At 38.1% G+C, this 288,358-nt stretch overlaps 2 protein-coding genes across 2 annotated transcripts; both read left to right on the plus strand.

The window, feature by feature from the left end:
* The first annotated feature begins 744 nt into the window (after positions 1-744).
* LOC124156392 lies at positions 745-78,005 on the plus strand. The gene is made up of 3 exons (XM_046530968.1): positions 745-1,839; positions 75,084-75,388; positions 77,711-78,005. Exons 1-3 carry the CDS (start codon positions 745-747, stop codon positions 78,003-78,005), a joined length of 1,695 nt encoding a protein of 564 aa, XP_046386924.1.
* A 21,377-nt stretch (positions 78,006-99,382) lies between these two features.
* On the plus strand, positions 99,383-222,349 carry LOC124156470 (ras-related protein Rap-2c-like). Its single transcript, XM_046531076.1, has 5 exons — positions 99,383-99,474; positions 103,290-103,492; positions 212,822-212,913; positions 214,656-214,848; positions 218,699-222,349. Exons 1-5 carry the CDS (start codon positions 99,383-99,385, stop codon positions 219,088-219,090), a joined length of 972 nt encoding a protein of 323 aa, XP_046387032.1. The 3' UTR covers positions 219,091-222,349.
* The last annotated feature ends 66,009 nt before the right edge of the window (positions 222,350-288,358 follow it).

Genomic DNA, 288,358 nt, shown 5'->3' on the forward strand with positions numbered 1-288,358 from the left:
AATCATTACTGTGAAAATGAATGAGGGCACTTATAATGAGGGATAACTATTCGACTTTATGTAATTTAAATTGCTTTTCCTCATTTTTCTTCAAAAATTCCGATTTTATACATACAGCATATGCTGTGAAATTTTTAAGATAATTAATAATATTCAAACAGGTTTATTGAACCGAGAATAACTCTTCTTATAATTCAAACTTCATTCTGTTTTACATATCCATCCTGAGACGAGATTTGCTTTTATTATTTATTTTATTACAATTTCACGTTCTATGTTAAATCTCTATATTTCGGGGGATACCCGCATTTATTTCAGCCTAATTTAACTCTTATGGTAATTAATTCTCCATCCCATAAAATCTTTTTTTTTTTTGAGAGATTAGGGTATGCTCAATAAAAATTCACAGCTCTAAAATATCTTGTATTCTTCCTAGCATACCCTGAAATTTTAAGGTATATATGGAGCCAATTTTTCAAGTCATTAGTTGTATATTAATTGTTTAATTCATAATGAAATGTTTTAAAGATTGGTTCAGCCGAATACGCGGTTCAATGAATGCACAATGAGTTTTTGGGTCTCTTCTTTCAGAATTTATAACCACTCATTAATATTCTTAGCTAACTCTAAAATAATTCCAATCTTCGAACGTATTTTTCCTATAAATCATTCCCTTAATAAACCAATATCTTTTTTATCCCATTGCAGAATTCCCTGGGCCCAAGCGGGTGACCGGGCTCCGCGATGAGCGCGGCCACCGCCTCCTCCATCCTGCGCACCCGCCTCCAGCAGCATTCGGGGCCCCCGAGGCCCCACTCCGCCGCCGGGGGCTTGCCCTCCGGGGACAGGGGCCAGCACGGTGGCGGCCCCGCACAGCACCACCACTCGCCGCACCAACAGCACCACCACAGCATGCCGTCCACGACTACCACCACCACGGCCGCCTCCCTGCTCTCGGAGCGCGCCCTCTGCCCGCCCACCTTCCCCTCCACCTTCCGCGACTTCTTCTCCGAGCTATGCAGCGAGGAGGTGGTCTTCTTGGAGGAGAAGCTCATCCCGAGGAAAGGCGCGGCCCCCGAGGACGGCAACCACAGCACGGACACCTCCGCCACCGAGGAGGAGACCGAGTCGAGGCCCAGGTCGCTCATGAGGTCATCCCTCAGGGCCGGTAGGAAGGGCAGCGTGAGGCTCGGACGAAGGCGAAGGGCTTCCTTAGGTGGAGGCGTTGGGGAAGGAGGGGGCGGCGGGGGCGGGAGCGACACTTTGAGCCTCCCCTTCGGCTGTGCTCTCAAGGAGAGGTGTTCTTCGGCGAGGTCCTCCTTGGGTGGACCGGATCGGTGCTTCCGCGCTCCTTCCCCGCTCCCGAGCCTCCAGCGACTAGATGCGGTTGAGGGCAAGGAGGAGGAGGAGGAAGAGGAGGAGGATTACGATGAGGAGGACGAGGAGGCGGGGAGGCGGTGGGCGGGCGCAAGGGTGGCCTCTCGAGGAGCCTACAGCGAGGAGGCGGACCTTCCGCCCCCGAGTGTGATGGCTGGGCGGAGGAGGTCCTCCTCGATCCCCGCCCCACTGCCCGCGAGGGTGCAGACGCGGACGGCGAACGCGCTGCTCAACCCGGGGGCGGTGAACGAGCTTCAGACGGCGTTCGCGGACTGGCCGGGCCGGAGGAGGCTGAGTCCGGGTGCCGTGGTCATCGGAGGCGGGAGCTTCAAGGCGCGGAGCTCTCGTGCGGACACGCCGAGGCACGGCTCACAAGGGGAGCACATGCAGCACCACGGTGGGAGCACGGAGGCCAACTTCCGGCCCAGGACGTCTTCCATGCCGGCCGTCACGAGGCAGAGGGTGAGTCAACGTTGACTTGTGATGAACTCAGCTGTCCAAAGTTCCACAATCAGTATCCTAAGTTCGCATGGTGTGCATGCATTGATGTTACTTAAGGCGTGGTTACAGGGTATATAAACCCGTATGAGTTAAAGTCTGTCGGCATGAACGATTTTTTGCATGGACCGGAACGGAACTCGTGCGAATGCATGGACCAAATTAGAACAGGTTCCAGTTTCTGTTCATGCATTTGCACAAGTTGGGCCTTCGCACACGGTGTATTTTCGTGTGTTCATTCACGCGTTTATATTGTTAGACATTAACAGGTTAGTACATCGTTTACAGTATTGGATACAGGTTAATGCATCGTGTAACCAGAATTTACAAGGGACACCACGTACCTTGCTATGTCTTGCTATGCCAAAAAATTCAGTCTGGGAGGACCGAGTTAGTGACAGCGGTCGGTAACTCAATATGGCAACGAAATTTATGACTCTCGAGTAGGAGAAGTTATATTTTATTTGCAATGATACTACTGAGTTACACCACACGGTCGCTTTTGATACGAAGCATCGTCAGGTTAAGCACTAAGATGAATTATCAACCCATGGCCTCAAATCCAAACTTATAACTGCCTAATTTTTCTAAAAAAGTGATTTGCCGGAACCTAAACCCATGAATAAGGGAAATATGGCTGCACATTGCATTTCTTTTGCCATGGTACGATGACGCTAGAAATGACAAATGACGAGGTACAAATTAGTTTCATTGATTTAAATTTTTCGAAAGTAATATTAAGAGAATAAACCTTAATTCGCAAAGGTCGCAATGCAACCTGTTTATTTCATTTTTAAGTGTAGATTACTAATGAAACTATTAAATCATTAGGATTAACCTTAACGTATGTATAGATATACGGCATGATTAAAGATCTCCTTGATTTTAAATTATGATTTAAGCATTCTGTTTTACCTTAGAATACATATTCTGGAATTAATTAAGTTCTAAGTTATATGCCGGACATAATCATACTCGTGAAATATGGACAATTTATTAAATTTGGCCTAAAAATCGATTTTATTTGTCTATTTGATACCAAAATAACCTAACTGGTACTACAAAATAACTAACTGGCACCTTATTGGGTCCTTAAGTACCCTCAATTCTTGCGCATGGTATGTTTCATGGCAATACCAAATGTATTTCTTTAAACACATGATAACTAATATGCAGCCGTCTCGTCCATCCCTAAACTTGCCACCGTTCTGGGCGTATTTTCATAATGAAACCAAATCGCATTAAGATCTCTCACCAACCCTCAGCGAACACTCTTGCTACTTTACACGATACCTTCAGCGTAAATTACAGCCATTAATATCAAGTAAGTTTCGTTTTAATTCTACTCCGATGTTGGAAATCCATCCAAGTCTCTAATTTTACAAGGAATGTACTACACCCCAAGTTATGGGATTTGTAAATTCTCTACTTCCTTCGTAAGGCATTAAAAAAATGAGATGAGGCGATTAGTGGCATCCTCGTCGTAAATTGTTTCGCATTCAATTTAAGTATCAACGCAGCGGATTAATCTCAGAGAAATCTTGTTTGCCCTAGAGCGTTGATTATGAGAGACGTACGTTCCAGTTGTAGCGAAAAGATTTATCTTTCATCCAACTTCAGGCGACCAATAAATTCCAAGATTTGCAATCTTAGATTGTGCCTGCAGGTCATTTAAAAACTATTTTTCTATAATTCGCAGCATATTTATGGGCTTTACTTTCAATTATTTATTTCATGAATTATGCCAACTTAATGTCTGAATCGATTGAAATACGGAGGAGACAGAAGGTATGGATGGAGGGGGTAATTAGCGGGGAGGTGATGTTGAAAACTGTGTTAGAGGTTACAATGTTAATAAAAAATGGAGGCAGGGGTGGATTCAGGATAATTTTATTGGGGGGGGGGGGGTCTGACAGGTCTTCTCATATTTGAGATCAAAAACAAAATACAACAATTACCGTAAAAAATATTCTCTTTACATTGATTTGAAAGTTATTTGTATTAAATTAAATTATCAGGGCTCCGTAATACAAAAAATAAAACGAGCGTAATTATAACCGTAAATCTTGTCTATTTTTAAGCACCTGGGGGGAGGGGCACGTGCCTCCGTGCACACCCCCTAAATCCGCCTAGGGAGGGAGGGGAATGTAGAGAATAGGATTTTACATAGATTGAAAGTGAGTAGGCCTTACAGTGAATTGAAGAAGGCTGTGCTGGAAGGAAAGGGAGGCTCCCAGATTGCTTCTTTAGTACTCCATGGAAACCTACCTTCATCGATAGAATACTAAAATAAAAATAATATGGTTATTTTAAGTGGTCTCATCCTATTGAACCACGCAATGGGGGCAACTCTTACATGATTTCCACTGGTAGATTCTGACCTCCTTTAACCTTGATGAATAGTCTCAAGGTTTAATGAACTGGAAACATTGTTTTCAATTTGTAGATGAAATTTTCTTTAATTTCAACGTAAAAGGTGCATTTATCATGGTTAATAAAGGCCTACAATTGTAAAATTGTTTTCAATTTTGATTTTTATCCGCAAAACAGCATCTATTGATTGCCAAATACAACCTTAACGACTTAAGGTACTTTCTTTCATCACTTCAAGTGGGTTGGGTCAACTTAGAAGGAAAGTTGTCTTCGCTGTGTTTTCCTCAGTTTCAGAGCTCTTTTTGTAATTAAGTACCCCTAAACATTATTACGGATCATAGTACTCCATGGAAACCAACCTTAATTTGTAGAAAGCTTTAATAATAATTATTATTATTTATTACTAATTATTGAACATAAATATCCATAAAAATAATAATAATGCATGAATCATGTTGTCAGTACAATCAACGCCTTGACGAATCGCTGACCGGACGCTCGCGAATTAGCAGCTAGGTCAGCGTCATGTTGCGTATAAGAGCAATCAATAAATACTGGGTTTAGTGGGGTTGGGTGCACAAGAATGGGGAGTACGCTTTATGGCCAGGTTAACTTTCCACGCATCTTACTGTGTCCCTGGGAACGTTATTCTCTCTATCAAATATAAATGTATCATTTACTCTTCAAAGTATGATAAAGAAAAACTATAAGGCTGTATTAACTGAAACAAAAGCATTAAAAGATAATGGTGAGTTTTAAAGTGAACTATCAGCGACTATGTTCCTATGACTCTTAAATGGAATGTGACGTTAAACATTTTCCATTAATCCAATAATCCGATATGAGGAAAAAAATTATTTTATTGTATGAAAATTGATGAAATGAAATCAACGTAAAGTATTGTGATTTTTTATTTACATTTGCTAGATATGAAATTCAGTTTTGGCCAACATATGAAGCACCTAATCGGTTGAAAAGGAGTACTACTTTGTTTTTACTTCCCCAACCAAACCACGTATTAAAAGTGTGAAAATATTCATCTCCACCGACGACACATTAAACCATTATTTTCCAATATTTATGTTTAAGTAAATGTAGTGTCATTGTATGCCTAATATATTTTCCGAGTTTGGAGAGTAAATAGTCAATTTCAATTAAATAGACATGTAAGTGCAAAACCCATAAATACCCTGAGCATTCTACATCTACATCTACATAATACCCCGCAAGCCGCCTAAAAGGCGTGTGGCAGGGGGTGTTAGGACACCAGCCGTTTACAGCTATTAAAAAAAAAGAAGTGCTCTAACGAGGACAAGCGTTTATTAAAGTCCTTTATTGTTCGGGGGAAAAACGACTAGAGTAGATAGACTAGATAGAAATTCTAGAAAGACTCAAGAAGTTGAGGTTTAAGTTTCATATCCAATGAAATAATAATGTTTTATGCGTTTTTTTTTATGAAATTTAAAAACATTTTCCTCCAATCTTCTGCTCGCATTAATCCCCTTGTCATTGGTACCGTTTCTTTTTCACTTTTCGATGGACTAAGATCAAGGAGTAATTCCAATAATTCAGTCTCTGTTCAGTGCTCTTCAGTAATCAGTTCTTTGTTAAAGCATTAAATGAAAATGTATGGGTTCCACTCGTGATGACTATCGAATTCTCTTGTATTTAGGTGGAGATATCATTGATTTTTACTTTTTTTGACCTCATTCATCCTACTCCTTTATCCATCATACGAGAATACTGGTCTTTGAGACGAAATAATTTACAGGATAGAAGCGCTTTTTGGAGCCATCTCTGAACTATTTTGTTTTTCTTGCGAGAGTCTCACAAGACTATCATGTGACTCATACATCAATATTCACGGAAGTGATTTAATTATCTGCGTACATTATTCTGGAAGTTAGAAATAGAATCGGGGATAGAAAACGTGCCCCGAATGGCGTTTTAAAGTTTATTGTGAACGAACAAAGAAATTACTGTGCATAAACGTTTCTCGGGATTTCCACCGGTTAATGTTCTCCATGTCTCCCGATGTTTCGAGCAGCGACTTGCTGTTCATCCTCAGGGGATCATCTAAATGAATTCAGAAGATCCCCTGAGGATGAACAGCAAATCGCTGCTCGAAACGTTGGGAAACATGGAATACATTAATCGGTGAAAAACCCGAGAAACCTTTCTGCACCTAATACGATGCTAATATTGTGAATGTGTCAGCACTTTTTCAATGGCTTCCTTCGGTATAATTTCAACCTCTCCGGAAAACTGTAAATCAATAAAAACCATTAGTTACCAGTTATTTGTCGACAAATTTGTGAACTTCAGAATCGGAATTTTTAAATTTAAGTTATACCATTTTATCATTTAAATTGTTGATTTTATTCTGTATAATTTTCGTGCAAGTTGCATTGCAGGTGACTCCTTAAAATTCATCACCGAGGCTAATCCCAGTATGCTTTCACTAATAAATACAGCTTAATTAGAATCGAGAGCAGTAAATTTTATTTTAGGAACACTAATACTATGGCAGATCTTTTGCTTGCTATGTTTCCGTAATTAAAGCATTTCACTTCGATGAGATTAGAGTATAATTTTAGAGTCACCCTTGGAGTCTAACATGCTGCAATGAATTACATTAGCACGTCTCTAAAACAATTAATGAGGGTGCCGTTGTAGTTTCTGATGATTTTGGATTTAACTAATGGTATAAAATTGGATATTAAATACTGTTAGTTCCTGACTGGATAGTTAGAACATATTTATGTTTACTTGTGCGCAGTGGTGAATCCAGGCTAGGAACAAGGGGGGGCTTAGTAGGGGGTACCTTCCAGCAGTAGTGGGGGTACAAACAAAATCCCCATTCAGTGAGAATTTGATAACCAAGAGCCGCCACTGCTTGTTAGCGATGAATTCTCTAAAAACGTTTCAACGTAAAAAAAACTCTATTTACGATGAAATATTCTTGAATTTTTATGTACAGTCATAAGAAGCCTCTGGTATCCCACATAAATTATCAATGATATTTTACAATATTAATTATCATACACGGTGGAAATTACGTCAGCTTTGTGTTAATATTTATTCATTCAATTTGTTTATATATTTATGAAATGATTTTTAAATTTTCTTTCGCACTTTTTTAATCTTTCCATGTATTTTAATGAGGCATGAGGCCAATTATAATGACATGATATTTTAGGAGAATGAAAGTTCAATATTCTCTGCAAAGAGATACTCGTTAGTATTTTTTAATACTTTCATCATGAACTCAATTGCGGCGTTAATAAATTATGAGTTTTCACCTTAAGTAATGAAAAAATTGTCACTGATCATGGCTTCGTGTCCTCTTTTATTTAGCCCTTGAGGATATTCCCGAAAATTTTAGATAAGTACCTAGAATGTAGATAGTTAACAGAAAAAAGCTACTTGAATTTTTTCTGCTAAATTAGTGTTTAGAATATTTTATTGATTGGAATGAGACCTAAAATATATCAAAAGTCATTACCTGCTGAAAGATAAGGTAAAAGGTTTTTTATTTCCAGTCACGATGTTTGATTGCTCTGTTGCAGGATTGCTAACCTATAGAAGTTCATTCATTAGATTATTGAAAAGCCTACGCTGAAGTGCATCACATTTGCTTAGGAATAACCGAAGAAAAGCAGGATTAATTCGAAAGATTCCAAAATATAACCATAAAACGTTATTAAAAAACCTCTGAAAGGCCTAAGAACGGTAAAGTTAATGTAAGGTCACTTTTAGGAAATATGAGACCACGAGCACACCTCACTCTACAGTCATGAGCTCTCCCAGCTTCGCCCTAGCAGACTTATCATCTTTTTCATCACGAATCGTTCCTTGTGAGGGAGTGATGGAAGGTCGAGCTCATCGCGTTCTGTGGATTGGGATTATTTCGTTGTTAAATGGTGGCAAGAAGAATGTGGGGAGATTAAGGAGATTGCCTCTCGTTTATCCCTTCCTCCGCAGCCTGCCTCGATAGGAACGACCACTGTCCCTCACAACACTTGGGAAAGCTGTAATAAAGTAATTCTTGATAATAGTTAGACAGTGTGCATGTAATCTGCAAAAAATACTCAGGAGCTTAGTGGAATTTGTCCTTGTGTCCCAACAGTATTCCAGGATCCGTCTTCTTCGTCCAAAAATTTTCATTCCATCCGATACGCTGTTTTATTGGGATTACCGTCTTCTTCTTATGTGTCGTGTGTCGTAGTTTTCCCGTGGGTATTGTAATATTTTTAATACTGGTAGTAGTATACAGTAGCCGTAATTAAATTGGCACAATTAAGGATACAGAGAACATTTGAAAAAATATAGTGTAATCTGAGAGTTCATATGAGTGCAGTAATAATTCACCAATGTTTATACCAATGAACACCTTAACAGGGAGTACACAGACATCGAATATGAACGGAAAATAAAATGCATATGAGAAATAATATTCATAAAGTAAAGCAATTAGCTTACAAATGTATGATTAAATAAAACATTTCTATTCTTTATTTTGATGAAGAGAAAAATAAAAGAAATGATCATTCCGTTGTTTGGGATACATTTAAGTCGGGTTTCCTACCCATTATCGTAAAAAGGTCACACGCGCGCAACTCTTCCTCATTTTCTACTTGATCCAATTAAAGTAGACATGATTTAATCACAGATGTTCCTTATTTAGTTCCTGATCAAATCTGATCAAATTGGATCAGACCTGTTTTAATTAGATCAAACTCAATTCAATTCTTGATCGGACTTGAGCCAGTTGGATAAAACATTTATGTATAATTGTATTTACCTATTCGTTATTATTTTGATTTTCATACATCGTTATGGGTGAACTAATACGATAAAATAATATATTCCTCCGTTAACAATTCCTGATTGAATGCATTTCTGCGCATGATATCACAATTTAGTTTCATTACTTACAATTGTTAAACTTTGCATGAATCTGGATTTCCTTGGATGATAAAAATTTGAAATCCACATCAATGATTGATTTAGTGAAATTAATTCGAATAAAAACTTTTTATCATTACCTCTATTCAATAAAAAAGTAGACAATTCTGATTTAAAAATGTGGGCAGAGGTTATTTCGCTCTTCTTGCCAAGAAATATTGAACAAGTTAGACTAATGATCAAAATGGAGCAGTAAATTTATACTTGGTAGCTTTATTTCCATCTTTGGTTTATCTTCATCTTTGGTTTATCTCCATCTTTGGTTTATCCCCTTTTCGTTACAGAGTATTTTAAGTACCTCCACAGGTCAACTGCTTGGTGAACTCTCAATATCCCGGAGCCTATCTCTATCTGCTCATTCATGTATATACAAAGCGGAAAGATTCACGCTGGGTTGTAATGAAGATGTTTTTCGGCTGGTGGAATCTTTTTTGGTGGTACTATCCCTAACGACGTTAAGATCCAGCCTCGGCATTTTCGTTGATATTCTCGAGGAAGCGAAGCGCAGAAGCGACAGGAAACTCAATTTGCGACAGGAAGAGGAACATGGGATGATGAATACGGAAAGAGACTTTTTGCACGTGGGTAGTACTAGTCTAAAAATATATCTTAGCCACAGGCGCTGAAAGAGAATCTAAATTTTTATTGTACTCCGCGAACCATCAAATGATGAACATGCTGGGCATCAGCAAACATCTTTCATAAGCTTCGAAGAATTATTACGGCAAGAAAAATATGATGATTCGGCGTTCCTTGAATGCAGTATCATATTCAACCCATAGGAGTGCTCCATCAACTTTCAAGCCAGTTAAAATTCGGTGATAATTTTAACATTAAAAGTCGGAAAAATTTCATCAAGTGTGTCCTTTTACACCCGAAAATATATTTAGTTCATCTTGCCACCTAATTAAAGTTAATAAACCCGTTTATCGTGACTTTCCTGATGGTACTGATGGTTTTGGAGGGGCCAAAGAATTTTGTTACACGTGCGTCCACGTAAAGAATAGCGCAGCCATAAACTACCAAAATTCTTGGAACAACATATCGTTACACAATTTGTCCCCGGCTTTTTTAGATACGTAGGTCTCTAATATAATTTAGTTTGATATAGAGTGGTGAAGTTGCAAAACTTGCAATTTAAGTTGAATAATGAGCCAACAATTTTTGTTCGGATTAACTTTGGTGAAAATTGATGGCTGATATATCATACTGAGGAAGCTCTATCAATGCTTCTGTGCCAGGTGAATCAACTAAAAAAATTCGGTTTGATTATTTTTCCACTTTTCGCGTCAAATCTAGCCATGTCCTAAGCATATAGTTGACTCCACGAAGAGACTAAGGAACGATGAATATTCTTGTAAAATAAAATCCACTATTTATGTTCCACACTAGTAATTTATTTCCGACAATATTTTATTTCGACAGTCATAATATTATTAAGCTTATCTTGATGTCCTTGAATTCTATATTCTAGATATTGAATCTTAATCAATAATTAGTTCAATGAATATAATGGTAGACCTTGATAATGACATAGTTGTCTACATAATGGTCGGAAATAAATTATTAGTGTGGAACGCACAAAGCCAATTTTATTTTCCAATGTCGTGGTTCCACAAAGTGAAGCCTAAAACGTTGCACATGAGAATTACTTTCAAAATAGACGTCGTCATCAGAGACTTGAAGATTTGGATATGATTCAGTTTCACGATTTATTTTTTATATTCTTTTCAAGCAATAGGTTAGAATATAAAAGTGGGCATAGTACCAAATCAACTACTGCAAAGTTAAGTAAGCAAAAGTTAAGAATGAGGGTTGGAGGGGATTGGATTGTAGTACTTACTAAGAGGAGGGAGAATATTCAAAATCGCGCTGAAGGGATTGATCATATTTCGCAAAGAGTAAGATAACGGTCATCACGTAGGGAATGGAGAATGGTTTTTGCTAAATTAAGGTCAACTGAATGATAAAATCCTAAGCAGTAATTTTTGCAATAGACATTGCTTGTCCCGTGTAAGCCCAAGTTTTGAGTCTTTCACTCATATTTACTCATTTAGAATATTTTCTACCTGCTAATATGCATAATCCTCATAATGAATTAATGTCATACAAACTTAAAATAAAAAGGTGTGTCAAGGACGTTAGTGCAGCATCACCTAGTTTTTATTTTTAATGTCAACGCTTGCACAGTTTTGAGGTTAGAACATGTAAGGTGAGCTCTACGACCTCAATGGTGGAACAGAAAATTGGTCTGCAATGGTCGGACCATTAGGGATCACGTCTGAGGTATGAAACAAATTACTGTGTTGGTTCACTGGATCGGGAGAATTCCCAGCAGTGACCAAGCCCAACTTCTCAAATGCAAACCCTTAACAAGCACTCGCTCAACTCGAATTGGCATTGCCTAAGACTGCCTTGGTTGAGATTTCACTCACTCACTCACAAACACACGTTCGTACAACGCTCACTCTGGGAGAGCTCGACTCCGGAAGAAAATTTTCTAACTCGAGAGAGGATACGGTAGCCTGGACGTGATAAGTGGGCCGGATTCGAAATCAAAGATTTCCATCTCAGCACAATTGATTGTCGGTTCTTCGCATCATCAAAATATTGAGTGGCAATCAAAAGCAAACACCGCTATGAATATAGAAGGAAGGGTGAAGGGTTGTTAACGTTTGAAGATCGGTTGTTTTGTTGCCATTTACGTAATGTCATTGTTAACTGCGTTGAAGACTTTGTCTAGGTCTGTTTTTAATGCGGAATAGAAGATAAGTTTGATGTATTTTTTGGATTGGACTTTCTTGTGAGTAGTTGAAATGCTATTAAACTGTTTCAATTCATGTTTATTTCTGAATTTGTTCCTTTGATTAAGCTTGAAACCCATTCCGTTTGGTGATATCTTTAATGAAGGTCAATTTTTTATCAGATTCTGAGGAAGGCTAAAGAACCTATTGTAACAGAATGTAAATCAGCAAATTTATGTCTTGGGTGTACAAATAAGTGGTAGTGCATGTAGTTGGTTGTTTTGTGGGTTACCGATGTGTATTGAATTATATTCTGTTTTCTGATCGTGTAAAATAAGGGAATGGAATTACGAATAAAGATTTTTTTTCAAATCTCTGAAGGCCTTTTCAAAATTTATGATGCCGACGTTAATTATGAAAGGTGAAAGTCAATTTCGGATTATTTTGCCGAAATCCCGTTGGTAATTGTTCCATTTTAAAGTAAAATAATTTTAGTTCAGAATAAATTTGTCAGAAGTATGTACTCACATACAGTGCTAAAACCAATTTACAGCGACTGTAGCTATGTTTTAAATGACTATATGGTAATTTCAATGGAGATACTTGGTAATTAATTTGTTACACCGAAAGAAAGTAATTTCATCTGCGGAAAACACATAGTTTATTTATTTAGTCAATGTTGTTTTTGATGGAGTGCGGAATCTGAAAATTCAATTTTTTAACTGTGTAACAAGCCACTTCTATAAGAGGTATGTAGGGAAGTCAATACTGGACACAATGGGCCTCATGTGGCGATTGATCTTGTGTATTTTAGGTAGGAAAGATAATCTAGGGAAAACAGGGTTGGAAACTTTAAGTTTTACGTGTGCGCTTTTATCAATATGTGCTTCATAGTTTTAAGGCTTTGGTGGGCGGCGATTCCTGGATATGGTGTGTACTAAGGCGTGAGGTTGTATTCAAGACCATATGAATGGGTGAAGGATATAAGGAAAGCAGTTAAAAGTAAAAAAAATATGTTAGGGTTCCTGGACTAATAGACCTTAAGCTGAACTGAAGAAATAATTACACGTGGATGTATGGGTATAGGTAGGTTTGAAGTGGAAAATTTGATCCATTTTAGTGCCAATCTTTTATTATTCTGGTTATATATTACTGGAATTATTTTCTTTACTACTGATTTTATACTCAGTAAATGTAAAATACTCTTTATCATTGCTTAAAATGCCTTCAGGAACTAAAAGGGAGCATATGTTCTAGAACTTTGACATGCCTTGCTCACCTTGTTATGTTGAACCTCTTTCGAAAAGTTTAATGTTTTTGAACCAGAATATTCATTTTACCCCATTACATGCATCTCCACCCATTTCTCCTTCCATCAAGATTTTACGTTCGAGCTTGCCACCCGAGTCTATTTTGCCACTGAGTGTAAAGTCCTCGGAATTTCATGCAAAAGCTTTGGGTAATAATCTCACCAGAGAGTAGGTACTTTTATCCCTTGGAGTGGAATAGTGAGTGTATACGTTACCATCACCTGCATATCCTCCGATTGGTATCACGAAACATAGGTAGGCATTTGCTTTAGAAGAGTTGGAAGAAGAATTTTATTAAAGTTTTTTTAGGCTCAGACAATGAATTTAGGTAGTTTTGCCTGGTCAGTATATAACCCCCACAAAAGTTTTTTTTAGAAATTTGATGAAGATGGTACTCTGACGTGAATTGACACCTGTGCGGTTCCACAGTCAATGGCTCTGTATATGGGAAACTTTTGGTAGTTCAAGGAGGTTGAGTCGTAAACGGAATGATGGAAACGCTCGTTAAAAAGTAATAGCCTGCATGTGAAATACAGATACGAATGGCATTGGCGAGGCTCTTTTGGTCGCGAATCGTCGACTCTCGGTCAATTAAAGGCTGAAATCACCGTGTAACCGACTTTTATGGTCTCCATCGACGCAAAAATACAACATTTTGCATGCTACAGAGAGGGTTTCTACATCTCGAATTGAAGTACCGTCTTCCCATTTTTGACATAGCTAAGTAATGAAGGAATATACAAAACGGCCTTCCCCAGCCTCTTTGCTTCTTTTACGATATCCACATAACGCTTGGGTTCAGAACTGAGTCCTTATGATATCTTTTTTCTTAATAATAAGATCACTAAGTGTGTATTATTGCTCCTTTTTAGGCCTACCACAAACTAAGATTAAAGTTAATCTGAGGTTAATATAATTTTTACATTTTTATGTCCTACAATTTTACTTCATTTTCTGGTCTAACCAAAACTCTGAATGACGTATTTTCATGAGCAGACGTCAATCTTAAGTCAACATAATATAAAAATAATAGCTCATATTAGGTTAAAATCATCCAAATTTGGATTTATTTACACTGCCGCCGCTACGCCGGAAACACTCTCTATGTTATGCATTCATTAAGGTTTCAGTGGGTGAAAGGTATTGATCGGTAATCAGTCGCAATTTTAAAGAATAAGTCACATGTTTTAAAAGAAAATGCATTAGCAGCTTGTTTTTCGAGCTTAGTTTTGAGGTTAGATAGCTTTAATAAGCCTGTAGGAGCGGTGAGAATGAACTCATGGTTTATTGTCTGTGAAATACTTGTTCCAAGTTTCTCTTCACCCGTAAAACTTTTGAGGTAAGTTTTTAAGTTTAATTTAACCACCTACTCCACCAAGCTATTTCTTAGTGCTATAAAAGTTATTGTTAAGCATAAAACATGCTACAATCTGGTGTAATTAAGTAATCTAGTAGCTGGAAAATGTTGCATAGTTTTATTTTCATAGTTCAATATGCCTATGTAGGTAATGTGGAAGCACTACACTGGGGTAAATGTGGAAACGTTTCCACATTTCCCTCACCTAAATGTGCTCTGTCTACTACGTCACCTTTTCCCCAGTTTAAGAAGCCGATGAAGATTATTGGCCCCAAGCCCAAGTGTAAACGGGAAAATTGGGATTTCCAATCTATGATAAAAGCGATTGTTTCCGTAAGAGAAAAGAAGAACATTTTGTGCGCCAGTTGTGGAAATGAGAACTACATTTGTGACTTTTTCAAGTGAAAATTTTATTGAAAATTGCTTTTTTTGTCTTTGCGTTGCTGTTTCAATGAATAGCATGTAGATGATCTGATATTTCACTTTGCTATAGCATTATAGCCGGAATAAATACGTTTCCATATTACCAGCACATTTTGAAAATCTAATCTAAATTGTCAATTTAAAGATTACTATTATTTTTACGAATTAAACGATAAATTTAGCATAAAATCAAAAGCGTTTATAAAGGATAGTATATTTGTGAGTTTTTCGTGACTTTAGAAAAATTTCATTAGAAAACAAGCTATTAATAAAATAATTTCAAACAGGGTTTCCACTTTTGCACCACTCCCTCTTAAATTCTTAAATGAGTTCCACAGTTGCTAAATAAAATTTAGTGCTTTTTTTAGGTTTTGATTTCATATTTGAGTTGTTTTTTATTACCAAAATGGCATGAAAAAACTTTATTTATAAATTTATGAAAGAGTCCATAAGGAAATTCTAGTCATGGATTCAGTGAAATCAACCCAATAGCCGATTACGAAACATAAGTTGCAAAAAAGAAGTTTTAACATAAAAAAGCGTGCTACGAATCGATAGATACAAATCAATGCATGAGCCAATAGGAGGATCGTGATGGAAGAATTCAAAGACAGCTAGTGAACAGTTTGAATTGTAGTGTAGCTCTTTACGGTGCGGAAACATGGACACTTAGGATGAGGGCGAGAGAAGACTGGAGGCGTTTGAAATGTGGGTGTATATTATATAGAACGTAGAAGGATAGGAAGGATTTAGACGGATAGGAAGAGGAACGAAGAAGTGATTTGATTTGACTTATTTCTTTTACCTGGCCCAGATGAGGCCACAATCCGGCCCCCTCTTCCACTGGACCAGGGCTCTCTTTACAAGGTTGTAAATACGGAAATGAAGGAAATCAGTCATCAGTAAAAAATTAATATGATGGTAGATGATTATATTATTATGCCGCTAGGCCACATTTTATTTTTTGCCAGCTGTCTAATCATCTTCGTCCTTGAAGTCGCGTCTCTGGTCATCCGACAGGGCGTAAAATGAGAGGGCAAAGGTGCATGTAAATGATCCCGCCATACGCGAAGACCTATGGATTGGGACCAGAAATTTGTTTCCTCCATGTCGCGTGTTCCACACGTGGATATCGCTGAGCAGAGCCATGCTGTTGTGGATGGGGGATGGAACACGGAGCTTCCAAATTTTCCACCCGGTTTGCAGCATTGCGAGTGTTCGACGCTCCTTGATTTTCAACCACCCTTCACGAGCATAAATTGGGGGTCAGATGGTCCCAGGCGCCCGGGCGGAAGGCGTACCGCATGCAGGCGTTTTGCATCACTTGAATCGCCTGTAGCTCTCTCCCACTGAGGTCCGAACAGGCTACTAAGCAATAGTCAATAATGGGCTGTAGTAGGGACTTCACAAGGAGGAAGTTCTGGGCATCGTGGGTAAGGAGAGGCAGCTTATTAAAAGAGATGTGGAGAAGACAGAAGGTTTAGATGGAGCTGGCGCGGAGGGAATTTCAAAATAGTTTTAGAGGGAAGACTGTAAGGTAAAAGACTGTGGAGATGGAGGAGGATTCATCGATAGCGTAAACCAGAGTAGGTCTTATTGTGATTGAAGAGAGAAATACATGAAAGAAGAGGCTGCCAAAATTCTCCGTAATTACTCCATGGAAACCTATCTTAATCGGTAGAATACTTTTATAATAATCTTTTAATGAATTTTGATTCATCCAAAACAGAGCCGCTCTTTTAGAAGATTTTATTTAGCTCCGCATTTGTTTGCTCACCTTATAGTATAGTACTCCTTTTCATACTCCTTCAAATTTCTTCTTCATTTCTCCTTCAAATTTCTTTTTCTAAACCCTAAAAATCCTTGCACGTAGCATCTGTTTGGCGACCTTAACAGGAAAAAAAGTTTTTTCTTCATTCCGCATTAGGGTTTTTGATTTGAGTGTAACGAGGAAACGACGTAGAGCTTCGAGCCGTAAGCTCGTAGCACGTCCGGGCGATTAGTTTAAGATTCACTTGAAGACCCCTCCTATTGAATTATTCCTTCCCTTCCTTCGCGTCCGTTTTTATTTATTCCGCAGCTTTGGGAGAAGGAAGAGACCTTCACTCCTCCGTCTTGTAGCCTCCCTTCCCTTACGCCGACGCACCGAAAACGCGCGCCTCCCTTACTCCCTTGGGGCCCGTCGCAACACACCGCTCCAACAGGTGGCCCACCAATTCCTTTTTCGCCCCCATAACACACCTCCCCTCTCACCTTTACCTCTCCTCCGCCCCATAGGCATCCCCAGCCATCCCCTCCCCTTTCATAGCAGCGAGGCCCCCACACCCTACTTCCACGTCGACGTTCTCCACTTCCCCTCCAACCTCCCTCATCCACTTAAACCCATTCTGACTCACTCCGTGCACGACGCTTTCCCTTTTGTTTTTATTGCCAAACTCAATCTTGTATGTTCACCCCTCAAGTGGGCCTCACCCTTTTCCGCCGCCCATTCCCCTCCTATAACTCCTCCATTCACCGCATCTTTTCTTTCCGACTTCTTTTCTTTCCATATATTTATGCTGTCCTTTCCTTTTGGCTATACAACTTTGTTTCACGGCGGCAAGTCTTGCGCGTTCCAGTGATTCCAAGGGCTGCACTGACGGTGTAATTTGAACAGCATACTCGAGTACGTTGCCCATGACAGAACGAATCACAAATTGGGCAGCACAGCACTGTGAATTGAACGCAGCAGTACGGGTGTAGGGAAGAGTTTTTCGTTATAAAAGGAGGGGTTTAGCAATAGGAAATACTAGTAGACAGAATCGGGAGTATCATCCATTGGGAATGTTAAGAAAGGACTACTGAAGCGTCTGGGCAGGAGTGTGGAGCTTTGCGGTACGGAAACTTGGAGGCAGAGGAAATAAGCCGAGAAGAGTGTGGATGCTTTCGTTATGTGGAGGCGACGTAGAATAGAGAAAGTTATATGTACAGTGAGAACGGAGAGTTGGACATGATGGCCGAATAGAGGAAAATTTAGATGACTTATAGAACAGACAGAGGGTTCGGATGCAGCAAGTACTTAGCGAGGAGTGGATGTTACCATTTCAGGTGGAAAAATCTTAGGTAAGAGGGCCAGGGGGAGGGAGAGAATAAAACCATGGATGTAATGACACAAAATATGTCTTTCTGGGAATGAGAGAGATATGTTGAATTTATGAATGAGGAATAAACGGGGTGATTCGAAAAATGCTCCACGTAAACCTACCTTAACAGTTTTATTATTATTATTATTGTTATTATTATTAAAAAATATATATTTTCACAGCATTTTTGCTGGTTTTAGGCGAGGTACCGGTATCACCAAGTACTCTCGTCTTTTTACTGTGTTGAAAATTTTTCTGACAATCCGGCAAGTATTTAAAATTGCTGCTTTTTGTATTGTAATAAACAACTTTTATTATTATTATTATGATATTTTGTTCTTTAATTTTCTTCAGTTTTCACTGAGTAGCTTTAGTGTTAAGAGCACGGGTTCTCACCAAGGTAACTCTTTACTGTTGAATTGGGTTGAGAAATTTTCTCGTGATATGACAGGTTGAAATTATTACAGCCTTTTGCAGTTTGATGTATGTATTTGGATGGAGGTTGAGTATTTTGAAACTATTTTGTATATGTTTTGGAATGATACCGGTAGCTGAGATGACAATTGGAGCTATATAAACCTATTCCATATTCCATATTCTTTTTATTTCTATTGCCAATTCTTGGTACTTGTTAATTTTTCCTGTAATGGTCTTTTCGATGTTATGCGACTGTGGCACGGCAATATCAACTATGTAGCAAGTTCTATATTTATCAAGTCTATATCTATCAAGTTCTAAGTTTATGAAACCTAAGCTCCATACTTCATTCGCTTCGTCCCCTAAATTCCATGAATATTCAAGAACCATATAAATCGTTTACATAACTTCTAATAAAACTTCCCAAGTTTCCCAAACTTTGCAACTTTGTAATGAAAGTACTTGTCCAGCTACACAAGCGTATTGTCGATGACTTTTTTCTGCAGGCAGTAATACTGTTGCGTAAAGAGGTCAAACCTGGTGCTTGAGAATGTAGAATAATTGGTCTTTCTGCATGAGAATTTGAAAAGTTCAAATATTGCATTTGCGTGTACAGTATTAATTACAATTGTACACATATCTTTATTTAGGATTCTTCTGAGCAGCTTGGAAACTGTTTAAGACACATTAATTTTCATTCATCTCCTAATTGTGACTCAATTACCATCAATGTTCCTCGTTATATTTCCCTTTTTACATGGAGCTAAGCATTCAGAGTAGATAATTCACAATCGGATTTGAATAATGAGAAAAAGTTGTGGCATACATTATCATATTGCCAGATCCAGAAATGACCAAACTCGACTCGACTCGATATTCGCGAGTAGTTTTCAATTGTACTCGAGGTCAAAAAGTACTACTCGCACATCCGTATAAATGATTGGCTGTCTCGCACACAAAATAAGGTATCAAAGTAAAGTATGAAAATAAGGCTACTCCTTGTCTTCACTTAATTTTATTCACTTTTAAACATGTTGGCTTACGTGCCATAAGGGATCGCTTTAAACAAATCGATCCATAATTCAATGAACGGTGCCCCTATATGCGTACGCTGTTGGTGACTTGTCTTCAATTTTTCAATTCAATCCCTCCTTTCATTGTCAAGTAACGCAGCTATTAATTACACTGGAGGATAAAATTTTTGGGCTACACTCAATAATTTCTGCTTAATGCAGTGTGCAAATAGAGCGAACGTCTGTGTCACGTTTTTCTCGTTCCAACGCATGCAATTTTTTTTAAGTACGTGCACATAACTCTTCGAGCTCACCAACCACCTGAGACCCCCATGAAATTCATTCCAAGCAAGCATATGGATTTGAAAGGTTCTAGCTCTGCACGAGGTGCATGAATAATGTTTCTAATTATGAAATTGGCCTCTAGTGTACCTTCTTTAATAATAAAAGAAATTTCAAATTGTATTACGCCCCTAAATGCTTACACCATATTCGTTTTGCATCGCGAATGAGTAGTATTCCTCTTTATCGTACAACAATACAAACTGTAATTTGTGACTATTTTGAAAAGTCAACTTTTTATAAAGATGACATCAGTTATGTAGTCTGATTTTATATAGATTTTATATGCAGTTGTAAAATAAAACTATCAGTAACCATTTCCAACGCCTGCATTCTTGTTATTGATTCGCATGCGTTAATCAATAACAAGCAAACGTTAATTACATTCTCTAGATCTTGGAGTATTATTGTATTAGGGAATTCGTACACATCATTATACTATTACGTTAAACAGAGTATGCTCTCTCTCCCTCGAGTTGGAGGTTCTGTTTATTTATGACGATTCATCATGAAAATAGAGAGACTAGGATGAATTTTAAAACTGATCTCATGTCTCTAAAAATAATAACTCACAGCGAGCTTTACGAAATGAGATCATTTGATGGGAATGCTGCTAGGAAAATTAATTCATCACAATTTGCATTGAGTGTGAATAAACACATTAGTTTTACCTTGGAAAGCTGGCGCATTTTTATTTATGATTTTTTTGCTTCCATCTTTTTTGTAGTTTTCCACCGTAGATAAAAAACTATGAATTATTTGAATAACTATGACACTCGAACTATCTGATGCACAAAAAAATAAAAAAATGTAGGTAATAGTGTGTTTATTAACGCCGTGTCAATATTAATTACAAATTTGGTAAACTTTTGTAACCTAAGCTCCGTTGAAGGCAACAATGGGAGCGGCTAAGCTTTCTTTTTCCCATCACTTGCCATCCCTAATCCTGCAAAATCCTCAACCCTCTTTCGCATTACGTCTCTTTCTTTCTCGCATTTCCCATTTTTCTCGCTCGCGGCATCTTCGCCATTTCGAGATTATCTTTATTTCCAAGTCCAATTCTTCCCCCCATGCCCCGGGTCCCATTCATTCCGTAGTCTCCATAAGCCTCCTTTAACAACATCTGGCGTCTCCCGAAAATAAACTCAAACTTTTATCATTCAATTGTCGCCTCACTGAAAGGTGGGAGGAATGACAGGGTGAAGTCTGAAGAAGGGCTGAGGGTGGGATGAGAGGAGTAGGTATTGACCGCCCTCTCCTTATTCTTGTCGACAGTTCTCTCTCGTCCCCTCTGCCTTTAAAAAGAAAACGAGTGGAAAGCACTGTTGCGAGTCTTCCCTGCCGCCGGAATGGAAATTGCAGGGAATGCCAGCGGGCAAGGCGGTGCAAAAAGGACCTGGGTGCCCCCGGAGATATTTTGCAACTCTCTCTCTCTTTAAAATCTCGGCGTCTGCAAATCCCGCTTCCTTTCTCTCGATGAAATTCTCTCGCCATGCCTTGACCTTTGGACCATCTCCTCTTTTGCAGACGAGCCCCCGCGGCGCATTTATAGGTAGACCTCCGGTGGGATCTCGCGCTCGCCGGTACCAGTATTAAGGTTCGGCAGCGGGTTTGTTCCGTTGCTTTGAGTTCGGGTATCTCATCCATGATATGGACGCTCTGGATCGCATGAATGGTGGTTACAATGGGCTGTTTCTTGACGTTTCGGATTCCATGCGTGCAAATGGGATGCGATCGTTGACGGCATTTGGAGAGAATTCTTGCTCCATTCGTGGTGGAAACATCATACAAATTGCAGCTCGTATGGATAAGTAGCGCAAGAGTATGAAATTTTTATCCTTTTTCAACCAATTAATCTCTTAAGCGGTATTATATCAGTATTTGCTTTTGAAGTGAAAATCTTGCGCACATAATACCAATGAGTGTTTCTAAGAATTGGTCACCTGTTTAGTGTTAAATTTTGGTTTAAATTGGAAATGTTTATTCCTTTTTCAATGTACCCCCAAATAGTTATTTTCAAAATTAGTTATATTGATTAGTAAATTAGCCTTATCCAATTATAGGGCAAAATTCTAACAGACTTCGCCGTTTTCTTCTTCAGATAGTCAGCAAACTGCAGTTACTGCAAAGCAGTCATTTTAAAAGAAATGTTCACACTAAGTGAATAGCAGACGAAAGCGCGCTGACTGACAGCATCCTGCGAAAGCCTACTTGAGGATATATATTGACAGGGGCGGAGCCAGGATTTTTTCCCAGGGGGGAGGGCACAAGGGTGTTACAGGTCTTCTCATGTTTGAGATCAAAAACAAAATACAACATTTACTGTAGAAAATATTTTCTTTATTTTGATATGAAAGTCATTAATATTAAATTAAATTATTGAGGCTACATAATATACTAAATAAAACGAACATAGTGATAGCCGTATTAAAAACCTTGTTTATATTTAGAAGTTTGGTGGGGCACGTGCCCCCGTGCCTCCCCACAATCCGCCTATGTATATTGATACAGAAAAATCATATTCAATTCAATAAAAATATTTATATTTCAGTGCATTGACATTCCATCCACTGTACATGAATGTTATCGACTGCAGAAGCCTCTCTGATGGACTTAAGTTCCTTAGATGTGTACAGTCACATTCCCGATGGTATTCAAGCAAGATATAAGAATAGTATTAATTTGTTCATCTTCATTCGGCTGTAATATTCCCTCTCCCTTAGTTTGGGAGGCTTCATTTCGAACATTCCGATTACATAAGTGTATCATTGTCTACCCAATCTTTTTGGTGCAGTTTCTTTCAGTAGATTATTTTATTCATTAGTATGTTATTCTCTCATATTTTCCTTTATAATGGATTTAATTTCTATTTCTATCTTCGTAAAGTACACTTTTTTTTGTTGCCATTTGTTCATCATATGTTTACTGCGATAATTACTACCTTATGTCTCTATAGTCACCTGTTTGCTCCCTCTGTTTTTAATTCAGTTCAGAATAACGGATTCAATTTTTCAATAACTGTCAAAACCCTTGAATACTGCGTCCATTTATATTTATGCAGACCGATGTTAAGTTATTCAAAAGTTAGTGCATATAATTTGGGATATCTAACGCCTTGAAAAAGGTTTGCTAAAATTCATTTAAAAACCAAAATCCTTCATTTTGTTGCATTCTTAAATTAGGTTATTCCAAAGTTAGGATATATTATTATGCTGTTTAGAGTCTTATAATTATTTTGCTGAAATACATGAAAAACTACCGTATGGACTTATTAGCTAGTCCGGGATGCCATCCTCCCGTCGAAAGCAACAGGTGCAGATTTAATCTCTTTGCGAATATTTCAGTCATAATTTTTCATCTATTTATAAAGTGTATCACATATTGTAACCTAAGTGATCCATTCATTCACACCGCTGCAAAACACTCTGATTCGCCTCCATGGGTCTGACTCCCACGGAAGCTTATCCGCGATCACCGACAAATCATTGGCCATGGTCATCGACGTGGTGATCAATGGTACACTTGGGGATGAAATGAGATCATTTTAAGGCTCTCTGGTATCCGCCATCCCTTCATTCGCGACCGCGGCCCCGTCGGGCGGAGAATCCCACCGCTGCGAAGGTCAACTTGAAGGTCAAACAAATGGGCTCGACCAGTGAAGGGGTGGGGTGACTGAGAGAAAGAGAGAGTGAAACTGATCCAGGGGCGGTGGGAGCTGGAATTATTGTGGGGGAGGGGTGGGGTGGGATTCCTTTGGAGCGGGCTTGGATGTTCCATCGTGGGTCGCAGTGTATGAGATGGTGAGGTCATGGAAGGAGAGGATTTTAGGTTTGTGTAGCTATACAAGGCTTAATTTCGAACATTCTGACTATGCAAACGTATCATCGCATTCCCTATCGTTTTAGCGCTTTATCGTTTTATCTTTCAGTACGTTATGTGCTCTCATACTTCCCTTTATTATAGATAAAATTTCAATTTCTCCCTTTAACACGTTTTTATTTATGATATAGTATATAGGTTGATATAATGAAATACGACTGATTACAGAAATAGAAATAATCTAATAGATCACAGGCAAAAATATTTGGAAGAAATTGACTCATTAAAAGTAAGCTTTTTCTATTTTATGAAAAAACAAACATCTGGAAATACTTAGGGAATGACGGAATGAATTCAGTTCATTCATCATAATATTAAGGAACTCACGAAGCCAACGGATAGAGACCACGATAGATACGTGAGCGTTTTCCATTGTATTTAATGAATATTAATGAATAAAGGTGCTCTAACTACCAAAATAATACTTGGTGGTTTCAAATTTTGTTGCATTAAATAGGAATAAATATTTTAATTTTTAATTTTAATTGCCATATACATTCATAATTCTTTAATTTTTCAGCTATTAACGCTCGTAGGATAGTTCAAAAAGCATTAATAAAAGAGCAAAGTAATGAATCGCTGAGTGGAATACTTTCTTTTTTTAAATTAACAGGAATAAAAATGAAAAGATTACTTTACACAGCGTGATAAATTTTATTCCAAGTTGCATCCAAATTGACTTAATACAAAATAGTCCTAAACCAGCATACTTACAGTCTCCGATGTCTGGTATAAGTTTTATTAAATGTTGATTTTTTTCCTTGCTTGTAACTTTATTAGAGCATTTAGCGATACGTGCTACGTACCAGCTTTACCCTCAGTCGGTCAGCGGTTAGTGCATTAAGTTAAAGTCCAGATGTTGTTTTGACATATAAAATATTTTAACTCCTTCCAATTATATCTTTAGACAACCCAATTCAGTCAAAAATCAAATGTTTACGAAAAAAGTCTAACACTTGCAACTTTTCAATGATTCATAGACGTATAAAGAGATTTTCAATGGCAATTATTTCAAATTTGCTAATTTATATCGTTTAAGCGCGGCAAAGTGGGAGGAGAATTCGCCAAAGTTGGTCAAATATTTACAACAATGCAATTAGCAGTGGTTAGGCAATAAGTATGGTAACTCGACCCGACCGTTTCACACATTCCCGGGTCGATACAACAGTGGGTTCGGGGGTCCCAGGGCGGGCCCCGTAAAGGATACGCTCTCGAGGACCGGGAACCAAGTCTGAGACTTATACGCCCGTGCCTCTCGAGAGGGGGAGGACAGATAGGAACAAAGGATTAGAGGCATCGCCGCGATTAGAGCCCGACGACGCCTCCAGGGAAAGGACGGGGAAGGAAGGAAGGGACGAGGAATCCTGCACCGTCACAAAGGCGGGCAGGTCCTACCACTAACGAAACCAAGCAATACGCAATTAATATGCTACCAATTCTAGTAGATTTTCCTATGAGGAAGGAAAATCTATCGATCGAATCGGTAGATGGGTCGATACAACAGTAGCAAAGGTAGTAAACTGCAGATTTCAGCGATTTGTGGATTATATAACTGTCCATGTACACACCACGAGGCTATGGTGGCAAGCCGCTCACCCGTCTACTCGCGTACACTGGCCTATTTAGTTAAAATCCGCTTCGTTACCAAAATTTTGTTTTGCATTCCTACCCACTAATAGATTCCTTATATGACCATTTCAAGATTCCATTTCAGCATTATTGCAAATGGTTTATACCACCGCATGAATTGGCTGCGATGCTTTCTTTTACAGATTTTTTTGTTTATTTTGTGCATTTCATCAGCTTTAATGATGATTACCAGTGGCGGATCCAAGATCGGGACAGGGGGGGCTAAGTGGGGTTAAAAATTCCAGCAGCAGTGGGGGACGGAAAAAATTGCAGTAATTTCAAAGTGATCAGCCATTCAGAAAATATTGGGTCGGAAGTGGTTCAATCGAAATAGGAAGTGGGTTTGGGATTTAAGGCAAGGTTTTACGGTGCGGATGACGGACTCTAATGGGATGAGAGGGGAACTGGGGGAAGAAGCAGGCCTCTCGCGTTTACAGAGGCATCGGTGTGGGAATTGTGGGATTTTTCCGGAACGTGCCGCAAATAGCAATCAAGGTGAGGAAAAGGATGGTGAAAGTTGATGAGAATTTATTTTTTATTTCATCCCTGTATTTCCTCATTCGTTGATTGGATGCTTTCCCTATGGTAATTTGTTGAATTAAATTTTATTTCCGTAAGAATTGATGCAAAAATTTTATATTTTGCAATATATTACTTAAATATATAGAATTCAAATGAATATGAGCTATTCCCTTCTGTTCCCGAATTGGGCTACATACGAATCTCGCTGAGAACTCCTTTTAGCCTAAATGTATTCATTAACTTGGCTCGATTATCAAAGTCCGGGAGTTCAACTTCTGAAAGGATATGTGACCCATGTTAACTGAACTTTTATTTTAACTGTTCAAATGATTTTTGCTGTTCATACATCACATAATAGAATATTATACCAAGGTAACTTTAGATTATATTAAGAATCTCCTGGCAGTAGCTTTTTCAGAAATACTTTGAAGACAATTACATAGGTCATTAGCTTAAGTTTTCTATATGCGATGCATATTTTTTATACCATTTTCATTTCAGTATGCTGACTATTTCAACTTATTGGAACATGCGCCACTCTACAGTAATGAATTTTTCATTTAATATAAAGTAATAAATGCAATATTTCGCCTATTTTTGCTATGCAAAGCTCACTTGATGGATTTTTTTCAATATTCTTCTCTCAATATGCTTCTTTCTTTACTCTAACTCAAATCATTTATGGTAATTCGTCTCATTTTTGGCATGCTAAACTCTGAAATCCAGTTCATGGACGTGACGGACTCATAAACTCGATTTTAGACCCATTTTTATTTCTCTTGCAACAGATGAACTACCGATGAATGACTGTTATTTTGTCCTGTCAGCCTTTTCCCTTTGAAGGGACTTTTCCCAAGTCTCTATTATGTAAGTCTCCCTTACTGCTTCAAGTTCAACGATATTTGTGCAATGCTTTACACAAGAGCTTGTTAACTTCAAGCACAGTGGTGTAGGGAGACACCTCTGACGTTTGATGCAGTTTAAGCTTATTACTTAGTATTTCTAAACTACAGCAATCACGCCGGGCCGTTTTTCCGAAGGTTTCTGGTGTCTACCTTATTTCGAATTTCAAATTCCGAATTTAAATGTTCGTTATAAATTTTACAAATATGTTTAAGCCATGGTCGATTTTTACATTGCTAATAATTGGCTCCTTATAATTTTATCCCTTTTCAATGATAATATGCATGCCACGAACAAAAATTTGCATAATACACGTTATAATATGGCTTTATTTAGCATGAATTTAAACTCAGGACCACTTAGTACGCATTCCAGGGGTCAGACGACCACCTGGCAGCTTTCAGAGTACTAAATTACCCTTCAATCAAAATCCTACCATCACTTCCCTTTCCCAATCAATATGGGAAAACCACAGCCCTCTATCGATGAAGTCAAGTACACAATCCCTCCGAAAAAAATTGATTAAATAGTCAATGGGAGTAATTACCGTTTCGCCATCCGAGCTCCCTTCGATTTCTCGCCCGAAGCGGCGTCGCGAAGGGCTGGGGTTGTGAAGTGAACCGATGCCGAGCGTCGAGTTTGGATATTCGGTCCAAACCAACTAGAGAGGAGGATAACGCCGTCATTAGCGGAGTTTTCCCGCCAATATATTTTCCCCTCTCCTTTTTTTTATTACAGGGCGCGAATGACGGAATCAGTGGGTGATGGCTGGTTCTAAGGGAAGGGAGGTTATACCCGCTGGTCCAAGGCGTGTGCGAGAGGTCATGGTGCAAATGTGAGCCGTTTCACAGAATTTACCGCTCCATTCGTCGGTGGGCGTGGTCGGATTGTCAAATGGGGCACTCGTGTGACCTCCCTCCAGCTCTCTCTCTCTCTCTTTCTCGATTTATGGAGCGTTTGAATTTGATCTGAAGGCGATGGAGGGGGTGCCGTCAAATCGATGGAGAGGAAACTTTCTTCTTCGAATGGAATCGCTAAAGTAAATGATGGGCGGACTGATTGGTTGACGGAGCGTGTCTTCGATCCCCAGTCGCCAGGGATTGTTCCGGGCGAGTGACATTTTACTACTCCGAGTATTCGCTTTCAGCCAGTGGTTTAACGATTATCTGATTTGAGAGAAGTGAAAAAATTTAAGTATAAAATTATGCTGCTTTCCTTCGGTTGGTTATTAGCTTGTCACTGACCATGATGAATAAGGCCGTTTACGCCATTGTGTTGTCAATGACTGTCCAATCAGATAGAGTCGATATCGATACAATCTAAATTTTCTTTCTTTGGTTTTAACAGCTTTTTTTTGACCAAATTTCTATTTGTAAATTGAACTTTTGCGGCATGGTTCAATTTATTCACCCATTGAAAATAGTTCCTGTCTGCTTGTTTCTGGAGTTATATACCTACTGCGATGGTTTGTCCTTGTAATAATTAAATGCCGATATTTTCTATCGTAATTTGCAAAAAAGTTATTCATTTAATAAACAATGAGGCCTATGAGGTAATCAAACCACTATCTTCATATGCCATGATAGAGGTCTTAGGAAATCTAATCATTGTGAAAATTCAGATGGTGTAGGCGCCATGAGTCTCGCCGTTTTACCTTTAGATATAAGGTTGAAATTTACTTATCTTCAGAAAAAGGTAACATTATCGGACTATTGCAGCGCACATTGCCTCGCTGATTTATCCGCCACTTTGCCCCAATGTTGACGTAGTAATGAAAAGGTTTTTACTGTCACAATATCTTTGACTGAGTTCTTGCACAATGCCGGAGTAATAAATATACTTTTCGCCATAGAGTGTTACGCATATCACGGTAAACTTAAGATTACCACACGGTGTTTACGTTGCTTATAATTTAACTCCTTTTGTAAACATCTAGAGAGAAAAAAAGATTTTCTCTGACCTTGACTATTTGATGTATAATTATTAATATTCGATAAAGCGGTGACTGCTTTAATTGACGGCAATTTACCATATTTTTCTCTAAAGCACCCTAAGTGCACAATGGAAAATGACTTAATTGCATCATTAATGTTATAGCTCGGCGACATTCCATAGAAACCTAGTTAAAGTCAAGATAGTATCTCCTTAGAACTTTTCACAACTCATGTACACGGTTGAGTATCTCTGAAAAAACTGCCTTTCCATGTCTTACAGATTTTACCAAAGATACCTCTCTTTCCTCTTGTCCCTGTACCATGGTCAGAATTAGGTAGTTATCATCTTGTCGCATAGAGGTCGTGAAGAATGAGTGGCAAAAGGGAGGAAGGTGATCTCAAGGTTGAAACGTGAGCCCAACACGGAGAATTCACCCTCATTTGGGTTTTGCCTTGAGCGTTCGCCATTTACGAGAGTAAAGAGCTATTTTTATTTCCGTCTAACTTTTTCCTTTCTGGTTACCCCTTGACGAGCTTCGTTCCTTGATGGCAATATAAGGTTATCTGCAGACGTTAGGAAACCTGCTTCTAAAAGTACAAAAAATGCATTATATTAAAATATAACTCCCAGAAATATGTTCATTAACCTACCATGCGCCAATATGGCCAAGTAGGTTACTATGGAAAAAAAACAATGATACGTATGTTGGATAAAGTTTAAAATATCATAATTCATGATCCAAAAGGAAATATCTATAAAATGTTTTCTTCAGATGTTATGTTTTTCAATTATTTTTACCAATTATATTATTTTATATACAATAGTTGACCATCCATAAATGATTAATCTAATTTTTGAATGTTAACAGTAAACATCAAATACAAAAATTCGTGCATAAAACAACGAATGAAAGCCTAACAGGCTTTAAGTGATGTGAAAACCATTTCAACACAATGGTAATGACTGAGAAAGTCTCTAGATTCAGCCATAAATTGTTTAGGTGGTTGCATTCGTCCACCATCTTTTCTCTTTCAGTCAACGTAAAAACCTCTCCTCGTTTTCCCTCTCCTCCGTAACAGTCTTTTTTGTTTCCATCTTCTCCATTTCTTAACCTTTCAGGAAGTATTTTTTCCCTCCATCGACGGTTCCCCTGTCATCGCTTTTTCTTTTTTTTTTACATCCAAGAGAATTTGATTTCAGTCCCTTGACATCTACATAAATCACATTACCTTTGATCGTGATACTCGAGAGGAAAAAAATTCACTTCTTTTCGGTGTTTGGAGAAAGTTTTTTCAGTTACTGTTCTATCGAAATGGCTTTTTGAGCATAAATGTACTGCACCTAAACAAATCAGCTGCTTTCTTTCACACACCTCCTTTGAATTCAGTAAAGCTTCAGAGAGCGGAAATTTGCGGATACGTGAAGGGGGGAAAAATGGGGAACATGCTTGAAATTATTTCATCATACTAGTAAGTCTCATTGAATAGACAAATTTCTCACGATTCCAAATATACAAGCCAAACCTCTCCTAGTACTCCACAAGCGTCAGTAAATGCTAATTAAAAGTTCACGAATATCACTTGAAATCACGTGACCTGAGACGCCTTCTGACGTCATCGCACGGTACACCATTCACTTTGCTAGTAGAGCGGTAGAGCATTAATTTAAAGTATTTAAAGTATTTATTATATATCCTGGAGACATTACAATTATTATTAATGCATTAATTATTATTATTGTTATTAATGCAAGATATCGAAGTAAAACTCATCCTTGAGCTTTGTAGTAGTTCCTCAAAGGACAAATCGACTTAAGCGGGATTTAAGAAGGCACAATACGACAGTTTGCTTTTCGTTGACTCCTTTATATGGCGGCTGATTTTCTGAAAAACAGTGATTGCTTCGCCAATGCGTGGAGTAGAAACAAGTAGATAAATAATAATGCGGTTAATCAAAATTACATTACGAACGTTTTTAAATATTTATTTTTGTCCATTAAGATTAATTAAATCCATTGCTAGCTGAAAATCTATCTTATGTATTTACTTAGTAACCATGAGGAATTTAGATAGTTTTCCCCAATCGGCCGGAGTTCAGTTCCAAATAATCGTTAAATGGTAATAAAAAAGTATTTGATAGACACAGAAATAAGTTTGAAGTACTATTTTGGGCTGCATTTATTCAAGTTCCTGTTTTTGAACCGAAATCCACTGAAGAAACGAGTCGAAATTTTAGGTTTTGCGTTGACATGCAGCTAACTTTTTTGGCATGACAGTGGCAAATATTGAGTTTACCTTGCCAATAGCCTCATATTTCTCGTATGTTCCTTATTTTTTTCCGTGGTTTAATCGTAATCGTATCAGTAATTTAATCATTCTCGTGAATAGCCACCTTCCTTTATATTAAATCCTACAATGGGTAGACTATTAGAGACATTTCTAGGGTTGTTTACAAAGTGAAATGAGTGATACATCCTAAATTTGGTGGCTATCCGAGAAAAAATGGCAATTCGATAAAAACCCTACTGTAACCCTGATTCAAGAGTGCACTTACGTTGAGAAATATTCCGTTGACATTGTAGATAAAGTATATCCACTTTGTAGGTCGTCAACCACTTTCTTCTATTATTTTTGTCCTTTGGGGCACAGGCACAAACCTTCTCCGGCGAGAAAATAGAGGTACTTGAGTGTCGGGGCACTATACACGATTTCACACGTTTTCTATTGGATATATCCATGCTGCAATACACTTATTCCACTAAGATGAAGATGTAGATGTGCAGCGTAGGTCACAATGTGCAATCAACTTATTTTCATTTAATCTTTCCAATTTTCCCCAAACAATCCCCTTTATTTATTTCAACAACGCCTTGGCAGCCCAATATATTCATAATCTGCATTTTGACGTAAGAACAGCAAATATTTTCGCCAACTTTGCGTTTTAGCCCCTGCATAGACCGGTTTTATATCCACTGCCTCAGTCTGTCATCAGTGGATACCGAGCCGTGACGTCACGCTCCGATGACGTCGTGTTTTCAAGCAGCCGATGAAGATTAATTTTTAAAGACTCATAACTCGGCTAAAAAAAATTATTCATCCGCGAAATTTTCGGCGAGTACATTTGAGGTAGGGACCTTCTTATTCAAGCACTTAAAAAAATTGTGCATGTTCCCCATTCAAGATATTGATTTTTTGGGATTCCTTGATATACTGTATTTTTTACTTTTGATTTTTTTCTATCGAATTAAATTTGTGCCGTATTTTTGCATTTACCAATTCTCAATATCATTCGTTTTTAACCTCTCATTCACTCACAGCTTGTTTTTAATCACGTTTATCTTTGTAGCCTTAATTATTATTACTTCTACAGGAGTCTGCTGCTTCAAAGTCAACCATACCCTCTCTGTGAGTGAACTCATGAAATGAGAAGTTTGGAACAGAGAGACTATCTATCACATAGTGAGTACTCAAGAGCATATGGTGTGCCAGATAACATTCAGTGGAAAACAGAAAAATGAAAAAAAACGCCCAGCAATGGAATGGGAGAATCAGCCCACCATGCCTTCAATGGTTCGTGCCATCTGCCTTTCGAATGGTTTTGGAATAACCTTGAACTTCCGTTCGCTAAAGGTTTCTTGTTTTGACATGCCGTATGAAATTCCTGTACAGTTAAATTTAACATCTCTAAATCTTTAGGGAAGTCGTGGTAAGCATTTTGCATTTTGTTTAATTCACACTCGATCCAATGCTGATTTCCTCTCTACTCCTCCTTGGTGACGAATTGGTACTTATTTCTTTATTACTTGCTAACGAATAGGTACTGAGCTGTTTGTTTCTCTCTCCAAGTAAAATAGTAAAACGTATTTTTCTTCCGAATCCATAAGAATTGGCGAAACAAAACGTTGGTGATGATTTTCCATCGAGAATTTTAATCGGGGTGATTGAATGAGCGGGCCCATATATTTAGGAGGCAAAACCAAAATTTATTCCACCGTTTTCCGTAATTTGAGGTTATCTATTAAATAGGTGTACATAGAAAATGTCGCCATAGCAGTTAAAAACTTGGAATAGAAGCATTATAACCAAGCGAAAATTACAGGGCAAAGAGTAGGTAATCGATTTGATACAATACGTAATGAAACTAAATAGGGCTGCTACTTGCGAAATAGTCGCACGATTGTGGACAATGTTCGAATACGTTGCGACATTCCACATGCTACACGCGCAGTGTTTGTTTCAATGAGTTTTCATTACTTTTCATTTCCTGACAGAGGTACGAATGGGTGCAGATTATCATTGCAAAGTGTTTCTAATCGGGTGGCGGATGTTTTGGCGAGATTGGTGTGGCAAAACTAAAATCAGATGAGGGATGAGCATTAAGGGAGTATTTATCGTAATGTAACCTGAATATTTTTGTGTAATAGCTTAAGCTAAGAGTAATGTATATTAACAAAAGACTATTCGAGCTTGAGCTATACCTTTTATTAGAGATGGGTCGAATAGCAGATTTCTCGAACTCGAATATCGAATTCGAATATTAAATCATTGCTCGAATATTCGAATACCTCGAATTTCGAATACCTCGAATACTAAATGATGAATGCTGGAATGTTTGACTCGGTTGCCTATGCAGCAGGCAACACAGGATTTTGGGGAGTAATTTTGATTTCCTTTAAAGGATTCGAACAGGAATTTAGCTGATTAATGGAATATTTTAATTTTATGGAAACAATTGGGCATATAATTAATTCAACTAACATCGCTTTACCCCCACTCCCGCTGCCAAGTGCTAGCTGACAATCTGAGGCATTTTGTAAAATACAAGCTCTTCTCCACCGGATTTTCTTCAATTATTTTCAGTCCATCTTTGGGAGTTCTCACGAGATAAGAAGATGAATTGGAATTGCTATCAGGGAGAAACCAAATATCCTGAGGAAATATCCCTTCGTCTGGGACTGTAACAATAAAGATTTATAGCACCACTCATAAATTGTAACTTGATATATGTTTTCGGAAAAAAATATCACATCAACTTCCGAGAAGCTCTGCTGCTCATATCGAGTCTCGCCAGAATGCCAAGCCTCCGTCCTATTTTGACATTTACTTCCTCGAGTAAAATGCTTAAATAAAGTCAGAAATGCGTCGCGTTTGGTCTTGTTCTTTTTTAAATTACGCGCACATTACTAATATTTCAATCCAATAATAATTGACGAAAGTCATTGTTAGACACCTTTCGGGCTAGTAGATGACTCATGCAGCAGTTGACCTCCAGAAAGGGGGAAATTCGAAGGTAAAAAAAGTTAAGTGGGCGAGAAAAGGGGGTGGGCGCGAGACACGGTTTTATTTTTCTCGCGTAACTTGATATTTTTTTCGAATCTAAGGTCTTCGTAATATGATCCCTGCGGAGCTGGGACCTTTTTTTATTTCGGAGAAGAGGAAAGCCTCAGAGGGGGACAGCGGATCTTGGGAAATGCGCTAATGTAACTATCCCACGGTACTCATGCAGCAGCTGAGCTACAGAAATGGGGAACTTCGAAGCAGGTAGGCCGAAAAAGGTCAGTGGGCTAGAAAAGGGGGGCGTGAGACACGTCTTTATTGTTCTCGTGGAACTTGATATTTTTTTTTCGAAGCTAAGGTCTTCGTAATACGACCCCTGCCCGAGCGAGGACCTTTTGTTTGATTTCGGAGAAGATGAAAGCATAAGAGTGGGTGAGGCGAGTGCTGAATGGAGGGGGATAGCAGATCGTGGGAAATGCGCCGATGTTACTATCCCGCGGCACTGGAGTTTCCTGGTGGGGGAAACCGGGGATTTTCGGATTTTTTCACCCGGATCAATTTAGGTTCCCCACGTCGAACTCTTTTCACCGCTCTGACCCGCGAATTTGATGTAGTTCGTCAACTTGCCTATAACGGCGCTGCATGCACTAAAAGACTAGAGTTCTGTACATTTTTCCGAGTCAACTACCAACGACGTGCGTGCGACAGTGTACGACGCGAAATTCAAAGTATTCGAGGCATTCGAGGCGGTACTTTTCGCATAACTATTCGAGACCTCGAATAATTTCTAGTATTCGAGGTATTCGAGTATTCGCGGATACTATTCGCACATCTCTACTTTTTATATATTTCTTTCCCATGTAGTATTATTACTCAATGAAAAAAACTAGAATTCACCTTCAAAAAATCAGAATACTAACCATAGACCATTTTGCGTTATGTTCCCTGAACATTTCTGAATGATAGCTGAAACTAAGTGCTATGCGTGCCAACGAAAGACTATTCGAGGGGACTATGCGTCATATAGTATAAATACTCAATGTAAAATCCAAAAATTTACTTGTGAAAAATCATACATCTACATCTACATCTACAAATTACCCTGCGAGCCACCTCTAGGGTGTTTGGCAGGGGGTGATCAATCACCAGCATGCAGCATGCATTTGGACTCCCACATGCACACCACACCGTCCAAGAAACGTCCCGTATAATAACAAACTATACTACTATATGCTGTTAGAAATAGAATATAGAATAGAAATTCAGAAACATGCAGTAAGTTTTACATAGGTTAGTAGGCTACACTACAAGTCATGCAATCTATTTACGCGTTCTATTGCTGCCGTTATAATCTCTTATTGATCGTGGAAAAAATGACATTCGGAATCTGTCAGTTCTGCAATCTATCTCTCTTATTTTATTTATATGATCTGATCTTCCGTAGTACGTTGGCGTCCGCAAGATATGGTTAACTTCGTCAGAAAAGACACTGCTCTTGAATTTATCTAAAAGGTTTAGTCTATTTTTCAATCTACGGTCCGACAGAGATTCCCATCCGAGTTTATCTAAGAGGTCAGTTACACTAACAAGACTATCGTAACGACCTTTCACATACCTGGCAGCTCTTCTTTGCACGCGTTCTAACTCTGTTATTAAGCCTTTTTCATGAGGGTCCCAAACACTGGCAGCGTATTCCAAATGTGGTCTAACGAGGGAAAAGTAGCTAATTTCTTTCACTTTGTCGTCGCACTTTCCTAATATTCTTTTAACAAAACCTATTTTACGATTAGCTTGACCGGTTATTTCTCGAATATGTTTATTCCACGATAGATCATTATTGAGTCTAACCCCTAGATATTTCACAGATTCAACTGCCTTTAACTGCGTGCCCCGAATGACATAGTTACGCTGTAGGGAGTTATTCTTCTTCCAGAAATTCATTACGACGCATTTTTCCAAATTTAATTCTAACTGCCAAGCATCGCACCAAGCTTGGATAGCAACGTTAGTTCATCTATATCTTTGCTGGAACGGATTTCTCTGTAAACTACAGCGTCGTCTGCAAATAATCGTAACTTACTCTGCACTACTTCGCCAATGTCGTTTATATAAAGAAGGAATAGGAGTGGGCCAATGACACTACCCTGAGGAACGCCAGAAGTGACTCTAACCTCATTGGAGACTGCACCGTCTAATACTACTCTTTGGACGCGGTCGCTCAAAAATTCTCTAATCCAGGAAATGACATCTTCGTCTAGACCATAAGATTTCAGTTTTATTATTAACTTTCCGTGGGGTACTTTATCAAATGCCTTTTTGAAATCAAGAAAAATCGCGTCTACTGGAATGTTGTCTTCCCCGGAGACTAAAATATCGTGGGCGAAAAGCGCTAACTGAGTTTCGCACGATCTGCTTTTCCTGAATCCATGTTGATTTCCCATTAATAAGTTTTGCGCGTCTAGGTGTTTCATTACCGAGCTGACTACGATGTGTTCAAGGACTTTGCAAGAGATGGACGTTAAAGATATCGATATAAGAGTTATATATATAATACTTACATTTAATTGCACACACACACATACAGCATACGCTACTACATTAGTCTCTTAGAACTACCTAGGGACTGTCATGGACCCAAGATGAGAAAAGTAGCCCGAGGGTGACACTGACTTTGATCATATTTCCTTCCCTAAGCTCCGTTTTCTCACGATCCCATTTTGAATCTCATTTATTTATTTCTTTAAATGGACCTGCTCTACTACCCGCGAGTGATAAGAGTGATCCGGCTCGAGTAGAGTCAGCATGCAAATAAAAACGGGGAGCCAAAGGGAAAGGATTGTGGACAATTCATTATTCAGGCAAGGGTATTTTTTTGCAACTCTATTACAAATAGTCATGAAAAGAGGACATGAGAAAGATGGCAGAAAGCTTAGTGAGCAATTACATTCCAAGAGGCTCCCAATTCCTTCAGGCTTTGCGTCTTCACTATTTTACCACAGTAGCATGGTATTTACACACTTAGAAGCTTACTGCTGACACGGAATTCAATTTTAAATAGCGAAATGGTGAAAATTGCAGTTTTTTTTTCAAACATGAAATCTTGAGATTTTAGTCCTTCTATATAAAAAATGTGCCCACTTTTTTGAAATTTATTTTCCAATTTCGGGGCTTATAAAAAGCTGAAAGGAAAGTAAAAAAAGATGAGAGGAACAATAAATGAGAAAGCTGGACAAGTATTATACATTAATTTTACAGCGTAAAAATTTACAATGAAATCATTTAACTGATTGATTTGAAATTTAAAATACAAGCTAAGAAAAATGTATGTGACATAACGGTTACGTAGTTATTTTGTTTGTCATTAGCAAGATTATGTTTACACATACACCAATTTCGACAAATCAGGTTACCACATATTTCACAGAAACTATGCATGTGAGTTCTTTTCTTATTATTACTTAATTATTTGCGTGTTTGCACGCATAAACTACAGTAGATTGAATAATTAAATTCAGAATCTAATTTTTGGCGTAATCAAAATCGAAAATGTTTTTTTCAATGCTTCGTAAAAAAGACTATATAACTGCAGTTTTCTAAAAATAGCTTCACAATATGGGGTGATGTATTTGATAGATCAGCTTTCTTTATGCATTTTGGAGTATTGTTTTGGAGTACAGATATTATTTGCAAAGTACAGAATGGAATGGATTAGTAGTTTGGGAAAGTGCTTTTTTCTTTAATATCTTCGATGTTTTGCTGGCTAAATTGTTGATACACTTTTTAACAAAAATTTAGAGCTCTAAATGTTAGCGCTTTAGCTGTATTTACTTCTTTATTGAATGATAGGATTTAAAATTAAAAAATCTCTTTGTGCTAAAAGATTTCATTCACCAAGGTATAGAAATGAAGTTATCAGGATTTCTTAAGGGTAAAATATTAGAGATGTGCGAATAGTATCCGCGAATACTCGAATACCTCGAATACTAGAAAGTATTCGATATTCGAGGTCTCGAATAGTTATGCGAAAAGTACCGCCTCGAATACCTCGAATACTTTGAATTTCGCGTCGTACACTGTCGCACGCAAGTCGTTGGTAGTTGACTCGGAAAAATGTACAGAACTCTGGTATTTTAGTGTATGCAGCGCCGTTATAGGCAAGTTGACGAACTACATTAAATTCGCGGGTCAGAGCGGTGAAAAGAGTTCGATGTGGGGAACCTAAATTGATCCGGGTGAAAAAATCCGAAAATCCCCGGTTTCCCCCACCAGGAAGCTCCAGTGCCGTGGGATAGTAACATCGGCGCATTTCCCACGATCTGCTGTCCCCCTCCATTCAGCATTCGCCTCACCCACTCTAAAGCTTTCATCTTCTACGAAATCAAACAAAAGGTCCTCGCTCGGGCAGGGGTCGTATTACGAAGACCTTAGCTTCGAAAAAAATATCAAGTTCCACGAGAACAATAAAGACGTGTCTCACGCCCCCCTTTTCTAACCCACTGACCTTTTTCTGCCTACCTGCTTCGAAGTTCCCCATTTCAGGAGCTCAACTGCTGCATGAGCACCGTGGGATAGTAACATTAGCGCATTTCCCAAGACCCGCTATCCCCCTCTGAGGCTTTCCTCTTCTCCGAAATAAAAAAAGGTCCCAGCTCGCGCAGGGATCATATTACGAAGACCTTAGCTTCGAAAAAAATATCAAGTTACGCGAGAAAAATAAAAACGTGTCTCGCGCCCACCCACTTTTCTCACCCACTGGCCTTTTTCTACCTACCTGCTTCGAATTTCCCCCTTTCTGGAGGTCAACTGCTGCATGAGTCATCTACTAGCCCGAAAGGTGTCTAACAATGACTTTCGGAAATTATTATTACACCTTTATTGGATTGAAATATTAGTAATGTGCGCGTAATTTAAAAAAGAACAAGACTAAACGCGACGCATTTCTGACTTTATTTAAGCATTTTACGCGAGGAAATAAATGTCAAAATAGGACGGAGACTTGGCATTCCGGCGAAACTCGATATGAGCAGCAGAGCTTCGCGGAAGTCGATGCGGTATTTTTTTCCGAAAACATATATCAAGTTACAATTTATGAGTGGTGCTATAAATCTTTATTTTTACAGTCCCAGACGAAGGGATATTTCCTCAGGATATTTGGTTTCTCCCTGATAGCAATTCCAATTCATCTTCTTATCTCGTGAGAACTCCCAAAGATGGACTGAAAATAATTGAAGAAAATCCGGTGGAGAAGAGCTTGTATTTTACAAAATGCCTCAGATTGTCAGCTAGCACTTGGCAGCAGGAGGGGGGGTAAAGCGATGTTAGTTGAATTAATTATATGCCCAATTGTTTCCATAAAATTAAAATATCCATTAATCAGCTAAAATCCTGTTCGAATCCTTTAAAGGAAATCAAAATTACTCCCCAAAATCTTGTGTTGCCTGCTGCATAGGCAACCGAGTCAAACATTCCAGCATTCATCATTTAGTATTCGAGGTATTCGAATATTCGAGCAATGATTTAATATTCGAATTCGATATTCGAGTTCGAGAAATCTGCTATTCGACCCATCTCTATGAAATATCAAGGAAATGAATCTCATCCGGCAGTGCTAAGTATAATTCATCAACGAATTTCTAGACGAAAATAATTTTCAAAGTTTATTTAGCGATCACTGGGCCTAAGAGGTACCTAGTTCATAGTGATGTCAGCTGGAATGGTCGTCACCGGGGATTCCATGAGATCCCGTCCCATAGGGATTTCAATTTGCTATTCCTTGAGAATATTATAGTTAATTGATAAAACATTCTAAATTAAATTTGCCCATTTGAGTTATTAAACGAGAAGTTTGTAATGGCGGTGCCGATGGTATCAAACGAGCCGAAGCAAAAATAAGCATTGTCCATTGACCATGAAGATTCAGCGTTCACTTTTTTTAATACCCTCAAACATGCAGCGTAATTATTTAGCTGTAGATTACTCAGCAGATTTGATTATTAAAAACAGAAAGTCGAATTGATTAATCTAGCCTTTTTCTCTATGGGTCCTATTACAATGAGTTTATTCTTCACACAGAAACAGTAGTACGTAATCTAATTTTCTACCCATAGGATACCTACAGAATCTATTTCTGGAAAGAGCACGGCATTCTCTCTCCGATTCCAAAAGCTTTAATGCCATTTTCACCCTTAATATATAGAATTTGCATGTTTCCCACGTCAAAAAGTTCTTTCAGTGATGTATTAGGAAAATTTGACGTGTTAAATGCTCACGAATGGACTGATTATTATTTTCGGTAGTTGTCAGAGAGAAATCTAACCCACCAGTTCTTTGTTCCTTTGCCTATGAGAAAAATCATCTTGATTCCCTTCAAAGAATCAGCATAGGAATGCTTTTTATTCGAGATACATTTTTCACTCATCAACGCATGACTCAATCAATAAATATATTGAAAATTCCTTCATCAAAGTACATTTTGCAAAGGCCTCGAGGTCAGTGATTTATGGGCTAGTTGAAAATAAGTCTCCTATCTGCAAACACCTGATATTACACTATTGAACTCATTTATGATGCTGTTAGGAAATGCAGCACTCGTTATTGAAACGAAATTCCGCACATTAATCTTTATGCGAGCTCGAAATTTTCATATAAAATGTTTTTAATGATCGATGAGTTTTAGCCACGACAAATCTAAGTGATAATACAGAAGATATTGGCTTTCATGGTGGACGCAGGAGACGTATTTTATGTCGATGGAAATTTGTTATCGAGTATGAATGTTGATTGTCTATATTGCTCAATCTTTGTTACAGTTGCAATGACTTATTTTCTTTTCCAAGCTATTGCGGGTGTACCTCTGCCCTTATTATTGAAGAGAATGTTAGATTTTATATTTATAAGATAGAGGTTTTCTGTTTTTTTTTGTTTTAGTACCGAGTAATTTCCAGATACACATCAGTTCATAAAACACTTTTCACCTTGCAAAACTCAATATTCGGGATCTTCGTACGCGTCTTGCAATATGTATGCCAATTACAATGAAAGTTTGCTATTTATCTTGATATCGCAGCCGAAACGTATTTCACTATTTTGCACCTCCAGGACTCTTCATCTCATATCACATAGACGTAAGGGATCCTTTAGTTCGCATTATCTACTTCTGAAGCTTATTTATAAATCGTATGAAATAAGATAAGTAGAAACTGCGGCTACTAGTAAGAAATATTTCAACTTTTTAAACTGGATCCCACCGAACTTGACTCCTTGATATCTTAAATATGCTGGTAAAGTTGTATTTTCAATTTATCTCAAGACTTTGATGACACCTTGCTATTGCTAATGAGTTTTAGGTACGGGTAATGTGACGTAAGATTTTTCCTGTCAGAATGAAGATTCAATCAGGGAAAATGTTAAAGCTTTGTTTGTGACTAATACACGTTACTTCACTGATAAAGTGAGCAAGCTCTGTTGATAAAGCTTTTTCTATATTTTGAGACACTTTTTGACAGCCATTAATGGGCGTCTCTTCATTTTATCCGCGCCATATGCAGAACTTGCACCTGAAACTATAACGCGGTTCGCCTCGCTACCAAAGTGCAAACAATATTTACGTTCCTCGCCCGAAGCAGAGCTCAAGTCGAGGATTATCAGAGAGGTGACCTCCACACAGTGTTTGACAACTATTATCATGAAGTAGAGCAGATAGGATGCGTAACAGAGAGATCGATTATCTGCCTTCGGGAGTATGCCGGAGTGCTTACCCTTACGAAAAATGCTCTTTCCTGTGCAAAAATTGCATGTAAACATTAAAATTTTAATTTTGACAAGTTTGACATCGACGTTACCTTTAAGTTTTCAAACATGTTTCCAAAACCTACAGCACACGTAGTAATGGCGATATTTTCCCAGGTGCCTGTTTCTCTAGAGAACGATCTAGATGTTTAGAAGAGTTTATCAAGGTGAGGGAAGAATTTTTACTCTACTCCAGATTATCGCACATAGTTTATTTCAATGACGTATTTTAATGTTTTAATAACGGATAAAGTTATTCAATTATCAACGGATAATGAAATTGAGGATGGTTTCAAAACGATTCAGTAAAAAATTGTCTAGCGAAAATAAATGGTTAATTTATCATGCAAATCCATGGTAGCGTTATTATCTATTACAACAAAGGTAGTTGAAAATCGCTTACCTTCATTCTCCTTACGATATAAAACTCCTAAAATTGATAGACAAAATTATTATTTTCAGGTTATCAAGCTTTGCATACACTCAGATGAGTTTACAACCTACTTTTTCTCTACAAAGTAATTCTTCAGTAACGAAACATGCACATACTGATTAGGTACCTGTTTTATATTGGCACTTCAGATGGCTTAATTTTGCCATAGATATTCACATTCACTGAAAAAGAATGCTCATATCAACTGCAAACTTTAATTTATTTTTTTGCATTTACATATCTTATTTCATTTTTGTAGGAGAGTTTTTTATTTCAATGACTCCAATGGTTTCATTCAAGGTAATAAATTATGACCTCTATTGATACACTTGATGGGATTAATATTGGAATAAATTGTTACCCGGCCATTTCCCAAAAATGTAAATCATAAAATTACTATATAAATCTAAAATAAAGATAGACATGTAAAATAAGCACTCAATCGTTTCTACAATCTGGGGAACTTTGCATTCAAAATTCCATCAATTTAATCTTACAGAGACTATATTCACTCAAGGAATTTTAATTTTAAATTCCACGTTTTTCGATGGTTATTTTTTGTGTTATTGTTTTACCCCTATGATTCCAACTTCTTTTGATATAGCGGAACGCAATTCACCATGTTAATATATTTTTATGGACGTACCCTATTTTTTGTCGTGGACTACGAGTGGAAAATTGTTCCATCCCACTTAGGGCTGTTGATTCCTGTCAGATGGAGTGAAGATATATGCCACATCATTCAATCTAAGAGCATTAAGTCGCCTGTTAAATTATTATCGCTCATAAAACGAAGAGACGGCACCACGCCGTGAGGAGTTAGGAGAAAAGCGATTGACTTCCCGCCGTGCAAAACGCCGTTCGCCACACAACCCAACTCGCATATATCCCTCCTCCTCCGACGCCTCTCCTGACCGATTTCTTTGCTCCGCCCCCCCACTGGCAGACACAAAGGGAAGAAGAGGACCTTATTTCCGCATTTTTCCGATAATGACGGCGCGGCGTTGCGAACTCTTGACGCGGGTAGCGTTATGTATTTTTTTATTGCGAGTCGATATGTCGACCAGCAGGGTGGAACCGATGGGCCATTCACGTGACTGTTCCCTCAGGCCAACACATACGGTGCACCTCCCAACTCCACCTCCTCTACGGCACTCCCATACGTTTCGACCACCTTCCAACGCGTCACCTCCTTCCCCGTCTGCCGCGCAATTGAGCTTGAGTTATTGGCGACAGCACCGTCGCTTCGGGACCTCGGATGACAGCAAGACCACCGCGGAGGTAAACACCGCGATCAATCCATCAAGGATCCAATTCCTTCCGTTCCAGGAACAGTCCATCTCCTGACATTAGGTATCGTCTTTCCGACCAACCCTTCATTACTGATGGACACCGGATCCTTATCGAGCCTTGACGAGTATACTGATTTTTTCATTACACAAGTGACGATTTTTATGAATGGAAACACTAATTGTGAGTAAAAATAATCCTTTTGCCTTTCAATTGATTTCTCGAATAAATACCAACGATGGCATCAATTTGTGCGGTGCTACTTTTGGCTGAAGCTATTTTCAGCTCCCTTTTAGGGTAAGTTACGTGGCCCAATGCGTACAACATCTCCTTCCAAGACAAAACCGTGGTACTCTTGCTATCTTGCGTTAAAGTTAATATGTATCTTGGTGAGACGGTGGAATTCTCGCCATCCTAAGTTATGACTACTAATCACAGTCTAATGCCTTTCTCCTCCTCACCCTGTAAGATGTACTGATATATGTGTAACAGGATTAAAATTCGTTAATTTTGAGCTAATTTCCTCATGTTATATCCATATTCATTAACGGCTCATTTGTCATTGTGGATTTATTATTTCCTATACACATTAAACCTTTTGCTTGAGTTTTGTAAACAGTGAAGGAGCTTTCAACGGAAAATTTTATTAATAATTAAATAATTTTTTAAAATAATTTTAATGCGAAAGTTATCTATTTCATATGCGTTTCACATCGAAATTTATCGAGTAACATCATTAAATTTTTCACTATTTTATGAAATTAGGGCACTCCAGCCACTTGGTTTTTTCTCTGGACCTTATTGTTCCCATCACATTATTACTCTCTTGAAAAAAGCTTTCGATTTAGGATTGCGCTCTTGCCATTCCATTTTGCTTTGTCAAGCAGGCCACTTAATATTGTTCATATGTCCTTTGATAATATTATTTAACATATTAAAAATCAACTTTTTACTTTTATAACGCAATTATTAATACCGACTCTTGTGGTTATTAGGGTGGTTATTACTGAAGTATCCCTGAAACGAGACCCACAGACGAGCTAACCTATTTCTCAGAGAGGTTAATGTAATCTAACGGCAATGAGTACGATAGAGTACGAATTAATCCAATCGCCTTAATTCTACCTTATTGAAATGGGCTAGCTAACAGAATGAGGCAAGTAAAATAGACCGTTGCCTCACGCAGAACCAAAGACTAACCAGTTCATCAGACTTCGGTTCATCAATGATTATTAAAACGTTTCATAAAACTTTGATGATTAAACTTTATGTTCTTTCACATTGATGATATGATTTTTTTAAATTACTTAATTAGTAGTTCTAGATAAATCACTGGTTAAAATTATAATGAAATCACAACATCATTTTTAACTATATGGCTTTCAGTCATTTGTTAAAGTCACCTCTAGAAGGTCTCACCCTTTAGTCTGAAAACGGATTGGATTATATTTCACGAATAGGATTATATTTCACCGCTATATTGCGTCCTATTTTTGTCACGCCGCTGCTTTTCGTCGTGTGTTATTTCCTTTTTCAATCTCCCTTCAGAATTAATGTCAAAATAGAGAAGGGATGATTCCTGAGGTTTTGAGTTACAACTTTTCCATAATTCACTGCTTTCGCTTTGTTCCTCTATGGTCTTCTTCCAGCTGAAACTGATACCTCAGCGGGGTAAATGTATTTTTACGCGGCAGTCATTTGCCGCACGCTTTTTTGATGTACGATTTAAAAAAAAAAGCTATTTACCAGACTACATTTAAGTCACATTTCCTATTACTCACTTCTAATTCCTCGGTTTCACGTTCCTTGTTATTACGTACCTCATTAAGATTATTATGTCCTTGATATATTTCCAGAGAAAAATGAAAATAACTTGCCACATTAACAGATGAGACCAATTAGTGCGCCAACGTTCTCAAGATGCTCACCAAGGCATCCAGATCCCTCAAATATTTGTATAGTAATTTTAAACTATTGTTAAAATTGCGACTTGTTTGCCATAAAATGGCTGGTAAGGCAATTTAAACTCTACCTACCTTGGTTGTTCAGACGCATAAGGATTGAGACTCTTATCTTTCTTAAGAGATTTCAACAATTTTCGCTAAAATGAAAGAAAAAAATGAGACCGGTTTAAGCCCATGAAAATCAGTGTCTCTTGGAGACTCTGCCTTCACCTTCCCATACCAACCTTCCGTATGATTGCATAAGTGCATAAGGGCCATAGTTTCTTTTGCATCCGCTTAAGAGACAACTAATGAGCGTAACAATAAGTAAAGTTCCTAGCGATTCCTTTCTCTTATTTAACTTTGATTGGCTAAAAAATATTCTAATGAATCATAAGAAAAACATGCCTCAAGTATCGGATCTCATATGTAAACAGATGGTATTGAATGGAGAATATCATTTATGAAACTTTTATTTTACGGATATGGAGCATATTAGTTTATACATATTATAAACACCATTTTTTGAGAGGGAAGTATACTCCCCTCATCTTCCGAAGACATCTGAAAAGCAAAGTTAAAATCGCACAATTTTAGTAGTTAATATGAGGATAGATTAACGGTTATTACTATATTTTTAATTGACTTTTAACGTGTTTTTCACTGCCAAAAATATATTTCTGGTGGCTAGTGCTAATTCTAACCCATTTGTACCAAGTGCCTGCAATTATTGACACCATAAATTTTGGTCCATTGGATAAAATTAAATATGAGTAGGGCAATGTATAATTCATATTACTAATTGAATCGGATTCGAGTATATTTTGAAGCACACTGCAATGGTAGTTGAAATATATTTGATCGTTCTTGAAAACCCATCATCTAAATGTATTTATCATAGTTTGGCTTTCTTTTAGTAGTACATGCCAAAGTTATTCAGTATATTAATTTCCCAAGGTAAGGTATCATATGAGAACAAAATTTGCGATTCACTTCATTGGATTTAAAAATATACTTCTTCCTGGATAATAGAGAAGTTATAAGAGAAGAAATATCCAACCGAAATACCACATCCAATCCCAGCATTACTTTTGTATTTTTCCTCTAGCATTACAGTTTCCTTTAACGAATATTCAGAGTTATAAATGCAGAAATTGCTTGTCTATTTAGCTAGTGTTTCCTCATTAATAATTGTAAATTATACATTGTAAACAGTACATTTTTGGCATTTTAGGATCATGAATCCACTTTACTTTACCCGTGATGGATGTCAAATTTGGTACCTATCTGTGGAAATTTACTTAAAGTAATTGTTTTAACAGATATTAAGAGAGGTACCCAAATGAAAGTTTAAGCATTTCGTATGAATTTCTAGAGGTCATTTCGATCATTTTTCCATTTTATTCACGCCGTGCTAACTTTGTATCGATCCCTGTGTACTTTCTTTCATCCCCATGCCCTAGATCTTCATTAGAAGCTCTTTTAACTCGGTGCAAATGTAAATGAAATTATTTAGTGGCAAAATACATGGTACTCGTCTAAATGTTCAATAACAACAACCTTACCTTCTTTGTTAACTTTTTATCAATTTCTGTGCTCTTCTTTCATCTTCTTGATCTTCACTAGTAGCCCTTTTAACTCAGGGTCAATGTAAATGAAATCAATTAATGGCCAGATATATGGTTCTCGTCTAAGTGCTCAATAAAGCCATCCTCGCTCTCTTTCCAGATGTCTCAAGGGCAAAATATTGTGTTCCAAATGGTTGCTCCCTGTTTGTCCCTCGATTCGTCCACTCTGATATCTGGTATGAGTATCGTTAATAACAGGAGGTGGAGGATATAATTGATGGGCATGGAAGATCCCAAACACACTCGGGTATCATGGATTGCTCGCTGGGATTAACAGGGGGTGCCCTGTTATCTGCTCCCGCCGGTCCATTAGCTCTCCACAGATAGGGGCTGCGCACATGTGCTTCTATTGTATAAACAAAATTCACGTCCGTGTCTAATGGAATGGAACGATTCTCGCCTTCGTTTTTTGGACGAGTTCCTCCTTTGTTTTTCGTAGTTTTTCCTTTTAATTACTCCAGTTTCAAACCTGTGACCTTGTTATCTCTGACTTTTTTTTATAATTCGTGTTATTCGTTATTGAACGGAACTCGTAAAACCTTCCGTATTCTTTATTTTTGTCCTATGTATTGTGCTTCCCATGGTCGTCTGAAAAAAGCCTATTAACTGGAATTTATTTTGTGCATGAAACTAAATGCCGCGTGCGATTGGACTATTTACCATTTCTTCATTGCTTCATCTCTCTAACTTTGACCTATGATTGTATACCCATGAATATTTTTAACCTGGGAGAATTAAGAGTTTTAGCAAAATATACACACTAAAACTGAGCCATTCAAATAAATTCTTTGAATTTATGTGTCATTAAAATTGTAAGTTACTATATATTATTTCATAAAGTGCTGTCATAAAGTTAATTTAAATTGTTGGATGAAGCTGTCAATGCAATTATATAAATATATAGTTACCATATTTATCACTGCGGTAGGAATACATGCTGAGTTGCACAGATAGAACTAGATTTTCAAGCCATGAATATTATTGAAATGTGGGTTGGAACGGTCTTAGAAATGTATCCCATACTGAATTTTGTCTTTCGTAACCCATGTATTACAGTCATGGAAAGATATTAGAACAGAGAGAATTATTATTTGCCTCCCTTGATGATTCATATCCAGCCACTACTTAATGTACTCGATGCGAGATACTGGAGTCCCTATATTACAGTAAATAATCTTGAAGGAATCAGAAAGTAAATTTTAAAAAAATGTGACAGCTTTGAAAACTATTCATTTTGCTGAGGCTTCTTCAATTAATGAGAGTACATTTCAGGCATGCAAGTCATAATTCTGAAGAAATTGGGCAAGAAGTGACGGATGGAAGCAGAAACTTAAAAAACCACGATCAAGGCCACGGATAGGCTGCATAGAGTGTAGCATTTAGAGTCCTCCTGAGTCCCTTTCTGTCCTCATTCACGAGGATATTGAAATAAATTTCAATTAATATCTTATCCCCGGAGGAACATTAATGGCCTTGCGAACTTTAGGAAGCGTCTTTATTTTTGCTCCGAGGCTCTCTCGTGCTGTGGATTCCGTCAATTAAACGTCCCTCTTTAAAACAAAAGTTTTTGAATGGATTCCGAAAGTTTCCCTCCTGTCCATTTGCTAAGATCTATCCATCCCTGTGTTCTATTTTTGGTCGACTCATGTTGCGGCAATCTGTGGAAGCTCAGATCCCACTTTATTGGAATCTCAAAGTTTCCTTCTTTCTCCCCCTCCCCTTCAAGCAATCCTCTGCGGTCCCCTCACTTCACATAATCATCCCGAAATGTCGGCGAAAATTGAAATCGAATAATAGAGGGCCTTCAAACTTAAGACTATTCTGTCCCTAATTCAATCCATTGTGAGCGCATAAATTACAAACTGAGGTTACTCTCTTACCATATTCTTAAGGAAGCCATCTTTCGGAGTATAATTATTTTTTTTAGTAATACAATAAGGCGCATGAGATAAATTTAGAGATTCTTTTCCTTTATATATCTATAAAAATAGTTCCCAAGAAAATATCATACATGTGTACTGACTTAATAGATACCTAGTTATCAGGTTACAGTTGCCAACATTCAGAGAATACTTCAATTTTAAACGTTACAATCCTATTTCGAAGTATTGTTTATTTTATATTCTTGGTCTACGGCTCTCTCTCTTATAATACGCTAGTTTAAACGACCTCTAGTGACGATGTAACTAACTAGAATAAATGTATGATAGTGCATGAGTGAATATTTATTGCACAATGGCATGCTAAGTATATAACTGCATTTCAGAAAGAGTACTTGTTTTAATCAGTCCGTTGGCTGAAAATTATTTACCTTTCCCGGATAACTTTGACCGAACTATTCGGTTTAATCTCTAAGTCTTTCTCTAATACTATGAGGCAGGGGAAATATAAAGCTTTTGCTATTGTTATTAATGATTTCATCGTTGCATATGACTTTGAGTACATCTTTTACATTTGAATTTATGAAAAATATTAAATGCTTCATGGTATGTGTATCATCCTTAACAGCTATGCCATTTGAGAGGTGATTCATGAATTAAGCGAAAAATCCACAGAGAAAATCCACCATTCGTCTTGATCGGGATTTGAACTTGGGTATCACGATTTCCGGTCGAGTGCATTGGCCAATCAAGCTATCGAGACGTCATAATCCCCTATTTTCTATTAAATTGTTAACATTATTTGCGAGGAGTGGGTATTTGGAATGGAAAAGGGTTTTTGTTACCAGCAAAGCTTTTCCCTATTTACTATGAAGTACAATGTCTTTCAATACCTCTGTCTCCACACTACATGTCTCTTATCCCCAGAAGGCACACTTTTCACTCAACTGGTATAGAAAATGTGTACTCTCACATTGGAGAAATTTCACTCTATTACAAAACGTTATTTAATTTTGAATTTCAATAGACTAATTGTTGAAGCCAACCTGCCCTGAACATCCTGCGCGACCTCTTGTGGGTTAAGGGTCGATATTTGGCCCCTTCAGTCACCCGTGACCTGTTCTGAGCCCAGAGACGAGGTAGAAATGACTTTTTCTCCCGTCATCTGCCCTGCCGTGATATCCAACTTCCATTCCGTTCGACAGAGAGCTGCGGTGAGGAGTTGATCGCGCCTCCACCGCTCAGAGTTCATTAAAACGGCCGCGGGGAGCGCATTTGCTCCTTCCCATTAGACTCGGAATATTGAACCCTCCCTTCGTCCCCTCTCCCATTCACGCCCTGCCGATTTTCCGTGAACGCCAACAGTAACTCGTCCTTTGCCGTGATCCTTATTGATTTCACGCGGCGTCGACTAGTTTGTGAGTCATCTACGAATCTTATTCTCATGCAATTACGAATTTACGTGCTCAGATAGACTAGTGATTTGAAGCATTTTCTGAAAACAATACAGACAAGAAGAGATGATGGAAATATTGATGAAAAATTGGCTCATAGTTATTCTAATTAATTACCCGCTTTATATGTGTACAACCAACGAACTTGGTTCCAATTATATTTCTATTAGCCCCGTGAAAAGTCAATTTATTATCCGTCAGTATGATTATTTTTTTCCTATTTAAGGTGATTAATCTGAGATGCGACAATTTACTCTCTGAGAATAAATCGTTGCTTGAAAGAATATAATTGAAACGCCTTCTGTAGAAGCAAACGAAGAGGTGACCAACACTTGAAATACAGAGCTGACACATTCTTAGCTATCCTCAACGATACTCTTATCCCTCGAGTATTAATTCATTTGATTTAAAAATATTACAATCAAAATCAAAATATTGAGATGCTGATATGGAAAAGATAGAGAAAAAAATACAACTCAGACTCAATTTTAAAAATGTTTCCACTCCTTCGGTCCATTGCCCCGAATGGTTCATTCGCAGCTTGGTATTCCATTGATAGGGAAGAAAAATCAAATTACATAGAGTTTTCCTCGCTCAAAATTGAGCAGGACACGACTATGTCCCGTTTTCGTCGGCTTCCATACGGAAAAAGGTCTGCGAATGTTTTGCATTTTAACGTGGCGCTATCATTCCTAATGGCGTCGATGGGTCCGACCATGTGCTCTCTTGTATCTAGACGTTCTTGTTGCTCGAGGTAAGATATGCCAGGTGTGTGGTTACCAAATTATTTCTACTTTTACTACCAATAACTGGAGCACTTACTTCCCAGGGCGGAGAATTTTTGCCTCGTGTCATCCTCGGGTTGAATGCAAGTCGAGCTCAAAAGGACAAAACTGTAAACTTTAAGTGAGCGAAATTGAGTCAAATTCTTCTTCTTCGGCAGTGGGTATTCTTGAAGTCAAGGAGCATGGAATTTGAAACTAAAGGCTTTCGGTACCTGAACTTGTAATTTGCAAACATTTTTCTTTGGTTTCCTTGAGTCCCATTTTCCCTATTCGCTCATATTTCAGGTCTATTACTTGTGCTAAGATTCGAAAACACTACGGAGCAAACAAGGATAAGAAAAGCAAGGGAGCAAACTTAACGTTGATACTCAACTTTCCGTTGATCGCGTGGCGTCCACCAGGCACAAAGCCATTTTATTTTCTTTGCCCATATCGTATTTTCAAAGTTAGGAAACTCATATTCCTTGTGTCTTATTATTTTATGATTCTGAAATTGTCACCGATATTATTTTATGTTTTTTCACATTTATGGAATACATTTTGATATTTTGTTGTTTTTGGAGTCCGGTAGACGCCACGCGACGACTTCAAATACAATACGTTGCATGCTAATAGCTTCGTTATATTCATCGCAAAGTTTTTAAATACATTTAAAACTTAAACTAACAACTATTTAAAGCATTAAATTTTGAATATGCTTGTTTTTGCTGTGAATGTTTCATTGTAATGAGTTTTAACGCCTGAATAAAACTATTATTGTGAAGAAATACCTATGGTTCTCACATAATTTGTGCAAACTTAGGCATATAATCCAATAACTTTGGTTTCTTCCCTCTGCTACATATGTTTATAGTGGCTTATTACATTGATGTAGATGATTAATTTTACCCGTAAGTATACAAAAAACAAAGTTGCCATTGCATCGAATAATAATTTTCAAATATGATTGGAGATATTTTGGTTCAAGTTCAACTGAACGCGCTATCAATATAAAATGTATCCAAAATCAATAATTTCCCCTGTAGTCAAAATTATTTGCTAGGTTATTAGCAAAATCTGTACTGTGAAACTGTGGAGAATATGTTTCATTTATTGTCCAAATCAAACTTGTTGATTTAATTTCGAAGAAAGAAAAAAAACTGTAAGAAACGTCAAAATAATTAATATGCAGTCTTTTACTAATATAAATATCTCTGTATTATTATGGATAAATTTGTTGTCCATTCATGATATTAAGTATTCAATGAATGGTTTATCGTAGTTGAAATATTTCTTTCTACTTTAATGCATTTTGTTTAACCATTCCAAAATGGTGTCTGTGAGTTGGCCGTGCGGCAAATAGCGTTCCAAAATGTGAAGCGACTGACAGAGGATTAAAGGTTTGAACTTGTTTATTACTTATTTCATTAATTAAAAATTAGTAATTACTAAAATAATTCATCAATTAAAAGTTAGATATTGCCGGCCAACAACATACCGTAATTAGTTTCTTTCACTGTTGTTTGGTAGACTATAATTAAGTTCGTTAACCGCGCTGCATGCGAGGTTTTTTACTTTTCCTTATATTTCTCAATATGTTTTCATAAAATGGATATATTATAAGGGGGCCCCATGCTTTTTTTCTGAATAACTTTGAAGTCATTAATTTAAAACAATACTCACAGTGGAAAATGCTTGTGCATACAAAATAAACTGTGATAGGTAAATGTTGCAGATGAATTTCGTTGGAATTAAAAACACATGTGTGAACATTGATGTTTTGATGCCTACATACTTGAATCGTTATTTATGGATTCATTATTTATTAGTACCAGAAGATGATTTTTATATGCATTCATACTCTATATTAATCTAGTTTTGTGTCCCCGTGCAAGTGTGTCCCGGACTCACATGGGCACTCTAGGAAAAGGCAAGGAAAAATATTTCAACTGATTTTTATATTGTCGAAGGTTTTCATTATTATATTTATCCAATATTGGTCCGTTATAGATTAATTGAGCTAGATTTCTTACGTATGGTTGCCAATTTTATTGAAGATAGCATGAAAGGAATAAGCGGAGTGGTAGTTAGCAACCACACACACTATAACGAATAACTAGTTGCATACATCTCAGGATATTCCTCAAACTATGAATGTATCCTATCTTGGCATAGCAAGTCCGTTGCAGTCGCGCGTAAGCTCATTCTCATTTGCTGGATTGGGCGTAAAGATACTAAATAGTGTAACTCAGATACCCTATGCAGTATTAGACGCTTATGCCCATTATCCTATTCAGTGGATGTTTTGAGCCACTTCAGCATTCTCGCAATAAATCCATTTGATTTGTATAGAAACTACCACTACTATACTTCAATTCTTTTTAGAAGGAAATATTATGAACATAGTTGCTTATGTGATACAAAGTTGAAAATTTCCTTCCAAATTGACCGTGATTATCAAGATATACTGAGGATTTACGGGGACGTGGCGATTTGTACCTGTACCGATTTGTGATTGTTAACAGAGGTACTCGGACTTATATTATTTTAACTTTCACATATAGATGGCAGCCTGTTTGTGGTAGTACTACGAAACGACGCAGGGTTAACAGGTGCGGCTTTAAACAATTTATTTCTTGAAATGTAATCGTGTTAATTTTGCTTGTATTATCAAAAATTTTTCCTGTGAAATCCGAATTCAATTTTGTTTTGTGTGTAATTTCTTATCAATATTTACTTCTTTGAGAATACCAGACTAAAATTTATCATTTTTTGATTATTTTGCTAGGTGATTCTTTTTTCTGATCAAACCTTTATCGTCATTTCACCATGAGGATTGTATCATTTTGTGGCGTAATGACAGATACAGTTTTATATTACGGTACAACGTACGATATCGAGGTATGGATTTAATTATATTCTTAGGTCACACGCGCAAACAAGTACCACCCATTTCACATGGTTATAATTAAGCGTTAAATTCCATACATAATGATATAATTCATTTTATCGTAATACGGTATACATCAAAAAGCCGTGCTTCCAGTTTTCGAGTACAACAGCTGCTGTACCGAAAATCTAGGATGATAAAAATCTGTTGAGGACGTCTTTACTCTACCATTACATTCAATTGCATTTTATTCTCCTTGTATCCATTTATCATGCCCCGTTTTTATTCACCATCTATGGAATTACCGCATATTAAGTAATTATATGCTCTTAATAATCTCTTGAAGAAAATTGGGATATATTCACTGCTGATGTATACTTGTTGAGTTAAAAACTATTGCCTAAATATTAGCTGCCCCTCACACTTTCATGTTGGGTTTAATGTTTTTTTCCAGAAACTCATCCGCTGCCAATTATTTAAGGGTTTACTACTGATAATTTCATCAAATTTTACTGGCCGAATAACGGATAACATCTCATTCCCTGAGCGATGTGGGTCACAACATCGCTACAGTCCCTTCTTGTCCGTTCCAATACATGGTTTCATTTCCCTCCACACCGTCTCCCTATTTCCACTCCATCCTTCCCTCTGTCGAAAGGTGATTGAAGCCCCAAAAACCGTGACTTTTATCCCATCCGTCAGGCTGCATCCCTGTTGGCTTTGGTGAGTGAAGCTCGACCGAGAGAATCAGACCAATCGGTTCCCTTGGCATACCTTCTCTCTATTCTCGCTTCTCTCTTCCCGTGAAAATTGAAATAAATTTTTGTTATTTTTACACTTTTGCAATTATTCAGCATACCTTTATAACATCACGGTTACAATTTTATTGCTGAATCACTAAAATATTAAACTAAAACACTAAAACAAAACTAAAATTATTAGGAATATTGTCATACGTTTCCTGCCTCTGATTTTTAGACGGATCCACCCATTACGCCGACGTGTTTTTTTTTCTTTCGTTCTAATACTTGGATCCTTTCCATTTGGGTGTTAGTGTGCATTCAGCTGCGTGCGCTGTGTCTGTCACGTCATATATGCGGCATTGAAGCAGCTATGACCAACGGCGTGCTACGAGATTTCAAAAAAGTGACTCATCCTTCAGTCATAATGACCGAAACGGCGTGAAGATGAAATACTTATAGTTTCGGCCATTAATATCGAAGCGCCAGTGACCGTATTGCGTGCTTTAAATTTTGTTGTAATTTATTATTTACGTCAAAATATTAGTTTAATGTAGCAATGTTGTTTGAAACTCTATACTTGTAATATCGTTGGCTATTAATTCTCAGAATGGAAACAAAACATTGAATTAAATTCCAATATTTTTTATCATTTTCTCATATTTCATTCATTACATCGTGCTTTCGTACCGTGCCTCTCATTGTGCATCCAATTGGCGAACACATCATAAGTTTTTTGCGGTAAATCCCTGACATCTGCTGCCACGTATACTTTCTAAGTGACAAATCGTTGACGTGCATGCATAGAAGCGAGATGACTTTTTAGGCATGGTGATGAAACATTGGAGAGCGAAGTGCAGGTAACCAACGATGGTTTCGGAAGCCGGGAGATTTTGCATAAGCGCCAAAATCACCGCTCCCGTCAATTGTTTTGCGGAAATTGATAGCAGTCTGTTGTCCGGCCTGGTCCATGTTCGTGTCATTTTCGGACGACGCTGTCGCCCCCGGGGCTAGATCCGGATTAGCCGAGTCTCCGCTCCCCAGCGATCGTGTTCCAGTTTAGAACTTTCATGTCGCGCCACGTCTAATTAAAAAGTGACTGCAGTGTAATGGTCAGCCGAATGTATCGCGGCGACGACGTCGTCCGCTCCAATATATGTCGTGTTGTTTCGGAACTGCCGGATTCTCTCCAACCCCGCCGAGGATATCCGGCTGGGAATGAATTTCAGCCCCGTCCCACCTTGGAGCAAATGAACTGGGGGCGTGTTGACGGGCGAGAACACCTTTTCGTGTTCCCCTGAGGTCGTCGGTTGGCTCTGGATGTTTCGTGGCTCACCTTCGTCGAATTCATTCCCGAAATTCCTTCCCATTGTTTCGCTGAGAGCTTCCCAAAACTTGTGGCATGAATAATTTTCAAAGCTTTATTATTTTATATGAATGATGATACGACATGTGTTGTCAAGACTAATGGAGCACATCAATTAGGCACCTACGTTTGGTCAGATTTTTCAACATAATCATTCATGAAGATTTTATGTCATCATAGATATCCTTTAAATTCCGTAAGATATAAATGAAAAAGAGGAAACTAAGTTGGTTTATGTATCAAAATTGGATAGAATTTTAAAATAACGATCTTACTTATATTCCTGCCCATTTGAAAATATTTCAATTCATCATTAAAGTAATCACCAGGTGTCTTATTAATAGATGTTATGCACTTAAAGGAATACTAAATATGCATTGGAATGAATACTAAATCAACTATCCACATTCAGGAAAGATGAGCTTTGCCTCAAAAACATCCTAATATAAGTAACATTTTCATTTAAATACTACTCAACAAGCTGCGTGGTGACTTTATGAGTAATATTTAGAGTGAAAAAAGCGTGTAGCGGTAGGTGTAAGGACACCACCCTCTATATATACTAAATTTTCCAGGATGATTACAATATGAGTTAAGGTGTGCGTTGGTATGGTGATTTTAAGTTTCGAGAGAAAAACAAATTCCCATATCTATCCTATCACGAACATAAGTATGCTATTTTATCGTTCCTGCCGGATCTAAAAATACAGTGGATAGAGTTACGAAACTTGAAGCCTATGTAAGGTTGACTCTCTATTTCTTTTTTTAGCGGGGGCCAGCACTGGTGAAGTGGAAGGAATGTCTGACTGTGCTCACATAGGGAAAAATAAGCCTACTCACTAAGAGCTAAATTCCAGGTCGACCATTTCGGATGGCAAACATGGCTTTTGATACAAATCGCATGAAACAAGATTTCTTTCACCGCTCTTTCTGCTAGCAAAAGTTCATTTAATAAAAAAATTTGGAACTGGGACTATATTTACGGAACGTGAGTTGTTAGTTACAAGAGGCTAACTCAGCCAATTCGGGATTAAGATAGTGACCGATTAAGTTGCCCGTTCATTGTCGCAATACAAATCACGTATTCGATCATCCCCTCTTTTACTCTCTATGTCCTCTTAAAAGGGTCCTTTTTTAATCTCATTTCATAGTTAGCGAGTAATTACATTACTCACAGAGCTACTTTACATCTGAAAATGCTTCAAATGAACCACCCGAAACCATTTAAACGCCACATCGCCACATCATCTCGTAGGAAATTCCTTTTGCACGCAGAAAGTAAGCGCACTTATAAAAACGCTGCAACGCTTTCTTCGACGCGGCAGACAAACTGCGCGCTTAGATACATTTGAAAAATGTAGTTCGGAATTTTCTTTTATTGACATTATGTAAATCACTTTTTCCAAAAAGGATTTAATTCCGTCGGATGTGTGGGACCTCTCTTCCGATTCACTATCTTATCATGGTAATACACACGCATTCTGGATATGATATCATCAAGCGTACCTTCGTTGCTCAACCCGAATCGTTCAATTTTTCTGAGATTTCGCCTTCGAAAGGTCATTTATCCAAGTTGTACCTTTAGAAAACTCTCCTTCTTCAATCGTATGCACGTGATAACGATAGCAAAGTGGAAAAAGAGAACATGGTTGAATACAATCTACTCTCCGACGTCCACCATGGATTTACCTACTGGTAAAAAGTTTGGATCACGGTTCAGGCAAAACAAGATGATAGGAGAAAACAATGATGACTAAACTAAACTCACCGACCAGAATGGGTGCTTTTAATTCATTTAACTCACGCGTGTCGCGACGAGTGTCGACTCACGGAAACTGGTTATAACTTTCTTACTCCTGCGCGCAATCGTTAGTTGACTTGTGTCGCAACAGTCGGCGACACACATAGAACGGAACACGAAAACCACCGCACAATTCGAGTTGTGTCGACGTGTGTGAATGAAAGGAAAGCACCCAATGTAAAGTTGGTTCTCTATTCAATTTGTCGTGGGCGCCAGCACAGGTGAAGGGGTACGGATGTCCGTATGCGCTCGGATAGGGAAAGAATGCCCTTTCTTTTCGTAATTACCTCTGCAACTCACTCTTGCGACAAACACTTCGATTCGCAATTTAATTACAAAGAGAAGGGAAAAAAGTTAGAGAGGGCTGTCAGAGACACAGGAGACACTAGAAAACTAAAATTAAAATTCACTCTGCGACCGGTCGCCGACCAGCTGAAACATCTTCTTACCGGTCGATCGGTCGGTTTTTATCCTCGGCCATAGCTCATGGTTTTTATGCCCTCGGCCATTTACTCTGAGGCTGGTAGGGCACTCACTAAAAATAAAAAATAGAAAACTATTCGAAACGAGCAATAACATGCGCCATCTAAGTGTCACACCCTCATCCCCAAATTTTATATAATTTACTGCCTGTTACACCTCAAATCATCTCCATTTTAGCGGCGCATTTTGTTAAGTTAGCCGCAACATCTATCCACCTATTTTCCTTTATATCGCCGTGAGCCGGAAAAAGGAGATTCCCAACTAAGCGGGCCCATTCTTTAGAGTATGCGGCCTCAGGCTAGGGCTATTGGCAAATTTTGAAGAGAAGCACTTCGGCGAGCAGTGCGGATTAATTAGAGCCATGCAATGTACCTTACCTCCAGTGAAAGAGTTCCATCCTCGACTTATTTACCGTCATCGCCGTCTACATTGTCCTTCAACAAAAGGGGACCAATTTCATGCATTTATTTATGCACCATCATCTCAATGCCAAGCCTCCCTATGCCTTGAAACTAACCCACCTTCTACTTCTAACAAGTCTCATAAGAGCTGTAAGTTGTCCCTCCACCAACCTATCAGAAAACAAATGCCTTGCGTATCCCCTCGCGTCTCCCTTCAAGTTTCTTTTTCCACTTCCATCAAGCCCCCCGCCAAAGTGTGTTAGACATAATCCTTCCCATCTCGTAGGCTGTAGTCGGTGGGATAGACGGAGAAAACCTTGCCCTTCCTTTCACTCGGAAAGCTAACTCGTCCGTCTCTTCCCCGAAAAGTGCCTTTATTCCTTTCTTCCCTTCGTCTCATCCGCAAGAGCTGCATTGCCCTTAAGCATCACAGTGTAGTGCACACTCTCGACGCGTGGCCATTTCGCCGACCAGGTTTAACATTTTACGCGGCGCGCACTCAGATAATACATGGCCCCGGACGAGCGATACGCGTTTGTAGGCCACGCACGTGCGACAAATTCTCTCGGAGGCGCGGGTTTTGATGCGCTGGAAGAGGAAGTGTTCCCCTCACGGCGCGGAAATGAGCCCTCCGAGCGAGGATCTTGTTTATTCGGCCCACTCGCCCTTGGCAATGGAGGCGTGGGACGACTACACATCCGGCGGCTTCAAAAGAGTGACATCCTTCTGTCCAGTTCATGCTTTCGTTACTCATTCTTCATTATCTCATTATAAAAAATTTTTGCCTATTCGTCCTTTGCTATGGCATAGTATGGTATGTGGAGGAGGCGACCGACAGCTGAAGTCATTTGCGCTATGAACGAAGAGTATGCGAGGAAAGGCAAGAAGCATTAGCCTGCTCATAACGAAAGGTGTTAAAGGGACCGCAGCTTGACGTCCCATCCGACGGACGTGTGTTGCGTTTGAAATATCCTCCACACAGCATCCAAGCAGGTATCGAACAGTCTCTGAAAATTCTCTGCCACCGCCTGGATATGAGCCCGAGCCCACGGCGTGGGAAGCCAACACTTTAGCCACCACACCAATCCGAACCCCCGCGTTCTTTGGATTAAGTTAGCTTAACTGATACTTATTTAAATAAAATATGTTATAGGATAGGGTATCCAAATGCCAATTAAGTTTATAGGGAAAAAATATCTCTAAAAAGGGATTTTCGATTGCCTTACGGAATCATCGACAGAGAGGAGCCGAGGGCTAGGCCAATCCGTTCGTCCACCATTAGTCTTCCTCCGAGGGTTACTACCTGGTCTCCTCTACGTTAATGATTGCCTAAGACCATCGAAATATCAATTTAGAGCATTTTTCCCCCAACTATAATTAATTGGAATTTTTATTTCTTGTCGCCATACATTACCTCATTCTGCAACAAATATGCACGTTAAAAATTGATAAGAAGTTGTCTAAGTCGGCGGTAATTAGGGTAAAAAATGTTTTAGAAAGAAAAACGTGGAATTATATTCACCAAGCATATCACACCAAGTGTTGCCATTTAGCCTCCAAGTCCCATTTGCAGCTGTTAGGTGAAGTTTTTACTTGTGGAACGAACGCTCATCTCACTATTGTGCATGAATCTAATAATAATAAATTTATTTGAGAGCTACGGCGCCTTAGCCTAGTTCTCACCTTATCCTTATCTTATCAATGAAATTAAACTTTATGAACTTTTAAATGTGTATCGTACATTTCATTGGGTGCGGAAAATGTCTAACCTTCTCACCCCCTCGAAAGTAAGCATCCCCCTTTCAGGCGTGGGAGAACTTTTGCTCATCAAGTGAGTCTCGTTTTCCTCATTCTATATCCACCTGTGGCATCCGAACCAAATCGTGTCAACCTCTTAGGCCTTGGTGATCCCATTTTTCGTCAGGACAATGTGCGAGAAATATCCTTCTCTTGCGTCAACATCTCACTAAGGATTTCTCACATCTCTTTCACGCCCACTGCGTGCCCACGCCCTACTCTTTCCCGTGCCTTATTCCGCGCCCACGTCACATATTGTAAAAAGATTCGGTATAATCCTCCTCTGCAGCGCCGAAAAGCGACCCATTCAATCTACTTGAGTCGTATCTGGAACAACTCTCCCTCACTCGACCAAAATAGAGTCCGACTTCCGTCAGACTGAGATTTTAATGATCATTAACCCCTCTAGACTGGGCGTGAAATCATACCTTGGAAGACGAAATTCATACGTATTCAGAGACAAGCATTTCCATTCAGGAGTTATAATATGATAAGCGTCGCACCTGGTTTTTCGAAAAAAAATTTTATGTGTGGTTGTCACAGTTAATGTGATATAACTTGAATCATTCGAGCAACAAATTTTTTTCATAATACTGCAATGAACCACACGTTATGTAAACTTAAATCCGCTCTAGAGAGATAAAATTAAGTGAGAAATTGGTTTGGGAGAACCATGAAGTTCGCACGGCCTTGGTTAGATTTAGTATCAAATCTTCTCTTACCTGTCAAAATAACCATTTGGTAGAAAGGGTAGCAATTATTCAAATATGATCCAAGGGATTTCTTTGACAAAACCCCTATAAACTGGGCGTTAAATCATTTCTTGAAGGACGAACATCATATGCATTCTGAGACAAATATTTCCATTCCGAAATTGAGGTTTTGATAATTATTTCTTATCAGCGTAACCGTCCGTTATTAATTTGGCTCTTTTACTGTTCAACACTTACCCTTTTTCCAATGATGTGCGTTATCCACTGATCCTTATGTCAGTAAGGATGAATTTTGCCGATAAAGGATTTTTTAGCCGTTAAAGGAACTAGAAAGTGAATCGTAGCGTTCGTATTCTCACGATGTGAGAACAAAAAGCTGAACCCACGAATAGGAATTGAATACTCATTATACGAGATTCTCATGCAGCAATATGTAAATACCGTCTCTAAATGTATCCAGTGAGACACTATAAATATACCGTAATGGTGCTTATTTCGAATCATATTCAAGTGTATTTACTGCCATCAATCCATCTAAATTAGCTTAATATAATCATTTACTCGTACTTCGTTTCACTGTCAGGAAAGTAAATATTTTCCTAAAAATTTAAATAACCACTTAATTTTTATGGTCATGAAAGTGGTCGTTGATAAATAAAAGATTTCTTTCTCTGGATATACAGGGTGGTATCCAGAAGTAGTAGGACTGATTTTTTTAAAATTAATATATTGAACATTTTTAAACATCGACTCAATACTCTTCAAAATAGGCCCCTTGGGCATCCACACACTTCTGGTAGCGAGTCTTTTCAAGTCGTGAAGGCCTTCCGGAAGTCGTCCTCCGAGATGCTGTTCAGCGCCCTCGTCGTCGCTGCTTGGACCGCTTCCACCGTGTCGAAACGATGCTCCTTGATCTTCCTCTTGATCCTGGGGATCAGGAGGAAGTTCGGTGAGGCAACGTGGAAACGCCGAATTTGGCCAGGAGATCCCTCACAATCCACGCGCTGTGGCACGATGCTTTGTCGAGTTGGAGCTTCCATTTCCCCACCAGGTCTGGTCTCACGCGTGTGATCCGATTTCGCAGCCGTGTGAGCACTTCCACGTAAAATTTTGCATTTACAGTATGTCCAGGAGGTACAAACTCCTTATGGACAATTCCGCGACGGTCGAAGAATGCAATCAACATCGATTTCACTTTCAATTTCAACGTTGACGGACGCCCGGGACGTTTGTCATCCTCGACGAGCTCCCTATCCTCCCGAAACAACCAGTGCCACTAAAATATCGAGGAACGGCTTATGGTATCCTCCTTGTAGGCCTGCGTAAGCATTTTCTTGGTTTCAGTTGCCGAGTTTGTAGCAAAACTTGATGAAGTACCGCTTCTCTAAATTTTGCTCCATCGCAACCAACGACGAGGGGTTAAAACAGGAGGTCACAAAAACAGTAGTCCACACTCAACTAATGGACGCAGGTGACTGCCAAATATCAAAATCTGTTCCCAAGGCTCCCCCCCACAACATCCAGTCTTGCAGACCCCCCTCAATCTTTCCACCTGCGCGGAAAAAACAGTCCTACTACTTCTGGATACGACCCTGTAGTAAAAAAGTAATAAAAGGCTCTTTCTACTGGATCGGTTGAAAAAATGTGTGCATTTTTCATCTGAGGATAGCCTTCTTAGCTCTTGCTTTATTGAAGCTGTGAACTCCAATGAAGGTCAAAGTTTTAATATTTTTTCCGTAATATTTTGAGATACTGACCTGATTATTGGATAATATTAAGCCGCGATGTACATAATTTTTTTAATCCAAGGTGTTATGTTTTTATAATGCCAAATATTCTTCGCTCGATCTATATAACTCTACCACCAGCTATTTTCAAACCATTTGGAAAGATAATTACGTTTCAGTTCGAAACAGAAGTTTTTGGGTGAAATGTTAAAATTTATAAGCCTTGCGTGGTGTATACCTCGGTAAGATTAGAAATTACTCCACCAACTGCCGTTGTGATGTTGACGTACAAGGAACAGACTAGGTGAAAAACCCTCGAGGAAAAATATCTACACCCGCCGAATTATTCTCTGACAGCAGTTAATATTTATTTGTGGTCATCCGTATCTTCAGATTATAAAATATTATTTCACCATTATCACCATAACTTTCTTTAAATCTGCATCTACATCATGCCATGTAAGCCACGTCAACAAGAGTGCAGATGGGGCGGCGTGTTAGGGGCACCCGGTGTTACCCTGGATCCTTTCCTTCAAGGTATAAGTGGAGGAAAACTGTGTTGCTTCACGAAGAAAATCTTTCATCTCTTCCGCTCCCCTCCCCGCCTCCTCGCCGTCGGAATATCATCCCACTATGTTCCGCCGATTCTATTCCACTCCATTTGTTCCCTATTTTTTTTCTCTCCCAGTGGGATCTTCTCGACTTTCGTGCTCACAGACGTCGAAGAAAAAGAGAGAGAGAGAAGAAAATATAAGCTGTGATGTTTCCTTGAACAATGCCCACCTCTCGCTCGCTTATTTTCCCGACGCTCCTTTTTTTCCGAACCACTAGGGCCCCTTTTCCAAGTCGTATCCATGGAGAATCTTTTCAGGCAAGGGGATCTTAAATACCTATTTGATCTCTAGCGTATCTAGCTGCTATATTAATTATTTTAAAGAAGATGTTGTTTTTCCCATAATGTCACATCTTTTTCGTAAGATCAATATGATAGTACTGCCTGCAATTTAGATACCATTTCTTAAGTTTTTTTATTTTTCAGGCTCAAACATAATTCCTTGGGTTCAATAGCTTTTTCAGGAAAATTAGGAAATTATCTCAGGTATCGGGGTACTTGTCATGATGACTTATCAAAATTATTTGCTTTACATTTGGTTTTTACAAAGAAATTTTGACTGAAAACACGATTTGAGTTGAATTTAGAGTTCTTTTTATGGCTAAACGCATAGCAGCCATGAGGAAAATAGATTGATTTGAGGGGTAACGGGAAAGCAAACGTTAATCTTTCATGGTAGTATTTGGATTTTAGATAACCATTGTATTGGCATTGGTATTCATTTCTACGCAATCTTATGAAATATGGTAAGGGAAAATACTTACAATTGGTATGAAATGGTTGCTGAAGAGAATAGTTCAAGGCCTCCAATTTGTTGAATTTTTCTTTGGGCCATCAGGTGTTAATCAGAAACAAGCAAAAATGTTCTTCTTTTTTCTGCGCTTCCTATCCCGTAATAGGTAGTGTTATTTTGCGCATTTAAAAAACTAATATCCTCTATGTCCTGATTGAAGTTTTCTTTCACAATAAAAAATATTTTTTAGTTTAGAGTATGATAGCCCTAAGTAGAATTATGCTGCGGGTTTAGAGTAGGGGAAACAAAGGAGGAATGGGAAAGTGGGAGGTATGGGACTGTTAAAATTTCCCTCTCTTGCATTACGTTTTGTATCTCTTGCTTATCTCACATGCATTGATAGCAGTAGCTGCATTTCCTCCTCAAATAGCTTCTGGCTCACTTCCGTGAATGTGAGTTAAGAAGAGGAGATTGGTTTTCATACCAATTTTTGTAACTTTCGTGAGATGCATTAGCTTAAAATTTACCCCTATATTTGAAAAAGTGATAAATTGTTCTCAGTATGTTCAGCTCAAGTAGTGTGAAACATAAATGGTAGCCTTTCATCACGGAATTATTCTGGTATCGTCGCGCACTCTATTCTGAAAAATACCTGCGCGTTTGTCACTGATTAATTTCCAGCCATTCTGAAGCCTGGCGTGTGTTGCGTTTTAAGTTCACCCAAGTATGGCTGTATCCCACATACCCATCTTTCCTCTCTCCCAATTTAAGGGGCACCATCCCTGGAACATCCCGCCCTCTCTGCTTCCGTCTCTTGTCTCTCTCCCAAATGGGGTGGCCCCAAACTCCCCACGGACTATTTTGCTCCCGAACCCATTTGTTGCTTCTCATTTGTCCTTCCTCTCATCCTCCTCTCTCCTGCTGCCTCTGTTTCCTGCCTCTCTCTCCCCAACCTCATCGGGATCCCCCTTTCCTCTTGCCCTGGGGCGTTCCTACAGCCCATCGTCCCTCCTCCGGTAGTTGGAATGAAAGGGATTCCCGAGTCCTTTTGAGGGAAAAAAGTGGGAAAGAAGCAAAGAACGGAAGATAAGGCCAACATCACTTTCCCAGCCTGAACGCCTCCCCCTTTCTCTTTCCCTTCCTTCTGAGCCTGCTCTCCGGTTTTCCTCGCCTATCCACTCATGTCCGGTTCAATTCCCCCTCCCATTTCCAAGTCTCCGTCCTTGCCTCGCAAATCCGCACATGCCTGGCTCCCCATGTCGTTATTTACTGTTTTCCTTCGCCTCCGCTAGCGCGTTCTCAACTTCAGTATCTATCCTGCTCCTCCACCTCTATACCTCTTCAAACAAGAAGGGCATTGATTTTCACCATAGCCTTGAAACAGAGTGGTCGGTATGTGCCCATTCTCGAGGGTTGTTTCGTTCTTCCAACGCTGTGCAAGTGTCTTTTATTTTGTATCGTAAATCAACGAGCGTTAAAATTCATTGAGGAGAGCAATTGCTTGCCATTGGTTCTTCTTTGCCAGGTCATCGCAGATATTTCATCCCCCTTCTTGCATTAATGTTTTATGTTGCATTGGTTTTTATTGGTTATCCAAAAAGGATATCAATCAGAATCCTTAAGTTTTTCCCACAATTGTGCACATCTTTAAATACGGGTCACCTCTTCTCGGGATTCCCACCGGGTTAATTTATCCATAACGGCCAACGTTTTAAGCTCCGACTCGGGACTCATCCTCAGAGTTGAATTTCCTTATCACCATGTTCTAAGATGCACTGTTATGTTTTTATCCTTGGCTGTATTTAATGTCGCCCATCTATAATTGTAATTGACTCAAAATGCTGTACAAATTATTGTGAATATTATGTTCTAATGTACTAATATTCAATGACACGGAAGAATCGACTTTATAGACTAAATCTAGCAGTAATTAAGACGATGATTGTTATTTTCCCTTTCGTTAAAACTGTAGCTGTTTTCAATAGTGTCAGCTCATAACAATAACAGAAGGCTATCTGTGGAGATTTTTTCATCTTTCTAGGAGACTTTGATACTTTGCAATAGGTTTATTGCTATTAGCATACCATCACAACCATAATAATGCCCTAGCAGTTTTTGATCCAATGCTTCTTTTGTTCTGCATATTTCGTTGTGACTATGTGCGTTTTCTAAAGAAATAATGACACAAAAAAAACACCTAAACAACAATATGAAAAAATATATAATGAGATTCACATACGTGCATGAGGAAACGATTATGTGAAAGCTGAATTATTGAAAATATAATCTCCAACTCTGTAATTATTTTCTAATTAATATAAAAATTATTTTGGTTAGAGGAACATCAGCTTTATTCGAAGAGAACCCCAAATACTAGCTGAAACTATCAATAGTGAACAAGCTCAATAGGGGAGATCTGAAGGTAGATTTAAGCCAAGCAGTTCTCGTTCCAATTTTCTCCCGTATTCACACGAGGTCATCCTCCTCATGGCGACAAGCCTGCATTATACCGTACTAAGCTCTCTCTAGCTAAAAGCGTAGGCAGCATCCAGTTCATACAACCAGCAGCATTATCTTCATGTCATAGTCACATCTCATGTGCTTTCCCTTAATATTTCGTCCGCGTATCTCAGAGACCTCCGAAATTAAAGCGCACGCTCATAATGCTGTAATTATTCCCACTTAGTGAGCTGGATTCTCAGAATATGTCAACCTCATTTCCTCTTTGAATTTCACGATACAATAAACACATATATCTCTTTAATACGAATTCTCCAAGATTCATTAGCCCAGGGGCGCACCTAGGAATGAAGGCTGGGGGTGGTTTAGGTGAAACTAATACCGGAGTGTGTGGGGGTATGGTATATCGGTATGGTTTATGGTATATATACCAGGATAAGCGGTAAGTGCGAGATTAATAAATTGCGGAATTTTAAGATTAATGGTTGAAAATGTTGAGTTTTACGGCTTTCTGAGGGATATTTTATTAATCCTTACACTATTCTATTAGTAATATCAATACAATTAAGTAAAATGGATTAAAATTAAAAATTTCTCTGAGCTCTGGGGGGGGTTTTATCCCCCAAAACCCCCCTCGCTGCGCCACTGTATTAGCCTGTCATGTTTTTTCTTTTCATTTCAAAAGGATTACCGTATCAGATATGCTGGATATCCACAGAAGTCGTAGGCTTGTGTGCTTACGCTAATAAGGGCCTTAATTATATTTTTTCATCTTTGGATTGTGCTTAGCTGTTCGTGTCCTACATTTACCTATCTCTCTATAGCTTCGAATGTTATAATTTTGAGTGTTTTTACAGAATAAAATTTAGACAATAAGGCCTCAGATTATAATAAATCCTCATCTCTGCTTGTTGTAGCCAGTGCTACGAAAATCGCGGAGATTATTATTATTATAGTATTCTACCGATTAAGGTAGTTTTCCATGGAGTATTCAAGAAGTGATCTGGGAGCCTCCCTTTTCTCCCAGCACTGCCTTCTTTAATTCACTGTAAGGCCTACTCTCTTTCAATCTATCTAAAAATCCTATTCTTTTCCTTCCCCTCCCTCGTTTCCCTAACATTCTACCCTCTAACACCATTTTCAACATCCCCTCCCCGCCAAGTACTCGCTCCATCCATACCTTCTGTCTCCTCCGTATCTCATCTAAAAACTGCCTCTCCTCGCCAACCATATCCAGAACTTCGTCGTTCCTTTTCCTTTCCGTCCATTTCACCCTCTCCATTCTTCTCCATACCCACATCTCAAATGCCTCCAATCTTCTCTCGTCTTCTTTCCTCAATGTCCACGTTTCCGCACCGTAGAGAGCTACACTCCAAATCAAACTCTTCACTAACCTTTTCTTTAAACTCTTACACAACGATCCTCTCAGACCGCGGAGATAGATTATAAAATATTTTTTAGGATAGAACAGTATCGCTGATATTGCTAGGATTACTACATCGTTACACACAAAAAGATACATTTTTTTTATTGATCTAACTCGAATTCATGAAGAGTCTTCACCATCTCTGGTGCGCTTATTCATTGAAAATGGCTTAAGCCTTTTGTTAGCTGAACAATAATAATATTGACCTTTTTCCATTTAAGTTTCAATTCTAATTTATCCCCGTCTATCACCTATCATTTGTCTTTTCATAGCGACTGACAGTCACTCGGCGAGAAAACGGTGCCTTTCTATATTACGCGAATCATACTCCATGATAACTTTGCTTCCTTTATCATATCTGGATAATGTATTTGCGTTCATGTACAGGACAATTCCATTGACTTCAATCTGTATTTTACAGAAGTAGGTATAATGAAACACACCCACTAGAAACCCAGAAGATCGTGACTCTAAACAACTAAATTGAAAAATGCGATGGCATGCGTTCTTGTTTATTCTCCCGAATCCGTACTCGTACCGTACTTGACTAGGCCACTCGATTCGATTGGAATTGAGTAATCATCAAATCATCATCAGTAGCGGATACAAAATAAACTCAAAGGGGGGGGTGGAAAAGATATTTTGAGCCCCTTTTTTATTTTTATCGTAATAAAAAAATAATCAAGTCACATGCAAATATTTTACTAAGTTTTATTTAAACTGCTTATGCATATATACAAGACAATGCCATCTTATGATATAAAAAGTTATAATTGTAATTCTGCATTGTTTGGCAATGTGGGCGGCTCCGCAAGGAGGGGGGCGCCCCCATATGTATCCGCCACTGATCACCATGCTAGCTTATGGCATAAAAATCCTCTCAATTAAAACGGGTAATTCTTAATTTTTTCGGGGCTTAGGGTACACCTCGATTGATTTTATCCGCATTTAGCACCCCAACAACTCCTCTTTTACCCAAAAATAATTAATTAACTCTCGCACCAATGACTCGGTGTCCCTGCCTCCAACATTTTTCAGCCTCCACGTGAATTGCTTTTTATTTGTTTTGTCACTGATGTTACCACCCTACAATTCAGAACGTTCAAGGTAATATTCGTTTATTAACACCAAAAATAATTGAAAACCAAAGTTCGTGAATTTTGAGACAAAAGCGGGCGCTGTTGCTTTTCAAATCAATTCCAACTGGAAATGGTGTCCACCTGTTGCGGTGTTTTTGGCTCTTGCTGAGAGGAACAGCAGGACTTCTGAAGAATTATACCCACGTTTTTATCCACAAAAATAACTCAAAATTTAAATCAATACTTTCTTTGCGGACCACGATAAAATTCTTTCACTGATATTTCTTCCAAAATTGTAACCGTTAAAGAGTAAATAATTCCGGTGGCACGTGTAAATGTAAACAGCAAAATAGGCTTCTTCATTATAGCATTTCTGCCTCATATGTATTATGTGGAAGTTTTTCTTCTAATATTACCTCATGAAATCCGAATCTTTTGCTGTTCCTCACCTGCAAAAAATAGGAATCATTTCCTCAGAATAGGGTTCACGAAGCGCTATTTCTTACTAATTACAGTATGGCAATGCTCATAAAGTAATTATAAATATCTTTTCGTTCACTAGCATCAGATTTAGCTAAGGAACTTTAGAAAAAACATCAGATTTACCACCACCATATTTGTACCTGGAGTGACTTCCTTTATGGTATGAAATATCTACGGTGGAAAAATCATTCGTCATCCTGGTTAAGGCTAAGGACTATTATTCTTTCCAAATAATATTATAGCATCCCGAGAACACTTCATTTCATACTTTGAACTTGGATTAAATCCCCGCTTATCTTCATGAGCGCGAGTAGTTTCAAAAACCTGCTTTCTTATAGTCCTGATAGTCAAATTTATTACGGTTAACCTCCGTACGCTGTGCAACATCGTTGTTACTACGAATTAAATGACGGCTTTCATTTAAGATATTTTTACTGCATAGTCTATTATTTTTTGTCATTGAGACAAAAATGATCATCTTTTTATTTTAAACATATTCTACTCTCGTATTCTTTAAGATTGACGTTTGACCTTCCCATTTAACTCAAAGGCTATAAAATTGGCCATTTTTTTATGAGGGTAATTATGTTCAATATATCAGTTAGATATATTCGAAAAGTTAAGTTACCGATTAAGTGACGGATGGGATCTTTATACGGTGAGCAGCTGTCTGTCACCTTCCATATCCATTTAGTAAATCTTGCGCCCAAAATCGCTTGCAGCTGGGAAGGTCATTGTTTTTTTCGGTGATAATATTGCTTAAATAAATTAACAATGGCGTCCTCCATTTATCGGTCAAAGCTGTTCCTTTGTACATTACCAGTGCACCATCATTATTAACAATAGTGCTCATAGGTAACAGGCTATTAAAGTTATTTTATTAATTCACCGAGATGTTTGAAAGAAACGAAGGTTAAAAACGTTGAGTTTTGACTACTCTGCGCTTATATATAGGCATTAAACGGCCCAAATGAATACACGATAATTTTAAGCCTTCATTTATGTACAATGCTTTTATTCACGTATTTATGTTTCTTTTATTCATTTCTCGATTTTATCATGATAGATTAAATAAATTTTAAATATTTGCTCAATTTTGAAGTTTATAGTCACGTGAAGTTTTGGACCAAAGGAATTGATACATGGAAATCAATGGCAGCATTCACCTACTTAATTAGTAATATGTATTTTCATGGACCCTATTTATTAAGTTTTCACACTTAAAGATAATGGACCGTCCATAAAATTGGGTCATTATTAGGGGACTAACGAGTGTAATCTAGATTATTCGAAAAAATACCTGTTAAAAAAAACTGTAGTAATTATAATGAATTTTTTCATGAATCCCCACATTTTTTCTATCTGCGCCACTTCGCTCATGCCAAACCAATTTTTGTGTCTTCCTCAATACCATTGAGGATAATCAGATTAAGGCTTAATTCTCTATAAAATTCTTCTACTTGGTGATATTCCAATATTTTTTGTCGAAAAACAGTTAAGACACAAGATACAACCATTTTATTGAGTCTGCCCTACCAAATACATATTGCATTTATCCGGGGCCTAAAATTTATAACTTGCTACCACGTAATTCATGCATTTGGTTGACATGTTTTTTATGAAAATATTTAGAAAATGGCCGCTGGAAAAAGAGATTTTTGGATCTATTTATGTGCTGAACTAATCCCTACCTATGTAATGTGTTCTAAATTGTCATTTTCATTATGTTGTTATGTTTCTCATTTTTGCTGTCATATTTATATTGATAATAGTACACTGGGTGTATAATTTATTGCTCAAATCATTGTAAGTTGACTTTATCGCGAAAAGTCAACTGACGTAGCGGATACCCGAAAGATAGACGCTGATACTAATCGTCGCGGAGGACTACAGTATTATTATTTTTCAAATGTCTTCGAAATGATTATTTTTTACTGTTGTGGGATATAGGATCCATATTTTTGCTTGTCAGTTTTTCTGAGTTCACATGCGTTCCAAAATCAAATGTTCAAATAAGTTCAGTGGTGTCATACCGCCGGCACGCGCAGGAACGCTGTTCCGGCACAGTTTAACAAAACACTTAATATTCAAATAACACTTTCATCAATTTTTCTACATCGAAAAATTTCTTATTTACAGATTCGTAACCAAAATAAAAAAATTAGTAGTAAAATGTAAATAATGGCTTGTAAAAAAAACCACTCAAAGTAATATTTCACTTCTAAAGAAAGTTAAGGAAAGTGCGTTCCGACTCTGCTTATTTTTCCATGACGTCACTGGTGAAGTTGCTTCCGTTTAGACATCTAAAATCATCTACATAATTATAGTCTGTATACCGCAGGGTGGCACACTGGCCCGCCAGCTGCCTGAGTCGGTTCGCGAGCCGCGAACGCCGGGGGAAGGAAAGGACTGACTATAAAAACAATGGGACCAACTCAGGTATTCGTGCACCAGCCTACGGTATACAGACTATAAGTACGAAATATTATGCTATATAATTTTGTAACCTTTCCTAGAGCATAAATTCAATTCAAAAATGCTGGCAGAGCACAGCTAGAATGCCAGTGAGATGATTCCTGGTTCCATGCGTGTCAGGAGGTCTACGGTCCACGGCCCTAGGTATTGCTAGTATATCGATTGGTTGCGTCGGAGTAGGTGGGGAACGGGGCGAAGTGTTGAGGTGGGGCATGTTTGCCGGTGCGAGACCCGAGCCGCGCTGCACGGGATAGCCCGCGATGCTATCACATATCAGACTTCGTCCTGATTGCTTTTCTCCTAATGGGATATTTTTTATGATGTTTGATGCTGCAAACATCGTTTCCATCATTGTAATTACCCAGAACTTTTACAATTGGCCTAAAATAGTGGCGAGTGTAACCTGAATTAACCGTCGAATGCATCTCTGGCCATTAAGACTTTGATGTTTTGAAAAATGCGAGATTTTTTTTCGTTTAAATGCCAGCGCAAATTTTTTTGTTTACATTCTTCGCAGTAATGTCTAAATCCATGGCGAAAATCAGTGGAAAAAGTGCTTCTTCCGTGGCATTCATATTGATTCAGGTTCATTTTTGGGTGATTTGTTCCATTTTTACACATTTTCTTGCCCAGAAATTCGAAGGTAAAAACAATATACGTGAAAAACTATGGCTAGCTATTTTTCTAGCTTGTTTAGCGTGTAAAATAAAGAATCATTATTGTTAGCCTCTGATGATGGAAATAACATTTTGCCAATGAATATGTGAATATAATTTTGAAGATCTCTGCATTATTCAATTTTCAAACTTAGCGTGAGTATGAATTCATCGATGATTATCTCCTCTCATAATCATTATGTTATTGTATTCTTTCGCTATTTCTTAGGGTCTTTGCCTAAATTTTTTCTTATAAATGAATCTCAAATGTGATATCAACTTGAGATACATACGTGTCTATAAACACCCGTTAGATATACATCTTCAGCTTGTTTATACGGACTGCGGATATTTGCTGGGAATCCAAGCGCAAGCATGTTGTGTTTCGGAAGCTTGAATCCACAGGTGATTCACTGACTCGTTCACCCTTTCGAATGAGAATATGAACTCAACACGTGACCTTTTTATCTTCCGTTATTTGTTCTTTCTCTATTTGTATCGTAATTGGACAAATCTGAAATATTTTCACATTTTTTATTTTTCTCGTCACCCACAATCCGTTTTGGCTTACTAGCCTATTAATTTGTGAGACGTACATAGCTAAATCAACTTGGCAGAAGAAAATATGTGACCCAAATTACCTTCTGACCTCTCATATTTGTTTACATCATATGTTGATGAAAGTCATTCTTCTAGTTTATTCAGCTATTTTGAGTACGATTGTTGTATTTCTCCAACAGCTTGAACGTTCAATTGACACATCAATGTCCGTTCGTGTGTACATTGGAAACCTTTCATCCTCGAGATGTATTACTTTCATGCCTAATACGCTGGAGGGGCGTTTTACTTGTTATCATTCTTCAAATGGCTTGAGTTTTGACGCATCCCTTATATTTACCCCTTCTCATCACATGCAGGCAGTAATTGGCTCCTGGGCTATAAATGCTCCCAAAATATGAGGTTCTAAAAAGAACTCAACTCCGACTGACTCACGCTGCAGTAAGCCGCGACACAGGTTCAAAAAAATGATCATGTGTCATTAAAAATTGCATATGTGACCGCAATATTTTACCAATCATCAATTGAAACATGTATTATTGTAGCGAGGCCTTCTCAATAATCAGACCACTCGACATGCAATGGCCCTACCCAATCTCATTTCCTGAATCCTACGCATTATCGTGCTCCCACAGATCTTCCCATTGCGTTTGGCTTTACCATGTCATCTACTGAAGACAACTGGATGTTAATAATCACCTTAAGGCCTGTTTACAAGGTACATTAACCCGTACGAGTTAATTTCTAAATGTATGAACGCGTTAATGAACACGAAAATGCACCGTGTAACCACCCAACTTGTGCGAAAGCATGTACAGAAAATAGAACCAGTTCTAATTTGGTTCATGCATTCGTACATGTCCCGTTCCGGGCCACAAAAATCGTTCGTGCAAAAAAACATTAACCCGTAAGTGTTCATGTATCGCGCAAACAGGCATTTACACACTCTGGCTAACTTGGATCCACAATGTTTTTTGTTCTAACATTTGTGCCTTGATTTCCTTCACCATCATCCCCCTCGATAGTACGACATTCCATGTATTGTGATTAGCCAAAACATATTGGGCGACGAAATTGCCATCATTCAGTTTTGCCTCATCTCTAGCATCTACCCGTTTTCTATTCATCTCAACACTGCGTTACCGCTTGCTTGCCGGCAGTTATCCTAAACAATGAGGCTTAGCCAAGTAGCCAACTGGAATTAAATGTATGTATCATGAGTTTGTGTAATCACCTAGCGTACTTACAACCCACAGTTTATACTCTACTTACCTGTCTTTTGAACGCCTTATCCTCCTCGAAAAATCTTATTATTTTCGTATTATTATCGGCGAAGGAGTGCATGGGTAACGTGTTTACTGCCCATCAGCTTTGCTCATCCTATTTAACCTCTTGTTCTTCCTTTCTCTCAACAGCCCATGCTGGGTCGCTGCCGGCGGCGCGGTGTGCTGGGTCCCGGCTTCTCGGTGGCCTCCGGCGGCGGGAGCGGAGGTTGCCCCGGGGGCAGCGACGAGGCCGGAGGCGGCGAGTACTACCGCCTGCGGAGCTTCTCCATCACGTCCAAGGGCGTCATAAACTGCGGCGACTCCTTCAGGTCGCGCCGGAGGTCCCGCTCCATCAATTCGGTCAGTTCAGTGGCCTCCAGCCAGAGCGGGGGCGGCGGCGGTGGCGGGGGCAGGGGGGACGTGGCTGGGGGCAGCGGGCGGGACAGGATACCGAGGTGAGTGTGCCTGAGTTCGTGTTTGTGCGTAGTAAGAGGAGAGCATGCGCGTTTGGAGCTACTTCACGCACCCCCCTCCCGTTCCCCTTCCCTCGGCCCTCAAACCTTCCCCTTCGAACCTTCAACCCCACCAGCCCCCCGCTTCAACCTCCTGCCACCCCATCACACTCCACCCGTACTACCTGCCCGACGAGGGAATTTCGCGGCCGGGGAAGCTGGAGCAGTAGGCAAGAGGGAGGAGGAGGGTTGGTTGTTTAGAGACCGTTGCATCTGGGGGTTACACGCGTGCGTCCTTATTCTACCGGACGGGACGGGGTGGGACGAGGGGGGGGATTTGAGTTGAAACTCATAAAGGGGTGGAAGGTCTCAAGATGTCCTCTATTCTCCTCTCTAAATCCTTTTTCCCCGAGAGCTGTCCTCGATCTCTGCGTGACGTTGGGGAAGAATATGGCAGAGGAGCAGGAAGAGAAAAAAGGTTGCTCGGAGATGGAGCTTAAAGATTGCTCGAGGTGACGTGCCGAATGATAGACGTACTGTATGTGGATCCATAAGACGATGGAAGGAAAATGAGGGGATGTTCGCGTAAGAGCAGGCCTCTGGAAGAGAAAGAAGATGTAGAATATTAGGAGAAAGACTATCGATATACCCATGTTAGCAAAGAAGCGTATTTAAGGAAATGAAATAATTGTGATCTGGTTTATATTTTCTTACTTTGTTAGAAAAACTCAAATTGTGACACATGACCTATGATCAGTTGGTTTCGCGCTAAATATCTTTACGACAAGATATAAAGCGAGAAAAAATTTAAGGAGCAAATGACCCTGTTTATTATCAGATATAAACCCAAAAAGGACCTGCTGGTGACATTAATGCTCCTTTCGAAAGCCTCACTTTTTTCCTCATTTCTATTGGTCATTTTTTAAAACATAATTAATGAAATATTTCAATCATAATCAAAGTGTGGCAAAATAAATATATTATTTTTTTTCCTTTTCTTGACCTTGTTTAATATACGATATAAAAATAAATATATCAAAAATAAATAAATATATATATATATTTATATCGTAAAATAAGTATAAATTTATCGACGAAAAAATTATGATCTATTCTTTCTTTAAGGTAAATATGTCGAGCCTCATGAGTAGTGGAATCAATCTCAGTCAAGGCCCCTTCTGTAGTTGCCACTTCTATTTTAGCTCGAAAAATTTTACAGTAGGACCATTTTAGTTGATATTCTATTTACAACAGTTAAATGTAACTACTGAAATACATTAATCTGTGATGGTATGCCTTACAAGCAGTTCATAATCCGATGTAGCCTAAATATGCGATTCCCTCATGGTTTACAGCATATCACGGAATGAATAGTTGTATGACTTTCAGTGCCACCTAATGAGTACCAATTTGGCTAAATATGTATCTGTAGGTACCTTTACTACAGTAAATTTCTAAAAATTTAATTTTTAAACGACATTCAAAGGAATTCAGCTTCCTATGTAAAAAAAACAGTTTACATATTATTATGACATCCTACATGCTAGTTAATATATGTTTTTATCCTACTTCATTAGATACTCATAGTGTAATCGCCCGTATCTCGAAAATATTCACACCATATGGTATATTATTGACCCTAATTCGCATGAATATATTCGCATTCACTACCTATAAAAGTAATTAATCATAATTTGGGAATGAGAATGATATTCTGACTCATGATAGGTGATAAATAGTCCGTATTATTGACTGGAATTTTCCAAGTAAATGGGAAGGCCTGCTTTTAAAATGGTTTTATTTTCGAGGACTATAAATGGAAAAAGGAATTTTAAAAAGTATGAATTATTTTTATATTTTTGCTTACTGCGGTCACCTTTTGAATTTAGGTTTCCCTCGAGAATATTCAAAATTAAGTAGATATCATATTGTGCGGTATGTCTTGCTAAATTCATTAATTAACTGTGCAGCTTCGCAGGAAAATCTACACGAACGCTTTTAAGAGTACTTTTAACTCGCGAATCGCTTTTTTTTCATTCCTGAACATGCTCAGTTCACCAGAATGCCTGGGGAATCCATCCGAAAAGTCAGCATTACGAGGAATCGCCTCTTATGTGAATGGTGCAACGAAAACGGACATAAAATATCCTCCCCTTCTCCCTACAGGTTTCAATTGTGAAGCTCGTCTCAGGCTGCCTGCGTGCGATGAGAGAGATTGAGGAAAACGTAGAAGGACGACTCTTTTCTGCGTGGACGAATTGCGGTGGGAAAGGGTGGGGTGGAGGATGGTAGGAACTAGAGAGTGCTGAGAGATTTTTAACGCAGGAGAGACCCTGGGATTGTGGGCGAGGTCGGGTGCTTGAGGGATTTCCCAGACGAGGACAGGAGCGAGGGTGGGGGCGAGGGGTTGTTGTCACATCAAGCTTCGGAGGAGGTGGGATTGAGGGAGGTGCGTGGGGTCAATGATGAAAAGAGCGGGGGAATGTCGTCCTATCGTGATGGGAGAGGACCAGCATTCTCGGATCTTAGGGGGCAAGGGTCATGCGACATTCGTGTATGTCACATCGCGGACGGAAGAGTCCAGGGTGAAGGAATGGAAAGGGGTGTGGAGATATATTGAAGAAAAGAAATTGGAAGGGCAAATTGGTGATCGTCGAAGGGTTGAGATTAATTGGTGTTTTCCCGCGTGGGAGAAACAAAAAATAAAACAATTATTGAAATATTATAAGCATTGTCAGGGGATTTGTACTCAATTATTTTCCTACTTCGTGAAAGCCAAAAGCTCTCTTCATGTTGACTCTTTTAATTAATGACCTCCCTTAAACGAGTGCAATGAATGTCAGAAACGAAGATAACCTTCTCGACGTCCACTTAAAAAATAAAAGTTTCTGTGTATTGTGCCACGTGATTACCTAGTGATAGTATCCGGTGTGTGGCAGGATTAACTATATTTCTAAAATGTATAGTGCGTGTTCAGTGGAGGTTTTTTTTGGGGAGGATATTCAAAGTTATTGATCTGAATGACTCAGGAAAATATTGGACAGAGCTTAATCTTATATTTTACAGCATAATAAAGCTCGAGTATTGCGTTTCACAAATTTTAATTGGCTTTGCCGAGTATGAAAATATTGATGATTTACTTCATTTTCTGCCTTACTTTCGGAATTTTGGTGCTTTTTGTGACACGTGAACAATATGAGCGTCACATGTTTATATGCGGTGAATACGCAATCCTAACCTTTTTTCCTATGTTCAAATGGTTTTTAGGGGATAATAATACAAAAATTGTTGCTAGTAGGCAAATAATTCCGAAAAAGTAATATTTTGAAACAGAAACGACAATCTAGGAGCAGAAATGAATGCAAACGTTGAGAAAGTTTACAACGTAGTAGTTGGGTATTTGCAGTAATTAATGTTTTTCATAATGACATGCAAGCAAAAATTGAATCTCATATTTTTTCAAAAATATAAATCTGTTTTATCCCTTGGAAGTAATCATTATGCAGAGGATGATTAGACATAAGTTCCAACAACACATGTTGGGGCCATTACTTGATTTCTAGGTGCATTGACATAGATCATTGGTACATTTTAACGATATTATAATAGCACTACACTATTGATTAGAATTGCCGTTCTAGAGTATTTCACTCCGATTTATGATGAATAAGTACCGCAGTGTTACATCAAATAGACGCTTTGACACTAACATCAAGATATTCAGGTTTTGTGAATCGATAATTTTAAACAATACATAATTAAACAATTTAAATGAATTCTCATTCATACAGAAATTAAATTGCATCTAGAAAACTCGTTACCCATATTTTAACGTATTGATACTTAGAGCATCTTTTTCTGGACTTGAGCAGTTATTTTAAGAGTAGCCATATGACTATGTATGGTATATGCATGCATATGCAGAGATATGTGAATGAAATTTCTGCTAAAAAGAGTGGAAAATAATTTTTTCTCAGAACTCAGGTTCCTCAGACTCAGAATCGGCAGAGACGGCGGAAGTTGAGGATGAATCTCATCAATATGGATCATGAAAAAACTTCCAGCAGCTTGTCCACGTACTACCAGAGAATTTATTTCGCCGTTTTCCTCATTGCGTGGAGCAAAAACTTGTGCCCTTTCCTAGTGGACTTCCTCCACTCTAAATCATAAATTTCTTTGAACCGGGGAGTATTGAATCTTCTTTCCGTTACAATCTCTTAATGAGTTAATAATTTTTTTCCATATTTGCTCAGCTGGTGTGTTAAAGTAATTTCGAGTTAGTAATCTGAAATAGTCTTTAGTAACGATAGGATTGGATGATTACATGAATGATACAATTTGAGCCACTGTTTTTCTACGCGTGCATCAATAGAGCCCCAATAGAGCCCCTATTTCATGAAGCATCGACAAAAATTCATTTTTTAGGAATAAGAGCTTAAGTATAAAAACATCCTATAGGCGTGTACATCCTAACTACGCGTAGTTCCGTGAGGGATGACGCGGAGCATGATCAGACATACCATAGACCAGTTGGGACCATAGCTTGATTTCTCGGTGGTGAAGGGCATGGATATAGATCATGCAACACAGTAAATTAGTATCACAAATTAGTCATATTTGCTGCTGCTTTTTGTGCATGTACTTTTATATCACAAAAAAATTGACTTAAACGCATGTGAAGAACTAATATATATGAAATCTTCGACTCCTCGAATGAATTGAGGTACGAGAGTAAGAGGGTAAAGAGGTAGAGCTTTGAGGGTGATGTGAAGTGGATTCTAAAATAAATAAGTTTTACAAAATTACTAATTTATTGTAGTTTAATAAGTAAAAAAATTGCCATTAATTTTATTTCTATATTTTTAAAATTAATTATTATTTAAAATTAGTATAAATAATTTTTTTACTAATTTTGTCAATGTTTTACGTCTGACGCATTATCAGGATACATTTCATTCAGTCTTCATTGAGCGCTATCATGTTTTTCTCCCCCGACGGAAAGTATTTTTCCATCTCATAACTGCGAGTTCAGATTGGCTGACCCAGAAGGTGCTGCGCAATGATGCATCAGTGGGAAGAAAGTTTTGACATTAATCCCGACATGATGGTACAAACATAGCAATTTAAAAAAAAATCCGCTACTGATTTGATGGAACTGGCGTGGAGACAACACGATTTCGGAGCGACGCTCCCCGCATCTTCTAATTCAATCGATCTGTTGACCCCGCGTGCGGCAGCACGGCGCCCTTTGAAGGGAGGAACAGGTGGGGCATCAACGGAAACTGGTATCGCTAGGGAATGAGTGCTGAGCAACCTGCGTTTTACTTGAGTGTAAATGCTTCTACCGTAGCACTATTTCTTTCTACCACTAGATGACAGAACTCGGCATTGGGAGCACCACGAATATTACAAAAGAGGATCCTCAAGTCGGCCTCCGAATATGTTGTTGACCACCGCGCATGTAACTGGGTTTACAAAAGTCGCCACTCGCGTCGCTGATGGACAAATTGATCCGAGTTGAACGGGGAAGTAAGGTATAATTAGGGGCATTAACCGAAATCATACAACTTTTGTCGTGATCTATCAAATTAATTAGTTTTCAATTGTATTTCTCGCAAATTCCAAAAATTATGTTGCAAAATATTGGAAAAAAGTGGATCGTATTGCATTTATCACCGCGCCGCGGACATTTTTGAAAACCAATTAAAATGCGACCGAAATGGCAACAGAAATCAGCCTTCTGTGGGATGGAATTGGGTCTCCTCTATGCAGTCTCCTTGGGGAGCCTTCTAACAGGAGAAGTAACAGAGAGTCGTTTTTATGCTATCATCACAGTAGACGAGTTTGCGTAGCGTAGACCCTTTCGTATGAGTTCCTTTTTTGTGAATTATTAATTAAAGACATTTTTAATTACAAAGAGTATTTTTCATTGGCTTCCCGACGTCCCTACTTTGCATATCAGGTAAAAAATAGGTTAAATATAGCAGACGTTGGTTTAAACAAAGCCAATGGGAGAATGGGAAGGATTCAGCAAAGAAGCGGATGGAGATCACAAGATGGTATTCTTTTTAGTAAGCTTTTCATCTGAAATTAAACAAGAGTGATGTACAAGTTTTCGCAAAATTTATGTGATTAAATTCTAATAAATAGATTAAGTAACTAGCCTGCGGTGGCTTGGAACATTTTCGTGGATGAGCCTAAAAAACTGAAGCCAGGGGAACATTTTCCATATTTTGTTTTCGATTTTGTCCACAGGACTCCGTTCTTACAAACTTGTTGCCCTGAGGTATATCATGCTCAACTCGATTCCACCGACTTAATTGGTCAAAGCGCGTGTCGTAAATATGTCGGTTCTTGGTAAATGATATTTACTTTAAAATTTTAACTCTTCTCGTATTTTTAGAGGTGGATTTTTTTTTAGAATCCACTTACCATCACCCTCGGTGTTTTTATTCTTTCCCCTACTACACTCATGCCTCAATTCGTTCGATGAGTCGAAGATGCCATACAGTTCTTCATATGTATTCAAAGCAACTCTTTGGATAAAATAAAAGTACATGTATAACAGGTAGTAGCAAATTAGGAACTCGCCTGGGGCTCCTCGTTCGTTTGCAAAATCATTAAATATTCAGCTTAGGCGAACGAGTTATAACATTTAACTGCCATAAATAGCAAACTGCTTAACGAAAAAACTCATATGATTCTTTAAAAGTTAAAAAAAAAATTTTAAATCTCTTCACCTACTTCTACATAATACCCCGCAAGCCGCCCAAAAAGGCGTGTGGCAGGGTGTGTTAGGACACCAGCCTTTTACACATAAAAAGGAAGTGCTCTAAGGAAATTACGACTAGCATTTATTAAAGTCCTTTATGGTTTGGGGGTGAAAACGAATTCCCATACCTATCCGTTCGGCAAAACATCTCTCTTAATTAATCGCTTCTGTCAGACCTGGAAATATAATGGGGCTCTAATATTATGCTCACCGTGTCGCTCTTAAAGATATCCATTCTTAATTGTTAATCTCTGTTTGAGTTAATTTAAGCCATTAAGATAGATTTGGAACAGAGCCCTTTTTACTTCAATTAAAGCGAACACGTAAAAGTAATTACAGCAACTTTGGGTCTTGTTTGTTTCTGGAACGTATGCTATTTTCTTCATTAGCAATTTTACCGCGTCGTAAAGCGCCCAATTATCCCTCGTCCTTATCAATAATTCTTTTCTCCTGCAAAATCCTGTCTTCTCTCCCCGGTCGTTTCACATTCCTAATTCAAACTATCCTATTTCGTTTCCATCTCTCCATTACCCGACTGAGAGTATGACGTTATTGAATATGTCTCTATGATAACCCCTTGATAATTTTTGTTTTACTAAAGGCGGAAGGACTAAAACTAGGGATACAAGTGATCTGTGGCACTAAATAGTTCATTTTTGCGCAAAAATAGGCTGACAGGAATAGCCTTGCGGCTATTTTCATTCTTTCATGCACAATGGAGGTTCTAATAAAAATTAAAGTTGTGCAAAATATCCCAACGTAAATGTGCAACTTTGATATTCTTAGGTTCACAGATTGTGTGTAATCTCCCGAGCCACAATACGGCAAAATATCCCATCACAAAGGTGCGATTTTAATATTTCCTGGTTCACAAGTTATGTAGTCAAATTCGAGGAGTTTTACGTGGGACTATAGAATTCACGCAAGCTATTGTGAGGTAAGACGTGTTTGCCAACAGGAAACATGATTTTGGAATATGTATATATATCTTCGGAGCTAAATATTGCGCTAATCCAGGATTTAAAGTGAGCCGTTCCCGACGGCACGACTTAGGTTTGCCGTGTGTTTAAGAAGCCGCAGGCGACGTGAGGTCGGGATGGAGGAGGCAGAATGCTGGGAGGGAAAGGAGCCGGTGCGTCTCTAGGCTAATGCTCAACAGGAGGTGATGCGTAAGGGGAGGGGGCACAGGGTGAAGGAGGGGGGAAGAGGGGAGGGGAAAACTTACATCTTGGGCCTGGCTGTAGTCGAGGATGAGGAAGAAGAGGTATTGAGGCGTGTAGAACTGAGTGAGGGTAACCTTTAGTGATGAATTAGGTCGTTGGTTCGCAAAAGACAGTATGACAGCCTAGCTAGGATGGGTTGACAAGGAGTAGCGTAGGATATAAAATAGTTTTATTGGCATAGGATCAAGTCTAATAGAACACAAAATTCAGATGAATGTCAATGCGAGGAAAATAAAAAATAAACGTGAGAATATTTAACAGCTTTAATGCATACGAGAGTGAAAAAAAGGTACCAAATGTGGCCACAACTGCAAGCAACTTGGTGTGTATTAAAAATAAATCGATGTAATGTAGGATATTTTTTTTAAATAGTAGAAGAATTAACTATCAAGAAACATTAAATATTTACAAAAAATGAAATTTTATATTCTTTAATAGTCAAATTAAACCAAAATTCTCAAACGTAGAGTTAAGAGCCTCGATAGGTAACGGTATATTACAGCTTCCGCTCCATTTAAGCAACATTATCATCTATGAGTCAGAGAAGAAATTATATGCACTTCCGGAGGTAATAGGTTTTTTTAACGGTTTTTAGAATATTTTTTTAATAAAAAGGGAAGAGACTCATGGTAGCTTATGTGTTGCTCTACTCATCGGAAGTTTTTGGGCCCGTAAGTTGAGAGCTTCATATGTTATTTTTGCAACGCTGTTTCTATTATCTAAAATTTACATAAATCTGAGTATGTGTTTAACTACCGTAAAGAACATTACTCACGCAAAAACCGTGCTCACTAAAACCATAAAATATATAAAAATAAAGCACTGAAGAAAATAAACACTTAATTTTTTTGTAATGTTATTTAGGTATAAACGGCTATCAAAACTATTCAATAGCATAACCTATAAGAGACTGAGTCTGGTTGTGAAGAACTTTCAAAAAATATGCCAGCAAATTTTTTTACACCTGAAAGTAACTGTCAGAGATTCAAGATTATCTTAAACGAATTTTTAATAGGTTGTTTTATGCTGCTTTTAAATTTCTTCCAATGATGGCAATCGGTTTTGTTCGTCGTTTTAAAAATGTTGAATAGCATTTTTGAAAAGTGCTACCGCGCTTTTGTAGTGTTCGATATCAAATAATGTGCTCAATGAAGATGCAAGTGAGCATTTGATATTCCCTACCGATTTTAAATCATTTCCTTGAGCATTGAAGTAATAAAATAGGGTTAAAATTATAATAAGTATCTTGAGCAGTTAACTTTCACTTATACTACTACTTTAATTGAATTGAATTAGTTAGTATAAGTAATTTAATAAGAAAGTATTTGTGGTATAAGTAAAAGTTAACTGACCAACATACTTATAATGAAATACCTTACGGTTAAGAATGAGCCAGAGAATTCTGTAAAATGATAATACTTACCGCATGCCTCAAACTCGCAGCTCAAATCGGTTAATACGCCATATCATTTCCCTGTCTTAGTTAGCTCCCATACCCCATGGTGTAGCCCATTTTCGAGGAATGTACCCCACACAGCGTGGGCATATTCGAATGCCACACTGCTGCCATTAGTGGAATGTTCAGGCTCACCATAAGGTTACACGTAACTCAGGTTTTGCAAGCTAATCCCCTGGGGATTAATCCGGGGATACTTGATAGCATTCACCCTATCATCTGGTAACAACAGTGTTCTCCTGGATCCATCTCTCGCCGTACTTGCTGCAATATTCTTGAGTTCTAATCCCATTACTGGCATTTCGTTGGTAAGCGATTAGTTAGAGCACAACTCTGTACGAGTTTTATTACCGTGTCTGAGAAAATGAAATCATCTATATGCAATTATGAAATTTTACTCCCTATTAGACTCAGATCAGCTGTCAACCTCCATTTTGATGACTTATTAGCAGTTTATTCTTTGAAATATTATCGTTATAGATTTGCAACATTGTGATTGTGTTTTAAACACTGTCCCTTGTCTATGATAAATAAATGTTGCTTATTCGTATAATGCGACGAAATATTGATCCAGATCACGTTTTAAATTAATTCAAAATTATATTTAAAGAATTTTATTAAAGGTTACCTAGGGTGAAAAAATTTTTTGAAGAGCATACTCATGGGAAAGATGGAATTAGGCTACGGAAGGAATTTAATAAATGCCGATAAACACGGTTTAATAAATGTACGCGTGGTGGAAGTGGAATCTAACTTAAGGATTGATTTGGTTTTAAAACTGAGTTGAAATTAAATTTTTCTGATGCCACACTTTTCCTCTTTGAATCAAAATTATTAAATTCACGCCTTAGCAGAAGCTTTATATAAGTAGCCTGGCTAAGCTCGGCCGGTTTCTATGATGACACCTTCCTAATAATTCCCTCTTATCCACGTATATCTTGGTCATATTGTGGCATACTCTTTACCGCGTTCATAGTTAATGATACAAATAACAAATTCATCCCTCGATAAAATTAAAATTGAATTTTAGCTCTCATACTTCTCATTTTAGCCCTCAATTCTCATTCAATTCACGGGCAATGAGGTTTCTACCATCTTTTAAAACGGCCTTTTGATTGTTTTTCATCGCCATTCCATGGAGAACGACGCCGGTCAAACGTGGAGGAATAACATCCTGGTAGCCGCACCGGGGAGTTTTATTTCCTCTGCAAGGTCGTTTCTTGGATTGGAGAGGTAACTCCTCATTCCCGCTCCCCCGTTTATGACTTGGTTAGGCGCGTAAAGATCGTTAAAAGACGCCGCACGTGGCCTCTCCTCTTGGACGTCTGGCTTCAAACACCCGCCTCCAGTTGTAGGGATGGGACCGAAGTAATGGCTCGCTGTAACTCTAGTAGTGGAATGATGGCTCAAATGATTGCTGCAGTACTAAAATAAATACAGAGTACTCAAGTAATGAAATCAGCACTCAAGTTAGCAATGATTTCCAGTACAATGTTAGTAATCATTTCCCGGACGAAAACAATTGCAATCAGGTTTCAAATTTATGTTTTAACATTTATGTAAGATATTTGCATATTCGCCGATGTATTCACTGCTTATAGTATTCAACGCAGAGCTTGATGGCTCGGTCATGATAGTATCACCTGGGTATTTATTTTATTAATTTGAGTTCTCATGTAATCACATGAGTTTTGATGTTGTATTTTGAGTACTAGAGGACTAAGAGGTATTTGAGTATCCAATTAAGGTGCAATGCATTTCCCAGATATATTTGGTTTAATTGCTACCTTCAGCGGAACATAAAATGGATGCTTGAGCCTCACTTACACGTGCTCATCATTTGTGTAATCCCTTGCAATTGTATTTTAGTAGCGACTGTTCCTACAAACCATTAAGCTGAGTTGAGAGTCGAACCATTTTTCTGTGCAGTTGTTAATCCATAAGCATTCTTTCCTTTCTCTCAAGGATTTTTCATCGATAACTGCAGAGAAGAATGAGGCACCGTACCCCATACCTAATACACAGATTTGAGATGTGTTCCTATGCACTCAAGTAAGAATTATTTTCCTTTTTACAGGTATATTTATTATTTAATTACACATTAATACCTAAATTTACTTAATGATCTTTAATTTATCACACTTTCAACTAATCTACGTTCCACGTTAAGTACCATTAGCTTTAAATTTCACTTAGCTTGGTAGTGGAACAACGTAAAACGAAAACATTTGGTCATGTAAAATCATTTCCAACAGGGGAAATTAATTTTATCTAGATAGATAATAATCTACTTAAGGATCTGTTCTCCAATAAATCGCTGATACAGAGCAAGAGAAATATAAAATATGTTTCAACGAATCGATGCTTTCAGCCGATTTCATTCCGCGGGTTTTCAAGATTTGAGTGCCAAAAAATGTTCATGCCACATTTCTTTGTATTAATTGATACCTGATTTGAGGTGGTGAGAAGCCGAGAGGGACAAGTAATTATTTTCTATACTTAATTAGATACAGAAATTAGGTAAAGAAAACAAACTATATCAACTAGATTTTCCAAACGATGTAAGAACAGAACAGAGAATCACTCGTATCCCTTGGCCACCGGGTTTTTGTGTATCTCTTACATCATTTTCGGTACCTAACTCACAAAATCACTAGCACCCCTTAGCTTATCACCCCCTCATATGATATTTTTATTCACAAATGGTGTAGCCAAAATCTTGAACTCTGAAAATGATTTCACCGCTGTTTGACGCGTTTTGGAATAACGATGATCATCACGATATTGGCGCTATCTATGCCTCGATATCATTTTTGTCATTTTTTGCTTAGTAATTTGGCAATTATTTCTCGATGAAGGGTAAAGTCTAGGTACTTTTCCTTTGCATTTCCAGTACGCAGATCACTTGAGGCTTAGTGATAGACCTCAAAAGTAGCTCACGAGTGAAATATCAGAAATGGTAAATCCTCTTTTAAACAACCTACCCCTCTATTTTTCATTATATCCAGCGCAGTCTATGAGCCATTTCATCTCAGAGAATTTCCGGGCGTTGAGAAAGGCTAAATATTTATTCGCCGCTCATTTCCTGCACAGTTGCCTTCCTCTGTGAGCAGCGCGATCTCCGTGTTTTTATCTCATCCTCATTTCGAAAATTTGGATTCCAAGTTAAATGTAAAATGGGAATTCCCGGAAGACTGCTTGATAGCTTTATAATTATATACTTGGGGAATTGTGGAGAAAAGGTTTTAGTATGGTTAATATCGTGCATACTGCATCGCTTCGCATCACTTGGTCAAGTACGGAAGTAAGTAATTCACATTATAACATGATGCATTATACTATATATAATGAGTTTCATAGCATAAGGTAGTGCCACTGTGATTTTAACTTATTTTTCTGGAAACGCCTTTGTTGAAAGAACATGAAAGACTAATTTTCGCATTAACTGTCATCAGGGAAATTCCCCTGGGCCGGTAATCGAACCACGGACCTTTGACTACGGAGACATCTACAATTTGGATTCCTAGTTAGAAGTAAAATAGGAATTCCCATCTGCGCGGTATCTCTTCATTTATATAGTTGGAGTGTTTTGGAAAAAATATGACTAGGATCTAGTATGGTTAATAGTTTGTTTATTCATCGTTTCGCATTACTTGGGTTCTCAGTGAGTAATGAGTTTCATAGAATAATGTAGTGCCACAGTGATATGAACACATTTTTTGGAAATTTCTTTAATGAAAGGCCATGAATGAATAATTTTCACATGAATTGCCAGGAGGAAAATTCACCTGGGCCAGGAGTCGAACCACGGACCTTTGAATTTTCGCTACGCAGATCATTGCGCTCTACAGGCACCTAATAAAAATTGCCATCGAAAATCAGGAACCTGGATGGCGAAGTGTCCTTCTCCGTGATCCGAATAGCGTTCGTGGTTCGATTAACGGTCCAGAGGATTTTTTTTATCGTGGAAATTTTTGTGAATATCTCCGTCGTTCACGCGGCAGGCTTCGAAATATTACAAAAACGGCTAATGCGTTTCAGCAATCTTGCAGTGAAGTATTTACAGATGTGCCGCTTAATGAGCGGATTTTGATGCTCAGCTTCCAATTATATTTATGTGCAGAGATGAATTAGGGTTTGGGTCGGAAAGAGATCATGCAGGGCTTACGAGGCTTATTTCAATCATTACATGACTTCGAGTTCTCCTTTGAGACCGACTTTCGTAAGTTCAACGATCTGTAAATCCTATCCCATTAGATGCCATTCAAACGGTCGCAGTCGGCTAACCGTCGTATTCTAATTAAATCGATTCGTTCTTTCCTCCCGTTTGATTTTATCTTCTTCATGCTATTCCTCTTGGTCTCATCAAGAAATCGATCAAATTCAAATGAAGGAGATTAGCATCCGTAGGTAAACATCGAATTTGAATTTAAAAAAAACTCTCCAGAGACTGTGGATTTCACTAGAGTAAAAATATTTTAAAGACTCAATTCTTATACGAGTCACACCATTAGAGAAGGATAAATATCTTTTACAAATAGTAATTTTAAACGTGTGTGGTAACTTGATTCATGATTGTGGACTTCTAATTATTATTTTATCATCAAAACTCTTCGTCTTCACGTGCTCAGGGAACCTCTACTCGAGTTTTATTACCATTTCTGCTCGTTTAACTTTGGATATTCAGTCTCAAGGGAGATAATAAAATCGAAGAGGGTAATCGCCTCTAAGCTGAAAGATAGTATGCCTTATCCACACTTCGAACTTGTCTAATGCAATTCATTTCGCCGGCCTCGGTGGCGGCGGGGTAAATTCCTCGCCTGCCAATCCGAAGGTCTGGGATTCGAGTCTCGCCTGGGTATGCTACCCTTATCTAGGGCACTGGTGTTCTTTTACGTTTAACCGTTGAATTTTATGAAGGATCCCCATTTAAAGGCTTAATAGAGCTGTTTTTGATGGTGGCGCAATACACAAATTCATAAAATTCAAGCTAAAACCGTTAGGAATGGCAAGAAAACAGCTTTCCGACAAAAAAGTAGGTTATTGGGCTACCCTCAAATTTGCAAAAATTGAGTCAACCCATATCTAATTTATCGTCCTTGTTCTAATAATGAGCTATCGCATCGCCATTTGTCCTTGCATTTTCCGAAGTGGGTACGTGCATCGTCTGAACTAGGCCTAACTCAAGCTTGCCCCCCTTTGTTGTTGGCCTAAATGATGATGCGTAAAAGCCATGGAATTAAATTTTTTATATCTCCTCATCATATTTGACTCCTTTTCTAAATTTATTCTTTGGTATTCCACAGTCAAAAAATGGATCGTTTAAATTCTCGAAATATTAATCATTATATATAGTATTTTCAAAGTATTTGAGTCCATAGAACGAATGAAAAGGAACAGGTCTTATTGTAAATTAAATAGGAGAGATCAACGTGGAAGGGGAACAGGTTGGGAATGTTGTTGAAATGTTCCATGTAAAGCTACCCCAAAAAAACTTTGAAACATTACATATTTTAAGCATTTCGTTATGATGTATTATTTATTTGGGGTATTTTGAAGGCACTGATTGATTCTGACCGACTGTGGTTGAAAAGCCGAGAGTTGGTGATGATAATAGTGTTAAATATTAAACACTTCATATTTAAATATTAAAAGATTAAATTGCATAAATTCAATTACCTGTTTTTTATTAGGATTATTTTAATGCAGAGATAGGTGGAAGGATACAAGGTGGATGAGCATGAGGTAGGAATGTAATAGGGTAATAGGTTCCTTGGACAAAATGGATGGTAAAAATAATAGGCTCAATTCGAATTGATGAAGGAAGTTCAATGTAAGAAGACGCATGATTCGTAATATCTTCCGCATAATTGCCTTAACCATGAAAATTAAACTACACATAATTTATTTGAGCTTTTCCAACGTTAAGGACTGATTAAATTTAATTCCTTGTCTCGGGCGTGACTTCATGGATTCTATTTAACATAGTGAAATGTGAAAAAACCACTTCATAATTTCATATCAATTTAATACTGTACGGCCTAATTTTCAACGCGGCACGTCATCACCAGATGGAATTCACCAGATGAAAATCTCCAGTTTTTTACGCTTCATTATTTGATTTAATTTTTCCAATCTCGAAAAGCGTGCAAACAAACCAAATTAGTGTGTTTGTTTGGCCTGTGAATGCCTTTGTGTGTATTCGAAGAAGAGGAGATAAATGCATCAAGCAGAAATCAGTGTGGAACGCCTTGGTGCCTAAGGAATTCATCATGGGGTCGGGAAATGCCGAGGGTGAGGGAGAGTGGTGTGGATGAGGCAACCCTTGACGGGTAGCGGGGAGCCCTAAGGATTCGATTCCCCTACTCAAGACGCCACCCCACACCCTTTTCTCTCCCTCCTTCAATTCTTACCCCCAGCCAACCACCGCTTCTCATCTCTTGGGCGAATTTGAGGAGCTTTCTTTAATGAGCGTCGAACCAAATTCCTTTACCTTCGGATAACCGGTTATATTACAAGAGAGCTCGCATTAATTTTAATTGTGTCGAAAGCGCCCATATTTTCAAGTCTCTCCTCAACATCAAATGGTCGGTTGCAAATATTTCCTCTGAATTTTCCACCGCCTACTACGCGCCATAATTTTTGGCAAACGCTTCCCCATTTATTTCTCTCTCCATTGGTTTTCCTCGAAGTGGTTAACAAATATAATGAATTTTCGTCTTTGCGGCCAATCTTTCGTTGAGGCGATTAATGTGTGGTTGTCACTCTCAAAGGGAAGCAAGCAGTGATGTAATGAGAATACATTAATTTTAAATAAGCTATTTGGAATTCTCGGTGGATAGGATGAATAATTTTTTACCAGATTATCCAACTGGTTTAGTTTTCTTTAAGATTTTTATTACTTTTAACAAGGGCATCAATTCGTAAGTAATTCTTGATTTCAATTTTTGTTTTATTGCCGGATTTTTATGTCAACTTGAGATACCAACATTTTAAGGATCGAATCCCAAATAGATTTCCGGCCTCGGTGGCAGAGGGGTGAAGTCCTTGTGCCACACAAGAGGCCAGGGGTTCGAGTCCGGTATGGGTAGGTTGCCCCAATACAGGGCAATCCAATACATTTTTTATCGTCAATTTAATAAAATCCCTGATGAAAAAAGCAAATGGTGTTTATGGTACAGGAAGAAATAAAATAGATTTAAAAAAACAATGACAATCTCGTCTTTATCAAGCTGAATTGGATGATCGTGGTCGATGCTGTGTTCAATAACGACGGATTTTTACGGCTATCGGCCTCGAACGCTGTTTATACTCCCACAGCCTCGTCGAATGGGCCTCCAGTTTCTCGGATGTAGCCCTCTCTGCGGCCCGTTCACACAAGAATCGGTAGAAGCCTGTAATTTTGACTGCAATTGCGCCCTTAGGTCCTACCGGGATGGTCTCTAAACTTTAGTGGGCGGAGGTGGATGGCCTCGGTTTTTACCTCATAAGTTTTCTTAGAAATAGAGAGAATGTACGAGAGGTAGGCCATAGCAGTTGCTTCAATCAGTTCCTCCTTGGCCATTGGAAAATTGGGCTTTAAGTTCCTTCCCAGAGTCATGGATATATAGTGTTCTCGCATATGGTATTTTTGTATTCATTCCTACAATAGGTCAAAAATCTGTAGTTTAGAGTCGCATAAAAATTATCAAGTCCATTGAATTTTAACCACGTGATATTTATATTAGCCTGTTGGTTTAAATTCATCACATGTCCGGATAATAGCTTTGTAGAATGATGAATGAAAAATAATTTACAGCTTTTGATATATTTTCCAATATCCTTAAATGGAGTTTTATGTAAGGATCTAAAGGAAGCTTTGATATCTGATAATAAAATTTATGATTTCAATAGTTCATCACAAAATTTTATCTCATTTTTAAGGTTAATTTTAGGTGAATATTTTTTTTGGTGGTTAAGTATGCTTTTAGGATTGAGAGCTTTCTGAATAGCATTGCGGCACTTATCATTTTGAATAGTTATATCTCGTGTCACTTATCTATCTCTCAGAAGAACAAACATTTCGTGTTGGCATGCAAATGCTTTATCTTGCCTCGAAATACCAGCCGGTATATTTCGAGCATTCCATCGTTCTGAGCAAAGGGTTTTCCGCTAGACGTCTGGAAGCTTAATTTCCTTCGCCACGCAACAGTGTGCGGATGTCAATTCACTAGAATTTCAATTTTCTTTCCAGTCTTTTGCTGTATTTGACTGGTGATAGGAAAAACATCGCGTAATATCAAGTGGTAGAACTTTTCTGAGTCACCAGCTATTGAATTTGTAGATTACAAATCCACCGGAGAAAATTCATCAGCGGGTAAGGATTTTCTGGGCTGACCGGACCAATTCAGCAATCAGTAATTACTCCTTTCGAATGGAAATCAAGGGTTTACAAAGACCGCATGTTTGTACTGCCTGGATTTTTGACGATTCTATCTGGCCAGAGAGCATGATTTATCCCGCTAGGAAGCATATTCCCGCTCTTGCTGCCTCTGTGTCTTACTGTTACAATTCAAGTTCGACTATTTTTTCTTGACGCACCAGTCGTTTAAAAATTCACCTATCGTCGTCTAATATTTGTCTAAAAATTCACTTATCTCCAGTAAGTTTTTCTAAATTCTTGGTAAATGGCAAAGATCAGACTCATAAATACCTTAAGCCTGGAATTTATTATTAAATTTTAATTCAGGGTTATCATAAAATAATACTTAGTGCATTTTAAGCGATTCATAGAAAGACAGTAGAGATAGGGTGGCAGAGATTTTTCAGATGCTTTCCGATCCATGTTTGAGTTCCTTGTGAGGGGCACTTCAGGTGCAGTACTCCTTCCGTCGGATGGGACGTTAAGCCGTGATCCCCCTCGGTGCCTATCCTTAAGAGTAGGCTGATTCCTACGCCGGGTTTCTCTCCACCCTTCCCTCCCTACCCTACCATAACGACCTCTAAAATGTGCGGGAATAGAATCTGATTTACGGATTAGGACGAGAGGGAAGTAGAGAAAAGATCCTTTTATATGTGAAGGAGAACTACAGAGAGAGAGAGAAAGAGGAAGAGAGGTTGGGCTCGTAAAAAGAGCACCATTCACCCTTCTTTCTTTTCCAACCTTGAAAATGTCCAATTCGGACGTCAGAGAGCAATGGACGCCCGGCAAATGGAAGTCTCCTTTAGAGGGTCAAACGACGCGGCGGTATTTCAGGCACCACTGGCTTATCTGAACCTGCAGACCACCAGCTGGTCGTTAGTCTTACCGCCTCATTTCTCTCCTTACCCTTTGTATGACCGAGCCGTGTACTTTTAGAGCCCCGTCAATCCAAATAACGATAATCTAAAAATTCAGTACGGTAGGTTCGACCACAAAAAGAGTTAAGTATACTTTATTCCCTGTAAGATTGGGAAAAAAATGGCCTCGTACTGATAATGGATACAATTTCTATCCCTTAAGGCTTTGATGCCTGGGGAATTTTGGGGAGATGAATTGAATGGATTAAATGTAGCGAATTGAAAAATAACTAGGCTTTCAAAACGCCATATAAACTCTATCATTATATACCAAGGTTAATATCAGCATATTGTTGATAACTACGACAAAATATATGTATGATATATAAGACTTGAGTACTGGAAAATCACACCGAAATATTGATAGATAAATCACTGCCGAAAATCTTGTAGAGAATATGGTCGGTGACGTGTGAGCTTGCGTACCGTGCAATATTGAGATCCAGAAATGGCGTAAGATCATGGAAAATAATTCACTTCATCATGTAATCTTATGATAAATTTTAATGGTATATAATTATTGAACTATATTACATTTGTAATTCATCCATTAATGTAAGGTTCATAAATCATAATACAGACTGTATAATTTTGAAATTATCTGCAGTCTCATAAAACTGATGTATTTAAGTTTATTATTTATGCGATGCGAACGATATATTATGGCTAACATTTGCGTCACGGTATACGTTAGTTAAAAAGTTATTTTATCGAGTGATAACCGGGAGGAAATATCTAATATTAAAGAGGCGTGTCATTTCTTAATTATATTGAAGCGTCAACGAAGGTCAAAAGCGTCTGACTCACTAGCGACATTTCTGTCAAACAGTCATTCTTGACGACAGAATATGACTCACGGGCCTAGCGATATTAAAAAAAATAAAATTCTCCGACCTTCATCTTGGATCTCTCTCCAGATACAAGATAAGTATATTTCTACGCCCGAATACGCATGGAAGTCAGCATCAAAGAAGCATTCTGGGAAAAGGGACCTCAGTTATTTCTATATCTCGTAATGATATCGGTGGGAAATTGAATCACCTTCTGTGTCGTACTAAGAGCTGAGAGAATGTTGAAAATTTTTAAAGCCGTCATAAAATTCTCAGCGACTGTTTCATTTTAAAAAGAAATAAATTCATGACACAAAAATCTACTTTTCAGGCTCTCCGCCTGGAATTTTTCATTAAAAATACCCCTAGTAATTAAGAAACTAAGCATGGCAGAAAAGCAATCTAATTTTTGTGCGCAATTACTGCAGGTATCATTTTTGGAGCCATTTCTAATTTATATCGCGCAAATTTAAGAAAAGCCAAGGGTTTTGTTTTTTTCCTTTTTATGTCGTAAAATACTGCCATTTAAATTTTAAACCCTCCAGCCATTCTACGGAATACTTTATTACTGAGCTGCAATGTGAAGGTGTTTCGCTATCTTAATTTACCTTGTGCACTTCAATTCTTTACTTCTTCGTCATATTTACATTAACGTTTCACACCATAGAATACCATTTCTGTTGTCATTTGTTTCGCCGGAGCATTTTATCACCGTTCAGATATAAAATCACATCGTGTGATACGTATCAGAAACACGTAACGCTAATAATTTTGCCACGATGCCTGAAGAAAGTCTCTCTTCTGAATATATGTAATAATTAAATTTTAACAGGAGACTCCAAAATATCCCTTATTTTGAAGTGAGTGAATGACGCTACCTCCCGCCTCAACATACAGTATTCTGTGATTTGAGAATTATTTTGGATCCTTTTACTGTTTATACTTCAGTTTTCATAGGTTTTTGAAAAAGCATTCAGTTCTTAATACCTTGGATTTCATCTCTTTAAATTTTTGTGTCTAAGGAAAGGTAGTTGCTAATTTTTGATTGCTTTATATTTTCACTTACTTTCCAATTCCTCCATAAATGATCTTAAATTTAAATATGAACTTAAAGTAATTAGTGTTTGCAACCATAAAATTCCTTCAAGTAAAGGAAAAGTGTTCAGTTTCATATATTAACGATAGGAAAATGAAAAAAGTTGTTTAAGTTACAATTCCTTGGATACCTCATATTTATGCACGATCGTATTAATACCCAGTTAAGTGCTTCTTAAAAAGGGAGCACTTACTTGTTATAAAGAATATAGAAGTATAGGTGTAACTTCATGTTCTTAATTGTAATTCATATTCCTATGCGAATATAAACTAGTTTAATGATATTTTCGATAGGGAAATAGGATTATAATATTACGCTTAATATTTTCTTCGTTATCATTCTTGGGAAGCCTTCTTCTTCAACTTCAACACTTGCAACGTGTTACAGTTTTATGACTTCTAGTAATAATCTAGGATTCTATACCAAAATCACTAGTTCCATGGCCCCTATGGCCAGAATCATTCCATTCCTCGATTATCCATATTTCTCCCGAACTGCCTTCACCAAATACCCATTCACATCCTTTATGTTCCTCTGTTTTCTAATCTCCATTTCATCTTTACGATCTGTTTAGCTACATTTTAGCGTAACAGTTTGCTGTTTCACAGCTAGAATGTCAATTTTTTTCTTGTGACATACTTTAGAGTCGTTTTCCAATATCTCTTTTCCGCAATAGTTTTGATTAATTTCATCTCTTCTACCGTAAATCACTTCATTTTCATTTATATTGATATTCTATGCATATTAGAGACAACATTGAGCAATTATATTAGACAACTTATCTTCCCAACATTCATTAAAAATCAATTTTAATTCTGATAGTATTTAAATAATTTAATTATATGGTATAATCATAATAATTTAATATGGTATTATTGTTTTATTCTTTGCACTTAAATCTCTGAGCGCGAGCCGCTCGAGTAAGGAGGAATGTTGCACATGATGTAAAATTAATATCAGTGTATAAACAATAGAAAAATGTTTTATTTCGAAAATTTTACATACCCTATTGTATTCATTTGCGTTCAGTGACTTAGTAAACTTCGTACCCAAATTGGACCAAATGTAAAAATTCCAGCACATTATATGTCTACTCGCATCAGCATAAAATAATTGAATACTTCTTCTAAAAAGGGAGCAATCCCTTCGATTGGAAGTGAACATTGCAAAATACAATTTCATATTTTCCATGCCTCAAATTGGTTTTTCATTTTTAAACCCGTTCCGCATTATTTTAATTGGATGCATCACGAATGTAATTCAATTACCGCCGATGTTTTTAATTTGTATCCGCTGCTCATATCAACTGAAAATGTTTTCTCTAATATTACTCATTTGAGCTGGATTAGCAAAAAGGATGTAGGTAAATGATAATATGTGATTTTTTTAAGCCACGTATGAAGTATGTCTGATTTTCTGCAAAGCCAAGGGGTTTTCACAGCGTATGAGCCGGAGTTCCATGAATTCAGATTCAATTGAAAGCCTCACAAAAAACGTAACTGTAGATGAGAAAAATATGAACCAAAGCATTCTAAGTGTATTTTTATGTAACCAATCAGAAAATATTGAAATAACAGGAACGAAGGAAAACTCGATAGTTTATAAGATGCAATGCTTGGTAAATATGGCACATTTCCTGAAATATCCCAAATGAGTAGGTATCACAATGTCCATCAAAACAAAACACGAGCCATGAATATTTCACTTTGTTCGCGAGCGCCCAAGCTATTAGCAACGCTGAATAAATAACTCATATAGCATTTCCAGAAGTAAACACTCCACCAGTACTTTACCTTCTTATCGCCTAACACGGTATATGAATGCCAAAACTATAAATAATATATTTATGTAAAAATAGAGCGTTGAGCAAGCGTCCGTCGAATTTTCTCCTTACTTAAGAACTTTGCACGAGCTATAGGGGCATTTTTTTCATTATCACCATATTCATTAAATATTTAGCAAATAAAAAGTACGCAAGAAGACTGATTTGATGCAGAACAACCTTAGAGGGTAGGGTATAAATTGAACCTTGTCATTATCATTTCCAATTATTACTATTATCTATCTGTATTATTATAATGTTTTTTTAAACCAGAATTATAAAAGTACTTTCATCAACATCTTTCCCAAGGTCAACAATCTTGCTATAATCTTATACCGTTTTATGTTATCATATCACTCATATTAAGTGCGGTGTAACAATTCCATATAACCATAAACTGTAAAACCGTAAGGCATAAATGGAAAGCCAGTTCGTTGATCTGAAAATACTGATTGCGCGAGATTTTCTCCATGGAAGAAAACAATATTTAGGCCAATGGTTTCACTTGTGGTTCATTTGAAGCACTGACAATGAACATAATGTGAGTGAAAATGGAATTAGTATATTTTAATTCTACTTCCAAGATTAATCTCTATCTCTATTTTGGCCTTGGGTGATGAATGAGCATATAAAAGTAATAGAAAAATTTGAGAAGGGATAGACTAGGGGTTTATTTTTATTTATTTCCCTCTACGTATTTTACGTGATTTTTAGGGTGGCCTCTGCAAGAAAAAGAGGTGATATTTACTAAAAATCACTGGTCCTCAATGTATGTCTTTAAGTACCCCGCATCTATTTGTTGGAGATTCATCAGTTTCGGAAATATCTTTCCCTATCCATGAAATCATGCCAAACAATGGCTATGTCATACAATGAACGGCTAAATGAAGTCTCATTGCTTTAACTTTGATGACTCTGCTCAGATGAAATGTCTCGTATAATTTTTTTCTGAGTAATATCAGACAACAGTTGTTATACGCCCAAATACCTCCATACCTACCTTTCCTCATCAAATGAGATAAAAGGTAACTTGGTGACGGCAGTTTTGCACCGTCATTGACTTCGGGGTGTATTATCTATATTAACACCACATGAATTCATCAATTGGAAAGAATGCTTTCTTAACTCATTCATAGACGTGCTTATAGAATGAATGTAACGATTTCATTTTTGAGTCGCTAACTGCAGAAAGGCATCATGTCCAAGTTGGACGATTTTTCTCATTTCTTGTTTGAGTTTCTGCAAGGACTCAACGTTTCCTAATAGAAGAAAACTTGTCCACTTGGTGTAATTAGCATGACATGTTTCCTCTTAGTGGAAAACGTTTAGTCTTGCACCGACACCTTAAAGGGAAAAAAGTGGAATCGTCCAACCTGGACATGATGCCTTTCTGCAGTTAGCGACTCATGGTTTAGTCACAGTAATGATTGTCCTTGATCGTTTCGCCTTTCACTTGAGTCATGTTTTAGAAGACATAAGAATGATAGCTGGCACTCATCTCCTCTACGACCCGAGTGCTCGTCTGGAAGCCAAATGGCGCCAGATGGCTAAAAATGGCCACAGGTGGATGCAGTAAGCAGTCGGTGTCGTAGAAATCTACGACACCAACCATTCAATATATATTTATTTCGATGGAGTAGTGGCTCTCTCATAACGTGTTAGGAGGATTATTTCTGGCAAAGTTATCTTTGTAACATTGCATCTCTTAATTACATCGCTGGAATGAGCAAGAGAGAAGACGATCTTGGAAATATCTCGACCTTGCCGATTGTCAAAAATTGTGATTGAGAATAAAAATTAATGCACTAGTGTCATTAGACAAGTGGTTTTCAGGAGGTTCGTTCCGTGAATCTATTCAAATACCGAGCAAACACCTCTTCTGCTGTTTCGATGTATCACAGTTTATCATTACACCGATAGAAAACTTAATTCCAGCATGAAATTTCAAAACCTGGAGCCGCTTCTGTGGTTATTTTGTGTCCGATTTATCTTGAGTTAGATAAATTGGCTGCAATGCTATTTAAATAACTATTGAAAATATCTTATTCATTACGGTTATATCAACATCAGATCGAAACTTCTAGTAGTAAGGTCCCCAAATGCCATTCCTACATATTATGTGAAGCGAAAAAATATATATTCATCGATGATTTCTGCAGTTAATTTATCCCATTTCATCCATTTTGAGCAATTTTCATGCGCAATTTGAGAGAAAGTTTACTTGATCTAAAAATAAATAGTAAAAATAAAGAATAATAAATGGCTTTTCCTGGTAATCATAACCATCAGGAAACAAAATTTTGGTTTCAGTTTTTACAAGCGTAATATCGCTCTGGAAAAACTTGCTTGAAAAAGAGAATATGGTGAATAATTTTGTTCATTTTCTTGGACATATTGATTGCAGTTTCTGATCGAAATTAAACTTCAAGCTATTAGAAATGTCGATCCGAAAAATAATAAGAGGACTGTTTTCCTTAAATTCCAAGAGCAATATTCGTATTCTTTTTAATTATATCATCCACGGGATCTTCCGCGTTTGATGATTTACTGAAAACTATCCTTCTATTCAGGGGAGCCAGAACTTTATCGAATAGCCAGGAAATACTACGGTGTAAATTAGCCTATTCAGCTGGTTTAATCTCTATTTGTGTAGTCAATTACAACTGGGAAAACAATCAGTTTGAATGGTTACCCTGGTATTTTCATAAAATGGCTGATTAATAACTCTGTGCAATTAATTGGCTTAAGCAGCTACACACTTTCAGCTGTAGAGTATTTCCCTGTTTTATAATATTAAATCGGGAAAACGGATACTTTGATTATAGCTTGAAATATTTTTTATGCCATTATACATTATATCGAGTATTATTTGTTCCATCACTGCTGTATTATCATGTTATCATTTTAATAGTAAGAATAACCTTAAATTATACCATTTTCATTTTAAAAATTAGAATATATCTAAATGATTGTGACTGTATTAGTACCTCACTATCTCAGTCATTATCAGCTAAAATTCTAGATGGTGTGACTGAAATACGACACATATACATTTAAGCAATTTATCTCTGTTTGCTTTACTTGTTAGTATTTTTTGGAGTCACAAATTTAGGGGAGGGATCGGATGGATGTTTTGCATAGAGCACTGACTTCTCACCCGGTAGATCCGGATTCAAAACCCGGCTGTTGCAGGTACTATTACGAGACTACTTGAGTGACACGATTCCTTCTGTAGTGCCTTGTGGAGGGCATTTCTACTGATACGCCTCATTCGTCAAATGGAACGGTAAGGCGTGGTCCACTTGGCGCGTTTCGTAAAGATTTTGCTTATTCCAACTTCGGGTTTCTCTCAAACCCTTACCCTTCCATAGTGGAGGAAATTATCTCGGCTAAAATCGAAACATGAAGCTTGAACGAGGTGAAAGGGCTCCATATTAGAATTAAAACACTTCGTGACTTCCAAAATTTATTTTAAAAATTACTAATGGTTTCGGCTGCCACGCCATTATCAAGTATGTACATAAATACCTATCTATTTAATCGAATGGTATTTAAATTACTAATAATGGCGTGACAGCCAAAACTGGTAAAAAAATATATTGTTGAAGTCACGAAGTGTTTTCATTGATAATACGATCTTAGCCTATCGGTTGTCTCCTCCAAATGCCATACCTTACGAATTGTAGTTGTCAACGGATGATAGACAACCTTCTCTCCGGGTCGAAGTTGTCCTTCTGAGACCGTGGGTATCTCTCCTGTCATTAGTGAGGAAAGGGATGTGGGGGGCTTCTGTGTGCTGGATCGTTGATCTTGGACTCAGGTGAAGCCGGAGGGTAAGAGAAGAGTAGCTGCTCCTTGTCTCCGATCTCCTCACTTTCCCCCTGGTCCCCTTCGCTGGAGTGGCGGAGAGATAAAATTATCATGGCGAATCCCCTTTCAACTCCGCGCCAAGTGCCCTCATTAATTAGTCTACGTTCATGCGCCGACCTCCATTCCGGTCGTGCCTCGCGTTCATTTTCCTGATGATTCAAGATTTTGCAAGCAAAGGCATTGCGTGTCTAAAGGCCTCGCCGACGGAATCGACAGATAACGAGAGTGGAAAGGTGTTTACGGCGGCGGCGGCGGTTTGATTAAACTTCTCGACTGGCGCTTGACCTGCGAGAAAATGCTTCTCGCGGTGTGAGAAGTCGTGATTTAATACCATACCCGTAAACCGTATCAATCATTATTGTTCCTTTGTTTTTATTAAATTCGAATGGGATAGAAAATAAACTGTGGCTATTTATAATTAATTTGTCGGGGAAATATCTGAACGCATTTATTGTGTACTTACCTAAGTATTTTTATTTTACTTTTTACTGTCGGTATATATGTTCAATGTTATAATTGGGATAATATTGGGATAGGAAATTAACCGTGGTAATCTTTTAATTAATTTTCCTGGGGGTACATTGACTTATTTATTGTCTGCTTAAGTAGCTCTATTTCACTTTTTTATTGTAGGATCATAAATGTTCAATGATTCAATTAGAAAACCATATCCATATTTAATCATAAATTCTCCAATTGACCTTCCCTTTTCAATTCCCAGTAGGGTCTATTCTATTTCATTATATCTATTCATTCTATTATCTTCCTCCTCCTTACCAGTTGCTCAAACACTCTACCCTCCAGCATGGCATAAAACATTCCCCTCTACGCTAAATTTGTGCTTCATACAAACGCTCTTTCGCCTACGTATCTCCTCTAGGCTTTTCCTCTTTCGACCTCTAAGTCTATTATTCCATTGTACTTCTTCTCCGTTCGCTTCACCCTTTCTAACCTCTTTCACTCCCGCATCTCAAAAACCTCTAGTCCTTTTTCGTCCTCTTTCTTCAGCGTCCACTGCCCCTCATCATTAAGGGCTAAACTCTATATCAGACTCTTTAATTAGCCATTTTGCAGCAATTTTGGACAAAACTTAGGGCAAATTTCATTTCATACTTTGCATAAAAATTTTCAAACAGCATTTTGCTCATTCAAATGAAGTTATTCATAATTTTATGGATAAAAAATCTTTCTTTTGCGAAGTAGTGTTCTCAGTCTTTCTCAATTTGTAAAAGACGATTGTTTTGCTGAATTAGTTAATAGCATATGCCAACCTTTTTACTTCCAGAAACAAATGGAATCATATGATACCGGAGATCATGCAACATTTTTTACGATGAAACTTTCTTATTCGCTGAGACCCGCGTATAATTTTGAAAATGAATCACAAAGCGGTGATCATATTCGCAAAAGTAATCATTTCTCTATTACACGCATGAGCTAATAGATTTAAAAAAATACAATTGCCATGAAAAATCACTTAATCAGTTTCTTAATTTATCCTCCATTTCTCCTCGCAGTTCGGCGTCTCAATGCACGACGACGACCAACGGGAGCATCGGGGAGGACACGGACAGCTTCCCGGAGCGTGGTGACGACGGCTTCGGCGTGGAGCCCGCCTCATACCGGGTGGTCATGCTGGGGGCTTCGGGAGTGGGCAAGACGGCGCTCACCACGCAGTTCACCACATCCGAGTACATGTGCGCCTACGACGCCTCCCTCGGTGAGTTCATCCCATTAAGAAATCCCTTAGCTTAGAAAAATTTCTTCTTTCTGTATAGAATATTTTCACTCTATGAAATTAGTAATAAAGCGAATATGAGCCATCGGGTAATCAAATCAAGTTAGTGGCTGGGTGAAGGTTGACCCCATTGATCACAACACGTCAAGGTGTGAGAGCGGAAAAAAAACCTTGATCCTAGAAAAGAAAAGTTGGTGCGGCAGGCAAGATTTAGTGTAGAATATTTGAAATATGCATCTATAAAGGAAAAAAAAAACTCTTCCTCGAATATCTATTGCTGGCTCTAGCATTTTCTACCCTGAGGGTAATTAAAATTTGTGTTAAACCTGATGATTACGAATCTAACTTAACTGAGGGCAGTGCTTAAATAATATGTTGTTTTTTATAAAACTCTCTCAGAAAATGAGGAGAGGGTTGCTTTCCACAGTAAATAATTAACCGTGAAAGACTTCAAAAACTTAATGAAACTTACGCATCGATGGCTAAAAAATAACATTATTTTAAATTAATTTTCATTGCATTCAGAATTTTATAGTATTATCATTATTGATTCGATTCCAAATTAGCATCACTACAATCTCTGAATCCTATAATTGGCTCATTAATGGGTCATCTAGGTACATCTTAATTTGTTTCAGCAACGTGAAGCAATGCATTTAACGAATACCATTCAATTAGGTGCCATGAAGATGACAATGCTATTACAAATAAATCCTCCTAATACTCTCCTTCCTAAAAGACGAGATTACCACCACTAAGCCTCTTTTAAGCAACAGTAACCCGAGGAGCCAAAGGAATATTTCGAGAAAATGTGATCCTTAATGCCCTTTGCCGCCATTGAGTTCAATCCAAACGGTATTTGCCAACAATTCATCGCTGGAAGCATTATCTGCATCTGACCCGAGGGGAAAATTTTCCTTGATTCCGTGGAGCATAATTACCCAAGCCAACGGCGAATGCACCACCACAAATACGGCTTCAACTAATCACACCGGTTCGTAACTCACAACTCGAATAACGGAAAGGCGGGATTTTGCATGCAAGGTTACTCTTAAAATCCGGAAAAGCGGCGTTCCCCGCGAGTCATGACGTGACGTTGAGACGCTTTGCCGTTGAGTCCGGGTTTAAACACGGTACGGCACGAAACGGGGTCAAATGAGGCAGACAGGTTTAAGGAGAGACGGGGTGGGACGACTACCGTGAACGTAGAGTGGCTGAAGCATAGGGAACACTAGGGATAAATTGCCTTCGATGGAAAGTTGAGGTATCTGTATAAAAATTCTTTCTGGGTGCTGCCAAAAGTTATCTTGTGAAATTATCACCATGAACGGAATCTTTGGCAGTGATTATACAATGTGGTGTTGTGTGTCAACATTAAATTAGTCGATTTGTGCCCTCCCCCCTATTGATAGCCGATGAGATGGAGTCAAGGATTCACCTAGAGGTCTCAAAGTTTTTAGGCCTTATATTTGATCAGTCCCACAACTTTATTTCATTGGGCCATATGGATTTTTTTAAATCACTTTTTCCGAACCACCCTAATGTCCGAAATACATGCCACAACCATTAATATTTATAAATATTTCTGCAGCATAACATATTTCAGTGTACGGCGTTATTTCACTCATTACGCATTTTTACACCCATATCACAACAATATATTTTGGTCTAAAACTTGTGTGATAAAGGGTCATGCTACTGCTTCACGTTATAAAGTAGAATAATTGCTTAAATGCTGGAGATAAATCAAGTTGTTGCCTGCTCAATTACAGTTTTACTTCTAAGTTTTAAATTTTTAGTTGCCAGTTTGACCTTAAAATAAATCAAATAAAATTAGGCGACTAATGAAATTTTAAACTAATTTCTATTAATCATGAGTAATATTTCAAGAGTTCGAAACCGATTTTGTACCGTAAAGAGCATTTAAACCTGCGCAACGTAGTACAGTAATTCATTTCGCCATAATCAAGGAAATTTGACGCTTTCACATGGGAATTGCACATAAAACTAATTGAACATCGTGAAATTGGCGTTGCCTGCGCTTAATACGCATTTTTTAAAACGTGTCCATAAAATGTAATTGTCGCAGCGCACAGGTTCCTGCGATACAGATAACTACTTCTAGCCATTTGAAAACCATGCATTCCATTTAACACATACATAGTATTTTTAAGCGTATGTTTAGAAGGGTCCGGCTTCACTTCGCCGAATTTATTTACATTTACATTCGTACTTTTCTATTAAACTTTAATATTTTTTAATGTTTCACCATTAAGATGAATTATCAGTTACCTACAGTTACAGTAGAGAATTATTGTTTGTTTTTGATTGAGTATTGTGTAAACCTAGACACGCATGGTTTTTATAAATAAATAATCGTGAAAATAACGCGTGCATCTAAATTATGCAAAAGAAGAACTTAATGAGATGTAAAATAAATTAGTAATTAATATTTAGACTTAAAATATGAATAAAAAAATTATATTGCTGGGAATTGTTCTACTATTTTCCTTTAAAAGTTAAAAAAAACGTCAAGCAAAAGTCATGTCTGGATTAAGGCTAGGATATGATGGGTAGGGTTGACATAGGACGTTTACTTTTAAAATTTTGTTTCATATGAATATAGTGACTCAGAAAGGAGTTTTTGAAATAGATGTTCGTTGCAAATGAATGTGTTAGAATCTACAACGAATTTTTTAAATTTCAATTTGTTCCAGTTCCATTATCAGACCTTCGGATACTCTGTGGAAAATGTTTGGCGCAAAATCGCTCGTGTGTTTGGCATTAAGGAGATTTTTCAGGAGAGGGCAGGTTTTGTCCTCGTTATTGAAGTACTTTAAAGGGCCCTTTGTGCAAATCACGAAATTTCTTCCCTTCTGCTGGGAAGATGAGGTGTTACAAATATTAAATTTTAGGTCGTCAATTTCAGACTTAAAATATCTACTAATCTGACCTTTGCCATTTTCTAAGAATTTGGAAAGACTACGGAGGGGATAAAAACGCTGCCTTGAGGGAACCGGCAATCGGATACATTTTATGAGATATCAAAAAGAAAAGAACTATAGGAACGCCACTTTGCGTCTTCATCTTTCATAGGTTGACAAGAATAAAACCTTGAAAGGATAATTGATTTATTTTATCATTTCCTATTTGCCTTAACCCTCGTGTTCTCAGCGTAATACTTTTTTGACTGTTTATAATTTTAATAGCATATAGTTCATTCACTGAAATACATATGAGTTCTAGCGCTTTCAGTTTTGATCACTTTCTGATTACTACATTTCTTTTGTTGACCGCTTTATATTCAAGTAGGTAAAATATCTGTAACTACTTGCGTAGTGTCAGTTATATCCTGAAAAAGTTGTTCGCTCTTTTCATGTATATTTTTCCCTTTCTACAATATTTGGATTTTATAAAGACATTGTGCTCTTACAAATGACCACTTTTCAAGAGATGAAGATTCTGAAAAAAGTACCAGCTATGCAAATTCATGAATTTATCCCAAGGCTATTATAGGATTGAAATTTGTTGCCTCAACCACCTTATTTTTTATTTTGTTATGCAAGCTGTTTGGCCTGAACTAGAATACATCTGACATGGGAAGTCCCTCAAGTATCACCACCAGATCTCGTTCAAATTTTGCTAGGGGATAGGAAATGGATACACATGAGGTGTAGTTTTTGTTTCAGCCACCAACGCTTACTACTGTTCGAGATATCATCGAGAAAAAGTACCGGAAAAGTTATGCACCCTCAGAACACAATATACTGCTCTTCATTCTAGAAACGGAATATGCAGGTCTAATTTTCTCGATGGGAAGCATATTTTTTATTCTGAATTTTACGATACGGTTTGTATAAATTAAGGTGTTTTCCTGTACCTTCGTGGCTAATATCTCGAAAAATATTGGGTGTTGGTGGCTGAAGCCAGTACTAATACTCATGGGTATACATTTCCTATCACCCAGCAAAATTTGAAAGAGATCTGGTGGTGAAACTAGATGGACTTACCTTGTAAGGCTAAGATTATCCCTGTCATCTGTAGATGTATGATTAGTGGCTAATCTAGAGAGAAGGCTACGGGTCTTCATTTTGAATTGGTAGTACCAATCGGAACTGTACCTGACCTCAACGATAAATTGTAATATAAAATAAAGGAATGATTCTAAAAGCTAAATAAATATTTATTAAATAAATTTTCCAAATATTTGAAAAAAGGAAAATATAACGAATTGAAGAAAATATCTCATCACATCGTCCCGACATGGATGAAAAAAGGTTAATTTTAGCGCAAATGAGGGACAGCGGTGAATTATTCCAAAACAATTGAAGCGCCGTAGGCACGTTTCCACCGTCCCGGTAAGCCAAGTTCACCACAACCTGCCAGTTAGCAATACACAAATATTGTCCGCATCTGCTTGCGCTATTTGTGTGGTGTGTTGTTAGTGACAGCAGAAACTAAAATACTAAATTGAAATCATTGATACATTCACATTATTAGCAGAAATTCAAATGTAATTTTTTTACATATTCTATGATAATTTGTCCTTTTATTTCTTTTTCCTCAATGATTTTATTATTTTTTCCAATGAAAGCAGCAATTTTTAATATTATGTTGTGTTTTCTTTTCCTTTGGCACTTTTTTAATTTATTACTTCTTAATGATGGCTCGGAGTATAGGTCTGAGAATGATATGCAAAATTGTTTGCCATCGTTTTGATATATTTCTTACATCTTCTTCATTGCGATGTATTATAATGTTTGGAATAAATTGACAAATTAAATAGATAAACAAATGAAACTATTGTAATCATTATAATTCATAGCTCTGAAGAAGATATAAGCCATATACCGAAACATTGTCAAACAATTTTGCATGCCATTCTCAGGCCAATACTAAGAGACATTAACCATCATTAAACAATTGGCGTCAAGAAAAAGAAATCGATTTATTTTTTTGTAATGGTTGGCCATATTTTTTAAATATTATTCAATTGAAACATGAAAACATTAAAACTAGAAGAATTAAATACGTAGGATAGGCTCGTAGAAAAGTTGGTTGAAGAGGCCATTTGTATGAGGTTGGAATTGAACATTGGCGACAAGTTTTTTTTTCGCTCGGTTACTTCCTCGCCCATCGTCCCCTTTTTCTGACGAAGGAGTGGAAATCTGTTCACTTGAGCCACGCCCCAAGTCACGCCCGCGGCATTTCACGAGAAATTTCAACCTCGGGAGGATCCAGTGACTCCGGGCGGGGGAAGTCCGGATAGCTTCCGTTTGCGTACCCGCGAGAGTTTCCTGAGTGGAATTCAAGCCCGCCATGCCTCTAGACGGTGATGCGAAATTAATTTGAGTGGGAAAAAAAACTTATACTCCCTTTTTGGAAGAGCTTAAACGAGGAAGAAATCTCTCGCGAGTGGAAGATCAAAGGAAAACGTGTTTACGGGAAGGCCCGTAAATAGAAAAAAATCTGAAGAAATGGGTACGTGTTATTGAATATTTATAAGGGGCTGCTCTGATGGTGTGGGAGCTTATGACCGTTTAGTGGAGGACCTTTGTGCGGTTGAAACAGGAAACCCAATTTTTAGAACGATGGGAAACTTGAGGAATGGGTGTGAATGATGCAAAAATTCAGTGAATTTCACGGTCATTTCAATTTTTTCCTTATCAAGTTTTTGAAATTTAAACTTCAAGGGCTTGGAATCTATATGTGCTATTTGAAAACTTTTATCCGCCCGGGCAGTATATGTGATAAAAGATGGTCGAAGCATACATCAAATAATAAATATTTTACGCGTTAGTGATGCATATGCTCATTCTGAAAATATTTAAAGGTAATATCCGCTACTTTGAAGTCATGTTAATTCAGTAAACATTAAGTTCACCGCTTTATTTGATATTCGTATGAAACACTACACAGCTTACATTTCATCTCTTTGATTACTAACTGTGTCATACTAGGACAATCTGTGGGATTTTAAACCATCTAAAGCAAGGGAATTCTTCCACCTGTATGAATAAGCGCAACCTAGGTAGTATTATTTAAAGAGTTGGATACAATGAGGAAAGTATACCAAGCTAATAGCGTTGTTGATCGAAATAAACTATGTATTTTTTTTAAACTTCTCTGTTGTATTGATACTGAGGGAAAAATACTGACCATTAGAAAGAAGTGTATCCTGTTTCTTAAAAAGATTTACTCCAAAAAGATACCATTGTGAAAATGAAAAAGCAGGAGCAATTTCCACAATTTTAGGAAAAATTGTGGAAATTGCTCCTGCTTTTTCATTTTCATTATGTCACGTTTCCACTCCATCTCGCCTGAAACCTCAGACTATAAGATACCATTGTATTGCCTGAGACACTGACAAAAATTTGGTGAGAAGATAATACCTTGATGATTGCTTATAAAATTCAAATATTCTAGCAAATTTAAACGACAAATTATGCTTTAAAATGTCTCCCATAAGTCACTACTCATGATGGCCTTGTGTCTGAGATTATGCAGGAATCACTGCATTCAAGTAAAAGAGTAGTAAAATTTCGGTTGAAAATAATTGATTATTCATAATATGATCAAAAGTTTCTGGAGTTTTGGCCAAATGATTCAACTTCAGGAATTTTGATCATTTATAAATAGAGGTCAAGACAAGAAAAAAAATTATTTATGATCTCCGTTGAATCCTAGATAATTCCTGCAGGTGACAGTTTAGATGTTGAGCAAACATGTGACATTCTAGATTTTGAGCAAACATCCATTCACGCATTCACTTTGAGAGCAGGGCGTTATTACACGTGTTTGACCTATTATGATGTGCACATCATTTTTCTTTGTTCTAATACGACTATTAGAATCAGAATATTCATATTATGATTTCTACATGATTTGTGGCTGTAAATTCACAAATACCAAAATAAATTTCTTGGCCAGAGTGTCGTTTTCTTTCAATAAATAATTGAAGGCCATTTTTGTATACCAAGAAGACTATTTGCTGGTGGCTGATGAAAACGATATAAGATATTTCATGGCTTTTGTGATATCTATTGAGGATCTTCATCAGTCACGAATACACTTGTAATGAAAGGTTCAATGACATATCGATCGGCTTTCGTTCAACTACCTTAGAAAGTCTGAGGAAAAATATTCTCATGAGTCACGTATTCAGAGAAACAAATAATGGGGTTGTTCAAGGCGAATTTTGATGGACTAGCATATCCTTAATAAGGCGTAATGGCTAGTATTTTAGAATTTTAGCTATTTGTTTATGTAAAGGATATGAAATTGTATTAAAGTTTATTGATTCAAATAGGGGGATTTTTATTTGTTTCGTTGTTTAGGTGAGGGTGCTGTGTTTACAATTTTGATTTTTTTTACTTAATTTCAAGTTTCCGACACAATTAGTGTGGTACTTGATGATACCTTGTTCATGTAATATTACATATGGGACCCTTTTGCTCGATTTTACGGTGGGATGGAATTGAAGCACCGCATTTTAAGCGGTAGTGGGTGGTGTAGCACGATGTTTAGTATTATTATTAAACCTGATTTAGCTATCTACAGTATGTTGATTGCAATACCAGTCGGCAATGACGAAATCTCGCTGCTATTATCAATACAGAGGTGTCTCAAGAGAGTCAATGCACTTATTGGTAGCAGAGATAAGAAAGCAAAAGAAGTGATGGCTGCAAGGTAAAAACTTTATCATCTCCTCCTCCATTCTTTTCGTGGGAATTAAATAAAATTTCGGATTGCGATCGATCCTTAATACTTAAAGAAATGAAAAAATGGAATTTGAAATGAATCTGTAATCAATTAATTGTAATCTTAAGTTGCAAATTGTGATTAGTTGCATTCTTAGGTTTATCAAAGTTTTCCTCTTGTGATACATGCATATTCATCGATTCCTTCTGCGTTCAAAGTTTACCTACTTCAAATTCGTTGATAGGTCGAATAAAAACCTCATTACACTCGTAGTATTCGAAGTACTTCGCATTCGATGTCCGCAGTCGAGCTTAACGGTCGACTGACGTAGCAGCCAACTTTGACCTAGGAACAAAAAATAAGTATTATAAGTTGTATCTGATGGTGATAAAAATCTGGAAGCAAATTAGGTGGATGAGGAACGTGAAGTGTGCGGGAGCATCAAGATAATTGGTTGGTTGAGGTTAGAAATTTACCTCAAGAAAAACAGAAAAGGAATTAATAGTGGAAAAAACCCTCTAATGTTTGTCCTAAGAACTCTTATGGCTTTGATAGAGCATAAGATTTGAACCAGTATGGATGGTTTCTGGTATATTTTAAGCCTGCATCTTGATCGGAATTGAAATTCATTATAATGCAAAAAATGCCACTGGTTACGTAATAGAACCATTTGCGATTGTCTTACCGCAGACCACTACGCTACCTTCTTGCGACAAGTTTACTGAGCTTTAAGGCCTTAGGCATAGGCTTCATTGCCTTTACTAAGCTTCATGGCCCTTGCTGTTCATTCAAGACTGCAATACAAGGGAGGTTAGACTTCCAAGAACCCACCAGTCATGGCGTAGGTTTCAAATGCATCACTTACCACCAAGCGCGGCCCACGCGCAGGCTTGAGGTTGCGGCATCCAGGAGAACTATTCTCGCTTGCCTCTCCATCTTAAAAAAATAGACCGCGAGGGCCAAACATAAAGCACCATGAGCCTCTGTCTGAGGTTGCCACGGGAAACTAATAAACCTGTATAGCTCAGTCATCTGCGTAAACTCAAAGACCCGTGGTTCCATCTCTGATCCAGAGGAATCTTTTCTCATGGGAATAAATGAGAAGCATAACCCGGTTAGAGGAGTACAGGGTAAATGGATAAGATGAAGGGAGACAGGTCGTTAGTCGAACAAAGGAGAAAAAAAGTCTGAGATTGGAAGCCTTTGAAGAGATGTTATAGACCCATTTAAAGCAACTTAACTTGGCCTACTTTCGCTCACCATGCAGTAGTAGAAAAATATAAGACATATTCCCTCAATCACCAACTGTGCATTAATCGTAAAATCGATTTAAGAGAACTTAAATATTTGATTTAATGGATATAAAATATCTTCCTTGCTGATGGTTAATCTCATGGGGAATTTTGATTTTTCTCATAGATAAAAATTCTTACAGATAGAGGTAGATAGATCTTAAGTCGAATCACACCATTTTAAGTTGCTGTGAAATAACCAGCCTCTTTATGTGTTTTCAAACTCTATATTTGCACGAAGTTATGGTTTTGTAAACAAGGCTTTAAGGTGGTAAATGTTTTTCCGTTCAAACCCACCATTAAAGTAGATTACTTGCAATAATTATAAGATGAATCAATTAACATGGATTTTGGTGCTTCATCAATCTCGCCAAGAATTGTTCCAATATCTCCGGTCTATTTCATTTTTTAGAAAACCAAGTTAAAGAATAGGATAGATAATGGGGAACGTCAGGGAAAAATCTACTAACGCATCGCTGCCAGGCTGCGCCTTATGCAGGCGGCGCTAACTGTTCATCTTGCCTTTGTGAGGGAGAGGTTTTCCGTCAAATAAACCCTCATGCTCGAGTGAGTTCGCATGATTGATTGTTGCCGGTATGCCACTTCGACGTGATCGAAGGGATATTTCGAATTCCTCAATGACAACAGCTCACCAAATAGCTGCTGAAAGGTGATTAAAAAGAGTGGGTAGCTCTTTATGAGGCAGAATACACTAAACGCTCCCAGTGGTGGATTATTTACTATAATAATATATGACCTGAGAAGTTTGTATATTTTTATAGTAAATACTTAAAATCCCCCCCTACGAGAAAAGATAAAGGGTTTGCTTCTTATTTTTTTTTTAATCCACACATCTCGTTAACTGCGCCGGTCGACTGGAACTCCTTTTCGACGGTTGAGTGGATACTATTCGTCATAAATCACTTTTTGCCCTATAGAGGTTTAGCAACAATTACCAACTACATCATCTTTAACTATTGAATGCCATAAAATCTCTTATTGGGAATACGGTCGCAAGGTTGTCATAACTGACATTTTTGCATGTTGATGACTTTAGATAACATGAGAATTTTACGTTCACGAATACTGTCGTCATAATTTTTTTGGCAGACTTAATGCTGTAGCAAAAAGGCATTTTTGTCCAAAATAGCCGTAAATAAAAAGCATCCATTCATTTTGATTAGGGTACACGGAATTTTTCATGTCTGAATCATTGGACGCTGTATTTGACTGCTTTCGTTATAAAAAAATGGAAAAGAAACATTGTATTCATTAATATGTATAAAGATAGGTAATATATGCCATATTTATATTCTGACGCAATCATTAGCCATTCACTGAATGATTATACAAATTTATTTCTCTTTAAATGTATAATTTGTTTACGATGCTATGAAATTCTGTGTATATAAAAAAGGTTAGCATAGTTAGGCTTCTTTAACTTAAATTATGGGTAACTCTGCATATACTATAATCAACAAAAAGTAATCATTTTAATCTACTCCTTTACTAGTTTCAAAGTCAGCATACTTAGAGACGCTTTTAAGTAAAGAGACATTCACAATGTTCATAGTTTTACAATGATTAGTAGTACAATTACACTACACCAAAGTTGAGGAATATTTTGTCATGACTTTTCATTGCCATCAACTAAATTTCAATTAAACTATTCTTTTAATTTTTTCTACAAATTCCTGGCAGCTAATTGTTTAAGCATGATCATGATGGTTTCTTCCTTATCTCGTAGAGCTTGATAGTCCCATGAGAAATGACTATCAGGTGAGTATAGTACTAAAATTACTAAAATTTCAATGGCCCTCGACAAATTGACAGTATTGCATTTCGCTATCAATACCAGACCTCAAACTATTCGCCTCTCAACCTAGAGATCAGGACTGATAAAATTGAAGGTTTTTTTTTCAATTTCCCTAGTTTCAAAGGAATTCCCCCTATGAGAAAAGATATTGGGCTTGCCTCTCATTTTTTAATGGATATCTTCACATCTCGTTAACTGCGCCGGTCGACTGGAACACCTTTTCAAAATGAAAAAAATGGTTATTCATTTTCCCATTAGATAACGAATTTCATTCTCATTCATTCATGTAATTATCATACCCTTGCTTTTCTCCGTAATATAAATGCCCGTAATCATAGATTCATAAATGATCGGGTTGTTGCCTCATTATTCAGCATGGATTATTAAAATTATATTAGCCTCGTTTCTTGCTTTATTTGTCCTTCAACGCCGAATTTTCAACTTTATTTCATTCAACATTCTCTCTGAAAAATATATTACATAAAATAGGCAAGTGATTGTTGTAAATACAGTAATCATATACTACTAATATTTTTATGGCTTGCGCTTTATAAAATAATATAAATTATTTCTTCAGCTACATGAAACCACCTCGGATATTTTTTTTTTAATTTGAAAGACTTTCAAATAGTGACCGATGAAGCGAATTTCACGGAATAAATTGCACATTGAGAGTTAAAATATATTTACTTCGCCCATTAATCATTAATTCCTTCCTTAGATAGACGTATTTTTTAGTTTTCTTCATCCTCCATATATTCTAGTCATCCCTCTTCTCATCCTCCCGGTTCTGTATGTATTCCGGCCTAAAACTGCTGAATTGGCGTTCGCATGCCCTACAATACTTCCTTCCACCTACCTTTGATTGATCCGTCTTTTCCCAGCTCTTGCAAGAGTTGTCACCTATATTTATTTGTGTCCACCACTTTTCATGCCTTCTCCATTCTCTCTACACCCAATCCTCACACATCAATTGTCCTTTTCTATTCTTTGATATGTTTATTCCTCTATAGCATATACATACGTTTCTTTGTAGAAGAAACGAATAGACAATATGTAATCAAAGAAAAACTATTAGAGGGCTGGCAACTGAAACCCTTTCTTTGAGTAACATATCTTCTTTATTCGCAAGAGCCTTTTATAAACACTCAAATTTTTAGTACGTGCACATAATCAAGAGTAAAGAAATTAAACAAGCCATTCTTTCTTTGACTTCCGGTTAAATCAGCCGGATTATGACATAATTACCTCATTACTCTTGGAATTTATTATGCTGCAAATTATGCCAGAGGAAAACAAAAGCTTCCGCTCTCCGTTCAACTATGGTATGGTATTAATCGTTATATTTATTTACACAGAATCACGGATTGGAAAGCTGATTATCTGAAGCACTGTTTCAAAGTCCTATTTCTAACGCCAGGATGGTGCAGTTGTGGATCTATCATCTGACTTCCGCGTGGTAGCTCAAGGCCAAGTTTAGTATACACTTGATTCTTTGCAGCCTGCGTTAACGGCTTTGGGAGATATCCTAGGGCGGCCATTAGAGGGTCTTTTCGCTGAGTCGCGCCTTGCGTGAAGAGAAAATGTGTGGTTCACAATCTCTCTCATCGCTCCGGATGTATCGAGAACATTTTTCACTCATTCGGCACCTCAAGAAGATATGATGCTCATACCGAAGTGCATGCGTTTAGTTTTACCAGGAATAATGAAATTCACTCAATTTCCATGGAATTACGTGAATAGGAAAAGCGTATTCTTCATAAGATGCACTTCGTCAAAGTTTTTATTACCGTAGTCTCATATAATACTTATTTCTCGCTTACTTATTTTAAGCTATTGCTTGAGAGTATTTACCTATTTGAAGATTTAATTTCTTGCTTATAGAGCAATATCTACAGAAGAATGATGTCGGTCCCCCTCTCGTTTGTCGTATTAACGTTTTTTTGTCCTAAAAATTTTCTTCTGAGGAAAAATCAAAGATTTTCAAATTTGTACTACAGAAAATGCTGAAAATTTTATGTTTTATGTACTTGTCCTGAATATTTTCAGAATACATCATAAGTTGTAATCAGTGGCGCCGACTCCATGGGGCTTGAGGGGGCCCGAGCCCCCTCAAAAATTCGTTATGGGTGTGAGGAAAAAATGTGTCAGGCTTGTTGATTTTCTCCGGAGTGTCCAGATAACGAGATTCGAGTTATCAGGGTTCTAATGTGGATCATATGACTTCTAAAATGCTTAAAAAACTTAAAACTCACTACTTAAAAAATTTCCCGGGGCAAGATCCCTAGTTTGGGCACCCCCAATATTTTTGTAAGTCGGCATCCCTGGTTATAATTAAATGATTAGTTACGAAAAACTATCGGTTGAGCGGGAGTAATACTTTCTTTTAGTATCACTTCTCAATATGATTGCTGAAACTTCCATGAAGTTTGATTGCTTGAGTGCATTTTTCTATTCCTATTGTGCCTCCTCCCTTTGAAATATTGGCGGAGAAAATTTAATTCCGCTTTTCCATATACTTTTCATTTGAAACAGCTCAGAACTGCTTATAGTTATTACTTACTATTACTAAGGGTAGCTACATATTTTCCCCAATGTACTTGAATTTTTAAAATATCGCACCGTTCTCCACCGCCAGTGAACTCATTGTAACCTGGATCATATCAAGAGCATATTTCAAACGTGCCTTGAAATTTCAGAGCTGAGTATTCAAGGATTGATTATTTCAGTGGCAAACGAATTTACGTCCTATTCAAGGCCACCGGATACATCACAGCGCTTTAAAGCGCCGTGAAGATTTCGTCTTCGTGAAGATACGGCTGCTTCGATTTCTGAAACCGTTGTATTTTTCATCCAACGTTCATAGACCTTGTTGCATTGAATAAACTGCATGTTTTAATTTCTTTCTGGTTTTCATTAAAATTTGAGCTTGTATGGCTAACTATATCCCCCGGAGAAACCGTTCACTCCACAATTGGATATTTCAAAGTGTTAATTTGTAATATGATTTTATTAATAAGCACCAGTTTTATAATTTGAATAGGTAGTCGGAATCCGGGAAAGCGGAGATTGCGGAATGTTTGACATTTTGAGGTGACAAGATGAGATTCGATATTTACATGCAGAGCTGAGGGATAGTTCGTGTGGAAATGGTGAAATCACAGTTGGTATAGCTATAGCTAATTTAGCAGTCATTGCCATACCATGGTCCTTCCATGGACTTATGGGCCTTATTTTGGGAATGACTCCTAAACATTCCCCCATGAAACACTTAAGGTGTAGAAAATATTTGCAATCTCGAGGTCGGAGAGATTATGTGACTTATTATCACATTATTTTATATTTTTATTTGGCTGAGAGACTATATACAAAGTTGCGATAGTTAAAGAAACATTACCAATCTTAAAATAAATTTTTGAAAGGACGGCCGTTGTTGACCGTGACGGATTAGTTGTTTAATAAGTTTTATCGGCATATATCATATTTTATATTCAGTACGGGTTATTGATTTACAAAGGCATCAAGCATATGTGTCTTGCGGAGCATTAACGCTTCATAGCTGTTAAGTATAATATTTGAAACATTGCATTTTTCTTTTTTTCTTTATTTCATTCGAAGATACCGGTTTAGATGATGATTTTTAATTTTATTATTTCTATTCCGAGAATAGCAATGGAACATTTGTTAGCAAAGGTCATGCAACATGAGTGTTTCACACGTGTATCATATACAATCATATTCATAGTACTTATAGCATATAAGGGGCAGAAAAGAAAATACTTTAATTGGAATAGGCCTATGCCAGTGTCACTCAAATCTTTAAAAAGAAACTTGCGTACACGAATATAAGGTGTTTTTGCCGAGCTGGTAAAATTTACCTTAAAAATAACGAACAAGTGTAACGAAAATGGATAATTTTCCTCCATAAAAGTTGAAATTTTAATGTTTACCGAATGATGATAAAAGAACATAAATAAAATAAGTTGATTATGCAAAACTGTATAAAAACTGACGCTGCTTCACTTTTTATGTTAAATTTTACAAGAATGTGAGAAAAAATTGCTCTCACATGTAACTTCCCTTCAAGGTCCTCTGAGATATAAAACCACAAACCCAATAAACCCACGTCAGAGGAAGATTTTCACATTAGCGTGTTCCTCGGTTTATTAATTTAGCCTTTCTCCCAGATCTTCTTTCCCCATCCAAGTCTGCATGTTACTAATTTGCCTTTTTTAACCACGCATTTACCGTGAGGGATATTAGGGATTATGTAATGTGGTGCTAATTAAAATGGGAATGTTGGTAGCCATGCAGAAATACGAGTTGCTTTCAACTGAAACGCGCTAATTAATTATTTCTCATTCGCTGTGATCGATGGGTAAAACGCGAACTAGAACCTTACTGTTCTTTTAAACTTGTTTATCTCCCAAAATAATGTTTTTTTCATTTTTAGAGCATTTGATCCACCAAAATATTGATGTTAGAAATATGTCACAACAGCCTGATTTTCAACTCTATCCAAATATCTATATATATATGCAGGTGTTGTCAATTTTACTTCGTTGGCAAAATTTACAAATTACTTTCGTGGATGTTCGATAATTATTATTAGTCATTCTTACAGTATGGTGACACTTACAAAATTATTTCCAAACTACATTTTGAGTTACGTATGCCGAATTTGCGACGTATGAGGGAAAGAATTTCAAATGGTTGTATCAGTCTATGAATTCCAGCGTTCGGTAAAGTATTCGCAGTTAATTGCTTGAGCGTAATAATCAATATCCATAAATATCTACGACAATATTTTGCTTGGTGTGAGAGTTGGAGGATATTTTCTAATGGATTTTTTTTTATTTCGACGGTTCTATAGCCGATTACATGAATTTAAAATATCTTCACCAAATTTATAGAACAATTTCTGAGATTAAGAACGATTTGTTGCTTTTCCGGCGTATCAGTTAAGTGAAAATTTTACGGGTCTTCCATTGGATGAGTTGCTCCATTACTCCAGAGCATAACATAATACAATAGAGTATACGCAAGAGCTATGTTTTCACCCAACTCGTGTAAGTTCCTCATTATCTTTTTTTATCCGAGGACGCATGTAGAATTTGTAAAAGTGAGATAGATATAAACATAAATAGAGATAGAGCTAACATTATTCATTTTTCGAGGAATTACGTGGATTTTTTAATTAGTAATTTTCATAAATTATGCAAGCCAAGATATATTGTCTGCTTCGCTCCCTTGGAACACACTATATGGTGACGATAAAGCTGTCCGTTTTTAATACAAAAAAACATTTAAAAAATAAGAGGTTGTTAGTTTTGGTTGAGTGGTGACAATCTTCGTATTTTGTTAAGGGAACGCGATTAAGCAATTACTTTTTGCATCAGAGAAATGGACCGGCGCAAGGAATTGAGCTGTCCACGTCATAATCTCGAGTAGCTGAAGTCTACTACAGTAAATGTCCAGTAGGGAACATAAGATTCTGCGAACAGACCATAAAATATTCTTTATGCTGTCAACAAAAAAATTCCTAAGGAGATTTACTGTAAGGTTAAAATTGAATTAATTTCTCTTAATTCCATGGTTCAATTTATTTGGTGTTTATAAGGAAGTGGAAACCCCAAGACAACATGAACTATTATCGAATCTCTACCTGGTTTCTATTCCTGCGGGGACCACGATTGCACTCACTCACTGAGTATAAATAATGATGATATAAAGTAGCCAATCTGATTGTTTTTTTAATTCTGTATACAATATTACTAATTAATGAAACGCAATTAAAAACTCATGTATTAATTAAACGAAAAATATGGGGCCTACCGTATTAAACCAGCATTCATCCAATTTCACACATTTGAAAAAAGTGAATGTTTAACTTGTCGTATTGGAAAGTAAAAACTGATTTTTACAAAAACTCATTTATTGACTATTCAAATATTTTTTCATTGAGGTTTGTTTTCCGCTTCTTTCTTTTTTATCGTTAAAATTAAAACGTATTTTTATAATTAGCGTCACTTTAATTTAAATTGTACATATTCCTCTCCATTCACAACCTTAATTTTTTTTTAATTTGAAAATATATTTTCTTTCCACTGTATTTATTTGTTTTGAAAATAGACTGAAAATAGCATATTTTCACGTAATCATGAATAGAATCATGAAAGCAAATTAAAAATAGCATGTGATGGAATTCGTTCAGGGAGAATTGCCTCAGATTGGTGATAAGACGTCGAAATCAAAAAATATAAACATTGAATATTTCTCGTCTCTCCTGTACCGAATTCATAAGATACCTTGATATAAATTTTCGTATGGGAGGTATGCCTTTATAGCAAAAACATCTAGTGAATGCCTGCTCTCGGTGTACTCTATTATTTTTTGTGGGGATGAGAACATTCCTGTTGTGCCTAAAAGATCCAAGAATTCAAATTATACTCTGCTATAATTTTAAATGAGGGAGGAAAATGTGGACTGAAGTAAAATACATAGGTTTAAATTTGAAATTGCATTATAAATGCAAATAATTACATTTTATTCCATTAAACATAGTGATTGTAAAGGATAACTAAGTTTTATAAAAAGAGTTAATTACATACCTATTCACACCCGGAAACATATGTTGTAGGAGAGCATGCAACGATTTAAACAATAAAACTTCTTTACTCGCTAAGGTTCGAAAATAACTATGAAAATTTATCACAAAACGATGGTTCCATTACCTGCAGTAATCATCTTCCTGCTTCATGCAAATGCAAGCTGGTGGTTTGCTATTACTTGCACATATCCTGGCCATAAAAAAATACTTTCGGAAAGAACTAAGTATTCTACGAATTTTTTCATCTCCTTACTTAATATTACCTCAAATGTGCGGTTATTGTAATATCGCCCTTAATTATTCTCCAAAGTCATTCTCGACTTTTTCACGCCAGGACTATGGAGCTGAAGTATAACGAGAGTTCTAAATTTATCCCCGATTTACTGCGTAAGGCAATTGAAATTCATCACAGACTCGCAGGGGTCGGTGCCTGAACTTCGACCATCATTCAGAATGGCATGGAGAGAGAAAGAGTATTTAGAAATAAGCAGAAACACTTATTTTGGTAAAATATGCAACTATTAGGGCTAAAACATGTCTGTAATCTATTTTGTTCTCTTTATTACATTAATTACTCTAAAAAATGAGTTACATAACAACAATTATTTCTCAACACCCAAGCAACGGACGTGATATAATCCAACGAAAGTTGGATTATATCACGTCCGGTGTCACGTCCGCACGGAAAATTTCGCAAATTAAAGTTCTTGAATTTTTTGCCTTCCTCTTTTTCTGCATTTTTTTAGCTCAAGAAAAAGATTTTGGCTGTTCCACGTCCAATTGTTTTTATTTTGCCCAAAGGAAACTTGACGTTCCTACGGCAGGCATTTGAAGCCAGAGCTATGGTCATGTGTCTTAGACTGCGCTTTAATCCGAAGGCTACTAAAGGAAACTTGGCGTTCCTATGGCAGGCACAGGAAACCAGGGGGTATGGAGATGTATCTTTGGCTACACTTTACTCCGAAGGCTACTCCTGGTCGACTTGCCGTGGCCGGGTCGGCTCCTCGCTCCAAGGGAGAATGCCTTTAAGGCTTTCGCGCTGTCAGGAATGAGAGGCGTTTGCGTAACATTCCTGTTCCGTGCTCCCTCATTCCTCCTTGTGAGTGCCCTGCAATGATTTTTATCCCCCATGACCTCCCTTCTTTTCTCCCAACTCCAAATAGGCTGAAAATCTCTCCTTATTTCATCTCATCCTCTCCTGTCTAGCCAGCCTATTCCTTGAGTGTCCTGTTTTTTTTAATTCGGATTATTTTTCTTTAATTAAAGTAACTCCCTTGGATAAATTGACCAAAAATATAAAATATGGACTCAAATGGGAAACGAAAATTTGATATAGGGAATTTCTGGATATTTTAATCTTTGGCATTCTATAGTGGGAGGGATAATGTTATAAGTGTAGAGTGTGAACGTTCTATTGACTTTTAAATTGCATACACAGAAATTCTCATAATAGCCAGCTGACAGATGCGTTCACCTTTTCCCTTCACGAAGGATCTAACGTCGCACACAACTGGGGATCCAATTGAACTATACCTCCAGAGCGATCACCTTGCATAAATTTGTTACCCTTATGTTTTGAAATGGAAAATCGTGTGATCATTCCTTGATCCGATGTCCGAGTGATCCGATGAGTTATTAAGTATCCGTGTTCGAGGGAAAATATCAATTGAAACATTGAATCACATCTTTGTGACAATACTTAAAATTACCGCTGAGTATATTCCAATACAAGAGTGCTATTTCTCTCCCATCAACTTAATCCTCAGTTAATCTCTTCCTGTTCACCCTTACTCCAAACAATCTGAAAATCTATCAATATATTCCTCTAAATATTCTCTCCTGTCTTAAACCTTGAGTTCACCCTTCCCTGACGTATGCTTTCCTTTAACCGAGGACCTAAAGTCGTACACCATTTTGGCTTCAGTTGAGCAATTCCGCCCTTTTGTTTGGAGAGGAAAGTTACTTCCTGTCAAGTCTTTCAATTCGACACCTTTTAATGTGAATAGCGGAGACCGAGACTTTTTCAAAATTCATAAATATAATGAAAAAAATAGACTGCACAAATTTCCAAATGAATGATTCTTATTTAAGAGACAACATATTTCACCGCACCATAAAGACTGATTGACCCCAAAGCACAGTTGTGCTTTGCATTTACTTTTTCGTTTATAACATCTCTAACCGTCTCCTTTGTTTTATAGAAATCTTACGATCTTTACTGTCAGCATTTTCCGATGTTGTTCCGAAACTGTTTCCGACCGACTATATAGAGCCTAGGCCCAAGGGGTTCCCTTCGCTCTTTGATTGCTTTGATTGCAATCGCTGTTTCTTTGGGTGCGGAAATTACTTCTCCACGGGCGCCTTTCTTCCTCTTGGGCAAAACCGACGTTGTAGAATTATCCTCTTCTATTTCCGTACCTCAGTCTTCTTTGAAGGCTTTTGCACGTTATTTTAAAATTTTAAAATAGTGTGATGACTTTGATAATGCACTATCTTCAAGGTTTCTTTATTTCCAACACTGATACTGGCTACTAAAATGAACTGTTAAAATCATGACATTTCTTCACATTTGTTTAACAGTGATGCTATCTTTGACTTTATCCGCAAGAATTTTTAGCAATCATTTTTGAAATCTTGAAGCTTATTTAATTTCTTGGAGTAATGAAACTTTAAGGGTAGGTAACATTATTGACATTATGCATTTGAAGAGGCTTCAATTTAAGTATTTCATAAGCTATGAGTGAGGTATGCATATTACCAGTTGGCTTTCTACCCCTAGGTTTACCTTAAATCTCTTTAGTTTCGTGATTTTACAATTTTGAGAAAATCCTTATCCTAAAGACTACTACATTTTGTACTGTAAACATTGGCCGTTAAGGCCAAAATTTATTTTCTCAACCGGAAAAAGGGAAAAAACAATTGTTTTTTTTATCAGTATCCTCCCCGAGGAGAGGTACCCAAAAACATTAGAATGTATTCACTTATTTTGTAACATTTCCACTGAACTTAGCTGGAGATAAGATTCCTTATTTGTCTTAAGATTATTTTTTAATTACTAAATCAAGTGACTGATTGTACAAGAAATTTCTACAGCGTTATGTATTTCAGGTTTGAGAATTCATCCTTTGGAATTCTGCGAACTTATACTGAGATCTGCTCCTTATATTTCCCTGTACACATTTTCCTCGTAAGTACATATTTTTCATCACACGGATGACGATAAAATTTAAGTTATATTATAGTTCATGATGTGATTCATCCCATAGCAGGACGTGATGATACAATTTTCAAATATTTTATTAGTTTGAGAATGAAGAATAAGAAGGGTGTCACTATATCTATGAGTGTCTGGTAGTGAGCGAGAATCTAAAGTGGACGCAGTGTTGCAAACATAAGTGAAGGGTACTGCAATGTGGCTACGCAGATGGCGGTGGAGGGATTGTAGAAGTCTCGTGCCGTGATGAGCTGGTGAGGAACACTGGAAGATAGAGGAAAGTTTGCCCCGGAGGGAGGGAAACTAAAAGGGCTTTTGGAGCGGGGAAGCACTGTACCCAGTTTGGAGTAGTTAGCGGGAGAAGTTCTTGGTTCGCCTCATAGAGCTATGATGGTCGGTACGATTTTCGAATTCTGCGCATGTGCACCAGCATTGACTTTTGTCAATGCGTACTAATATAAAGTGTCTTCTCTTCTTTGAGAATAACATTTTATATTTTCGCATAATGGAATAATATGACCGTATTTTAATTAAAAATATTTTTCATAAAATTCCTCATCACTATTGTCATGCTGCACTTGTAAAAGTTGTACAATAATTTTCTCATGGGCCACAAGGCCCACGAAATAAACGAATTTATTATTATTATATTATTATTTGTAGGATAATGGAGTAGCCGCGTAATTTCACCCATTATAATTGGGTTAAGACACTAGTTTTGCCATTTATAGTATCTGATACTACAGGAAAGGCAAGATAAATCTTTAAAGGTGGCATGTACTTGTTTTGATTTCTTATTGGATAAACTTCCATTAAAACTCTTTTTCAACGAGGTGGATTCATAGTGTTGTGGCCATCTTCAGTACAATCAATTCTAGAAGGATAAAGTCACCTAGAACGGCAAAGTGATTGTTGATAGAAACTCCTTACGAAGCCACATTGTGGAAAAGTTTTCACATTGAATGAAATAATGCTCTCTGTATTCCTCAGATTTTTAATAAACATCGATCACACTTTCATCGACTGAGCGATTCTTGCAATTTTACATAAAATGACGCAACCTTTTCACTCGTTATCTAACTCATAAAAGGCCTTTATGAAACCCCCAAACCTCTATCTCTCCTATTTAGCCTAACTCATTTTACTCACCTCTCCCGGACGTTTTGTACATATTTGATATTATATGTCCATAAGATTGTGAATCACCATGGCGCTCGGCGATAAAACCTTCTCGGGTTTGGTACCAAGTAAGGTTATTTCAGGCCAACGTTTCGATGAAAAACTCCCTCATCGCCATCCGGCTAACACCGACTCTAGAGATTGATCCACACCGGACTTAAATACTGAGCTAGCGGTTGACGGTTGAGACCCATTGTTGGCCAGCCGATTCAAATTGGCGCAGTGGGTTTCCTGGAATTTGAATTGTGTCCTTGATCGTAGAATTTTATCCATCAACGGTCTCCATGGCTGATGCTCTGCCCAGAGTCTCGGTTAAGCATAAGAGTATCTATTATTGGTTGGTTAATTGGAGGGCATAGAAGCATTTTGGTTTGAGTCAAAAATCAAAGTTTTTGATAATTTAATAATTATTTTCTAAGAAGTTTGAACTGTGCTGAGAGCTCCCAATATGTGCTGCTATCTGGCGGTCCCAAGTCTAACTACGACTTGCAATATCGTATTTCTTGATAGACCATTTTGGAATCGGTTCCATTGGATATCTCCATATCTCAGAACCATATCTCATAATCAACAATATTGACAAACACCAATATATTTCTCAGCCCTCCAATTATGCTTAATCATACTAACTCTCCAAGATTTGCTATCAAGACGCTCAGCTTTTGTAACTACCATCACGAAGTACTGGATATGGTTGGCGAGGAAAGGCAGCTTTTAGATGAGATACGGAGGAGACAGAAGGTATGGATGGGAGGAGTACTTAGCGGGGAGGAGATGTTGAAAATGGTGTTAGAGGGTAGAGTGTTAGAGAAACGAGGGAGGGGAAGAAAAGGAATAGGATTTTCAGATAGATTGAAAGAGAGTAGGCCTTACAGTGAATTGAAGAAGTCAGTGGTGGAAGGACAGGGAAGCTCCCAGATCACTTCCTTAGTACCCCATGGAAACCTACCATAATCGGTAGAATACTATAATAATAATTGTTCACCGGGAAAAAACGAGACACCACATCGGACTTATGCCTTCTCTTACGTGGTCCCCTTGTACAATGCCTTAAAGTGCTTCGATGTGAGGCTCCCAGATCACTTCTTTAGTAAACCTACCTTAATCGGTAGAATACTATAATAAATCGGTGTTTTATAAATATCAGTGGAATGTACAAAAGTATGATTTAATCCAATATGATTGATTCTGGCTCTCCCCATTCACCCCACTTCTTCATCACCTCACACGGCTTGCGGACGTCCCCTTGATGGAACTGAAGGCCTGCCAAAAAGCGCGACCCGCCAACGGTCTGTCCGGGTCGCTCTGTGTGCCGACTACTCGGAGTGAGAAGCGCCCTTTTCTCGCTCCGCCTTTTACGTCCTCCACTGCCTTCGAGGGATCGATCACTCAATCGACGAAGGGAGCTCAGGGAGGACGGAGAGGAATGGGGGTGTGTGTGTGGTTAGAAGGGGTGGGAACTTGAGAGACGAGGGGAGAGTGAGGGGGGAGGGTGTGGTGGGAGGATTTGGGATTAGCGTAGGAGTTTAGGAAATGAGTCGACGGAGTGGGAATGGATGGGAGCGAGAACCACAAGGAGGGTGGGGTTTGAGAGACAGAGAATGGGAACAGTTGAGGTGAAGAAGGAAGTGGGGGAGAATGGGGATAAAGGGGAAGGCCTCTCCTTTGAAGGCAGTTTTGGGTTTTGATCAATTTCTCTAAATATTGCTTGTTTGGTTCTTGTACCCCTCGACCAATCGACCTTTAAGTTTTAGTGTGTGATCTGCCGAGAAGACAGAGGAAAATCAGTCTACCTAAAAGGGGTACCTTTTTTATTTTTATTTGTTTATTTTTATGCTATTAGCTAGCATCTAAAAGCCTCGATAACACTCATAATTTGGGCTATTACATCTGAGTTTGTAGCATCGATTCAGAAGTTAAGAGTAGTTAGTATCTTCATTGAGAATTGCTCTTTGTTAGAGGCCGTAAAATGGATTCATTTTTAACAATTAACCGCAAATATGAGACAATTCTCAGAATAAAGCACTTTAATATAGATATATTTTCGGTTATTATCCGTTGGTATTGATTTTAATTATGCTGAGATTATAAAACAATTTGTAAATATCGACCAATTGCTTGCTACTGGTTTTCAATGGGTTATCAGAAGGTGAAACTAATTAAACACAACTCGAATGCGATACAAGTGTCAGCAAAATTATTCACGTGTGTGATGGAAATTTACTTGATTTATATGGTTTCGATACTACACGTAAATATTCAGCTACAGCTTGATTCCTTCAGCTGATTGTGAAAACGGAGGTGAATGGAAGGGGAAAACGGAGTTCAACAGTTTGGAGGAAATGCACATTTCCTGTGCCAACCGGGAAAGGAAGCCAGCAAGTGAAGTTTAACTGTGTTTGATGAGAATTTTGCTGTCCAGCGGCAAGACTAGTTTCTCCCGTACTCGTTCATCAAGTTTTCCCGCCTCACATGCGTTGATACCCCACACCTAATATGCTTAAGGCATGTGAATTTTACTGTTTGAGGTAATCAAACAGTTCTTTTCCCTATATTACTATGAAGTGCGATGTTTTCTGCAATTATTATATGAAGTTGCAATATGCCTTGCATCGCAAGATATATAAAATTTTTTGCATCAAATGGCCAATGTCTGAGAGTAATATGAATAATTCATTCTAAAGGCCGTTTTACACGGGGCACGGAATTGCGCAGGTTAGATGCATTACTTTCTAAAATGGCGTGGAATTGCGCGAATGCATGAACGAAATTAGAACAGGGGCTATTTTGCCGTCTCGTATCCACGTATTCTCTCATGTGTTATAGCAATTCACCGCTTTACACGACGCAATTTTGATTGCGCCTTCGCACGTACGTCAGATTGCGCAATTCCGTGCACCGTGTAAAACGGCCTTTATGTACAAATGCATGAGCAATGCATTTCGATATTTTATTCATATATAGAATTAGTGCTTTGAAAATGCTGATGGTGTTAAATATTCAATATTTTTAACATTTTTCTAAAACATTGAGTAAATTCTCCGTAGCCGAGGTATTAAAAATGCGAGAATGTTACAGAGAGTCATTGAATATATTCTAAGTCACTCACCTGGCTATTTTCCAGTAAGAATACATAAGCGAGTGCAATAAAGAGAAATTATATTAAAATATTCTAAGAGTGAGTGCATCAAAAATTTTGATGTAGATGATGGCGAATCAGTCTTTGCGTTATTACTAAGGTATAGAAATTTCATAAAAATAAACTATTATATATGCAAAAATGCCGGCTCGATTATGTATCTTAGTTAATTTCGAACCTTAGTCAACTTGGCCCTCCTAACAAGTTCTATTCTCGATGAAGACTGAATTTCTCCATATTCATGCCATAAGTGCGTTTTTACGCTTACTTTTGTATATTGGATCATCTATGGAATTTATTATAAACACGTAAAGTAAAAACGAGAGGACAGATAGTGAGGGGGGAGCGCGTACTTTTGGAGAAGAATTCACTAAAAATTACGGTAGAGTGGAGAATATTAGCTAAGCAGAGAAGGAGCGGGGAGAGCACGGAGTTCGTGGATATAATGAAAAGGAATAGGCCCAAATTCAAAATTAAAGAGGGAAGTTCAGAGTGGGACTGAAGTAGAAATCCGGGGTGATTCGCAAAGTGTTCCCAATCTTAATTGGTAGAATACCATTTACAGTACTAAACTGTAAAAAAAAAAACAATTTTAAAGGCGAATATTAAAGGCTATACACCAATGGTTATATTTAATCCCTCATTACTCATAGATTTATTTATATTACCTTATTTATAAAACCTTATTATATTTTAGCAAGACAATATTTGCTTCATTTTATTTTACATAATTTATACGATGCTCGAAAGGCTAAAAAAAATCATCTCTATCTGTAGTCTAACTAATTTTGAATAGATATTTTAATTTAACATAGGATAATGGAAAAAAGAAAATGGCTTCAATCTCCTTTGCAATACCAAGGAAGTCCTTCCCTATTGGAAACCTCCGCCGATTGCTTGTCAATTTCTCTACGCCATAGAATCGGTTACATCCGTGTTATTCTCGTGGCTGAAATGAAGGATATCTTACAATTATTGTACTCATACTTAATTATTCTCCCTTTCATCTCGAATCCCTTTCCGTGTCCAGAGGGTCAGAATGAATCCTCCTTTCCCATGATGACGAAGATTGCCCTATGCATAACGGCTTGAGGAGGAAGACGGCTTTGTGGCTCTCTTGTGTTGGGCGGAGAGTAAATGCGTGGTTTGAGGCGGACTGGGTCTAGTTTTCCGGGAGTGTTGGACATTACTGGACCATTTGGTGAGCTTTCTCAAGAGGTACATGGAAGAGTTGGAGGCATAGCAAGAGACGCCGATGAAAGCGAATCAAAGGGGCTTTTTGAGGGAAGAAATGAAAATTAGGCTGTAAATTTATGCCTTTTTACTGCCCATTCATTTAATTTATTCGGAGTATATATGTATTTGAATTGATGAAGTAATGATAATAAACGCTGGATAGATTCAAATAGGTAGAAGGATATACTTAATTTGACTTACATAATAGCAACTCACTTTGACTAGAAAAACTGAAAAATTTCGACAGATTGGTCTGTGACACGTTGGAACTAGTAATCGCAACTCATGAAAATTAATGTCAATTGTTGTATTTTTGAAAATCGTGTATGAATTAGTATTGCAACTCTACGTACATATTGAGGTTCAGATATTGAAAATCCAAGAGTCATCATTATATGTATAAATAAATTCACAGGTAAGGAAAGAAAGAGATAGGAACACATAATGAAAAGAGGACGAGGACATCGGTGCTGTGGTAATAAGGTAATGTATAATCAAGAGTATATCATTATTAGTATTTACTCTATTTCAATTAAGGATTATTTTCGATAAGATGTTGTTCTTCAAAAGCATTTGCTACTAACCTCTTTTCTTGCCTTTGATTGATTGCTTAGGGTTGCCTTGACTGTGACCAACTGGAGAAACGGACGTAAATCAATGTGCGGAGAAACGAAAAAGTTTTTGAAATTTTTGAAAATGTTAGGAGAGAGACAATTAAGAAGCTCCATGATTGAGAGGTTTTGTGGTTAAGTAATATAAACACACTTGGATGGAAGTGTAAGCATGGCATCAAGGGTTCCGCAAAATTGATTTTTGTTTGAAGAATTGGGTTCAATGCAAATTTAGGGATCCCGTTTACCAAAAGGCTCTCGTGTTGTTTGGAGGATGTTTTTAGCAGGCCCTTTCTGTGCTTTGAGAAAAAAATTCTTTTTTTGCCTCTATAAAATGTAGGTGATCCATCAAGCCTCCTTTTTTCAACTACCATCCCGGTAGTTGAAAAACGGAGAGAATTCCGTAGTTGGGCGGATCAAGTTTCGACGAAAAACTTCCAAGACTTGTCTGCCTAGTGATCCCTTATTATAGATGGCCCATAATTAGTGCCCCCTCACGATATCCTAGAGCCATCGAAGGATGACCGATGAGACTGGTCAATTAAATATTATTTTTGGACCCCTAGAGAGATAAGTGAAGCGAAAATACAGTTATGGGTATTTTTAAATAATTTTTCTATCATTTCTTTGTAAGATAAGCCGTCATCGTATAAGGCTACTTTGGACTGCCAATCACTCCTATCAATTAGGATGTCCGCGGTAAAAATATTGAATCCTTAAGAAATTGATAGTATGATTGGAATACTAGCTGTTAATACTGCAACTTTATACTATTATGCATGGCGTTATTGATAATTTGTTATACATTTTATTTTTAAAAAATACTTTTTAATGAGGAACCTCTCATAGATGGCAGTCAGAACATTGAGGTCGCTCAGTAATATCTGTAAATTATTAAGAAACTTAGTTCCCATGACGATAAAAGCCAGTGACTTAAATAGTTTCTTTATTTACTCATACGATGGCCAACTTTCAAGATTTTCAATGAGGATATCAATATTGATTTCATTTGAAGAGAATTAAGGATCGCAAACTCGGCGTACTTTAAAGAGAGGTAATGCAAACTCACTACTACGATATTTGATGAATGTTCCGGTGAGGTTCAAAGTGTTCAGAGGGATGCTTTTTCTTGCTTTTTATTTGTAGGGAAAATAAGATAATATTCAATTATTCATGCACTGGAAGTTTTTATGTGAACATCTGCAGAGCTGACTTCAGAGAGAATGATATTACCGAGTCACGGTAGATTCGCCGTGACAATTGGACCAGCTTTTAAAAGGTGACTTCGGCTATAGTATTAAAATACGTTGTCATGGCAACTTTTAAAATGTACAACAGGAGCGATAATGATCCACCTCCGGATTTACTCCCATCGCGGAGAGTATAAAGTTATCAAATTCCGTTGGCTCACATCGTACAAACGTAGTGGCTCGATCGGGGGTTTAAAAAAAAAAAAAAAAAAAAAAAAAAAAACTCTTCCAACACCAGTTCACGTCGAAACAAGAAAAGCAAACAAACAACTGTAGAAGGCGAAATGTAGTGGAACATATCTCGAAAAATAAAAGAGCATTAATGTCACTATCTTAATTTAATACCCACATATTAGTAATAGATGTGGATGCTAAATAATAGAATCAAAATGGTGGATTTTATTTCAAATCCATTAGGTATACTAGTTTTTAAAAATTACTAATTAAACCTGCCTTACAATGGATTAAAATCTAGTTCTTGCAAGTAATCACTGATGCCAGTTCTGGGTAAATATGTATAGCTAAAACAGAAAATGACCCTGCCCATCATACCCTTATATCCGTGTCCCCGTGAGACATTTCAATCCATGAGGTATACAAGTTTCTAAAAAAAATACTGGCAAACACTGTTTTTCGATGGGGTAAAATTTAATTCTTTCGTGTAATTACTGATGCCAATTCTGGGCATATTTTCATGGACAGAGATGAAAATCACCCAATCCATTGTAGCCCTATATTTTTATCCGTATGAGACATGGAGCACTCTTCCCATGCGACACTCTAAGCGTTCTCAATCTTGCACTGGTGGCACTGGCCTCCATTTTCTTACGTTATGAATTGTCTGCGCTCGGCGTGAGTAATGCGATTCCGCGCGTAACAAGGCGCTCATCTCTTCCTATCTCTCCCTTACCAGTGGTGACGAGGACAGGTCTTTCACTTCTACTTGGCGGGAGCCATCCACCTTCCGAGAGGGGCTTTTGACATTAATTCATCGTAAAGAGGATATCATTTTCTATTTATTATACGCACCAATGAGTAATACGGGCGAGTACTACCAGAGGGTAGCGATGTAAAAAAGAGGCAGAAGGCACATATAGAGACAATGGGGTCGTCCACTATGACCCGAAATTCCAAATCGTTCAGTGAATTTGGTAAATGGAAGGGAAAGATAATTAACGCGGGAAAAAAACGACACCCCACTCATTCAGCCATTTTCTCATATTTTTTAATTAAAAAAAACGCGAAACTTTCCGCCCACTTTTTCATCAGTTGGTGACGTCATTAGTGTTTTGGTTTATTCTCTCGTTCAGAGTTTTGAGGCACCGCTCAACAAAGGGAGGAATCCCTCACAAAAGAATAAACAGCGATGGAGTACATGCGGTCGACATCCGAGGCCAAGGAGCAAGGGGAGACGCGGTGACCCGCTCGGGAAGTGATGTCAACCACTTATCTGTGAAAGGGTTAAAGCCGTCGAATTTTCGCAGAGAATAGCTCGAAGAGTAGGCATAGAATCCAGTAACGGAAAAGTATGGGTCTCTTTATTTTTTAAATTTTGCCAAAATCTATAGTAAACAAATTGAACGAGCCCATTGATGCTATTGCGTTGTATTTGGAAAACAAGACGATTAAAGGTGATGGTGAGTTAGGATAAAAAGTACGAGTGAAAGTGAGGTTACTGTTATGCTTAATTATTTACATGAGAGCTGGTAACGATTTCTCTCAGTTAAAAAGGTGATGCTAAAGAACATGTGGGGATTGTACGAAGAAAATAAAGAGTTAATGTAGATGTATAATATATAGAACATTGTATATGGAATATTTTCAAGTTAACCTCGGGAGAGTATCGTGAAGTACTCTTTCCCATGAGTTACAATCACAAAAGCTAATAGGGGGATAAAAATAAATTATCGACTGCCCAAACTTGAACTCAACTAGAAAGCTTTAATCTTCCTTCATATAATAAGTGCTATCAAACTAGATTATCAAAAAGTATTCTCCCGCTTAATTTGGATTTGGAAAATTTTGCGAATCCCCCATTACTATATTATCGCCTTTCACCCATCCCCAAAGTTAACTTCCCTCTTCAATTCTCAGTCAGGCCAATTTGTTTTCATTCTTTGTGTAAAACATTCTTTCCTCCCTCCCCCGCTTACCTAAAGTTTTTCCTTCTTTCGCAGATTTTAACAACTCTTCCCCGCATAGTAATCGCTGCATTCAAACTTCGCCAACAATGTGTAACACCCAATCCTTCCTCTTCCTCTCCGTCCACTTCACCAATGAATCTTTTCTACACTCAAATCTCGAACGTCTCGTTTTATCTTGCCCTCTATTCTCAACTAACAATTTTCCGAACTAATAAGAGGTACATAAAGGATTAGTATTTTCACCATCCTTTTCTTAATACGCTGCATACCTATCCAATCGGTTGTTATTTCTCATTCACAAACGCCTCCTTGGCTATGAAACCCCCTTCTAGATATCCTTGTTGTTCAGTCCGTTTTGCTTTAATGAACTGTCCACAAACCAGACCGGACGAAGTGGACAAATAACTTTAAGATCATAGTTCTGGAGGGCATGATATTTCAACAGTCTCCGATAGCTTAATGATCTCCTTCCAAATACTTAGTAAGCCACGAGGTATCCTCAGAAATTCCGCCCATGCCGGCCATAAAATATATTCACGGTCCAGGTCTTTTCGATGGAAAAGGAAACCCGTTTTCCTTCCACATTGGCCCAAACACAATTCCTCCATCGGCCCATATAAGTTTCCCACTTTAATCTCTTTCCGGGACGCCTCTACCACTCCACAGGCCACACATTCCCCGTTCCTTTCGCATCGCCGAACGACACCCTTTCCCGGCCTTTGTGGTCGGACTCGAGGGAGAAAATCAGCGAAGGGACCTCAACACTCAGACCCGGGACGTCGATGAACCCAGGTGGCATTGATGAGAGCGCCCGCGCCGCCTGGCCTCGGACATTGGTCTCCCTTCCCCCTCTCTGCCTTCTTTCCCCAGCCCCTTTCGTCCCGTCAGAGGGTTAAGCGCCTCCGCTCAATGGTCTCTACCCACGGAAGTTGTCATCCGACTCCGACAGTGGTGTTTGCCAAAAATTAAAAATCCTCGATTTCAAAATTTACTAAATCATATTTATTTTCATGGGCAGATTTAGGGGGGGCACCGGTGCATGTGCCCCCCGCAGATGCTTAAAAAATAGGCAAGATTTTTAATATGGTTATCATTGCGTTCGTTTAATTTGTGTAATACGAAGCCTAAATAATTTAATTCGATATTAATAACTTTTATGTCAAAATAAATAAAATATTTTCTACAGTAATTGCCTTATTTTATTTTTAATCTGAAATACGAGAAGAACTATCAGACTCTTGTGCCCCCCACAGAAAAATATCCTGGATTCGACCCTGTTTGTATTTCATTTTAACCCATAATAACCCAATGTTGCTTCTAAGTAGCATAAAATATTTATACATCTTCAGCTCTTTGATGAAATATTTGCACTACGCGTTCTTTAGGGCTGAAAAGTTTAATGGTGAAATATGTAGCTGCCACGATAATTATGATTGAGTAGAAAATTTCACATTTTTAAAATGAGAAGCCTTGAAATTTAATTCGTCCCAGGAACAGCTCTGGGTTAGAAAGGGTGAAGATATAATTACGCCTGATGATGGTGATGATGAATATTCATTATTAAACCCGGGTCGCCTTATTAAAAAAAAGAAGTGATATGAATAATAGATATTCGTCCTAGAAACCTTGCTCTATTTGACTCTGTGCTCCTCAGCGCTGCTTCGAAGGAAATTGTGAAAATAAGTGTTGGATGATAAGACTAAGGAGTTGGCGAAGCGCATGTGTGCTTTTCGGATTCTGTACATGAGAGCAAGATTGAAAAATCCAACATACCGAGATGAATTCGTAGAGTTTGATGGACTTCCGACGACAGCGTTTGCATTCATTTGTTGATTTGCGTAATTTTTAAAGTTGATTGAAAAGATTGCGCCGAATAAATTTATACGCACAAAAAATGATCTATAAGGATTTCAATTTTACCTCTTAATATTTATTTTAATTGTTTTTTCCCATTCACATAAAAAAACTGGAGTTCGGGTTCCTTTTCTAGGTTAACCTCGGTTTTTTTTCTCGCAACCACCATGAGTACAGTTTTATACATATTTCCTTTGAGGCAAGAATTAGTAAATCGCGCTTAATTTTCTGTGTACTTTTTTGCGATATGTTTTTAAAAGATGGCAATTTCCGCCGCATTTTCCCAAACAGCAGCCCAAGTATGAACAGATTGCCTTTGCATATCGGATCAAATACGGGAAACTAAAGGATATTAGAGAGGGCATACCCACACAGCCTCAGGGGTGGCTTTGAAGCAGCAGTGTTTGTGCATGGAAGGGAATTGGTCCCTCGCTATAATAGACCTCTGCTGCCGACTTTGCCCATTTGATCAGCTAGGTTTCCGTTCTCTTGCAGTCCACTCGTCGCTTGTCATAAGCAGAGGAAATCACCCACCAAGAACGCAGAGTTTTTCATCAATAATCATGGAATATGACGCCTCAGTAGTATTTGTAAACTCCTTGGGCCAAATGAAAAAAAAAAACATTTTTTTGGCTGTACTACATTCCAGGATTGAGATAAAATAATCAGGTACTTACATAAGATTTTATAGGCAGGGTGTCACTTAAGCAACATCTGGTTTAGTTTACCCGATGGCTGTTATAGGATTTTTTGCCGTATTACTCAGCAGTATATTTAAACCACGCTCGCGACTGGCCTAATTTCTAGGCTTTTAGGCTCTTTTATTAAAGTATACCACCGATTAAGGTAGGTTTCCATGGAGTATTTAAGAAGCATCCCTTTCCTTCCAGCACTGCCTTCTTCAATTCACTGTAAGGCCTACTCCCTTTCATTTTATCTAAAAAAAAACCTTTTATTTTCCGTCCTCTCCCTCGTTAACCCAACATTCTACTCTATAACACTATTTTCAACATTCCCTTCCCGCTAAGTTATCCCTCCATCCATACCCTCTGTCTCCTCCGTGTCTCATCTAAAAGCTGCCTCTCCTCACCCACCATGCCCAGCCTTCTCCTCTCCATCCACAGCACATACTCCATTTTTCTCCACCACCCACATCTCGAACGCCTCCTGTCTTCTCTGGTCCCCCTTCCTTAGTGTCCACGTTTCCGCACCGTAAAGCGCTGCACTCCACGTTGGACCTTTCAACCTTTTTTAAAAACTATTTATAGCTCTAGTTTTCGTAAGGGAAAGTGCATATAAGGGTTTTTTTTAACTCAGCCTCCTGTAAATATCCTTACAGTGGCAACCTACCGCAGATTTTCTATTGAGAGAAAATAGCCGATATAATTATAACAAAGCATGGGCCATTAGTATCTCTTCCCTTGTGTCACTATAGGGGGCATGGGTTGACAAAAAATTGAGATTTCGGTCGTTTGAAACTTTGAGTGAGGGCAATGGGAAGGACCGAAGAAAGGATGTATAGTAAACCTGAGCTGGCGTTAACCTGATTCAAGGCACTAATGTTTTAAATGAAGGACATCCCTTTTACCTCATTTAGCCCTAAAGTCATGATGTAACTTTCCCTTCCACAGACACGAAACAAATAACGGTAATTAGTTGAAAGCTTGCATTAATTAACTAAAGGCTCCCGGGGAAACTTTGGCGGTGCGGCGCAGGTAAAGAACTTGTAGCTGGACTTTTGGGAAAGTTAGAGACAACTTTTGCCCGACATGAGAAATCATATTCAGTGCGGAGTTGAAGAGATGAGCCTCATAGCTGAAAATTCTTTTGCTCGTGCTCGAAGAGAAATGTCGTATAATTTCCTCGCAAAATAGCTTAATTTTTTATAGGTTGAAATTTAAGATTGTATTTGCCAATGGCCTCCTTGAAGTGAGCCGTAGTGAGTCCAGTATCTATACGGTAATCATATAGTGGCATATATTGTAACTAAATCGTAAAAAAAATTCTTCCGGTCATTACCTTTAAATTCACTCAATGCACCAAGGAGACCACTTAGGAGGGACGCAGTCTTTCCCGCAGAGCCTTGATTAACGCAGTCTCAATAATAATATCCGCAGCGAGAGATGAGCGCAGAGTGATACATTTATTCAAGAATTGCTATGAGAAAAAATTCCCCTGGACCGGGAATCGAACCGCAGACCTTTGCCTTTCCGTGTTCTTTAATTGCCATGGAAATTATAGGGAGCCTCGGTATAATTGCCATGGGAATTAAAGAACCTGGATAGCGTAGTGGTTGGCCCGGAAAGCCAAAGGTCCGTGGTTCGATTCCCGGTCCAGGGAATTTTTTCTCATGGCAATTCTTGTATATTTCACCGCCGTTCACGCGGCAGGGTTAGAAATATTACACATCCATTTATTCCAATTGTTTACAAAAAAAGTATTTTCAATCGCGATTAATAGTTATTTCGATTGCTTAAATCGTTTCGAAATAAATTTATACTCGCACCCCTAATTATAGCTTATTTACCCATGAGAACCGGAAAGCTCTACCATCATCAAGGGTGGGGGTTGACTTTAGCAAACCCATTTAACTGTTGCGGAGGGTGACAGTACATTTAGAGGCTGACTGGAGAATTATCTATTTCAATATTCAGAGAGTTCACCATCTGACGAGAAGAAAATCGCTTCCCTTGGAAGCCGTTTTAAGTTAAGCGGTCTATTTTTCGCGATGCTATTACGCACGCCAGCTTGTGCGTTTCCTCTCAATATAAACCTGAGGCAACTAGTCACCTGCGTAGGCTGAAAAGAATATAAAAAAATGAAAGGATGCGAGTGATCATCAGTCTCCTTGGATGTGCTTGGGTGATGACATGAATTATGGAGGGGCAAACAGGTAGTTTGGCTCGGAATGAGACAGAACCCTACGCTTTCTTGGCTCGAGAGAGGGTGAGTGAATTTAAGGCGGAGGGATATCTCTAGTTTCACGAGGCAAAACAAATGAGGTCGCTTGGAAGAAAAATTGGACTTTGTTAGAGAAGATGGACAGAGATGAGGCGAAGACAGGGATGACGTGGGAGAATATGTGACCCACTTGACGGCCGTAAGGACCCGGTGAAGGGCTAGAACAATCTCGGAACATTATTAGGGCTGATTCCCTACGGGATTAAATGACTTTTCCTCAAAAGGACTTTGGACGTTTTTGGAGTGTCCTTTGGGATATGAATTACTTTGAAATGACGAATTGAGCCTCAAGAAATGTTAATTTTTATGTTCATTCTTTCGTTTAAGGGAATAATTTTACAATCCTTTCCCCTACAATCTTTCTCCTTCACAAATTATTTTACAGTCCTTGGGAAATTATTCTTCATTTAATTCTTTGTGCATAACACACAAATATGTATAAGTAATGTGACTTTTCAATTACTTGTATTATATACGTAAAACTGTAAATTCTATGCGTTTCGGGATCTGGAATTGTTGTATTCTTTCGGATAGAATTTAAATTTTAGTTCCCAAAATTCATTCTTCGTCATCGCCATAAAATTGATAATTTTATTTTTCGTTTAACATTAAATTTGGATAACTAAAAACTTGAATTTCATCGTTTCTTCTGAAGAATATGTCTTTGGGGAATTTTCTGAAACTGGTCTGGATTTCCTTAAGCAATAATAGTTTTCAGTAGCAAATAAAAAAAAAAACGAAATGTGTTATCTGAGCTGATTGACGTACAAATCACATTATTTCCAAAGTCTCTCAAAAGCGTACCTCCAACCCGTGGCTGCTGGATGCCTCCAACCCGTTCATTGCTGGATGTTGTGATTATTTTCATTGATTGGAAGTAATTTAATATTATCCTCCTATTGAACAGGAAAATTGAAATTGATCGTTAACTGATGCTTTTATCCAAAGGGGGCAACATCTGGGATTCTCTCTGTCATACAATAGGGTGGTTTCATATTATTTTTTTATTGCCTAAATCGAAAGATTATTACTCCTGGAGTACGTATTTCACGCTTTTAGATTTTTAAATGACAATATCTATTTTTCGCGATTAAATGAAAAGTGAAAATTTTCAAGCGCGCGAAAACGCGACGCTCAAGTATGAATGCCGGGAAATATCTCCGGACGTCGTATTTCTGGTTCCCCCTCCCGCCCGGTGAGGTGACCTTGAGGCGAGGCTTATCGCTGATACGACGCAGGCTGCCAGCGGGTAGCTGAGTACCTTGCTGAATGGTAGCGCTTGGCTTAAAAAAGGTTTATTAATACCTTATCAAACGAAGAAAACTTTCCGACCTTAGCCAGTTTTAGTAGGTGATTATTAAGACATGTTTCCCTGAGCTCTGTGCCTCATGCATGCATTGGTAACCTCAGACGATGTATAACTCCTATCCTCTCGTGTAGAAACTAGGTCCCTGTGACGTCACGTGGAGTGGAATCGCATGGGCGCCAATCTGGCCTTTTTCAAATGAGGATCAAATTTGACCCTTGCCATTCGTCTAAACCGGTATTTCAAAAACCAAATAATTTGTGTATTATGAATACACTAATGGTGGGTAAGGAATCGCAATCAATGCCTTTCGTTTTCTTTGATGAAGGAAACTACCCTATTCATTCATCTTTGCTTTGGATTGCGTGACCGTAATCTCATACCTTCACCAATATCATCATATTTAGTGACTATAATATTATACGTATCATCGTGGTTATTATCAATGCAATTCAGGGACCGTATGCAGCAATATTAAATAGAAAGCTGAATTCTGTAATTTGAATTCCACGAATTACTCCCGTTCACGGCCATTACGTACTCCCTGTCTAAATTCAACGCCACAGAAGATTTTCAACATACAATGAAACGTAGATAGAAAAATCAACAAAACAACTCAGAGCCTTGGGTTGTTAACAGCGGCGTGGGTAATTTTTTGAACTTCTATCTCTAGGTAAATCTTGGTTGTTTTGCCTTTTACTGTTAAAAAGAGAACTTTGCATGGTATGGAATTATTTTGAATGCAAACTTATGAGATTTGAGAATAATTGCACTGAAAATGATACAGTTTTATTGAAAATAACTGTAACAATCAGTTATATCTTTTTTATATTTTTGGCTAAGGCCATTTTATTCAGCCATGAAATTCTGCGTATAAGAGGATTTTGGTCGTTGCCAAGATGTGTCGCTAAATTATCCTACACACCTCTTCATCTTTATCTACTATATCTCTAGATCTCTTGATATCTATATAACGTGAATTATTACTGGATAATTTTAGATATGAAACGCTAATACACAACATTTCAGCAATTCGTTCTCTCCTTAGCTTCTTTCATACTGGATATAGTGCAGATAGCAATAGTGTGCGGGCTGTAAGAAATGGTATCCGGGACAACGGATAGTAGAACCCTCAATTGGGGAGCCTTCATATCTCTCGTTGGTAAATGCCGTTAATTCTATTATCTTTCGATGGGCTGACAAGAAATGAATAAGTGGAAGAAATTCCTATTTTTAGTTTTCCATCCAAGCTGAACAGGACTAACCTGAGTACTGGTATTACTCTGAAAGTTGCCTCAAATTTTTTGTTATTTAGCTAGTTTTTTCACTTCTCACCGGAATATGCGCTGTTATTAAATACTTTGTGCAAACGCATGATGTACAGTTGATGCGAAAACTGGAATATCAATCATACACCTTTCTATGAATGACATGGTACTCCAAGAAAAAAATGAGTTATTATCGAAAACACCCCAAGGGGACCGCGGCTTAACATCCCGTCCGACGGACGGAGTGTTGCGCATGAAATGTCTTCCACACAACATTCAAGCAGGGATCGGGCAGTGTCCGAAAATTCTCTACCACCGCCGGGATTTGAACCCGACCGGGGTGGGAAGCCAACATTCTAGCCATCACACCAACCCGATCCCCATTAAATCAGTTATGTGGCGGGCAGTGGCCGATGGAGGGACAGCGCATGAGGGTGGGGAGACTGATAAGCTAATTGATCGAATTCATATTCCTTCCGAAAGGCTAAGCCACGCATGACTGGAGGGTTATGGTCGGTAAAATCGGCTAGTAGCACTTATGAATTTAGAGAGAAAACCAATATTTGCATTATGAGAGATCATAACAAGAATTCATTAATCTAGGTGGTGATAATCCAGTGATCTTACAATGTGTTGACGGTGAATTAGTTACTTGATTTTATTGCTTTCATCACGAAATCTTCAAGCTTCTCAGTGAATGCAATTTCTCAATATTTTACATAAATATTTTCGTGATTATGCATACCTGATCATACCCAACTTGAGGAGTGAAAGTAGGGAGTTATGAAGTTGCATCGTTTTTAAGAATCGAGAAATCTGAGTAGCAATTTACTGACAGAATCAGGAAAATTCCTTCATCTACTGATGAACTATGCGTTTTACTTTGTAATAATAATTTTTAATAACGAATGACAGATATTTTTTATTTTTACTGTGGTTTTAATTACCATGGGGTGAATGGGCTCACTTTTCAAATTTGTGCTATAACTTTTAGCATATGTGAAGCAGAACTGCATTTAATGCCATTTTATTTGTCTTGGCTTATATTTATGATTCTTTACCTGAGACATCTAAATATTTTTATTGGTGAGATTTGATTATGTTTATAGTGGTCTGATCCTATTGGTACACGCAATGGGTTGAATAGACTCTTACAAGATTTCCCCCTGAGGATTCTATCCTCCTTTAACCTTGATGAATATACTCACAAAATAATGAACTGAAAACATTGATTTGAATTAATAGATAAAATATTCTATGTTTTAAATGTCAAAGGTGCCTTTTTCATGGTTAATAGAGCCCTATAATTGTTCAATTGTTTCTAATTTTGATATTTATTGGCAAAACAGCATCTATTGATTTCCATATACAAATTTAGCAACTTCAGAAACTTGCTTTCATCACTCCTAGTGGGTTGGATCAACTGAGAAGTAAAGTTGTCCTTGTTGTAGTTTCTTCAGTTTCAGAGCTCGTGTAGTAAGTACCCCCAAACATAGTAACGGAGAGAGGTGCGATCAAATGAGTATCCCCATTCCGAAGAAATTAGAATTCTGTTCACTATAAGTTTTTCCACATCTGAAGATAAAACTGACCACCCTGAGGTTTCCTGATCGGATTTTTCAGATGTCGCCTGATGGCCGAGTACGGAATATTGTATCCAAGGGGAGTATTACGAATACTTAGCCATGATTTCACAGCTTCCACAGCCTGATTGATCTCTCCGGGAGTCCTTTTGATGTACATACCGGTTTTCTTGGGCTAGTCTTATAATTTCACGGCATACTGATGGGATGAGATCACCCCATTCAGACTAGATTAACCGCTATCTTGAGGAAATTGGCTGCTGCTTTTCACCAAATAAGTTTAAAGTTATCGAACTTTAGCAAGGGGAAGAAAAATAACGATTTATATAACAATTAAAATAGCAATTACGTTACCACAACAGTTTTCGTAAAGTAAACAAAGATTTTCGGCAGCTTGGAAAAGCTGTTCGCATTGACAAGTGCTGTGATCGACCTCACCCTAAAATGGCTTCCAGATAAAGAAAAATCAAATGATGAATTATACCACGGAATCCACCTCTGTAAAAACCCGTTGATATTTCCGATCCATCTACAATCATTGGAGAATTTTTTCATCTACAGAATTTTCTTGAAAAGCGAGTCTATTCACCCCGCTTAGCCTATTCACCCCGTTGTACGGTAATGAACGAAAGACTATGTTCCATGCAAATCTCCATTAGAAAAACTCCGAACGGTTTCAACATTATAGCCGTAGTATATTGTTGTAGTATACTCGTACTTCCATGGAGAATGACATGCGAGTTTAGAAACTGGTAAGACTTCACAAATGGAGTTTTAATTAGAATTCTTCGACCATGAAATCTAAGTTAGACCAAGATTGCTTGTTAGCTGGTAAAAGATGTTTTGAATGAAAATTTTCCGTAAAATTTACAAAACCTGCTGTTGGATGCATTTTATGATTAAAGTGACTAGACAATAGTTATTTTTTTAATTTGCTCAATTACATGTATTTGTCTTTATTTCTGCCTTGCATACCTTCTACAAGGCTAACATAACACCAATATTAACTAGCGGAATATTTTTTCTTTAAAAAAATCTCAACGCATTATTTTGCGAAAAAAAGTACTTCCAATAATATTCAATATTCTCGCTTTTAATGCCTACTAATAAGTTGAATTCTCCTGAAATTTCTTTTCTTTCATGTTTGTCAAATGGTCATAGCTTTCATTTCTCAAATCGAAAACAAAAAGCCCACGGTCCGTAGTTATTCTCTTGTTAATATAAATCTCTTAAAACTCTAATCCGCAGTCATTGAAATTAGTAATGGAAACTTTCTACCTATTTGTACATTATACCCTGCGATCTACCACAAAGAATTTTTGCTTTGGGATGATTTTACTTCGCGTATAAATTTTTAAATCATTCGGCATGAACTTTCACAATTTTTTGTATACTTGTGTGCCGAAGTTAATTCCAGACTTCTTATTCTTAATTAAAGATGGGAATTTATGTTCATTTGAGATGCATAATTATATCAGGGCATTAATATTTTTTATTCAGCATTGAATAGACTTGTACCATATAACGTGGTAATTGATGCCAATACTCTACAGTGATGGAGAGAAAATTACCGATTTTTTTGTAAATGACCGGTGAGCACTTAGCCGAAATTTATCCTGCGGTTTCAAGTCCATTAAAACTAGAAAACAGAGGGATACATAATTTAGCTCTTCAATCATTTTCTACTAAATATTCCATAGTACTTTTCGCCTTAATGTGACATTCGCGCCGGAAACGATTAATAGAATGTTGTTGGCCGCTAAAGGAATTGACTTAATCATTCACCATCTTGCCTTAGAAAATGGTAATTTCTAATGAGATAGGTGTTATGAATAATAATCAATGCATCTAGAATTGCATAAATATTAATTGGTCTTTCAATTCATTTTCTATCTATTCCTCAATTCTGAGCACAATCGCAAAATTTTAGAATGCTCCTAACCCATAAATACTTAATACCATTACTTCTTCTAACAAATTCATTGCACAATTTTTATCTAAATTCACTAATTATTAGCCTTTCTTCGTACATTTTAATGGTAACTTTACCAATTTTATATATATATTTTTTAAATTAAAACTTTTCCAAAATAGGCCAATTTAAAAAATATATAAACTTCATGCCTTTTCCCAAATTAAAAGAGAGAGAGGGAATTAAAAACATCTAGTATAATATCTAATCTTTGTACTTTTGTTTTAAGATTCGCCGAAAAAGGGTATATCAGGTTAAGATGGTGAAAGGTACCCCAGATATTTTGAAAAGTAAAAAATGTACAATTCAAGTGCAGGTAAAATTATGTGTTTCCCCGAAGTTTCAGGGCTTGAGAATGAAAATTAACCCAAAAAAATGAAACAATTTCTCGTTTTTATTTTTGTAAAATCGTTTTCTTCATTTTAAAATGCACATACCCTACTATTACGTTCTACCTTCCTGTTTTATTTGACCGAAAACTAAAATTTTACATAAGTTCTAAATTTTCAAAATTAAATTAAAAATTTAAGGAAACAATACACACGCCAAAAAATATATGTTGTTATCCCTACATCAAAGTATAATCCTAATTTTTTTCAGGTTTTTCAAATTGGTGAAACACAATCAAAAACACGAATAACTGCTTTACGCCATTTGCATCTACGTATTCCAGGAGGATATTTGATTTGATTGTTTAGAGCAACGACTGTTGATCAGTTTGTAATATTATTGATTAAGAATAAACATTAACATAAACAATGCTCATCACACTAAGATTAACCACAAATAATGTTTATAAGCCTACTGGTTGGCTTTAAGTTAGTCTTCAAGCTCCGAGAAATACAACGTTTGCCGAATATGATTTTTTCATACCTCCTGACTCTAATTAACCATGAAGTTATCGCCAGCATTTGAGCCAATTTCCTAATAGTGTGCAAGGATATGACAGAACGTTCGGGGGCCAGTTTTCGAAGAAGCGATAACACTTCATCATTGCTGATACCAACAATAGGCTTTCTCTGATGCTTAATTTTTCAATCAGTGAATGTTAAACAACACAGACGAATCACGTGCAGCACCGAGAGAGAAAATTATTCGGATAAATTGCCTAATCAGAGGTTGGATTCCATGAATGAAGCACTGCATACAAAACTCTACATGCGTGTAATTGGAAGGGTTAGTCCAACTCAGTGGAAATAAGTGGGGCTGTCGAAAGATCACGTGGGGATGTCGAAGGCTGTCACCACTATATCCATCTTCAGTGAACAAATCAAATAGTTAAATTGCAGTTGATTTTAGTTCCAAGTTCTTCGCTACGTTTTAGTGTAAGTTCTCATAAGCTTCGGAGAAAAATATGGAACCCTGGAGCACCACACATATCGGGTAGCGGCAAAATCATTTGGGCCGACTCTCTGGGATTGAGGGCCCGCTCGGCGTGAAACGTATAGGATAAATATGAGAGAGATAGAGAGGTGGGGAGACAGAAATACGCAAGGGTTTCAGTGTTTTTTTGAGGGTCGGTAGGGTCTGTGAGGAGGGTGTGATGCCAGGGAAAGGGTCCTTTTACCCTTTACCCAATTCCCTTTTCGAGTAATCGAGTGGGAGGGATTCTGTGGATAAGATAAAGTGATGGGATGGATAGGGTTTTGGGGAAATGCCTTGAGGGTGCGTTGGATTACCGGTCGCGCGATCAAGGGTGGGAAAACCCCGTCTGAAGGAATGCATGAAACCCACAGCTAGCTGACTGGTGGAATGGATGAGAATTTTGTTCAAACCGGACGATATTTCGAACTAACTGCATCGATATTAGTTATTAGTGGATTCTTCTGGTTTACGAGCCTTCTACTGCGTTCATAAATGTTTAAAATAATATTTATGGACATACCGACAGTCTTCTTCACGCTTAATTTCCTTGAACCTGAAATAGCCTACCAGATAGAAAAACAGTACTAAAAATGAACCAAAGCGGGAAATCCGTATCTCAGAAGGTATAAGGAGGTAAATGTGCTTCGAAGCTCTGTAATCAGAGGATAAATGAAGAGGTCCGTGATGGGTGATTTTTGGGTGCACTACCGTAGGCTATTGTTTACATTACGAAAATAGGAACTTGAAGGATGCAGAAAGCCTGAAACCCAAGAAACTCCCAACCAACCTTCCACGATCACAACAGGAAAAATAATGCGTGATTAACTAAATGGATAAACGTTAAAATATTAAGAAATATCTATGCACAGTGAATTGATATTAACCGAAATAAATGTTTTAAAATATATTTTAATGCGGTAAGAAAGATGACATGTTTAATTTGATGAATGATAAGATATTTAATTTCCTATTTTACTCGTTACATGCTTTTTGACACAATAATGTAACGCATAAAATATTTCCTGATTAACTGATTACTGTGCGTTAGTAGTGAAACACATGAATATCGATATTCTTGCCTCGCACCAGAACAGTGGCGTGCCACATTTATATTCCGGTATCACAAAGCCGCAGAGCGTGGGTGCGAGCCTGGGGAATTTGGCGAGGTTAGCCTCGGAGATTTACGGCGTGGCGGGTATGGATGTGTGGGATATACGTCACGTCGTCCAGATGAACCACGGGACACACTCCGAAAAGGGTTAGACGGAGAGAGAACTAAAGAGAGGCGAGAGTTCGACGAACAAAAAAGATATTTCCTGCCAGCTCGAAAAAAAAGTATGTTCGTGAGCGTAAAAAGAAAGAATTGAGCTTTTATGCGTGCTTATATTCTGTAGAGAGGATTAAAGTGGTCAGACGTGTTCTTTTTGTTTTCGTTTTCCTCTTCAAACCAATAATCCTCATTCTTGCAGGCGAGTTTAGCCTCCACGAGGTAGATAGACCACTAAAGTTACTACATGGACAATACCCCTGTCTGTCCTATTGAAGGTTAATAAATGCCGTCACTTAGAAATCGGGTCTCAAAACTTCTCAAAAATGTATACAATACAGCAGGAATAATAGGATTATGAGGAGTAATATTTGTGCAATAGAGTACAAGATGTTGCACTAGCAAGTAATAGCATTCAAAATGCATGAGTATGGAAGATAATATCATAATAAATATAATTTTTGGCCGATAGCCCTAATTACAGTTTATTTCCCCGTGAAAATCGCAGCCGGCAGCATTAGGTGTGGCGGCATTAATAAAAATAAGGAATAAAACATTAAAGTGCGCGGTGGCTGATAGCACATTTACTCGCCGAATGTTAAATACTCCATTTCTATATAAACGAAAGGAAGAATCGATCTTTTATTTTTGACTGCACGCGTTGCGGAGAGGATTAAGGTTGTCCGTCGAACACTTTTTTATTATTTTCATATCCCCCTGCATCCTAATTCACCCCTCATTCTTGCGCGGGAGTTTCGCCTCAACACGAGGCGGACGGACGAGATCCATCTCGCGGCCGGCGATAACTCAAACGGGCGAGGGTGGGCATAACAATTCTGTTTCATTAATTTGTTTTTTCAGCTCTTTTCATCGCCGCCGGTGGTGGCTCGTCTATTTTCGGAGAGGGGGTTCAAGTCATATCTCTCTACCCCACCCCTCGCATATCAGTGGGATCGGTGGGAAAATCCACTCGGGATTCCCTGGGGCTTAGTCCCGTCATCATCTGCCATGGGTAGGGGTGGCGGACCGCCGCGGCCGCTGCTTTCCATCACGGCGTGTGGCACCTCGACCACAACGGACGAATCGCCAGCCGCCGCCGCCGCCGTGATCGGAATAATACGGATTTCATCGCCAGGGATACGCTTTTGATGGATTTTCAATCGACTACCGACCACCGAAACGATTTGTTTCCACGATGGAAACGGTGCGATGAGTTTAAAAAAATATAGCGTGGCCTCACGTTTAGAGGAGAAGTAGGTAGTGCGTGCTATTTTTGCGGCAAGGTCGTATTGTTCAGTTAGGTCCTATTTTAGCTCCATTTTATGCACACAGCGAGCATTTTTTTTTATTCAGATAAGACATGTGTCTGCTCAAGGTCTACGAGAGCCATTTATGATTTTGAGGCCTCGAGGAAGTTTTACGACAACCAATTCATTGGAAGCAAACATATTTTTCCAACTTTTCCTAAAGGTTGTAAAAATATTATCACTTAGAATAAGTAATTTTATTCGAGGTATTGCAGTAAGTGGCCCTCGCTTGGTTATATTTCTCTTATTATAATATAAATGAAACATTGCAGTTTTTTCACAGGATTTATACGAACACCAAGCGTTCCATTGTCAGAACAATATTATTAAGTGTTGTTGATAATGTTGTTGTAACAACAAAACTCGTCGTGTTCGAATAAATCCCGTGGAAGTACTGCAATGTTTCATTTACTGACTAATATTAGCAACTTCAACAACATCGTGTCGGATATGATACAATTTATATTTCTCTGTTACGGTTTTTCCATTCCTTTGACTCAATTAATGATTTTTTAAACTCTGAATATGTGGCTTAGGTATGAAAATTAATACCGATAAATAATACGCTCCAAAAATAAATATTGACATACTGCAATTGTTTGGAAAAAATCAGGCGATTTTTATTTTTTGGGCATAGACCCAATTTTACTTAATTTTTAAGGATAAGGCAAATGATTCCCAGAGAAATTAGATTGATGTATACACCTTTCAAATAGGTTGAATGAATGCTGAATTTGGTTAAGTTCGTCGAAAAAGCGTTGATTATAAAAGAATCAAATCCATGAGTTCAATAACTAGTTAGTCGTCAGGCAATAATAACAGAGAGGAGTCAATGATGCAGTGAAGGGCTTTTGATTTTTGGAAACGATGAAGAAGTTGTTGAGGTATTGTTAGCAGATTTATAAGAAAGGGGGGGAATATGGAGCTGAGAAATGAAGCTGCACTAGATTAGAGAGGAGCTAGTATTCATGAAACTCTCCTATGATGCTATTTTTCTAATCCAAGTTCCTCGCGTAAATTAATTAAATTCATTTGTTTTCTATTATTTGCAGCTTAAATAATTGTGACATGTATAGGAACACCTCTCTATTGAAGGTTAATTACACGCATGAATTGTGATTTTTGTTTCAGTTTGTGACTTCTAGTTTGATGACTTCAAGATAATTTGAATTTTAGTTATTATAATTTTTATTATTGCATAAAGTTTCTTCTCCTGACCTTCCTTATTATTACAACAATGTAGTGTTTATGATCTTGGAGTATAGGTCATGATTTAAATTAAATACACATTTGGCCAACGTTTCGGAGATTTATTCTCCTTCCTCAGGGCTCTTAATTATAATGAATGTTTACAAAGAAAATAAAGAAAATAAATTAATTAAGTGGTTACAAAAATTTGAATACAATTGTGCAGTACAAATTCATTGGTAAATTAAAAATTGTGAACAGAATTAAATAACATACCTGTGATAGAAAAGTTTCGTAACTAGGCTAATCATGGTTACTTATAAATATTGATTCATTTGTTAACAAATGGTATCTAAATTATACTAAACAATTTTAATTTCGATGAATTAAATAATAATAAATTTTACTTAGGTGTTCGATGTCCGATCTTTTATTGCAACTGTTATTTGATTTTGATATGTAAAACATTTCTTTAAATAATCTTTTCTTAAAATTGGTTTCTATGTCTAAAATTTTGGTGTTCTCGAAATCAAAATGATGGCTATAGTCTAGACTGTGATTTGCAAGAGCAGAAAGAGTGATTTTATTTTTTATTGATGATTTGTGCTGGGATATTCGGTTTTTTAAATATTGAGAAGTTTGACCAATGTAACAACTATTACAATCGAGGCATGGTATGTGGTATATTATGTTACTTTTTAGTTTTTTTGGGGTTTCTGATTTTATTTTTGTGTACAGAAGATTATAAAATTGCACACAAAATTTCTAACACGCAAAGCAGACTTCTGTACACAAAAATAAAATCAGAAACCCCAAAAAAACTAAAAAGTAACATAATATACCACATACCATGCCTCGATTGTAATAGTTGTTACATTGGTCAAACTTCTCAATATTTAAAAAACCGAATATCCCAGCACAAATCATCAATAAAAAATAAAATCACTCTTTCTGCTCTTGCAAATCACAGTCTAGACTATAGCCATCATTTTGATTTCGAGAACACCAAAATTTTAGACATAGAAACCAATTTTAAGAAAAGATTATTTAAAGAAATGTTTTACATATCAAAATCAAATAACAGTTGCAATAAAAGATCGGACATCGAACACCTAAGTAAAATTTATTATTATTTAATTCATCGAAATTAAAATTGTTTAGTATAATTTAGATACCATTTGTTAACAAATGAATCAATATTTATAAGTAACCATGATTAGCCTAGTTACGAAACTTTTCTATCACAGGTATGTTATTTAATTCTGTTCACAATTTTTAATTTACCAATGAATTTGTACTGCACAATTGTATTCAAATTTTTGTAACCACTTAATTAATTTATTTTCTTTATTTTCTTTGTAAACATTCATTATAATTAAGAGCCCTGAGGAAGGAGAATAAATCTCCGAAACGTTGGCCAAATGTGTATTTAATTTAAATCATGACCTATACTCCAAGATCATAAACACTACATTGTTTTATTATTGCACTTTCGGAATTAGAATTAACATAGGTCAAGAAGAGTTTTTTTTCCGAAGTGAATAGTTTTCACCTCACCTGTACCCTTTAATGCAATTCTATTGCTAGATTACCTTTTTTAATTTGGCCATACTTTGGAATCTATCCAATCAAATTGAGTAAATGATGAAAAGGTAATTTATACAAATTGCTTATCCATGATTTTCTCTTCATGAACGCACTAGCGTATTTTAAGGATGAGAAATACTTTTAACAATAGGAAATAGTGGCTCTTCGGACAGTAAAATTGTCTTTCACTCAAATTAATCTAGAAGTTAGAGCCATTGACAGGAAAGCACGAGATTTTCCACACAATGCAGAGCGAGACTCGCTTAAAAGAAGTATAGCGGACTAAGCTTGGCGTGGCCTACGTTTTTTTCTGCTACACGGATGAGTTTATGCGTGGGGGAAAAAGTTCGTTTGCCATAGCAACGCAGCGTCCAATGAATGGAAACTCCTCTGTTGTCGAACGGGAAGCTACGGTAACTCCCTGTACTTGTGTCCACGAGGGTGCTTTTCATTCCACTTTGGTAACTCTGTCATCTTCTTCTTACAAATCTATGCCGTTATTTTAACCTGCGTTGTTATATGGTATATCCGAGCAGACCATATTTACGGGTCTTTCATGTAAAGGAGCCGGTTTGATCAATGGCAAAAGAAATACCAAAACTTAATATTTTCTTAAAAAAATAGTAATTCACAACTTTTTTACATCTGGTACTGTCCATGCTTCATAAAACTAAGGGATACACATCTGTTAAAGTTTATCACTTCATCATGTACCTTAACGCGTCCATTTTGTTAATTAAATAAAAATTGAACGGTGCAATGTCGAAAAGTTTAACTTATTATTCAATATACTCTGTTATATCAATACTAAAAATTATCTTCATAATTACTTTAAGTCAAAGAATGGTCAATTTGAGATTTAAATTTTTTTATTAAAAGATTAATTTTCACCTTACCCATTAACTATCAGCGGCAGCGGCTCACTTCTTGATTTTCAGCGACATTAGCGTCCATTCTTAGTCACCTCTATCCTGAGAAACCAACGCTATATATACACTGGTATTAGTAGTCACATGGATTCAGGAGCCTAGTACCGAATAATTTTACTTGATAATGTTGCCAGATTTTTCTACTCACCCTGACTATTCATGCATAAATAATAGTCATAAAAATAATAAGTCGTTGCTTTCATTTAAATTATGTCATCAAATTATCTTCAATTATCTTTGTTTTGGATAATGGTCGTATGTGTACGTTTACTTGTTACATTTGTTGAACACCCCGGTGTAAAATGGCCAATAAGAGCTGTATCCGGTGGTTTGAGAATAAAATAAAAAAATAAAAATAAGAAATAAATAAAAATAATTCGCAATACTGAGCCTGTGAATAGCAATACGGGTGGAAATTTAAAAAAGCACGTTGGCTAAATGTCAATAAATGGATAAGTGCTATCTTATATGCAGCCTTGCCCTTTGGCTGGTAATTGTTCGTGCACAAACATATCATACTTACTTAGGATTTATTTTGACGGTAGTTTAATTAGGATACTTCGTTAAACGGGTAGTAAATGAACATTTTAGTCACCTCATTCCTCTATTTAGGAATATATTATAGCTGCGAAATTTGACATCCCTCTTATTTTCTATCGTATATATTTACGTCTACTATCACCTATTTATCTTTCATGCATAATTATTTTGAGTGTTACTCCTTTCTTCTGTTACTTACTATTTTTTTCGGAGCCATGCATGATTGACAGATTAATTTTTTTTTTACTCCGTAAAACTCAATCCGAAATGGAATGAATCCGTTACAGGTCTCTGGGATATTTTCCACAATCTCTTATGGAAACCTTAAGTATGGGTACTTCAGTTTTTCCAATTCGAGGTTTTCAATTCCTGTCGTAAATAGCATTCAATAACCTTTACTTGTCTTTTTCCACGCCAGTCCACTCACTATTTGATATGAAATCAAACCTCACAGCTTAGTTTATCATTGAGCTTATGGAATTATTTTCCAACACAATAGTTCATTTTGCTTTATTTTTTCCCGGTTGAGCACTGTTATGGAAACCAGGATGACGATTTTTCAATGCTGGTAGAAAGATCAAATAAGTATCAATAGAATCTTTCCTTTCTTCATCCACCCATTCATCGATTTCGGGAGGGTAGTGTATTGAAAAAGTTTTGCTCGACTTATTTTTCCTCTCTCACTCGAAAAAGCGTTCCCATCGGGAACAAAATCCCTAGTAAGAAGGCAAAATAAAATCCCTTTTAAGAAGAAATTCTATGTACAGATATATCGTTCCCAAATTATATGTGCCTGTTGAGATTCTGGTGGGAACAATCAGGAGCTCAAAAATCATGTTATCTTTTTCGTCGACTTTATCCTGATTTTGTAATACTAAGCATTTCCAAAAGTTTCCTTATATTTCTTTACACTTTTCATCATTATTTAAATTGAGCTTGTACAAAACAGCGCTGTTATTGAGGTGACCATGTATGAAAATATTCACTTAACTTACAAGGTGTTGTGTTGATTTATTGGAGGAAATATTCTCTGTAGAGGATCTTTGTCTCTCTAATAATGCAAAAATGGAGAGTTCTATGTTTAATTTCACGTTTTGTCCAATTTGACGTTGTTTTTTAGTAAATGAATTATGTTTTATTTTGCTGTCGTTTTAAATATAGTTTGCACTCACGAATTCAATTAATTTCTGCCAAACAGCAGCCAAGTACAGAATTTTATTTAATTTAAACAAATTGCCAACAATATAAGTATGAATGCATACAAAATACCTGCTTCAAGTCATGCCATTTTAACAAGACTCGTTGATAGTTTCCTTCGACTCGAAATTTCAGGCCGAGAACTTGTTTATTTCTATTTATAAGTAGACTACGATCATTAAAAGACCGCATCACTCCAGTTCCAACGCTTTTGCTCCAAGACGTATTACTTTAAAGCTTAAATTTTTACTAAGACGTTTTCAGGGATATTTGAGACTTTTATCAGCGTTTTATTGTCTCAAATATGAAATTTGCACGTCCATTTTTGTAGGCTATATAGATATTTTTATATTTTAATTAGCAGATAGTTTTAACCAGGAATCACTCAACGTGCCCCGAAATTTCAAAATCATAGTATAGACGCTATAGTCTCAGGTGTGACACGATGGTCTACTGCACATACACGATAAATTTTAAGATGATATATAAGTTTCAAACGAGTGACATGTGACGAAAAAAGATTTCTCGGGTTAGACTAAGCATCTCCTGAGATGTTTTTTTTAAACTTGTACTATCATCATGGAAATTGAAGTAAAAAACACTGCAATTCCTTACAGACATTTTATTACCGAGGGGTTTTCCGAGTGTCACTGTATCGTGGCATCATCAGGTGGGTCGTAAATTAAAATTGTGTTGAATTTCAGTGTTTTTCATTTCTATTTCCATGGTGATAGCGCAAGTTTTGAACAAGTAATACGGAATGTTGCATCCTATTTCTCAAGTGTTCTTTATCCGTAACATAACGTATTTCCTCATGTACCACGCGAATCTTTTTTCTTTTTCAGTGGCGTCAAAAAGGGGCACGCGTCATACAAAAGGATGCGCGGGTCAACAGAGAATCTCTTTTCAAACGGTATCGATAGAAAATACACATACCTTACGGTATTGCAACCAACAAACATGCGCTGGCGGATTATCGCTTTATTTTTTAATCTTTTCCTGCTGGTTGAGGCGCACCGAGGTGAGCCTTACGCCGCGTTAGTCTCAAATGCCAAGTAAAGCCTATTTCTTCGAAATTATTTCCTCCCACACACATTTCTCAAAAAAAAAACAAAATGAACGTCTTACACAAATGCGCAAAAATTGTACTAACATTAAAATATACGGTATTTCTAGTTAGAAACCCATGTATCACCGTGAAAATTTGTCTATGTCACAAGTATGAAAATGTTGTTTCCGTATTTTCTCCGATTTACAATCTTTATTTGAAATGTGAACATATTTCAACAATTGCCAACTCTAAATTTATTAATGAGTAATACGGAACTAAAAATATAAATAAAATCGGTTGAGTGGGATCTGATGCTTCCTCTTAACGCATTTAGCTACCTGGCTGCATCTTTAGCGTTCCTCTCCATATCGATCCATTTCCATTAAGGGGTTGCACTCGCTTCTACCCCCCCATACCACCTCCCACGCCTCCGCGCGCCCCCCTGACAGCAGTGACAGCGCTAGTTTGCCCCACGCACCGTTGCTCTCCCATAAAAGCGCCCTCGCGATCTCCGACGTGACGGGTCCTCGTGGACATTCAGCCGTGTGCATCCCCTTCGGGGAAGCACTTGCGAAATTATTGCTGGATGATGTCATGGCGCTCGAGAGGAAGGGCCCATAGAAATACCTGGCCCTGTTATAAATATCACATTTTTCAACCGTCTGCTCCGTCAAATAAGTTGTTTTTTCATATCCGTTCCGCTCATCAGTGGCTTCTTCATCCTCATTTCTCTCCCACATCTTTGTTGTGATCTTTCATCGGGAATTGTGGAAATTTTGTTTGCATGAAGACTGCTTTTTCACTGCCCACTTTAATGATTCGGGTTTTTATCCCGATGGTGGACTATTATCTGTGGAAATATCACACATTTACTCAGTGATTCCAGGTGAAACTTCGCGAAGGTTTTTCAGGGAAGAGGTCATCCTATACGAAGCTTTTTATATCACAAATACAGGGAAGAGGCTTCATATCCTTTCCATAAGCCATCTAGCACCTGGGGATCGGATTGGTGTGGCGGATAGTGTGTTGGCTTCCCACCCCATGGGCTCGGGTTCAAATCCCGGCGGTGGCAGAGAATTTTCAGTGACTGCCCGATCCCTGCTTGAATGTTATGTGGAGCACATTTCAAGCGCAACACTTCGTCCGTCGGTTGGGATGTTAACTACCCCTTCCCTCATGGGGCAAATGACCTCAGCTGTCGGTCGCCTCCTCCAATATCATACCCGTACCCATCTAGCACCTTGAGGAGCTTTGTTTGGGTGCGTCCCGAGATATGAACTCGGAACCCCTCGATCGTAAGCTCAACGCTATTTCCATGAGTGTTCCACGCTCCCTCAAGTAATATATATCTAATGACTTACAGTATAATTATTTGGGTGCGGAGCAGTTCCTAGTAGTATTCGTCATCATACCTTCTTGATTTAGGCCTTTTCAGGACAGTAACTATTCGTTCTATTGCTGAACCCCATTCTTTCGCCCCCTTAACCACTCAACACTAGCTTTCTTTCCTCCAGTATCAGTTTTTGTAACCCTTTACAGCTCAGCTCATACTCCATTCACGCGCTTTGTCATCCGCTCGTAGAAGATCACACTCTTCACCCATGTCCAAATTGAGCTCAGTCCTTCATCTCTCTGTCCATCGCATGATTTCCAACCCCCCTTCAAGTCTTGCCGATAGTAGTTCTAAACCCGCTTGATAACCCTTTAATTTAATCACGCATTGATTGAGCGGCAGAGCTTTTGTAGTCCATTACTACTATAGTAGAACATTATTAGTTCCTAACAGCAAACTTCAATTTACTTTAAATAATGTAATTGATTATAATAATAATTATTAATTATTTAAAAATGGTAGAATACCTAATGACGTTCTGTAATATAACTTATAGTAATTTAGTGGCAAAGCTAACTTTTTTTGATAATTCATATTACAGAGAAATTCAAGATCCGTCCCGTGTACTCAGCATGCATGAGACGTTATACTATCGCACCTTTTGAACGAGATAATTTTCATACGGCATCATTGCTCAGTTTTGCAGAAGAATTAGACTCCTCCACTCATCTTTCAATGATTCTATAGTATCGCTTGTTTTTTGGCTTTGCCCTATTTTTTAATGTGTATAGCTTACAAAACAATAACCAAACCGAGGTAACAATTGGTTTTACTCAAACAGTTTTGGATCATTAGAAGTATAATGGATTGTTTGAAATGCGCTGCTGGAGCATCATTAGTGACTACGTGCTTCTCGGATGAATATTTTTCTTGCATACTTATGGGTCTGGATTTAATAATGGCCAAAGGAGCCTGTGCACTGTTATACACGTTCTTCCAATTTGAGATTTTATTTTGGTTGTACGAATATCTTTGCCAGTAAAACCACGAATCAATGTTTTGATCCAATCATCAAACCATCATGTTTCCCATAAGTGAGCTTGATGTATGACCTTGAATTAGTTTTTGTTTTACGGTAAATTGGGAGATTATTGCATAGCTGAGGTGTTGACGATAAATATCAAAGTGGCTTAAAGCCCATTCACAATTTGGATTGCTTTAATCGAGATATTTCTTTCGGTAGTTTTTTTCGAATTCTTTCATTTTGGCCTTTTTTATTTTGGCATTTTTCGCTCAACTTTCTTCCCGGCTATTTTTTAATCTAACTATTATTCTACTTACGCTGAAACGAAAATTACTCTCCGTAACATGTTAAATACCTTCGAGGCAAAGTTACAACATTAGATTGAACGAAAATGATGATATGAGAACCATATTGCCTAGATTCTCTTCCCAAAAAAATATAATAAAATCCATTCTTTGGAGTCACCTTCACCCCTGTACAACCTTCCGTCTTACCGTGGACCACAAGTTGAGCTTATTAAATCCCAATCTTCCGTCGTTTTAATAGGAAGATAGGGGTCGAAAATGTGTTCCAGCCGAAATCCGAGGCGGTTAGCGCGAGAGAGGTAGAGGGCGCGCGGGGAGGGGAGAGAGGGGGTGGCTGAATATGAGATTTTTTGGCGAACGGGAGGACTCTAAGGGAAAGAAAAAAGGGCGGCTTCAAAATTCTATCCGAAAAAACAAGAGGGGTACGCGTTAACCTTTTCTCTCGGCTGCCGAGCGTGTCTCGCCAAGTGTCAAAGTGTCATAGCGAAAACTTGAGATGCCTATTTTTTAAGCTGTATCTCGAAAATAATATCATTGATTCCGTGAAAAGGAACTGCTACTCTTTCAACTTGTTCTTTCTTCCATAAAAATGAGGTAGTCATCAGTTTCAAATTGATTTTGTTAAATCTTTTGTTGAATTCGTCTGACAATAATTCCATTACAGAAGGTAAAAGAAATTAATTATTTTTTTGGAAATGTATGAAGACGAAGACAGATCTCTTTAATTCCGCGCGTTTAGTAAGTCATAAAAAGGCTAGCAAAATTTCATCATCTTAGTTAAAAAATTAAGGAGATTTTTAATATAATATATAAAGATTTAGAAACATATTTAATGTATCTACTAGGCTAGTTATGTTTAGTTGATGTTTTACAACAAAATAAATTCCAAAACAATAAGAAAAAGGAAATAAGATAATTTTCGAGGTTCTCTAATCCCAACACTCGCTTTTGCTCATGTGTATATGTACGTATCTGTTCACAGAGTGATTTCATTTTTGGAAAGGTTAACCCCAAAGCCTTGGCGGGAAAAAGGAATGTGTGGCAGCATGGCAGGGGAAGTCGACGAGAGAGAGCGCGCGGAAGATATAAGGTGTGGAGTGAGGGCGAGGAGAAGTGATGGTTCCCATTGCGAGGAAAAAGGAAAGAGTCGAAGACGAAGCAAGGAAACTCACGAGAGAAGCGATGCCTGTATTGAAGGGGAAAGGATATGGGGTGTAGAGGGTGGAAATTTTTAGGATACGGTCGAGAGGAATGAAAAAGTACGCGGACAGGATGGTATAGATAGAACATACACGATTTGGTTAGACCGTGTGTAGCAGTTATGTGTGTAATCCAAAGCATGTGGTACTTAGTATGCATGATGCATGAATTTAGTCTAATAGATTTTTATCATTCCGTAAGACCCTCCTGTAATGCTGAGTTTTCGAATATTACCAAAGGAACAAACCCTTTAGTTTGGTAGCCACCTTTTTAAACTAAAATATGACATACCTTATTTCTAATTTTAAATTTAATCAATTAACGAATGAAATTAATCTATATTCACGAGTGCCTTTTTCGTACCTATTCTTGACTCCTTTCGGTAAAGTAAAAGCCGAGTTTAGTGAATCTTTGCTTTCCAGTCGGCTTCAAAAGAAGGCGCAGCGCTATAGCATTTTTCTATAATTATCACTAGCTGGCGTTAGTTAGTGGAAATCCACAATCGCAGGAATAGAAGGAATAATAACTTTACTATCTCCACATGGACAATTTTACGCTGCAACGAAACCATGGTAGGTCTCAATAAATTACCATGTGGAAATAGCAAAGTTATTATCCCTGCTATTCCCATAGCATTTCTGTTTTCTTTTCATTCTTAACCTTTCGAGATTCTCAGAACGCAAGGCGTAACTGAAGGGAAAAAGGAACGTGGAAAAAGTTATATATATAATGAAATAGTAAAAACATTTCCTCTCAAAAAGCGTCAAATATATGTGTGAGCCAATTTAATATCATAGATAAAATACCTTTTCTAAGTAAAATTGATGAACTTTCTGAAGAACCGTAGGTTTTTGGATCCCAAACGTTGTGTTCGCCCGTGAATCTATAGGAATAGGAGAATCTAAATAAATTAGTTGGCTGAAATTAGTACCTTCTGCGAAGGCGAGTAGCTCGGAGTTCAGGGGCAACAATCATAAAGATATCGATGATTTTTCTCCGGGAATTACTTAATACTTTACGTGCTATGATGATTCAGTCTATAACCGCAGCCCTTGATTCGATGTTGTGTCTGAGGAAAATCAATATTAAAAGGGAGAATTTTCTCTATTTCGTCTCTTTTTATTGTTCTTGATATACACCACACGGAAAAAAAAGATTTGATTAAAACTATCGAACTGGTGTGATAGGGAGTATTTTTGTTAAATATACTTAAACTTTGATGCAAATTATTAAGCACTTGATTTATTTTACCAAACGCTAGCGTGAGCTCTTGATATATTTCATCAAACATTTTGGTATTGCATAATTTGTTCAATTGTACGGAAGAGTTTCGTAAAAATAACCGAATTAATTCAGTACGATTCTGAGTTTGATAACTTTTATCGAAGTTATGATTAATTTTACGAAGGTGATTGCTTGTTTGGTAAAAATTATCAAACTCTACATTGCTATGCAAATTTGGTTTGATAGAATTTACCAAGTGTTTCGTAATCTATCGAACGGTCTATCGTTCCTCTTATGTTTATACCAATACACATTTTCAGTTGAAAGATTCTTAAACAGGCCTTACATAAAAGATAAGTTGGTAGAAATGATTTTGTTTTCATTATTTGTGATGGCGATAACGTTTTAATTTTGTTTACGTTCATTTTTCAGTTTTTTTCCTGCTTTAAATTGCAATACTACCCGTTAGCTGGTGCATCAAAGACATTGATTGAATCGCATATTATCATAGATATTAAAGCTGTAAGGAGATGTTTGTGTATTTCGACACATTAAAACTTTAATTAGAGGTATTCCTGAGGTATAATCATTCGCCATCATGTTTAATAACATGTGATAAAAGCCGTGATACTAGACCCAATCCATGCTAAGGATATCACCCAGCACGTTAAAGCCATCTCTATATCGATGTAATAAGCCTGCAAATAAAGTTTTCTTGCGCATCTGCACTAGATATTCATATGGAGTAACTACGTAATGCAATTGTGTGCATCAAGTATTCCTCTTAAGCATACAAAGGGAAACTGTAGTCACACCTTATTCACATTTCAAAACAAAGGTTAAATAGTTACAATAATAATATATTAGAGCGTTTAAGTTGTCAATTATTATGACAACCGATTTAGACCAGTTGTTAGAGTACGTTGCTACCACGCGGAAGGCCCACGTTCAATGCTTCATGCAGGCTTGTATTTTTCCACTTTTTTTTGTATTTTTTTTTGCGGGAACTTACGCCAAACTCCTAATTTTATTATTTTCAATGAGAATAGTGTTTTCTGGGTTGAAAATCTTTCACATGTGCACGCTACGTTGATTTTATTACCCTTTCGATTTTGATAGTTTTTATTTAACTGCTGTAGCCATTTCGGTAACAATTACCAAATCAGTTTGATAGAATTTATCAAACTGGTTTGGTAATAATTACTGAATTTTTTAATGTGCCATATGAACCCAAAAGTTTGATAAATTTCATCAGAATTCGATAGTTCTAACTAAACTTTTTTTTCCGTGCAACAAAATTAAAGCCTTAAAAGTCCTCATTTAGCGAAGCTGTTTAAGCATTCCTTGTTTGTTTTTCGATTCAGGAATTGAAATATTCGGGAGGTACAATAAGATTTATCGACGCATTTTAAAATAGCTGGCTTCCAAAAAGTAAGACGTTTTTGTGATATCTGTAGGTAGTGTCTCATGAAGCAGCCGAAAATTCCAAAACGCGTGTAAGTAGTACGTACTACAGGAGAAAAAAGTATTCCCACAAAATTTGTGCCACCATTATCCCTCCGTTATAAAAATTTGTTTCCTTTCTTACGGTATTACCGGTAAGGAACGAGACGAGGGAAATACAAATGCGGTATTTTTTCAGGAAACAAAATTGTGAAGGAGTATCGCCTGCACACCTGACCGAGGTAGTCACTATAACAGTGACGATGCTTTCGACTTCCTTTAAAATTTACGGTCTTTTTAACGCTATCAACATCCATCACACACATGTTAATTTTCTCCTCTATTTCCTCCTCACTCTCCTTTCCTTCGACGCTTTGTACTTATTCTTACACTCGTGCAAATACGCACCAACTCATCCCCACGCCTTCGCTCTTACATCTCTGAAAACTTGAAGATAGTAGTCTCCAGGTGGAAAGCAGCGGTAACCATATGTTCCCCTGATTATAAAGGATTATAAAGGATAATAATAATACTGTAGGTATGCGTCAAAAAGCATCACCGTATCATCTAAACCAGTCATATTTAATATCGCGTATTGAAATATTTACTCAATATTCGAGCAAATCATTGCATCAAAGAACGTAATTTTTTTTCTAAATAATGATTTTGGTGATTTGCTATTGGAAATTATTTTTCTTATCATCACCGGTAAAACATTAAAACAACTAGTCCATTTATGCAAGTGTGTAATCCTCTTTCAGATGAGAATCAATGGTTAAAACCCTATTGCTAAAGCACCACGGTTGCAATTACGTCATTCTTGGTATCGTTGTAATCCGTGTGTCACAACGTTACTAATCGCCTGCTAAAAACACTCACTGCGGTTAGTATAAACATCAATCGATACAAGGTATTAGTTTAAGCAAAACTAATTACCAATTAAAAATAAGCAACTTTTTGTAGCTATGGATTACAAAGATATGGAAACTCAACGACGCCTCAGTTCTATTTTGCCCTCATTTAACAAAATTGATAATATCTCTTTGCTAGTTCCGGAGAAGTCACTGAAGCTTAAAAACTTTTGTGCCAAAGATCTTCATTTAGCAATTACTAAATTTAGATAACAATTTAATGACTTTTTTCGATTTATAAGTCACCTGTAGTCGGTACTCTGCTCGAACACTCAAAAACGGATAAGTACTTTTTTCGTTTCAGCCGATAAATGGTTCAAATGTGGTTAAAAATTAAATATTTGAGATGAAAAAAACGCAAAATCTATCAGAAAAAGTATTGATTAAATTACTCTTACTGTGTGCATATGCCTTACTTAGTAATTCGTGTAAGAATTAGAGGGCACTACTGAATTCTGCTCTTACAGTTGTCTCCCTCTTTTTTTATAACTTTCTTACCAGTTATCACAACTGGTAGTCGGTACTTCTGCATTCGAATTCATTTCCCCAGATACTTCAGCTGCTGTGTATCCAGCCTCAATTAAGCCTACTACGCTTCCCCACCTGCCTGAGGTTAATTGCATTTCAAAGAAAGGACTCGTATCCTTCTCAATGCAAATAAGAAGTGTTCTGGCAATGAGCTCGTCATTCCTCCGAATAAAGATAATATGTTTTTTAACTCAACCGATTTTAACCTATCAAATCTGCTAAAACTTCCGCAAACACAGTCACAAATGTCAATATGTTTAATAATAGAAACCGATGGAGTTCAGAGCAGATTGTACCATTCCCGCTCCGAGCCGGTTATGATTTTTTATCAATTAAAGTCATCGATGTCTCTTCGCATGTAGACACGCATATACTTGATTTAAATAAAAAACCATTACGCTCATTCCTCTCATTTTCGGTCTCTATCGGAAGTCGGATTATAGTCATGCAGAGCAAAAAAGCTTAGCATGTTTATAAAACTAAAAGACTCTTTAGAAATTATATTACGCGTCAGGAAGTAATTATTAATAATTTTGTTTTCAAAATTTATTTTTTCCTTCTTGTTATAATAATGGTTAATATAACCTTAACTATTTAATCGCTACCCGATGTAAGTAATTCATAATATAGCGAGTAAATCACTGAAAAAGTATCAGCCACCACAAGAGTATGCGCGGAACTGAAAGGAGTTTGCTCTTAAGTTTAGTTGCTCAGCCGTTGACAGCAATAAATAATGTTTAATTGGTTCCACGATAAGCTAAAAACCCTCTTCGATACCCACTTTTATTGAGAGAGAGGAATGGGTTTCGGGAAAATATTCCTCCCGGCACACAAACATTGAATCATATTTGATGGACTTGTTTCGCCATTTACGATTTGAGGCGGGACACGCGCTCAGTGGGAAGGGATGGGGGTGAAGTCGGAGGGAAGGGATGGGGGAAAATGGGATGCTGAGAACGTTGGGGACCAATCTCTCCCATTCCCCTCCTCCCCCTCCACTACATTCGCCCATCCTTACTCTCTCCCCCCACCCCAACGTCCCTCACTCCGTCGACTCCAGGAAGAGGCCGGCTCAGGGAATCAATAATATCCGGAGTTTGCTCTTGAAAAAGAAAACGAAGGGAGACAGGTGGGACGGGTGAGGAGTTTTGGGATGGGTGAGAGAGGGAGCGATGGATGTGGATAGGGGAGAAAAGAAGAGGAAAAGGTGAGGAAGTTATTCGTGTGGGAGAGAGGGATAGGAAGTACCATGATGTTGGATGATGAAGGGGAGAAAATGAGTGAAATGGGTGGATTCCGTCGAGGAGAGCGATAAAGGGGAGGGGTGGATTTTGGGAGCGGTGGAATGGAATTTAATCCGCTTTTTTCTCTTAATTTACACATTTTAATTAAAACTGGAACGGTGGAGATTAACTGTAGAAAATGAGAGATATGATTAGGGAGTAAATGTGTTTGCCAAGGAAATCAAACAATTGTTTTTTTTTATCTGCTGGTGAATGGAGGATAAAACTCTTCAGTTGCTAAGCGAAATTTAGGTGTAATTTTTCGATATCTTTGTTTAAGGAACCAGCATTTTTAAGCAGTGTAATCTGTAAGCAAGTAAGTCTTGAGGAAGCTGAATGTTGGGAATTGAATGCATAAGACAGTGAGATGGGTAGTTTTGCGGAGGAACCACTGCTCTTCATGGCTGCTAATTCATGTGAATTTTACGGGGTAAATTTATTGGCATTAGGCAGACTGATGAGTATTTTCCACGGAATTCCTGATGGTTATAAATGGAAAAACAATTTGATGAGAAAAGGAAACCTTTTTTTGGGAGGCTGACTTTTTTGTCATTCTCCCAGAAATTTAGTGTGTTTACAGCAATGATGTGTATCTTGTAAGCAAATAGGGAAAGCATTGAATGGTGAAAAGTGAAATGCATGATTGCAAATTCTACTTATTTTTCAAAAATACCATTGTCATTTTTTTAAAGAATTACCTTTTTCTAAAATATTAATTACGAATGTCATTGAGTGTATCAAAGGTGGAGCCCGTAATAGGAAGTAAAATTACGGGAGAAAAATTTGCCAGAAGAACATAGGTTATTTAAACAATTATCGGTAATGACTATGCATGTGCATAAATAGTGAAAATGGAATTGCATACCAATAATCATAATTAATTGAAGATGGTTTTACATGTAGAAATTCCCTACAATATAAGGTATCATGTCTGAATTATTTTCCTTTCACGATGCTTTGTGTGTCTTCGATAGAATTTTTCTTGCACCTCATCATTTCATAGCCTAAAATTTCGCTAATAAGTAACTTCAAAGTAGTAGTAAGTTAAAGAATAAAAATCTGTAGATATTGAGCGGTTAAAGAGGTTTTGAAATGCTTATTAGAAAATAGGATGTCCACTAAGAAACCTAGGTAAATGATAGAATCGGTATTCATGGAGAAGTATTTTAAGCTATTTTCTTATGCCGTGACAAGTTACGCATGATTGGTGGGAGTTCAAAATCCACGAATTCGTGCTAGGATTTAATATATATTATTCCATTGCAATGACGTATATTGTGTATTGAATATAAGGGAAAACTCACGCCCTTCCAAAAATCCACGAGATATCTCGTAAGCTATTCCGCAAATTAAAACATAGAAGAGATTGGTACTTCGCCACCTTAGAAAATGACATCTTTAAAACCATAAAAACCTCTAAAAGTCATAAAAACGTCTTTCGATCTTGTCAAACCACCGCTAGGAACAGCTAACCGCTCGGTTTATCACTTCATAACGATGAGAATGAGGGCCTCTGAGAGTTTCATGTGAAATATGAGGTAAGTATACATGATGTTGAGAGTGGAAAATATCAGATAGACAGAGGTAAGGTAACAAAGAAGTTAAATGTAAGGAGAGGAAGATAGAGCTTGAAGTATGGATAAGGGAAGCTGGTGTTAATGAATCGTGCCCGGAAGGACAATGGAATGGTCTTTTATAGAGAATGGACTCTGAAATAGAGATAAAGGGCCAAAGTAGGTTGTTGGGCTAATTACAAGGGATACATAATAAATAGGTTGAATGTGTGTAATGAAGGAGAGTAGGTTTCACTTACAGCGCTAGACTTCGGAGGACTTAGAGTTTTAAGGTTGTAATTTACCTCTTTGGACACCTACATTATACTTCCGAGTATCAAAAAGGGCAGCTTTAGATATCTCATGTTATACATCTATTTTCAATTGTTTCCTGACATCTTTTTATTTCAAAATTACATGTAAAAAGCCATAAAATCGTCCTTGTAATATCTCAATATACGGTATTTGGAGGAGGTGACTGACAGCTGAATTCATTTGCGCCATGAAGGAAGGGTATACAACAAGGAGGTTGGAAGAATATTCTTCTAAGCTCCTTGGTATACAAAGAAGGGTGGTGAGAAATCTGGGGTCGGAATTTCCTTTTTGCTGAAAAAAGGAAAAAAAAAAGGAAAGGTGCCAAGGGGAGCACGTCTCAACGTCCCATCCGACGGACAGAGTGCTGCAGTGGAAGTACCCTCCACAGAGCAGTCAGAGGTTGGACAGTCTCTGAAATATCTCCGCCACCGCCGGGATTCAACCCAAGATCCACAAAGTGGAAAGCCACTCTAGCCTCCACACCAACTTGGTCTCCGCAACAGCTCAATTTGGCGCGTAACTTTTCACTACTATGGCCAATGAGTAAAATATTTCATCCACCACTATTCAGCGGGCGGCCAGCCTCTTTGTAGGGAGTGCAGTCGCACGAAGCCCCTTTGTCGGAGTATGGGCATGAAGGTGGTGGCATGGAGGCCCTCTAGGTAGGGAATGGGAGAAGGGCCCAGGGCCCATTTTAAAAAAAATGTAAAATAAAGGGTAGTTGAGTTTGTGCCTCGGAGCAAGTGTGTTTTTATTCCTCTTAAACCTTTCTCCAGCGCGAACGCTCAGACGAGTTATCAGCCTGTAAATGGGTATCTGTAGGCTTTCAATCTTTTTTAAGGAATATCAAATGATATTTTAATCACCCTCGATAATTTATAGAATAATGCAGGGACGCGTTCGCGCGGAGCTGAGTCTCATCACTTTAAGCTTCCATAATGGTAGAAGATTACTGTCGAGTTATGAATCTTGAATTCACACCAAATGCATGAAGTCATTGTGGTAAAGAATTAAATAACGAATACCAAGCCGCGAAATGTAAATGCAATGGGCGTGACGGCTTTCCACCATCTAAACATGCCTTAAACGGTGATTTTATTAATATGTACACATACTTTAATTTCCTTTCCATATATTTATATACCGCTATTAGTATCTTTCTGCCATGTGCTTGATTCAATTACTGTATTTATGGCTCTCAAGCGTCAGTATTTTTAGTCGCTTCCTTTTCTGGAAATATTGATTTATATTTGCTATTGGGCAATTAATACCAGAATAATTTACCATTTTTTCTCTAATTGCTATGGAGTTATTTTAGATAGCTTTAACCTCTGGTACCTCGCATGCAACATTCTTCCTCTCTCATGTTTATTGGGACTATGCCAAGGTCATTTATTTTTGGGTTTTCTCTATATATTTTCTGGGCACTTTATCTGCTTTTCCATCACATTTCCTTTTCCACCAACTTTTACCAATTGCTTTTAGTGGTAGTTTCCATTCATAAGCTTATTTTCATCAAATCTTCATCTTTTTCATTAAGTTCGTAAAAAAAACTAAAATTACGACGCATAAATTTCCTATGGAGAATTTGAAAATTTTCAAATATTTCATTCTTTAGATTAGGGTTTCAGCAGCTGATTATCATAACTTTACAGTTTTCACAAGCCCTTTCCCCCCCCCCCCTTTAATATTTTATATTTCATTTTAATTTGCCGATTACAAATAGCAGTATTTTCATAATTATTTTTCAGTTGATTGTTATTGCTGCGAGTAGGAACCGTAATCACTCAATGTAAGATATTTGCTGTATAAAAGAAATTTCATCCTTCTCTAAATAGATTTTTTTCCATTCTTCATTGGAATTATCTTTCCTTTAATTCTTACGCGAATGTAGTGATTATCCATTTTCTTTCATACTCCAATAATATTTCCTGGGCTTAGAATTTCAGCCATCTTGAAGCCTCATCTTACCACTGATGCCCTTTATTGAAAGTTAGGACACCACTGTAACGAATAACAAGTATTAAAGGATTAAACGCGGAACTAAATCTCAATGGTATGTTCATCGTCATCAGGCATTTTCATCAGATTATCAAATCCTTTATTTACACACGTGCGCTTCGGACGGAACGACGAAAATAAATTTCGATTCGTGGATAATTAGTCATTCTTTACCCTCTTTTTCCACCGCCATTGGCTCCGCTTGCGAGTCGTCGACGGGAGTCAGCGGAAATCAAACATTCCCGGGACACCTCCCTCCCCTCCCTCACTTCCGGACGCTTCCCCCCCTCCCACTACTCTCCCCTCGTTCCTCGATCCCCTCCCCCTCGCCACCCTGTGACCCTAACGAGACCGGTCATGGAAAATGTACTCGCTTCACTCACTCCCGTGCACATAGCCCCCGGGCAATACATACATCCCTCTCCCTCCCGTCTCCGCCCGTGCCTATAGGCACGTCTGCCGCACGGCGTATGATGTGCATACATTATTCACCACAAGTCTTCCTCGTCTTGAAGAGGGAGGCTGCTTCCGGGGCGTCATTGTGACAGTATTCTCAAGCTGCTCTCCATCCCGATTATTCCACATATATCTCTCTCTCCTTTCCCACCCTCAGCTTCGTAATCCATCTCCTGTTTCGCGATGTTCTCTTCATTTATTCCGCGTCTGATATCCCCCTGGGGTAGAGTCGGCAACTAAATGGATAAGGGGTGGCCCGTGTCGCTTGTTGCATTGGCAAGAAAAATTCTTGGTATGAGAATATCTTCTTCTAAATGCTTACCCACTAGCCGTCTCATCAGGAATTGAGCGGGGATGTTAGGACACCAGCCATTATCAGCAGCAGAAAGAGAAAATGGAATGGGAGTTCTGAGTTTTTATTTTTTTATTCCTTTTTTTTAGGGGGAAATCAAATTCCTATACCTATCCGTATGACAAAATACATCTCTATTACTTCATCGCTCCGAATCTCAAATTCAATTTCTGAATAATTTAAATATAATTAACTTTCTATTATATATCAAATTATGTTTTATTGAAATCGATAAATATGACTTTTTCCCCTTTTTAATTGTTCTATAAGTATTGTGAAATTTATGAGAAAATCGTTCTCTCACTCTTTTGCTTCCTTTTTCTAAGCAAAGAATCTTAAATTTGACTTGGTCATGAGTATATAAAAAGACGTTGATCCCAGATCAAGAGATTTTATCCATGCTCATAGTGCATCCTATGTAAATATACTTAGAATATCCTCTAGAAGGTCATTTATAGTTAAAGCTGATTTAATTAGAAAATTATTTATAATTCTTGTTGAAAAGTAATAAATTACTTACAATTCCTAATTTTCTTTGTATTGAATAAATGACATATACAGTTAGTCCTTTGAGATATTGATACCTATCCATTAAGATTTTAAAAGTTGTGGTTTTTTGTGTATTCCTATCGGGGGTGGTGGTTGATATTGATTTGGTATGGTAAATTACCTGAGATAATAACAAATTAATTGAGGAAAATATCATAAAAATGAGTTGAAATGGGTGTTAATGCTTTCTTAAGTATAGTAGCAAAATTATTTTCCTATGCTTCCCAATTTATTTTGTTGATTGAATTTTCTGTAAATACTTAAGTGTTACTCAGGTGCGGAATGTAACTTTTCCCAAAATATTAGAGAGAGTATTTATTGATATATGTTTATTACATTCCAGTGAGACATATGAAAATACATATGTCTCACTGGAATGGAATGTAACCATAACACTGTAGTGATATAAATGTCAAGGGTGAAACCCATGGAAACTTCTCCATTTCTAAACGAATTTCCCCCTTATGAGCAGCATCAAAACATAGCGGAGACAATCCCTTATCGCGAACTCCTTTCCCTTCATCCTTGACTCATTCAGTGCGCATACACAACAGCAAATTTCTGTAGCATCCGCTGACTAGTTATCGCGTCTTGATCAGCTTATTTCCTTCTCGCTGGATGAATGATTCGTAGTTTCGCTTTACACATGAATCCAAAATGAGTTCAATCTATACGAAACTCTCCGTGAAATTATTATTCCTTTGGTATTTATCTCAAAGCCAAAGGGGCATTATGTCGCCAAATGGATTCGTAGCATCGTCGTGAATTATCACATCTAATTTCTTGAAGTTCACTTTTCCCAGTTTGGCATTTACCTATCGAGTTTCTCTTTAATTATATACAGTAAAAATAAAAGTTCCAATTTTTACACTATTTATCGTTTTAAGGCAGACTTACTTAGCAGTAATTGAATATCCAAGTGCACTCTCTTAGTGGAAGAACAGAGGAATAATCAAAATAAATTTCCAATTTTTCCTTTCCACGTCCAAACGTGATGCATCCACTCAAATTATCGCTGAATTGCGGGATCACTGATTAAATATAAGTCCATAATGATTGCTGCTGCGTATAGCACAGCAATAAATGATACTCTGTAATTTGTATGTTTAAGAACTAATTTTAATAATTTTTAATGTACTACATGAAGTAATCTTGATTAGTTTTGTATGCGCATGAACTCAATTTGATTTTCTCGTCATTAAGCTGCTACAACTATTTAGACATTTGTGTGGTACACATGCTCGCTATATATTATACTCACTACATGAATACCTTTATAGACTACAAAAGTATGAAAAAAGATTTATTCCTTTTATGTTGTTTATAGCCATAGCAAATCACGCGAATAATATCCAATTAAGTGATAGAGCAAGAGAAAGGAATCAAATGTTTCTATTCATATGTACATTGAAATAAGAGCCGTGACGGGATTACTCGAATATAATCCTTGAATTTGCATATTATTTCCATACCAGCGTCGTTTAGAAATTTTATTTAAAAAAATATCGATTCTTGAAGGCATATTTTATATTGGTTCCCATTCAAATTTTCCCTCCGTTATTTTAGGCCTTTTCTGTGTTCAATGTTTTCTCATTCGTATTTTCGGAACATTAAAATTAATTTTGGTCTCTGGGATGGATTGCAGGATAGAAGCTTATTTCTAAATAAGGGCGATTTGTGCTGAAATTATCCAAATCAAATGTTCTCGCCAAGACAATTTCACTAGTAAATAGAGACTTTTCTTATCAATTTAGAACCTAGTGCCATCTATGAGATCAGTTTAAAAATTAATCCTCAAACAGGCGATGGGCATGAAAACTTTCGCGTATTCGAGGAAAAGGAGTTGAATACCTTCCGAGCCTCCAGAAATATCCTACAAATTGGAAATAGAATTACGAGTATTTTCAACTGGGATATCACAAGTCTTCATTATCATTCAAATCCAGTGCCCTTCAATCAGTAACCCATTACTCTCGCCACTAAATCACCTCTTTATCAGGTTAAAATTTAAATTTTCGTTATAAGGGGAAATACGACGAATTAAATTTATAGTTTGAGCCATAATCGTGTGGAATTTAGCGAAAATAAATGGCTACAAAATTAACTTATTTTTATTTTACACTTTATAACTTCGTATCAGAGCTAGTTTCTGATTCTAGGTCAGCGATTTCGGGCGCAGACTTCATCAGTCTGATCAGACAACAATCATTTCTGGGGTCATCATCATGGCTGTAAATAAATTGAAGGACCTGGTTTCTCATCATAAATATTATTTTCGAGATTTGCCTTGCGAAGGAAAAAATTAAAATTAATGAAGAAATAAATCAAATTTTGAAGATTTACATTCTACAATATAATGAGTGATTTCTTTCGCTGCGCAAGAGGAAATTTTTGGGATAACGTTAAGCAGTAAATGGCAAATCATCACATACTCTGACCCACTTTGTCCCGAGCTGTAGCGAATGGGTGGACGCACTCGACCTGAGCTGTCAGCTCCCAGTCCGCGGACAGGCGTGATGCTGTCGCCTCTAGCGCCCGAAGAGTGAGCCGTAATGGACCCCTTAGGCTCACGGATTTTTTTTAGATTCTCTCGACTGGCGGAAAGTGCTTCTGCCGACACGCAGAATACAGAGGTGTAATGCAGCTACTACAGCACGGACGACACGGGCTCCAGGGATGGGACAACCCATCAGCCGGGGGAGACGGGAGGATGTGGAAAACGAGGGGCCACGTATTACATACTGGGGAGTCGGTAAGGGCTCGTATGGAAGCAAAGGGCCGTTCAGGGCGCCCTTTGAACTGTTAGTGAGCCACTCCAATGTATGTTGCTCAACCGTCCGAAATATCTCGGACCCAGTGTCTGATTCTAGGTCGGCGATTTCGGGCGCAAACTTCATCAATTTTGAAGTGGAGATATCCGGTGGTCTACTAAAACCTCTTTCTAGTCGTATTAGCACCTGAGGTAGAATCACGCCATACGTTTTAAACGCAGTGGAAATCATGATTTCAATCTATTCTATCCTGGCTGTAATGCTCCCGCCATTAGAAACCTATCCCATTAGTGGTTTTCAATGGACCTCTAGTCTCTTTCGAGACAGCGCTACAATAACTTAATTAACAGAGGATTTGAGGATGTGTTTACTGTTTTACTCCATCATTATTTTCATTACCTCCTTAACCTGTCATCACTGATTGTATTCATTCCCTGCGAATAAAGTTAATTTTGTGGTTTTTGTCGTAAGGTAAAACACGAAGTTCTCCAATAATGACTTCAATGTCTATGTATTGAAAATCCTCTAATGAAGCAAAGGGATCATTCATTTATTAATTAATCTATTTATCAACTTGTAAAATTATTCATATCAATCATTCCGTAAAAATCAAAAGGCCTTTAAGTGTTATAACAAATTACAATGGCCGACCACAAGTATCCATGTCCTGAAATAGTTAACTTTCTCCCGGCGAATGGCTGACGTAAACAGTTCTCGGGTGTCCATCGGGGTTAGATCCTCCGACTCCATCCTTGCCGGCGTTTCGATGAATGAATTATTCATCGGAATCAGGCATTAATTGAGCACTTAGCATTTTGAGCCATTAATGGTAATTGCAGGCATACATAAAATGAGGCGGCTCTACTACAACCAGGAAAAAAAGCGTTAAAGGTCTGGGAAACGCTATATAAACGAAATAAGTCGTAATTTTGTTTGAGCATTTGCATTTCATGTGTAGACGGCTCGTATCCTAACACCCCAGGCACACGCCTTTTTTGGCGGCCAGCGGGGTAGTATTTTGATGTAGATTTAACCTTTTCTACAAATTTCAATGCATTGATTTTACGTATTACAACTTGTTTGAAGCAACCCTGTCCGGGAAAAGTTGATATTTTGACTAACCTCCTACCCCATCTTTTCATTAAAAATAATGAACATGAGGAAATGATGTCAGGTCCTAAATATATACCTACCCACTACTGAACTAACCAATGGAGAAGCTGCAGGGTTGTTAGCGTTTCCCAGGCCTTTAACGCTGATTTTCCTGGTTGTATCTGAGCCGCCTCATCTTATTTATGCCTGTAATTATCATTAACGGCTCAAAATGTTAAGCGCTTAATTAATGCCTTCGATTGAGAATCCCTTATTCTGCCTTCCTAATTACGCAGCTTACCTATATTTTGTGGAAGCATTTTCAACGCCCTCCTCATGAATCGCCAAATCTTCCCATGACCTTTCAATGCAAAAACTTTTTTCCGGACAAAACCTTTCTTAGGCTCAATCAATTTTTCCATCATCCGCTGTAATGTTAACTAGAAGATACACGTACATGAAGCATCTTAGGGAACGTTTAATCTGCCTCATCTCGAGTTTGCTTATCTCTTTGCTGTTCCTGTCTGTAGTGTTATTCCTGGATGGAATACGTTGTCACTTCTTTTTGAGTCTTCCTAATTTTTAACACCTATTTTTCCCAAATTGGTGTCATATATAATTTAACGTGAACAATGATGGTATATTATCTGACTAACACGAAAAATACATTACGATAAGGCGAATGGTTTTGTTTGATTATTTTTTCTTTTGGACAAAGAAAGTATTTAATTTACGACGAACGGCATTACAATTCGAAATTTGTAAACAAATAAGTGTTGGAATGAGCACATATTGTGATATATTACTGTCTCATTCATTGAATTCCTGTTGTGCCTTGTGTTTTGATTTTTATTAGAGCGGTGGCGGTGGTGTTTTTTGTTTATCATCAGTTTTGTAAAATAATCGAGTTTTTAGAGCACATTTTTCTTTTACCTGTCGTTTTTTGGTAACTGATGCAGTGAGTTGAGTTTTGGCGCAATAAAATGTTAATTCGCAATTGGAGTTCCATATTTAGCAATAAGAAGATAACACTCACCAATTTTCTAAATCTGCTGAGCACGATAAACCTTCCTTTGGTGTTATCTTAACCTTATAACAAAGTGTGACGAAACCCAGAGGTGGGAATCTAATCTTTAGAAAAATTTTAAAATCATCCTACCGCGATTGTCTTGATAATCGAACAAATGCCTCAATTAGCCTCAAACATAAATTTTTGACAACCAACCACTAGCAACCATTTCAAACTGATGCTATGAAGTTGTTACATATGTCATAAATATTTCGCGCTTGAGTCGTACACACCCATTACATTTCAGCTTCTCACTTCATATAGAGGAAGACAGATTTCAATCGTGTCATTTTATCATTCATTTAAGTAATTACTATTATTATAAACCCTGTAACTGGCACACTGTACGTGATGGTGTGGTGAATATGAATTTAATTTAATCGATTCTTAATAGCAAGTTAGCCATCATGGTTCTTTTTCATGGGTGCCACATTTACCTGCAGCCTTTTATTTGTACTTTTTGCTTAATTTAGTTAATTTTAATTAAATTTATTAAGTAATATCAATGAGCATGAATTTATAACTGAATCGATTCTATCGATAAATCATCCTATTTAATCCATTATTCCCTTACCCCAATAAATTTGTTGGCCATCACCCCAATGATGATCCGGAGAATAGAATGATTCTAAAATTGAAGTGGTTTTTCTCGAGTGATCATATCTCGTTAGCCTTATTTTTGAGACATTAAAAATCATAATTCTCGGAAAATTGATTTTTTCGGATGTGTATTATTTAGCGTACGTTGAACTCTGATTGGACGTCCTGATTATGATTATCCCCGGGAGAGATTTTCCCCTCTATGTACACCACTCTTTGATTGTAAAATTGATCGAAATAAAAAAATATTAATATTTTCATCGTACCAACCCGAGAGAGAACATATCCTCCTTCTATTCCCATCGTCTAAGCAGCCAACTCGAAGGCCGTAGTAATCAGCCTCTGTGGCGCTCCTCCTAGAGTCAGCCTAAGTAGACCTCAGGTTTCAATAATCGCTGTATGGCCGTGGTTTCCTGGAGAAATATCCATCGTGAAGACCTTGTTCTCACCCAATCACCTTGAAACGAGAACTGAAGGTCAAGGTCTGCATTCAAGGCTGGCATTTCTGCTGCTGGCTTATCTTGAGGAATTGAGCGAGGTGCTTTTTGCGTTACAGTAATATTCGTTAATCTCGGAAGATTTATTATCTAAGTGACATTTTGACCTTTGCAATTTCTCAGGTGACCGTTAACGGAAAATTTAGGTAATCACTCCCCAGTTCTCCATGGTAACATTTGCGGTGCAGTAATTATCTTCTCCGGGCTCGTTCTCGTGACTCATGTCACCAAACTTTTACGCTGTAGTGGCATTAAGATAGCGTGGCTATAACATCAATTTTTAGCCACATTAGTTTTAATGACACCTAATACTTTACATTAATGTGATACGGAGACTATGATTGAGTTAGAGCGATACTATCCTTGATTTAATAATAAAAACAATATACATTTTCAAAAGCTGTTGTTTCTAGTAGATGAATGAACCTTGGATGAAGCTTAATCTAAGCACGGAATAACTGCTATTTTCGGGAGTTACTTTCTGCAATTTTTAACAGCTAGATTTATTAAAAACCACCTTTAAACGCAGTTTTAAGGTCAAAATCTCCCGTGACATTTAATGACCCTGATAATTGAATACAGGCGTTATCTTTCACCATAGATCATTGTAAATATTTTTTACCTGGTTTGTGGTTAAAAATTATTATAATGTTTACGGTCCCATTAAATATATATAAGACTTAGAATAGCCTCTTAAATTTCCACCAACATATTCAAAACAGTTAATATGTTAAAGAACCACCACTGTGTAAAAACTGATGAAGTTTATTTCTATTACCTTTGAAAACAAGTCGTACATTTTATCAATAATTTTTACTTTTCGGAGAAAATAATATGCGTGATAGCCTCCTCATATCATCAAATTCTGTTAATTTCAAACGAAATGTAAATTTAATTGACACTCGAGTTTTATGTGAATTTAGCAATGTTTTCAATTTAGTATTTAAGTGTATGCTATCACTATCAGCAAACACTACACACAGTGCACAAACAGATGAGCACAAAATGTATTGAATTGTGAACTGGCTGGTTGTGGTGGACTTGGTTTACCGGTTCGCCTGTAACGCACCCGGCGGTGCGTCAAATAATGTGAGATCTGATTGGCCACAGAATAATCTAGCTAAGTGCAACTGGCTTACTCTCACGCTGGAGTTCGCACGGGATAGTACGCTAATATGGAAAGTGGGGCTTGTCCCCAGCTGTGCAACAGTTATCGTGTGAAAAAGTGCGCGAACGCCCAACACTCCCCTCCCGCATAGGTGGAGCGTCGCCCCGAGCATCCGGCCGCACGTCCTCGCACGCCCCCTAGGATCGCTTCCTCTCCGGAGGCGGCGTCCCCGGGGAGAGAGGGCGCCGAACAGTGGCGCCGAACAGTGGCGCCCGTGGCGCCCCACCACCCAAACTGCGTGTAAATGTGGGCGCAACGCCACCCACTCCCACCTCTCCTCTTCTTTCCCCACCTCTCATTCTTCCCACCCATTCGTCCCCTGACCTGTTGATATCGAGTCGCGTCGAGAAACGGGAGGAAAGTGAAGCGAAAAGAGTTGAATATGGGAAAAATCGGAATTGAAATCCCATGTGGATGGGTTGGCTCTTGGGTTATCGAGAGTGTAGAAGTAAAAACTTTCTCGACAAGAGGAGGTACCCCATAGTTTGACTAGTAGCAATAACTATGCTCACTTTTTACAGATTCGCACTTTTTTATTTCACGATCTCAAAAGTCCTCAACGGTTCCACGTAATTTTTAATACACATCGTATCCCTTCTGTATGTGACAACTGATTCTCTTAAGATAGTGAAATATAAAAGTATGGAAGTGAAAACAGCTATTCGTCACTAAGACATTTCTAATTTAACTCCACCAAGCAACGAATGACTTAATCGGTATAGTGACAAAAACATTTGTCCCAACCAGAGCTTACGGGGTTGTGCATTAGACCATTTAAAACAGGAGCAGTCATGGGATCGTTCACCAATTCCATTTTATCGTCAATGTTGACTGAGTTTGTAAAAAGAAAGACGTATATTTTTCACTTCCGATCCGTACCTATTTTATGATATATCCACGACGAAAAACAACGACCAATACTCTTTCGCAAATAAGTTGATGACGTCACTAACACATGTTGCCGCTGCTCCGCTATTCATAGGCCTTGTTCGTGGGACTCATGTGATTTGTTGTACTTTACACTATTTCGATCTATTCCGTCCCCCAGTTAAAATTTTTCCATAAACGAATACAAGAACCAGAAATCTAATGACGTCACCTTAAAAGTGCGCTGCCACTTTTGCGCTTTCTTTCCATTAACTTAGAAAAAGATATGGGGATTAATTTTTGTTACCTTAATTTCTCTTTCCCTTGCATCTAACATATTCTTTTACTAAATTACTGCTTCGGGCCTGAGTGAAAGGCCCCATACTCTGAAGGCAGGCTGTCGTGGGTGGATGGATAGCTCTGGCCGGCTTTCATTTACGAAGTTTGCTTGCCAACTTTAACATATGTTATATTTCCAGTGAATCGGAATACCCTCTGCTATTCGCCGCAGTGTATTTCGAATGAGGCGTTTACCCTTTCTTGACGAAGCTAGCGTGAGGACGTCGCGGAAGTGTAGATCCCATGCTATTGACTCGACCACCTGTCGTATTGTCCATTATCCATTGGAACACTAAGGTGCCATGTTGAACATTATACTTGACTTGAGTTCAGTTATTCCCACCTTTCATTTCCCTAACCCCTCCAACACACATGAGCTTTCGCGAGAACTCTTATTGCATACGAATTTAAGATTAGGTAGGGGTGCGCAAATTATACTGCTTTCATCAGTACCGCTTACTGCTTTACCTTATTTGTTCAGGTGATTGTGTTCCTTTAATCAAGTCAATAGCACTAAATTCTGGTACTCAGGCCTTTTACGTTACTTACCATAACTTTGTGTAGCTACTGATTTAACGTCAAAGACAAAAAATTAAAAATTAAAATTATTTCAATAGTTGGTAACGTTTGTGCAATATACCCTATTAACTAACACTCGCTCAGTTCTTCTACCCAAAGGGTAGTTATAATTATTTAGGATATGGCTCACCCCATGCAAACAAGTCATGCGCGACTGAAATTCACGCATTCAGTGTGCGGGGCTTCCTCCTTGCCCACCCCGCATCTCGAGGAGGCTGTGCCCGGGATTTGAGCTGAAGACACCTACTAGACCACCGAACTCCGTAATTTCATGACCTCTAGAAAATTGTGTACAAATTATATTACTATTACCCTAATATGCACAGCAGTAATAAAGATAATCTCGTTAGCAAAGGAGGCTCTACATCTACATAACACCCTGCCAGCCTTCTCCAGGGTGTTTGGCAAGGGGTGATCAATCACTAGCATTCACCATGCAAGAGGATCCCCAACTGCATACCTTACGGAAATGAGTAAGAATAAGCTGGTAAGAATATCGTATCTAAGATTGTTCAGAAATAGTTTCGTGAAGAATTTTAACGAAATTGTAGATGTGCCCTACGAAAATGTGGAAACTTAGGAGACTTAGAGAAAAGACTGAAGGCCTTATAGATTTAGGTGTGAAGGAGAAGCTAAAGTGGAAAGATATAAAGAGCTAGATATGGTGGGCGAGGAGAGAAAACTTCCGGACGAGACACTGATATGGAGGAGACAGGAGGCTTGGATGCTAAGAAGGTTATGTTTAAGTCCGTGTTAGAAGGAAGAATGTTTGGTAAGCGAGGGAGAGGGAGGAAGAGAGTAGGATTTATTGATTGAAAATCGTCCGATCTGAGTTGGCTCAGCTAACTCGCTAAAGAGTATTAACAATCGTAATATAATAATAATTATTGATTGGTCATCTTTTCATACAAACAATAATACCGTTATAATTTATACTAGGAAGTAAGTTGCCCAATAAGGCGTTGAGCATGCTAGTAGGCTAACTTAAGAGTGGCAATATGTAGCCATGAGTCATATGCAATTAATATTATATTTATACATATAAAGGGTATGCAATAGAAATGAAGTACGTAAAGAATTCATTATTGTTTTTGTAATTTCGTTTGTAATTTTTCTTTGTAAAGTGTAATGACTTAAAAACATGACCAAGGAAATAATCTGTACAAATAACATGAATTAAAGTGAATAACTTATAATGATACGATGATTATAAATCGAAGGTATTAAAGCGCTTGCTTATATCGTGGCCATATCTCTAGAACAGAAAAGCCACAGTGTTTTTGTTACCATGGTGGATGCCCTGAGTTGTTTATGAGAACGACGTGAAAGTGGCGCCGCCCGGTAAATTCCTTCTCCACCGCTTAATGGCGCTATCCCGAAGACACGGAAGGACCGCGTTCGACGCGCTCGCCCGTGTAAGCACGCGCAGGGGGGAATGGTCTATACTTCACCGGGGACGCAATTAAGGTGCTCGGTGAGGCGGAGTGGGCGAAAACCTCTTTCTCCTCTGGCATCAAAATGGCCGGAGGGATGAATTTTTCTTCCCATTTCCTGCCGACCCTGACGTGGACACCACCACAAAGGGGGAGGGACTAGCTTCGTGGTTTTGGTGTCGTTGCTAGGAGTCTTGCGGGGGTGTGTTGGGTGCTTGGGGGGAATGTTGGCTGATCCAGGGGTGGAAGACGAGATGGAATTTGAGGCGCGTGGGCCGAAGGGATTTGGAGCGGTATGGTTGGTCGGTCCCTTCCACGGGAGATATGCGAAGACCGCAGCCCCGGTGATTCACGCACTGGGAAAGAATTCCCGTAAGCATGTGTGATTTGTCAAGGAACATACACCTCGGTCGACGCATAGCCCGACTGGCCTTTTTTTGTTACGGATTTATTGCTCAAAAGCAAGAGGAGTGTATAGAGGAGGCCCTATTCCATCCCGTGGAGGGCTTATTTCTGTTGCCACTTCGGTCGGATTTCAAAAATTTCCGCGGCGTGGTGATGAGTGCAATACGATCCACTTTTTTCTCATATTTTGCAGTCAATGTTTGTAATTGCAAGGAGTTACATTGAAGAGTTGTAAAATTTGATAAATAACATCATCATGTTCATAAATTTCGTTTAACACCCCTAATTATACCTTATTTTCCTGTGAAATGGGATCAATTTGTCTGTCAGCGACGCGAGTGGTGACTTCTGTAAACCATTTTAAATGCGCGGTGGATTACAACACATTTACAGGCTTGAGGATCCTCTTTGGTAATATTTATGCACAAAGTAAATGCTGAAATTTTGACATTTTCAGGTTATATAATGTAATAATAATAATGATGTCGTCTTTATTTCACAAGCGGCTTTAGGAAACATAATGAAATACACTTTTGTATGTTCCACAAGAGTTTTTAATCCCGACCTAGGTTTCGGCAGTACACACTGTCATTATCAAGGGTATTTACCTTGAAAATGACAGTGTGTACTGCCGAAACCTAGGTCGGGATTAAAAACTCTTGTGGAACATACAAAAGTGTATTTCATTATGTTTCCTGCGAACAAGTTCCACCAAATATCGCCATCCAACCTTAAGCTGATAAGCGGCTTTAGGACTAGATAGTTTTCTCTTAATGTTAATTTGTTTTACAATGACATACATCCATGCCCTGGATGGTGGCCAAACCACCTAGACGGGATAAGAACCCGCGAAATCTAGATTAGCAGTCGTGGACCCCGGCGCCACTGAGGCCGACAAGATGTAGAGCCTGGTCTAAATGTTGCCATGGAAAAAAATTTATTACCCTCCTCGTTGAATAGGTCATTTTCAAATATATCGATTTTCAAATGTAAATCTCGATTATTGGTTAATTTTAATTTATTCTCGAATAATAACCTAGGCCTGATATCTAGCAGCTAAAAATAACATTAATATATATGGTCATCATCAGGGTTATCGTGTGCACCAGAGCCAGGGTGCAAAATATTTTGCTCAAAAATTGGAGTGTTTATGTTTGCGATTTGGGTTTTATGGAGAATTTTTCTGAAAAGGAGCTCAATATTGTATCACAGCTTGTACTACAGCAATAGGACACTTATCCTTCACACCATTTCCGTAAGAAAGACTGTGACCAGAGATGTCAATTCTCAAAGCGAATGACCAACGATATTTAAGATATCAGCCTCGACCTCAAAGACTAAGACTTTTATGCGAGACATATCAGTGGATAGAAATGACCCATTAGTATGGTAAGATATTAAAAATATCTAATTTAAGGTATTTCAGCATCCAAATCCCATAAAATATGCCGTACATTGCGTGGTGATAAGGTGATAAAAACATTTAAACATTGCAATTTCTCGTAAACGGTTTGCCCTTAAGATATGTTGGCATATGTGTGGGTACATTGTGAAATAATACTTTCACAGCATCGCAATGTCAACGCAAATTTTACCTCTGCATGAATGTGGTAGTGTAATTTGTTAGTAGACCGTGTGGTGTGTATGTGGGAATCTTATTGCATGCTGCGTGCTGGTCTCCCTGCCAAGCACACTAGAGGTGGCTCGCCGGATATAATAATAATATAATATAAATTTATTCAATTTATATTCAAATATTAGAATTACTGAAATAATTGTGGAATTTATTGGTACCCCTTATTGAATAGTTACGGGGCTACCATCTTACACTTTTTGTACAGGTCTGATGCAAACATACATGAAAAGTAAATTTATTTCTTTGCATTCAGTGATTTTTTTTTATCTTACCGATTGCATTCACTTGTGATCTTTCAAAAATGTACATAAGGATAACAAACTTTCTTACATAAACGCATAATTACATACATACAATATACCTTTTATGTAGATGTAGATGTATTAACGATTTAATGCATCACTAAACGAGTTTGGGGTTTTCATTTTGTTGATAAGTGATGGCTATTTTCCGCATATAGTCTTGATAACTTACCCCTTATCCGATCATATTATCCAGTCTTCTTGTCCCATCAGCGTAGAATGACCCATAAAAATTTTTAACTAAGTAGGTATTTCTTTTGAATCATGTAGTCACGGCCGAGCTTCCGTGAGAGAGCGCATTAATCCGCTCTATCAGTATTTTCAGGGGCGTATTGTTCTTTTAAAAAGTATACTATCATGTTGCTATTTTTAGGGCACATAAAGACAATGAGCACACATTTCTTTGGCTTCCAATCTTGTTAATTCCTACTCCTGCCGGCGAGACGTTTCGTTGGAATACTTTTCCATCATACCAGCATACGAGCGCTGCGGATGACTACATAGTATTCCATCGTACTATAGGCAGAGATATAGAGCCAAATCGAATGGAAATCCCGAAAGAAATTCATTAAATGATGACTTAATTTATTAATGGGCAATATCTGACGAGAGAGAACGAGATAGGGACCGACCTAGAGGGAGTAATGACTCCTCACGCCTTGAAATCCTAGTGAGTGAACGTTAGTTCTTTACACCCGTCCCATGATAAGGAGAACTCGATGCGCAGAAAAAAATGGATAAAGAAGCGAAGGAAGGTCCGAGCAAACGAGGCGGCCTTCCAGCTAGGCCCCTCATTTTCTTAATCCGCCGAAAGGCCAGAGCAAAGCAATGAAAGGACGAGGCAGGGGAGAGGAGAGAAAGGCTGGTGATGGGGAAATGAACTGATTCGCAATTCTGCGAGGTCTTTCAGCGAAGCGGAGGATTTTCTATTCTTGCCCTGCACCCTCATTGCTTAAGCATTAGGATCGCCAGCCAAGGTAGGAAGGGGATGTGAGATGGAGATTTGGAGCAGGATAGCCCCAATCCGGAGGGCCTTCCGTCTGAAAAGACCCACGTCTAAGGCTAGAGGAGCCAGCCTCTCTCTCCCGGACTTGAATAGGTGGCTCATGAATGAAAGAAATTTGAGCAAATTTTCCTAGCCATTTATCTCAAGAATGATACAGGGTATGTAATAGGGTATAATCAGGCCAGATTTGATTGGAATTAAAGTGGAATCACCCGATTCAATTATCAGGCTATTTTATAATCATTAAATATATTCCACCGGTCTAGGTAGATTTATTTTATGGCTACGACAGAATTCTCTGAGATGGAAAATACACATAAAATGACGGGCGTGTTGGACGGAGTTTGGGGTGCACAGAAAATATCAGTTCTTTTCTTAAGAATTCTTTACTTGTTACGTAGTTAAATACCCAAAATGAGACTTATTAGGATTTATTGTAGCCTTTTTGTTGTGTTCCAAAAGTTTGTGATACAATGGTCAAAAAAGATTTAAAATTGACCGCAGGCTGAGTGCAATTTTTGTAATGCTTAGAAAATAAGTGTTGTTCGTTAATTACCCAGACTTTTATAAATATCCCCCAAGCATGAAAAACGATGACATTAGCCTCCTGCCGCCGCATTTATAAATTTAGTCCATTACGGATTATGTTTGCATCGTAAGACTGTTATGTATTAACCAAGCATATACGTTGACTTGGAGTACCCCGATAAGTTTACATATCTAATCATGACCCTTCATGACCATGATATTGATCTCTAAAGCGAATGAAATTGAATCCGTGATTTCCAATGCAGGTCTTTTCAGGAAAAAATTTAGGAAAAAGCTTTCTATAAATCCTCGAAGTTAAAAAATGCCACCCCTTCGATTTTTTTCTTTAATAGCATTGAATTTAAATTAAGGATTGCAAAATTTTACATGGAAGCAATATCTATTGTAGCTCTAAAGGTTCATTTTATTCTTGCCATTCATACTATTCATTCAGTTTTTTTTTACCTTGTGAAAATGTGCCGTTTTAGAATCCATGGTTTTAATTCTTTCACGAGAAGAAGAGGACAGAGATTTTTTTATGTGTGGGTGTGGAGAAGAATGAAGAATAAGGAGTGGTCGGAGAGAAAGAGGAACGACAAAGTACTAAACATGGTGGGCGTGAAGGAGAAACTTCCGGTCGAAATATGGAGGAGATAGAGGGTTTGGATGAAGCGAGTACTGAGTGGAGAGGGAATGCTAAAAACCGTCTTGTAGGGAAGAATGTTAGGCATTCGGGGAAGAGAATGGGATAAAAATATCTACATGTAGATGAACACTATACCTTGCGAGCCACCTACAGTGTGTTTGAACGGGGATGAATAATCACCAGCTTGTAATAGGGTCCGCAGGAGCAATAGGGTCCGCAATCCACAGGAGACGGTCATTAAAGAAAAACAAATGATAACAAAAAAAATAAGTCATCATTGTGCAGGCGGTGTGAGTTCCCAGCAAACGTGCATCGTACGATGCAACCGGAGACCATAATACAAATGCTCTCATGTAGAAAGCTAAAACTTGCCAACTACTATTAATTTGTATAGTACATCAATGGAGCGAGCGATTTTGAAAAAGTGTTCGAGGGAATACTGTTGGATAAACGTGGTAGAGGAAGAAAGAAAGTAGGATTTTTAGACATAATTAAAGGAAGTGGACCTTATTGAGAATTGTAAAGTGAACTCCAAGCTGGTGGAGGAGACGGGTGGAGATGATTGACAAAATGCCCTAATTACAATCTATCTATTTTATAGAGGAGGATTTATTCTATAAAGGAGGATGTCTGTTTACCTGTCCGCTATGCGTTTCCATACGGCTGCACGTATTGCAAAGTTAGTGCATAGGTGCATTTCATGCTTCCAAACCCCTTAGTGCTACGTCCTTCGCGTCGTTCTCTCATTACCATTTGTTACGTCATGTCATACAACTTCTGTGGTTATCCTGCCGGGTAGGCACACATGTTCACTCGCTCAAAGGTAAAATATAACTCAAATAATACTACTCTTATCTGTACATCCTCTCAGTGTAAACCTTTTTGCTGGGATATGAGTTCACAAGACGTTTTTGGTCCACACACGTATTGACACACATCAATGTTGTGGAGCGGGGTATAAGCCGATCCCGTGCCCATTATACGAAAATCATTTTTTTTCATGGTTTGCTGTTCAGTGTGCCTAAAAATCCTGCTATGTGGCCATGTATTCCAAGTTTCCCACTTCTCACGGTACTATCTTTCCAGAGCAACTCCGGGTGGCCTGCTAGTTTATTATAAAATAAAATTGGTGAAAGCGGAAATTTTGGGTGGTTCTCAAAATACTCAGTGCAAAGCTACCTTTATCGGTAGAATATCTCTTGCAATGATGATTTCTTTCACCTTCTATTTGCCTAGAAGGAGTACTTTGAGAGGTCGAGGGGGAGGATGTGGTCAGACTGTGGCGCCCTCCATAGTACGCTCCACCACCGTCAATGCGGAAATTACGAGTTACGAGCGGTGGCCTTCAGAGGCTGATTAGTTCGAGGGGAGCGGCGGAAGACGCTGCCCACTCTCCCGGGAGAAAAACAGAGACAATGGCGGCAGAAAAAGAAACTGCTCACTCACACAATTCACTCGTCCAATAGTTGAAGAGAAATGATTGAGGACTGAAACACTCAATACGTCGCTCTTTCGTTGGAAAAACTGTGATGAAATTGTAGTCAGCGAATGCATTCCGTTATTTCTTATCCCCGTTAATATTTATATTTCATGACTTTAGGTTGTGGATTTGTTTATAACCATCAACTTTCAGTGATTTGTAACCCTATTTATGTAGTCATTTTAGGCTTAACTTCATGGGAACCTTTGAAATATACGATATAATGTGCCATTGCGTTATTGTGGATTACAAGTATGAAATATAAATTTAAAAAAGTTCGTATCTTTCAAGTAAAACTGGTGATTTCCTTTGAATGCCAACGCGAATCATAGAAATAGAATAGTCCATTTTAGTTGTCATCTGTCGCCTCCTCATATCACTTATTGTTAATAGCATTTTTTGGAATTTACTCTTATCTAGTAAAAATCAAGAAAAGCGCCCTCATTTGAAACAAAAACAGTTCTTCCTTCAACAAGACAATATACGGTTGCACAAATGTTCAGTTACAACTACCAAAATTACGGAATTAAGGTTTCAATTATTACAAAACTCACCGTGTTTCTCAAATTTGGCCTCTAGTGACTTTTTCTTATTTCATAACTCGAAAATATATCTTGGAAGATAAAGGTTAACGTTTAAGAAGGAGCACAGCGCCCAAACTAATGCCTATTTTGAGGAAATACCGAATTTTACTTTTTGGGCGGTTTAAAATGCTTACAAAATTTTATAAAGCTGATAGGAGACTATGATGCAAAATAAACAAAAATTTATCCAGTATAGTTTGTTTCTATACCTTTTTTTAAAGACACGAACGACCCTCGCACCTTGATGATGAAGACACCAAAATGTCTCGGTTTCAAAAAGCTGTCTCTAGGCGCACAAGACAATCCAAATGGTCCATGCGAAATGGCCATAGACGTCATCGTAAGTGTGAGTTACGAGGGAATAAACAGAGAAGGAAGACTACGGAATGCAACCCAATTGACGCACAATCCCACCACCTCTGCATACACAGCGGCCTGGGTGCGTTTTTCTGGTTTCCCTCACGTCTCGGGCGAATGCCATGCCATGAAGCCATCCATAAGGGAAAAGTTCCGGCATAATAAGTTTGTTCATGCTCATAAATACAGTCCTCAGCACAAATTTTGGAAAATAATAGGGATGATTTTTTTCCTGTACCGCAGTACTGACTTTTTATTTGGCTACATAAGTTACATGACACCATACTCTGGCAGCATAGGAAATACGGGCTTAGGAATCTGTATTAAACTTTTATTACGCCGAAAACACGAATAGTGAACTTTTTTTGGACCTGCTCAGTTAAAATACAAAGAGGTAAATTATATTATTCTAAAAATAAATACTTAATGAGTGCATGAGGATTTTTTTCCAGCCTTTATATCAACTCACCAACCTGTCTGTTTGTTTGTCTGTTTGTCTGGTACAAATCTTGTAACTGAAATTTGACTCACTTCCTGTGAAGCAAAAACGCTGAAATTTTGCACACTTCTTCATTTCCGATGGCAATACATGAAAATATAACTTTTTCTCTCCAACCCCCCTTTAATCACCCCCCAGTCAACCTATAGCCCCCCAAAACATTTATATTTATTTTTGTACACACTACACGAATCTTTACAATTTTCTCATTTATTCACATATACATTTAATTTGTGAAAACTGTACAACAGCTAATTATGATCTTCATATATTTATTAACAATTGTAAGGTTTTGTAAATGTTTGAACATTGTTTTACCGTTACATAAAACGTACGGGGTGGCATTTTTAACATAGGGGGGTGGCATTTTTAACATAGGGGTAGGCATTTAAAAGCATAGGGGTGGCATTTTGAAACATAGGGGGCTTACCATTCACTGAAAATTTAATAAATATAGTGACTTTTTTAATACGTCACTTTTGGTTTTTCGGGGTCACTGAGTTTTTTTGCTTTGTGCCATATATAAACGTTGCTCATCCCCTGTAATCTAAATATAAAGGCTGGTTTTAAAAAAAAAAAATTTTTATAAGAGCTTATTTATTTTTAAATCACCATTAGCGTAGACAATTTTACAGAAATCGACTTATATTCGCTAACACTTGCAGTCATTCTATTTACCTAAATAATAAGTACCAACAAAAACAGAAAAACACCCAATAAATGTATCCATGCAAGGTACTAGCCACTAAGTCCTCTCTTGTGTTTTTATACTGGTTACCGGTCAATGGCTCCCGAAAATAAAAGATTAATTTCCCAAATCAACTGGATGACCGCTATTTATATATCTGTGGCACAAAATTCGGTAGAACATTCCTTCAGAATGACCAAAGGTGACAAGTCCGGGACGCTAATTTGTTCGTTTATTTTTTTCAGAAACATGAAGAACGAGCTTACCTTTTCTTCGCCACTATGTCTCCATGTTAATGGAAGATACAAGAAAAAAATTAATAAAAATTTATTCGATCCGTGAAAAATAATTTCAGAAAAAACTGAAATTCTCCTGTAACTTAGCGTTCAGGTGCGCATAATACGCGAAAGTTTACTTTGGATTATCCGATTAGAGGAGCTGTTCAAAATAGATGAAAGAAATCTCCGTGATAGTCATCGAATAAATCTGACCCATCTGGCAAAAAAAGGTAATATGCAAACTATATGAAGGCATCGGTCCTCGTTGGGACCTTTGACTAGCGTTAGGTTATTACATTTCAAGTATCCTGGTTATGAGAGCTTGTTAAATACTGTGTTCCGAATTCAAGGTAGATTGCGCGCAACGTGTTTTCCGCGCAATGAAATAATAATCATCAGTGTGATTTTGGAAAATACATAGCAAGAAGTCTGGCATGGGAGTAACTTTCTCGCTATATTTTGCCAAAATATGTGGGTATTAAATTGTCCGTGAGCTTGTAACACCGATTGGAGAAACTTATTGCTCAGTGAGTCTCTTCCTCCGGGATGGCTTCGTGGCCTGGCATTCGCCTGAGACGTAAGGATGATATCGGAAAAAAATCCCACGCTGGCCTCCGTGTACACTGAATGCAGGAATCAGGGATGGAATGATGTTGTGCCCATTATAAGATATCTTCTTTGTTATGTTTCTCCATCCATACCCTCGTGATGCCACCCTCAAATTACGTCTATAGCAAGTTTGCTGAGTGCGATTGGATAGGCGAGTGAATCTGTGGCTCGATTCATTGAAACTTATTCATTCGTTCGTCGTATTCAACAAGGTGGCTAGAGCATTGCTGGCCGTAGCCTCGACTGTGATCACCGCGACCATTATTATTGCCGCATAACATAATGAAGCATAATGTGCCATTTCCAGGGTAGCAAGGCGTATTTTCAGGCGTGCTACGAAATATATTTTTTATTTTACGCTAAGAGCTTTTCATTTAATCGCGGAAAATAGATATCGTCATTTAAAAATCTAAAAGCGTGAAATACGTACTCCAGGAGTAATAATCTTTCGATTTAGGCAATAAAAGAATAATAGGAAACCACCCTATTCATGATGGCACCTTGAGCTCTGGTCTTTTTGGAACCTTGATTCAAGAGCAGACTAAACCAGGCAATGGGTTCCTTTCCACCCTTACTTCCCTAACATCCCTTCATGGCGCAAAGGACTAAAGATACCGATCTTTTCCCCACAAATCCCAACCAATGCCAAGGAGATTGAAAGAAGAATGATCAGGACATGGCGGGAAACGTGATGTACGACGTGACTGAAGATTTTTTTTCCCGTAAATATTTTTTATTATCTCGTGAGCAGATTCAATGGGGGGTGGAGGTGGGGAGTGAGGGCTATCTGGTGATATCGATCGATCGAGTGAGGAAGGGATATAGACTGGGGGTTGGATAAATATTTGGGCTAATTGAAAGGCTGGTTTTGGTCGAGAGCGGAGATAGCGAGAGCTCCTCCCGTGGAAGTGCTGTGTCGCACGAAAAGATAAAGGTTGGATATCAAAGCGTGAGGAAGGAAGAGTGGAAGGGCGATAATAACGGACGACTTGGTAGGAACAAGAAAAACGCTGAATAGATTTTTCTCCCTTTTCCTCTCTCTTCTCGGGTGGGAGGGCGTAAACTTGTGTGCCTCCCCAAAGTAAACAAAAGGGTCCCGTTATAAAAAAAGCCCCTGCCCTTGTAGGGAAAGGGAGCGGTCGGAAGTTTAATTTTGTTTAGGTCCACCGAGGGTTTCCCTAAAGTTCAAGCTTTTAGCCTTCCCTTAGGGTCAAAGGAATAATCTTAATTAATTTTACGAAAAAAATAATCCCCGTGTTGAGTAAAAAAAATAAATGATATATAAGCGGGGAGGAGCTGTTAGTAGTAAGCATGATCTGCCTCTTAACGTGAACTCCCAGGAATATCCTAAGGCACTTTTTAATTAGACCTAATTGTCTGTAACGTTTACTTCGAATCACAACGCTGTGGTAGCATTAAAAAATCTTAATAATTTAACTCAAATTTCATGTACCTATATGGTTGCTCGTTTAAATATCTCGTGTTATTTTTGTCTTTTAGTTGACGATATTTCATATATTTTAACATGAGCCGCAGGTGTGTGGATTCAATAGGTGTGAAAAAATATGATTGATTCTATTATCATTCACGTTTTTTGCATATTTGCTGGGAGAATATGGTAAGTCCAGCCTAGTTGAGGTAAGTAACACATGCCACTCCAACCAATACATCGTTTCAATATTAATAAACCGTGAAGATAGATAACCCGAAGACCCTTTCCTCATAGTATTACGGGAGAGGGAAAGAATATTGGAAAATATGAGGAATTTTAAGGTCAGTGTAGTGGCGAAGTACAATGGGCATCCGCAATGTATTTATCCTACACTATTTACATTTCAGTAAACAGCATCAGAAATTCAAATCATTTGCTAGGTTAAATTTTATTTCCTACCTCTATATTCACTCCACGCTCAATTTTACCGTCCACTTTTCCAGCTACATTTGATTAAATTCTCAACTCTTAAATTTTATAGTTAATGTGCATATGAAATCTTCCATCTGTTTGAGAAAATATAAATAGACTCCTACATCTCTCTTATGGTTCTATCCCGGTTAAAGTGTTGTGTTTCGTTCTGCGATACATAAAAACGTATCCGTAAGCGCTATGTGAAAATGAAATAGTATTTGAGAAACCAGAAATATCAATAGGATTTATATAACTTACCCTTGCACAAAAACAATAAAATCATCCCACATGGTACAATCTATTTTAGACTAATAATTCTGCAGAAACTCTTTAAGTTTGCAGCGTATTATTTAAACTGTGAGTACTTTAAATATATCATGAATTTGTTTTGAGCTCCTAAATAGTGAGTATATAAAATAGGAAACGTTCCAATATGAATAAAATATAAGTTTACTCGTGGAATTTGATTTTACTCGTGGTAGGTGCTAAAAATGAGCCAGCAGTAGCCGGAAGTCAACTTTTTGTTTCGGTTTACGAAGCAACTTCCGCAAGATTCAAAATGTAAATTTTTGCTAACCTCACTGTCGTTTTTACATTACTCCGTAAAATTTAAGTCATGCGGTTGAATATTTAGTTCGCATTGCTAGCTTGGATTTTGGAAAGTAGTGAATGCGGACTGAAGCTGTTTTAAACATTCTACATTGCAGTTTTTAATGATCCTACTGATCGTGCGGCTTTACAATGTTTAGAGTTCGTTAAAATGTAGTTTTGCTTCATGCACTCTGTGATTCGAATCGCGGTTGAAAAATCCCATTTAGAGGTGAAGGCTGCAAAATAAATACAGCAGGCAGGTACATGCTATAGAATGGGTGAGTAATGATGTTTGAATATTTGACTCGTGGAAAATAATTTAGCCGCCCGTAATGAAAAAGCGAATTTATTAGGCTCCATGAATGTTTTATGCCGGTGCGTGGACACTAAAAAATGTAGAAACCACGCTTCCTCGTTATGGATTGAAAGATTCCTTCAAATCGTGGAGAACCTAATTTTTCAAGAAAGTTATAGCTGAATATTTCAAATTTAAAAATTCGTTCATTGTGAGCCTTAACTCTTTTTAACAATTGTAAAATCTTTAGACGACATACGGAGGAGTCAGAAGGTATGTATGGGGGGAGTATTTTGTGGAAAGGGGATGCTGAAAACGGTGTTAGAGGGTAGAATGTTTGGTAATCGAGGGAGAAAAGGAAGGGAATAGGATTTCTAGATAGAATGAAAGGTAATAGGCCTTATAGTGAACTGCGAGGGAGTGCTCCCGGAATGCTTCTGTACTCCATGGTAACTTACCTTAATCGGTGGAGTATTTTAATAAATAAAATAAATTTAGTTTTGTGTTACCATCGTTTTATTGAATGAGATATGATTGAATATATTCTGGCTATTCACGATCCAATTTTCAAAAGAATCTTCTCGTCGGGGCCGCGGCTTAACCTATTTTTCGGAGTTGGCTGCGCCCACTTCCAGTCCCAAATAACAAGAACGTCAACTAAAGATCTGAGAGATATCATCACTTAATTGAACATGAAATACAGTGCGTAATCATGGGATCTCGATTCGAGTTCTCGCCATTGAGTATAATTCTTTTCTTCGAAAGGTTTGCACCTTATTTATGTTACATATGACACTGTATAGGCACTCCGTGGGCTGTTTCTGTCTTATCCGTAAAACTTAACATATCATGCCCAAATTCTGACTTGAAAATATCAACACAGCAAAGTAACACTGTAGTGACATTTCCATCGTATATAAGCTTCAGAATGAGGAATGATGGAATAACCCATTACCAGGAATTTTGTCAATTCTATGAAAAAGCATTTTAAATCCATAAATTTATGAAGCTAGCTACAAGGACAATTTTCTCGGAATACAAGACTTCATTATATCCTCTATCATCATAAGGACTTTTCATTCCACCAATTTTAATAAATAGTTCTATGAGAAATCTGGCGTAAAAATATCGTAAAATTTGTTTTCAAATCTAGAAATCCAAATATTAAGACAATAATTTCGGCTAAAAAGTTTTTTTTTAGCTTAAATTGAAAGGTTGTGTTATATCTCATTCTTTCAAAAGCAAGTTGCATACATTTATCTCAATCGCCTTTGCTGTGTTGCCGTCCTGCGTTTATCTTTTGTGTGACCAAATCGCAAAGATGTCATTGTTTAGCGTCTCCATTCAATCATTTTACCTCAGTGAACCCATTGCGTAAAAAATAAAAATCACATTTTGTAATAAGAGGAAGTACTTGGATCTATGAAGATGAAAGACCTCCGATTTTCGCTCGTGTACACAATTATACTCGCGATACTGGGATATGGAGTGAGTTTGAAGGTTTTCCAGGAAGGAAGTCATTAAGTCTGTAAATACACGATGCCATTTGCTACTCTTACGGTGTGTTAGAAGGAGAGGGACGGAATTTCTCGGGGAACAAAGTAGAAATTCTAAAATGTTGAAGAAAATCATAAATACTGCTGAATAGTCTGACCTGGAGCGAGGCGTTTTAAGAAGCGCGGATTTTGAGCATTGAGGATAGCAATAGGCTTGATGCATCCGAAGTGACACTATGGAGCCTTCCTTGTTCATAGCAACATAATTTGACTTTACCTGGAGTAACTACGGTGTTGAAAACTCCTAAAGAGCGCCTGTCAGTTCACAACAACAGGAGATGGTGTTCTATTAAAAAAATCCTCGACTTCAAAGAGCTCAATTTTTTCTTGGCATGAGCCATTTGTAAAGATAATAGTTTTCTTAGTCAAGAGACATTAAAATTAATCTAAGTCCTCTAAAATCGATTCCACGATGAGGGCAAAAATTGGTAGAAAATGTCATCAATTGTTTTGCTTCATAACTAGCCAAGTTACGAGATTGTGAATAGGGCTTACAGTAGGGTGTTAAATATTGATAGAGAGAAAAGGAAAGGAGAAGTAGTTCTCATAGTTTATGAGAATAGGAAACTAATTGGTGACCTGAAGAGGAGACAGAATTTAAGAGAAAGCGTATTATCAGATATATTTATGTTGGTATATATTGCATAGCCTTTGAAGCAAAGTGCTGTTTTCTTTTTATTCTAGGTAATTAAAATATTCTAAAATTATTACAATTCTTTGTAAATCGTGTAGAAATAAGAAAATTGTTCTGATTTTATTTGTTGGACGCATTTGCATTGTAAATATGAAAATTCTACCTCTGTTTATATATAATGCTAACCCCATAAGCAGAAAATATCTGCTGGAGAAACAAATTCTGCTAGGAATTGGTAATGTTGTTTCGTTTCGTGTCACAAATGGTGGAATAAAAGATTTATTTATTTATATACCTAATTTAGGTGATAGGGATGGTCGCAAAGAACGTCCGATTGAATGGTGTAGTCACCGGATAAATGAGCGTGGCTAATACTGGCGATTAATTAGAAAGATGGTACAAAAAGCTGCACATCATGAATGGTATATAAAGAGGAAGGACCACATTGGTAGGAAGCCTTTATAGAATGCCGGAAACAACTATTATTTTAAAAGATATTTTGGATTGGAAATTGGGAGAAAGACGACAAGAAAGCCCCTGGAAAAGCTGGCTGGAATATAATGTGACTAGATGTGATGAGATGCGAGACATTTAACTCTCGAGGCCTAAGGCTATTCGTGAGCCGCAGTGCCTAAATGACAAATTGCGGGGTTATCGAAGGGAGAAAAGTGGTTTTAATTAAATGAATGAGTGGAGTAAAATCGTATGTTGAGCTGCATTGGGAATTACTATTTATGTTTGGATGAATGCGCGTATGAATGATACCATTGCCTTGTCATACCAGTGCTTTTGGGTTTACTCGGATCTATGTATAAAAAGAGTCGAAATTTCTTTTCCTTTGCTGTAGACCTCTTCGGGCTAAGCAAATATGCAGATAACCCCTGATACATGAAATTAAGGGAAATTCATCTGTTATAAATATTCTAATCGATTCTGATTTAAGTCGCTTAGCTTAGAATGGTGAAATGCGTGAGTTTCATATTCTACTTGCGTCGAGTTATGCTTGCAAATTGAGAGGTATTGCAATAAACTCACATAACCGCGCTGATGGACATTTGGACAAATTAATATTGAAGAAAATGATTCTGCATGAACATATCAAATGGCATTGGCCTTTCATCACTGAAAATTTTAATTAATACAGCAGGAAATTATCGAAAAATATCTGATCGGATTACACATGAATCGCATTGAACAAAATTTGCTTTGATTTCGATTGATGATATGCACATTTCCAAGTTGTCCGCGTTGTCGCTGTTCATTTAATCAGAGCCAACGTGCGCCATCAAATCGTCGTCATATCAAGCTGTCATATTTGTGGTCTCGCGGAGCGCATACCGACCGGCAGAGCGAGCGGCTGAACCGCATGAGTGCGCCCGCCCCTTCGGGCTTCTGACGATGAAATCCAAGGGCGTTCGGTGATCCCCCCTCTGCAGCTGAAATTTCCAAGCCACTCTTCCCCTTTCTGTTTGCCGAAATCTCTTCGGCCATCGCGGTGAGAGTGAGAGCAGATCCCTAAGCAAAGAGAGTTTGAGGAAAAGAGGCCGATGGCGGCATGGAAGCACTTTAAGGCATTGCACAAGGGGACCACGTAAGAGAAGGCATAAGTCCGATGTGATATCTGGTTTTTTCCCGGCGAACAATTATTATTATAGTACTCTACCGATTGAAGTAGGTTTCCATGGAGTACTAAAGAAGTGATCTGGGAACTTCCCTTTCCTTCCAGCATTGCCGTCTTCAATTCACTGGTAGGCCTACTACCTTTCAATCTATCTAAAAATCCTATTCTTTTCCTTCCCCTCCCTCGTTTCCCTAACATTCTACCCTATAATACCATTTTCAACATCCCCTCCCCGCTAAGTACTCATCTCATCCATACCTTCTGTCTCCTCCGTATCTCATCTAAAAGCTGCCTCTCCTCGCCAACCATATCCAGGACTTCGTCGTTCCTTTTCTTCTCCGTCCATTTCACCTTCTCCATTCTTCTCCATACCCACATTTCGAATGCCTCCAATCTTCTCTCGTCTTCTTTCCTCAGTTTCCACGTTTCCGCACCGTCGAGAGCTACACTCCAGATAAAACTCTTCACTGACCTTTTCTTTAAACTCTTACATAACGATCCTCTCAGAAGCTCCTTCCTGTTCATGGGCGCCTCCTTTGCTAGTGCAATTCGCTTCCTGAGGTTCTTGCTACTGTGTCCGTTTTCCCCTAATGAACTGCCCAAATAGTTGAATTGCTCTACCTGCTCAAGTTTTTCCCCACCTACTTTTATCTTGAGTTTCACATTCCTCGCTCGCGATGCTTTACAAAACCGTATTACCTTATTCTTCTTGTGATTAACGGCGAACAATGGCGGTGAATATTTCTCGGGTCTCAAACCGGATAAGGCCCACCGTATCTCCTTCCGATCTTTCGATGTGCAACTCGCCCGTCTTCCTTGGGGGTTGGATTCCTGAATTCCTGAGGAAGATGGGCGAGTTGGACATGGAAACATGGGAAGAAGATATTGAGGCCCTTACCCGGTGTGAGACCAGGATTGAATTCCTTTCTCAGGGATAATGCAGGATTGGATTCTTAAATTCCTGAATAAAATGGAGAAGTTGGACATCGAAACGTCGGAAAGAGATTTGGAGGACTTTACCCGTCGTGAGACCCGAGTAATCTTCACAGTCCGTCTCGTTGAAGCTTGAGTTTTGTCTCCACTTTGTTAGCATTTAAATTGGTTTTAAAAAATTTTCACAGCGCTGCGATGAGGTGAGAGCGATGAACTTATCCTCAATTTTTCCTGTATAAAATTTACAATGCTGAGGAATAGAAGCGAAATGTTATGAATTTGATAGATGACGAATTTAAATTTAGGTTAACAGCCCTAATTATAGCAAATTTCTTATTCATTACTTCGAAACATCTTTATGATACTTATCCGTGATTACTTCCAGTTACCTTTGCATTTAATACTTTGTTATTTATCAACAGCCTCGGATTACTGATTTCACCTGGTGAAGAATTGCGGCAAAAACGAGGTGCAGGAAAAATAAATGAAAAATAAATATCCTTTCCTCATTGAATAGTGTCATGCCAAATTAATTAGTATAAAAGAAATATCTGATTTTATGAAAAGTGTTCTTTTTTTGCTGGATTCCACCTGCAAATAATGGATCATTAGTATCATATTTTTTAGACTATAGGTAGCACTGGCACAATAGGCTAGTTAAATGACAAAGTAGATTAATATTGCCAAGCAAAGCATACCGCTCTAGTCATCTTTGTTGGATTTGTCTTCTTTTCGAAGTTGACTCCCATTTTAGGAAATGCCATCTTATCGTTTTGGATGCTATTACAAACATGAAAGTCGTCCGTCTTGTCTGTTTGAACAATTGAATAATGAAGAGCAACAAGCCTTATGGAGACATCTTTATAAATAAACAATTAATTCATATAGCTCTAAATATATATAGAATTATTAAATACACACAATTTCTAGGAGTGCAATATATTGGGTTTTCAGTCTGTGTCTGATAGGAATTCATTCATCTCCAGATGACTGATCACTACTTTTTACTAATGGCGTGGCACTATTCAATAAGACAAGGATATCTAGTTTTCATTCGCCCGTACCTCGTTTTTGCCGTTATTCACTTGTGAATTTGCTCTGGTGTTTGTCAGAGGGCTTATGGCAGAGCTTAAAGAGGGAACGGAAGAAGGGAGAGGCGGGATATGGGTGGTCAGGACGAATTCGGATGCTGCGGGCCGCCATATCGTGTCCACTCAACCAGCTCCCTCTTCAACTGGCCGGGAGAACGGACGGCTAGCCGCGGATGGGAAAAAGAATCCTCCGATTGCAGGAGTAGTCAGAGCTGTAATAAGGTTGAAAAAAGATTTTATTGATTCAATCATATTTCGACAGTTAGCAAAATGGCAAATGCGATTGTAGAAATTATCGAAGTCAATAGTATTTTATTGCGGATAACCTTTGATGTTAATATTAATTCATTACACCTTGTAGCCTATATTTTGTCCTTGGTTATTGACTCTTAATTTCGTCACTGTAAAAAGTTATGAAATTTACTGATAGACTTATCTGTGTTTGCATTTACTCCCTGGAAAATGATTTCCATTTGTCTCGCAGTCCCACAAGGCTTGTCAATACATAAAAACATTGAAAGCCTAAAATGTTGAATTATATTACTGCATATGCACCTTTTGCACGTTTGTAGACATGGTAAACATAAAACACCATGTGGCTAAGAACAGAAAAGGTTGAAAATAGATACGCACAAATCAATCTGACGGGTTGTGTATGCAAAACCAAACTCAACCGGTCAGATCAGTTGGCACTTCCCCCACAGTAGGATCTCTAACCAATTTTTATTGCTGATGATTTGATTACAGCTTGGAAATTAAAAAAGTATAATTCTATGTTTTTCAATTTGTTGGTTACATCTAAAGCTATGGGGGAGGTAAGTCGGGCTTTAGCTTTAAATTTCCGTTACCCTTTATCGGAACTTCAATTGAATGACAAACATTTTTATCGGCCAGCGACTTCCGCGAATTAAAAAAATTAATTACAATTATAAAATAGCTGAATGTAAAACTAAAAATTTTAGCAAAATATTTGTTTCATTACAACCAACGATCCTTTTAGGTAATGTTTTTCAAATTTTGGTCATTTGAGTGATGGATCCCATTCAATAATTTCATTGTCATTCCAAATCAACATAAATAAGTTAACTATTTCAGAAAAAAGAACCAAGAGCGAAGTAACTAACATTTTTTTTTATTATTGAAAATTTCACAAATGAAAAATACTTATTTTTCCTAGTTAACTTGTTTATAGTTTTGGTCACAGATATGTGGTGGTCAAGTTCAAAATTGAAAAATAGACCTCATTTTATTTCATTAATAAGGTGTAAAATTAAATCACTGAAGGAAAAAAACTAAATCTCAGTAAAATCTCTCTTTCCTTTTCGAAAATTAACAACCTTAAATCTCACGCCAAAACAATGTAACATCTAAAACATATCTCCGAAAATCACTTCTTCAACGTATATCATCTATGAAGATGAATTTAGATTTACCTGCCTTGAAAACTCTTCGCGAGTTTCGAAGGCGCGATCCATCAGAAACAATATTAATCTTCCAACCGCTCTCGGAGAAGAAGTCTGACTCAAAGCTAGTGTTTGCGAGTGCAACCAGCGTGCAAAATCCGTGTCTTACGAGTCAATCACGTAGCACCACATCCCTCAGGAATTCCAATTTCGTTGTCATCTCCAGGCCAACCAATCCCCCTCAATTCCCTCCCCCCCCCCCCCCCCCCCTCCGACGCGAAGATGAAAAACCACATCTTTGCCCGCGGATGGCACTCAATCTGCTGGATTCGACCGGGTTCGTGCGGGGGAAAATATGAGAAAGTGAGGATCCGCAAGGATTAAAGAGGAAGGGGCGAGGGCCAAGGAAGAAGAAAAAGGCTTCCGATGAATTCCTCCTCTCTCGGGAAGGATTAGATTCTTTGGAAACCTTTTTCGGTGTCCATTTTGTTCTGTGTTATCCTCCCTTTTACTACCCCAACACATTGCAACACATTTCTATTACCAAAAGCTTGCTATTCGTCGTTTCTCCTTTGATTTATTTCCCGATATTCTATCATATCTTCTTCGGACATCCCAGCCTTGCTCAGAACAGATGTAATCCTCGGAAATCAAAAAATACATCTTGAGAGGATCATTTGATACATATCACGTATGAAAGGTTGCCGTTAAAATTAGATTATTTTGGCATTAAAAATTTGAAACGGGTGTGAGAGGTTAATGAGGCTAGTTATTTTTATTGCCGTTTGTATATCATATTAATTTAGCTCTGTTGATGCTAGATTTGAGCATTAAGGCAATATTTTTGGATAGCGATGCAAAATGAAATAACATGGGATGTAAATACTGCAATCCTTTGATGTATAGTTACAGTTTAACTGTTGTCATAATTTTCGTAACCATGATTTTGCATGATCACTGGGATGACCTCAAGATGAACACAAAACTAAGTTCAACTTAAAATCAGAATGAGTTAACTTTCTGATTGAGATTTATAAATTTAACCATACCTTAAACGGTCATGGCTAAGTTATATTTTATAGTCATACTAAAAGCAGCATAACTTGGAGAAATATCTTACACCAAAATGTAATTTCTGTCGATTGGAGAGGAAAATAAATGGCATAACTCGAAAAGATAAAGTGATTGGCGGAAAGAGTGAAAAATAATCCCAATGTTGTTGACCGGCCTTGAGCATAGTTAACTGCAACCGAAATAATCTTCATTTTCACTAAACCACTCCATTAAGCGAACAAAATAACAGTAGATTCGAGATATAGTTAGTCGATTCCAATAAAATGCATTAACGTGTTTTTACATCTTTTTTACTATTGTAATCTTACACCAGTGTAGTGTTCATCTATTATTTCAATCAATACTTTAGTGCCATCACAATTTGCGTTCTCGTATATGGCTCGGTCAACCCCCTCCCCCCCCAAAACAGCCATTTCAATTACGTAACCACGAAAGAGCCCCTCAAAATGCAGGCATCAATTATCTCCGTCCTCGCCAAGAGAATCACTTTACAAATTTCCGTCCTCGTGCGACCAAATTACTCTCTTTCCTCCTTCGCTGCGACGTCTTAGACCTTTCCGGTAGCATCGAACTCCACGAATGAATGACATAGCCCTGTATCCTCAGTGAAACCTTAAAAATTGAGCTTCCGGATGTCTTGTGCAGATTATGCAGTACATTACACTAGAGGGAAGACGCTCGTTGTGAAAAAACGTCATTCATACTGATTGATCATTAAAAAATATCGATGATAGTAATTGACGATCGGCGACAAGTACGAGCTTTGATATCACTGTGCTTTATACCTAGCAATAATGCTCATGCATAATTTATTTTACAAGTAACTGAAATCATCATGGTTCACACTTCTGAGTGCCCAGATTCAACCTCGAACACTATAAAGTCAATGATCTTTCCCGCATGCATTTTCCTCCAAATCATTTAAACCCCACAGATAACGTAAGGATTATGCACTAATATCTATCAGAGATTACACTGAACTGGCTGTGTTTTTGAGTTTATATTTTTGGAAATATTTTATCAAACATAGCTTATTTAAATCTTTAATCTCATAAATTTTGTTTTAGCGGAATTAAGTCTCTGCTTGTTTTGATTTATTTCAGTTAACCTATCCTGTATCTCAGTTGTATGACTCTGAATCATAAAGTGAAAGTTACAAAGGCTAAAACCATAACTTTATCAATGGTTCAATACGTTGCGGATCAGATCATGAGACGTGTTTCATTACATTTGAAAAACTAAATTGTACAGTTGACGTAATCGAGGTTATTCCCGTTGAACAATGATATTCATGCAACCCTCGATACGCTTTCCGAGCTTTAATACAGGCAATGTTTCTCACTCTGATTAACCCAATGTTCCATTTCACTGAAGAAGCAATACTTCATCTGGAATCACGGTACGAAAAATGTTTTCGAGTATTCCAAGAGGTTTTCCAAGTATCTCAGGTGATGTTTATTAGGGCGGATCGGAAAAATCGATTTTTTTCAAATCCATCTGGCCCAATGAAAAAAAGTTGTGGGACCGATCAAAAATAAGGCCTGAAAAATTTGAGACCTCTAGGTGAACCCCTGACCCTCACTCAAATGCAATTTAGGGGGGGAAGGTCGAAATTCGAAAAATATAGTATTTTATGGTCATTTCCTATAGATTTTGCCGAGTTACTGCCCTGTTAGGGCAAAAATTTCGTGCATTTTGACGTATCTGCCACCGTTTAGCCACAAAATGCCTAATTTGAGTCCGCGCCCGCGAAGAAAATATTCCAACGCCCACGCAGCGTCGCGGATACAAGAGCCGCAGGCCGATCCCCTCCCCTCTCCGCTCGCTTCTACCCCTCCCACGCCTCCAATACAGCAAAATTCATCCCGCGTATGCTGCTAGGAGGTCATTTATCTTTTATAATATAAATCGGAAGATGGTAGAAGCTAATAAAGGAAGCTTAGTGAGACGGCTTGTCCCTTATTAGGCGCCTCGTCGGGGTTAAACAAATCGATGTTATCAACTTTTAGAGAAGTGATGAAATATTTTTAGATCCGAGAACGCAGGAAAGGAGCCTACGGTCCATGAAAAGGCCTCTCGAGTGGCTATAAAGGTGTGCGAACTATGGTGACGCTTCCCTTCCATTATGTGTGTGATTAAATGGATTTAGCGGTACAACAGGAAGTACTAAAACTTACGGAAAATGCGAATAGGGCAAAAGTAGGGTTTTTGCTTAAGTACAAACCTGAAGCACTTTTGAAAGAACATTTGAAATTATGCGATATTCTTGCGTGTAAGTGCAAGAAGGAGCATAATGTTCCCCCCATTGAAGAAGTATGTTGAGAGACCAGCGGACGAAACTAAAGATGATGGCTACTGGATTGAGTCCTAAAGAAACTCGACAACTGAGGAAAAAAAGGGAATCGTCGGTAAGCGTTGAGTCGACATCGTCAATTCTTGTATGGGATAATAGTATCAAACATTTTCTTCATCAATTCATCCGAAGAAAATTAAACTGAAGAGAAATCATCCGATTTTTATCTCTACGTTCCTCATCAAATAAAAATTCAGGACTAAACTCAAACTGGAACTTCTGCGTGAAAAATGCGTCTGCCAAATGTGATAGAGGTATATGCAAGAACCAAGAAACAGCAATGATCGTCCCCGCAACTTTAGTTGACGCAAAAATCATAACTTCATAAGAAACATCTAAGGAAGTTTGCAAGATTACTTACGTAGACAGAAAAAGATGCTAATTATTGTGAATACGAAAAGAGAGGTATCAAAGGGTGTCAACAAAGGGTTACATTTTTATGGAGTGAAAGACTATACTTTTGTCTGATGAAAAAAGGCATGAGCACTTATCAATCCAAGTTTAGAGGGGAATGCTTGATGTTAGTTGAAGAAACAGGGTCCCACTTTTGGGTTTGCCTCCCCCGTCGGAGGATTAGCAAAAGTTTACTCGGAATGGAATCTGCGATTCTCGATTCCTTTCCGAGTGAAAATTAGATACACAAAAATAAAAAGGATTTGAATGCGATGGTGATTACCGCCCAAAAAGGAGGCATCATCCCTATGCTACAAGCATAATTCCAACATCCCTTGCTATGTGAGTAAACTCTTCTCGGGATTCCCACCGGGTTAATTTTTCCAAAATGGCAAACATTTCAAGCTCCGACTCGGGGCTCATCATCAGGGATAAATTTCGTTGAATCCCGAGAAGAGTTTACCCACATCATTCGCCGGGAAAGCATCAAATCATATTTCGTCCCTTACAGAGGTCTATTTGCTAATTGCACTAAGTTGACTTAGATTTGCGGCATAAACATTGGGAGGGCAATCTAAGGACCGAATTTGCGTTGTTGCAAGTATGCGTTTGGCGGCCGATCAGAAATTTTTTAAAGTGCTGGATTTTAATATCAACTTTAAGGACTACTCGCTGATGACATATTGGAGAGAGACCACAGTACCTCCGGCTACATCTGACCTTCGTGCTGTGGATTTTCAAAAATCTATTGATGAACTTTCAAATTTGAAGTTAAATATTTCTTTTTATTATAGATACGGACGAGAAATTCGTGAAGAAATTCACCAAAACTTTGTTGACAACAGCGAAAGACGAGAAATGACACTGACATAAGAAATACAGATTGGAAAGCAGGTAATTGAAAAATTATTTCGTGATTGTTCCTCCACAGACGATACTGAAACATTAAATATTTAGACTAACGAAGTAAGACGCACTTGGTGTGAATTTTGGTGTATTTGGCGCGTGGGAGAAGCTTGAGGGGAGGGGACGCGGGCGGCTTTCGCCCAAAATCCATTTAATCACATCTGTCGGACAAAGCCGAAATTGGAGCGCATATCCGAAGTTAGCACACCTTTATAGCCAATCAACATACTTCTTCATTGGGGGGAACATTATGCTCCTTCTTGCACTTACACGCAAGAATATCGCATAATTTCAAATGTTCTTTCAAAAGTGCTTCAGGTTTGTACTTAAGCAAAAACCCTACTTTTGCCCTATTCGCATTTTCCGTAAGTTTTAGTACTTCCTGTTGTACCGCTAAATCCATTTAATCACACACATAATGGAAGGGAAGCGTCACCATAGTTCGCACACCTTTATAGCCACTCGAGAGGCCTTTTCATGGACCGTAGGCTCCTTTCCTGCGTTCTCGGATCTAAAAATATTTCATCACTTCTCTAAAAGTTGATAACATCGATTTGTTTAACCCCGACGAGGCGCCTAATAAGGGACAAGCCGTCTCACTAAGCTTCCTTTATTAGCTTCTACCATCTTCCGATTTATATTATAAAAGATAAATGACCTCCTAGCAGCATACGCGGGATGAATTTTGCTGTATTGGAGGCGTGGGAGGGGTAGAAGCGAGCGGAGAGGGGAGGGGATCGGCCTGCGGCTCTTGTATCCGCGACGCTGCGTGGGCGTTGGAATATTTTCTTCGCGGGCGCGGACTCAAATTAGGCATTTTGTGGCTAAACGGTGGCAGATACGTCAAAATGCACGAAATTTTTGCCCTAACAGGGCAGTAACTCGGCAAAATCTATAGGAAATGACCATAAAATACTATATTTTTCGAATTTCGACCTTCCCCCCCTAAATTGCATTTGAGTGAGGGTCAGGGGTTCACCTAGAGGTCTCAAATTTTTCAGGCCTTATTTTTGATCGGTCCCACAACTTTTTTTCATTGGGCCAGATGGATTTGAAAAAAATCGATTTTTCCGATCCGCCCTAATGTTTATGTTAAGCAAGGGCATTAGGTATGCACATTAATATCCGACTTCCTTCACTCAGAATACTCAACTCATTAAGAATTAACTCTGTCCTCCGCCTCCTTCTGAATTATTATCCCGACTTCTCACTCCAAGGAGTTTACTCTTCCCAAATGAAATTCCGCCGAACAATCGAGTTTTGCCGTAGATGCGAAGGTTGAGGTTTGCTCGGGAATGGGACAAGTTTCAGCGTCTTCAATGAAATCTTTTTGAAGGGGTTCTAAATAAAAAAGACTGGGATGAATAAATAAAAAAATCCTACTTCCGTCCACCATCTTGTTCCTTTGTGGCGGGAAAAAGAATCCCTCCCCCCTTCTTTTCATCAAACCTGTTTGATTTTGAGGAGGAACACTTTCCTTACCCTATTGCATAGGGATGTCCAATCCCTGGGAATTTTCTTCGGCCTTCCGTAGAGATTCAGTCTCTCATTTGCCATTATTCCAAGAGGTCTCCGAACCTGGAAAAGGGGAAAAATTTTATCCTTTAACCTGACTTGCCCTTAGTTTCCAGCTAGCACCCTTCCGCGATTCGCTTCAGACTTCAATCACCTCTTACTTGAGAGTTATCCAAAGAATTTTGGTCGGTCATCACTGCCCATCTTGTTAACTTTTTTCGAGATTTTATATCTTCTTCGCATTCCAAAATATCGCAGTTCAAATATTCACAATTCCACACTTGTATAAAGAAATTGTAAAATTCTCGAGGCCTTTTCCTGAGAGATACTAATAGCAGTACCGAGTTTCTCTCTACCCTACCTCCATTCTCAAAGAAATCTTTCTCGACCGAAGAGGGGCTACTTAACCAAGATTTGTATTCGTAGTGGAATGATGAACACTTTACAAAAATTGGAATGGCTATAAATCTTTGATAAAAATAAAAAATAAAAGTAATTAATGTTCAGGTGCCTTGCTCAAGACATCGTTCATTACTTTCCCCCGGCTACGCATATATATCTTAGCGTTGGCACGAACCTTTTTGATTTATGTCCTCGTCTCAGTTTGCTTACAGCAGTTTGTATTCAATTTGCTTGTGGCTAAGTGTCATGCCTCACACGGCTTGCAATATTACCGCAGTTTCAACCAACGTCATAATATATTTCTCTAAAGTCTGTCAGTAAGCATAGATAATGCATATCTGAGTATGCTTTTAAATCGAAACAAAATATTCGCCGCAGAAAATGTTTGACGGCTTTTAGGTCTAATTGAAATGGCTTGAGGAACTCTCAGGAATTTTTGAATGAGGATTCAACATATGAACGGTAATTTACGGTACTTTGTTTGTTGCCCATCATTCCTGAATGAATTTTTGTTGATTGTTTTACGCGTTTACTGGAATTCACTCTATTAATCAGAAGTCTTCCGATCCCGCAACGTTTCTAGGCTCCGGAAGGCGGGTATGACTTCAGGGTTGTTCGTCCTACACTTCTGAAAGGGTTTGGATGTCGAAAGATAATCAGGGTGACAGGTCATAGATCTGAATATCTGTGTATGAACCAAAAAGAGAAAATAGATGTTACGTAAGATGGTGAAAATTCCAACACCTCCGCTCTTGCTCTCAATGGCATTGCATCTGGCAGTAATTCAGTAAAATACTGGAAAATTAAAGTTTTATGTATTTATTTTCTCTTTCTCAACTAATATTCATCTACACTTACATACTATCCCGGAATCCGCCTAAAAAAAACGTACGGCAGAGGATGTTAAGACACCAGCTGTCAACATATAAAAAGCAAATGCTGAAACAAAATTATGACTAGCATTTATTAAAGTCCTGATTGGTTCGGGAGAAAAACGAACTCCCATATATATCCGTTCAGCAAAATATCTCTCTTAATCCATCGCTTCTATCGCAGGACATAGAAATATGGTGTGGCTCTAAAATGATGTTCTCTGTGTCGCTCCTAAAGATGTCTTTTCTCATCGTTCAAGCACCGTAAGCCTAGCGCGCAGCCTCCGAGTCTCTAGCGCAGGGGTTCCCAAACTGGGGGGCGCCCCCCTGGGGGGGCGTGACATACAAGTGAAATAAATAAAAAAATTACAAAAAGAATTTCCTCAGATACGTACAATTATTGAATCTTTCCATTCTGCGTTACCGCATTCAACAGTGAACAAAAAAATCTACCTACTCACCGTATCAAGTAGGCACATACTTGTACGAGTACAAGTACTTGTACAAGTAGGAGTTGGTATGTACGGCACCGTGGAAATAGGGTATTGCAAAATGTAAAGCTGACATGTGTAGCGGGGGGGCGTGGTGCAAAAAAGTTTGGGAACCCCTGCTCTAGCGGCTCCCTATATCAGTGGCGCAGTGAGGGGGGGTTTTGGGGGATAAAACTCCCCCCGGAGCTCAGTTTAACCCATTTTACTTAATTTGATTGATTTTACTAATAGAATATTGTAAGGATTAAAAAAATATCCCTCATAAAGCCGTAAAACTCACCATTTTGAACCATTTATCTATAAAATTAACGCTTATCCTGGTGGGTATACCATACCCCACACACCCCGGTATTATATAGTTGCACCTATTTAAGCCCCCCCAGCCTTAATTCCTAGCTGCGCCCCTGCCCGATATTAAACGCATTCAACCACTAACTTGAATTCTGGTGAGTATACCTAGGTATTTCCTCTATGGTACTACTAATTCGGTATTAATATTACTAAGCAATTTATAATATGTAGTACATCAATGCGCTTTAAATTCTTCGGTAACATGCTGGTGCTTTTTTTTAGTGGTTGCCCCGTCTGGCTCGATGCACGTGGATTGAACGTCTTCAAGGGGACCTCTTGAGCGGCATATTTTATTCATTCTTCGGCGAGCCCATGTCCTCAGTTGAGTCGGCCATTAGCCTTCTCGAACACTTTTCATAAGGATCGATACAGATTTCATTAGCATACGAAAGGGGGCGATATTCTTTCGCAAGAAGTGCTAGGGCTCATTGATTTGTCCCTACACGTCGCGCCAGAGTCGCGTTATTAAATCTCCCAAAATCCTCTCTCTCCCTTTCTATTAATTTTCCTGCCGTCTCTATCCCTGGCGCCTCTATCTTTGAGAAGGCTGTGCAAATTATTCCGAACGTCATACAGAATGGCACAATGGCTGACCGCAAATTGTGACATAACTGTTGGTTATCTGTCACGTTGTCGTTAAAATAATGTCAGCTTAAAAGCCTCATTTGCCGATTTTTTTACCGCTGATACTGAAAGATTTCAAAGGATTCAAACAATGGTGCTCCAAAAAGGAGTATTTTTTCTTCTAGCTCGACGGCCTTGATATTCATTCCTTCTGATTTGATAATTAAGCAATAGCGATAATTTTGAAAACATCTTTTGACTAATTTTTTTTCAGTGTTGTAGGTTATATAACATGGAATATACTTCATTGAACACTACTTTTACTGGAACATACTTCCGTTTATGAACAAAAGTACTGCTTTTTCATATAACGACATCATTCGTTGTAATATGCTTCTTTCAAATGACATGAAAAATGCATAGTGATGCAATGCAAGGCAGTAATGCCCGAAGGCTACCCGATCCAATACTTGCTATAGTGTTGCCGCAAGTAAACGTTACACCTTGCCGTAAGGGTCATAGATTTTTCAATAGCAGTAATTTGCTTATAATGATATGTTGGGGTTCATGATTTATGTCTTTACTGTTGTAACTCTTTCTGTTTTTAATGCGTCATTTACTTCTCGAATTACCTGCGACGAAACCTCGGATTTCTTAACCCCTTTAGAAAGAGGAATGCTGAAAATTGTATCGATTGATGTCATTTGCTTCTCCCGTTCAGCCACCGAACTGTGCCCTGCACGAGCATGCATACATAAACGTCGTTTCCAGATATTCAAACAACGTTTACATCTCGCCCTGATGTGAGTCAATTCATATGCAAGTTTTCGTAGTGAGAGGGAAGGCTTTAACGCCTTGGCCCTCCTATTCCTTCCTTGCCTTCGTTTTCCGCGCCCTTGGCTTTATGGACGTCTTGGTGTATTGAACGATAGTGCAGTTTTCTCGAAACATAACATCCTTTTCATGCGCAAGATAGGGGAGACGAAAATTGTAGGAAGGCTAAGGGGAAGGAACGAAGGGGATAATTGAGAAAATGGCATGCTGGTCAATTGTGCAAAAGCAAAGAAATGCATTTCAAGCCGTATTTGACTATTCAACGCTTTTTTTGGGAGGGGGGACCTGAGAGTGTTGCCGTTCCTATGATAACTCCCTCGATCAAATGAAAAAAGTCTATTCCGTGCCTCGCTGCAACGAAAAAATTGGGGCACTCAAATTTTTTTAACGCGTATGACAAATTTCAAATTTCGTGACAATTTAGTCACGAAAATCGTCAAAAAGAGCCTGACAGAGCTATCCTTCCCATTCCCCTGAAAAACTTTTTATTGGGTCCAGTGTCAGAATCGTCAAGGCGTGAGCTTTCGCTATGACCTCTTTTCCTCTTTCATTCACTCAGTCCCTAGATCGCAATCCATTGCACTAATTCGGAAGTTGGAAGGAAACGATAAGTTGCAACAAAAAATCTTCCTTATTCAGCTGTTTTCTGATAAGTGTAAAAGAAAAATTTCTAAAATTTCCAGCCACTTTCCATGAGTTAGTAGCGACATAAGAATTCCTGTTCGTTGACTCGTTCAGGAGAAACCGCTCATTGAAGGAAGGAAACGTTCACAAGAATTTAAAAGCTACAACGAACCACTCGAAACCGAGGAGTAGCGAAATTGTGACCCACTCGACTGGAGCGCGTGACGTCATTAACTTATCAGCGAAAGGGTGATAAGGTCATCCATTTTTCGCTACAAATGGCTTGACAACTATGCTACGGATACAAAAATACCATCTCTTTACCTGTCAACCTCTATCCCAATTGATATTTGAAAAAAAAAAATGCTGAACGAGCACTTTTATAGCGGCTGAACTTTGCTTTGTCTCTGAATTTACTTACCAAATACATATTTTATCATATTTTTTACCGTCGCGAATTTAGCCAAAAACGGGCATGTATACGCTTTCTCGCAGCTCTTTTCGATGACGCTTTCATGGGCTTCTGACCATTCTTTCCGTGATGTCCAGCCATCATGATTTGGAAAAATGAGTGTAACTGCAGCGATTGTGAAGATGGGACTTTGTTTTCATCGACCTCATCATAAAATTCCTCTCGAATATACATTTAAGTCATAAAATATTCCCATTCTCGGGAATGATATCATCTGTTTATTTCGCGAATTATTAATGACGTAATACTATATGGAAAGGCAAGCTCTGGGTTTCCTTCGCGCATATAATTTCCCCGCGGCTAAAAAAGACAGGAGAACCTCGTTAGTGTGATGCTCCTATTTATCACGTTTTCCTCGTTAGCGCGATCGTAATTTGCAACTTCCTTCTAATCCTCAGAAATCAATGTGCCGTAATATCTCAGGCTAGTGCCTTTTCCATCGCTCACTCTTAAAGCGAGTCGTCCCAAATCGCACATTCATTAAAAATTCATATTTTTAACTAAACTTCTAACCCGGTAACGAGAGATGAAGTTTATTCCATGGTTAAGCGTGTATGGAAAAAAAAATTCCATATGTCACAACGCGTATGGTCTATTAAGTTTGCTCATTTATTCGCTGTTTCTTAAATTTACTTATTTATTGAACACCAAAAATAGCACGAAAGCCTTTACAATGTGTTGAAGAAAATGATTAATATTTTCATAAGTACCTAAGAACAATTATGGAAGCAAATATGATAAAAATATAAAATAAGAGAAGATAAAAAGCGCGCTATTTCCAATATCAGTTTAAATGCACCAAAAAGAAAAAAATACGCTTTTCGTCCCTGGAGGAGTAAAGCATGGGTAGTCATTAGGTCTATAACAAATAAGTTTACAAGATCCTGATGGATGTATAAGGATTTGGCCGTAAAATTAATAACTAAATCTAATCAGCACCCACGGTTCCTTCTCCTAGTGATGAAAAGGTTATTTTCAACTTTTAGTGCATTTAAAACTGCTTTAAAAAATAATGTTCTTTAATATTCTTAATTGATGTTAATTTTCTACTTTATAGCGATGAATCGTGCAATCGATTAAACCAGAGCTGTTGAAGAAATGTTTGCCAAAATACCATAACGAACGTCATCTATTGAGAAATTTTAAAGCAATATTTTCATACGAAAATTTAGTTAATTTATTAGAGCACAAAGGAAAAACTTTTCAAACAACTGATTATTGAATCGTTTATTATCATTTGAAGCAAGCGATCAAACCGATCTGACGATGGTAAGAGGGAATAAAATCAATGACAAGATTCCATTGATGAAACGGACAAACAGACGAAGCAAGTTAAGAAAAAGTGTGTAAAAATGGGGGAAAATCAGATGGAATGGCGCTGTAATTGTTTGTTGAAACTATGCAGTGATTCATATATTTTAAGTGCAGGGAAAGTGACGGAGAGGGTGTTGAAAATGGAAGGTTACAACCCGAAGTTCGGTCTGTATTGATAAGGGTAGAGCTCGCCTTAGTCTAAGCCTCAAGTATGTGAGTAACACACGTATGGGGTTAGAATACCAGTTCCATTCTCAGACTCTAAACCGAGGAGTTCCTAAAACAAGGATTTTTTTCTTGCACATTATGTTGTCCTATGGCTTCACCCACTGTTTTAAACTTGGAACGCATAGGTTTGAAGCCAAGCGATCTACTATACATATTTGCTAACATGATGCATGTCTAATTTTTTCATTGCCATTGACCACTTCATTAAAGTTAAGTATATCGAAACGATATGGCCTTAAGAATTTACTTTTCTAATCGTGATTCCTTCGTAACGATTTGAATTCGTGCGCTCCTTTGAAAAGTTCTACTGCTGTCAAAAAGGTTGTAGTCCAATTACCCCTGGTTCAATGCGATTTTAAATGCAGCACATGCAGATGCCTTCGAAAATGCGAAGCAGATTATCCTCACCGTGAAGCCTTACAGCCTTTCAGCTGTCCCCTTGAGCGGTATTTCATTGCGGTTGCTTAGTGATATACATATATACGTGAATATAAAAAGAGTACTTTTTAAGTTTGCTTCAAAATACGATACTTTAATCTACGTCCAATCAAGTTAATGAACAAAAAAGGTCAATATTACAATCGAAGTGAGAGAAGACCATGGCGCATTATGTATTATCGTTTTCAATATTATGTAGTCACGTTTCCCATGCCCTGTTTTACTGATCCTCCCATTTTACTTATTACACGTGTCCCATTTTACTTATTGGGCCGGGTCGGTAAAGACTTGGAGCGTTGGCACTCAAGGCAAAAGATAGTGCCAACGAGGACGGACGAGGATGCGACCTGGATAGCGAAATAGGAGTCAAACTTCCGAGGCAAAAACTATAGAATAAGGAATGTACTGAGTATATTCACGTCCACGCGCATGTTGGCCCGTAGGTATGTTTTCTTTTGGATTCCGTGGCAAGGATTTTCCTCTCTTTAGATTCATATTTGGACTCAACCTTTGTCCTAAATAGATGCGGTTGACTCCGTAGCCGAGTTGGTTAATTCTGTGCTCGATAATTATGGTGAGGTTTTGGAAAAGATCGAATCTGGAGTTGTCATGCCTTATTTCATTTTGTAAAAAGTTGCATTCTTAATATCAAAACCATCGATACAGTTGACTCAAGAAAAAGTTTTCTTTGCAAGACTAAATTAACAAAAATGATGACTATCTACATTTACACACATATCTCTAGTTATATTTCATTTTTTAGAGGAAATCAGCAGGAGAAAGTGGAAGATTGGTTGTATGTTCATGTATTTTTGGCTCGATATTGTCAAATCTCTGTTGATATTAATTCCTACTCAGAGTATCTACTGTTTTCACTTAATAGCCATGCACCTACACCTGAAGTTGCACCATTTTGAAAACCTTTATCTTCTTTTCCTTTCTATGTCTGCGCTCGGACATGTTAATGATGAAGATGATGAGTATGGAAAGAAGACAGTATCTGTCATGCTCAACGGTGAAGAATCTGAGCTTGAAATTGTGGATCACCCTGCATCAGAGATGTCTGTAAGTAAAATTTTCGAGTAATGTGCATGGTTAACGTTATTAAAACCGCATTGAATAAGAAAAAAATCACAAAAAAGGTCTGCTTTCAATTATTTTGAGAGCATTTATTGATTATAAACTTCTGTCTAAACAGTATGTATTAGTCATCATAAAATATTAGGTTTTTGTCCTTAAAATTTTTTGACTGAGTGAATATTTTATTCTCTCCTCTCCATTTCTTTTCTTCATTTCCCGCAAAGGCTCTGATTAAAATTTTGTGTCCCTAAAATTCACAAAAAAACATATCATAAAAGCATAGAAATGAAGTTTCATCAACATTTTGCAACATAAAATGTGTAAGATAGCTGTATGTGGCCAACTGTCGAGCCTGAAATGGTAAAGAGCAAGTGTAATTCCAGACAAGTACTTCAAAAACATTTCCCAGAGGGTCTTGATATTGAAGTGGAACTGCATTTTTCATGTTCCAGCTGCACATGACAGGGGATTGCATAGGGTCAATTAAATCCCTCTTAAATGTGGATTTTATTATACTCGGTCAAGGCTGGATCCAGGATTTGTTTCTGGGGGGGGGGGGCACAGGCCTGACAGGCAAACAGTCTTCTCATATTTGAGATTAAACACAATATACAACAATAACTGTACGAAATATTCTATTTATTTTCATATGAAAGTTATTAGTATGTAATTAAATGATTGAGGCTCCAAAATACACCAAATAAAATCGTAATGATAATCATACTAAAAATCTTGTCTAATTTTTAAGCTTCTGGTCAATTTTTAAGCATCTTTGCCCCCATATCCACGTATGTACTCGTTTCCAAATACTTTTGATTGTGAGCAGGTGGAGCTAAATTAAGTGGGGTGAGGGAAGAATTTGTGTATCCAATCAGATGGCGATACGCCTATCCTAAGAAATGGGAAATTCAGTCCCTCTCAGTCATCCATTGCATTCATTTTGTGAGCAGGCATGCAACCAGAAATTTGCTTCAGGGGCAACTTGGAAGTTTTTTTGCCATTTTACATGCATCAGAAAACCATAAATTTCATTAAGTCAGCTGTACATTTTGTTGACATGATAATTATAGAGTAATTCATCTTTTGTTATTGGTAGGAATATTAATTTTTATGAACTGCCTACAAGTATAGGCAATATGCAAAATATGACTGTGTGTTGAATAAAAATTGTAGGTTCTTGAGGGAAAAAAATTTGTATATGTATTGTTAAATTAGTTTTGAGTCTGCTTTCTGATTGAGGGCCTCTGCATGGGAATAAATTTGACAGATAATGCTTGTTTTGAATTGTCCTAAATTAAAATAATCATTCTCCTCAGCAAAAAGCTTATTCTCTCTTGGATTAGGGGGGAAGAATTTCCTTCTACCCTTTCCTCTCCTTGACTGTCCACTAGAGAGGGCTCCAAACTGTAGCCATGTTGCCCTGCAAGATTTTTCTCCTTGTTAAAGTAAAGTTTGCTTTTTGCATCTGTAATATAAATATTCTTAAGAAGAAAAATTCTTAATGAAGAATAAGTTCAATGCATTTTAAAATTTATTTAATTTAATCATGCCCTGTTATAGAAACTAAAATTTTACCCAGAAATAAATGCAAATGTGATTTGCCATCACCCAATACATATTTGGCTTTTCACAAAGCAAATTAATTTTTTTAACTTTAATCCACTTGAATAATTTAAACATGCCTTTACCTGTTCAAAGTTTTCTTAATAATGGTTTATTCTCTTCAGGTTGAAAGCTACTGTACAACATACAACCCTGATGTTTTTGTAGTGGTGTATTCAATAACTGACCGAGAGAGTCTGGAGAGAGCGGAGGATATTTTAAGCTTTTTGAGCAAAGCTGACTTGATGGCTACTAAAGCAGTGATTTTGGTCGGTAATAAGACTGATTTGGAGAGGTCGAGAGTGATCACCACATCAGGTAATATGTTCCTCTTTCTAGCCTAACATTCACAACAACATTAATGTCATATCACTCTACATATAGCTCACCTATTTTATACATCTTCCTCCCAAAAGTAGAGTAGCTTACCTTCCCCATCAAGCCACCAAACCTATTGATCAATAGAATGCATCATACCAAATATGTATGTACTTGACTAAGGATTCATACCAGGAATTGTCACAATACACCTATCAAGAAAATGCCTATGCCTAGGTTTTAATTACCTAAAGTGGAAGTAATGATTATTTTTCTAATATCTTATCCAACCAAAAATTTTGAGATTGTATCTTGGGTTGATATCCACTCCTGAGATATTTATCCCATCTGAGATATTTATCCAAGCACACATTTTTTGTAACCTCTCTGCATGTAAATATAATGTTCAGAGCAACTTTTTTGTCATTTAATTATTAGTTAATTGCAATTTTACACAAACACTGTTTTGCTTCATGTCCAATTTCAATACATTTTGTTAAATAATACATAGGTGTACATATTGCATTACAAAATCTATTGAAACCAGTCGTGAAGTAAAATTAAAGTATTTGTGGAAAATCTTTTTAACTTTTTGTAACTTTTACTTTACTAATACATATGCTCAAATTCCATCAGATTAAACTTGTAACAAGTATCAACAACTATCATATATTGGACTACAGGACCCAGGGGCAGATCCAGGATTTATTTCTGGGAGGGGCATAAGCAAGGCCGTATCCGTGATTTTGTTCAGTGGGGGGCACAAGGATACCTTGTTATACAAAACGAATGAAATGATAATGGGACCGTATTAAAAATCTAGCATATTTTTAAGGGTCTGGGGGGGGCACGTGCCCCCGTGGATCCGCCTATGACTGGACCTGTGGTCTTGATATTCCACGGCTTCATTACTTTTCAACAGAGGGATTGGACCCATTTTTCACAAAATCCTCTGACCAAAGACTCCTTCTAATGTGCATAGCTAGCTAGGCAATAAAATCATGCCTTCCTGGCCTTCACCAAATTCTTAAGAGCCTCACAAAGTCAGTGACCTCTGCTTTCAATGCTATGGAAAGGCTATCTTCATTAAGATTCTGTGCATTGATGGTTTAAAACTGTACTCATGAACTGCACTGCTGTGCTCAGTTTATCTTTCAATATACTCAGTCTTAATTCACAGCATTCAGTCCCAGTGGAAGGAAGGAGAGTGTAATGATAGCTGAATAAAGTATAATTAAAAGCAGGAAACAAGGAATCAAGGAGAGGCTTAGATGAAGATGCAGAATGGAGAAATGGACATATTCCCAGGGGCGCCGACTTATAAAAAATATTGGGGGGGCCCATATCGGGGGTCTTACCCCGGGAAGAGGTTAAATTCAAAGTGTGTCTCAGCACCGTAACACTATCATGATTCACACCACTTGTTTTCAGTTAACCTGCTTAGTACCTTAAAATTATTTGTTTTAACACATTATTGAATGTATTTTAAAAGGTATCTATCGTCAAACATGGGAAAATACCAATATATTTTTTGTGATTTCCCAAAGCATAATATAACTTAATTATTTTCTTGAATTATTGAGGGGGCTCCGCCCCCCTTAACGAATCTTTGAGGGGGCTCGGGCCCCCTCAGGCCCCATGGAGTCAGCGCCACTGCATATTCCAGAAGCTTAGAAGTATAGGAGCAGTCTTCAGGAAGGTTTAGTCATTACCACAGGGAAAAAGAAGATGAATCTTTAAAAAATTATGATTAAGAATGAGAGGATGTTCTCTGAACTCACAGACGGCATCCCAAGACTTCAATAAGGCACAAGCTTAGATGCGTCATAGCACCAGCAGCCCCCACCACTACCACTCTTCTTATAACTGCATGGTGATGGATTGGGACATTCTGGCCACGCCCCACGGCTGCAAATACGAACTTCTCGTGCTATTTTAGCATGTTTTTCCTAAATTTTCGATGTTTGGGATTGAAAAACACTTTGGTTAATTAGATGTATAATTGAATGGGTACTTAATTTTTTTTTCCTTTTTCAAATCTTCAGGCAGGGGCAGCGTCAGATAATCCTTATGGGCAAGCCGCCACTACTTAAACATGCTTAATAACCTCTCCTATGTAAATCATTTGGGGCCTTCTTTTGCCTCACTTCCTTCCTCATATCCTTCAATGATTGTCTTCATCAGACATTCTCGTGCTGTATACCATTAAATTGTCCTGTCTCCTTCAAATAGTTTTTAGGAGATTTCCCTTTACCTAACTCCTCTCAGTGCTTCCTCATTACTCATTCAGTTGATCCATTTTATCATTGTCATTCTTCTGTTGCACCACATTTCGAATGCTTCCACTATTGACTTACCCGATGCCATGAACATTCATACTTAGCTACCTCAAAACATTCCATTTGTAGCATCTGATGAATTTTTCCCAACTTCTATGCTTGTTTTCTCAGTTGCCAGTGGCGCAGCAAGGGGAGTGCGGTGTTTCGGTCACGCACATTATTTGATGACTTATCATTGATTATTTGCATAAATTGCATCCAGTATATGCTGAGATATGATTTTTAAGTGTCATTGTGGAGAATTTTCAGAAATCAATGCGTCAGGCCCGAACATGAAACCATTCTATGTATGCATTGGTATAACGGAATGTATGACTTCCACACTGCCTGTTTGCTCATTTCAAACCCCCTGAAATATAAAAAATTAATTATTTTGCTTCATAAAAGAGAACAAAATAATGAAAAATCAAGAATTTACTAAAGATTTATTTGAAAAATGAAGTTATAATTATTACGAATAGTGCTGAAATTAATTTTAAACCCTCTAATTAGTACCCTGTTTTTCAAAAATTTCCCCCTGGTTTTGGACCCCCCCTTCTGAACAAAATTCCTGGCTAACTCACTGTCAGTTGCAAGAAGATTCTTCTGTACATAAAATGCCCTCTTTGCCACTGCTACCCTACTATTTCTTTCTTGCTTCGTCATTGCTGGTTTATTGCCTTAGTAGGTTGTAAAACTCTTTCATCTCTTCCAGCTTTTATTTTAATGGTTAAATGTGTAAACCAGTCTCTTCTGTTTTACTGCATGCAATTATATTCCTGAAGTTATCATTCCTCTTTCCTGTGACTTGACTTGACTTTAGTTTATTTAACCTGGGTTGGTTGAGGCCAGGTGGCCCCATCTTCCCCCAACCCAGGGCTCTCTGTACAGAGTTTCAAAAAACATGTCATGACACATGTCATGACATGTCGTGGCTCGCAGGCCGGTAAAATGTCTGACTCTCAACAACAGTTTAGGTTTCATTTCTGGATCATCTAGCGATTAGGAGTCAAGCCTTTTGGGCAACGTGGTGTTGCCATCGCCGGAACGCCCCAGTTTAGCCTTACGTAAATAGAAGGCATTAGTGAATAGATAAATAAATATTCGAACATGTAAATACACAAATAAATAAATAATTTGTTTGAAAACATTAAAAGAGGTAGAAGAGAGGGATGAAACGTTGCATAAAACTTTGTAAAACTTTAGATAGCTAAAAACATTATGACAAAATAAGTATAGAATAAAATCAATAAAAGGGAGAAACTAAATGCCTATAAATAGATGTAATGCCAATAAATAGATGTATGTGGTATAACTTAATGCACTATTTCAATTAATACTCACAATAGCCTAATGAAAATAATTTATTCCTTCTGAAAATCAAGAAGTAAGTTAGGAAACACTTGATTAAGAACTGGAGCATAGATCCAAAACTGGCAACTGATGTCAATAATCGGAACTGGCAAAAAAATCAAACCTATCCATCCATTCTCAACACCATGATCACAACTCATTTCTCTCTTCTTGTGCAGGTGGTAGATACCTGGCCAACAAGTACGAATGCAAATTTATAGAAGCTTCTGGAGGAATCGACCACAACGTGGATGAGCTGCTGGTGGGGATACTGGCTCAGGCGAAGCTGAATGCGTCCAGGGAGCAACAGAGGCAGGCACGTCAGCACAGGCATCAAAGGCAACAGCGACACCTCCTCCAAAGACTTCACCATAGACACTCTGGTGGTGAAAATAACAATGAAAGTGATGGAAGCAATCAACAGGCAAGCTCGAGCAAGAAAGCTCGGAAGAAGCAGAGCAGGATGGGAAATGTTGGTGGTGGTGGTGTTGCCAAGGCTCAACGGATTCTTAACAAGTTACTTCGAATGGATTCCAAATCCAGATCATGTGAGAATCTCCATGTCCTTTAACTGTGATGATTACGGTGATGACTTGAGAAGAGGATCTCTTGTGAAGATCTCTTTAAATAGTAGAAGTTAAGTTATGGTGATATCAAGAATGTATTGGTAGTCCTACCAAAGTGCAAGAAGTATGTTAACGTAAGTACACATTATCTCTATACCAGAATGTGCTCATTTGAAAAAAATAAATATGCATTGGCCTTGCTTCTGAGCTGAAAAAATATATTTTTAAAAGCTTAGATATGAAACTTAGTTCCTGTATCAAGTTACTGATTAGCAAAGTTCTTTGCAAACAATATTCTCCTTTTATGAAGGCATCACAGTGATATATATCATTAAAAGTGCTGGCATTGATAAGTTATTTCACTATCATTACAAGTTCCTTATACATAGGTCTTGAGCTCTTATATTTTATTAATTGCATTAAATTTATCATTTAGTCCATTCTATTTATCTGCATTAATGCTTATCAGTGGTTTTGATACATGTGTTACTCTCACAATGTTAACAAGCATATGATAATGGATAAAAACTTAATTTGAGTGAAAATGCATTAACTGGGTAAGACATTTGTAACTTAATGGTTGCCATTCCCATGGAGTGTAGAAGTAGACCCTTTATTTTTGGTGCTATGCAATCAATGAGCCTTGTTATGTCTCATTCAAAATGTTCTTACTCCATTGATCTACTAGGTACCTGTTCACTCTTTTACTTCTGCATACACTGAAGTGACAAACAGATTGCATCCATGAGAGGAGAATAAACGCCTCAGTGGTTGTCTTTAATACATATGCATAACAATTACATGCACCTACCATATCCAGAAAAAATATATAATGCTTATTATTTTGATGCTAACTCATAATTTTCATACTGTAAATATTATTGATTCATGGCAGACATTAGTGAATTAAAACCAATGGTTCCCGACAAGTGGTGTTTGGACGACTGGTGATCTGTAAGAGCCTCAGGAGATAATGGCTTCACAAATAAAACAAGGTTGCTCATGTGGGGTGGTTGGTGACCCTCAGTGTTACATTGATTTTTTGGGATTCACTTATAACAGTATTGAGGGGTTATAAAAAAATTAATGCAATTATTTCATTAAATGAATGTAAATGGACAAAAAATGCCTGCCAAGCATGATAGGCTTCAAAAACACCTTTGAAAAGAGACTCAGCAACAATTACTAGACACAGAGTACTTAGCACTCGAGCAATTTAGTGCAGTGACATTGAAGTTCAATGATGCAACAGCAAACGGAACTTAGGTTCTTATTGTTTACCCGATGATTACATGACAAATGCCAAATTAAAATGTGCACAAGCAATACTGTCTGTATTCCATCCATGTGCTCCATCTCTCACATCCCAGTACCCACAAGGCTGCCAATTCATTGATACTCCACTGCTCATATAATCGATGCTGGTGGATCATGGCAGCTCTTCAAATTCCCTCGCATTTATTAGTATTTTTGGTGACTCACCAAGCTACTACATGTGAATCCTTCCAATGATCAAGCCACCTCATATAAGTACCATTTAAAAACATTTGACACTGTGAAATATTGGTATTGGAGATAGGGAGATTGATCGGTATAACATTTCCAATTCAATTAATTATGGTGAATGATAAGTTCTGGGGGAGAGTGAGGTGAATCATCTGTTGTGATACGGAGTTCAGCGCAGAGTCTGTTTAAGCACAGAAATATAAGGCATTCTGAAAAACTACCTGCGTGGAACGAAATGGCAAAATATCATTCATAAGAAAATCTTAAGTAGGTATGTAGTTCCAAAACCTGTTTGATTCAATCAACTGGGAATTCTGTAATCAGCATGGCACTGAGTAAAGGTAACAACTTATTGGGAGTATGGTAGGGATGGGGGTTGTCCCTACATGATGAAATATTGGAGTTTAGTGGTCCACATACCTCTATGGATCGGGAACCACTGGTTTAAAGAATAGTCACTAGGCGGCGGCCAGGAAAAATTTTTGGGGAAGGCTGTTGTGGAGAGGGGATACATAGGTGCATTTCGGTGAGGTTCATCATTTCATAGGAGAACACTCAAGGCATTATCTTCAATACTTTTGAAGCAAACCCTAAAACTTCCCTCCCATTAGCTACGGCCATGAATTATTGCCAAAAAAAGATAAGCTCTCAAGCATAACCCACATATTGTTTAATGTGAAAATTATAGTTTGAGAATTTTACTTACAAGATATTTGACTTTTGAAAACAGAAATGTGACAATTTCTGTTTCATTGGTATAGTCAAATGTCAATTAATAATAATTCTTTACTTGTCATCGAAATATTTTTAATAGTTATGGCTATCAATCATGGCATTTACTATAGTAATGCTTTTGAGGCATAACTGTTTTAATTATTATGCATTTTATCAGAATGAACTGTGGCTCATGAATAATCTCATTGAATGGAAATGCATGGACATCTAAGTTCTAAAATATCAAAACTGCCCAATGATAAAAACGGTACCTTTTCCACTAGAATTGCTAGAGAACTAAGTATTAAAATGAATGTTTTCAGTACACAAGCATAATCTAAGGACCATCTCTTAAATGTACTTTGACTTTCAGCCAAGCAATTATTGCCATTCAATGTTTTCCAATACTATATATGGTTCATACTATATTATTGTATTGGCTATCATTCATTTTTTTTCATTTCCCATTTTATCATTATCAATTAACATTGACACCAACCAAATATTTCCTTATAATAGCTCATAATACATATTACTCACAGTAGGTATTGTAATGAAAAATCAAGAAACTGTTGTTTTCCTTAGAAAAATCCTGTCTTTTAACCTTTACTGTTGTTGATAAATTTATTAAATACATGTTACCACAGCTATTTTTGTACATAGAGTATCTAGCAATGTGTACCTATATCAAGCCTGGGTAAATTCATTGATAAAATGTTCTTGTACTATAAAGTATGAAATGTTTGAATGGGAGACTGTGATAAAATCAGAAACAAGGGTTTCTTTAATAATATTCAAATCTGCTTTCTGATTTTTTTCTTGTGAGTCAAGAATTAGGGAAAAGTAGCTTTGTATGGTAATTTTTTTTATTAATGTAACAGGACAGATATATAGGCTAATTTAACAAACATTGTATATCATATATGATAATGGGAGCAGATTTTTGTGGCTATTTTGTGGGCAGGCTATGTTTACTCCTGAGTTTGAGGAGGAAAGACAGCTGTGGACAAGGATATTAAGCATTTTTGTCTAATTAATGTGAACTACTTCAGATTAAAAACAAATGGGATTTTGATATGCTGTTATGAAATTCGTTTATGAGGTTAATTCTACAAATCTCTGAAAAACTTTCTTGTTAAAAAGTAATTATGAGTGTGATTTCATGTACATAATAGTTTTGCCATCATTACACACAACCACTGGTATATAGGGGAAACACGCATGTGGTACTCCCCTAGGAATGGGCATGGTTTCAAAAATCTTTTCAACAAATGGTTCTTTATACTGATAAGACGAAATTTTTCTATTAAAGTTTTACCCCCAGTATCTGGGAATCCCATCTATGCCAACGGCTCTCTCTTGCACGTAATGGAGAGGATGTTAAGGAGATGAATAAGAATACATATTATTCAGAATGCTTATGCTTGAAGTGTTATAATTTCATTCTGCATTTTTTGTTCCATGAAAACATTTTGTTCATTATGGATCATTATGGATCTTCAATAAAGGGAATAGTTTTGGAGTTGGAAATCTGTCACTAATTTTTTTCTGAAAGTGCTAAAATATATTATTATTTCCCAATCATGAATCTGATTTTCAAAAAACTCACTTTAAGATAAAAATTTCTTAATTTATGCCCGTGTACCATATTATTTTTGCAGGTAGCCAACGCCTTTTTTCTTACTAAATTCCTTGAAATTATTTTATAAATGATCAAAATATTCGCTGCCGCATAAATAGGATTTGTTTTCAAATCTCAACTTCAGGCATTTGCTCTTTTACATAAAACATATAAATACAATTTCTTTCCTTCATAAAAGAAAACAAAATACATGTTGAAAAATCATGGATTTTCAAAAGATTTCTTTTTTGACAATGAGGTTTTTTTGCTTATGACAAGGGTTAAAAGTAGTGATGGGTCGATTCCAAAATTTTATCGATTCCGATCCCGATTCCGATTCTGACATTTCGATTCCGATTCTACCAATACCGATTCCATCGATTCTGATGCCATAGGCTCCAAGAAAAATATCACTTAATTCCAGTCAACAAGAAAACCACTTTAAAAAATATTACTCTGTGAAAGAGTCAGTTGACAAAAGCATCTTTCAAATAATTACTATGTAATTAAAATATAATAGCTAAATTTCAAAACAGAATATACCTGAGTACAGAAATTTTCATAGCTGTAATAAAGATTACATACTACGTATATGAATCTATGTAATATTTGGCCCTTTCAAATTCTCAAGCAGAAAAACCAATTATTCTACATGCTCAGCCAGCAGGTTTTGACGTCTCCATGTTATAGTATTACTGCCTGCAGAAAATTGCCTTTTGCTACACATGTGTGTTATTGGGCATGTACTTTCCCACCAAAATTGCAAGATTTCGGAAACTTTGGAATTTTTATTAAAAATTATATCAACGATTTTTTGGATCTTGAATCTTCATGGAATTCAAGTGGTCGAAGCGAACAACTATAGAACTAAACTTTAGTTTTGTAGAGCCAAAAAAAATGCTATACTTCTCATGTCATTTAATCAACCTTAAAATCTCTTGCTTTAAGTTCAAGAAAGAAACTAAACGCTACAAATGAATATCACATCGGACGGTCGTAGTAATAAAAAAGGCTAAGAGAGACTTGTGGTGTGAAAACTCCCCCTACCGCCCGACTCACCTCGGCGAAGGTGGAAAGGGAAAAAGGGTATCGGTTGTTGTCTTTCACGGAAATAGTTCTTTTTTCTCTCTCTTAAGCATGCTGACTTAATTTCTTCACTTTACTTCAATACCCGAGGCATATTTCTTATGCGTGGGATGGTTCCAAAAAATATCCAATCCTTATAAAAAAATCCTCGAGTGAAAATACTATAGTATTTTCACTCGAGTAATGCGCAAAATGGTCAAGTCGATCTATACATAATCCTTTTTAACATCCTCAGTTTAGTGTTTTAAGTCAATGAAGACGATTATCTATGCTTTAAATGACGATTTTCAAGACTAATGTTTTAAAAAACTTGAAAAATCGGCCTGTTACCGAGCCTTAAAGTTCCGCAGCGTGTAGCTCAGCCTTGACGCGCGATTGAAAAATCGCTCTTATTTCCTTCTTCGCAAACTTTTTTTTCAAGATTTCTTATTAGTACTCTTTAGAAATCTCTACTTTATAATTGTGGTTAAAATTTTCCGAGTTATATTTTTCGTAAACGAAAGATAATGTCTACTTTATGTCAAATTTCACGTGAAAAACGGGTCGGCCATTTTGCGTTGTAAAACCCGACAGATGAGAGCCAAAATCTTCGAAAGTCATTGAAAGTATAGGCAAAGCACCAGATCAAAGGAATATTGCGTTTTATATTCCATAAAACTCACACCAACGCAAAACCACTTGGATAAATTCAAAGATTTTTTGAGGAAAAACGATATCTCGCGTGGCATTGAAAAATTGGTCATGCTTGGGCCTCTGTATCTCACTAAAGGTTCGTATTTATGTGAAGTGGCATATAAAGCAATATTTGGTAATGATTTATGAGTATTTACGCTGAGTTTCAAGTCTCTATCCCCAAAAAGGTCATTTTGGACTTTATTCCAGCTTTTTCCGATTTCAGACTAGTGTGCGCCGGGTAGGAAGACGATCGGCCGCTGCGGCTGGCGTAAAGGTATTCGGCGCCCACGTCGACAACTATAGTGTATTCGGCAAGCTGAAACTACCAGGCCAAGGCATTAGAATGACTTATCGGCTTTAAAAACTGCATTATTACATGAGTTTCATGATAGCGCTTCCTATCGCCAGATTGCTGGACCTACTAGCCTCGAAAGCACTGTAACCTTAACTACTCGACTCGACATTCGTAATGCGACTCGGAATGCTCGAGTCGAGTACCAACTACTCGATCGACTTGAATTTTCGAGTACTCGCACATCCCAAGAAGATATGTGTTTTGTTATTACGATTACGTGGCGCGAAAATTCAAATGACTGTTGGAAACGCGGTCGTTTATTTTGTTGTTTGAAGTACTACTGGAATCGGAATCGATTTTTCGCCTTGGCAAGTACTCGTTTTCGATTCCGGTTCTTGGCCGAGAATCGAGGAATCGAAGAATCGAGGAATCGAACCGACCCATCACTAGTTAAAAGTAGTGTACACCTCGATACCTCCACTGCAAAAACACTCAACAATCGCCCACCAAATCAAATCCGCTCATCTAGTAGCCCAACAATACGAATCCACTCAGCTGGCAGTGTCCGGAGCATAAACGCTCACCTCCTATTCTCCAAGCTTGGAGGTGAGCATTTATTTGTACTCCGGACACTGCCAGCTGAGCGGATTCATATTGTTGGGCTACTAGATGAGCGGATTTGACTCTTTGGGCCATTGTTGAGCGTTTTTGCAGTGGAGGTATTGACCTACTACTTAGTACCCTATTTTTAAAAAATTTTCCCCCCTGGTTTTGGATCTCCCCTGAACAAAATTCCTGGCTACCCCACTGCCTATGGGAAATATAAATTTAACTTATAATCTTGTTCGAGGATTAATATCTGATTATTGTCACATCATCACCAGAAATTTATGACAGAGACAAGAACAATAAAGAAATCAGCAAATTATTCATCAATTGGTATAACTTTCTAGAGGTTAATGATGTCCAGTGATCTTCTTTTGGGCAATCCTGCATCACATTTTATAATGATACCAACATTTTTGTCATTTCACCAGGAGAATTCTTCTCTGAAATGCCATATTCTTCTTGCGCACCAATTTTGTCAATTTTATATCCATGCTGCAGCAGATGCGTAGCCAGAAATTTACTTTAGGGGAGGCTTTAGTGGTGTGCGGGTTGCCTATATTGAAAGTTTGTTGTTAAGTTGCGGGTATTAGAAAACCATACATTTCATAAAATCACCCATGCCTTTGTTTGCATAATACTAAAAGTCAAATTCATCGTTGGATACTGGCAGACATGAGATGCAACTATACACATCGAAAAATGGAGGATATATATTGCCCCTAAGCTAACAGTCTCCTCAAGTGATGTATACATAATGGGTACCTAGTCACCACAAGGGAAAAAATTATGTGGGTAGAGGCTGAAGTCCCCAAAGCTCTCACCCCCTGGTTACATGCCCATATGGGGGTGAAGGTAGGGCTGGGGTTGAGGGTAGGTGTGGGGCTTTCAAAAAGCTTTGTCTTCATTTTGGAAATCACAGGTAACCCCAATGAGCTTATCTATTTTCCTTGAACTTTAAATTGATTAGTTCCTTATTCTGAGAACTTCCATGATCATCCTCATTCTTAAATGTATCTGCCTCACCAAGACTTCACCATTGATCATGTCATTGTCGTAGGCTCAGGTTGCATGTTCCACCTCAGCTGACTTGTTGAAGGGGCTGAGTCAGTGTTGGCCAGGCCATACTCCTTCATTCTCATCCACATAGCTGTGACCATCTCTCCTACGTACACCTTCTCACCTATTCAGCACTTAATTTTTAGACTTCCTCCATCTTAATTTTATCTTTTTCTCTTCCACATCAGATCGCAGTCTCTAATTTGCATTTGTGATTTAAATATTGTTTTTATGCCATACCTCTGTAGTATCATGGTAATATTGTTGGTCTCCTTGACGTAAGGAATATGCTCTCTTGCAATGGTCAACTATTTTCTCAACTAATGCCTGATGTGGAAATTTAAATTTTGAGAAAAGGTTTGTTGCTTTTCTCTCCTTCCATTGCCATAATTCAGAAAAATTTCCATTAGGTCATTTTATTCCTCTTTTGTCTGGTCTTCGTGAATCAAATTTCTTGATAGGCATATAATAGTCGACATTACCTGAACTCTGACTTGAGATGGGAGGAGGTGCAAACTAGCAAAAATATATCTTTTGGTATTTTTGGTTTTGGCTGTACATAGGTATTATGAATGGCAAGGGACTGGACTGAAGGGGCATGTTCGACTGTTCTGGCAATGGTGACATCAAAAAAGTACAGCTTCCCTCCACTTTCTTCTTCTTTTATAAATTTGGATGCTGTTATCTATGTTTTACAGCACTCACTCACACTGATTCAACCTGCAGATTGGTTAGGATAGGTGAGGAAAGAGCTCACCCTGGAATTAACCACAGGTGTGTGAATTTTACACAATCAGGGTAGGGGGACCAGTTCCTTTCCTGGGGCCAACTCCTATTTCAAGGATTTTGATTTGGGGTATCATAAGGCTTCACCCAAGATTTGAGCCCTGGACCATCATCCGTCATAGAGCACTTTACCTGACTCGATACTATCCACACTGTCTTACAGTTTTCTAATGCTATTCAAGTGATTGTGAAAACCTTTAGCTTATCTGTGCTATATCCTAATATGTACTATGAACATATCATATATGTACCTGAGCCATTTTGATGGTTTGTGGGTGACTTTTTCTGGAGTAGTCTTCTCAAAATAATGTCCATTTGCAACTTCAGGAGAGATCCCACTTTGGAGAACTGGGAGATCTTATCAACATTTCTTTTATCTGTCCATAGAATTCTCCCTCCGACTTGTTCTGTGAGAAGATCTCTCATAATTATGTTGTATTGATGTAATATTTCTCCTGAATAATTCTGATTGATTTTTTGGGGTATCTTGGTAAATAAAGACAATATATCAAAAGTAACTAGAACATCTTCTGTTCCCCATCTTATCCCATAGATGCAAGTAAGGAAATTCTGATTGCTCTGAACAAAGGATTTTGCCATATCAACTTCCAGTTACATGTCTCTTCATCCAGGCCCAGGTGTTGAATACATATATTCAACAAGCTTTTCATATTCACATAATATGTTGAGAGCATCCACAATCAATTTGCCAAATTTTTACTCTCCATCATGTACATATCCCTTACTTATCACATGTGTATGCTCCTACCTACCTATGATGAATGAGCTAAACAAGAAGATTCATCTGTTATCATCCAACAAATTATTTTTTCCTCTGGATTTTTTAAATGAAACATCAAAAATACAGCATGGATAGGATGAAATCCATTTAAAATTCATAATAGTGTTGACCATAACAGTGGACCAAATACATACTTCTGATATTCAAATATAGAAACTAAATTTCTAAGCTGTTCTGGGAGTTATTACGTATTTATGAGGGTAGATTTTTACTATTCATGACTAATTTCTCAGTTTTTTATACTAATTAGGCATGAAAGATTACACAAATTTTTAATTGATTATATGATGGGTAACCTTTCCCTTAGGCTCTATCTGTGCTGATGCTTTTTGAACTGATGACTCACTCTGAAATAATGCAGATTTGATGTATGATGGAATTCATTTACTGATTTATCCTCCAGAACGGATTAGTGGTGTAAAGCTGGAGTCTATTGTAATCTTTTGATGAGGGGAAGGAAAGAAAGAATAGAGGAGGATGAAAAAGGGGGAATAAAAGAGGGTGGTAGTTGGAGAATTGAGGAGTGTTCAATAATCAGTTTATCAAATGATGGGCCATCTAATGGACTTAGGTATTTCATTGCTGCTATAATCCATCTAGGGGTACAATGGCACTTGCAGTTCCCACACCAGTCATGTGTCAGTGGGTGAAATTTAGTTTTTATCAAAATTACCTTTTCTATCTACGCATTGAATTTTTATGTAACTATAATATGTAGCTCTGTCCATAAAGTTGATATGAAATTATCTGGCAGCCACATTGCTAAGGGATTTCCTGTATTTCAGTTTGTAGCAATACTGGGTATTTCAAAATGATTAGGTAGGTATCCAAGTTATGAGGCTTTATTATTTTGAAAAGGTAAATGGAAGTACTTTCATCTCTCAGTGATATGCGCTGTGCCGTAGTGTTCTGTCGTGCTGCTTCCCAAATTTATGCTCTCCCGAATTTGGTCTTTCAAAAATTATCTTCTCCTCTGGTCCTGTCACACATGTTATATACCCCTCTGTGATAACTTCCCCTCTTTTGTGGAGGGGTATGGAGAAAAAAGGGGGGGAACACTCGATGCCTGTGAGCAGGCCTACTTGACTCGGTATCACCTCCTATCACATAACCGCATTCATCTTCACTTTTAACAAAGCATTCACTCAACCACACACACTCACTCCCTGGTACAGTGGTCAAGGTGAAGAGAGGGAGGAGAGGGGAGTGTCGTGAAAGGACGTCCATGACGGTGTATGATGGACTGGCACAGTATATTCAATTAAATTTCATGATGCAGAAAGTTAATGCATATCAAGGGTAAGGTGTAAAGTTAGTTGTATAAACAGATATGTACCAGCAACAAAAATAATTTACACAATACTTGTACGCGTTCAATACTCATTTATTTTGGCATGAAATAATTTTGATTGTAGAATTTATGCCATTTTAGAGCTCGATTTCCTGTTGAAAAATTAAGTACCACATGAAGTTTTTCTCAGAGTAAGAAAGATTCAAAAATTTCAGTTTATTAATTATATTTTGGATTATGGGTTTCCTGTGCTGGAATTTTGGACCCCCCTTTTAAGAAAGTGAGCATGAATGATAAAAAAAAACACATTAAAATTTGCATTGATACACAGCCAATGGCTACATATACTTTTCATGAGAAAAGATCTAAGATCAGCCAATGTGTAGCATTTTTCTACTCCCCTAAGACTCAAGGAGGAGTGAACAATCATAATAAACTAACTTCTTGTAGATTGATTGTCTAAAAAAGTTACTGAAATGCTACTATCAAACTGAATAGGAGATGAAATCAAAAGTACCACTCTCCAAGCCTTGTTCCGGGATGAGTAGGAAGTTAGCACACGCTATGAACATACGCTAACAACCTAGGCAGGGACACGTAGGGATCTCAAGAATGCATTTATAAATTAATTAATTAACAAACTATAGAAGCATATGCACAGATTTACTGTCTGACTAAGGAAGGTATCGATAGATATCTCAATACCTGCTAGCAAATGCAATCAATGAAAGCTATTGGGCATGAAGGAAAAGATGTATTCATTGCTCATTCTCATCCAGTATTAAGCATGTATAGTTTATGCTGTGGAAGCTACAGTCGTGTTTTGAGTTATATTGCATTAAAATTCTCAAAAAAAAGTATACCATTTTATAAAAGTATACCAAGAAGTTTGTGGAGGCAGAGGGATAATCAATTGGCAAGGAAGGTGAACACTTAGTGAACGGCTATGGACAGGCACCTCCTTTAAAATAGTGGTGCATGAACATGATCTCAGGCAGTCATGGGCTCCGAACAGGGAGAGTTTGGTTTTTGAATTAATTTTCAGCCGTGTAGCTAACTCCTCCCCTCAAACCAATCTTTCAATAGCTGAATTATGAATATGATTGTGGGTATTTCCCTGGACTACTTATGGCTACAGATGCCAGTAATCATCCATTTTTACTGTATTTAATGGTGATTCATGAATGGAATATGATATTTTTGAATGCCATCGGATGCAGTTTCATGAACTGCCCCAAAACTTTTTATGGTATACTGCCCCATCAACTCTCCTACCATGGGCTCTCCTGAATTAGCCTGCATAATTACTGATATAAAAGAGACATTAAAAGTCCTGATGTGTGAATGCTTCACGTCTTCCTTCACCTACCTCTCACTACTCTGTGTCTTTTGAGAAAGATAGAATGTGAACCCTTTGAAATTTGGGGAAATGTACTTATCCATGAATCTTTTTCTGTTTTTTCATGTGCCCTTTTTTGAATTTGGAACCCTTGTACTTTGAAGTTTTTATGGCTTGTATCTATCATTTTCCTGGATTATATTATTGAAATATTGCATTGCAAGTTTGGCATTTCGCATAACTAGACAGTGGAGATGAAAGTTGAAGATATCTCTTTACCATATGATTTTAAAGAGGAGAAACATTTTGGAGCTAATATTCAATCAATTACGCATTTTTAATATCAAAAAATACATTTTTAATATTATCTTATTTCTAGAAACATTCTTGAGGGATACACAAAAGAGATCTTGCTCACGCGAGTCATTTGAGCACCTCTTACATACTTGTGTGGGACAATGGTATGTTTGAAAATTGAGATGCAGGACTACTTTAACCTCGGATATTGTGTGTGTATGAAAGTATTGAAATTTTTTTCTTAGTTCCTGAAAATAATTTTTTGTTCCATGTAAGTTATATGTTTAGATGGACATTTGTAGGCAATGGTTTGCTTTCTGCAATTATCAAGTTCTTACCATGAGCGTTGGCTATAGTTTGCAGAAGTTATGATGGTATTTCCACAAATGAATTCAGGACAAAGGTACTACCTACCTAACCATGTCCAACGCAGACAATGGAGATCCAAAAATTTGAAAAAAACATGCCAACAAAGGCTACCCTGAAATACTTGAATCTAGATAGTTTTAAGAAATTTTAACTTACCTCAGTTAAGGAAATGAAAATATGGATTTGAAAGGCAAATGGTCTTTTCATATTTGAGGTTAAGAACAGCATACAACAATTACTCTATGAAATATACTCCTCATCTCCATACTCTGTGACACAAAACAAAATGAAAGTGATGATATCCGAACCGTATGAGAATACTTGTCTATTTTTGAAGCATCTGGGGGGGCATGTGTCCCCATGCCAAACCCTCCCCCCCGCCGCCTATGATTACTTGGATCAAAATTTGCCAAAATACATAGGTTTGATGAAGTCGAACTTTGAGCATTTCAACTAAGTTCATAAGTGGATGTTGGGGGGCACAGGGGCACGTGCCCCCCCCCCCCCCAGAACCTTAAGAAATATGGAAGATTTTAATAAAGCCCCATTATCATTGTGTTCGTTTTGTATTACGAGGTAACCTTGTGCCCCCCAGAACAAAATCCTGGACACCGCCTTGCTTGTGCCCCCCCCCCCCCCCCCCAGAAAGAAATCCTGGATCCACCCCTGATTAAGTTCCATTCTCATACAATGTCTGATAAAAGCAAATATATGTACAATGCAAGTTTATTCTCATTATATGCTTGTGTCCATTCAAAATCAGGTTTCTTTGAATCAGAGTGTGAATATCAATAGCTGAAACGGTTGGCATTGTGGCATTCATATTTGTACAATGCTAAAGCCCATGAGGACTTAAAAGATTTCATAATATTTTCTCAGGGTTCAGAACCATGGTGATGAAACAAACATCAAATGGGTCATAAATCTGCATTGTTATATTTCCCCACAGAAAAGAATCAAATCCCTGTATTTTTAATGCTCTATCAATAAGTGAGGTAGATACTAAAGAACATAAGTTCTATTGCATAATTTCACTCAGTTACCGGCATAGAAACAATTGCATGTAATTAATGAGCAATGAACATAAACATTTATTTTATACATTCTCATTTCTATCCACTGACTTCCTGTTTGCCTACACCTATCATTGAAATTCCTCAAAATTAATGTCAATGAAGATACACAAGTTTTTTTTCCAGGCAAATTGACTCTACATGGAGGAAATGTTGGCATAATGATAAAATACCTGGTATGTTTGAACTGAGGTCATCCACGATGTATTTTTGAAATAATACCTAGATATTTCAGTATTGTTAAAATATTTTCCATTAAAACATTCATGAAAGGTGTATTTTGAAGCTATGCATGCTCCTGTTTAAATATTTTAATGAGGTTACCTAATCTGTATTTTTCCATATAAAGTTGGACCAATGAATACCAAATATTTGATTGTAAAAATTCAAAAATTTCATTTCCTCCTCAAATGTGTGTGGTGGTGTGATGGATATAATTGTTTCACCCAATAATTTTTCTCTATGAATGTTATTGAGTGATCTACAGTGGCGAGGAATAGCACTATTTTCACAATCCATGTAAATTGTGTGTGTCTTCAGAAGTTTGAAAGAGGGGCTTTGTGTGTTTTATAATGGCTGAGAATAATAACTGTATACCTAATTATAAGCCTTTGTATGCAGAATTTTAAATGTTGGATGAATGAATCAAAATATCTGGAGTTGAACTTCTGTAAAAATTTCAACTGATTTTTTCCAATGTATTGAAAGCAAAATGGGCCAAGAATGTTTATACTGAGTGTTGTTCAATAAATACTAAGAAACAAAAATAATTATGTGATTTTTGTTGGCTATTATTTTATTTTTGATGCTATAATTTTCTAAGTAAATTCTGTTGGGCTATTCTCGAAGGGCTGTATCCATAGTCGACCCTAAAGGGTTAATGGACCCTTGATTCTACTCAGTCCCAACTTAAACTTATCTTCCCTTCCATACGCCATGGCAACATGGGCAGAGTTTGGGGGGGGGGGGTCTGGCTCCCAACTTAAATGGTAATTTTTTCGTAAAAAGTATGGAAACCTGTAGAAATGCCAGAAAATTTTAGTCTTAGATAGTCCTTAAAATGCTGTTTTCAATGTCTAATTTAAGCAAATTTTCCAGGGGAGGTCCCCGGTTACCTCCCCGTTTCACTGGGGGATTTCAATTTCCACTAAACTCCCGGCAGGATTGTTGGCCGCCCAACATTAACTTCAAACTCCGCCCATGCATAGCAAGCCGTACCCGTGGCCGTTTTCGGAACTAAATACCCACGAAAGTTAAAGCAATATGAACGGGTTTATGTACTACATAGTATGTATTATAAATCCACTGCTAATCTTTCACCATTGCAAGCGAGGTACTTAGTTTCATCTCAACTTGCCTATCCTTATTATAAACCAGCCCTCGTAGTTTCTACGTTACATTAGCGAAACATAATGCTCTTATCATGCGCGTCATTTACTATTCTCTTTTTTTTTGTCTTTTTTTTCTTTTACGGCTAGAATGACTCAAAACCTCTTTCATTAACATTGAATTCCTTCGTGGACTTGGAGCCTATTCATATAAAAATTTCCTCAAACTTCAAAACACATGAACAACCATGACTACGAAGTGCGAAGGAATTCCTACGAGTGTACGTTCAGAGGGTCATATACATTAAAAGAAGTAGAATGAAATCATAAGCGTAGTTGAATACGTGTACTAAGTCTCACTCTCCTGCGGAATACCGTATGTTCGAGAAACAAGACGAAGAATTATGAAAACGAGTATGTAACAGCCGCAAAACAAACACAACACCATTTGTCATCAATTGCAGAATACGTTCGGAGAGATACAGGACATAAGAGTGATTGAGGGAGCAAAGATAATAGTGACAAAGGATATATGCTACTATCCATAACAGATCAGGGAAGGCTTCGAAATCAGATAACCACGGTTATTATAATTAGATGCCGATAACATGACAGAGGTAGAGGCTACCCAATCAGCAGCGTGTGGAATAGAGTGCTAGACTAATCAGCGCTCAGCGGAAGGACGGCCAAAAGGCGGCGAAAAATTAAGGCTTCTCAGCATGGAAAATACACTATTACATTAATGTATTAATCATGCTTCTCAACTTCGACCTAAAGACGAAAACAGGATGTTTTTTCCTAACTTCTGTCAAGTATTAACAACAAACGTGGCTGGAGAACCCGGAACCGTGATTTTATCATGAGCAGGGGCGGATCCAGGATTTTTTTCTAAGGGTAAAAAAGGGTCTGACAGCTCTTCTCATATTAGAGATTTTTAAAAAATACAAAAATTACCGAAGAAAATGTTATCTTTATATTGATAAGCAATTTATTAATATTAACTTAAACGATTGAGGCTCCGTAACACACAAAATAAAACGAACGTTTTGATTCCCGTATTAAAAATCTCTATTTTTTGATAGTCTAGGGGGGGGGGGTAGGGGCACACCCCCGTGTCGTACCCCTTAATCCGCCTATGATAATGAGCATCGCCGAGGAAACATACGCAAGAATTTAAATGGTTTTTGTTTTCTTTTGTTTTCCTGAAACTGATATAAATGCGACAAATAGGTTCTATGCTTACGGCGATAGTGCTTGCAGAGGTGAAGCAAGTCATACTAGAAAATATAATGCAGTTTTGATTAAATGTGATATAAATAATTGTTGACAATAAATAGTGAATAAACCTTAACATTTTTTAAGGCTCACAAAATCCATCATATGATCAATGGACATTATGTTAAAATCATTTTAAATTTCTGAAATATAATGAACTAGTTATAGTATCTGAAGAATTCATGCGAAAAAGAAAGAGAAGATTTATCAGGATTAAATATTTCTGTTATATACTTTAATAATAATAATAAGCGGTAATTAAATCATATTTTGGAGAGATATTTTTTGGTTTTCAATGAAGAATTGTGAAGAAGTCAGGTGAAAAATCTTTAGTGATTAATTTTATTGGGCGATCCTTTTGAGATGTAATTTTAAATTTCTTGAATAAGGTCCCTATTTATTTTTCATTGAGTTTATATAAAATTAGAAAGGTCTCAGTGCCAAATCCGATGTATTGAAAAAAGAAAAAATAACTTGGGGGATAAAGCCCAAGAATTTATCGGGAGAATTTTTTCCATATGCATAAATACCTATAGTTTTCAAATGAAAAAGAAATATATAATCAGTATAATGTTTTCCGCTATTAATGTTTTACATATTGAGGATTAAATCATGCACTTTTAACCTTTTCGGCTGTTTTTAACTTAAATTACACTTTCAATTCAAAATCGCCGCGCGGAGAGCGCCAGACCGTCAAAGTTGAAAATACCCCTCATAGGTGGCACTGCCTGCACACAAAGACGCGTGCGCAAGGATTCAAAAGTTGGAACTCGGAAAAAAAAGCATTCTGCCGCGCCAGTCCGTCAATGGCCACCGAAGTGTTTGTGTACGTGTGAGCGTGTGTGCCTCGTTGCCGGGAGTTTTCCGCGGAGTTGTGAGTTGGTGTAAGGATAAATCGGTCCGAAAAGCTTATGCTGTGTATTGTGCTTGTGTGTTTGTTTGTAGCCGGACCTCTACACCACTTCTAGTGTTCCTCTGCCGTAGGAAAAGATTTCACCTGGCGGGACGAGGCCGCTGAGGACTTGTCGGCGCGGGGAGGAAAGGGGGTCGGAGGAAACAGCTTAGAAAGGTGAGTTTCCTCATGGTTCACAATGGTTACGCGTTAGGGCGTGGACGTGATGCATTGCGTTTGGTGGGAATGGAAAATTCATAGTTTTCTATGGAAAAGAAAATAGTTTCTACAAGTTTTTCCTTGTTTTTTTCCGCGGTTACCGTTAGCAGAAGTTTTAATGGGCAATGCACTCACAGCCACTTGTCCTGGCTTTGGGGCGTTGTCTCATGGAATGTGGCGTTGGAAAGCAAGTAGATCCCCGTTTTACCTTCAAGTATTAACGTGAATGCGCGGTATTCCGTTATTATTTATTTTTCATTTGAAGAGTTTTATTTCATTGCTGGAGACTTCAATGCCTACAAAGAAATATGTAACTTGGTAATACTTTCCGTCTGGTCGTACTTTTTGAGTTTTTCACTTAAAATTTTCCTGCTTTCTTCAAAATGAAGTGATTTTCTTCTCACATTTAAAGTTTATTAATTGTCCGTACCCTTATTATTGGAATACCTACTTGTAAAATAGATTTTTGGCGCCAATGTTATGTTGTTGACCTTGCGTGTTTGTGGGGCACAGTATTCTTTGTTTTTGATTTGGGATATGTGTGTGTTATTTTGGTTCGTAGGTAGTTTTTTTGTAGTGAATAAATATATTTATGGAAGGATACTCGTGAAAGTTATAAGTGATTTGTAGTTGGGCTGGACCTTTGTGCTTGAAATGGCTTGTGCTCTTTGAATGGTTTCCATTCTCATTGAAAAAATCATGGAATCCGACATTCGTTTATAGTTCTATCTCACAGGGTACTAAGGTGGTAGTTGTGACAGGTGCAGCTTTCGTTTGGTTTACGGGATCTGATGGTTTTATTGTAAACCATTTTGGTACAGCCCGAATCGTTTTGTTATTGTCAGTGCTCAGATCGAAAATTTAGAATAAGTTCCCTGTCCAACTTTTTTACAGTAAAAACAGTTCACATTGTTAATCAGCGGAACAACGCAAGGTGATTTGGAAGTTCTGCTTTCATTTCTTGCTTATTTCACATGCCTTATGTGCCTCCATATAGTAAGTATACTTACTCTATGATACCTCGTGTGGTGACATTGTTATGGTTGTTTTGCTATGAATATCATTCCAGTCTTAAAATGAAGATTGATTATATTTTTATATTACAGTCAGCTAAATTTTTCTGTTAGTCGTCGCTTAAGCCCAGTCTCCTCAGTCGGTGCGAAATTCCTTTGCCTCGCAAGTTTCATTTTGCCTGGTGTTGACCGCTATTTGGCTTCGGGATTAGATTTATCGTCGTTTGTGTTAGCGATTTGTTTTAAAGGCTGAAGTTCTTCATGATGATTGTTAAGCATGTATGTCACTACTATAAACTACGTCCCTTCAGATGGATTAATCATAAGCATCTGTTTTCATCAGGTTTTAGGTTTTTGAGGATATGCCTACTTGACTGCAAAATCGTTGCGTGTTGTTACTTCCTCTCTGTTGACGTTGTAAATCCGTTGTATTATTTTAATAGGTTTTTAAGGCGTTAGATCCCTGCTGTAGCTGTTCCTTAAATAATATCTCGTTTCGTTATGCTAGTCGGATATAAGTAATGGGTTTGTTGTTTAATTTTATTGTTATTTGAGGTACCTTACCTTGTGATACCTATATTGGTGATAAAGTATGTACTTTCAAATTTCCTGTGGGCATTGCAGCGTCCGTTACTCACTTAATAGCCGTGTTCTCATTTCTGTCCATGTAGTCATATGTACAAGTTGGGTGCTTACCCAGAGCATTTTTACCCTCTTGAATTTAGACTCGTACGCGTCAATGGATCGTGCAACAAGCCTTAAAACTTTTGCTTTTAAAAATGCATCACAAACCGCTAGCTCACTTTTCCCTTGTAAATCTGAAGTAGGCACTCCCGTCCCGGTTGTGGTATTCCGGGTATTCCCGTCAGCTAAAGAGGCTCATTGCAGGGGCGCAGCTAAGAAGTCTTAGGAGGTTTGGGCGCAAATAATACGGCAGAGTCTCGGGGGTATGGAATACCCGCCAGGATAAGCGGGAGGTGCAGGGGCCCTCCCCCAGAAAAAGACTAGGATAATTGGTTCAAAACGGCTTTCTGAAGGATATTTTATTAATCTTTTCTCTCTTCTGTAAGTATTATCAATCCAATTCGGTAAAATTAATTAAACTTAAAAAATCTCTGAGCTCGGGGGGTGGGGGATTATCCCTCAAAACAGGGATGCCAACTTACAAAAATATTGGGGGGGCCCAAACCGGAGATCTTGCCCCGGGAAATTTTGTAAGTAGGGAGTTTTAATTTTTTTAAGCATTTTAGAAGAGTCATATGATCACAACTAGAACCCTGATAACTCGAATCTCGATATCTGGACACTCCGGTGAAAATCGACAAGCCTGACACATTTTTTCCTCACACCCATTACGAATTTTGAGGGGGTCGGGCCCCCTCAGGCCCCATAGAGTCGGCGCCACTGGCTCATCGTGGTTCTTCTCTTTGTCTCCTCTTATTTACTCCTACCGCCATCCTCGGTAGTATTGGTTATTCTTTTATATGGTAATATCTATGATAGTGATATTTTCGTTTGTCCTGGGATTTTTTCACACCTTTAGTATTCACGGATGGATTCATCATGCAACCACTCGCTACAAGCTGGCAAAGAATCCCTTGACATCGTGGGTAAAATCCGTTACCACTATTAAAGCCAAACTTAAACATTAAAATCCTGCCCTTCCTTGTGCAATGTTAGATAAATAGCAGACTCTCAATGAATGGATCCAAGCTTCCCGTTCCATGAGTTATTTTTCAATCACTGCCGTTTCTAATGTTATTTTTTATAATATACCTCAAAACCGACTGTGTTGTCCGCGTTAGCGACAATAGTTACTCAAAAATTTCAGTCATTTTCATTTAAGGAGAAAATTAACGCCCAAATAGCTATTGCACGACATTCACCAGTGCAAATGAACTGGGCGTTGTGTTCGCGGTAGGAGTTTGTTGTGTCCTTAACATTTGATGAATTCTCGTAGTTGTTTTCCCTAGGCAATTTATCATCTAAATCTGTTACCTTGTGGTTTGTCTATTAAATGGTGGCACCTTAATGTTGTTCACCCGCATCCTTTTTGCATGTAGGAAATGCTTGAAATTCGTTTTTTGCTCACAGTATCATGATTGAGATTACTCCTCATCTTCGGAAATTCCGGAAAAAGAAGGAAGCGTCGGTAAATATTGCTCTTTTATTTGTTGATGCCAGGTTCTTTCCAGGGGGTCTGAAATGTTCGAGGTATGTGTCTCCTAGTTACATTCAAAGGTGTACCATTCCAAATGAACACCCCTTCGCTAAAATGCATTCCCACTACACGTCAATCCCTCCCCCATGACAGTTATCTGGCTTCGCCTTTGACTCCTAGAGAATAGTTCTGTTTTGAATGTGGGTGTGCCGTTTAACTAGTTTTAAAAGGCATTCTCTCAATTCATGGTCGAGAAGTTCCCCTGGGTCTGTCCTATTTCTTGCTGGCAGTTCCTAGTATTGTGTTCTGTGTTATTCCTACAGTTTCTGTGCTATATGATCCATTTCAATCGACATCGGGAATTTAAATTGAATTAAATTCAAAATCATGTCGTGTTTTCAATGGAAGGGCGTCATGGTAGGCTAATTTAGTAGAAGTAGTCATGACGTTAGTAGCTCTCGTTCCCTCGAATAAAGCTCAATTTTTCTTTTGGGAACTCTCTAATTGTGAGAGCAAATTATGTTTCCTTGCGGACTCTCTGCTAGCTCATTATTTGGGCGTAATTTTAAGATTTATTCCTTGTAATTTATAGCGGGTGCTTCAATTCAAGAGCTGCTTTGCGTGGTTTGTTGAACTTGATCTAGAAACGCTGCGGAGGGTCGTCTCATTCGGGTCGATTTCTTTGTGGGGAGGCGGTCAATACGGCGGCGACCTTGCGGTTAAGCTCCGCTTTGCAGTTTTCTGTCTTTCTTTGAATATAATTTTTAAATTATGATAATTCACTGCGGTTACTGCAAGTAGGGAAGCGGTCATTTGCATAACACTATGCAAGCCAACTCTATGCTGATAATTTTCCAAGGGAATGACTAATGTGTGTTATATTTTTGGCATGTCTATATTTAGCATGTCGTGTTTTATGTTACCATTCGATGCATTGGGGGATTAAGGGGGGGGGGGGCGCGTGCACCCCCAGACGCTAAACAAAGAGACAAGATTTTTATACATTATTATTACGTTCGTTTTATTTTATGTATTACGGCTCCTCAATTATTTAATTTTATATTAATAACTTTCCTATTAAAGTAAATAGTATATTTCGTGAAATTATTGCTGAATGTTGTTTCATTTTCAATCCCAAATATGAGAAGACCGTTTGCCTGTGAGACCCCCTCCTAGAAAAAATCCTGGGTCAGCCCTTAATTCGATGAGAATAAATGTTACTATTTCCTCGGGAATTATCTTTTTCTGTATATCCCTTAACCGCTAAAATGTGTTATGAAATAAAAATGTCTAATAATTAAATTCCGACATCATTGTTTTCCAATATTTTTCCAATTTCCAAGTATAACGTAATTTCTATTAATTCTGTGTATTATGTAATTTAGCACGGAACAGGTCTCAATTGCTTAGTATTCCACCCTTTTTTATTAGAAAATATTGAGCTGCAGGTGCGAACTACTTTCATGAATCTCTTGTGATTTTATTTAGGTTTTTTTCTTTAGTTTTAAATTTGAGGTTTTTAATATAACATGGGCAAACTATTCTTCTCATAACCGTTTGTGACCATCTGTTTTTACAGCCTATCTTTTCATTCTTCCGAGTCAGAATTAGCTCTAAATATTCATCCTCTCCACGGTTAAAGCTGTTCTCCTAATACCCAACGAATACTGCCCATTACTGTCACTTCTATTGCTGATTTCATCATCAATCGATATCTCTTCCAGACATTGTTTCTGTTTTTCAATGCCTGCCAACTTTTTTTTCCTCCTGTGCTACTTACAATTAGTCGACCGCCTCTTGGTTTGTTTTTCCGCGTCCATTGCTTCCCTTCTGCAACAATATGTCTTAAGTCCGATAAGTAATTCAATGGTCCCTGTAGAAAAAATTTGGACCCCCTCTGGGAAATCCTTAGAAGGACCTACTACTTTTATATCACAGAATTGGTTACTGTCGTCACTGCCTAACCCTTCCAGTTTTGTTCATTCTCAACTTATACTAACACGGTTCCGACGATGAAAATCCCAGTTTCGATGGCTGACATTCTGGTCACACTCCCTCTCCGAAAGTAAACATTTTTACGGATTAGCACCTGTGCCGCGGACTGAATATTACCCCCCTCCCTCTCTGCCTCCACGGGACATCGGATCCTCGTGGTTCTTGCCTACAGCCGGCGGTTGCCATTGTCCCTATGTTTGCAGTCTTCCTTCTCTCAGAACATTAGGTCACATCCCAGAGGGAGGTGGTAGGGGAATAGCTTTTTCGGGGACAGGGCTTTTTATTGCCGAGATATTCGGCTGCTGAGATGCGAGAGGCGACAGTCAGGTCATGTGTTTCTGTGGTGAGAATTTGCGAAACATAGGGAATGGTTTGGTTGATGTGCGATGGTTGACTATTGAAGGTACGACCATCAACGGCTCATTTTTATGAAGAGTCTCTCATTCATTGCCCGCTATCAATTTAGATCTTTGCGGAGCTTGACTAACGGCATCAATTGTGTGTGGTTGGGGTTGATGACCGATCAACAAGCGCCTTTTCTTTCAAATTTTTGTTGAGCTGGCGCTGTCCGTTTTCAAACAAGATCTTGGTGGTGCCCGTCTCAACGCCCCAAGGCTATGTGGTAAGGGTTGATGCACTCTAAAAATGAACCCATTCTTGGGGCTTTTAATGGGTATTTTACCTCTAAACAAATTTGCAATAACCAGGTGAAAAATTGGGAGACTTTATGGGAAATTATAAACTTCTTGAGGACAAGTTTGGAAACAATTGGCCAATTATTCGTTGTGTTTACTTCTCCCTGTATGGTGGGTTATTTATAAAAGTTGTCCTCATGGCTTCTGTGCCACTACTCGTATAATATATGAAACGTTCAGTGATAAATCCTATTAACGGGCGGGCAAACGTACCTATTTATTCAGCATAACTCGCTTCTTATGATCTACAGAGACTTTAAATAATTGCGTAATCGTAAAGGTTTTCTTTCATTCCTAAGAATCTTAATTTTTTGTCTGGTAGATTTTTACTCCGCCCTTCCGATTTATTATAGAAGTATTCTACTGATTAAGGTTGGTTTACGTTGAGTGCTAGAAGAATTCTGGGACTCTCGGGAGCTGATACTCATTGATGATAATTTTAGTGGCGTATGGATATATATCTCTACTTACTACGTGGTATAAAGATTTTTTACCACCTTTGACGTATTTTAATATCGCTTAAATGAAGTTTTCCGGCAAGGTGTGGCCTTTTGGCATCCCCTCAAACAAGGAAATACTTTGTGCCGAATAAATTTGTAAGAAAATTTTGTTGACGCAACACCCTTTTTTCGGCCATGAGAAAATGAATGTTCAATGGAAGATAGTGGGTCCCTTTGCTTATCACAAAAGGTCCCGGTTTCAACTCCCCAGTGAACGCTTCACACCATGTATGTATTCCAACCCTAGAAACACGGTGTGGCTCATGGAACTTTTCCCACTGCCGTGAATGTTTGAAAACTCTCTCGTCTCTGGGTTGGTCAAATCTATCCAAACCTACCCTCTGATTGATTCACGGCGTCCACTTCAATTTTGAGTTTTCTAACGATTTATTCCTTGGTGATGGAATGTTTCGTCTTTGTTACCATACTATTCTTCAGATTAATGACTACTAAATTGTGGACAAGAGTCTGTAATTTCTTCGATACCCTGTGACTGCCATCGGAGCAATATGCTTAACTTCGTGTAAAACCATAAAGACTATTAACTGTACTCTTTGAGAGTGCTGTGCGAGGTCGAGTTTCTTTAATCATGTCGGTACCTTTCTACTGCATTATATCGATAATAATTTGGATAGTCGGAACTTCGTATGGAGAAGAATGCCGAGGCTTGGTTGTATTTTTTCTTTCTTTTCGGAAATGGTTTGGTTCCGACTCCTTGGACCCCCTGTGGTTCTCTTAGGCCATTGTTTCCTTTCGCCATTCCAAATTCTCATCGTTTAATGCGTGGGAAAATTTGGATGGAATGGAGTGCTGTTCGTTGTTTGTTGGAGCCTTTCAACTCCCGTTCGTTGCGTAAACGTCGTATTCTGCCCTCATTTCGGGCTCAAATACGCGATCGTGGGTAAGAGAGCCGTTCAATTCCGTGGAGGAGTGAATGAAGAGTAAATTAATTTTGTTCTCCGAGGGCAGTACACTCGTGTGTACGGTACTGTAAGTGTTATTTTCCTTTCGCAACTGCTGAGGTCTTGCTGTCTTCTTGGTCACCACTAACTGCTTACCAATAAGCACGTTAAATGGAGGCGCGGTCTCTAACTTTTCGGTTGCTTATTATTCTATTTATGATCATATGCGATCTATCTTTACATATTATGTAAAATAGTTGTGATGTATGAGTTACATGGAGGGTTATGGAATGAGTGTTTTAGAAATGAGGTAGGTTGTTAGTTCTTCTGGAGTGGTTATTTTAGCTGGTTTCAACAGGAAAGAGGCACCTTATCATTTGTTATATGTATTGCTCACCACTTGTAGTTTTCCTGGTTCAAGTAGTCATTTCGTTAGTGTAGCTTAAAATTGAGCGCCCCGTGGACTAAGTTATAGTGATGTGAATTTCATACATTTAGGGCTGAGTCAAACAGAGACAGTATGTTGATGAACAACTTCGGCCACCTCGTGCCAAATTAATTTTCATTTGGGGCATTAAAGACTTTTGATTATAACCTGAGACCCCTCGATAACGTACCCGCAATAGAAGTGGTGAACTTCATACATTCTCCACATCATGATAAATCGGTGATTCGAAATTGCTTGGTGGCTGAGGCATGAATATGTTAGGGGATGTGATATCCTTGCATCGAGTGGAAACCGTTACCCAATTCATCGTGCTTTGTTTGCCTTAATTCCTTGGGGCTTTGATTTCTAATTATTATCATTTGCTGATTTATGTGAAACTTTGATTGTAGGTGGAAGTTGTGTCTCAGGATTGATTGTGAGCTATAGTTTTCGTGGGTTATCCGCATTTAGAGGGGTACCACTGCCTCATCATTTTTTTTAAATCTCTCTGATGCAGTTTATTACTCATAGCTTGAATGCTCGCTTTAGCCAGTTATTCTTAGCCTATGTACAAGTTATGGAGTCCTCATAAAATTTTACAGCACATGTCGATATACTCTACGAATTTGTGGCATTAAGCTTTGTGCGTGACGAAGAGGTGCTGTCTTCCATGGGCTTGGAACAAACTCCTTTTCTCTTTCTCTCCCTCTTTCCTGCCGGTAGAATAATGTTTCCTTTGTATCATTCGCGTAAGCCGGGAGCTTAAACTGGCTTCGGGATATTCTCCGCGTCGCTGTGCTGCGTCCATATTTTGGTTCGCCACTTGAGAACAACGCACTCGGTCGAAATTTCGTACTCGTACGGAGGGAATCGGCCGGTGCGAAGGGTTGCCTGCGCATAGGTGGCTTCCTACTAATGCGAAATCGCGAGAAAATCTGCATGGAATGTGTGAGTGAGGGCACGTACATAAGATTGACTGTTTTTTTTTTGTCTTTCACTTCACCCCCGCGCTATTGCTGCCATCCGCGACTATGAAAACTTTATGTTCCACCAATTTATGCCGGAAGCCAGTGGTGTGGGTTCGTTAAACGTTTACGAATTCATGATATAATGCGTCCCTCTGTCTTCAGCTCGCTTTTCGCGATCGTTTCCTATCATCCAGCGTCTGCCCACGCGCTCACAGTGGAAGCAATTTGGAGGAGCGGGCAATCGCAGTCGGTCACCACTCTTCGGGTTAGCACGAGAGGAGAGCCTTCTTAACTAAATCCGGAAATGTTTATGCCCCAACTATTTATAAGTGGGCGTCGTCAAGCGCCTCCACTGTATTCTAGTTCTTTTTTCTAGTATGCGTTATGCTTACCCATTTTTCTTCAGTCTGTGAAAATTTATATGATAAAGTTCGGGTGTAATTAGTGCAAATATTATAGGCCCAGCTGAAAGAGGAGTCCTTCCAGATCTTCGTTGTGCTGTGCACAGGGCAACTTCCTGATAGGAGTGGAAGGAGGAAATAAAGTAGTATACGTCACCTCTTCCACTCCTCGCTGAACTGCGCGATTGTTTGAAGGCATTAGCATAAATTTTAGTGCCTCGTGAAGTTGGCCTGTCGGCTTATTTGAAATTTGTTTCTCATTCTCAGTCTCGTATTCTTTACCTCATTTGTTCTTTTTATTTCCATGCTTATCAATGTTTCCAAATTTTAACCTACCTTCGTGCGCAACGTTCACTACGATTGCATATTAACAGCACACTGCAGGCCACCTCGAGTGAGTTCGGTCGGGGCATTCTGACTTCTTATGATACCTGTAATGCAGGATGTTTTCTGAGTAATTGACTCTTTTATGTCAGTTTCTTGGTTGGATATGATTGCCTTTTATACTTCGTGCCAGCGGTTTTAATGCTCTCCGGGAGGCTGCGCTTGGCGTATTTTCCTTCTACGTCGAATTTTTAGTTGTATTCTGAATTTCCTCTGGTTTATTTTTGGTTCTATACTACTGGAATGAATAAGCAACGTAGTCGTAATCAGCCGAAGTAGATGGTTTAATTCCTAGTGTCTCTCGCGTGGAACTCCCTGCAATACTTGCCATCGACCACTTTTTTCAATTTTTTTGTGTACTTTCTGTCGACCTTTTCCATTTTCAACGACGCTTCCGGCGTCACGCTATTGTGGGTGGGGCAAACGGGCTGGGTGTAGCAGTTGAGGAAATGCGAGCTGTGACTTGGGTTCATGTCTCTTCATGCGTTCCTGAAAACAATTATTACTTTCTTTACTCATTCTCCTATTTCTTATATTATATATTTCTTCGTTTGGTACGGATGCTGATCTATAATGTGACTTTGGGTGTCTAGGCTGATAGTATGTATGGAAGGCAGGAAATTATTGTCTTGAAGTTGAGTTTTTTCAATGTTAGCTTGAATACTGAAGTTGCCCTTGAATTAATTTTAATGTGTGAAAATATTCTAATGACCAGCACAGGTTGCCATTTTACTTATGTCAGTGATGGGGAAACAATAACGTAAGCTGTTATTTTCCTTTTATCGATCAATGATGATCGAATCTCATACAACCTCAGTATTTACAACATCCCCTCAATTTCCCGGAAGAATCCTTGAATTGTCTGGGTAATCATTTACACATAAGATGCGATCTCGTGGTGGAATAATATGCGAGTTGCTCCGTATTTATCCACTTGCCGTCATTTGTTTTCCTACTTTAATGATGTCTCCCTGCCGGCGTTGGCGAGTTTTTGAATAAATATAGTCTCCGGAATTTTTACGTTCGTAAATCTTTGTAATGCTTGCTTGTGTAATCATCGCACCGGATTTGAATTATAAGGCATTTAGGACGCTCTGGCATGTTTCCTTCAATAATTTGGCATTTAGTCAATTCCTGTTTGTCAAATACTGAAGTATTGAAAACTGGCTTTTGGCGTAATTGGCTATGGAAGTAGTATTGCTAAAATTTGACGTCCTCACGTCGTCTGAGTGTCTATAATTTTGTAAATATTTGTAAAATGAAATAAAATGGAGAATTGGTCCGCTATTTCAGTTTGTATTTGTATGTTTACCGGCTCAAGGCCGTTAATGTGTGACAACTTGTAATGATGAGTTTAACTATTTTTGTTTTAAACCTGTTGGTGCAAAATAAACGTTTGACACTCAGGAAAGTTTTATTTAATGTCTTACTAAAAATTATTATTAACGTTACAGACATTTAGTCCACTTTGGAAAAATTTGTCCACTAAAACCAGGATGGGCAACTGGCTCTTACAGAAATTGCGGGGTGGGGTGCATATGATTTGGTGTTTATGTGTCTTCATGATCGTTTAGTGAGAAGATTTTAGAGGCCTATGTTGGATCTGGCTCCTGGGAACTTCTTTGGGGGAAATGTTTCTGAAAAGACAATTTTCTGGGAAAAACCCAGCCCTTCCGCATTATTATAGAAGTATTCTACTGATTAAGGTTGGTTTACGTTGAGTGCTAGAAGAATTCTGGGACTCTCCCTTATCTTCATGAACTTCCCCCTTCAATTCACAAGAAGACCTACTATCTTTCATTCTATATCCAAAAACCCTATTCTTTTCCTTTCACTCCCTCGTTTACCCAACATTCTACCATCTAACACTGTTTTCAACCTGCCATCCCCGCTAAGTACTCGCTCCATCCATGCCTTCTGTCTCCTCCGTGCCTCGTAAAAAAGCTGCCTCACTTCACCCACCATGTCCAGCACTTCTCCGTTCCGCTTCCTCTCCGTATACTTCACCTTCTCCATTCTTCTCCATACCCACATCTCAAATGCCTCCTCTCTTCTCGTCTTCCTTCCTTAGTGCCCATGTTTCCGCACCGCAATGCGCTACGCTCCATATCAGAATCTACACTAACCTTTTCTTTTAACTCCACATATAACTCGGATGTGCCGGCCTCGGTGGAGGTGGGGTGAAGTCCTCGCCTGACTAACCGAATGGTTCGAGTCCCGCCTGAGTAGGTGGTCCCTATCCACGGTATGGATGTTTGAGTTTTACGATGTTTTTGTCGAAACACCCGTTGAAAAGTCCTTTACGTGCTATTTACGGGGTCGTTGGAAATAAAATAATAAAAAAGTAAATTACCCCGGTGACAAACGCCTTCAAATTCTACTTATCGGTTCCGCCGGCATTGGCGATGGGAAGAGGTCGAGGGGCGGAGGGGTTGAGTGGGAAGGGATCGTGATGTGACCATATCGGTAGCGTCTCTTTAATGTTCTCAACTAACAACACCCTTCTTCGATGCGTTGCCCCGTTTTTTACTCCATTTTTTACGCCCGAGTCCCACACTTTTGATAAGTTGTCGCTTGTGTGCTCGTATCATTCTTCTTCTCCTCTTCCCTCTCCGTCCCATTTCTCATCTCTCTCTCTCATCCTCGTTCTTGATTTATCGTGTGGTGCGTCTGCCGAACCACGACGAGAGAGTTTATTGGGCAAAGTAAATTTATGGCTTCTGGGAGGGAGGGATGGGGGTCGCTTTTTCTGTCGCGCACCCTTCCGCGGCTTCCTTTCCGTTCTCGACGCTTGTCAGACGGCGAGAATGTCACCGCCGCGACTGAGCCCGCGAGCCTAGCTGGAAGAGATGCTTCGACCCTTATTTGGTTTACGTATGATGCTGTTTTACGTTTTTGGAGACTAATAATCTCTGTAGGGTTTCTGCCAAATACTCTTCTTCCTTTGTTTCTTGTAAGTTTATTTTTGGTGCGTTAGTTCATTGACACCAGTTTGTGTCTCCGCGTGTGCGTTTCTTTCACGGCAGTCCCACATTAAAGTATTTATGTTATTTTAGGCTATATTGTTATAATTTAATTGTTGACAGCATTGAAACCCCGTTGTTTTAACCTTTTCGTAGCGAGTTGGTTTACTGTACGTAATAGTTTCCAAGTACATCATTGGTATGTAGGTCTGAGTCTACTATAGGGTATGGGGAAAATACCTCATCTCTCCTCCAACGCTATGCCTACTAATGGAAATCAAGGGTTTTTGAAAGGGATATTGGTGTTTTTTTCTCATGGAAGTTGTTAAATATGTGGTGATTGTAATTCCTGTTTGCATTGTGCACGTTATCGTTTCATTCACCTTCTTTAATCGGGACCAACAGGTTATTTTTCGAGGCAGAGGGTACCAACAGGACCTAATTGGCATTAGTTGGATCACGTTTGGGAAGGCAAGGTGTCCGAAGTGTTCCTCTGTCTTGTTCATATTTTTGGATACTGTTTAGTGATAAAATATAAACAACAAACTTTAATTTCCACACTTTAATATATCCACTACTGACCATGGTTTCGATAGTCAATGTTATTTTCAAGGTCTCTGGCTGCTCGTGGAGTTACGTATTAAAGTGTTTCTAAATAACCATTTTTTGTTTAAATTTTGTCATGGAAGTATTGTATTTCCGCCACTTCAAGCTTGAAATGGTTTCGTACGTTGTTTCGTGAGTTTTAACATCACCATCATTTTAAAATTGATGGTTTGAGGCGTGAATTGATGTGATTTCTTCATTTTAAGTAAAAAAATTTGTAAAATGTTATTTTACTAACGACAGGTTTCGTCGCTGTGTGACATCGTCAGGTTCAAATGCAGGGAGAGTATTGCCTAAAGGCCGTTTTACACGGGGCACGGAATTGCGCAGGTTAGAGCTGCATTAATTTCTAAAATGGCTTGGAATTGCGCAGGTTAGAGCTGCATTAATTTCTAAAATGGCTTGGAATTGCGCGAATGCATGAACGAAATTAGAGTCAGTAGGGATAGCCAAGGTGAGAAAGCTAGGAAGGAGGGACGATGTCGCAAGTGGCGTAGCCAGGAATTTCTTTCGGGGGGGGGGGGGGGTCCTAAAACAGGGAGCGAAATTAAAAAAACAAGGTACTAAGTAGAGGGTTTTAAACTAATTTTAACACTTTTCATAATCGAAAAACTTAATTTGTAATAGAAATATTTTGTTAATAGGGTGGTTTCCTATTATTTTTTTATTGTCTAAATCGAAAGATTATAACTCCTGGAGTACGTATTTAACGCATTTAGATTTTTAAATGGCGATATCTATTTTTCGCGATTAAATGAAAAGTGAAAATTTTCAAGCGCGCGAAAACGCGACGCGTAAGTATGAATGCCGGGAAATCTCTCCGTGTGACGTATTTCTCGTTCACGCTGCCGCCCTGCGAGGTGACCTTGAGGGAGGCTTGAGCGCTGATACGACGCAGGCTGCTAGCGGGTAGCTGAGTTCCCTGCTAGCTGGTAGCGCTTGGCTTAAATAAGCATTATTAATACCTTATCAAACGAAGAAAACTTTCCGACCTTAGCCTGTTTTAATAAGTGATTATTAAGACATGTTTCCCTGACCTCTGTGCCTCATGCATGCATTGGTAATCTCAGACGATGTATAACTCCTATCTACTCGTTTAGAAACTAGGTCCCTGAGACGTCACGTGGAGTGGCATCGCATGGGCGCCAATCTGGCCTTTTTCAAATGAGGATAAAAATGGGCCATTGCCATTCGTCTAAACCGGTATTTCTAAAACCAAACAATTTGTATATTATGAATACACTAATGATGGGTAACGAATCGCAATCAATGCCTTTCGTTTTCTTTGATGAAGGAAACTACCCTATTCATGATGTATCAATATTTTGTTTTCTTTTATGAAGAAAAATAATTCTGCTTTTGTATATAGAGGGGGAGAGTCCGGACCCCTCGGACCCCCTCCCACAGCTACGCCACAGCATGTCGCACAACGACGAAACTGGTTGTTTGTGAAATCACATGTGAAATTTACAAAGTTTTGGTTTAAAACCTTCATTTTACATCACCATGCCTTTGGCTAATTAAGTTGACACCTACTACTTTCATCGCTTAAGATGGAGAGTCATTGTGCTATTTTTGTAGTGGGAAACCCTCCTTGCGACTGTAAAAGCCGTTTACACGGGGCACGTACTTGCACAATCTGACGTATGTACGAAGGCGCATTCAAAATTGCGTCGTGCAAAGCGGTGAATTGCTAGAACACATGCGAGAATGCGTAGACGTGAGATGGTAAAATAGCCCCTGGTCTAATTTCGTTCATGCATTCGCGCAATTCCACGCCATTTTAGAAATTAATGCAGTTCTAACCTGCGCAATTCCGTGCCCCGTGTAAAACGGCCTTAAACGACGCGGCAAAGGCCTTATTTGTGGTGCAAGCATCACCATCCTGTGTGGTTCCTCTAACATTGAATCCGATTTCGTCCGTACCGATGGATGTACTCTTTTCCCTGTGAGTGCATGTTCGAATTTTCGTTAGGAATCTTCAATAACAGTGCATGTGTAGTGCTTTAATTATTTTCCCCGAAATCGATTTCTTTTGAGCAGTGGGGCGACGTCAGCGTGCTTTATGAACTGGGTCTTTTGAGTGGAGCCTTGGGCGGGAGTGTGGGAAGATGAGTGACGTATATCCCAGAGGCCAATGCCCCGTTCCGCGGGGAAGTCGTGCTGAGGAATTCCCAGGCGCCCTATGCAATGGGCGACTTCTTTGCCCGCGTGAATCCTGAAGATCGCCAAGCTGAGAGTATTGGATGTACAGTTTCGGTTCGAGTATGATTTACTTTTTACCTTACGTTAACGGGCGGTGACGGCACTGGATTAATTTTTTTGTATTGCTTTATTTCATTAGGTCTGTGGCGTGCTAATTCCAATGGTGGAATTTGGCGTCACAATTAATGTTTATCATTACGGCGTAGCAGGAAAACAAATTGGTCGAGGTACGGGTTGGTATTGTGGCTAGTGTTGGCTCCCCACTCCATGGTCCCGGGTTATAATCCGGGTGGTGGCAGCGAATTTTCAGAGACCGACCTTTCCCTAGGTACGTTATGCCTCGTTCACATTACGATTGTCGGAGCGATCGTCCTAACGATAGTTGGCCGAACTAGCCTTGTGAATGCATGTCCTGACAATAGTTGACGTAGTTCCGAGCGTTGCCACTTTGCGTTGGTTAGGCGCTGGGAGACCGGAAGCGGAAGCGACAAGAGAAAGACGAATAGCTCTATTTTTTTCATGGATTTGTCCTAGGAAGGAAGAATATGGGCGGAAGAAAAATTATTCGGTTACACGTTGAACACAGTAATATCTTGTCCATGCATACCTCAACGACTTTGCTAACCGTCAATTTCCCGTTCACTTTAGCTGTCAGCACTAGAAGGCAGCACAGGTTTTAACAATCGTCGTGTGAATGCACGATAGTTACGGCAATCGCTGGATCAATCGTAATGTGAATGAGGCATTACGATTGTGTGGAAGACGCTCATGGGACAGCAGTTCCTCCGTCGGATTGGACGCTAAGCCGTGGTCCCCTTGGCGCCGTTCGTTAAATGCTGGCTAATGCGTTTGCCGGGTCTCTCTCCTTCCCTCCCTCACGGCGCGAATGACCTTAGCTTTTGCAATTAGTTGTTTCAAGCGTGATTTTATGCAATCTAATTAACATGATGAAAAGTAAAGAAAACTTTGTATTTCTACATAAATATTAAATGTACGACCTAGGTTTCGGTGTGGCACGTTGGTCGCTTTCTTCAAATAACATGCCATTCCCAAGGAAATCAATGGAGGGAATTATGGAAGAGTTCTTTCAACGCCATCTCTCGAGCTTGTTCACGAAAAGCATACTTCACATGTGTACAAATATTTATATAGGTACTGAGCCAGGGCACCGTCTCGATTTTTCGTTAATAGGTTATAATGTTGCATTTTATTAATTCTGGATTTTATTAATTGCTTTTATTAATTGGTATTGTATATTCGTATAATAGTCAATACAGGGGGTGTCCTGATTGATCTTCATTTATAGTCATAATGGGTTTGAGCTTAAGACACAGAACTAATCTCCTCACCTAAAATAATCTTGTGTCACTTTTCCATTATTTTTAATAAACAATTTCAAGATATTTCCCATGAGTTCGGTTGGCCAGAAGTGGTTTGAATCCATCTCGAACAATGAAATTTAATCCATTTTTGTGACCTTAGACCAGGTAGACGATTTTTGGAAAGTATTTTGCATATTTATGATCCTTTGAGAGTTCTCAAACTTAAATTCGTTTTCACATTTTCCTCAACTACTTGCGTATTTTGGCACGCATTATCATTTCTTGTCAGTCTTCAGAACAAGTTAACGTATCTGAAAAAAGAATTATCCCAATAAAATCCTCCTTGTAAACGTAGCTTAACGGGTGGAATTCTAAAGTGGTAAGAACAATTCGAAATGTACATTTTAATCATGGTTATATTATTTTATTTACGGTGATATTATGAAGAATTATCATCCTTTAGTTGAACTCAGGGAATAGGATGCAATAGATATGAATATATCTCTGCAAAATGAGTTTTTTGTCGTGCTAAACACAGATGTCATCTTTTACCATATGTGCGTTACGTAAAGACTCTTGAAATATTGCAGTCATTAAATTTCGGACCCGCATTTCTTTTGTTTTCCCCTGCATAATTCTCGGCGAGCCACCTCTAGGTATGGCTCGTATGTGTCGGTTTTCAAGGAACCGAATCTGGTAAGGCGCTTTTTATGTCTCTGATTTACTGTCTGCCAGTTACGTAGAAGTATTCCCCAACTGTCAGAAACCCTAAATATTTGCTGGAGCGTTTTCATAATGGCATAGTGATATAAATCGTAACACCTGTTGTAAATATTCTGAACGACGAAATCGATATGTCCCGGCCCCACAACAAATACGATCAAAGGGCACATACGCAGACTCTATAGTCACACACACAAGCAGACAGCAGTACATAGTGGCGGGGATTCATAAACAATAATAGAGTATTTATTTCAAACAGTTATTAGCAAACATTTTGTAATCAAATAGGGCTGAAAATTTCACCACGCGCCTTTGTACCTTCATCTACATATTAGTGTGCAAGCCGCCTTTAGATTAGTTCCGCAGTCTTTACATACGAAGACAAGAAAATTTTAAAAATGCATGTTTTTATCCTATTTAACGATTAAAAAACGTGAAAATTTTCGTACAATTCTGTCGGAACTTCTATAAATTTTTATATGCAGATAATTTCTTACGCCTTTGTGTATCCTTTTGGCGATTTTTACCACAGTTCTCCTTTAATGTACCATTTCATTGCCTATCGTGAAGTCCGCTGTCGTCAATATTGTTGTGAGCGGGACTCGTCCGCTTTTCTCTCGACTTTTCTATGGGCTTGGGGAGGACGGAATCCACGCGTGACTCGTTCTGTTGGCGCGTCGGGGAGGGGGAAAAACTGAGAACAGGTATGAGAGAGGGGAGGGTGGCCAGGGTGCGGTCGGCAGGTAGAAGGGGCGGTCAGGCAGGTGGCAGCGGGTGTGAGGTACGGGCCGGAAGGGGAAAGGATTGCGAGTAGGTAGGGGAAGGGGACTCGGTTGGCAGCGAAGGACATTGTGGAGTGGCGGGAAGGGAGTGGGGAAAAGTCAAGTTCTATGGGGGGGTGGATTGGAAGTGGGCGTTCAGTTCTGGCGGGAAACGCGTCGATCCAAGTAGCGCGCTGTTGAGCACGCCTCATCTACATCTACATCTACAAATTACCCTGCGAGCCACCTCTAGGGTGTTTGGCAGGGGGTGATCAATCACCAGCATGCAGCATGCATTTGGACTCCCACATGCACACCACACCGTCCAAGAAACGTCCCGTATAATAACAAACTATACTACTATATGCTGTTAGAAATAGAATATAGAATAGAAATTCAGAAACATGCAGTAAGTTTTACATAGGTTAGTAGGCTACACTACAAGTCATGCAATCTATTTACGCGTTCTATTGCTGCCGTTATAATCTCTTATTGATCGTGGAAAAAATGACATTCGGAATCTGTCTGTTCTGCAATCTATCTCTCTTATTTTATTTATATGATCTGATCTTCCGTAGTACGTTGGCGTCCGCAAGATATGGTTAACTTCGTCAGAAAAGACACTGCTCTTGAATTTATCTAAAAGGTTTAGTCTATTTTTCAATCTACGGTCCGACAGAGATTCCCATCCGAGTTTATCTAAGAGGTCAGTTACACTAACAAGACTATCGTAACGACCTTTCACATACCTGGCAGCTCTTCTTTGCACGCGTTCTAACTCTGTTATTAAGCCTTTTTCATGAGGGTCCCAAACACTGGCAGCGTATTCCAAATGTGGTCTAACGAGGGAAAAGTAGCTAATTTCTCTCACTTTGTCGTCGCACTTTCCTAATATTCTTTTAACAAAACCCATTTTACGATTAGCTTGACCGGTTATTTCTCGAATATGTTTATTCCACGATAGATCATTATTGAGTCTAACCCCTAGATATTTCACAGATTCAACTGCCTTTAACTGCGTGCCCCGAATGACATAGTTACGCTGTAGGGAGTTATTCTTCTTCCAGAAATTCATTACGACGCATTTTTCCAAATTTAATTCTAACTGCCAAGCATCGCACCAAGCTTGGATAGCAGCAAGGTCATTCGTTAGTTCATCTATATCTTTGCTGGAACGGATTTCTCTGTAAACTACAGCGTCGTCTGCAAATAATCGTAACTTACTCTGCACTACTTCGCCAATGTCGTTTATATAAAGAAGGAATAGGAGTGGGCCAATGACACTACCCTGAGGAACGCCAGAAGTCACTCTAACCTCATTGGAGACTGCACCGTCTAATACTACTCTTTGGACGCGGTCGCTCAAAAATTCTCTAATCCAGGAAATGACATCTTCGTCTAGACCATAAGATTTCAGTTTTATTATTAACTTTCCGTGGGGTACTTTATCAAATGCCTTTTTGAAATCAAGAAAAATCGCGTCTACTGGAATGTTGTCTTCCCCGGAGACTAAAATATCGTGGGCGAAAAGCGCTAACTGAGTTTCGCACGATCTGCTTTTCCTGAATCCATGTTGATTTCCCATTAATAAGTTTTGCGCGTCTAGGTGTTTCATTACCGAGCTGACTACGATGTGTTCAAGGACTTTGCAAGAGATGGACGTTAAAGATATCGGCCTGTAATTAGTTGGCTGTTCCTTGTCTCCACTTTTAAATATAGGCGTTACGTTAGCAATTTTCCAGTCATTAGGTACTTCGTGTTGCTTGATGGATTTACTGAATATTAACTGCAAGTAGGGGGCAAGTTCTGAGGCTAGTTCTTTATATACGCGAGAAGGGATTTCGTCTGGACCAGGTGATTTATTTGGACTAAGCGATTTCAATATATTTTCTATTCCGAGCGTACTAATGTCAATAGCTGGCATCTTATGTAGACAGGGATTGTCATCGGTCTCGGGTGAGTTTTCGGAAGGCTCCGTGAACACGCTCTTAAAGTAGGAATTTAATAAATTGGCTTTATCGTAACTGCTTGTCAACACATCTCCATTGTCGTTTCTCAGCGAACATACGGTAGATCGTTTACCTTGAACTTCCCTAACATATGACCAAAATGCTTTTGGGTTATCCTGTAACTGCTCTACTAGTGTTTTTCTTTTAAAATTCGTGAACGCATTCCTGAACGCTTCCTTCGTGGCGGTTTTAGTCATCCTATATTTTTTAATTACTAGCTCGCGTTCATTAGCGGATAAATCCGTGCTGACTTTTTTCATTTTAGCATGACACGCTCTCTGTCGCCTCAATGATTTTCTCACTTCCGCGTCGTACCATCTCGGTTCGCTGCCTTCTTTTACTATTTTACTAGGGATGTAGCTATTTATTCCCGAAGTTACGAGCGAAAGAAAAGCTTTCCAAGTATTCTCTACATTTAACTTTAATACTGATTCTTGAAACTCGGGGAAAGCATTTTTCATATGACTCTTAAACCCATCAAAATTAGCTCTTTTAAAAATGAAAACTTTACGCTCTTTTTTAAAGTTTACAGCGGTATTTAGAGAAAACTTTGCAGTTACTACCCTATGGTCACTTATTCCTTCGACAGTGCCAACGTTTATTACCTGATGTGGTATATTTGTCGCTAATAAATCAAGAATATTTTCTCCTCTGTTTGGTGCGGATGCTATTTGAAACAATGAATTAGATGTGAAAGTGTGTAATAAAGCCTCGCAGATCACTTTATCCCTCCCACCAGGAATGAAGCTATAAGTCTCCCAATCTATAGAAGGTACGTTGAAATCTCCACCCACAATCAAGTTTCTTTCCGGATACTTGGATGCTACGGTGTTTATTTGATTTTGAAAATCCAACATTGACGTTATATCTGAGTTAGGTAAAAAAGAGTTAGGCTGCCTCATGCCTTTTGGCCAGCTAATTTTCAATGACGTTAACTCAAAGGCTTTTTCACCCCTCCTCTTCCGATTCAAAGCCTCCTTGACTACAAGAGCTTTCTTTGAAGTGTTGCAGATGGTTCACGTGTAATGTATTCTATTGTTTTGTCGAATACATCTACATTCTACCCCACAAGCCGCTTTGATAGGTTTTTGGCGGGCAGTGGCGCAGCGAGGGAGGGGTTTTGGGGGATAAACCCCCCACCCCAGTGCTCACTGAAATTTTTAAGTTTAATCCATTTTGCTTAATTGGATAAGTATTACTTATAGAATAGTGTTAGGATTAATCAAATATCCCTCAGAAAACCGTAAAACTCGCCATTATGAACCATTATTATAAAAAATGTCTGGAGGAGGGCCCCGCAACTCCTGCTTACCTTGGCGGGTACGCAATACCCCCAAACCCCGAAGTACTTGTTGCGCCTAAACCCCCCTCCCCCAGCCTTAATTCTTAGCTGCGCCCCTGTTGGCGGGTGTTGTAAGGACACAGCCATTCACAGAAGAGGAAATGCTCCTATTGATTCGTGCGTTGACTTTATTGTAGTCGTATATTGTTCGGTCAAAAACGAAGTATATCCTATAAGTACCTGTCAGTTCAGCGAAATGTCTCTCATAATTTATCCTTTCCGTCGGACCTGGAAATGAGATTGAGGATCTCAATTGATGTGCACCATGCAGCTCTGAAAGATATCTATTTTTAATTGCTCAAATAATTTAAGCCAGCCTCCGAGTCTCTTGCGGCTCCCACCGCGATTCGTTTAAAAGTTGTGTAACGCTTTCTGTTTGCTACCAGCAGTGTTGATGAATCGCGCAGCTTTAATACAAGCGTAATTGGCGGATCGCTATTATTCTCCTCAGGTTTTTGATGCGCAAGAAAATATCTTGTCCAGTCACAACCTTTTTGAGGTTTTGCCCCATAGTGTGACTATTCTTGCTTACTATTTGCTTCTTCTTTTCGCCGCGTCTCTCCTGATTATTTATTATCTCTTACCGAGCGCATGGAAATGAGGAAATTTACATGTATTGAAAGGGTCGCGAGGAAAAAAGCATGACTTCAGTAAGTTTAAGCATATAGTAATCGGAAATTAGCTTTCACAATATATTTAGAACTTTCAGTACAATTGTTCATGACCGGAAATGTATTTGATGAAATGGTGTTCTCGGAGATTGCCATGCTATAAATACTATCGGGTATTTATTGGAATGATTTCCGTTATTTTTGTTGCAAGTTAGATGACGTATATTTCATATTCCATCGAGGTAGTTTTTTCGTTCTTTCCTGCCTTGGTCGTTGAATTTCATTATTTCGGCAGTGAATGTTTACTAAAATTACTCCAATGGATGAATTCCTTAGTGCATTGAGGATACCGTAAGGGCGGAATTCTTTGTTCGGCTGTATCAACCGAACGAATGATGGCGGGCCACGTATCTACATCTACATATTACCCTGCTAGCCACCTCTAGGGTGCTTGGCAGGGGAAACGTAGTGCTGAAAGAAGTTGCTGAATAAATGTTTGGTTTGTCTGTTAGCTCAGTATCCTCAAGAAGATTTGGTCTGGTGACAGCAATCTTTGTCGGTGGAATGTGGTTGTTCTTTAAATGGATGTGGGTTTGGTATTAAAAGAAACGGAGCATAATGAGCGTAGGTGATTGTACGGAGAGAATGCTTTACTATCAGCTCCTACCCTGAGACTAGTCATACTGGGCTTGTTTTATAATACATTCTTTAGGCCATTCGAAATATTTCGATGGGTGATGACCACTTTTTTGCTGCACCATCAAAGTCATTTCTTCGTCATCTTTTACAATTAAATAGTGCTAATTATCATGGTGTTACGAGTCAGGATAGGCACTTCTAATGTAGAGCTTTTCGCGGAACTCTGAAACGGCTGTCAATATTCCATATCGAGCGTTCTGTATCGAGAGTTAACCCCATCCCTTCGTATAAAATCGATGCTGTCACACACATTTGAGGGAGAATGTGGTTATGAGGCTCTGGAGACTTAAACATTGTGCCGTCCATTTATATTCCTTAACTATGCGTCCACACAGGTGTGATCAATAATATTAAATGCTTTTAGTGGTCTTCGTTTGCCACTGAATATTTCTCTTCGCATGCTCCCTCTGCCATATATAGGTTTCTCGAAGTATTATATAGCTAAGGTATGCGGTGTCCCCCTCGCTGCGTCATTGGTGTTTCCTTCGAAATATGCTAGATTGTCTTTAGAAATATGTCGGTACTTCCTATGATTCCCCACGAATTCCTATTTCGGCAATATTAAGTATAATTGCGGAGCATTTTACTGATCTCCTGGTTTGTTTGTATTTCGGTTGGTCGATTTGTATATCTTTCTAAATTTTGCGACGTAAAGGTTCTGGAACATCCTACGGTGAAATAAATCCGAGGTACTTATATTATTTATGCCGTCAATATTTCCTTTTTGCTACCAGTGTTTTATGTGTTAATCGTGAAAGTATTTGTTCGTCTTTATTCAGGCATGATAAGGTTTGCTTTACATTTTTTTAGTATAACTAATAAAAATATAACTTTTATAGTTTATTATTATGTACCATTGTAAGATATCAGCATTTAATTGATTTTCAGATTTGGACAAAGTGATTTGATTACGCTAATTCTACTATGGCTTCCGGTAATAATTTTCCAACCTTGAGACTTTTTAGAAATACTTCTTTTTGCCGTTAATTGGTTACACCACTATTGCAATTATTATTGGCATAATTGGTACCCGTTGAGGGGTAACCGGCATGTACAAGTTTCCCTCACGCATAAGCACCTATCAAATGCACATATAGTCCAAGTAAGAAACGCCACCTGCGCTATTTTAAAGTCCTTATGTTATGTATTGCCAGCTTCGACTCATTGTTGACAGCATTTTTCTGTTTTCCATAGCTGAAGAAAGGAAGCGAATTTCAACTCTCTCATTGTTTGTAGTTTCACATTGGGTTCCTAAATTCGTCGCAAGCGTCAACTTCGCACATGTAATTCCTGATCATCGTGATGCGTTTTCATGGACACGCTGTTATTAGTTACATATTTGTATGCCATGTCACCATAGCGTATCTTGGTGACAAAAGAATATTTCCTTTCGTGGAACTGTTCTGCTTTTCCTCAATCCGAGGTTTGCGTTGCGTCGTAATAATCGTCGTCGAGTGTTGCAATCGCCGTCACCTTCCTCTGATGGTGACTCATAATGCTATATGTTGTCTCAGTTTTCCTCGGTAGCTTTTTTCCGTCATCGTTCGCGCAGGGCATCGTTGCTTTAGTGGGATATTATCTTTTTGCGTCTGCCTTTATGAAATCATATCGCCTCTGAATAGGCTAATTTTCTCGTATCCCCAATGGCAAGTGTTTCAATAAATTATGCAAATATATATTTTATCCAAGCGAAATAAAATTTCGGCGATGCAGAGACTCGTTTCACGCTCCTATAAGTCAAACCTATGCTTGTTTCTGACTTACTAGTTATCGGTAAATTTTAGTATACATTTTCCCTTTTTATCCAACGTCTTGAGATTATGACTTCGCACATTACAGTAGGTTAAATGACAATTACCGTATCTAGTGTTACTTCAGGCGTTTCTGATACAACTAAGATTTAATGGATATGTTTAGTGACACTACTTTCATGGAATCACGAATTTATTCTATGTAACATTGAGATGACAGCATTGTACTGCTTGGGATTCAGTTAATTTTTTTTACATTCCTTCCTTGATTCCTTCACGATTCTTCTTTCTAACGTAATAATGTTAACTGCATTATTTTCACTTTTTCGTACTCTTCTCATGGAACTCCACGTTATTATTTGCGAATGTATATTTTTATAAATCAGAAATCCTTTTTTTCCCTGCTGCCAGTCAGTAGCTGTGATTCGTGCGTGGATGTGTTGCCTTTGTGGATCATTGGAAGGTTATTTTCGTCCGAATATGTTTATCGGGATGTGTGGCCATGATTTGGCTGGTTTCCTGCCAAAGGGTATTCTATCGGTTGTTTATCTAAAATGTTTATCGTCTGAGTGTAACTTCGATTTGCCCGTCCAGCAGTGATGTAGTCAGTAATTATGGTATGCCTCCAAAATAATCGCTCTATTACCGTTTTCTGTTATTTTTATGATAATAATTACTCGTCAAATTGAGCGCGAATGATTATTGGCATAAATGGAGACCCACCTATTAATTTAGCCCTTGAATACTTATCACAAGTTCTTGTACCTCGAAAAAGATTAAATTTGTGCCTTTGTTGGTTACTTCCGGTGATATCATCAATGCGTAGTATTTTAATTCCTTTTTTTAATGGAAAGTATTGATTACACGCTTTAGCTCTCTGAGAAAAATATTTTTTCTCCGATCTCAAAAATGCAGCAGGAGATTTGAAGTATTACGAATTTAGTGTCTAAACCTAACCTTTGGGTGCTGGGAAAATATATTTGAATTCCAACGCCAATTTCTATTTGATAAGCGGTGATGCCTAGAGATAATGTAGGATTATGAAGTCGACAGAAGCCAATGCTATCGAATCGAACTGGGATAGGAGCGTGGTTCAAACGGAGAATAGGTAATTACCGGTCTTTTGTATGTAGCTGTTTTATGACCCAATTCGGTGGTATATTTTTTCTTTTGAAGGAAATATGGAATCCTCCAATAATTCGATCAAGGAAGGCCGACGTGTTATCTTTGCTTGAGAAGTAGCGGTAAAATGTTTGCTTATGATGTGAATTTCTCTGCATAATCCTTTTGGAAGGCTTCTGTTATGAAACATGGCGGGGTTAGTTCTGCTTGCATTTTGTTTGCCATTATCTTAATCTGATTTTTTTATGCTAATCATGCTCTCGAAATTGAATTTCATATTACGTACTTACAATGAATTTCTAAGCGGAATAGGAGGCTTTTTTTCTTTAATTTTGATTTCTAATATATAAAATTCTCCTGTCACGATTTTTTGTGGACGAACTCCTCCGTAACGGTTAGACCGATTCCTATGAAATTTGGTGTTTATGTTCAGTTGGATTGAGAATATGTTATAAACTATTTTTCATTCTTCTCCAGGGCCCACGAGGACCTGGAATGGGCCCTGAGTCAATTCCAAAAGAAATGCATGTTAAGTTCGTTTTTAATGACTGCAGGCCTTTTTTCTTTTTTTGCAAATTTAAATTAGTGATAATGGTCACATTAAGTTAAGTGCAATTGGAAAGAAAAAAATGCACATTCTTATTCTTGCAATCGAATTTCGTTTTCCACTTGAATTACGGTGAATTTAAAAAAAAACATCCAAATAAAGCTGGAATTTTGGCGTTATTGGCTTACTTCTCCCCTTGACGACCGTCAGTACTGTTGATGTAGTTTTGCATCTCTTCTATCGATACAATTGGCGATGCCAGCGAAGCTGTAAATTATCTAGCAAGAGTTTTTTTTTCATTGGATTTGCCAGGCATGTCATCGCACCGTTTACAACTGAAGATTTGATCTCCAGTTATTTTGCTTCGTAATTTGAATCCACCACGGCTGTGCAATAGCACGCGATTAGTCATTAAAAAAATTAACGAGCAACGTTCTCAAAGCCAGTGGCATTTTGAATTTGACACTGTGAGCATTTTGAATGGCAAGTTCCAAGGAGAAGATGTATTACTACCACGAATCCCTATTATTCCGATAGATGTGCCAATAGAATTCAAACGGGTTCATTTTCCAATTAGACTGACATTCGCAATGACAGTAAATAAGTCTCAAGGCCAAACGATATACGTTTGCGGCTTAGATTTTGGGGTCACCGTGTTTTTCATACGGAAAATTATACGTGGCATACTCTCGCGCGGGTGAACCATCCAGTTTGTTTGTGCTGGCTAACGATGGACTCAATAAAAATATCGTACACTCCGTTGAACTAAGGGACTGATTATGTTTTTATTTCACCATCAAAATATTCACTAAAAATAATTTTCTATGGCAAAACAACGTTTGCCGGATCAACTAGTCTTTATATGTTATTTTCAACATTGTCGTCGTCTAATTAAGTGTAAAATAGCAGTTTCCTTTAGTGCAGCGCAATTGTAAAACTCAGCTTTAATAGGTATTCTTTAAAAAAGTGTTCTCTTATGTATCCTTCGTAACTTAACTTTAAGTAAATTTCTATTGATGCAGCGATAAAGTTTAATTTGCTGATGATAATTTAGCTGACTCATTCTGGTTAATGAATTGCTGTTTTAATGTTGACTTTGATATTCAAAATGTATTTTGAAATGGGTTAATTTATTCTCCCTGCATTGTTTACCTTGTATTTAATGTAACTCTCGGACATTTATAATAGCCCTGGAAATGTTGGAAACTTTGAAAGCGCTCAAGACCTGGAATTGTGATTGAATGTATGTATATTTTTACCTTTATTTATCCTCTACACTTTGGACATTTAATACTGATTTTCATTCACGTTTCGATCCATGGGCAGGGGTATTGAAGTCAGTGGTTGTTACGTTGTGACTGAATGTAACGTTTCCGATGGCATCATGGCCATTCACAGTTAATACGTTTAAGACTCGGGGATAATAATTTCCTTAGAAATATAGACAGAGATGATGCTTGCAGGGCATTTAGTAGATCTTCCCCTCCTTGTTCCTTTTCTTTTTTATCTAAAATTTGTCATTTTTTTTACGTTTGCATTTTGAAATATTGTATTTTGAATTACATGATTGATTTAGATGTTAAATTGAGAGGAAATATGCCAAGTGTTCAGAAATGCATTATGCATATTGCGTAACCTAAATACATTTAAATTTGAAACTGCTCAACGCTTCAAGATGCTATCATCCTATGGCTGGAATTGATAATAGTTCTGCTCCTTTATGGCTAGTTTAGCGTTAATTTTTTTGTTACAGTACAAAAAAAAAGAATTCAGGGTATTGAGGGCGATTTTATCTTTACGTAAGCTTTTAACAGGCTTTCGCGGAAATTGCCATTTCAAACTTTTCGTGAACTTGTTACTCTGAAAAACTTGCCTCACTGGGAATATAAAATGAACTTTTTTAATTATAGTGCTTTTTTCCCGAGTGCCGCCCTGGGATCTCGAGCGTTGAAATTCTCGCTGAACTGCATTAAATTTCCATCGGTGGAGTACTTGCGTGTCTAGCGATTCGTCACACGAGGGAGATGACAGTCATCACTCGTTACTTAAAACTTGTACTCTCTCATTTACTTCGCCCGTTTCTCATTTGAGAGTTTTGTCTCCATTCCCCTACTCGTATGGAATTCCATTTTTAACGCCTTTTTTATTCTTTTTTTTCCAATGCCATCTAACTTAAGGTTCCCTCTTCTTCCTCATGAATCCTTGATGCTGCAACAGCTGCAATATTAAGTGACTGGGTGCATGTAAAGGTCTCGAATGGTTACCGCGTACTCGAGGTATTAAGAAAAATTCTTAGATGGATATGTAAAGCATGGACCCACTTAACATGTATTATTCTCGGGAACCTCAAAGCCGTGATGCAAATGAAGGTGTCCCCCGCGTGAGTCTCAACAATATTTTCATTCAGCATCGATTATAAGCGGTTTAAAATTTCGTGATAAGGTGGGATCTTTTTCTTTTTTTACCTTTCGAGCCGTGGCTTTCAAATGTGGGCCGTTGGATTTCGTGCGCCTTTTGTGTAGAGCATGCTTCGTTTGTCGAAGCGTGTTTGTTCCCCTCGTGCCATCTGATTGATTCGCTACTCTTGTTTGCATCCCCACTTATGTTTCAAGGAACAGAAATCATTGGCCTTCTGGAAGATGAAAATAATTTATAATCGGCGCCATGCAGGTTGTGCATTATTACTGACAACTAGTCATGGTGTTTTCTAATTTAAAGAATTTTCTAATATAACGTGGTGTTTTTTAAATTTCTAATATAAATATGATGCTCTATATCGATTAATATTTGCTCTAAATTTTCTAATTAAAATTGGCCTCTGCACATCAGGCTATAGTGTAAATTATCACCGCAAAATTTGTGATTATTTATCGAATTTGTTATTTTTGTTGTTTGCCCGTATGTCTCCTTATTTTCCTCAGCTTGTGATCACCGATTCTGGACATACACATAAAAACAAAGGATATTATTTGCTTATTTTCCGTCCAAATTTTGCCTTATTGTTTACATGAGCTGAATAATATTTGATGAGAATATTTGGCAGGGATACTTCTTATACCTATTCCAATATCAATTCTCATTTTAGTATCACTTTCAGTTTCTATGAGTTTCGTTGCCTGAAGCACGGCTTCATGGTCATTGCCTAGTATTTAAAATGTATATCACGATTTTATTTAATTACTGTCTACTAGTACGAGTCAATTTGGGACGTAAGGTCATACCACGTTCAATAAATGCGAAATATAGGGAGCTTTTTTACTCGTAACTCCTATCTTGCCTTGACTGTTTTTACCTGGGGGGGTCCCGTCCCTTGACCGATAATGTCGACCCCCTCGTTCCCGAATAACGTGCATTTACTGTAGTCTCCGGAGAATCGAATCGTTTCTATCTCTCTTATTTTGGGCAATTTTTTTTTTAATTCACTTATCCGACAGTAGTGAATTTATGGCTTGGGAATGCGTGAACTCATTCGACGACATTGACAAATCCGCATTTAGGCTGCGAGAGGTAATCCGCGCGTCTGGGTCTCGACCACGTTTCAATGGACTGCCCGCATTGTGGATCCGCGCGACTCGGCGGCGGAATGTGTTTTATGCATTCTGACTGATCCGCTCTTGTTCGCTGGCTTAAGGTCTTCCCCGGTTATACATCAAGGCAGCATTGAAGCCCGGCCCCCCTAGCGGAAGAACTTCGGAATTTCCAGCGAAGCCAGAGGGGGCAGGGCTATATGTCGTTCCGTACCATGAGAGGATTTCTGTTGGTCTTTCTCGTGGTGTATTAATTTTAATCACTTGCTCTATAATTTTGAATTTTTTTGATGTGGTATTAAATGTTTTCAAATTTCAAGAATTAACTCAGAATGTTTAAGATTTACTTAAGAGCTGTAAATTATATTCGTTTTATAGAGATAGGGATAGGATAGTTATTTTTTAATGGGGTCTACCTTATAAACCCTGAATTTTTTTAAATGAAAGCTCTCGTTTTCAAAAAGTTTCACTTCATGAAGAAAGAAAAAATATGGACGTTAACGGGTGCTATGGCTCCTGCTTTGCTTTTCGATGAGTCGATTACCGAAGGTTTCGCTTTCATTTTCTACCTAAGAAATTTTAAATATTTTTTTGTTAATTTATTCCATTCTTGAGTAATTTACCAAGTTATACTTAACGATCATTCATTATCGGCGTATAAATGGTATCATCGTACAATAATCGGATATATTTCACATAATTTCGTGCAGTTTTTCCATTGAATTAACTTTTTCAGTGCTTTGACCGTGATGATACGAAAGTGTTATTTTTTCCTTCCAAACTCTCATATTAACTCTTCAGTAAAATAACAATATGCATTGAGCAATATTTCAGTTGTTTAAGAAAAAAATTAGAAAATTCTATTTACGTTTTCCATAAGAACTGATGCATCAGAAATCATCCTTCCGTATTGGAAAGCGGTCCAGATGTCCGCATGTTTTTCTTCAGTCCATACATTTCGGATGTAATGGCCGACATGCTTGCTCAGAATGCTCTTTGAAAGGGATGCAGACTCCGGCATTCTAGTGGAACGATCGTTATAAGGCTTCAATGGACCGCTGAAAGCCATTAGGTAACCAAGGCTGCATCTACTGTGATTTCATCACTCATAGTGAATTTGCGCCCGAGGGAAATGGCTAGATTACGAGATTTGTTCCTATGGTACTGCTGCGCTTGCCGATGCCAAGCAGGAAAAAAACGTGTATCCGGAAAGCCCATGATTACGAGGATTAGACAGTTTGTTAGTTCGATAACAGATATGAAGTGCTTTCTTTGATGTTGATTTTTTTAAATGCATCAGCATTATGCCGTAAGCTTCGTTCGAGGAAGTTGGAAATGCATAGCATTAATTTGTTCAGTCTTCCACATCTCTTTTAACTTGTTCAAGGCTTAGTTAGTGGCCTTTTTAAACACTATACCTATTTCTTGTTAAGTGACTTTTTCTATTTATATTGCAGTCTATGCCTGGTATACCAATATCCCCCATTTTCCTAAGCTATTGTATTTGATGCGGTGGATATCCAATTCTTCCAGTTATATTGTGTTATAATGAAGGGTTGTAAGTTAATAAGTTGAGTAATAGATTGAAATTCATTTCATTGTAAAGCTGATTTTCACCATGTTTTAGAAATGACATTTCTCGCAATAGGGGAGAAAGAAAAAGCTACCTTATAAGGAGGACGAACGGAGACGAATCATGGACCCAGCTGAAGATGAAATGCTATAGGGGAACAAAATCCAGTGGCTTTGATAAACAATATCGGTGTATTCTCGTGCATTTGATCCCTGTTGAACTCCAATAATACCTCAGACAATAATTAACATCGCGAAGAGGGGATGTCGATCAATCAGAATCCTAAGTGCTGAATGGTTTTGTCAAATTTGTACTCTCGTTCACTGCGATAGTAATCCAAAATTACCATCCATTAAAAATTGAAAGGGGGAAGATGCCAAATGTTTACTTTTACTTCAGCGAGTGTAACCATGTTCTTTCTTTGCATTTCACTAATCCGTGCATGTACATGCTGCATCGTTATCATTCTCTAATAAAAGTAATAAATTCCCAAGCGTCCGAAGATTAAATCGCTATTTCATTTACGCGATCGAGTGAGCTTCGTAATGGATGTAATGGGATAAAATGATGGTGAAAGTGCATTAATGTTCACTTGTGCGTGATGCATTCCAATTGAAATGTGTGGATGGTATGGATAATTCTCTCCTGTGTTCCTACCTTTTACCGCGCGGGCTTTGGGATATGCGTTCTATAGGTAGGAAATGCAATGTGAGTCACAATCGCGGGGTGTGAGGGTCGTCGCGCGGAAGAGGGGGCGAGTCAAGGTCACTGGCTTTTACGTCATCTTCTCTGCCTCCTCCCACACTTTCTTCATTTTCACATACATTCAGCTTGCATTACTTCCCTTCTTGCCATCGCTGGTGCGTGCACAAATATGTGTGTCTGTGTGTACATGCAAAATTCCTCTCATATTCTACTGTTCCACTTAAAGTTGACGGGCCTTGAGGGTAAACTTAATTTTTGGCGTCGGTTCGGAAATTTTATTGATAGAAATTGGTGTTCCTGAAAATTATTTCTATCTTCCTGTTCTCAATTTACTCTCCCCGCAAACACAATCCTAAGATGGGTTACTATTCCTCAAATATGTTTTAGCTCGGATTCAAGGCCTTTTCAACCTTAGTTTTTTCGGCTGTCGCCTCTTAGTTATGGTCCGATGTTAGAAAATTTCATGTATTCTTTCTTGTAGCTACTTTAATCTGTACCCACAATGTATGTACCACCCGAGTTGCGTTGAATGATATTCATCGTAATGATATACAATGCCTAAAATCCCAGCTCACTGAATTCGTTCAACTTTTGCATTTACCAATGTGTTTACATACACGTCGTCATTGGTCACCCTGTTGCAAAGATGCGACTCACTCCGCCCGCTGTGCTCTCTCAGTGATTCAACGCGTAGGTTGGTTCAAATAGGGTGGTTTCCTTCATCAAAGAAAATGAAAGGCATTGATTGCGATTCGTTACCCACCATTACTGTATTCATAATATACAAATTATTTTGTTTTAGAAATACCGGGTTAAACGAATGGCAATGGTCCATTTTTATCCCAATTTGAAAAGGGCCAGATTGGCGCCCATGCGATGCCACTCCACGTGACGTCACAGGAACCTAGTTTCTATAGGAGAAGATAGGAGTTATACATCGTCTGAGGTTACCAATGCATGCATGAGGCGCAGAGCTCAGGGAAACATGTCTTAACAATCCCTTATTAAAACTGGCTAAGGTCGGAAAGTTTTCCTCGTTTGATAAGTTATTAATAATCCTTATTTAAGCCAAGCGCTACCAGCCAGCAGGGTTAGAGACTTATTATATCTTCCAACCCAGTTCGAGATATAAGTACTGTAAAAAGTAAGATCACGGGGGGAATACGAATAATATAGAATTTTTGGAATTGAAAGATAGCGCACATAATTTTCTTTACTTAGTAATAGGTCCGAGGTCATCGCCAGTTCGAAGAAGTACGTAAATAAAGTCAACTTTTTGTGGAGAGTTGTCGTGGAATAACATAACTGATGATCAACGAAGGTATCGTTTTGCCCACAATTTTATCAGCGGAGTACTATACGCGTTTCAATGTTATACAATCAGAATCAGGCACTAACAGAAATTAAAGTGAGTGATGATTGTAAAAAAAATTTAAACGCGTGTGTTACTCCGTTAATAAAATTGTGGACAGCACGATGTCTTTGTTGATCATTAATTACGTAGATATTCTAAGAATCTCAAATCTCGCCAATACAATGTTGAACAGAAGTTATTATCGTCCACGCATGTTCGTGCTTCATGAATGTTTACAGACTTTTTCATATTAAGGTAATAATTTGTTCATTTATCCATTTACTTTTTACGTGGTTCCGTTGTGGTACATAGGGCGACCCAGGCATGGTGGCAGCTTCCACTTGATGCTTTTAGTGTGCATTTGTATCTTTAATACTTCTCCTAAACATTTTGGGCGTATGGCGAAGTTAATGTTGCTGAAAACTCAATTCCTGCCTTCTATCTTCAGGTGACTTCAACAGTAAGCACCACGGAGAATTTAGAGGACTAACAAATCAAAATGAATATCACAGTTATGTTTTGACAAAACGATGATAACCGGGGTAAGGTTTTATTCAAAATGAAATGTTTAGATATGGAATTAAGCTTATTATGCACTTTTTTTTGTGGTGAAGTGGAGAGAAAATGGCTGTTGGGTGACAACAGAGAACGGGGCTTGAGACCGGCTCCTCTTTTAAATATTCATGTATGCTCATAACTGCCCTGGGGAGAGCACTTTGCCTGCTCTCTCATTAATGTATAGTGCACGAGCCTGCATCGGTCTTTCTCATTAGAAAATCCGACGCATTGCATGTGTTGTTCCCTTGTTTCAGTCTCACGTGTGCCCGAATAGAAAACGAATCACAAATTGAGTGGAATTTCCGCTTGCATCTGGAGCACCGGGAGCCCTATTTGCCCCAAGGGTTTGCTCCAATATCTCGTTCCTCGTGTGTATTCGTGAAAAAAATTCCTAGCTCCTGGTAATAAATTCGTGGTAATTTGCCGAGCATAACAGTTTGTATTTGTGAGGAAATGTTATAAAATCCTCATATTTGTGGCGGTCTTTCCTTTGTTTTGTTAGCTGTTTCCTGTATTCATCATCAATGAATTATTTTCTTGATTTATTCTCGATAGATGTTCGTAAATACTAAAAATGTCCGAGAAATTATAATTATTTCCTCCGTATATGTTATAATGTAGACTGTTGGGTAAACGAGGGAGGGGAAGGAATAGAATGGGGTTTTTAGATAGAGTGAAAGGGAGTTGACCTTATTGTTAATGGAAGAGGGAAGTGCATGAAGGGAGCCTTGGCTACCAGAACCCTTATTAAGTAATCTATGTAGACCTACCATAATCGGTAGAATGCTTCAATAAAAATTATATGCTTATTTTAAGCGCGACTAATTAAATGTAGCTGTAGAAATTGCATTTAATTAGGACTCGGAGTCAAATGATGATGAGTGCTTATCGATGAATTTTTTTCGTGAATTTCTGCATCTTTTGGCGACATTAAAATTGTATTTTCTCACATTTTTGAAGAGCTTTTTTATCACCTATTTTCTATCCATAGGATTGGGCGCTAAGCCAACCCTAGCGTACCTCCTGTAAGAGAATCACGACTAATTGTACGTCGGCTCCTTCTTAGCTCTCCCTATTTTCCCTTCTCTCAATTGTTATAATTGTAAGCGTCGAACCCCGCCTCGAAATTCCGAGAGCGGTCCTGCTCATCACTCGATCCGAAAAAAAAAACACGTGGCTAACATGTAGGAGCCTATTTGACGGGAAGAAGGTGGTAATTTTTGCCAAGTCATCAGTTAACATAATCGTGTTTGCGCGTTTTAGCGCCTTATTATTGAGCTTTCGTGTTTCAAGTTTCCCGTATGTAGTTAACGAGGCCATTTCATGATGTTTTACGTGAGAAAGAAGCTTTACAGACCACCAGTGCTGTTGTTGGGGAAAATATTTAGGCGGTAATCTACAAAATTTGCCATCAGGTGAACATGTATTATACATCCGGCCGCGATTGGAATTTCAAACTTCAACTCTTATATCAGTTCCAAGTTATGTCACGAGATAACTCTTAACTAGTAAATTATCATTTCCGATTTTTCTTTTTGAAATCCGCTGGACAATTTACAGTAGGGCTATTTTTTTACGGATTTGAAATGTAATTTATCCGGTACGCTAATAACAGTTTAGATTTTAGGGTGTACGACGTGCCGGCCCAACCACAGCACTGCAGACCACCCACATATTTCGTTGGACTCTTTTTCGGTACAGGAACCGAAAAAAAACAAAAGATAACCCTCCTCGTTCTTCAGCCCGCTTGGAAGTCTTAAAGATGGAAAATCCGTCCCGGCGTCCTTTACTAGTGAGATGAGAGGGTTAGGAAAAAACTGGAACATGTCGACACAGCCATCGCATCAGCTGCTGCTGCTCGCTTGTCTGGCGTAAAGCGGGGAACAAGTGTCATTTCCTAGCTTAGGAAATGCGGCGCCGGGCGTCGGCGTGGTTGGAAATTTCCGAACGAATTGCTACTTCCGGGACGCGCCGCTCCCTCACTTATCCCCCCGCCATGTAGCAGCGCCATCTTCGCCCTTGATGCCTCGTCGATCCTCTCGTCTTTCACTATCCATCCTCATGCGATTAGGATGTCGCTGTTTTTTATATCATTCTTTTTTGTTTCCACAATTCGCATCTCAAGATGCGTTTCTTTTGTTGTCGGAAGAGATCATATTGTTTCCTTCATCTTACCTCCCCTTCCGATTGTGGTTTGAAATGCCTCTATGCGGTGATTGGTTGATAATGGATAGAAAGAAACATTGTTTTGCGAATTGAATGAAGAATGGTAGGATCCATAATCCACTGAGGAAGGATTACAATGGTTTAGGGGGCAGGCCGTCGTGATTTGTAAAATGTTCCATGCTAACTTCCTCACCTATAGAATAGGTGCAGAAAGCTTAAGCTCCAAGCAGAAAGCAATCCTTATGTGCATAAAATTTCTTGTTCTTTTAAGCGCAGAAAGACTGAAACCGTGAATCTGATGAAATACTAAGGAAAGCAGCACGATTCGTTTAATAATGCTCCGAGTGGCTAGTAGCCATTTCTTACCTTTAAACGAATTAGGCTGGGAGCTGCTAGTGACTCGTAGTGTAAGTGGTACTTTTCGATTTCTTGGGCAATTAAGAATAGATATATCTTTCAGAATGACACGGAGAACATCTTAGAGACTCACTTATATTTCAGGTTCGAAAGAAACGCTAAGTTATGAGAGACATTTTGCCGAACAGATAGGTGTAGGTACATTGTTCCCCCCGAGCAATAAAATACTTCTGTAAATACTATGTGTAACTAAGTGCTCGCAGTACCTTTCTTTGTTTTTAACGGCTGGTGATCTAACACCCCACGCCACACGATTATTGTGGCGAGCTGTGGAGTTGGATACATCTACATAATAACCTACTAGCCACCTCTAGGGTGTTTGGCGGAGGAATAGTGTGTCTGTGAGGAAGAAAAACAGTTACGTGCCATGTTTCGTTAGACTACGTGACGTCATCTATCGTGGGATATGCCCTTAGTATAGCAGTGCTGTCAAAAGGCGAGTGAAGATGAGGTGAAGGTTATTATTGTGTTTGCCGCATGGCGTCCGCTCCTATCCGCTGCTTTCGTCTCTCGGGGAGTGAAGTTTTGCTCTCTTCGGCCATGATTTGTCGCCCAGACGACCTTGTGCTCTCGCGGGCGGATAATGCGTCCCTGGCCAGATGAATGGGTGTTGAAAGGAGAAGCATCCGATGGAGACCCTCCCTGGAATGTTTTCGGATCCAGAATGTTGGGGGCGCACGCTCCATTAGTTCCACTTCCAACTTTCTCCCTCTCCCTATCCCTCTTCTTTAGGGACTCTGACTCTTCTCTCCTCGCCCCGTCCTATCCACTTCACTTCCTCTATCATATTTTTCTTTATTTTCTCAATTTTTCATCATTTTTCTTTCACTGCTTCACCCGCAACATAGGGCCATTCCTGTGTGTGCATGTGATACACTTTTTTCTGATTGTCTCCCTTGTTTATCGTTGCATGCCTGGTGTTTCGCAAATCTTAAGCAAACGTTTCAATACCTGTCGACCGGTCGTACGTTTTTATCCTATTTCGTCCACCCATGCATTGTGTAAAAGTAATGCGATCATCTTTAAAGTGTCAGGGTGTATAGGGCACACCTTTGTCCGTATTTTCCCCTTCATCAAGAGTAAAACTTTTACTTTTGCGACTAATAAATCTTAATTACGACGAATTCGACGTAAACGTATAAATCCGGAAAAGGGGTTGACACGAAGTAGCATTAAAATAGTCCGACTGGTGATTGATCACTCCTTGCCAAACACCCTAAAGGTGGCTCGCAGGATATTACGTAGATGTAGACCTACCCAGTGTTTAAACGTGCCCCAGTCTCCCCCGTTGATTGTTTTCGAAAAGTCGTTGGAAGTTGAACCGCGTGCCTTGATAAGCAAGCCTTAACATTAGAAAGCGCAAAAAGTCTTATTTATCTTTTTTCTTGGTATTCTACTTCCATTCCTTTTTCCCCTTTTCTCCTTAAAATTTCTCCCGTGGACCGTTTTCTTTTGCTCCTCATTCTCCGTCCCTCCGCCTTGCTCCAAAGATTTCATGCCTTTCAGAAGAATACTCCTTCCTTCTCTTTCCTCGGCGCTGCTATTCTCGGTCGATTTGTATCGAGGATCTCGACAACGTTTTTGAGGAATAGTATATTCGTAAAAATGACTGAAAACATTCTGCCTTCCTTGAAAGGATAAGGATTTGGTGTGGATTTCCAAATTCGGTATTTAAATATCATTTTACGGCTGAAGTTTTACAAGTTGAACAATTTTACTGCGACGATGTTTTTCGAAACTAAGTTTTATCCATTTTATGCCAGTTCAAATGAGGAATGACTTTAATTTTTCTATTTGTTATATTATTTGTTTAACTTTTGTGGGAAGTGGATTTGGTTGATTCAAAGTTGAAAGTTACTTTTTGTTGATCGAATGGTTACCTTCCAAATAAAATTGTTATGTTTAGTTACTAGTCTATAAATGGCGTATACGGCGTGTGAAATTTTTTGTGTGACTTTTTTTCCATATCTCTCTCACTTAATTTCACCATAGTTTTGATGAATTCATTAATCATTTTAGGTTATATCAATCTGACTGTTACCAATGATTAAGATGCCCGAAACAGAAAATGGTATCTCGTTTAATACACATTTTTGCGCATGAAAAATATAATTCTCCACTAGCTATTGCATTTTTATAGCGTAAGTGTTCCAACTTCTGTCTTTCACGTAAACGCGTTAGTTTTCCCTCTAGTAGTGTACTTATTTTTTGTTCATTCATCAGTTTTTAGCATTTTATTTTGCATCTTAGACATGTATTTTCCGTATAATTTCCGTAATTCAACCATCTTGTCAGTGCTGTTTCGCTCTCTTTGAGTGATAAATTTTCGCGGGTGTGGTGACGTTTATCAGTTGGAATATGGGTTAGTTTATTGAAATAATCAAGACCTTCCACTCTCTCGTTTCCGTGAACGGATTACGTCATTTCGGCTGTCATATTATGTGATTCGTGGGAATTGTCGGAGCAGTTTTTACCGCCTCGTCTTTTTAAAACCGTTTTTCCCCTTGAAATCTCGTTTGGGTTTTACGTCGGACGAAATAGGACGGAATTGGGTTGAAGCTACTTCGGGGAATGGCTTTTTCCACCAAGTTTTTTTTCACCGTGGTTTTATCGTTGTCGCACGTGGTATCACCCGTCGCTCTTCCACTTGGTGACTTAGCTATCTTTACCGTCCATCGTGCGACTTACGGTTTTCACTTTCAGAAGTGCTCGAGGAAAATTTTAGGATCTTTTCAAGCGTGCGTTGTACAACATCTACCGTGGCGATTGAGAATTCTTCATGTTGGAACATATTCTCCTCGCGTAATATCCGTTTTCGCACTTACGTTTTCGAGGTGGAGATGGTTGGGTGATTCGTTGAAGTGGTCTCATGAAGTTTCGCGATTGCATTATCTATTTTGCCGTAATCGAACCACGAACCTCACCCTCCTTCGGTTTTCTTCGTTCGGTTGAGTACTGGAGAAGTTAAGGGTGGAGAGGACAAACGCAGCAGAAAACGTTTGTGTGATCTATATAATTGTGAGTGTATGTGAAAAGTGGGGGAAAGGTCTTGCATACAGAAAGAGGTGCATGTATTGTTTAAAATGTGTAGAAAGCCGAAGAAATGAAGCAAATGAGTTGACTACATATACATAATACCCCGCAAGCCGCCTAAAAGACGTGTGGCAGGGGTGTTAGGACACCAGCCATTTGCACATAAAAAAGAAATGCTCTAACGAAATTACGACTAGCATTTATGAAAGTCCTTTATGGTTCGGGGGAAAAAGCATTAGTGGTGGGATAGGAGTTTAACCAGCTATGGGTCATAGTGCATCCGAAACTCCGAAAACGTGTCAACGACCCACATGTTTCGACTTCATGTTGGCGAAATTGGAAAAAAACCATTGCACCATAAAATTGCCACTTCATATTATCCGGAAGTGGCCAAATGTTTATTCCTTCATTGCAATTTTCGTTTCAACTTATTATTTTAACGTTAATCATATTGTTTTGGATGAAAGTGTTATCTTCTCATTTGACGGAAGGAACATTCCCTTTGGTGGAGAACGTAACCTCAATTTTACGGAGCAAAGTTCTGACCAGTACGCTCTCCCTTATCATTTTTTGTGTACGGCAGTTTTGCTATGACGTGGTGGAAGACTAATAGGGGTGCATAATCCCAGAAATCTTGAAGTTAGTGGCGGAGGATATCCCCAGGAAGGATAAAATACTATCGCTCTTTTCTTGAACACCGTTCACTTACACATTCGCCGGCCTCGGTGGCGGCGGGCTAACGTCCTCGCCTCCCAAACAAGAGGTCGCGGGTTCGAGTCTCGTCTGGGTAGGTTTCCCCAATCCAGGGTATGTTTGTTCATGTACGTTTACTTACTAAAATCTGTTGAACACCCCGATATAAAATGGCCAATATGAGTAGTATTCGGTGGTTTGAAAAAAAAAAGAACCGGAGGGAAGCGAATGTGCGGATGGCTTCGAATGCGGATGGCGAGAAGGACGAGTCACTCCTGCTCGACCGATTGTATTTTGCATCCATATTCTGCCATTTGGTACTTAAAAGAGTACAATATTGGCACTGTCATGGTATATGGAGTAGACTTTGTCAGCATTTACATTACTCTTAAGTATGAAAGTTTTATTTGAAATGTAATACGCACTTGAGTTACAGGTAAATTTTAACAATAGTTCACTCAGTGTACCCTGAAAATTACGCGGTGATGACCAAAGATGGGTAGCTACTGTGTAAGTACTACTGCAAGCAATTACGATTTTTATGTTATCTTTACCCTAGATTTTCTTAAATTTAACTTTCAAATGCAGTCTACTCCGGTAGTAACCGTTAATTTCTCTAACCTTGGCCAAAAACGTCGTGGAATAGCGTGAAGTTATCCTAAAAAATCGTGTTACTGCTTCATTTCAGGATTGCTTGTGTAATTGATTCGTTGTTTCCTGAGAAAAGAACGCTTGTGTTCAAATTTCAGCTTTAAAGGAGCACTGCCTAAAACATTCTCTTCCATAAACGTCATTAGACATTTTTTTAAATTTGATCCAAAGTAATTGTAATACCTGCACTTAAAAACAAGTTTATATTTGAAATTTTTATTTTTACTCACAATTGATGACATCTTTAAAATTAACTCTAACATTGCTCCGTTCATGTTTATTTGCACTTGGCTGATGGTAATCTAAGCTAACCGAAAGGAAAATGTAGGAAATGAGACCGATCCAGTGGGGGTGAAGATGTCTCTTAAGGCCACCTGGCGGCATCATCACTCGTCCTATTCTTTCCTAGAGTAGGAACAAGGTCGCATTTGAGCCAATTCCAGGTCTCTCACCCATGGCAATACCTTTAGCGAAACGTGTGGTTCGGAATTTTTTTTTTCGCCCGAATCGATCGGATGTGTTGGGGGAGGGTATACGTTCATTTCCGTTACCTTCATCCCAATCTCGTCTTTCCCCTTCCGCTCGACGAACAGAATCCGAGCATCGGAACGGTTTTCACCTTTGGAGAGTAAAAAAATAAATAAAAACGGGATCGGAAAGTCGGGTATTCCCCGAATCTCATCGATCTTCCTTACACAATTCCCTCGGCGGTTTATGCAAAACCTGAATTATTTACGGCTTTCATCGATTTATTTCATCCGAGGCAGCATGTTGTGCGTGTTATTTTTGCATTCAATTTCTTCGCCCAACGTGTCCGTCTTACCTGTGTTCCCTTTTCGCCACATAATGTTTCGGTCGGGGTAAGCGTTGCTTTAATAATTGAAGAGGTGCGGCTTCCCTTTTCCGCGTGCTCGCGTCTCGAAACACTGGCGTGTGCTTTTCCGGATTGTGTTAAAATGTTCAGCGATCAGCCTGGGGCTATGCTGGGCTTAATTCCATCCTCTCTCCCATTCCCATACAGCTATAATCCACGAGGATTTCCTTTTTCCGCGAGGCAAATAGAAAATAAAAGTTATTGTTTCGTCAATCCATTCATTCCTGTGAGGGTTAGAGATTGTTTTCTTTCCCTGGTTGTATGGTGTACCTGTAGGATTGGGTCTGAGCTGAATTTACTTTCGCGGTGGCACTGGATGCTGTAAAATTTTCTCTTTTGGTTGCTTTTCATTCTTCATTTGGTCTGCTATGTTCTCAGTAAAATTCTTATCTATTTCGACACTTCAACGATTAACTAATACGTATTCCGACAATTATAAAAACGTCAATAGTAATGATATTTTTATCAAATAAATTTGAGACTTTAAAATGAATTGTAATCTCGCCCAAATATTTTTTTTTCACTGCTGACCTTGTCTGAGTGCTAATAAGGTATCAATGAGGAGATAACTCTGTACTTAATTGAAAATTCGTGGACCTCAATGCATTGATAAGAGTACTTGCATTATTCTTCGCCAATGGAGATCCAGAGAGAAGAAATCTTTTTTCTACCTCAGTTGCATGTTTAAAGCATGTGTGTATAGCTGGAGGCGTGCTTTGCTCTGGGAAGATTTATTTTAGTGACCTGCTTTAGAGAAACCTTGTTTTGGCTTTCCTTGATACTGCAGGACTCTGTTTTCCTTCTCCATTCCAAGAGCAGGAAATCCGTCTTGGAGTCTTCTATTAAGCGTGAATTCTGGAAGAGTAGTGGAAATTCTTTCCAGATACCGGTACTCCTACCATGAGAGCAATTTTACGCCGGAATACTTTCGGAGCCATGAACTTTATGGTGGCATGTGTATTTTCTTGTGTCCATTACAATTATTTGCCTGGTCAAGATTTAAGAATGTTAAAGTTTAAATTGTCCCACGGAAAATGCAACTATTTGGACAGCGATGATTATTCTTTATAACCTGTGATAAGTTAGACTGATTTATTTAACGTCATTAACATTTTGGCGCAGTGTGGATGAAACTCTAAAAGTGGAATTATTTAACGTTTTTCTAGTCATTGGCAGGTAAATTACTCCTTGTATGGTAGCTATTTTATTGATCTAAAATAGATCCTCCATTTGTTTTATTGATATAGGCAGTCAATATTCTCTTAAATTGTAGAGGCTTCAGGAGTTTTAGAGTATTATTTTTTTTTTAATCTTCTCCGAAATTCCTCTTAAAACTCGAGAGTTTTTTTTTAGAAATTCGAAGAACATGTTAAGTCTTTTCATTCCTCATATCATGTGTCGTACGCTTAAAAAAATCTAGCATATTACATGGTCATAGCCAGTGATAAATAATGTTATCGCAATTACACGTTGGGAAGCCCGTTTATCGGCTATACACAGTTTTTGTAACTTGTTGAAAGTTTTAGGCATATGTGGGCACATGAAATTAGTTTCTCACAAGCCGTCCTCATTTATTTTCTTTGGAGTAAAGCTTCGCGGGAATGACGTAGTTGAGGTCGTTGAGCTTGGTAATTGATGGGATTGAGTCCGATGAGGTAATACGAGGCCTTCAAGCGCTTCCCGCTGGTCATTCTTTCGCTGACAGGGTTTGTGGGGAGCGAGAGCGCTTTGCCGATTTGCAGCTTTGCAAGCTGACCTACGTTTTGCTGAAAAAGGCTTAGCAGAATGTGGACAAGTAAAGGAAAATCTGGAAGGTGTGGAAAAGTCCAGAAATTGTTTCGGTGGAAGACCCATAGAAGAGGTATCGTTCTCGTCAGTTACGGTGATATGCCCTTTCACATGACTCCTCCGTTTGTTTAGATACGTTGCGTTGTTTAGGTTGATTGATTGTTTAGTTCTAGTTTTACACTCAGGATTAAGTCTTTGCCTTCTATAGCTAGAAAGCATTGGTAAATTTAAAAATCACTTAAGCTAAAATTCACCTCATTTTGATGCAAAAATGTTTAGAGGGATTTTGGTTAAATATTCTCGTAAAATGGTGTCTCTACTAATCTGTATAAAAATGGCATAAATGGCATTGTCATTTATAGATTAAAAAAATACTACCATACATCTTGTGGTTGTTGGGAGAGCCAATTACGTAGGTAGATAAGGTTGGACTTTTTTTGCGTCCAGGTTTAACCGATCCACACAGAATTATTCTGTCGTTTGCTACCCTTGTTTCATTTTATTGGTAACACAATATTAATTTTATCCCCTCCAAAGACCCGTTGGTGAGTCAAAGCTTTAATTGGTTGCCCGGCCGGCCGTATCATTGGATAAATATTAATTTATGTTCACCTTGTCCTCAATTTCAGTTACCTTTTGGTGATTTTGTTTTTTCATTTCGAAGTTTTCAGCGCCCCTATGCTATTGGTGCATGAATCATAATGGCAGGCATTGAGTAATAAGTGCTCTCATATTTGTGATATTTAAAAAATACATTTCATGTAACCGGAGTTTGTTAAAAAAACATTATCTCTTTCTCAATTTTGTGTCTGTCCTAAAACCTGTGACGGAAGAGAACAATGATGGTTTTTGTTCTGGAAAAGGCCTGTTGTGTTTGATGGCGTTTGTTGGTGACGGGATTTTTAAAATTTAACATCTCCGTGAGATTTTAAAGTTGGCCGATCGTTTTTTTTGCATTAAATCATACGTCCTGTACCATGGTAACTTAAATTATGGCGGTCTATCCGTGGAGACCGCTTCCTTTGTGAAGACAGCTTTCATTCATCGGGGCCCCCGACTCCTCCGCAGTGAATTATCCTTTCCAGGCCCGCTTCTATATGGCGTCGAACGACGCGACACGGGGTCTTTCAAACCTTTTGTGCGGAATTATTCGAGCCTTGTGATATAATTAAATAATCCGACACGCTCAGGCCGCTCTGCGAATACCAATTACGTCGACTGTGTTGTTCCCTAGGTTTCGTATTAACATTTATTTCGCTTCCCTGCCGTTCCAGACTCGCTTCTGGCCGCGCCACTCGCGCCACAGCCGGTTGCTTCCTCGTCTTCGAAATGAGCGCGAGTTTAAAAGTTGTGAATGTAAAGAGATTAGGAAAAAGTGATATCATTTTCCTCACGCCTTCGTTTACTCGGTGATACCGAGACATCGTTCAAATTAGATTTTGAGAGTCCAAGTACAAAGCGGCTTGCTTTTTTGACTTTCTGCCTTTGGCCCCTACACCGTTTTGCATTCAAATTTTTATTTCGAATTTTCACCTAAATGGTTTTCTTTGCGAGGTTTTGCTCTGTGTACTATGTAACGTAGTTTTTGAGAGGTTTCTGAAGGTAAAAGGAGTTCAAAAGCGTGATAAAATAGATTCTGTGCTTTCAAAATCAGGAACTCAAAGGAAATGGTGGCGTATCTAAATGCCAACTCGTAGATTTTTTTAGCGATGGATAATAAGACTATTTAAACTCTCTTTGAGAGTAAATTACATTATTTTTTGAGGCATAGGAATTGAGGGTCTGGGGTAAATTAGTTTTCATACTCTGTTGGAACACTTTGGTATACTTTACCTTGTCCTCAAAAACTTTTTTAAAATGCGTTTATGATGTTTTATGAAACTATAAATATGTTTACGAATGCGTTTTGTGACGTCCCTCTCATCGTTATGAATTAAATTCCTCTTGTCTAAATAACTAATTTTCGTGTGTGGGCTCTCTTCCCATAAATAATTAATGGTAAAGCAATAGGGTGGTTTCCTATTATATTTTTATTGCCTAAATCGAAAGATTATTACTCCTGGAGTACGTATTTCACGCTTTTAGATTTTTAAATGACAATATCTATTTTTCGCGATTAAATGAAAAGTGAAAATTTTCAAGCGCGCGAAAACGCGACGCGTAAGTATGAATGCCGGGAAATCTCTCCGTACTTCGTATATCTGGTTCCCCCTCCCGCCCGGTGAGGTGACCTTGAGGCAAGGCTTAGCGCTGATACGACGCAGGCTGCTAGCGGGTAGCTGAGTACCCTGCTGGCTGGTAGCGCTTGTCTTAAATAAGGATTATTAATACCTTATCAAGTGAAGAAAACTTTCCGACCTTAGCCAGTTTTAATAAGTGATTGTTAAGACATGTTTCCCTGAGCTCTGCGCCTCATGCATGCATTGGTAACCTCACACGATGTATGACTCCTATCTTCTCCTATAGAAACTAGGTCCCTGTGACGTCACGTGGAGTGGCATCGCATGGGCGCCAATCCGGCCCTTTTCAAATGAGGATAAAAATGGACCATTGCCATTCGTTTAACCCGGTATTTCTAAAACGAAATAATTAGTATATTATGAATACAGTAATGGTGGGTAACGAATCGCAATTATTGCCTTTTGTTTTCTTTGATGAAGGAAACTACCCTATTGTAATGGTCGATACGTACTGGTTGGTCAAAGTAATACAAAAGTAATTAATATAGTGTGAAATATGAATAGTGTGAAATAAAATTAAACAGTCGATGAAAAATATCCGTTAATAATTCACCATTCAATCTATTTCTGCATATTCATCGTAGAAATTATTTTCTCTAAACAGGTATTCGACATGGATAAAACGTCTGATTTAGAATTGAAATGGACGGATAGGACAAAAAAGTTTAGCTAATAATGCTGTGAGACAGTGCATGGGATTTTGACCATGTGGTGCTAGCGTCTTTATTTCAACCTTACCTCATTTATACAGTTGGTATTCTGCCATTTTATTCATTTCGTCTAAACAGCGCTAAAATGGGACTGGCCCCCTAAGCTGTTTTATCTTCTGGAGATCGTCCCTACGTACTGCTCTTGCTTGCGATTGATACCCGAACTACGATCAGTTGAGATGGTGAGTACACTACAGATACATCGGTGAAATTGAGATGTTTCATTCAAGGAAAGCTATACGTTCGCCTTAGTACATCCTCATCGCATGTTGGCAATACCCCAAAGACGCTACGAGATCCATATTCGCGCGGGAATGCTTTTCACCCTCTCTCGCTCTAGCGTGATCAATATCTGTGTGTTCTTTGAAAAGGTAGGAGGCGCTACTAAATCGAGATGGTCCATTTTGCAACGTGTGAGCAATCCGGCGAACCAAGCGGTCGCAATAGATGCCCAACCAAGATCTGCAACCAAGGTGCTTCGGCGTTTTTTTTTATCGGCCGTCTTCGAGGCTTTACGACTAGTTTCGCTGTTTCGAACCGCTACAAAAATATGATCATCTTACATCGGAAAATCTCTCTCTGGTGGGAGATATTTTTCTGGTTGCCAATCCCTCCTTAATGAAATATACCATCTAATCCTGTGATTTTTTTCTGGAACAAGCATTTTTTATGTTCGAATCGTACCCATTTGAATTAATTGCAATGGAACGAATCTGAAACTGAGTGTGAGCAAGTATCTGACTAATTCACCTAGTATGTACAACTTACATGGGCCATTCAACATTTTCAGTTTATGTAGATGTCAGTTCCGAAAAAGTTGAAAGATCGTTTTTTCCGTTTTTTCTGGATATTCTCATCCTCGTGATGTAACGAGGAAAACATGTTTTATACTAAATATGATTTGATGCTTTCCCGGCGAATAATGTGGGTAAACTATTCTCGGAATTCCCACCGGGTTAATCTAGCCATAAGGGCCATCGTTTCAAGCTCCGACTCGGAGCTCATCCTCTGGGCTGAATGTTGTTTTATTTGTTTGTGGTTGCTGATGTCTCATTGTTCAATGAGTCTTGGATTAACCCGGTGGGAATACCGAGAAGAGTTTACCCATATTTTATGCTCCTTCAATTCAAGAAATAATTATGCAAAAGTGTGTTTGGCCTTACTGCTAAATTAGTTTTTAGGATAATCTGGTGGAGAAAAAATATCTTACAAATAAATTTTTAATTTTTTTTTGTCGTTATAAATGTTTATTCACAGCACCCCGATGTATTCACCATTTAACTAGTCATTTATTATCTATTCAGCTGTACATACCATCGGCCTAATTAAAGTGCATGAATTTTTCTCATAACCTGGCGTTAACCTTGTCGTTGACCATATGCCTTATGAATGTGTTTTCTTACTTGAGCGTGACCGTATGCGGTTGCACCTGCTATTTAATTTTTCAAACATTGAATTTTTATTCCGAATTCGATTCCTTCATTACGCGTTTCCTTTCCATTTCCTCCCTACATATTGTAAACGAAATTTTAGCTAGTTAATAATTTCGGCGTAAGCTTGCAATTAGAGTACAAAATGCTAATAATGGATATTTCATATTTCAATCCATAGGTAATGTCATATGCTAGATAAAACCGGCAATGAAACGCGATGAATTTTCGGATTGACTTCGGTCTCTTCTCGGGATGAACTTATCATCCATGCTCTATGAATTCAGTGGATGTTTTAGTGCTGCGATTTTTGTGCTTTGAATATTATTTTAGTTGGTGAGTCATCCAGTTGATTGTGATCCGGTGTCGCCTCGACCGCTGAGCTATTCAAAAGCTCAACTCCCCCTCGCGCGTGACGCGAAATCCGATGGTTTTATTTTTTTTATTGTCGTCATTCAGTCTCGCGGCGTCTGTGAGCAAACGGTTCGACTGTGATGTTAAGGAACAAAGTGGAAAGAGGAGAGTAAAGTTAAAGCAATTTCAGCCCATGTAGCTGAGATCGTCATTAATCCAACCGTATTCACCGGTTAGTAAATGTGGTATGTTTATGAGTACCTCTTCCGTTAACCTATAGAATATAACAATAGTAATGATAGTGAGTTGTGACCACGGATAGATTGCATATTGTATTTTTTAAGGAAGTTTAGCTAATTACATGGTGATTTTTCCGTCATCATGTCCATTAATTCTACCTCTACAAGGTATCTTGAAAGCTTCTTCGCTAGCCGAACGCCAGCCAAGCACACATGTTACAAATTTAGGTGGGATTACTAAGTTTTCACTTTCACTAACTCATAATTTTTAGCGTATTCCGCTTTATTCCATTCGTCTGACACTATCAATTCAAGCATTCGTAAGCGTGATAATGGAGAAATAGTCTTATTTGCCGCGGCAATTCTGTAACAACAAAGCCTCTTATCTTTCATGCGAGAGAATATGCTTCTTCGTTGATGTGTGGATGGATGGCAGCCCGCGTAGAAATGGAAATTCTTAAACACGTGTGGCTCGTTGCCTTGGTGCGAGCGTAGACTTGGCATCGCCGCGCTCACTCTCGGCTGCCGCGGGAGATTGTCTCCTGACCACCTGACCCAAAGTTAGCGCGGCGCTTGCCTCTCCCTCCTCGCCTGCTCATTAACTCACCATTCCCAGTCTGCTCCTCCGCCTTGCCCATCTTCCTTCCCTCACAACGCTTTTTCCCCTCCCTCTCTCGCTACTTCCCCAGTCTCTGCTAACGTGAATTTTCTCTCCCTCACAGCTCATTCCATTGTCCTCAAGAGTGTCGTCAGAAATACGTAAATTTTCCAAGTGAAAGCTTAGACAGAGGTAGACACGGGATGCCGATGACCGCGAGCTGGTGGAAAATCGGTTTTTTTCTCGTTGAAAACTTGTAGACTCCGCTCAGAAACAGATGGGATGGGAGCGTCGTTTAAATCATTGTATTCTGCATCTACAAGGCTTTCCATGCAAAAGCTTGAAACGACCGCGAGAGTTTACCGCGATGAAATAAATCGTAAGAAAATGCTCACATATGACAAGTATTTATCTTTATAATGAGTTTCAGGGCGAAATACTTGTAGCCAACGCCTAGGACATCCTGAAAGGCATTGCGTATGGTGATAATTGAGACTATGGACATAAAAGTGAGGGAAATGGATTCGTGATCCAAGTTCAGTCTTCTTGGAAACGGAAAACAATCCTTACGCCGCTATATAAAGCCTGGTATTTTTTCAGACTGTAGTTTGTTGATTTCTTAAATATTACCGAATTATATTTACGCCCAGTATTATAATCTGTCGATATGCGCCAATGCACCTAGGTTTTCCAAAACACACTTATTCTGTTCTGTATGAAGATAAGGGTCTACAAGCTGTTGCAGCGGACGGTATGGTGCAAGTTTATTGAGAGGTAGTCCTTGCCTCATCTAGATCTACAACATACATCCTACCCCGCAAGCCGCCCAAAAAGGCAGGCGGGATGCTACAAAAAGTGATGCTCTTACGGGCGCGCTGCAGCGTAAAGATAAATTATTTTTTTCCATTTCCTAATAATTTTCAGATGTGATTTTCAGGGAACGTGGCAAATACGATGTCAGCTAACGAGGGAGGGTGATTTGGTAATTAGAATTTATATTCCGAAATATCTTATATAGAAATTATTTGTACTGATATGTTTGCATTTGAGTCTTTGTTATTTTCTCTTGGCCCATTTTTTTGTAAATGTGCTCATTTGAAATTATTTAATAAACCCTAGGTACTTTCTTCTTCAAGGGGGCGAAAATTTTCAGCTCTTAATTGTAGTTATGAAAAAATAATATTTTAGTTAGTAGATGAAACTATGTACTAGATGATACCGAGTCATCGTTTTTCTACGGGCTGGGATTCATCTCACCAGAAATCATTTGGCTGTGAACTGAGGTCTCTCTGTCCCTAGTCGAGGTTTTGGCTGGTGTGATGTCCTATCCAGTTGCAAACTTCCCCACCACGGCATTGGCGTGGATATTCAGGAATTGATATATCGTATTCTTCTGTAATTGAACATGATGACTTGGATATTTGTGGGTCATCGACATTGGTGACATGCAAATGCCTCTGTTTATCGTCTGCCATTACCGTTGAATCTCATGACTTGGGATACTTTGAAGCCCCCATGAAATGTGCCATCCCTTCGAATCCCTATTAAATTTCGCGACCCAACCTTCTGTCGGAGCTCAAAATCACATCATCCACCGATAATGACAGCGCATGGTAATGATGGCGCTTTTTGGACCATATGATGGCATATTGACTGTGAAAGACCCTCACATTCCACACGGTTTGCTTTTATACCCAGCGGTATTACCGCTACGCCCGGAAAGAAAATGTGTATGATAGAGCCAATTTTTACGCCGTTGAACTCAGCCTAGGAACTATATGATATGGTGGAAAAATGCAACTGGATATCAACTGGATATTATTCTTTTTTTTTCTTAAGAAGCTATAGGCTACAAATGTTTGCACGAGATAGCGTTGTTAAGTTATATGATCGGTGGATTTATATTGATGTATAGCTCTACAAGTAACGATAAACTCTGATATTGATTTTAACGAAAAATTTAACATAAAGTGATTGATAATTTAAAGTTGGTATCACCAAAAATTATCATTATGCTTTTAATTATTCTGCTTAATCTTTATTGGAAATACCGCTTTTAACTTAAACATGTTATTTAAAAGGAATATTGTTATTCGTAAATATATGTTTTAAATGTGGAAAATAACGATTTTTCAAACAATGGTGAGCTGTATGTTCCCAATTTTAGCAATTCACTAAATTCTGTTGCTAAATCGCTAAATATAAACTCCTTGCATTATATGGTTGTAAGCTGGGCTGTCGATTTTTGTTCCATCGCTTTGATGAGATGGTTTTCCAGGCTTGTTTAAAATCCATTGCTTTAATAGTTGCAAAAGACGAGACTAAAATATTTATTGTTCATAAATTATGCAATGGAACTCCTCCACTCTCATTCAGGGGTTTCTGGTAGCGGGCAATAATGCTTCCTATTGGATTTACGGTTCGTTGTCTCCTTTTGAATCGGAAATATTGTCAAGCATTAGGGGAAATAACTGGAAATGATTGATCGGGTCGACAACGGAGTAAGTTTTCGGAAAGCTGAGTAGGACTCGCTATTCTAGTTGCCTTAGGTGGAGTTACTGGTCGCTGTGTGCATTAATGGAGAAAGTAGCATTAAGTGTTCTAAAGTGATTTGGGTGTGATCAGCTACACTGAAGAATTTCTTTTAGGAACTTCATGTAGGTCGTGTACATTTGACAAAAATTAATCAGGTAATGAAAATAGAGCTAGCTATCCCTATAAAAGAGTGTACCTATCTGGCTTCAAGGACTTACTCAAGCTTATCTGGTACCTTCCTTGCTCGGATAAATATGTTCATTTATGGTTGGAGGGAAATTTTGGGAATAAGTTGCCAAAGTTACGGGGTATAATACCTTCATTTAAAGCAATTCAGATAATTTTTCAAGGAACTGTATTGGACTGTTATCTTTCCGTATTACCTAATTAGAAGATGATAATCGAGTTAATTATTCTATAATATCATTATAACTGCCACCGGGGACTCCGACATCTCAGCCCTGTTGCATATATCATGGCTTTCGTAA

Source organism: Ischnura elegans, chromosome 1, assembly GCF_921293095.1.
Source record: "Ischnura elegans chromosome 1, ioIscEleg1.1, whole genome shotgun sequence".
NCBI classification, from domain to species: Eukaryota; Metazoa; Arthropoda; class Insecta; order Odonata; family Coenagrionidae; genus Ischnura; species Ischnura elegans.

What these genes read in the sequence shown, in the direction of transcription:
- LOC124156470 (XM_046531076.1), top strand. Translation starts at nt 99,383, where the DNA reads ATGATAGCTGGCACTCATCTCCTCTACGACCCGAGTGCTCGTCTGGAA. An exon ending in CGCCTACGACGCCTCCCTCG is followed by an intron (nt 103,493 to 212,821) that starts GTGAGTTCATCC and finishes TTAATGATGAAG; the next exon opens with ATGATGAGTATGGAAAGAAG. An exon ending in GAGAGTGATCACCACATCAG is followed by an intron (nt 214,849 to 218,698) that starts GTAATATGTTCC and finishes CTTCTTGTGCAG; the next exon opens with GTGGTAGATACCTGGCCAAC.
- LOC124156392 (XM_046530968.1), top strand. Translation starts at nt 745, where the DNA reads ATGAGCGCGGCCACCGCCTCCTCCATCCTGCGCACCCGCCTCCAGCAG. An exon ending in CGGCCGTCACGAGGCAGAGG is followed by an intron (nt 1,840 to 75,083) that starts GTGAGTCAACGT and finishes TTCTCTCAACAG; the next exon opens with CCCATGCTGGGTCGCTGCCG. An exon ending in GGGCGGGACAGGATACCGAG is followed by an intron (nt 75,389 to 77,710) that starts GTGAGTGTGCCT and finishes TTTTTAACGCAG; the next exon opens with GAGAGACCCTGGGATTGTGG.